This window comes from Delphinapterus leucas, chromosome 15 (assembly GCF_059928025.1).
Source record: "Delphinapterus leucas isolate spDelLeu-1000000601 "Yukka" chromosome 15, BTC_Dleu_Yukka2, whole genome shotgun sequence".
Classification (NCBI taxonomy): domain Eukaryota; kingdom Metazoa; phylum Chordata; class Mammalia; order Artiodactyla; family Monodontidae; genus Delphinapterus; species Delphinapterus leucas.
The window spans coordinates 32,126,741-32,415,098 of NC_143143.1; positions in this window are offsets into that span (position 1 = coordinate 32,126,741).

Here is a 288,358-nt window from a genome sequence, read left to right on the forward strand (position 1 = left end):
TGATGACAGCCCCTTCTTAGTTAGTGACCTCTCTTTTCCTTTCCTGGATTAAAGTGGTTCCTCTCATGCTGTCAGATACTACATCTCCTTCCCCAGATCCTGAGAGCTAACATGAGGATGACTCTGCCCACCAGCAGCCCTTCCGAGAAGCAGCCACCCCAAGTTTAAACACCCATGTACCCATGTAAGAGAAGGAAAGAGAACAGAAACACAAGCGTTGGCTGGAGGATGGGAAAGGGGAGCATTCAGAGAAGACTGATTCCTGCCTTGTGGATTCTATTGGTCAACAGAGCCAACTGCAGCCTCGTGGACCAAATCCAGTTCATAGATGAGGAGGATGCTGAGGATGCCGAGGATGCTGAGGACCAGGAGGAGGAGGAATTGTCCGCACTGTGTAAAAATAAGCTAATATTTTTAAACGGAGGCAGCTTATATAAAACGCAGATCTACAACAACTCTTGAAAGACTGGAAGGTCTAGAAACCTTGGTGCACATCCCCTTGGCCCAACTGTCCCTGAAGCCTGGGAAGAAGCTGCCCCCTCCCCAGATTAGGAGCTCTCGTGAGACCATTTCCATCATTCTCTACCTGCTTCTTGAAAAGCAGCCGAATGTCAGTTGCCGCTTGTCCACCATAACATAACAAAACAAAAAGCATAAAACTGAGTGTTCCTCTGAAAGCATTAAACATACTCCTTAGCTTTTGGATATTAACAGTGGTTATCTCCTAATATGAATTTATGCAGATTATCTAATTACCCATACCTCCCCATTTCCAGGCCAAGTTGCATGACAGAGAATTTCCTACAGTTTTCAAGGCCTTTCATAATATTCCTCAGCTTTTCCAGATTCATCCTCCAATACACACTGTCCTTCCTTCTACAAATCACTCTTCTCTGCAAACCACACTGGCAAGTTGCCTTTGCCAAACACCTTCATGCATCTAAGACTCCTTACAAATTTGCCTGCTATGCAGAACTACCCCTCCTTCCTTCCTTCCCTTCCTTCCTTCTTTCTTTCCTCCCTCCCTCCCTCCCTCCCTCCCTTCCTTCCAATTCAACATTACTGGCCTAAGTCAAATGCACAAAACCTTCCCCACCACCCCAGGCAGAACTAAATACACTGTCACCTGTGTCCTAAAGTCATGTTAGCATTGTATAATAATAAGTCTTGTAAGTGTGATGACTCCTTCTAGAAGGTAGACTGGCTCAAATAAGGAAGCATGCCATTCATTCTTATTCACCCAATGACTAAAATGCTGAGTAGACAAATGAAGTTTCCCCAAATGCTTCTCAAGAGAATGACTGACTGAATGAACGCTTTGGACAAATGCAAGTAAAGCTGCTTTCACATATTGCCTTTGCAAGGGGTCTCCAGACCACTGAGAGCTACAAATTTCCAAGGTCATCTCAAGTGATGCCCAGGGGCATCTGGGCACAGTAGAAAAAGCATGAGTTTCATAGTTGGAGAGTCTGGGTTGGGATCTTGGCTCTGTCATCCTTTTAAAAATCTGACTGGAAGGAAATACTTAGCCCTGAGCCCTGGTCTCCTTGGGGGTTAAATGGGACAACACCTGGCCCTTCGCACAGGTACGCTGCTGCCGTGAAATGACAAGGGTGCATATGGGTGTTCCTGGCACTTGGAAAGTTCAAAAGGTGCTGGTTTATTTGATGTTTTCTTCTTTGGCGTGTCTTTCACGTACCCATGTCAGTTGTTTTCTAATCATCCCAGTCCGCAGGTCAAGTCTGCCTCCTCAAGGCCCCATGTGTACCCCACACCGAGGTCTCTGCAGGAAACTTCAGTCTTTCTGTTCCCTCACACGACCCATGAACACCCCCTGCTTCAGCAAGCAGCCACACGTTTGATGCTCCAGGCAGCCTCCCCACCTTCTCTAGCACTCACGACCCCACTTGTCTAAGCCCCCAAAAGACCAGCAGTGTTTTGACCTAACATGGTAAAGACCCGGCTAGGAATCACTTCCAGGTATGCTTCTATTTTATTTCCTCCATCATTGTTTTCCTGTCTTTCTCACAGGACTGGGCATAGAGTAGATGTTCAGTAGGCACTTGAGAATTACCTTTGGTAGCCACAGGATGATAGGGAGGTTCAGAGAGGTTAAGTGACTTGTCTGAGGTTAAACAGCAAAAATAGGTGCTTTCTTATTTAGCAAGAGCCAGTTTTCCCTTCGACACACCCCTAACCTCTGCTAGACCATGACAAATGACCACTCTAGAGCAACGACTCGAACCAAAATTGATAAACTCCACTCACCACCAGGCATGCATTCAAACCCAATCCAACGCAGGTAAGAACACAGCACGGAAGGGCTTTACCTCAAAAAGAAATGGACCTCGAAGAAAAAGTTCGTAAGATGCTTATGGCCCTGAGGCCGAGGACTGACAGGTGAGTTCCTGGAAGAGGGGAGACTGAAAGTATCATGTGAGTTACCATGGAGGCAAGACCTTCCATAGGAAAAGCTTCCACAGACTGTGGGTAGATGTACCGGGCCACCAATCAGCTGTTCTCCAAGTTACAGTCACCTCGTTTGTAACCTCAGCAAAGGACCAATCCAGCTAGGAAAGTCACATCCTGGGAAGAGAAGACACATCCCCAGCCCACTGGGTTCAGTTAACACGTGTAAATGAGGTGATGCGCGGAAAGCTTTGACACGAGTGATAAGTTGCCAAGTAAGCATCAGTTCTCACTGTGGCATTACTATAGTCTCCTATTGCCCGACCCTTCCACCGGATTCTAGCTGTGTGTTCTGGTGCAAGTTACGTAACGTCTCTGTGCCTCAGATTTATTATCTGTAAAATAAGAATATGATTAGTGACCACACCTCACGGGGTGGTCTAGAGACTTAAATAAGAGTCATATACAGGTTGACTAAAGAGTCACAGACACATTTAGCTGAGGGACTGGCTCTGAGCAGACAGTGGGTGCAGCAGTTGTCATAGTAACAACACATTAGCTGCATCTGCTTCCAAGGATCAAACCAGCTCAAATCAGACCTCCCCCAAACCCTTCCTCCCTTCAACTGCTAATTGGTTAAATAAAATAGTTCTTACAGGTGCTACCTGTGATGTGCCTTTTGGTTGTAAGAACCTACCTTCTTCTTCCGGGATGTAAACCAAAAATTCAGACAGAGAGGCTAACGAGCTTGTGGGCGTAGCTTCTGTACACGGAAGACACCGTTTTGAAAACAAAATACGAGACTTTCAAACTCCGTTGAGGGTTTATGGGGATGCAGAAAGTAGTGCCTCTGAAACAGGAATAACCCAAAGAATCCAGGACACTGGGTCACTCCTACCCAACAGTATCGCGCCCGCCCCCCACCCCCCAAAAAAGTGGTTATGAACATGCACAAAGAAAATTCCAGTAGGTCTTGTGAGTGAAGAAGCTGCTGACTATCATTAGAAACTCGAGCCCCCAGTGGCGGAGGCAGCACAAGTGCTCCTCTTGGATCATTAAGCCCTTCCTGACCTGATTCTCCTCTGAAAGCCAGACTGACTGGCTGAATGAGCAAATCTAAGAATATCAACCCTGCACATCATCTCTGCTGAGATCAACATGCTTCAGGAACTGACCCCTGACCTGTCTGGGGATGAATGGCAACTGGGTTTGAGAATGTATTGACCTTGCTCCAGGCAAACAAATACTCCCTGGGGACTCTCGGGATGGGGGATGAATAATCAGCCACCCCCCCCAGATTGTGCTCATGCCCTCCCTGCATCTTCTGCCTCGTGTGCTGCAAGCAGGTCCCTGCAGGAGCCGGGTACAGAGCCCGCTCCAAATAGCACGAGTCTCCAGGACTCAGAACTGGGTCTTTCTGTCCCAACCCCATGCACGCCCTTTACTCTCTGGGAACGGACTGAACCACCTGAGCTCTATGCACATCCTTTTCCCTTGAGAGACTAAGAGTCTGGGCTGGCCTCTCCCAAAGCTAGCTCTGCACTAAAGATGCCTCATGAGATGCTTTATTGTAAAAAGAACCACGTGGCCAAAGAAGTGGGAGAAATTCAGCTTGTTGTCTCTCCCAGCTGGGGGTTCATGGTGCATAGCATAGTAAAGCACCTGAAAAGTCCTGCAAGGGGAAAAAAACAGAAACCTGTTTGACCTTGTTTGAGGCAGACATTCCCAAGATTATTTGATGACTGACTGGCCATCCATCCATCTATCTATCTATCCATCCATCTATCCATCCATTTTGCTGTCTATTTCAATATCTGGCTATTGAGAATAATAAATTATGTCAGTCCCTGTGCAAAGCTCTTCACTGCTTCTGCTAGTTGCCCTCCTCCTATTTCTTCACCTTCATCAGAATCTTTGTGACCATCACCATTATCATCATCACAGTTGCTATGTATTCAATGCTTACTTTGTGCCAGGCCCTGCACTAATTTCATCAGATGCATTATCTCAGGTGATCCTCTCTAAATTCCTATGAAGTAGATTCTGTTAAATGTATTACATTACAGTCAAGAAAATAGATCCACTCAGAGGAAAAGTAAATTGGCCAAGAAAATACAGCCAGTAAATGACAGAGCTGCACCCTGAATGGGCCAGAAGCCCCAGTGCCTAACAACTACGAGAAACCCTTTTTTGGCCTGTGACAATCATGAACACACTCTGAGAAATGCTGCCCTGGACTGAACTCAAGCTGAGTGGATCCCTTATCTCCTTTGCCCTCAATCCCTCACTCAATCTCAAGCACCCTAATTGCCATTAAAGGCAAAGCAAGACAAAACCACAGCCAAGAAAGACAGACGGACAGATCTGGAGAAGTGCTGGCCTCCACCCCCCACCCCACCCTACCCCACTGAGTCATCAGGAAGCAGAAAAATACCTCCCAAGGAAGAGGAGGTCCAAGGCAGTGGAAATGGCTGGCACATGGGAACACCAGCAAAGAGTGACCATGGAAGGAGAAAAAAAAAAAAGAGGAGGAGGTGATCCAGGAGAAAAAGCCCTAAAGAGATGACCCTGTGACCTTTCTTTGTGATACTTAAGCACCATCTCAACCTCCAGGGCTCCTTATCTCCTTGGGCTATCTTGTCCTTGGCTTTCTTGTCTGAATGCCTCTTCTGGGGATGAAGAGATGGTTCTTCACTCTCATTTCTGATGCATGGACCACTCTGAGAATTTTGCCGTCATCCCAGAAAACTGCACATAACTCACAAAATGTTGCAGATCATTGCAGGGACTTGATGGTCCCTCTGAATTCATCTGTGGACCCTTGAGGGCCCTCTGAACCGCCATCAGATTTTGAAGTATGTAGCCAATATATGCTATGCTTTTTCTGAAGGAAAGATATGGAGAGAGTCGGAATCCCTTTAGTCAGTCTCACAGTGACAGCTCGGGTGACCGTTCTCACATGGAATCATGTTGACCGGAAACTGTGGATGTATACCTGCCACTCAAAGAACTCTCACCACAGCTCAGCAGGGCTGAGGGTTTCAAGAAGGCAAGAAGGTCAAACAACTTGGGAAGATGCTGTGGCATCTACATTGTAAAACCAAGGCAGACACTAAGAAATCCAAATGCACATCCTTAGCCTTCTTGTCCAATAATGAACAATCATCCAACAGGGATTGCTTTCTCTCCGCTGAAGCTTTCAGGCCAGGAAACAGAGAATATCAAACCAACGAGCTGGTGTTAGGCATAGAAGGGCATCCACCAAACCCAGGGGGAGAATGGAGGTAGGAAATATATGCTTGTGTTTTCAGAGACGATGCAGTCTGGTCTTGTAGCCAAGACAGAGAGAGGAAGGACCCAGGACCAAGCTGTGCAGCTGAGCATCTAAAAGGCTGAGCCAAGGAGCTGACCACTGCAAATGGTTTCTCCGCGATGTCATGGCCAGGCAGCTGGTGGCAACAGAGAGCCTCTGACAGGTGGGCTTTTCAACTTCCCAGATTAGCAGCGCCCTTCTGGGACACTCTGGGGACATCAAAACAGGAACCACCCTGAGTGACCTCGTTTCGTTTCTGATTCTACATCTATTTTTAAATATTTTGGGAACAAACCATATATATCTTTTACTATTTGCCAGACACCTTCTAACCCCTTTAAGTGTTAACTCATTTAATCTTTTTTTTTTTTTTTTTAAGTATAGTTGATTTACAATGTTGTTAGTTTCAGGCGTACAGCTTCAGATTCTTTTCCATTATAGGTTATTACGAGACATTGAATACAGTTCCCTGTGCTATATAGTAGATCCAGGTTGTTTATTTTATATATAGTAGTGTGTATCTATTAATCCCACACTCCTAATTTATCACTCTCTCTCCCCTTTTCCCTTCAGTAACCATAAGTTTGTTTTCTATGTCTGTGAGTCTGTTTCTGTTTTGTAAATAAGTTGACCTGTATTATTTCTTTAGATTCCACATATGAGTAATATCATATAATATTTGTCTTTACCTGCCTGACTTACTTCACTTACTAAGTGACTACTCACTTATCACTGGTTGACCCCAAACATCACAGTTTTATGAATCAATAAAGTCCCATATTGCTTAAGCTAGTTTGAGTTGGGTTTCTGTCCCTTGCAACTAAGGGTAGATACACATCCACACATGCATAAAAAAAGTCATAGGAGATACCTTTTGCTTATTTGTATCAGCAAACATTTTATAGCACTTTCTAAGAGTCAAACACCATTCTAAGCACTTTAAAAACCTTAATTCATTTAATCTTTTAACAAGTGTCTGATATTGGTGCCTGTAATAGCCCCATTCTACAGATGAGGAAGTGTAACTCAGAGAGCTCACATCATTCATGGCTAGTTAGTTGAGTGAGAGGGCCATAGCCAAAGCCATGCCTGTCTGTTTCCAAAACCGATTTCCTTTCCTCTGCATGCTTTCCATTACCGACAAATGTTGATGTATTTGCTAAGTAAGGAATCCTGGAAATCTACTAAAGAGCCAACACCAGCACTCAGGTACCCACCTCATAACCCTTGCCTTCATGCTGAAACCTCTTGTAAGTGAGCCCTAGGAAAAACTGCATGAACAGTGAGCAAGAATTCCAAAATATCCTTCCAGAGAAATCCCACTGCAGAGCCATGACAACACAGATTGCACCACCTCCAAACTATATTCAGACCCAGACACAGAAACAGCGACCTGAAATCAACCTACTGCCGTCCACATCTCCTTTTTAAATAATGTTTGCCAGAGAGAGCTGTTTGCCCCTTCTGCAAATAAAACTTATTGGGCTGGGTGGGTTTTAGGTGCTTATTTTTATGCACACCCACCTATCACAGATCTGAACTCTGTTAACAAGTCGGCATTCCATAAAATATTTACTGTGTTCGTTTGCATCTCTCCAAACAATATTGAATAGAGCTCAGTGTGGAAATTCACAGATTCCAGGGTGGTTGTGTATGTTATGATTACAACCCAGACCTCACTTCCTTGGAGGCTCTGTGGCTGGCCTCAAAGATGAATATTCCTTTTAGGACCAAAATGGAACAAAGGGACAAAAGGGAACTGAAGGATTTAAAATCAGGCTAAAAAAAGAAAAAAGAAAAGGAACTCTGGCACTGGAGCGGCCTTCCTTAACTGCTTGAAACTTACCAACGATGCCCAACTTTTAGTGTGGCTTATCCCCATATGTTCCCACACTCCCGCTGGGACCTAACATTTGCAGGCGCTATTTATCATTCTGGTTAGCGGTGTGCTCATCTGCCTACCACATTAAGCAGCCCTCGTTGTTATTTTTATAATTACTGGGCGTCTTTTTCATGTTGCACTCCGCCAGAATCCCAGCTCACCACACACCTGTTATACTCAGAACACATGGAGAGATGGGGGCGCGTCTGGCAGAGAAGGAAAGGGGAAGATGGCCTTCCTGCTCACTATGCAAACCGAAATCAAGAATAAAGAAGCCACTGGGTACCTTTTTCTTAAGGCTGTACTCAGGGCCAGTTTGTTATTTAACAAACGCTCTATGCTCATGGAAGAGTTCATTTATTAGAATAAATGCTGTGCTGTGTTTTTTTTTTTTTTACAAACATGAATTCCCTTTGTCATTGTAGTGACTGACAATGAGTATCATCCTCCCCATTTTACAGATGAGAAAACTGAAACAAAGAAAGGTAACCTGCCAGTGGGCACACAAGATAGCAAGTGGCAGATTTGGACCCAATTTAAATCCAGGTGCCCTGAAACTACTCTACTACACTGCATTTTAATCAGCATCACCAACGTCAGCATCACCGCCAACGGACCTCCACCACCATCTCTCTTGTCACTACTACCACAACTGTCAGCAGCACCTCCACCACCACCAACACAACCACCATCATCACCAAGAGCGATTAGCACCCCCCACCCAGCACACCACCATCATCATCACCATCACTACCTCCACCACTGCTGTCACTACCAGCATCAGCACCACCGTCTCTACCACCACCGTCAGTACCAACACTATCACCATTGCCATCAGCCATCACTTCCTCCATCACCAGCACCTCCACCACAACTACCAAGAGTAAAAACATTTACTGAGCTTTCACTTGCCAGGGACGCTGTGCTGGGCGCTATACAAATAATCTCACGCCATACTCATGACAACCCTATGTTACTGGTCCTGCTACTACCTCTATTTCACAAATGTAGAAACTAAGCTTCAGAGAGGTTAAGAGACATGTCCACTTAGCTGGTCAGAGGTCCATAATCTCCATTATGTTTTTAAGATTCAAAGCCACTTTTGCCTGACACTGACGGGAACGCATTTAACTCCTGAGCTCCCTTGATTGGAGGTGGGGGATAGAGCATTGCCCCCCGGGACATTTCATCCAACTAGCTCTCCACTCCTCACTCACGATTTCAGAAGTCTGCTGCCAAGATACGAGAGGTCACCCTGCTGATCTGGGTGTCATTTTGTGTGGTAACTCTGCTACCAAACAGTGTGCGAGACCACCCGCTGAGATTCTGGGCTCTGGCCAATTAGAATCCAGGGAGCTTTGGCTGGAACTAGCTTGTAACTCTCTTCGGTGAAGGCCCATATATTCCAGGGTGGTACCTCCTGAGAAATTCCCATCCCCACCCAAGCCCTCATTTGCCCCTCTCCAGAATATTACGTGTGTTCTCCTTTGGCTGAACACCTGCAGTGGGGGGTGGAGGGGTGTCACAAAGAAGATCAGGTTTATTTTTCAAAACTTTCACTCCTGTCTGTCTCTGCTGTCAATTCCCAGTGACCGTCCTCTTGCGGCTGAATTATTGCAGTGGCCTCCTACCTGAGCCCCTGCTTTCAATCTTGTCCCCCTCTAATCTGTGCTCCATAGAAAAGCCAAACTGGTGTTTTCAAAGGTCAAATTCAGTCATATTTGCCCCCTGCTTAGAGACCCTCTGTGCTTTTTTTTTTTTTTCCTTTTTATTTCTCTTGGATTAAAATCCAACCTCTATATCAGTTCTTCTAAACCCCTATGGCTTCTGGCCCCTCTCTGCCTCTTTTGCCCTCTCTCACTGACCTCCTGGCTCCCTGGCCTTTTCTCAGCCCCCCTGAGATCACCCAGGCTTGGGACACACACTCTCTGCCTCAGTGTGAATGGTCTCTCCACCCCTACCCCTTTGTCCACCTCCTACTTGATCTCAGCCTCAATGCCCCTTTCCCAGAGAGAACACCCTTCACCTCTGAATCCAACCCCTACTATTTTCTGCGGACCCTTCTTCTTTTCTTTCGGACCATTTATCACCACTTGCAATACAGATATATATGGTGATCAATTACGTCTCCAACAAACTTGTGAGCTCCATGAAGGAAAAATGAAGTTGGTTTTCCTTGCCTATGTCTCTTTAGGGACTAACCCAATTTCTGAGGCAGAACAGAGGCTAAGTAAATATTTGTTGAATGAATGAGCGAGTGAATTAATTATTAACCAGTTACTTAAGTGAGAGAATGAGGTCTGATCCACTCATTATGGGTGTCACACGCTTTGCTGTAGATGACTCAATAAGTCTCATAAATAGATCATGAAGTATGAGGAACATTCTACAAATGGTTAAGAACATAGCTTTTCTCTTCTCTGAGAGTATCGGGTAAACTCAAAAGTCTGTCTCACGTGTCAGCTGATAGTTGTCTTATGTAATATAGTAATTGCTCGCTTGAATTAAAGACATCGTTATTTTGGAGAGTTGTTCTTTTTCTGATATAAAAAGTGAAGGATCCATCCCTTATATTAACACATCATCTTGGCATGCTATGTGATTAAGGAGGAAATGTGATTTTATTTTTTGGGCAATGTATATTTTTCACAAAGCCAAGAAGAGCCCTCAGAATAAAAGTATGTTTATTTGGGTGAATCACCAGCTTTGCACAAATCCCAAGTGCTAATTGCATAATGGGTCTTTACAAAATGCCATAATACGGGTTCGGCCTGTTTCTCTGTTTTCCGTTTGAAAAATAGATTGTTTAATAACCCATCAAAGCTATATGTAAACCTAGTAAACAATGGAGCAGATGTTGACTGCCGTCTTGTGCCTCGTAGACATAATTAAAGACAATGAGACACTCACAAATTCATATAATAAAGGACAAACACAAACACAAAAACCAGTACAATATGAATGTAAGCTGCATTTGCGGGACACCTGCTTTCTTAGTCCAAAATGCTGTATCATATTTCCTGTGATGAGAAATGTTTATAACATTCTTTATTTACTTATGTAAATATGTACATTCTGTTCTCCACTTTTCAAGAAGATGAGACTGGAAAAGGTAGTCTTTTCAGTGGAATATTTGTTTCAATTTCATTACTGTTGACTAAGACCCTGGACAGTTTCAAAAAACGTTTTTAATTTTCTCATAAGCATAAATGTGAATGAGAACCAGTTAGCCAAAACTTTCACATTTCTAAAAGAAATTAAAGCCCTTGTTTTGGTGGGGGTTGGTTGGGGCTTTATTCATTTGTCTTTGCATTCAATCCTTCATGCATCATTTAGGAACACTACTAAATTGACATGTTTATTTCCTAAAAGCCTTACATCTCTTTTTTTGAAAGTCAGGCGCTTTTCCCTAAAATCAAACTTTTATCTTATATAAAAAGAAGACTGGGCTTCCCTGGTGGCGCAGTGGTTGGGAGTCCGCCTGCCGATGCAGGGGACACGGGTTCGTGCCCCGGTCCGGGAAGATCCCACATGCCGCGGAGCGGGCTCGCTGAGCCTGTGCGTCCGGAGCCTGTGCTCTGCAATGGGAGAGGCCACAGCGGTGAGAGGCCCGCGTACCGCAAAAAAAAAAAAAAAAGAAGACGGTTGGATAGCATATTTAAAGAATCATCCTAATTTTCTAAATATTCTGTTTTCCCCTCAAACTCCTACTCAGATCTCTGTTAGTTGTCATCAGTCAGTTCTATAGGGGAAGAAATAAAACCACACACACACACACACAACACAAAAAAAACCACACACACAAAGTGAAATGAATGGTACAATTAAGAGGGCACAAGTGCAATACCCCCCTTTCCCCTCTCCCCGCCCCCCGCCCCGCCAAACCCAGGGCTTTTCTCTGCAGATATCTTGAAAAAGGAATTGAGGGTTGTAAATACACCATGTGATTATATACTTTTTTTCCTTTCAATTAGGAACAACAAAAAAAGAGGGAGGTTAAAATCCACTGTCTATGGCTCACTAGACAGGAGAAAGTTTCCTAGATCCAGAATTCTCAATTTGGAAAATAAATATCCTCCCTCATGTTCAAAACGGAGCCAAATTCTTTTTCTGTGAATAATTTAAAAAAATTTAAAGCCTCAAAAATCCCATTGTTTAAAGAACACACGAAGTCCTGTTGGCTTGTAGTGAACAGTGATTCTGCCTTGAGAACACCCGCCATCTCCCTCTTCTGTTGTTTTTGATGCTATGGAAGGAAGGGGGATTCTCATGTGGTCTGCATCTCTTTATGCTAATAAAACGGTGTCAGCCCCTTTTCATAGACAACACCATAAAGCATGAACACCAAATGGGAAACAAATAGGGCCGTGACGCCACTGTGAAACAAACCAATCAACCCTGAAACACCTAAGATAGATGGCACCCCCTCCTTCATTCATTCTCTACAGAAAAGCAATGGAAATGTCCCGAGGTGAATCTGATTAAGTCCACAACACACACACACACACACACACACACACACACACACACACACACAGGCTCAGGAAGGTTGTAAAACACTAAATTCTTTTGACTGATGAAGCAGCCTGCATTGCACTGAGGAAAGCAGCCTGGTAAGCCCAGACCCCACTCCCAGAAATTCCTTTATTAACAGGACCAGGCCCTGCATGTGAACAAAAGCAGTGGTGCGGGGTGTATAAATCATTAATACGGTGCTGGGCAATGACTGCATTTCCTGTGTTGGTTGGAGAGCTGCTCAGCACAACAGGGATTTGGGGATTGGAACTGGCAGTGGAGAAACGCACTCCATTCTTCTCTGAGAGCTTCCCATCAGCTCTCTCCCTCCCTGGCTCACCCTCCCTGAGTCTGACAGCCTCGCTGTGTGTTGTTATTTATGCAACAATAATCATAACAACCTAAAATCGCAGAAAGCTTCAAAGTTGAGAGATCTCCGGACTTTCTCCCTTTTTGACAAGTTTTGCCTTTAAAAGGAAAGAGAACCGAGGGCGCGGTTAAATGCAGAGAGATGGCCTAGCAAAGGCAGGGTGGCTCAGGCAGGGCCAGCAGCCTGCACAGCCAGGGAGAGGCCAAGGGGGCAGCACAGAACCGTGCTCAGAAGGCTGGCGCTGGAGGGCGATAGTCTGGTTTTAAATATGGACTCTTCCACCTAGGCCTCCCATCGTAAAAAAAAAAAAACAAAAACGATTCCTGATTCCTGTCAACCCTCCTGGAGGCCTTTTGTGGGGGACTAAATGAGGTAATCCAAGTAAAAGGGTTTAGTCGTGTGCCTGTCACCCCGTAGTCCATAAAAGCTATTGATTATTTCACTATTTTCATTATTTTATTATCATCATCATCCCCTGTGAAGCCTGCTGGATTCTCTGTTTATCTACATGATCTCAGAAACGGCATCTCTTCCTGCTTAGAGAGGAGTCTCACTTTTTGAATGGAACCAAAAGGAGACTAAAAAAAAAAAAGAAAAGAGTTCTCAAGAATCCTGAGTCCCACGTTCTAAACGGAGACCCCCAGTGGAAGATTGTGCCATTGCACCCTGAAGAATTTCTCCACTTAACTGTTCAGTGCAAACACTTGGGGGCGGGGGGTGGGGGGGAAGAAGGAAGGAAGCAAAAAAATGCATAGCTTTATACAGATTATTTGGATGAGAGAACCTGTCAGAGAGTTTAAGTAGAGACAATCGATAGACACAAAGCCAAGCCATGTGCAAGAGGTGCTTTTGCATTTCCAGAAATTCCAGGAGCGGCTCAGATGAGAGTGATGTGAAGCTCGGAGTCCAACGCTTCATTCTTCTGCTTCAGAATAAAGAGGACACAATGACACAAGCACCCGCTCACAGGGCAGATCCAGGGTCTAAAAATGCACATGTCAGCTGGACAATCCATCCTGAAACTGGGGCATCCACCCAGGCGTCAGCCAAGGACCCAGACACCACCAAGCCCCGGAAGGACTCCTCTGGACTCTCCCGGGTGACAATCTTCACTTTAGCCGGAACCCTCCCTAGGAAAGCTTATGGGAATGAACTTCAATGCCTGTGCTCAAGTCCCTTGCACCACAGAACAATGACATTCTGAATAGAAATAAATGAAGCCCCTGCAGTGTGATTCTGTCAGCTTTTGAAAGTAAATAACTTTGCTACTGACAAGAGCAAGACAATTTCTATTTTCCCTCCTCCTGTCACAGAGCATTAATTGAGCTGCGGCCACATTACAAGCCAACACCACCAGCAGGACTTAAAGGGGGCAGAAGGAGGAGGGGGAAGAGACCCAGGACAGGTAGGAGGGGCCGTGGGACCTGAGAGAGACACCGACCTCCACCCCTGCCACCATTTGAGGCCTCGTGTGTGTCCTTGGCAAGCCATGGGGGCATATATCACGTTGATTTGGGAGAAATGGAAAATAAAAAATCATGTTCAATAAACAGCTTCCATAAACAGGCACCTCTTTAACACAGATATTCATTCATTCTTTCATTCACTCTTTCACTTCTTTAATAAACATATATTGGCTGCTCACTCTGTCCCAGGTACTGTGCTAAAGATCATACTTAATCTTACAAAGAACAGTATGAAATAGTTATTCTTATCCCAATTTTTCAGAGGAAGCAATTAAAGCCCCCAAATCAAGTAAAGTAACTTGCTCAATCCAGTTGAATCAACTAATTGAGTAATGGAGTTGGGATAAGCCTTCAGCTTACCACTTCTGTCCTACATACAAGCTCCAGAGACACCAGTTTTTTTTTAAACTAGGCTTTGCAAAGACCTGACACCAACGGGTTCTAAAATGATGTCGGTTTCTCATCTGAATTTTGGAGGATCCTTGAGATGGACACTTGGATACTGCAACATGTCGACCTCACCATTCCTTCTCTTTTTTGGAGCCAATGTTACCCACTGTTGAGGAAGACTCATGATGCGGGGTAGGGTGGGGGGATATCTCTCAGCTCTCACCCTTGCATTAAGAGCAGAGCTTGCCCCATGCCTGGAGAAAGCAGAACCATCCAGGGAAGGGTGGTGATATTCGCTGTTGTTTTTGATAAGGGGAATCTAGTCCTCCAGGTGAATCCTGGGCAAACATCAAACGCCAAAAAGAAAAGGCTCACTGAGACTAAACCTTTTGTGCATTTACTCATCAGTACCAGGAAAGCTGAGGCTCTTAAATCCTACAGCTGCCTGTACTTTGTTCCATAGCTGCAAAAGGTGAAAAAAAACAAGTCATTACATCCCCAGGAACATACACTCATCTTCTGAATGCTTTGGTTTTGCTGTTTGTTTGTTTTGTTTTGCTTTGCTCTGGCTCCAAAATTCCTAATTTTGACTCTTTGTGTGTTTAAACACAACATAAAGAACAGGATGAAAAGAGGAGGAGGCTGCCCCTCACCTGGTGTCTGGTCGAGTGTCAGAGACCACAGCAATACCACCGCCCCCAGCCTCATCAACTCAAATGCCCCACACGCTGTAGACGTGAAATATATGGCAATTTCTCTCTACTGTGTACTCGGAATGCTGCCCTGGCAGAGGCGAGAAGAGGTGACACAAAGATGACTAGAATCTTGCTTTTTGCAGATTGGGTTGGGGAGAAATGAGCGATTCCAGGCCAGGCTTGGAAGGGGGTTCCTAGGAAACCCAATGGATCCAGGCAGAGTTAACCAAAGCGTGGTACTACATTGACGGTTCACAAGATGGCACATGGATGAACAATTGAATGGACCCTCTGTGAGGACAGGGGCCTTTGCTTTGTTTCTTGAAACAATGTAGAAGATCAGCTGGTACCTAATAGGAATTCAACAGACTGAATGAATGAACACATGAATGAATAAATATTTCAATGTACTAATATTTCAATGTATATTGGGAAAAATAATAGCACAGCTGTGATTTCGTGGGATGTATTGATCCATTTATTTATGCATTTATTTTTAGTTTGGACAATCTACTTTGAAGTTCAACATGTAAGTGAATTTTTAAAATCTTTAAGTGGATATCAACTGTATTGATGAGTGAATTGGCAAGGATTAGGAAGGGGATGCTTGAATGACTGACGTTTTAGAAACACTGGACCACATTCATTGTTTTTGATGAAATAAGCCCACTCACTGTGTAAGCACCTTGATGGGGTTTTGACAGAAGATACCAGCAGGACTCTTGGTGCTCAACAATTAATGTCCTTCTTACGGCTTCCATCAAAACCCTCTCTCCACCTCCAAGCCCCAAACCTGTTTCCAAATGTCCCATGGGACAACTCAAGAGTGGTTTTGTCTCCTTCGTTCACTGGACATTGATTTCTGTCCTTTCTCCTCTTTTCAACATGGCCCCAGAGGGTCACAGAAGCCACATTCTATCCATAGAGACCATCACACTGGCAGGTGACCCAATTCCACCGCTTACTGTCTCCCTAGGTCTTTTACACCCTTTCTGCAGACAAGGTGGGTGCACTTGCTCTTCTCCATTCCTGAAACACCTTTCTCAACTCTTCACACGCCCCAAGCTCTCTTATCCTCAGGTCAGGAAAATCATCACCTTCTTCATGGGACCCACACTGGCGCACCCATCAGATAAAGCCCAATAACCAACAACTGCCACTGATCGTCACCCATCACCCTGCTTGTTTCCTGCACAGCACTCTCCACAATCTGAAAATAGCTCTTGATTCACTTACTTTTGCATCATCTATTCTTTTACTAGAATGTCAGCTCCATGGTGGCAGGGACCTTTCCTACTTGTTTTGCTGAAATATCCTCAATGCCTGGAAACAGTGTTTTGCGTGGCCAAATGAAAAAAAATGAATGAATGATTGGATGTGTAACTGTATACACCTATAAAAAGCAGTGACAATCACTGTCTCCTCCTGCTTAAAAGGTTCAAACGTCCTCATTCATTCATCCATTATGCATTTTTAAAAAACTGAACAACTACTATGTCTTAGACTTTCTTCTAGGCAGTGTGGGTAGAGTAAAACAGAATGAAGGCGTCTCTGCCATCATGCTGCCTACAGTCTAACAGGTCAGAACAAGCACAGCAAAAGTGCTCTCTACACCCTCTGGTGCTTAATAAATATATATTTTAAAAAATAGGAAATTAACAACAGAGCAATCATAAGTGGGATCCCAGGCAATAATAGAAAGTCGTCATCTTTTGCTCTTTTTCAGCCGAAATCAATCAATCAGGGCCACGATATGAAGATCAGAAACAGCTGTGAAACTCCTTCCCCCCCAAACCCTTTCAGGAGCCAGAAAGTTCCAACCCCATAAGCCCATTCCTAACCCTATGCAGGTTCAGGAATGGAATTGGCGGGGGGTCCTTCGGAAAACCCCTTCTCCAAGAGTTTCTCCCAGCAGGGCCCGCCTGCAGGGTCTCTGCTTACTTCCCCAGCTGGCTTGCACTCAGCGTGGTTGAAGGGCCAGGGCCAGGGCCCTCCTGAGCTATTGTGCCTGAGAGCTGACCCCATCTGACACAGCCCCTCTGCACGGGGCCAGGCTAGGCAAGCCACATCAGGTAGGCAGCCACAGAGGAGCTCTCAGCCCAGCAAAGCTCTCTCGGGCAGCGCCCGGAAGGAGGAAACTTTATTGATGAATGGAACTTTCTTCGCTTTTCTTCATTGAATTAAACAGCACACTGGGACACCTCTCCTCGTCCATTAAAAAGGTCTCTACATATGGGGCAATTACTCCCACACTTTGTCAGCTCTGCCTCATTCACCGGACAACATCACCTGCGCATCATACAGCCAGCCCCCTTAGGCACAGACGAACCAACCTGATTTTGTTTAAAATGCTGCAATTTCTCTTCCAGAAGACTATTATTTGCCTGACAAACTACACTGTTTTTATCCAACCAATATGAATAAACAAGCATTATGTTTTCTCTTGGGGGCAGAGAGCCTGGTTAAATGAATCAGAAAACCCTAAAAAAGATTGTCTACCCTCAGTCCATCAGCTACTGGACAATTACTCAAGGGCCAGCTGTAAGGAAAACAGATGGCATGAGCACTAATAACATGGGCTTTCTCTACTCGGGCAAAGGCAAAAGCGGCCGGTTGTACGTTCTGACACAGAAACCGCCGCGAAATGGCAGACAGAGCTGCCGAATGGCGCAGGACTCGGGTCTACAGACTAACAGATGTTTATAGTTTTCATGAGTGAATGTTGGATGAAACAGACTTAAGGCAGAGGCAGCCCAAGTAACCCCACGGTGAATCAACCATCACAGATTCCTAAAATGGAAGAAACAGAGGGTGAACCCTAGCCCACCTGAGATATGGGCCTTACCTGGCTGATCAGAGCCCAGTAATTCATGTCTTTCCCCCTTAATTGGAAAAATCGGAGAAACCAGGAAGATTGGTTAATTAACCAATTGATGACATAAGATCTCTCTAGAAAGAGACAGAGGGTCCTAGGTTCTAACAGTCACCCAGGCCTGGGAATTTGCTCATTCCGGTTACTTAAATTCCTTAAACAATTCAGACATGAGGATAATCTATCCTAATTCTTTTCTGCATTATTGACACTATTGACTCCCCCCAATCCACAGCACGATCTAATAAATCAACACGGGATTAAGCCGAGAAGAAAGAAGGTGATAAAATGCCATTTGGTCCCCTATAAATCATCAGGTTCAGCAGCACTAAGTAACTAGAACGAGAATTGAACTTTTCTACACAGCCATAATTGTTACGGCCTCCCTAGCGTCTCCCAAATTTATAACCGCGGCAGGTGCATGGGGGGTGGTCCCCCATCCTACAGCGGCGGTGTGAGAGCCCATCTTCCTGGCGATTCTCAGCTGAGATCCACTTTCTAATTAAAGACAGAAAGGGTTGATATGCAGGTTTCAGTTCAATTGCTTTCGATCTGAAGATGTCCGTAGTGAGCAATGGCTTCATTTACCAGAAATTACCCTTTGTACAAACCACTTCACTATTTAAAACAAACCACATGGATCATCATTAAGTGGGAAAAATGATCAATCTTTGGATATTGACAGTGGCATGGCCCACTTTAGAGGCCCCCTTTCCCCCCTGCTTTTAATGTGGATTTTAAGCATTTGACTTGTTTTTAAATGTAGGCTGATAAAAAGGTTCTGAGTGAACAGAATTTGACAGATGAGAAGCTTTCTTAGAACGGGACTGGGAGACATGGATGGGGGTTTAGGAACAGGGAAAATGAAGTTAATAAGCTACTTATCCTCTTTCAGGGAGTTAGAACTCTGTGAAACAGCTTGGGGGAAATCTGGCAGGCAGTGTGAGTCAGAAAACAAACCTCATCTGTTGTGTCCGTAGCCTCACCATACCTTACCGTGTGATGCTCTTTGGTATATTCCCTGTGACTTAGGATGGACATGAAGCATCTCTAGATTTTTTTGTTATGAGTGTGTGTAGTTGTTTTCTATTTCTCTGTGAAAAATGAAACCTATACTCTTTTGACCCAGCTTGTAGTAAACCCCCAAATTTGGAATTTGTATTTAGGATTTTCCCTCCAAGCAAGACTGTCGAAATGGGTACCCACTTTGGAACTCTGGGCAGATTCCATGTTGGGGAATGTGTGAATTTGAAGTTCACCTGGGAGAAGAAGATTCACCACCCAAGAAGACACCAAACAAAGCCACTGCAGTATGTCAAGAACAGCGGCTGAAGCAGAAACTTTCCCTGGACAGCAAGATTAAAGCCAGCTGCTACAATGCCTGCCTGTCCTTTCCATCTTAACAATGGTCTACAACCATAGGATACATGCTCTATCCTAGAGGGATACAGATGTGGGTATATATGCATGTGATGACATCACTGGCCTCAAGATATAGATGCCAGATGGACTGTTCGACATGATCCCATCTTCCAGTTCCGAACTGTAGTAACATCTCTGATGTTAAAAGAGAGGAGAAAGAGGAAAATAAAGAAAGAAATTGTAGCTGTAGGAAAATACCGATCTAAAGTAGAGTCATTGGGAAATAGGAATCAACGAAATGGAATAAGTCAAATAATTGAAAAACCAAAGTTGCCTCTTCTTTGGCCTGAATAAATAAGTTCCTTGTGGCAAAAGGGTTATGTCGTTTTCACTTGGTCATTCAGGATAGACTTGATGCTGAGGTATCCCAATTGATTTTTGCTTTTATGAGTTGTCTTAGGAACAAATCTGGGAGGGTTTAGGAAGAGAGGTGAGATGTCAAGGCTGAGGCAAAGAAAGCAATCGAAACTTTGTTCCAGGAAAATATGTTTTAAGGAAGACTCAGTGGCCCCTAATCAGAGTTTGTGCATTTAGAAAACAGAATGATAAAGCCTCCAAAATAAGAGAATTGTGTTTTCATTATTTTCTTATGTAATTAGTGATCTGAATGACAAAGACTCCTGAAATATGCTTATTTCTAAATAATAATAAAAGAAAATGTTTCCAGTGAAGGTGTCCTTTATCAGAGATATTGCCTGATCCAGCCGTCTGATCAACTTTGAAAGTATAGATTAGCCCTCCTATCATCAAAATTAAATAGCGATACAGTAATAGCTACAGATTAATAGCAGAGAGAAAACATAGTGGCAATGTACTGATAGAAGACATATAGATTGTAGCAGTAAGTGGTTTGTGGAGATTGAAGTGAACTGTTTCACACCCTTCATCAGCCAATTGTCTGGACTGCTAAACAAAAGCAATGACACGAGACTTCTACACAAACTGTCATGCCAGCAGTGGCTAGGAGAGATTACCTGAAGGTACAACTCTCCCACCCTGACAGTGAGCTTTTAGCAAGGTGGGATGTATGGCTGGAAAACCTGATTCTCAACCAGACAGGCAAAAAGAAATGCCTGCCTGTACTATACTTCAGGCATTTAGTGAAACTCAGAAAAAAATGCATACGCGCGCGCGCGCACACACACCGCATTCTGACGCTGTTATGTCAGCATCACCTTATCAACACTTTCGATGAAAGCATTACAAGCCCTTTTAAGGGAGGGGGTGCATTCCACAGTACATTTCAAAACCCACCTCCATCTACCGCCATATGGAACCACAATGCTGATTCAGTTACTTCTAAATACTTGTGATGGCTGCCAACATTCCCTTTGAGCTTCCCCTTTCCAGAGCAGGAGTGCTCGCGCGCACACACACACACACACACACACACACACACACACACTGGAAGACACTGCCTGGCTGATGTTGAAACCCCCTGCATTCATCCCAGATACTTGTCCTTTCCATGGCAAGAATAACCTCTCAAAGTCACAGTCTTCTTTCCTAAGTTGTGCCCACCCCAAAGCAAACCAATTTAACAAGCTAGAAGGAAGAAACATGAATTTATTTAAAAAAAAGAATCATGCACAAAGAAACTGTGAGAACATTGAATACTTACGGCATTTTACTTGCTAGGTAATGCTTCTCCAATTGGTTAATAAATAACGTGAAAGAAGTGAATATGGTAGGCAAAAGATCAACTCATATTAATAATTTGATTAAATTCAACTGAGGCTTAGCATCTGTAAAAAAGCTTATTAGGATACTCTTCTGGTGGGTAACTGGTATAAACCACACATGCAAACACACACACACATACACACACAGGCACTCACAGCAAAGGCACAGAAATGGTAGAAGCAGATGAATCATATCATATGTTACCAATAGCCTCTTGGGAAATGTTTCCTGGCACAATTTACTTAATGACAAATAGGATAAAACAATATTTATAAGGATAAACCAGTTTGTTCCTAAGATATTAAAACGACAAGAAAAAATAAAAGGTTGTTCTCAAAAAGATGAGATAGAAAATACGCCTAAGAAATATTTTCTGGAGGCAAACGACTTGATAACAAATTACCCAAAATGTTCAAAGCAGAATCTGGACATTTTGTGAATACGTAGAGTCCTATAACACAGGTTGAAATTGAGGGTCTTTGGAGAAGAAGGCCCCTTGGAACACTTGTAAAGGAAGTTTAGTCAACTACAACCACACACACTTAACACAGGGTACTCTTGAAGGGAATCAATCGAAAACCAGATAAAAAGATACAGTCAAGTTAACTCTTCACCGAGCAGGACAGTGATCCTGGGAAGGGAGGATTCCCATCTGCATGTCAAAATCCTTCTAACTGTCAGTTCACATCCACAACCCCTGCCCAGTGAGACAGAGCTGGGCTTGTCACTCCACAGGGCAAGGTTGAGCTGTTTCCCAAGCCCTGGAACCAACTTAGGCTGTAGCCCTACTAGTAAAGAAAGAAAAAGAGACAGAAGGTCCGAGGGAAACACCCAGAGAAAGAGAGAAACACAATGCGAGATTCTGAAATATACACAGAATGGAAAATAAAACGCAGAATCCCTCAACAAGACCGTTAAGGGAGCGTAGAGGAGGAAAAAAAAAAAAAAACCTTTATACATGCCAACAAAGACACATCCTAAACCCCTCGCCTTCATCACAGCATTTCCAGTGAGTTTACAGGCAGATTCTGGGGCTGACACCCTCCAGAAACCCAAAGGCTCAGATCCCAAGCTGACGGAATATAGCACAACCCAGACAAACTTAAGAAAACAAAAATACTCAGCACATACACACACACATATATGTTTTTGCACTCCTTATTAAAGCAGCTGAATTAAAACGCCAGGCACCCAAATGCCTCCACAAAGATCCAAACTCTTAGCATCAAAGAGGTCTTAGACTGGGATCGTCACCGGACGCACTGACACGGGAAAGATCCGAGTAAGGAAAATGCAGTTTGCAATTTTAAACTCCCGGTACCCAGGCTCAGAATCAGGCGTTCAAAGTATCCAGAGAGCTGCAAAAACAGCTGGGCGCAGAGTGCCCGGGCTCCACGGAGGACTAGGGTCTCCGATCCACCCTTCCCGTCCAAACGCAGGATCCTCCTCCCCAAACCCATCCAAGGTACCAAAGCGCATCCCAGCGACGCGGGTACCCAGTCCGCCGAGACCCGGGAAGCAGCGCGCCTTACCTGCTGTAAGTACATAAAAGTCAAGGCACACGAGAGCTGGGGACACATGCCCACGTTGGGGAGCGCCACGCAGGTGGCCCCCGTCAGAGGATGCTGCATCGTGTCTCTCTGGCGCCCGCCGAGCACGAGTGGGGACGCTCGCATGCAATCACGCCGCTCTTTGCCTGGTCGCTACAATTTTTTTTTTTTTTAATTTTGCTGATTATCTAAGTCAAAACCCAACCCGGTGGCTGTCTTCCTTTCTCTCTCTCTCTCCCTCTCTCTCTCTCTCTCTCTCTTTCTCTCTCTCTCTTTCTCTCTCTCCCTCCCCCTCGCCGCACCCCGCGCGTCCGTCCCTCCTCCCTCGCTTTCCTTCCCTTTGGGTGTGCTAGATCCCGGCGTTCATCTGCCTCCAGCTAAGACACTTGAGAGGGCCGGGAAACTATTTTGTTCCCTTCGTGGCTGTATCTTTTTCTGGTTTGTTGGTTCTGCTTTCTGAGGCCCCTCAAAGTGGAGGGTGTCCCCTGCCCCCCGCCCCCGTGAAGATGACAAAACAAGCAAAGGCAACTTCTATGAAAGGTACAGGGGGGCCGATGCCCTCCTGTAGATGCTGAGCAGTGGGGGTGGAGGGGGCGGGGAGGATAAAGCTAAAGGCTAGAGAGAGGGAGGGGGAGAAAGGAGAGAGATTTAGACTCACACTGAGGCTCACTCCGCTGCTGCTACTGCTGCTGCCGCCTCATTTGTCAAATGGGTCCAGGGGCAGGGTTTTTTGTTTTTTTTTTTTTCCCTCCCCTTTGCTTTTTTTTTTTTCAAACGACTCACCAAAATTCAAATTGTGTCTGCTAAAAATCTCCGCGGGGCGGGTGAGGAAGCCAGAGAGCGCCTCACATCGCCAGCATCCAGGCGAGCTGGACAATTCACGCGATTGCCCAGCTGGGACCCAGAGTCTTAGATTCGGGGTGGCGGCGGTGTGTTTGCCCGACTCGGTTGGCAAATAAACACGGAAGTGGGATTCCCCCTCGTTGGAGTGCTGAGACGACGCTAGGGGCTGGGGGCAGGGGGAGTTGGGGCTGCCCGCGCCTGAGGCAGGGCGGAGAGGCGGCGACGCACCTCCAGGCGTTCGGAGCGCAGCTTTCGCTCAGCACCTCGCCCTGGCTGGGCAGGCGGCGGGGAGCGCACCACCCAGCCCCGAGCCTGAACGGGAGAAACCGCTCTGGCTGGGGCTGGCGTGGAAGTCAAGCCTATTGGACTAACACGCCAGCCCTGCGCGAGTTCAAGGGGGCTTCTCCCTGCCTAGAATCCACGCTCTTCTCACATGATAAACGCACAGGGTGGGGAAATCTGGGTCTGAAAAGAGATGACTCCGTGGGCTGCAGCGGGCAAATGACAAGGGTTTATTTATTTAATTTTTTTCCTGCCTGGCCAGCCCTCCTTGGCCACATCAGCATTCCACTCTTGCAAAGGGGTCTCCCCCCCTCCCCTTTATTTTATGAAGTAATAATTATTCATTAGTAGATTTCGTTAGCCTTTATGCAATAAAATAGGATGTGATCTGCAAATCAAAAGAAAATATTAAGACTCTAAGGAGTCCTTGGTCCCTACAGGGGGCGGGGGGGGGGGCGGGGGAGGGAAAGCACGTTCTTGGCAGCAGTAAAACCGTGATCAGGGATAGTAGCCATATTTTGTGATATAGATTTTGACCCGGTGATTGGATTTTCTTTTTCAGAGCAAGAGGCTTGTCTGAACAGCATCTTTTTTGATTGTTGGGTTCCCTGCAAGAAGCCTTGCAGGGCTGGGGGGTGGGGGCACCACTCTGAAGGACAGAGTGACAGGGGCACCCTTGGGGAGGAGCATTTGGGACAGAGCTGGGGACTGGCCACCGGGGGCATCCCCAGTGACAATTCTGTGAGGCTCGAGGGGACACTCAGCCAAATGACAGTTTCTAGGCCATCGGCTCACAAGGCACAACTCCCTTTGCAGGCTAATCAAAATGCTTTCTGAAGAAAAGGAAATTAATTATGCCACAGCTCCATTTTTTGTTGTTCTGTCTTGAGACACCATCGATAATATAAAAGTCTCCACTCTGCCAAACACTAGGTCCCAACCAGGCTGTTTCTTTCTACTCTTCACCTTGCAAAACCAGTTTCTCCAACACCCTGGGACTCACACATCCCAACAATTTAGAGGAGACACAGTAGGATGTTAAATCCTGAGCAGAAGTTGGCTGGAGGATTAGGGGAGAAGAGCCTGGTATTTTACACTGCTTTTTCTGAGGGTGGGGAAGTGGCAGTGGTTATTTGAAAAATCCCTGCTATCTGTTGTCTCACACCCATCAGACAAGGTCTGATTTACAAATAAACTCTTTCTCTTTTTTCTGTCTTCCTGTTTTTATTTCATTTTTTTTAAATTTTGCAATTCACAAAATCAAAGGGAAAACCACCCCACAAAACATATACGGAATAAAAGTCAACGATTCTGCCCTTCCAATCCTTCCTCTCTCCTTCCCATCCTCTCCTGTTGCCTCAAGCAATTTGCTGTACTGACAGGGGTTCACCCTGCTTTCTTTCATTTTTTTCCCCCCTCACTGGCATTGGAAAAGCCTGCAAATGCCCCAAGAAGAGAACAGAATTTTCCCTTCAGCTCATTTTCATAAGAAACACGATAAATAATACATGGCACTTTAATAAGACCTTATCTGAATGGTTTAATGAAAAACAAATACATTATGTAAGGAACCAATAACTGCTCTTGGCTGTACTGAGCCAGCACTGGGTTTCTGGTCTGTTTTCTCCCCAAAGTTGAAAACTCTCAGTGGTGATTGGATTTCCACAGACCCACTTTACAATAATGGCTCATGCTTCTCCTTAGACTTAGGTCTCCTCAGTCAGGCAAACTGGAAATCTGCAAAGGGAAATGGTGGAATCTGGACCGTGCAAATGCATCTCAAAATGATTCGAGGCCAGGCTGCATTCTCTGGACAACCAAGTCCAGAACATCCCTGCACAAGTGCATGCAAACCGATTCATGCAAACATGATTACACACACAAACAAGTACACAGACCATCAACATGGCATAAAGGATGGGGCAGGAAAGATTTTGCAGTGGCTATTATCAGCAGACTGTTAATCAGGAACACAGCGTCAGATTACCCCAAATCAAATGGTAATGCCCTAGCTGCAACTATGGCTCAATGAAAAAACCTCTGCTAGCCTTTTAAGCAGTGTCTGGGGATGTTGAATTTGAATGCTATCTCAACAGAGACTGGGAAAGAGCCACATCAATGCTACTAGCTCCCAAACGATTCTTCTACATCAATAAATGGGAGACGTGGGGGAAAGAAAATACCCTTCTCTCTTCCTACAAAGGGTCCCTGGGCACTCAGTATCACTTGAGCGTATATACTGCGTGCACATTCAAGGGCTACCCTCCTGCCTTTCAGCTACAAGAACCCTTCATTGAATGTTTACCCTGTAGGAAGCAGAGAGAGTGCCGGAAAACCAGCAATGAACAATGCCATCTTCAGCTGAAACTTCCTCGGGCAGAAGGCAACTGTTCCAGTTTTAATGTGACCCACACAACAGTGTTTGTAACTTTTTCCTTCACTCAAATTTGCCAACTCTTCAAAATAATCAAGGAAATTGTTTTTCTTCCTTTTCTCTCTTCCATAATCCCTTATTCTAACTTCCTAAGGCTGTCGAAAAGGCAGGCATTTAGCTAAAGGAAGATCTTCTATGGGAGCTGCTGTGCCTCAGAGCAAGAAAAACCCCAGTTAGACAGAAGGAAGGACTCCTTGATCTTAAATGCAATTATCCCTTCCAGGGTTAGCTCCATGACGATGTCCAGAAGTGGCTGAGAAGTATTTTATTCTCACTTCCAAATTTTGATATGGGCGATGACATATTCTGAATCTTCAGGAAAGTGAGAATGAAAGTCTCTGTAGGAAACTTTGTTAGTTATGATCTCTATCACAAGCACGTTGAGTCACCTACTTGTTCAAACATTTGAATGATACTTAGTGAGTGTTGGTTACACTCAGGCACTGGTCTGGTCCCTAAGGCTGTTTCAGTGGAAGAAGGCGAAGATTCCTGACACCATACCATTTACTTTCTGGTGGGGCTGTCATTAGACGAAGAACAAAGATAAGAAATAAGTCGATTGTACAGAATACAGAAGCTGATGAGTGCTGTGCAAAAATAGAACAGGATCAGGGAAGCCGGGACACCAAAGATAAAGAGGGGTGGGCAGGTCGCAGTAAACACTGTATAAATGTGCACTTGCTCTGCAAATGCAGTCTTCAGCTTAACATGCACACACTACTATATTTAAAATGGATAACCAACAAGGACCTACCATATAGCACAGGAAACTCTGCTCAAAATTATGTAACAAATGGGAAAATAATTTGAAAAATAATAGATACATGTATATGTACAATGGAATCACTTTGCTGAAAGTGATTTGTACGCCTGAAACTAACACAACATTGTTAATCAACTGTACTCCAATATAAGATAAAAGGTTAAAAAAAAATGAAAAGCCTCCTTGAATCCTCACCCCTTCCACTCCAATTGCCAAGCCCCAGATTTGCCTAATATATTAATTCTGGAGCTCTCATGGCTCAGTCTACCAAGAGTGGTGGTGGGCAAGTTTGTTCCTACCAATGACTAAAAATGGGCAAGATTCCCATCTGCTGTGTTGTCCATTTGAAGTGCAGGGTTTAATACAGTGTCTGACATATTGTAGGTACTCAGAAAATACTGCATTAGTGGATGGGTGGATGGATGGATGGGTAGATAGGTAGATGGAGAGATGAATGAACTAATACAACAGCAATTTGGAGCAAATGACCTCTAGCTATCTCTCTGCTCAAGGAATCCATGGATTCTGAGTTTTATTTATTTTTTTAGCTCTCTATATTAAGCTGGCTTCTTGGCCCCTGGAATGAGGTCTCAGTCCCTGATGGTCCCTCCGGGCTACCCTGGAGAAGCCCTATTTCTCAGACAGTTCTTTTGGCAAAGGTCCCCCCACTCCATGGCACACGGAGTTGGAAGGTGGAGGATTCAGCAGTGCTCAGATAATGAGCACAGCGTTCTTGTTTCAGAGTAAAGGGCTGTGTCTGAGGCAGAATGGATTCCAACCATTTAGAGACAATTGCTTTGCAAGTAATCACGGGATTGAGGCTGGAGATCAGAGTCCACTTCTGAGTCAAGGACCCTCAAACTCCACTAGCTTTCCAGGCTGGGTGTGTGGTGTCAGTGAACTCAAGTTTAAAAGAACAGAAACACCAGTACAAGGATGCTCAGTTCTTAACTAGCTCCTACCACCCAAGCTCTTTTCAAAATTATACTGGTTGTTTAGAAAAGTTAACTACGATCCTTTGTCCACAAGATGGACATCAATTAATAAATAAAATCAACTAATTAAAAATAAAATGCCTACCAGTACTACCTAGAATCTATGTCTCTGTGGAGAAATGGGTAGAGTCTCAAACACAGGTGGTGAGAGTTAAAATCGGTACAGTTCTGGAGACAACAGTTTGGCACTTACTCTCAACATTTTAAATATGCTTATCTTTCCACTGCATTATTCACATTCTAGATATCCATCCTGCAAGAAATACCTGAGATGGGCACAGAGATACATGTACTGGGATAATTTTTTTCCAGCATTGCTTGTAAAAGCAAATAAGCAGAAGCAACAGAAAAATAGTACAACACAGTATGACGGCATACCTACCATGCAACTGTTAGAAAGAACAAGGTACCTCTAGGTGTCTTTCCTTGGAAAGATCTGTATGAACGATCTTTAAGAAGTTGCAGGGCATAGATAATCAATTTTGTATGTGAAAACCAAACCAAGCTAACCAGAGAACAACAAAAACCTCACTATCTCTTTATGCACGTGTGTGTGCACACGCACATACAGACCTACACACAGGCATGTGTGATGTCTGAATACAAATACACATACATACACACATGTGAAATGCATAGAAAAGGATCTGAAAAGATACAAGTCAAGTGGTAAATTTGCTTACATCTAGAGTAATGAGGCAGAAAAGGGAAGTGGGGGGACTTTCAATTTTTACTCTATAAAGATGTGTGTTTGAACTGTCACAAGAATGGATTTGTGCATGACTTTTATAATAAAATTTAAAAATATTCTTTTGCTACAATTACTGCCACTACTGCTATTATCTTTGTTCTCACTATGAAGAACTCGGGTTACGTGTTCCTAAGGAGTACTTTTCTAAATGGTGGTAAATGTTCCTGGCTAGTCCATAAAAACCTGCTTAAACACGCTACCAAGTTGGAATATTCTAGATACTTACAGCCACAACAAAAACAGGAAGCACACATACCTTGGTAGCTGTACAGGATTCCAGAAACTAAGAACCTCATTTCTGTTTACAACTTCACTTCTTAGAGACAAGGTTTTCAGCTTCCCTGAGCAGAAATGAAAACAAAGCACCAGCCCCAGCACTGCCTCTGGTGCCAAGGCTGCTGAGAAACAGATCCACAGTCAGGAAACCTGAGAATGTTTCCGTAGAAAATAAGGGACAGAATTGGTTTGAAATCTCTGGAATGTCTGATTCTCAATCCCCCCACTTCCTAGGTGGGGTGGTTTGTCTTTGTACCAGGCCTAGCATATAGTTCAGGGAGATCTTTATGACTTAGAGAATGAGTTTCTTGTTTTCTGTTCCTGCTTAAACACCTCTTCCCTGCAGGCCCAATGAGGAAGGGGTTCAGGAGGCACAGAAGATACGTCTCGTCTCTCCCTTTATTCCCACCCCTCCCACTGTAGTCGCCTCACTGGCTGCTAGCTATGGTCCCACAGAGGGCAAGCCTGCAGCAATGGACAAGCTTTCCCCACTGTGTTGGTCTGCCGTGTGCCAGTCATCAGAGCTTCTTCATCTGCCTCTCCAACATCATGAATCTCCCAAAGCTGTCCTGGATTTCAGCCTGCAACCCAAACAAAGGCCAAAGAGTCCCAGGACTCTGAAAATGGCTTCCTGGTCTGCCCCCTCCCTGGCCAGGGGAAGGCTAGGGAGCTCTTTGCTGCAGAAACACCATGATTGATGCCCATGGTGGTGTTAGTATCCCAGCTCCCAGAAACACACAACCTGGGTTTATACCCAAGATTTGCCACTTGCAGGATCTGTCCATGAGGGTGTGTAAATTAACCACTCTGAGGCTCACTTCTTTTATCTGTAAAAGGGGGCTAATAATACCTCCCTCACAGAACTGTAATGATTCTTAGATTTTTTTTTTCTCCCTAACTCACGTAATAATTTTTATCACAGTAAAAGTTTAAAAACAATGGACGGGTTGCATGAAATTAACGACTTAAAATTTTTTTTGACCAAGTTAGTATATTCTCACACACACACACACACACACACATGAACTCACACACACATACAAACTCATACACGCCATCCGCTCTCATCATCATCTCATAAGGGAAAGGGCATTTTGTACCAAAAAGTAAGAAGGACATAACCTCAAAATAAAGGACAGCCCTTCAAATTGATTAAATTTAGGTCTATTAAAATTTTCACTAAATTGCCCTTAATTTTCTCATTTAGCTGCAGTCTGTTGAAAATGTCATTATGGAATCAGATGAATTCGTGGATCTGCATTTGGGAACCACTGAGATAATGAATGTAAAGTGCTTCTTAGCCCAGGCACTAGCACCCCAAGAATCAACAGTACACGTTAACTATTGTGGGGATGCTTGAACATGATCAACTGTGACACTCATTAGGTCGGAATAACTAACCTCTTCACCCCCACCAGCTCCTTGCAGCACAACCAACCAAACACACTTCTCATTTCTGAGTCCCCGGCACCATGGAGCAGCACGCCTTTCACGTAGGAGAGGCTTAATAAAGGTCAGATGGATTGAATTTGTTGGATACACTTTCCTCAATGACACTGTGGTTACAGTCTGCTCATTCAAGGCCACCTGAAATGATGGCTCTGATGGAGGACTTGGGAGCTCCTTCTGGCTCCTATGAGGGCACGCAGTATACTATAGAGTGGGTATACCGTCTTTTGGAGTCTCACTGCTTGGGTGTGAAGTTCTGGTTCTGCCTCATACTTCTATGGTTGTTATGAAATGTCTATGGAGTTATAATCCTTTAAAACCTCAGTTTCATTCAAAGAGGGAATGATGCTAATTTTGCCTTCCTAAATAAGTTGTTAAAAGATAAATGAACACAATACATGTAAGTCCTGAGATTGGTGCCTGCTATCTAGTGACCACTCAATACATATTAGCGACTATGATTATGAATTACTTTTGTGCTCAGTCCCCGACAAGCTGCTGAAAGAGAGATTCCACTTTTTTTTTTTGCTAAAAATTACACAAACAAGATAAACAAAATCAATACATTCATGGGACAACTAACTCCAAATGCAATTTTTTTTTTGAGAATTTTTTCATATGACATGGCATTAATACGAAAATCTGTAGACATCACCTTTCTAACCTGGTCATCTAAGTACACACATTTTATTTAACCTTGCTAATGAATCAAATGAACACAACCTTTCACATTAGTCCTTGTCAACTAAATTCTTCACCAGCTGGATCTCACAAAATGTCAGGTCTTTTACTGCTTTTTGGAGACTGACTAGGGTTAACACGTGTAAAGAGACTGCTTCTGGCCAGTGTGCTATATCTATGTATCGATATCTATCTATCTATTTATCTATCTCCTCACAAAACCCTGTAAGGTAGGTTTTATAGCCCCAATTTACAGAAGAAGAAACTGAAGCTGCAAGAACTATACCCCCTGTCCTGCTAATAAAGGATGGGGAGAGTGTTTTCAATAAGCTCTGTTGAATTAAAAAAGCAGGAAGTATTCTTTCCATCACCGTGCTATACCAGCAGCAGTAGAAACGCTGCTTACAAATCATCATTACCATCATCATTATCATCATCGTCACCTTATTCATCACTGTTTGCAATAGCTAAACCTAGCAAGCACTTCTCTGAAGCATTATTCTTTGTCTATCCAGCTGCAAGATTTCCTCTTCCAGGAATCTATCCCTAACACCAGCTACCTAATTTTATAATATGAGAATTTCCTAGCTTTCTAGTCCCTACTTAACTTACAGGAGGAGTAAGTCGCACACCACCCACAGGCTACCTGAATCTCTTCCAAGGAAACAGCCCTGCGTCCATCCTCATTTGCCAATACCTCCCTAGCGCTACCCCAGGCAAAAGTGACAAGTTGTAGAGACAGTGTTCTATTGGAGCAGCCAACTGACATTGGGTCAGGAGAGACCCAAGACACACCAGACAGAGGCCCCGACTGAGAAAGACCCAGAGCAAGCAAATACCTTAAGTGCTCACAGGAGCTTTCCTAAAACGATTGGTTCCAGGAGGTGATGCTGAGGGAGAGTGCAAAGTTTGACACTTGAGAGGGTGGGAGTCTGTTTCCAATGCACAGGACAGAATGTGAGAGCGTGGGACAAGGGACAGTAGGCGGTAGAGACAAAAACAGCTAAGTGGTGGTTTCTCCTAATGAACAAGTGGGTGGAGAGGTCTACTTTGGGAAGCCTCCACACGCCCACCCACTCTCTGTGTTGCGGCTTTCTGGATGGAACTTCGAGCAAATCTGAAGGCAAACGAAGCCTGCAGAAGATTCTATTTTTCCTCTGTAATAAACTTGGCTGCAGAGTTCTTTGACCCCACAAATGCTCAGAAATATTTATCTTTATGTAACAGGAGTCACCCTCAAGCCTCTCCGACTAGAAATGACTTTGCCTCTAACATCTCAAGTCCTGGAATAATCCCTTTTGACCTTAACTGGCCCAAGGTCCTATCCTGGTATGCGGGCAAGAGCTGCCACAGGGATCCTTGGTCCCTGGCAACACTGGCACACCTTCAAAGGCTGGTGATTTTTGGTGGTGACCTAGGAAGGATGTAAGGATTCAAAGCAAAACTCGGTTAGTCTGCAAAAATTAGAAGGTCACGTTGCATATGGACTGGATACAGGGTGGAAGACCTTCCTGGTTCTCAAGATCTCCCCTCGACAGATACACAGGCTCTGAAATTCCAAGTCTTAGTCCCCAAATTGCAATTCTGCCTTATGGGAAACTCACAGTCTTACAGCCTCATCTGACCTGTGAGCTCAGGTTTTTATATTCCCTGTCTCTGAGCTCCATCCCAAGAACCCACAGTGAAGCTCAGCCCCTTGTCATATTCCACAATACATCCACTCGCAAAAGACACGTCTGAGTTTAGTAGACATGAAAACTGTACATGCATAAGGAAAAGAGAGGATAGGAGAAATGATATTCATCTTAGAAACATGATTCGAGAAGGATCTGCATGTATCACATCCTTGCAAATGACATTTGCCTATTCTACCACCATCAACTACGATTACACTCTCTTGATTTCAGACTCTCTCAGCCATGTTTGTATTACCTCTTTCCGTTCCCACTGAGAGCCCAAGAGCAAAGTCTTATCCCCACTCCTTTGTCCCAAGTTTCCTTCTCCTTGAAATGTTGACATCAGTTGACCACGTGCCCCTGAGGGGATCACCGTCTCACCCAAGTTTGCATCAAGCCATTTTTCTAAACCAAAACAGTACTCTCCAGAGGATGATTTACGATGCCCACTGTTAAAAGAAGAGCATCACCTTTACCTGGTTTCAGATAGAATAATTTGACACTCTTTTAGGCACAGTGGCATGTAAGAGAAAAACTACATGTTTCCCTGGCTGGACCTTCTTAGATAGGTCTGTGGAAGAATTCTTACATGCTCCATAAACATAAGATCTCCCTTGGCATCATCATTTTGTGCTTTGTTAGGTCTCTTAACTCTTGTATCCCAATTGCCATCACCCTGAATGACCTATTTACTACGATACTCTTTGCACATGGGTAAAGGTTTTGCAGCAGTGGTTGGAAACCACTGCATGAGGAATGATCATGCACCTCAAACCGCTCCCTGCATGTCTCAGTATGAAGGTCCTATCCTTGCTGTTTCAACATCCCCCCAAACAAAATGTTTGCACATCCTGCTCTTCCTCTGTAGACTTGCTTTCTGTTAACAGAAGCATCTCCCTTCCATTTACATAACCTCGAAACCCTAACATCTGCCCTTCACACCTCCCTTTGCTTCTCTGACTAGTCAATCGAGTCCCACATTATATCATTCTTAGCTCTCCCATCTCCCAACTACGAAGTCTCTCGATTTTTCCATTGCCGCTGTCCCAGTGCATCCTATTATTCTCCTTAGCCTAGACTAAAACAAAAACAAACAAAATAACAAAAAAAGCGGTTTTCCTAATTGGTTCCTTTGGTCAGCCTCAGTTCTTCCCAATTCACACTCTACACTGATTCCACAGGGAAATTTTAAATATAAAAAACAGGCATGCCCACCTTCTGCTCAAAAGACATCACCGGCCCCTCCCACTGTTGAGGGTCTGGTAGCAAATGCTTTAACGTGGTCCTGAACCTCTTATCTTGCAACATAACTGGCACTTTCTTTAATGTACCTCCCCCTTCTCCAGATTCTGGTCACCTCGTATCTAGTCTTGTAATTGTGTATGCCCAGTGCATATTAATACCTCTCCAAATATATGTTCTCTGGCTGAAACTGCTTTAATGATATGAGTGTACAAATCCCAGAATACCCAATGTGTAATTAAATAAATAAGCCCAGAATGAGACACGCATCTTTGTTTGTTCCGCAATGTAGAGATGGAGATGAGGAGGAAAGCACCTATGTGCGTTTCACTTTATTCTTCACAGGGGCAGTGCTGGGTACGTACTGATAGCACTGTTACCCACAAGGATGCCGAAACCCAGGCGGGTTATGTAAGCATCCTTACATGGGATGCTTACATAAGGATCCTTAAATGGGACAGCCAGTGTTGAAGTGAGTTCCTTGTCGGTTTACTGCCTATCTCCTGCCTTCCCATCCTTTGCACATTGGCATGCACCTATTCCATGAGAACTTTATTTTCCCTCTTAATGCTTCATCCCCATCAACTTAGAACAGCACCTGACCTATTGTAGCAGAGGCTTGTTAACTATTGGTAGAATCAGTGAGAAAACTTGGAGATGACAAGTCCTCCTCCACTTCTATGCCTCTGAAATCCACTGGATGCTCACTAATTGATTGATTGATTGATTCATTCATTCATTCACTCATCAGGTATATCTTGAATGTATTCTCTGTGCCAAGCATGGTGCTGGAGATACAATGATCAACAAAACAGGAGATGGAATTTACATTCTAAATTAACATGATATTTGGGGGCCATCTGGTTTAAAAAAAAATTACCTTTTGCAACTCTGTGTCAGCATGTGAATCAGCATTTTCTCAATATTCTGCAACAAACTAAAATACTGAAGTGAATTGGATTATGAGGCTAATTGAAAACAATATTACTTATCCATACTCCCCTCTTCAAATATTGGTGCTCATCAAACAGCCTCATTTTCTCACTGATAGGCTTTATAATAAATGTTTCACATTTGAATTTATAAAATTCATCTCCACTCTGCCCCTTTCATCTCTTTTACAATTGGCATTTCATGTAGAATTTATTTGTAAAAGGGTTTCTACTGGTGTAAATGTATATATATATATATTTGAGAACCTCCGGTTTCCTGTGTGACACTCACACTCCAGTGTGAGGCTCTGATTATAGGCTTACCCTCGTACAGAAAAGGAAAAAAAAGAATTAAAAGGGCATGTCCTGAGGCCATAGAGTTTACTCTATCCTTATACTGCCTTCTTGACAGTGAAGTGGATCATAAGAACAGAGGAGGCAGATTACCTGGTCCTGAGTCTTGGATCTCTTTTGTCAACTGGGTGACTTTTGGCAAGTTATTTATACATTTTGGGTCATGGGGTTCTCACTTATAAATTGAGACAGAGTATCTTTTTTCACAATTTGGATAACATGGGATTATATGTGTAAATTGCTTAGTGCAACCCATAAATGCACTATGCGTATTAGTGTCATAGCTTCATGGTGACGATGATGGTGATGGTACTGGTTGTTGGTGGTGATGCTGCTGCTGCTGCTGCTGATGGCAGTGTTGGTGATGGTGGTGATGATGTTGCCTATGGTGATGGCAGTGGTAGCAGGGCTGGTGATGGTGGTGATGATAATGATGATGGCAGTGGTGATGGTGTTGGTGATGGTGATGATGATGGTGACCGCAGTGTTGGTGATGGTGATCTGGTTATTAACTGTGAACACAGGGTTAAGACAATGCAACTAGCCTCTGTTGGAAAGACAGCCCCATCCTCTCTGGTCAGAAAGAAAGAGGGCCATTCTTTTCCTCTTTTCCAGGAGAACTCTTTGCTAGTTCACTATCCTGCCCTTCTCTCTTAACTCTAGTGTTTCCAGCTAAGGAAGCAAACTGGCATCCCTGTCACCACCTTGACTTCTCCCGCAGTCCCTCCTCATAACTGGGCCATAGACATCTCTAAGGAGCCTCTCTTGTACAGCAAGCAGGAGCTGACACCACTGTTCTTCTGGGTAACTCTGGAGGATGTTAATATTTTATGACCTCTTTAGTGAAACACCAAACTCCAGGGTGCTGATACTTCCTCTAATACTGCTCAGATTCTCAGCAGGCTTCCACCCTCCCTTTCTCCACCCCCGCCTCTCACCAACCAAGCCATTCCAATATTTTTTTTTCCCCCGCATAGCCATTGTCCTGTCAAGAGCCACACAATTCCAAGAAACATCATAAAAAAATAGCAAAGCTAAGAAGTATTGAGCCTTTACTGTCTGCTGGGTGGTATGCCAAGTATTTTACACTTGTTATCACACTTCGTCTTCTCCAAAATCCAGTCAGGAAGGCGGTCTGAGCTGAGCCTTTCCATTTTAAAGGTGAGGAAACAGGGTGGGAGAAGATAAGTAGCCTTTAAATGCACACACTCAGGCCCTAACTCAGGTTGGTGTGATTTCCTTGGCTCTGATCTTCCACTTTATTGCATAATTCATTCCTAAAAATGGATTTTAAAGCGGAATGTCTGAAAGTTGAACAGTTGCTATAAGGTGGGTCTTTCCCCGTGAAGTAAATGGGATTACAAAATCCCAAACTGTGGTTCAGACAGATGCTGCCTCCTCCAGGTCCCCATGAGTATCATAAACCACCACAGGGTCTCCCTGTTGCCATGGAAACCCTGGATCAGGGTAGGAAAAGCTCAAGCTTTGACCCAGTGCCTGAAGGAGGTCTAGGTGCCTGTGCTTCTCCTTTCCTTCCACACAGCTTGACCAAAATGGATCTCAGCCAGCAAACATCCTTGGGATTCTATTTTGATTTTTGGTCAAACAACCAACCATACAAACAACTAATTTACTGCCCATTCCATTGGGGCTATATCCCCCGGACTTAGAAATATAACTAGGGAGCAATAGTTTGAAAAGCAGAAAAATGCATATGAAATGAGGGGGAAGGGGTGGAATAAGATATATGTCCATATTTATATGGTATGATCCCATGTATGTAAATGCAATCTATATCTACAGTTTACACTCTCCATTTCCAAGGGTATCGCCTTCTAGATCAAAATCTATATAGCTCAATAGATACATCTAAAATGTGTTGAGACTACTGGTGACTTTTATTACTTTTTTATTGCTAATCTGCATTAACCAGGTTCTCTCTCATAACCACGGGGTACTTTCGTAATAAGGAAAAGGGAGGTTTCCCCTTCTTCTCCTTCTGTTTCTTTTATTTAAGTGGCCCAAGTCACAGAGTGAAAACATCTCCTCCCCCATCACAGGCCAGGTCAGAATCTCACCAAGGTTTGAGGAAGGACGGGGATGTGATCTACCAGGAATGCACTTGGACATTCTCACTCTCCCAGCCCTTTGGAGATAGTTGAAAAGTGATTCTAGAAAGAGGCAAAGAGCACTGGTGCACAACTCCCGAGCATCGCCGCTCTCCATGTAAGCCTAATTATAGTCACCAAGGAAGTTTCTTTCTCATCTCTCCAGGTCTTCTGTGACAGCTCATCATTCTGGTGGCATTTTTGTCGGGAAAACCTCATTTCTATTTTTATTATGAGGACTGCTTGTCTTTACGAGCTCTTTGTACATAGATCAAGACGTTAGGAAGACCTGCGCTTTCCCCAGGCAAATGAGAATTACTAATTTTCTCTCTCTATTAAGGACTGTGCCATCTCCATCCACTGCAACAATGTTTATTTCACATACTAAGACCACAAGGATCCTGGGATAAGGTTAACCAGTTCAGCACCAACAGCCTCACACTCCAAAGGCTTCTATCATTTATTGCCTTTGTTCATTTTCAACAGAGAACGGAGCCATGTAGCTTCACCCTGACCTATGGAAGCAGGATCTTATTTAAGGTATGAAGCCCAAATTCCCACCCTGCTGTTTTCAGCACATTCATGAGACGTACTTTTCTTAAGAGAAGGAAGTAGAGCCAGAGCTCAGACCTTTGGAATCCTATAAAGCCACATGATGTTTGTGTGATGAAGGTGGAAGAATTTGAAAGTTACATCATGTCACGCTTAGCCAAAATCACATCTGATGGTGACAAAAATTTACTTAGTATTAGAGGTTTCTCCATGCTACGCATTCTAAAAAATGATTTACATATATTATTTTACTTCATCCCCACGACAAAAATTTTATTCATGCACTCATTCATTCCTTATTTAATTCATATATAAATATTTATAGACTGGTAAATTATGTTCTAAGCTTTGTGAGATGTCCCCAGTACACAGTGATTAGACACACAAACAAGCAAAGAGACAAACAAACAAAACTCAGTCTATTTACTCTGATGGAACTTTACTGGAGAGAGAGATTTTAAAAATCAATTCAAGCAGTTTCTTATACAACTAATGTCCCAGCAATTTCACCCTTGAGCATTTATCCTGGAGAAAGGAAACTTACGTTCACACAAAAACCTGTACATGAAGTTTTATTTATAATAGCTAAAAATAGGAATTCATCCAGATGTCCTTCAACAGATGACTGGTTAAACAAACAGTGGTCCCCATCACAGAATACTACTCAGCAATGAAAAGGAGCAAAGGGTTGATGTACACAACAGCTTGGATGAATTTTCAAAGAACTATGCTGGGAAAAAGAATTCAACCCCAAAAGGTTATGAAGTGTATGATTCCATTTTTGAAATGACTAAATTTAAAAAATGGAGAACAAATTAGTGTTTGTCAAGTGTTAGAAATTGGGGGAGGTGGGGAGGGCAGATGTGGTTATAAAAGGACAAGGGAAAGAATCCTGTACTGACAGAATTTTTCTGGTAGTTGATTGTGGTGATGAACCCGCAAATCCACACGTGTGATAAAATTGCATGGAATGAAGCACACCTCCCCCCACAAACACATACACCAATTAATGCAAGTAAAACTGGGGAAACCTGAAATAACATCAGCAGATCGTATCAGTGCCAACATCTTGGTTGTGATACTGTATTATAATTCTGTCAAATGTTACCATTAGGGAGAACTGGATAAAAAGTACATGGAATCTCTCAGCATTATTTCTTACAACTGTATGCGACTCCACAATGATCTCAATAAACTTTTCCATCAAAAAATAAATTACACAGTTAATGTGATAAAGGCCAGTTGCGGTCAATGCTATAAAGGAAAAGAACCGAGTTTAACATTTTTAGAAAGAAACTATACATGGTGGGGCCTGGATTTAGACTAAGGGTGAGGAAAGACTTTTTTGGAGAGGTGGCATTTCATTGGGCAACGGAGAGATGTGTAGTTGGTGAGGAGAAAGGTGGGTGGTGAAGAGTTCCAGGAAAGGAAACAGTGTGTGGCAGGGATGGAGAAAGGGTGTGCGTGCTCGGGAGCAGAAACAGGAACACCGTGGAGAGAGGGAGTCCGATGTCGGGAGGCTGCAACCCAGGATGAGGGGCCACAGGTGAGTAACTTTCCTAATCCCGTATGAGAACCTAGATTCTACCCTTTCTTCTGTTGCAGGAAAAAGAGGCTCAGACAATCTATGTGAGGTCACCCACCTAGGAAGTGTCAGACCTAGCATTCAACATCAACACTACACCAAGTTCACTGTCTCGCCCCCAAAACTCTTTAAACACACATGTGCTGTTCAACCCAGCAATACCTCTCCCTAGGGATTTACCCAAGAGAGTTAAAAATGTATATTCATAGAAATACGTAGACACAAAGGTTTATTGCAACCCTTTCATAGTCAGCAAAAACTGGAAAGAACCCAAAGATCCTTCAGCTGTTGAATAACAAACCTATTTGTAGCCACAATAGGGTGATACTCAGAAATAACAGAGAAGAACGAACTATCAGTAGACAAAACTGCATGGATGAATCTCAGATTCACTATATGCAGAGAAAGAAGTCGGACTCAAAGGCTACCTACGTAGGACTCCATCTACGTGGCTTTCTAGAAAATGCAAGACTAGAAGGACTGAAAAGTGACTGACGATTGCCAGGGCTGGGGCTGGGGACTGGCTACAGACAGACCGCAGGGAACTTTTTTGGGGTGATGGATATGTTTGATATCCTGATGGTGGTGGTGATTATATCACTGTATGTCTTTGTTGAAACTTGCAGAACTGTATGCTAAAAAGGGCAAGTTTTATAAAATAGATAACTGACAAGAACCTGCTGTATAGCACAGGGAATTCTATTCAATACTCTGTAATGGCCTATATGGGAGAAGAATCTAAAAAACAAGAAAAGAGTGGATATATGTACAACTGATTCACTATGCTGTACACCTGAAACTAACACAGTCAACTAGTCAAACTAATACGTCAACTATACTCCAATAAAAAATTTTAAAAAATAATAAAAAATAAAAATGCAAAAAAATGGGCAAGTTTTATTCTATATAAACTATACCTCGATAAACCTGACTTTGATCAAATGTGCAGGGTGAGCAGATATAGCTTAAATCCAGGGAAGAGCCCTTCTCACGTCTAGAAATTTCTGGGTAGCCCCAGGAGGGAGTGACGTGAATAAGAATCTTATTTTCAGGAGACGTAATGAAGGAAAATGGAATGAGGATACAGCTTCTGGTAGGGTGGGACAGGGAAGACCCACTCTTGCTATTCTTAGGATCCATAGATGGAGCAGAAAGACTCCGCTCTGCAAGGTGGAACACTTGACTCTAAGTAGTCACTTGTTTTGCCAGGCTGGAAAAGGGACCTCAATTCTCTGAAACATGAGTTTGCTCACTTCACAAGGATGGCAAGGATGGATGGAATGGAAGAACAGCTAAACAAAGCCAAAGTACGTGTTTTGTTTTTCTTCGTCTTTGAAGAAAACCAAAACTCTGTGTTCTGTGGCCAAAGAAGTCAAACTCAGGGCTGGGATTCAAGTCCTGCTCTGAATGCAATTCCAATGTGGAGGGAACCATATATCCTCAAACAGCTGACACAGGGCCAGCCCTAGGGCCAGAAATCACCCCAACGTCTGCTAATATGGCCCATTTGCTGCCATGGACCTGCTCTCACTAAGCCCCTGGGTTTCTCGAAGGTCTTACCCTGTGGGGACCATCAATTTTCTTTTCAGCTGCCGTGAGTCACTGGGAGGTGGCTTTGAGGCAGGGATAGAAGGTTTGGCCATTTCTGGAAGTTGCCTTTCCTCCTGTGGTTTCACCTTCAAGAAAGATGAACTCTGTGCCAACTCCGGGGGAGAGCTGGTTCAGGTCAGGCGATATTAGGATGAGCTGGCATCTTACACCCTGCCTGGCCTGTTAGCTAAGGCAACGCACCCGATCAAAGTCAGCCTGACTCTCTCAACCTGCCTCCATGCCAGACCCTCTACCCTCCACCCCTCTACCCTCTTCCCATAGTACTTTATTTTCATCTCTACCGTTGTCCTTATCATAACATATATTCATCATGCCTTCCTTCACCTGCTTCTTAAGTGCCCCATTTACCCCAAAGATGGCAAACACCCAGGGACAGGGCTGGGGTTTTGCATTACTATAACCTGAACCCTTGACTCAGGTCTGAGTGTGACAAGAACTCAGCAAATGTCTGCCGAACAAACGAATAATAGAAAGCTTGGTGCTCGCACAGAGAAATGAATTCAGGAACAAACCTCCAAAGAGACCACCTGGTGAAAAGCAGAAAATATCATTAACTGGAAACAAGACATTTTTGAGAAATCCACATTTCAGCTTTACCAAAGAGACATTGTAGCACTTTGCCCAAGTGACATGTTATATACAGAGAAAATGCAGCATTTATTTCTATTACGTGGAGGCTTACTCTGTAAGTTAGAGAGGTTAGATGCTCAGCACGGGGTCCCCCACGTCCAAAGATCTATGTTAAAAAAAATAAAAGAAAGAAAGAAAAGGAAAGGGAAAAAAAGGAAAAAAAAAACATTTTAAAGAAAGAGTCACCAGAAACTTATGTCGCTTTTATAATCCGAGAAAACAGGCCTTCTTATCATCCCGCATCAGTATTTACATTTTAAAATCCAGCTCCTAAGACAACTATAACCAAATGTTTTCTTTGTTGTTGTTGTTTTTTTTTTTTTTGCGGTACGCAGGCCTCTCACTGTTGTGGCCTCTCCCGTTGCGGAGCACAGGCTCCGGACGCGCAGGCTCACCGGCCATGGCTCACGGGCCCAGCCGCCCCACGGCATGTGGGATCCTCCCGGACCGGGGCACGAACCCGCGTCCCCTGCATCAGCAGACAGACTCTCAACCACTGCGCCACCAGGGAAGCCCCCAAATGTTTTTTAAAGAAAAGAAACAAAAAAAACAAGAAGAAAGCAATTGAACAATGAAACTTTAACTATTTTCATTCTCTAACCCCGATGAGAATAATTCCCTTTCGATGAGATAAATTTAGTCTGAGAGCAAGAGAGCCTTAACCCAGCTGCATAATTCATTGGCAGCTTTAATCTTCAGAATGAATATTAGTGTACTTTCAGGTTTTACTGCATTTTTTAAACAAATGATATTTTAAGTTCAAAGTGAATATATCGTGAGTTGGCAGTTTGTAATACATTTTTCCCTAAAAAGGAAATCAACATAAAATTCCTTTAGACCTTCTGATGTCAACTGCAGACTTGAGAACAAACTGAATACAGAAAATGTAGGATAGGAATGCAGACAAACAGAAGTCAACGCGATGCAGATATATTCAATAGACAGTCATGATCGACTTTTAATGAGCTGTAAAAGTATGGATGAACTTCCTTAAAAGGATATGCTAATTAATACAGGACACATCTACATGACGCAAAGGAATATATTTAGTCAATCACTGAAATGGTTTGCCTTCAAAATGTCCAACACCCCATGGTTTGTAAATGTCAAACATATATAGGAGTCTTTAGGCAGATATTATGATCTTGGGCAAATTTAAGGCTTAGCTGTCTAGAGACACAGGCAGGTTTAGTCTCTCTTTAAGTATTAATTTGGAGCCCTTGTCTATTTAGCTGGTGTATTTCCATATTTAGTCAAAAGGTGTGAGGAAGGCACACATTTGCAACTGGGTAATTTGTTGAACCAATATACCAAGTCTCACCATATCAACCATTTCCCACTTAAAACCATGTGCCTGGAATTTAAATACCTTAGGGTTTCAGAAACTTAGCAGAACCAAACACCTCTATGATACACTAAGCAATCTTTTTAGCTGCCTACTGATGAGTTGCATGACAGGTAAGCCTAACATTAATCTGTGTTGACCACCAATAAGGAACTGGCAAAGAATTTTTCTTCTTTGGCACTGAAATCTTCACCTCAGTCTTAATCTTTGTTCTTTTCTACCATCTTCTCCTCCCAGCATTTTATATCCTTTTCCCCCAAGTGGGCCATCTTCTTTTAAAATAGGAATGGTTCTAGAAGGAGAACAGCTGCAAAGGATTCTCAAATCTCTAAGAGGGGGTGATACCAATTTCATCTAATGAAACTAATACCAATTTCATTTGAACTAGTATTCCCATGTACTCTATAATGGACTCTGCGTCCTCGTATCAATTCAATATCTTGACTCTTCTTTGCCTGAAGAAGTATGAAGACTATGATTTTTGGACAGTGCCCGCTCCGGTAGACCCCTCTCAAGCTTTTTCGGTGTGTAAGGAACGCTGGTGTGAAGCTTAAGAACTAATGACCTCCCAGATTTAAACACTTGTATTTTCATGACCATCCAGGTTATGTTGGTTACAATGACCCCTAAACTAGCTGCATTGAATATCATGGCCTCCTCTTAACTATCTGGTGTTCAATTTGCCTTCGTCCATAGAACAGCATCCATCTGGTGGCTCAGAGGAGGTTTGACCATCCCACCCAGAGATGGGGGAGCTTTCAGGAAAGGCTTCTGAAAGGAGGGGGCATCAGAGAACAAACCACAAGGGATTTTCTCTGAGTAACTGTATATGCATTGCAGTTGAATAACATGATATTTTGCTTCTTAATAATCCATCCATAACCAACAGACACCATTCCTCCAGGATGAATAACTTGTGAAAAAAAATCATTAAATAAAAGTTGGTTAATTGCATTTAAGAAATCCAACTTTTTAATGTTTCTTCTGAGAGCAGAACTGTAGTACAGTCAAGTGATCAATTATCTTTTTTTTTCTTTTTCTTTTTTTTAAAGTTGCAGAATACAACATTTTCTTTCCTTAAAGGGCTGCAGACACATTCCCATTTCTTTCCATAAGAATAACTTGAAAAGGATACAAAGTTACACAATCGACAATTAACTGCACACAAGCTGCTTTTGATTATATTGCCTCACAAACTAGATACTTTGCTGGGAAGCATAAAACTGTTTATCACTAAACATTTGAGATTCCACTCAGGTAATTTACACATAATTAGTCAGAAGCCCACACTTCCGAGCGGTAGCATTACGTCCTCTCTTACAGACTATTCTTAAGAACATTTTTGGTAGCATAATGAGTATTTTATGAGGCTTTGTAATCAGTCTTAAGGTAGGTGGGAACAAAGGTGAATTACTCTTCAACATGATCAAATCATTACATCATTCAGTGCAGAATAATGATGAACTGAGGTTAGGAGAGGTAACCTGCCCGGGTATTTGGAGGTATTAGGAAATTCTGGTCTTTTCCAGAGGCATAAAATGAATTAAATGATCCCGTAGAAAGTAGAAAAAAAAAACACGAAAGAAATCAGCCAAGGAGAGAAGCCCCCTACTTAGATTTCCGTACCCTTTGCTCTCTATCAAGGAAGGAGATGAAAAAGCCAGGATATAGAGAAGGGAAGGAAAGCTAATGGTATTTTCTATCCGTGGAGTCTCTCTTCGCCCTCACAGATGCTAAGCTCTTTGGGGTCTAGTCTCGTATTTTCTAAACATCTGTCCTAAGACACAATCAAACCTTTGGTAGGAAAAACTGAGCCAACTGTCTCCAAACAGACTGACCATCACTTAAATATATAGAGTCGTCGGGGAGAAGAGGAACATAGCGGGGTGGGGAGAAGTGTCACCATTTCATGATACAAAGACCAAAGCCAGAAACAGCCTGGTTTCTCAATACCGTACTGCCCTGCAGCCACACTCCAGACTTGGCACTGTGCCTCCAAGGGGTATTTCAAAATTGCCACCTTGCATGGTCCCTTCGAGTCCACAAAGCTGAGTTGTCCGGTTTCCATTTATGGGCAAGGAATTATGTTTTGGTTTCTCTTTATATTGCCTTTTCAACCAGAGAGGGTCTGTATCATGCATTTATGCATGAAATTTAAGCAGCTTATAATCTCAGCTATATTCAGTGTATATACCATGACACAACTGTGGGTTTTTTTCCCCCAGATTTTTTACAAGGAGAGTCAGCAAAGCCAAGCCTTACAGCAATCCTTGGGAGATGCTGCTCGGATCCTTGGCTCCAGGACCAGTGAGACGCTATTCTCTGAGGGCTCACCAAGCTCTAAACTAGGCGACATGGAAAGGTACAGCTTCGAGATGGTCCCCTGGAGGCTGGAGATAGAAAAGTAGATTTGGATGCTGGTGGCATACACAATCAAGACAATGCCTATTAATTTTATAACTACCATCTTGGAAGACAGTGTGTCCAGGACTCCGATTGTGTTCCCCGTGTCAGCTAAGCTCAACATTTATACAGATTTCATCTCAACATTTTGTCCAAATTCAGCAGGCTTTCCGGATCATGTTCTCCCTCACTAAAGAAAGCCAAAAATTAAAAACGAAACCCAAAATAACAATTTTCATGTAATTATGGAAGCAAATGTATGTATGTCAAAAACTTAACGTATAAGAACATCTGTGCTATACTTGTTTATGTTAATGCCTGCAAATAATAGTTCCCAATAAAAATTTGAGGAATAAATGAATGGTAAAGAACCAGAAGCAATGTACATGTCTAAAATAGGGGAAGGGTTAAGTAAAGGATAAACTGTTTGATATTTGAATATCATACAGCCACTTGAAATCAAGTTTTCAAGGAACGATGAATGGCATACACGGGAAATAACCATGGTGCAATGCTATTTTGGAACAGGTTAATAACGGATTATATAATTTCAGTTGTGTGTCTGTTTTCTCCCCTCCCTCCTTCCTTCCCTCTCTCCCTCCCTTCTTTACTCCATCCTTTTTCCATCCATTCATCCATCCAACCATCCATCCCAGATATAAGCGTAAGTGCACTGGTTAATGGAAGTCCAGAGTTCTACCGGCTCAGCATTGCTTTCCCTACCCTCATCACTCCTTCTGGACCACTTACTCAGATTCTTGAGCTTCCTGAAATAGATTAGAAGCCTATGATCTCATCCAACCCTCCAAATCTGGACCATAAGGAAACTCGGTCCCAGAGAGAAGCTGTGATTCACTTCATGTTAGTGTCAGTAACAAGTTCAGAACAGAGAGGTCCCTAACTCTCAGGCATTCAACATATGTGTGCATCCTCTGAGCTTAGGAAGAAAATGAGTTTCTTAAGTGAACAGAGCAGTGTGTGTGTGTGTGTGTGTGCTGTACACTTTGCAGTTGGATTACTTCCTTATGTGTGTCCCTGAGTAAGGCAGTTAAGCTTTCCAAATTTCAGTTTCCTCAACTATAAAACGGGGACAAAAAAATCATACCTCCTTTATGAGGTCGCTGTAAAGATTAAAGGACTTAATATAACTAGGGTTTATAATAGTATTTACCTGGAACATAGTAATTCCTCACTCAGCCTTAGCTAATTTTATATTATTTATTAATGTTGTTATTTCTATCTGAAAGGCTACATAAATCTCTTGGATAGACAAAGGTGGTATAAGCAAAGATCTCAATTCGTTTCCTGGATTTCATAAAGCCAGTGGGAAAATTCCACACTGTGTTGTTTTCCAGTGCTCTGTGTCATTTCAAGTGTTTAAGTGCTCAGTTTTACTTAGTGGAAAGGGGTATCCTTCACCCAGTGTTCAGAAACATGGAGATTTAATAAAAAGTATGATGGACTTAAGTAATACTACAGAAAAACAGAAACAATTGATGACATATTGAGAGAATTACATAACATATTTGTGTATGGCAAATAATGAAATGATGCAGTAGCAAAGAAAGAGAGAGAATAATAAATGTGACACTGGGAAAATAAACAGTTTTATGAACAAGGCAATGAGATGGGCGTGGCAAAAGCCTTCTGAATTGTGCTCCCAGGGATGGAGGGTTTTGGTAAGACTACCAACATCCTATATTTAGAAAGAATGCTCACTTTTCATCAGAACAAAGCCTCATAAATTGCAAAAGCTATTTCTCTTACCCTTTCTCACTCATCCTCACAAAAATCCTGGAACGTAGGTGTCTCCTTTTCAGTTTCTCAGTTGAGAAAGCCAAGGTAGAAAGAGGTGAAGCAACTCGCTCTAGGTCACCCGGATTCAATGAGGGAGAGCTGGCACTTGTCCTTCCATCAAGGCCAAATCTCAGTGACTCTTTAGGCACCTGAGAATACCCCAAATGGACCCATTCTTGTTCCGAATGTATGAAAATGAAATGCTTAGAGATGAGACCCCACCAAGCCATCATCCAGAGCTTCAGTCCAACCTGAGGTCTGGTCGGGGTGTGTGGAACCGGCAACCCAAAGATGCAGCAAAGAGTAGCGTTTCCATAAGCACCACAGTCTGGGATCACTGGTGAGGATGAAGGGGGAGGCAAAGGAAGGAAGGAAGGAAGGGGGGGAGGGAGGGGGAGGGAGGGAAAGAAAGAAAGAGAGAGAGAGAGAAAGAGGAAGGGAGGGAGGGAAGGAGAGAGGAAAGAAGGGAGGAAGAAAGAAAGAGGAAGGAAGGAAGGAAGGGAAGGAGGGAGGGAAGGAGGGAGGGAGGAGGAAAACAAGAGCTAGACCTTCCGTGAGAGGAATATAAAGCAAGAGGATGTTCCTGAGAGGTTTCAGGAAGCGTGTGGGGAGCTTACAAACCCCAAACACAGGGGATGCATAGGCTGTGATCTCAAGCCCCCATCACCCTTTCTGCCCAGTAGTGTCTCTAATTTATAAGAAGAGTATGTAACTCCAAGGACGAGAAAGCAGCAAGAGTGTTACAAGAGAGGAGGAGGTTTCCTGGAAGGCTGGGCACCCCTGGGATATCCAGCAGGTTTATAGGCACAGGGGACAGGGTGAGAAGAGCTCCCAGGAGTAGCTCTGAGATTTTTCCTGAATGAAACTACTTAGTTATTCAGAATAAGACCCTAGAAGATGGTTAGTTGTGGGAAACTACTTGACTCTCTAGAAACACGACTGCTTTGCCCCCACCCCTGTGAAAACTATTTTTTAAATCAGGGTTTCCCAACATCTGGCATGGGAGCCCTGGGTGGTAGATCAGATGGTCTTAGTTGGTAGTCACAGATTTATTTTTAATATTAAGTTACTTGCATAGTGACGCTTCAGTTTATAACACTGGGTTTCTATTTACTGCAGTGACATAAACACATTCAGATAAAAGCAAATTAATTCGACATTTAGTAAATAATAAAACAGCAATAAAACAATAAGAAAATGGCCAACGTTATAGCAGTGGAACGGGGGTGACTGAAATGTCACCGGCCTGCGTTTAAGGGTAATTTTTAAATGGGGAAGAAAGGCACTCTATGTATGGGAGGGTGGGTGTTCATGTTGGCTCTTCCCACCAAACAGCACAGTTCCAGTGGTTCCAAGTCCAAACAGCACAGTTCCAGTGGTTCCAAGTCCAAATAGCACAGTTCCAGTGGTTCCAAGTCCAAGTCCAAATAGCACAGTTCCAGTGGTTCCAAGTCAAGCCTGTGTCTTTGAAGCTGAGAAGATGCTTGCAAATGTTCTCACAAACACAAAGGATGGAAATCAAACGTTACACACTGCGTGCAGATAAGAAAGGATCATGGGGCAGAATGTTCAAGTGCTCCCCATCCTCATTTAGGGGAAAAGCATGCTCAGAATATGGACTTGAATCTTATATTTAGCCTCCACGCATGATCCTTCAAAATGTGCACAATGTGATACTCTCTATTTCAGGTCTTCTTTAGAACTATGATGCAATGCAGCAAAATAAGGGAAGCTTAAATTACCTCGCTGTTTAAGCAGGGCTAATAAAGACACAGGCCCTGACTTGCAAACATCTGTGTCTTCCAAATGGCTCGGGGCATAGCCCCACCGTGACCCTCAAGCCTCTTCTACTTAACAGGATAGGAAGGGGGTTCCCAGATGTGGAAGGAATTTTAATTAAAAAAAAACGATGGTATTGAAAGGAAGGTTTTAGAGAGTTGGTCCAGAAAGGGAGAAAGTGAGGTGGTTGACAGGGAGAGAGGAGGAAGGCCAGCAAGCTAACGGTAGATGCAAACTCAAGCACCCGTTGGGATCAATCAGACGCGATAAATTATTGAGATGAACAGTAGTGAATGTTCCCAGAGCTTCTGTTTTTAAAGAGAAGGTGGAACCCAGATTTTTGTGTGATGACAACAAATTCAGTAGTCCAAGCACTATACATATGAAATAAAATAAAAGTGGGCTTTGGGCTGCTTGGAGACGAGCCAGCACTGAGCAACCACTGAATTGAAGATAGATGTGACTTTGGCCACATCTATCTTCCTTATCATTCCCAGATGTTTTCATTTCTATTACATTTCTGAAAATTCCTTCTGTAAGGGAAAGATTTATTTAGAATAGCCAGTAGAGTTTTTTTGCTGTTGTTTTTTGGGGTTTTTTTAATCCAAAGCCTGAGAGATGCTTCTGTTGGTCACTCACATATTCTTGTGAATTGCTTTAATCAGATTGCTTTCCTGACTCACATCCAGCTGAGAGGGTCCTTTCATCTTGCCTGCTCCTCCCTGGAGGCAGAATAGAGCTGGAGCTTACAGACTCAGGGGATATATTGGCTGGGCCAGATTCCAGTAATAGCTCCACTTTTTACCAGGTAGCATTAGTTCCTCAATTTGTAAAGTGAGGTTAAAAGTACCTACCTCCTAGGATGGCTGTTATGCATGAGGGCATCACACATGTTTGCTATTTGCATTACTAAACAGCCAAGTTAAAAAGGGGGAGTTTTAAACAAGGAGGTAAGAATATTTGCCTCTCAAGTTGATACAAGTATAAAATAATACAGGCAGACCTTGTTTTATTGTGCTTCGCAGAGAGTGTCTCTTTTACAAAGTGAAGGTTTGTGGCCACCCTGTGCTGAGCAAGTCTATAGGCACCATTTTTCCCAGCGGCATTTGCTCACTTCCTGTCTCCATGTCACATTTTGGTAATTCTCGTGATATATTTTTCATTGTTATTATATTTGTCATGGTGATCAGTGATTTTTGATATTACTATTTCAAGAAAGATTATGACTCGCTAGAGTTTCAGATGATGGTTAGCAACTTTTAGCAATGAAATATTTTTAATTAAGGTATGTATTGACACATTGTTTTTATATAATGCTACTGTGCATTTAATAGACTACAGTATAGCATAAATATAACTTTTATATACACTGGGAAACCAAAAAAATTGTGCAACTTGCTTTACTGTGATGTTTGCTTTATTGTGGTGGCCCGGAACTGAACTAATAATACCTATGAGGTGTGCCTGTATCAAATAACACGGGCAATGACGAGATGAGATGGCATCCTAACAGACTACCATTATGGGATGTACACGGCACAACTGGTTTAACCAGCAACTGCATGAAATCTCTTCAAGAGGTATAAAGCTGCTCATATCTTTGACCCCAAAATAACACTTTTTAGAATTTAGTCCAAGGAAGCACTCAAGAATGTAAACAAAGGCTTACATAAAAGAATGTTCTCTGTGGCATTATTAGTAATAATAGTAAGGGAGAGGGAGACCAAAGAACAAATTCTTAAATGTCAACGGTGGAGACAAATTCTGGTGCTGTAGAGTTATGGAATCATTAAATATAATTTTGAAAAATGATTAATGGCATAGTAAAATGTGCATGTTTTAATGCCAAGTTAAAAACGTAGGATAAGTTTTGAAAATACAGAGTCTAATATTGTAAAGGTACACGTACGTACACACACACACACTGAACAGACCAACAAGAGAAATATTAAAATGTTAAGAGTGTGATTCCAACTATATGACATTCCGGACAAGGCAAAACTATGGAGACAGAAAAAAGATCAATGGTTGCAAGGGGTTGGTGAGGAGGGAAGAATAGGTAGCGTACAGGGGATTTTTTAGGGAAGTGAAAATCCTCTGTATGATATTCTAATACTCTAATGGCATGTCATTATACATTTGTCCAACAAACCCAGAGAATCTACAAGACCAAGAGTGAATCATAATGCAAACTATGGACTTTCGGTGATGATGATGTATCAGTGCAGGTTCATCGATTCTAACAAATGTGCCACAGTGGTGTGGGATGTTGATATCAGGGAGGCTGTGCATGTTGAGGGCAGGAGATGTACACGAAATCTTTGTACCTTCCTCTCAATTTTGCTGTGAACCTAAAACTACTCTAATAAAATAAAGTCTGAATTAAAAAAAAAAGTTAAGAGTGATTACTCTGGGGCAACGGGCAGCTGATAAGTGATTTTTGCTTTTGCATGCGTTTCTAAATGTTTTTCAAATGAAAATATGTTGTTTTTCTAAGCAGAACATTATTAAAAATGAGTTTAAAGGGTGTGCGTGTGTGGAGTGGGAAGCACTGAGAAGTTGAAGAAAATGTGAAATAAAGAACCAAAATGCTGTATACTCTGTGAATTCTGGGTGAGAAAAAGGCTAGATCTGAGGTTGGGGTATTAATTCCCAAACAAAATATGGATAGGATTGAATTATAGTTATACGAGCTCAAGTAAAATAACTTAATGTAGTCACAAGGTAACTCCAAACCATCAGGAGTGTAATCTATTGTTTATCTGCTGCAAAGCACAAGGCAACTGGTAATTCAAACTCCTCGTCAGAACGTGTTACTTCACAGGATCTTCGGAAAGAGATGTAATGCACTCCTGAGAAGGGGCGATTTGGGTTTGAGGAAGACCCACAGGTCCTCCCAGACTGCAAGTCCCATGCCCTTTTTGCCCCAAGAGCCACGAGCAATCGGAGAGCTCGGGAGAAAGACAGCGGCCCCTACCGTCCATTCCCCACATAACATCCAAAATACTGTGAAAATGCAAATTACTCCAGTGTTTCTGACTCAACTCAAGTCCTCCCGTTGCATTTAGAATAAAATCCAAACTCTTTATTATGGGGCCACGATGCTCTACTTTGCCTACCCCTTTCCAGGCCCCCTGGTCTTCTCCCTGCTCTCCTTGCTCACCCTTTTTCTGTTCTGGTGGCCCTTTGGAACCTGTTCTCTCTTGGGCACAGCTTTTCCCAATGCTGGCTTCGTTTCTTCCAATCTCACGCCTCAGCCCAGGAACCTGTTCAAAGTGTCCTCTGAAGACGGTTTCCAGCATTATAATCCCTGTTCCAGTTAATCCCTGTACTCTAGTCATGTTTTGTTTTGTTCTCTCTTTCTACCACTTACCACTGTCTGAATTTATCTGAAGTTATTAACATTATTTTGTTTCTTTGCTGTCATATAGAGAGAAGGTAAGCTCCGTAAACACAGGGGCTTCATTTCTCTTGTGCATCACTGTTATGGACTGAATTGTATTGCCCGCCCCGCTCAGATTCACAGGTTGAACCGATAACCCCCGATGTGACTGCATTTGGAGATGGGGCCTTTGGTAGATAATTAGGTTTAGATGAGGTCACGAGGGTGAGGTCCTCCTCCCTACCTTGACTTCATCCATCTTTTTCTACCATGTGAGAAAGCTGCCAGCCTGCAACCAGGAGGACTCTCACCAGAACCCGGCCATGGTGGAACCCTGCCTTGGACTTCCGGGCTCCAGAACTGTGAGAAAATAAAGTCTGTTTTGTAAGTCACCCAGTCTGTGGGATTTTGTTATGGCAGCCTGAGCTGAATCAGACAGCTAGCATACCTTTAGTGCCTAGAACGGAGGCTGGTGTCTACTAGGCATTCGATAAATATTAATACAGAAAGGGTTTGGGGGTTTACAATGCTCTTGACAAAGCAGAAACAATGCGAGTGACCCACTTAAAAGTTCTGGGGGTCCCCCATTTGGAAAACACAAATGCATTCGGCCAAGAATTGCTTGCTGGGGTTGATTTGGGGGAGACAGAAAGTGTTGACTTCTTCTTGGCCTGTTGAAGCTTCCCATGTAAAGTTAAACTGGGAGGCGTAGGTTTCAAATGGACATATATTAACTTCTTAAAAAAGTTTTATTTTATATTGGACTGTAGTTGATTTACAATGTTGTGTTATATGTTTCAGGTGTACAGCACAGTGATTCAGTTATACATACACATGTATCTATTCTTTTTCAAATTCTTTTTCCATTTAGGTTATCACAGAATATTAAGCAGAGTTCCCTGTGCTTTACAGTAGGTCCTTGTTGGTAATCTATTTTAAATATAGTAGTGTGTATATGACTTTCTCACTAACTTTTTACGCTCCACGTGCTTTAGAATTTAGACCATGGTAGGCAAATTATGGCCCAGGAGCCATATCTGTCCCAATGTCTGTTTTTGTGCAGCCGATGAGCTAAGAATGTTTTTTTACATTTTTAAATAGTTGAGAAAAATCAAAAGAAAAAGAATCCTTCATGTCACATGAAAATCATATGAAATTTCAATTTCGGTGTCCATAAATCAAGTTTTATGGGAACACAACCATGTTTATTTGTTTATATATTCTCCATGGATGCTTTTGTGTTGCAGTAGCAGATCTGAATAATCGTGGCATGGAGTGCAAGGTTCGCAACCCCTGAAATATTTGCTCTCAGGTCTTTACAAAAAAACCCAGCTCAGACACTTAATAGCTGTGTGAGTTTGGGTAAGACACTAGACTTCTCTGAGGCTTAAGTCTCCTCTTGTAAGCTGAGGGTCATGGGTTTTGTCTCACATAGCTATTGTGATTTCATCGCAATGCCTTGAAGAAATATGAAATCTGCTTTTTACTTGCTGTGTCATTTGTTTGTACTTTAATGTTCAGTAGCTCTCCTTGGGTTTATCGATCTTGTATTTCCTCCGGCCCAGTCCACTCCCATCTTCCTTCACATTTACCTTGTGTTTTTGAATGAACACAGCCTAGTGGATCAGTGCTTGGGGTCTGCAGTTTGGCAGCCTGACCCTTTAGTTTCTAAGCTTCCTCTCTTTTGCTGAAAAGGGGATGACAACTTTGCTTAGGGTTGCTGTAAATATGAAAGGTAACAATCATCTAGGCACGTGCCTGGCTGGGTGGGTGTGAGCTTTGGATCGTAACAAGGACTCAGCCAGATCCATCCCCAAGTTCCCTTGGTGTTTATTTTGTCCTTTCAATTTCATCATTCCTTCTCCTATCGGCCCATCACTTCTTCTAGCTCAGCCATCCCCTGTAGTCTTGGAGCCTGGACCCAGATCATCCAAGGAACACTAGGTGCCACATCCCAGAGACTCTGATTTAAACTGGGCTGTTCCAGGGCCAGGCATCAATACTCATTACAGACTCTTTAAATTGTTCTTACACCAAGCCAGGATTGAGAATCAGTGGTTCTAGTCTCTCGATACACCATTCCTGGAAGTATCAAAACTCTGGGGGATTTCAAGGGCCCACACATGCCTAATGAGAGGACCAAACAAAGCGTCTTTGACTCCCATGTGTTTCTTGGGTACTGAGGATGGTTGCCAGGTGCCTTCGTGTTGCTGGAGGTACCAGGAAAAGTGACTCATGGCTCTTGCCTCAAGTGGCTCAGAATCTAACAGAGAACACAGATGCATGTTTGAAACATCCGCAACAGGATTCAATTTGTCATTTACTAAGTGTCTAAAAAAGGCACAAGGGTGGTGGCCGGTTAGCTCAGTTGGTTAGAGCGTGGTGCTAATAAAAAAAGGCACGAGGACAATGCAGACACTTGGTTGGGCTTCATGAGAGCCTGGCAGGGTGGTGGGGAGGGGAGAACAATCATTCTGCCTTCAAAGCTTGCGGACAACTTCAGACTCCTTCTTGTGGCCCATCACCTTCCTACCACCAGGGTACACTGGGGCCCCAGGGAATTCAACCTCTTGTCCAATGCCACCAAACTGCAGGTCCTTCCAAGCAGGTTCTGGTTTTCCAATAAGAACAGTTAAGTTCCAATAAGTTTCTCTCTCCTCTCCCCTCTCTGATACTCAGTACCCGTTCACCCTAGCGTTCAGACTAACTTAGAAAAAGAAATGGATTCCCAAGCCTACGACTGCCTTTGCAACAACTCTTCTGCCCCCTCGGTGCATGCCGGGCATGGCATCTTCCCTTCAGTGATGGCCAAGACACCTGTTGATTAGCCAGCCAGCTCAGTGTCCTCCCCTGTCCCCTAACAGGTGGCAGACGGTGCCTGGAGAGAGCTAGAAAGGTTATGATAATAGCCTGAGGCGGGAGGGGATAAAAGTTGGATACAGGATGAGGCGCAACGGTTGCCCCATATGCTAGGGCACCATGGGTGGATGTATAAGTGGTTGACTGCAGTAGGGATAACTCCGACATTCTTTTTCTTCCAATATATGTATCCACATCTGCCTAACATTCATCACACATTTTCTGTGCCATATTTCCCAAAAATGGTTCCCCAAAGGCAGAAAACACTGAAACCTTCAAAAGAAAAGTCAACTGTTTTCCTCACTGATATAAAGAAGGAACCAGTACGGAAAAGGATAAGGAGGAAAAGACAGAGCATAAGTATGACTCGACAACAGCCACTACTCCACCCCTGAAGGAATGACTTGCAGTGGTCCTCCATCCTGTCTGTGCATTAGAATCACCTGGAGGACTTCTCGCACTGTGGATGCCCAAGGGGCCTGACATTTTGACCAAATGACTCTGAAACTTTGGGAACGGGGTCTGGCATCAACACAGGGCTTTGAAACCTCTCCAAGAGGATTCTAGTGTCAGGTTCATATCACTGTACTTTGTCCTCCCAACCATCCTATGAAGTTGATATGACGATGAAGATGATGGTGGTGATGATGATGCTGCCCATTTTTATCAATAAGGAAAATGATGCTCAGACTAGCCTCCCATTAGATAACTAGTAAATATCAGAGTGGAACAGTAACCTCTGAGCTTGGGTTCCTAAGCATCATGCTATACTGCTGTCTACAGAGAAGTCTTTAAACTTAATATGGCTTTAGGAAGGAACCAAGTACTGCTGGGAGCTATCTCCTTCACAGCTCAAGCTTTCCTGTTGTCAGGGAGATAACGAGGGACCCATTCATTCACTTTCCCACAGCATCTGATTCTTAGCTATAAGGCACCAAACACAGACTAGGCTCTACACTAGGCTACGGAGGATAGAGTTTGCTGCCCTAAAGTCTGGGCCTCACCATGTTGGTGGTGTTGATGATGGTGCAACCACAAGCCGAGATCTCTTGAGGGCCCACCATGTATCAGTTCCACTTTATACATCAAATATTGCTTCCTTTAATACTCAGCACTATTTCACAATAGAAGGTGAAGGCTCAGAGATGCGAAGTGACTCGCCCAAATTTACACAGCCGAAACATGCTAGGGCTAGAGCGGGGATCCTGGCAGCCTGGCTCTGTTGGAAACGTCACCTAGAGCAGAAGTGCTGACGCGATGCCACTGTTCCTCTAAATTTCTCTATTTCCATTTTCTGTTATTCCTCAGGTTGAGTAGTACACGCCCTGCTGATCTTGGGGGGAAACTTCCTCCGTCTCCCAAATAGACTCAAATCCTTGGCAGTGAACTTTCCTGACCCTTGAAGGGACAGTGAGACACTTAACCAGAGCCTAGCACTTACCCTAATCATGGGGCCAACCCCAGTGAGTGCATCAGAATTCCCCCTGGGCCTTAATTAGATACGGGTTCCATAACTCTCATGCTGGGGTCGATAGAAAAGCAATTTTTCCATTTGGTCTCTCTGAGGACCCTGCTTTTTTGCCAGCCCAGGGAGGTAGCCCATGCATGTGGTATACCCTGAGGTCAATAAAAAGCTTTAGAATCCTTCAGGATTGAGTGGAAAATATTCTCATTATAACATTAGAAAAACTTAAAAAAAATAAATCAATGAAGTAATGGGATATAACACCGAATGAGCCCTTTAGGTAGACTCAATTGTTTTACCCACATAAAGCCTCTGGATGACGCATAATGGAGATGCAATGAGTTATTCACTGAAGATGCAGCCTGGGAGATCCAAGCAGATGAGTAGCAGTTAAAGGGGGAGGGAGCATCTCAATAGGAATGAAAACAGAAACCAAAGATAATCTTATCCCCAAAGTCAAAACTAGGGGTTTCATGGGTGATTTGGAGGATGGTTGATTTTGTTTCTTTCACTGTTGTTGTTGTCATGTTTTAGAGAAACTGTTCATGGAATTTTAATAAAATACATGTTGCATTATTTCACCTTTTAATTAAGATCAAGAGTGAAGCATGCCTGGATTACTGAGAAGTCTGAATTAGTAGCTAAAAGGCAATGCAGTTCTATTTCTCCTAAATGCAACAACTTTCATTAAGTTTACAGCATGTCGTTCCATGGTGATCCCGAAAGAGTTCTGATTTGATCTGGGGATAAGAATATTATTCATTCTCTCTCAAGTCACAATGTTTGAGGACCTATGTCCACGGTGTATGGTTACTTACAGAAAGAAAGCAGTGAATAGAGAGTTTCTGTTCTTGTGGGTCTTACATACTACGATGAAAGATAAGCCATGCATTGCAGAAAAGTATTGGGAACAAGTAGTTGAGAGTGTGAAACTCCTAAGCCAAAGAGGGAATGGATAATACCAGTATACATTGACAGGCATTCTTTCTCCTAAAATTGTTTGCCAAGTGCCCTGTATGTATTAGGGACTTAATACACTAGGTATACGAGATTCTTATTATACACACGTACAGTTATCCTTCCTGGGAAAATGTTGTATTTTAGAAGTTTCCCTCCTTCCCCATTAACTCACTAGCTCTTGATAAAGCATGTGGCACTGTTAATGTAAGCTGGCCCCATGGCTATGCAAGTGATTCATAAACATCAGAAAATGGTCACTTCACAAGTAAGTGATAAATTTTCAGAAGCTATAGGCTTGTTTATTAGGGGGAGAAAAACAAAGAGAGAAAGTAATGAAATTTCAACTGCTTTTTTTTTTAGTGTTAACAAATAAAAATTTATTAGATTTTTATTTCATAGTAAAGAACATAGGCTCATTCATCAATGCATCTAGTAATGCTTTTTATCTTAGTTTTCTCATACCATGAATTTATACTGACCACTTTCTGTTTCTCTCAGTAAATGATGTTCCCCATGTTCAAAGGAGTGCTGGCATCACCACTAAATGCAAATGGTTACAGGATTTTGTGCAAAAGGGAGGGGGGGCAGTCTGGCTCATTTAAAAAATAAATAAAAGAAAACACAACCCTAGGACTGTGTTATGTTTGATGTGTGCTATGAACAATTGAAACCCATTCTCTTCTGGTTCAAGATCATGGTATACACATTGCCAGCAAACACATGAAAGGATGCTCAACATCACTAATCATTAGAGAAATGCAAATCAAAACTACAGTGAGGTATCACCTCACACCGGTCAGAATGGCCATCATCAAAAAATCTACAAACAATAAATGCTGGAGAGGGTGTGGAGAAAAGGGAACCCTCTTGCACTGTTGGTGGGAATGTAAATTGATACAGCCACTATAGAGAACAGTATGGAGCGTCCTTAAAACACTAAAAATAGAAGTACCATATGACCCAGCAATCCCACTACTGGGCATATACCCTGAGAAAACCGTAATTCAAAAAGAGTCATGTACCACAGTATTTCACTGCAGCACTATTTACAATAGCCAGGACATGGGAGCAACCTAAGTGTCCATTGACAGATGAACGGATAAAGAATATGTGGCACATGTATACAATGGAATATTACTCAGCCATAAAAAGAAACAAAATTGAGTTATCTGTAGTGAGGTGGATGGACCTAGAGTCTGTCATACAGAGTGAAGTAAGTCAGAAAGAGAAAAACAAATACCGTATGCTAACACATATATATGGAATCTAAAAAAACAAATGGTTCTGAAGAACCTAGTGGCAGGACAGGAATAAAGACGCAGATGTAGAGAATGGACTTGAGGACATGGGGAGGGGGAAGAGTAAGCTGGGATGAAGTGAGAGAGTGGCATTGACATATATACACTACCAAATGTAAAATAGATAGCTAGTGGGAAGCATCTGCATAGCACAGGGAGATCAGCTCAGTGCTCTGTGACCACCTAGAGGGGTGGGATAGGGAGGGTGGGAGGGAGATGCAAGAGAGAGGGGATATGGGGATATATGTATGGATATATGTATACGTATAGTTGATTCACTTTGTTATACAGCAGAAACTAACAACATTGTAAAGCAATTATACTTCAATAAAGATGTTAAAAGAAAAGAAAAGAAAAGATCATTTAAATGTGTGTGCCTGGGAGATGGCAGTGTTTTGGTTGGGCTTAAGCCTGTTTGAAGTTGGTTTCCTTCTAGCAAAAGGTTTCCACCCTTCAGTTTAACTGTACGGCATCAGAGAGGAAGCTTCTTGCCCTACTCATAACTTCAGTGTGATGGTGGGAGAGAGGTCTCTTGGTGTCAACAGTTTCTCTCCAGCTGACAGATTGATAGCTCTGGTCAACAGGGTTAAATTGCTTCTGGGAACTTTTCATAAAGTAGGGTTGCTTCACTTTGGCTACTGGTTTTCTCAAAGCGGGAGGGAATCACTAGTTTGAAGAGGGGCAAGAGATGAGGGGATACACACGCTCGGAAAGGTAGGTACTATGTCACCAGGGAAACAGGACCTATATTTCTCCTACCTAAAGACTTCACCTGAGGTGAAACCAGAGTACCATCTGACGAATGTTAAATCAGAGTCCCTTACTTATAAATTCCAAGGCGGCAATGACATCTGTTGGAAGAACCCATTCTCAGTCAGTTCAAAATCAGCAGTGGTTGCAGCCACGAATAAAGTTGAGGTCAGTAATGGGGGGACACATGAGATTAAACGGCCCTAATAGAATAGCAACCATGACCTCTGCATTTCATTTGAAATTCAGCCAACATGTTAGTAAAATAATACAGTATGGGATGGATCCTATTTTGCTAACATGGTATGTAGATCTCTGATACAAATCTCTTACTTATGAGTAAATTACAAATGTGCCAGCTCTGATATATTTTTATGTACATGTACTACAATACTTCATAATCTACATGCAGTAATCCCTCACCTTGACCAAGAGAGAGAGAGACAGAGACAGAAAGGAGAGAGAGAGGGAGAGAGAAAGAGAGAGGAGATTGAAAAAGACAAATAATGGACATAAGTGAAATAGCATCTCACATCTTCCCAAGTTGAGTGTACTTGGACATGAATCTCAAATATCCAGTCAATAATTATAGCCATTAACATTCCTTCCTATTGTTTGTTGCTCATTTTAATGTTCAAAATATGGAGACTCTATAAATTGACTAGAATAATTAATAAGAAATATCCTGGATTGAAAATGCAATTAAGGTCTCTACAGCATGTATATGGATGCTTCTGTTGGTTGCCTATTTTAACCACAGATCCCTAAAGACTTCCACAAGAAAATAGTTAAGAAATTATGACTGGTACCTATGAAAGCTGTGAATTATAAACAAACATTTTCATGAACAGAATATGGCCAACTGAATTTTATTTTTCAGCGCAGTGATCTTCGCCTAAAGCTACCAGTTCTGCTGGTTACATTAAACATTTCAAATGTCAGGGTTTTGCCGATACAGAATTCCTTCATTAGGTGCAGCTGAGCTGCCTCGCCTCCCTCCGCTCCCTTGAAAGTGGGAGATACCGAGATGGAATCTCCTTGTAACCAAATCATTCCCAGCCCAAAGAGTAGCAGAATCCAGCCAGAATGCAGGGCCTTCACATTTAATTTCCTTAGCTAAATGCTTGCTATCTGTGGTGAGAGCCCTCGCACCCCTAAAATCTTTCATTCAAATCTGCAGCGTTCCACTGAAATTCTGACAGAGGCGACATCTATGCAGAACAGAGCAGAGGAGGGATTTCCAGACGGCAGAGAAATAAATGTGGTTCCCAAGTAATCAAAGGATAGGTACAGATGAGAGTTTGGAGTGAAATCTCACCTTGGAAGAGAAGTAGTTCTTAAGAGGGGCCTCTTGGCGGGTGTGGGGGACAGGGGTGGACCGTGGCTTGGTGGGGGGGGGGCGTGGGGATCGACAGGTTTCTAGGGAAACAAGCACAGAGAACTGATTAAGCAGATGAAAACAGGGGGGATGGCTTTCTGACAGAGTTAAACACATCCAGCTCTCAGTGACTCCTATTTCACAGTTTGCAATCAGTACATTTTCAATCCTGTGATTTAAGAAATAAAAGGGAGAGGTAGAGGGGCAACAAGTTTAACCAGGTTGCCATGTCATTTTACCCCCAGGGTGGTGGGAATCACACAGGAAATGTGTGGGTGCCGGGAATGGAGAAGGATGCTCTTACTTCCTCAGCTGGGGACTGCAGCATGACCCCCGGGAGGGGAAGATATTACCGATTAAGTCTTAATGAGATTTTCTGATAGATAAACAGTTGGACCGGGAAGGGTTTTCTGAAGGCAATTTCATTCAGTTCCACGACTATTTACAGGGGGACTATGGCACGTAAAGCCAGAGCCATGCAAAGCTCCAGACACCACGGGGAACAGAATCATGAACGGTGCCCTGTCTTCAAGGAGGAGACAGGACCAGAATGAGTAACAGGACCAGCCTAGCCATGGGAAATGTCATGAGAAAGGTATAGAGAACCTCCCCCAGGTGGTCAGGGAGAAGGGAAGAGACTTGGGTTTCAAGATGCTGTGGTTTTTCAGATCAATCAACTTGCTGAGGTTGGAATACAGAAGTGAAAGGGACCTAACCTACAAGGGAAAAAAAGAAACAAAACCTGTGGGTTGGAAATTTAGGGAGGTGGGTGACCATTGGCCCAAAATGCTAGGTTAAGCATGTGAGTCACAGAGAAACTCCTGTCACTGACATTTACATGGATGAGCACAGCCATGCATTCTCAATGGGGGACAACATGATTTTGCTCCTTAAGGGGGTGGAAATTGGTTCTTGGTGGGAGGGGGCAAAAAAATCTTATATGTTACAATGGTTTGAGACTCTCCAGAGAGCCACTCTTCATAATCAGATATACAGCACACTGGTGGAATTAAACTGAATGCGGGGAGGGAGGATGGCTAGTAAAACAATTGTCTAGAAAGGCTTGTTGGTGAAGGGACAGCAATAATGACAAAAGACTGAGAAATACTGGCCGAGTCTCTTCCCACGACAGCTGCCTCTGCCTCTCAAAGAGACTGAAAGTGAATCTGGGGCAAATCCTCAACCCTCTGCCACGCAAGGCGGCTTCTCCAGAGACCCGAGTCCTGACTGTGGAGATGCGGCTTAACCTCTCTCCTCTCCGCAGCTCTAAGGGTGAGACATTTGGGAGAAGGGGGTGACAGAGAGGGAAGGCAAGTGAGCACAGAGGAGAGTCAAGATCAGACAATTCCCGGCTTCTCTCCGCCACTGAAAATAGGTCACAGATTTACATTTTGTATATTTATTTTTAAAAGTGTATTTTAGAAGCTCACCACTCCCTCTGAAAAATGATTGATGTCTTTAATAGTTTATTTTAATTCCAAATTACAAAGGAGGTATGTATCCATGATGGAAATTTGGGAAATGCAGAAAAGACAAAAGAAGATAATAAACTAACACCAACCAACGCACGTAATCCTATTATCCCGAAGAAACACTTCATGATCTTATGATATTTCCCCTAGACCAGTGCCACCCAATAGGGTAACTGCGAACCACACGTGGCTACTGAACCCTTGAAATGTAGTTGATCTGAATCGACATGTGCTGTCAGTGTGAAATGTGCACTGGATTTTGAAAGCTTAGTATAAAAAAAATAAAATATTTCATTAATACTTTTCATACTGACCACATATTGAAATGAAACTATATTGGATATGCTGTTTTAAATGAAATAGAGTAAAATAATCTCAACTGTTTCCTTTTACTTAGTTTAATGCAACTACTAAAAAGTTTAATATTTACATATGTGGCTTGTACTATATTTCCATTGGACAGTGGTGGTCCAGACCTTACTTATGAATGCGCATATGTACACATGCATATACATACCTCAGCCAATAGATAATGAGGTGCAAATTCTTTTGCAATCTCTTTTCTACCCTATATAAGCTGGGCATCTATCTTGGCAATACATATTTCATTTATATTTAAAGTGAATGTTTAAATGCTAAATAATGTTGCATTACACGACTGTAACTAAATGTATTAAGCCAATCCCCTATCAGTGGATACTTAGATTGTTATCAATTATTGACTATCCTCACAACTTTGCAATCAACATCCTTTTAACCACATCTTTGCACACAAAGCTTCCACAGCAGCGTGGTAAAGCAGAAACAGCACTGAGTTTAAGGCCAGACAATTCCTGATTCAGATCAATCTCAGCCTTTAACTAGCTGTTTAACATTAGGCAAATTGTATCTCCAGCCTCAGGTTCACTGTCTAAAACGGGAGCAGTTTCACTATTTTTCAGCCCTGTTGAAAGAAATGGTATTGTTTGGGGCGCACTTGAGACACTCAGTGAATAATAGGTAACATTTTTAACACTGTAAATAAAACAAGAAAGACGCTATTGCTAGAATATTCCAGAACTGCAGACACTCACACCACAACAAATAAAATGACAGAAACTATAGAAAATGACTTCATATTAAAGGCCATCAGTGAGTATCTGAGTTGAAATTTGAAACGTCTAGAGAGATTGTACAATATCCACTAATCATGCTCTCACTGGGAAATTTTCACCGACTTAAGACCAAAATCACTCATCCCAGAGTTCCAACCCTCTTCCTCTAGGTCAGCCCTGAGTGGAACATATCATAAGGTACCATTCTAGGTAGACATAATCATGTTTCAGAGACATAATGCTTACAGTTTAGTCTGATGATAATAACAATTCCAAAATAGGCCTGTGAATGTCCAGCTTCGATGTGAATGGCTCTCACCTCTGATAGGAGGACAGAGTTGAGTTGCAACATCACTCCTTTTATAAGAGGCGGTACAGAGGATTATAACCTGGGAAGCATATGATGGTGTTCTGGCACAGTTAGATAAATGACAAAATGGCACGCGGAATGGGTATGTATTGATAATGAAGAAGGGAATAGAACATGCTGGCATCTTGGAGGGGTTGATCAGGCCACTGATACCTTCATGATGGAGACTGACTTGGGCCACCAAAGACATGGGTTGATAATCCAATAACCTCAGTTAACCTAAGGAAGCCCAGAGTTGGTCTTGCCACTGGATGAGTCATCCAAGAAACAGTCAAGTGGCTAAGAGTAGGTAAGACAAGAACTTCTTTACAGAGTGATTAACCCTATGAGTCTTGACAGCCAAGCAGCTTCTACTGGGATCCTTATTCCTCCATCACTTAACTGTGCGACTTTAGCCAAACTATTTAACCTCTTTTCTCATCGGTCTCTTCAGTGCCAAACAATGGGGTCAAGGGTTGATGTGAGGATGAAAATAATAATGAAAAAGCCAAGCTTGCTTAATGTGGTAGCACAATACCAACATAGAGTAAGCTCTCAAAAATATCAGGAATTCTGTAGATTCCACTACTTCTAAGTCTTATGCCATCTTTTTTCTTTCTTTCTTTCTTTCTTTTTTTTTTTTTTGGCTGTGCTGTGCAGCTTGCAGGATTCTCAGTTCCTCAATCAGGGATTGAACCTGAGCCATGCAGTGAAAGCCCGGAGTCCTAACCACTAGGCCACCAGGGAACTCCTGTGACATCTTTTAAAGACAACACTGATTTGCTGTCTCAAATTCTGATATACCCTTCTCCTGATACAATAAAGCTCCTAGGTAAAGACCTTACAGACTTAGGTACTGAACATACATAACATGAAATCCTACAACAAGCATTTCTCAAGAGCTCTCATGCACAGAGCTAGGGCTCAGTGTTAGAGACACAACAAGACAAGATCTCTGCACCACCACCCCCGAGGAGCTCACAGCCATAACTAGGTAGCATGATAAGTCATGAGAGGGTTGGCACAGGTTGGCATAGAGTAAAACGTGGCAACGGAGAAGGCACCCAATTGCTAAGAAGCTGGACAGAGAGGGGTGACGCTAAAGATTAGGCAAGATGGGCAAGGAGCAGTTGGCTGGGGATAAAAGAAAGAGGCAGGAGGTAAAAGCATTCAGACAGAAAAAAACATCCAGAAAAGGCATGGAGGTGAGAGTGCCTTTTGGGTTTTGGGGGAGGCGTGAGGTTAGTAGGGGAGGAATGGTGGGAGTCAAGGCTGGAGATGTGGGTGGAGGTTCGATTCTGAAGACTCTTTGGGAGCTCAGACTTGACCCTGAGGGCTACGAAGAGCCTTGCTTGGTTGTTAAACCAGAGGGCACCACGCAAAGCAGAACCAGAAATCAGAGCCTGGCATTTTCTGCTTTTTCAGCCTTGAGGCCACTGGCATTGACATGAGTTTCTGGGCAGCTTCTCATAACAGAACTGACTGAATGATTTGTCCATTTCTCCCCCAGGAATATACCTGTGAACGGAGAAGCAGCTGTGAACTACACCCTCTTTGGTCTTGGTCCTTGCTTCTCACAGAGAAACAAGACAAGTATGGATTACACTTTGTTTAACACAACTGTCAGAATGCAAACAGACTGACCTGGATATGTTTGCTGAGTCCAGCAACACTCTGTCTAAGAAGTTATTATAAGAGAGTAAACAAAGAAGAGGGGAAAGATGCAGAACGCTTATTTACCCAGAAGGGCTTATTATCAGAGGTTAAGATGCTGAACTTCTTTTAAAATGTGGGCATGCATGTTTAAAAAATTGACAAAATGTGTGTAGTCATATACACACACACACACACACACACACACACGCACACACACACACTGTGGAGGCTCTAAGATTATGGCTCTGACAAATATGGGAAGGAAGTTACAGTAGTGGAAAGGCTACTTGGTCTAAAGCAAGAAACCTGGGTTCAAATCCCTCATTTGACACTTCCTACTATATAACTTTAACAAAAAGTGACTTAATTTCATCTAAAATTGAAATAATACTAGCTAACCTAAAAATATCTTGGGTTTGCTATGTGACCAAAATTAGAGAAAGGATTTTAATGGAAAAGATCAGCTCTGAAACAAGTTTATTGATGAGTAGCGTGGGCAACTAAAGGGCTCACACACACCCAAAGCGTTTAACAGCTACCAAAGCCCAACAGTTCCTTGTGGTGCTGGAAAGCAGCCCTGTTTTGCCAGATCTGATTTCTAATAAGAAACCAGAAATCTAAATGTCTATGTACAAATTCCTGAGTTTTCAGTGTTGGCACCAAATTCAAACTTGAAGCAGCTGGAAGGCAACAAAGCACAAAAAGCCTCTGGGCTTTCAGACTGAGACCTCTGCTCTAGTCAAGTGCACAACCTTTTCTTGCAATTAGCATACATGGAATGGTGAATGAAATGTGTTTTCCAGTTAGCTTATGAGTTCCATTTTCCACTTACTTTCAAGTCAATAGAGGGAGGGACTGAAATTCCAAATTTCAAATGAATGAATGAATGAAGCAATTAAAAAAAAAAAAAACCCTTCCAAGGGAGGACCAGTGCTTTCCTTCTTTTTGGTTAAGTAAGGGAACTTCCCATATCTGGCCTCTGAGCTGGAAAATAAATTCCCTTCTCTTCCTGTTCTGAATTCCAAATTCAGTAGCTATGTCTCCAGTATCCTAGTAAACACCATCCTTCTCCACTTTACTTCTCACCACCAAATATTGTAGGCGTTTTGTATTTGACTTCAAGAGTCTTTTTTTTTTTTTTTTTTTGCGGTACGCGGGCCTCTCACTGTTGTGGCCTCTCCCGTTGCGGAGCACAGGCTCCGGACGCGCAGGCTCAGCGGCCATGGCTCACGGGCCCAGCCGCTCCGCGGCATGTGGGATCTTCCCGGACCGGGGCGCGAACCTGCGTCCCCTGCATCGGCAGGCGGACTCTCAACCACTGCGCCACCAGGGAAGCCCAAGAGTCTCTTTAAGAATCACTCAATGCCCCCAGTTCATTAAAGGAAGGGGAATAGCCTGGAGAACGCCAACCTCCTAAAGCCTGATTCATTGGCAGATTGACATAAAAGGTGACACCCAGTGTGATCCTTCTTGGTAAATGCTTTCATATACAAATGCCCTGGGCCCATAAAAATTCTGAGAAACACAGTATCATGTTCTTCCACAGTCAATTGGTAAAATGTATCCATCTAAATGTACTCAGAGTCTGCTGAATTATGACCCAGGTGCCTGGGGTATAGAATCTGAGTCTTCGCCTTCAGGCAGCTGACTTTCTTGGAGGGAGGGGGTAAAAATTAATTAAGCAGAAGAACATGTAAGTATAAGCACAGTGGTTGGGGAGGCAGCTGAGGGAATAAAACAGCCTACTTGAGAGGCTCAATTAGGAAGACTTGCACTGAGAAGACAAACATGAAGAAAAGTTGGCTCCAGAACTTTTAATCATCATGTCGACAATGACGGCCATCACTGTAACTGTAAATATAAGCATCCCATTCTCCCAGATGATTCTGTAGGATTGCATCCTAATAGCTAATCCACAAGCAACTGCTAAGTGAAGTCATGCTTTTTCTTACCGTTCAGAAACATCATGTTTGAATTTTAAAAACGAAAAATAGAGACACAACTTTCAAAAAATCAATAGAAGACATGAAGAGAATTTTCCCAGAACAAGAAACATGATTGGTCCAAGAACAAAAGGAGTGAAAACAAGAATAAACTTTAATAGTTATCAAATAAATGTAAAGCAAATAGTTTCTAGTCAATATATTTTGCCAAACTGGCAATTGGAAAGGATGTTTTAATGCTACTCTTCATTATTAAAGGAGATTTGGGGAAAGAGTCTCTCTGAAACACTACCATTGAGAGTGTAAATTGGTTTAACCTTTCTGAAAAGACAATTTAACAATGTGTACCAAAAGACTTAAACATTTGCATAACCTTTTATTCAAGTATTTCCACTCCTAGGGACTGATTCCAGGGGAAGTCCTGGATGTGATTAAGATATAGACACACAGTTGCCCATCACTATCCATTTGTTGTGGTGAAAAACCGGATATAACACAAAAGCTCAGCAACTGTGGACTGTGGGAGAAAAAAATTAAGATGTGGTACCCATCCAGTGGTTTACCCTTAGCCCTTATGTTATTCTAACCACCCTATTTTTTATAGAAAGAAGCTTTATGAAGAACAAACTTTCCCACAATGTATAGTTACACTGAAAACTCGCATACATATGTACAGTTGATATACAATGTGTTGAGCAGCGGGAGAGAGAAAGAGAGAGGAGAACCCAGAAGGAGAGAGGAAAATCCTTTCTCTTTGTGGATGTAGGTAAAATTGATGCAAAACTCTAATTGCTATGGCCTTTGGGAGTCTAAAGACCTTCCCAGGTTTCTGCAAATTCCCAAGTGGCTTTTGTTCCTATTGCCTTCTCTGCCCTCCAGGATCCTCCTATCATATTTATGATCTCTCTACTGCACCATTTGCAGGGTCCATCAAAAAAACAAAGAAAAGAAGCAAAGGAAAAGGAAATAAAGGGAAGGGAAAAAGAGAAATAGAAACTGATCCACCCCTGCAAAACATCTGAGAGCACAGCCAACTTTCCTGAAGGTTTGGAGTCACAGGAGAAGGTTGCACCCCATAACCCTGAGCTGCCTGTCCTCCTCAGCTTCAATTCCATCCTTTCCCTCTCCCTCCACCTCTCTTGCCCTCTCCCCATCTCCTGTCAGTCCAGTTCCTGGAACTCTACGTTTTCCTCCTTCTGTTATACAGAGCACTGTGCTCTCTGGCTCCCATTCCCAAACTCCCAAACTCCCAAAATCAAACCTATCCAGGTTCCACAGACAAAGGGCCTTTCTCTGAACAGGATGCAGGCATCGCTCCTCTTTTGGAGGCAGCTATACATAGCAACTCTGCCTTGTTCCATATAGGTAGATGAGACATACATATTATAAATAGATGATAACTGAGCTGTTACAAAGGCCATTGTCACAAATAGCAGTTTTCCTGGTACATTTAGATCCAGATATATAGAAAAATAAATGAACTATAATGTCAACACACATTATCTCTGGATGATGAATGCCAAGCGATTCTAATTTTCTCTTTGTGCATATCTGCAGTATCCAAATTTTCTATAATACATTGGTATTGCTTCTGTAAGAAGGAGGTGGGAGGGTAGAAAACAAGTTAGCTCTCCAGAAAGAAGAAATGCCTGGTTCTGGAGGGAAGGTTGGGTCATAGCTGAGATAACAGATAAAACCATTGATAATGGCTAAAATTAAGTAAAGCTGCTTCTAACTCAGCCAACAAAGCCAGCAAGTGTAAGCATGAAAGTCCCTGTTGATCCAGACCACCTTTTCCCCCCAAGGCTGAGAAGATGTGGAAAGATACAGCTAGAAGATGCTGATCGAATGTATTCTGCCCACATAGGACATCCTACTAAGAAGTGCCAGTAACTGTGAAGGGTCACCAATGCTGTCCTTTATGAGAAGGGAAGGGAGGCAACAGTGGGTAGGATAGGAGCACGGATTTGGGGAGCCATCCATGTGCCAGACACCGTGTTAGTACTTTGTACGTCATATTTCTAATTGTCACAAGGACCCTACACCAGAACTAGTACTATCTTCAAATGACAGATGAAGAAACCAAGGTTCAAAACCTAGAGTTCATCTCTCTCTGATTTGTTCGCCTTTTTTTTCAGGCAACTTTCCCAAATCAGGAGTTGTTCTTCCTTTGAGAACTACATTCTAAAATACATAGACAGACAGCCCCAAGTTTGCCCCCTGTAATGAAAACACACAATAACCTGAATTTAAAGAGGCTGTGTTTATCATATTCTATGACAACGGAACGGAGAGATTCATAATAATAAACAGTCACTAATGTGTTCCTAAAATCACAAAATTTCTGTGTCAGGATAAAATTCATTTAAGTATGACTCATGAGCTTATAGTTGTTTTAACATAAAACTAATTTTTAGGCTCATATAATACTGAAAGTGTCATGCATTTGATTTTATAGAAAAAATACTATTATTAATAATAATTTCAAGTAACAATTGTTGAGCATCTATTAATATATCTAATGCTTAAAACCCATTATATTGTTCAATTCTTAGTTAATGTTAGAGATATTAACTCCTGCCCCACCTTCAGAATGTGTACTTCCCCACCCTTGGCTGTGGGTGTGTCTGTGTGACTAGCTTTGGCTAAGGTATGTTAGCTGGTAGCCAGTGCGATGTGGCCAAAGGCTTGAAGGTGCTTGTATGATTGGGCTTGTTCTTTTATGCTTCTCTCATCGCCATGAGAACACCCCTGAGCTGGCCTGCTGCTCCCAGGAGGAGATGTGAGACACATGGAACAGCGCCCTTCCCAAGCTGAGCCCCCTAGATCAGCAGCTGTTAGCTCATCTGCAGACACAAGACTAAGTCCAGCCTAAACCAAAGTCCCCATGGGACTCCAGACACATGAGCTAAATAAATGCTTACTGCTGCCTGACAGATTTTGTGATTGTGAGGTAGCAGTAGCAAAGGATACAGGCAAGTTTCCTAATGAGGGAGGTATTGTTCTCATTCTTATTTTAAAATAGGAAAACCAAAGTTTAGGGAGGTTATGTAACTTGTACATCTAGTGGATGGCAGAACTGGAGTTCTGGTTTGACTGTAAAATAAAGCCTTCATGCTGAAGCCTACTTTGATTAATCAGACAGCCAGTCATTGAACCTAATATTAATAAGCACATGCTGTGTGCTAGGCACTGTCCATGGTGCTGAGAATACAGCAGTTAGCACAACAAAAACCCATGAACTTCAAGGGTTGTATTTCAGCAGGGAGGACAGAAAAGGGATCATTGAATTAAACTTGAGTAAAGAGAAAGAAGCAGGTGACCATACACGACGACAGTAAATAGCTGAGCAAGGGCAAAGGCTCTAGGATGGGAATACACTTGGTAAGTTTATGGAAAAGGAAGGAGACCACAGTGGAGAGTGTAGTTACATGGGGGAGAGTGGAGAGAGATGAGATCAAGGCTCAGAGGCTGTGGGCATTAAAAAGGACTCTTGATTCAATTCTGGTTACAATGGGAAGCCACCAGACCATTGTAGGTACAAGAGAAAAAATATTTTGGTTATCATTTCAGAACAATCTCCATGGCTGCTTTGCTGCAGACAGAGTTTCGGGAGCAAGGCTGGAGACAGGGAGATGGGGGAGGAGGCTGTTGGAGCTGTCCAGGTGGGAGATGGTTGTATTGGATAGGGCAGCGGCTACGGAGAAGCTGAGGATTGTTTCCAAATTGCGTCTCAAATTCAAAAGCAGTCCTAACTTCCCTAATTCTAAAATAGACTTGGCTTCAGCATGCCTGAGCAAAACATTTACCAGATTAGAGACCAAACTAAATTGTGAAAAAATCTCTCACAATATTTGCTTAGAGTAAAAAGTAAAAACACACATAGCAGTTGTGAATTAGTCATTCGCCTAAGGTGGGTGATAATTTATGCCGCATTTGTAGTTGAAAAAGAAATTTACATTTACACTGAAATCTATACATTTTTTTTCCCCCAGGGATGGGCTAATTGTGTCTGCTGAATTGTTTCAAGTCGCATGGGCTGGGAGAATGGAGTATCAATTTGCAAGGCTATAGGGATTAAATTAGATAAACCCAAAGGGAAAAATAATTGGTAAATTGGGAAGTGTTGCATGAGTGTATGAAGTATTGTCTAAGGCCCTATGAAAGATTAATGGACAGTCAACTTGAAGTTTAAAAAAAAAAAGACCAACTTAACTTTGATCCTGAGAATCCTTAAGCCAGTAAGCAAACAACTTTCAACAAACAAATAAAAATATAAGACTATACACACTTGTCTACCTGCTTCAGCCTTGGTGTAGCACCCCAAAAGACTAATGTGCTACCACTCAGAAAAATTATAAAGGCCATATTTTGAAATATTCTTTTCTTTCTTTCATTTTTTTTTTTTTTTTGAGTGTGAAAACATGTTTTTCAAATCAGAATGTTCTCTCCTGGTCTCCAACCAGTGACCCAAAGAGCACACTGACCACCCCCCACCACATGTATGTTTTGTTTGGCTCAGGTAAGGTATAAAGAATGACATCAGAAGTCAGATTTTTAAATGGAGAGATTTTATCTAAAACATATTTTTAGACTTTCTTGAAAAAAACCCAGAAAATCTGGCATATTCCTACGTCAAAATGTGCCCTGGAGCTGAACAGCAGCTGTCAGTGTCAGATGAACTTGAGTTCTCCTCTCTGCCACAGTCCCTATCACTCCCTCCTGTGACCCTAACCTGAAGGCTCAGTAGCCAATTAGCTTCCCATGTGATACTGCATTTTTCTTATTGTAGAAGAATATCTATCCTTATCCCTATCATGAAAACTAGACCAGGATGGTCATATGTTTTATGACCCAGGCTGCCTCCTTTAAGTACAATCACTTCCCAGCTCCTGGGTTCATACGTCTGATCTTTCCACGATATGTGAAATTAGAGGAAAGTGCATGAGAAGTGGAGGGAACTCATGGATAACAAGCCAGAGATTTACACGTTTCAGCAGGGACTTCGGTTGAATATTCACTATAACTGGAGCCCTAGGCCAACACCCTGTGTGCTGATTGAAGTGCCCATTCTTCCATAGCACCGCAACCGAAAGTGGCTGCTGGCTTGGATTCTCGTGGAAGCATGCCAAAAACACAGTCCCACTTAAGAAAATTGAATATGATTTTGCAAAGGGGATGGCCAAATTTGATCTCAATATGACAAGGAATAACAGAGATATGTGCTGAAGTGGCTAGCTCAGGGAAAAGGTCCAGCCTGGCCTGAGAAGGTGTATCTTCAGGATTTGAAGAAGCTCAAGCACTAGCAACTCTGCAAATCAAGACAATTGTAAATACTAAAGCATAGTTAATATAAAACAGTAGGGTTTTAAATTCTTGTGGGATATTTTGGCATTTTCCTAGAACACATTCTGAAAAGGAGATGAAAGATGCATTTCCATGGGTGTGTATTTATTTTCTTTTTCCTATGGAGACACCCATTGATGACAATACTGCTGTCTAAAATTAAGCCAGAGAATGACCTATGAAATAGAAAAAAAGTTTTAATATACAGGCATTGCTCAGAGATAGTGCAGGTTTGGTTCCAGCCCATCGAAATAAAGCAAGTCATATGAATTTTTTTGGTTTGCCAGTACATATAAAACTTATGTTTACACAATACTGTAGTCTATTAAGTGTGCAATAGCATTGTGTCTAAAAATACAATGTGCATATCTTAATTTAAAATGCTTTATTGCTAAAAATTGCTAACCATCACCTCAGTCCTTAGCGAATCATAATCTTTTTGCTGATGGAGGTCTTAAAACATTATGAGAATTACCAATATGTGGCACAGAGACATGAAGTTAAGCAAATGTTTTTGGAAAAATGGCTCCCACAGACTTGCTTGATGCAGGGTTGTCACAAACTTTCAATGTGTAAAAACCACCATACCTGTGAAGTGCAATAAAGCAAAGCATAATAAAGTGAGGTGTGCCTGTATAATAATGATTTTTAACCCTGTTGAGAACACAAAGACCACTTTGAGACATTGACTTACAAGCTATGAACATTCTGTACAAAAAAAAAGAAAAAGCATGTTAGACACACATACAGAGTTTTCTATGTGGCTTCAGAGGGTCTCCTGATTCTAACATTGAAATTAAGATCTTCGATCATGTGAAATCCAAGAATACAGCATCATCGTTAAAAATAAGGAGTACGGGGTCAACTGCCTGCCGTTGCCTCTGGCTCAGCCACACCCTGTGTGAACATTTTGAGCCTCATTTTTCCTCATCTACAAAACAATGGTAATGTCAACCCATAACTCATGGACTTGTTTGGAAGATAAGTGAGCTGAATTCATACCAAGTGCTGGCATAGTTGCTGGCACGTGGTAAGAGATCAATAAATGTTTGCTGAACATTCACTTTCTGATTTAATACTGGCTGTGTGACACTTTTAATGAAAACCTTCAAGTGTATTTTATATTGGCATTCCTAACATTTTAAGTTAATGACAAAGAGAATACATTATTATACTATCTATTTATATTAAGTAAGATTGCCAGAGCTTGACATTCTGAAAATCAAGTCACAAAAGCAAGAGGAGGAGCAAGAAAACAAAAGAAGAAATAGGATGAGGGTGGTAGAGATGTAGGGCAGACATGACCCAACAGGCAGGACAGGAAGTATCCCTTGCACCTGACCACAGCCTCCCAACTATCCCACTGGCACAACCCGTATCTGGCCAAGACAATCAGGTCTGAATCAACAGGTCGACCACTTGCCTGAGGTCTTTAGTCAGTTCTATCAGATGACTGGTCAGTCCAACCATATCAGCCATACACGTGGCCAAAGCCTCAATCACAAATCCAGTCCAACAGGCCGAGGGATCCATATCAAGAAGTGTTAACGTCTGAGTGAATTGACTGAGTGCGGGGCGTCGTGAAGCTGTTCTTCTGATAGCTTGTTTGGCTTATTCCCAACCAATGGCCAGGGGACCTTCAGATGCTCAAGCCATGATGCAATCCCGAGCATCCTATTTCTCCAGTGTGTGTGTGACTGAGGGTGCAGGCTGAGGTACATCCTATCCATGAATTCAGCAAGTGGTAAAATGAAAGGGCTAATTTTTCCTGGGCCAGGAAGCCCTTCAACCTACATGGACAGCCTCCTCTTCGTGGGCAGTGGGTTCTACAGCCTCCCGTGGCCAGCTCACCTTGGAAGAAATCTGATGGGATTTGGCCCTCCTTGTGGGAGTAGCATACATTCAGGGAAAGGGTATTAGGAAGCCCTCCAGCATTCGAATCATTCTTCTCATGCCCAGACACTGGGAATGCTTCTCCTTGTCTGCATTTTGACATACCTCTTATCTGCTTTCTGCCTTCTTCTGCACCGTTGTTTGCAATAAATTTTGCAAAATAACCATGATGTCACAGATGAGGAACTAAGGCTCAGAGAGGTCTAGTTACTTGCCCAAGGCCACACAGCCATCATGTGGCACAGCCCTTGTGTCTGCGGCAAAGACACCTGCATTTCCCATGATGATATACTATGCCTGTTATTAGGTATTTATTTTTTCATTTGTTTTATTCAGTCATTTACGTACAGTCATGTCCCTGAATGTTGGGTGAATGTTGCTGTCAGTCCATTGATAAGCTACTTGTGAAACCATAGTTTCTCTGTGTTAGAGTGTATATATAATATACATGTACATGAGTGTGTTTGTATGTGTGTAGCAGTGAACAAACAGTGGTTCTCATATGGGGTGGGGTGGCAATCCCTCCCCCTGACATTTGGCAGTGCCTGGAGGCTTTTTTTTTTTTTTTTTTTTTGCAGTACGCACGCCTCTCACTGTTGTGGCCTCTCCCGTTGTGGAGCAACAGGCTCCGGATGCGCAGACTCAGCGGCCATGGCTCACGGGCCCAGCCGCTCCACGGCACGTGGGATCTTCCCGGACCGGGGCACGAACCCGTATCCCCTGCATCGGCAGGCGGACTCTCAACCACTGCGCCACCAGGGAAGCCCTAGAGGCATTTTTTATTGTTATGACTGGGATGTGTGTGATAACGGCATCTAGTAGGTAGAGGCCAGGGATGCTGCTAAATTTTCTATAATGTGCAAGACAGACTCCCCCCTCAAAAAAGAATTCTCAATCCAAAGTATCAATAGCACTGAGGTTGAGGAATTCTAAATATATATACACACACACAGATATACCTATTTCTGTATATGTACACACACACATATATATATACATATCACATATATATACATATAACCCACCAATATAACTGTATATATTACATATACATATATATGTGTGTTTATGTACACATGTATTGTCTATCAACGTATCAATATCTATATCTATCTGTCCATATCAGGAGAAAGAGAGAGAAGAAGAATGTGGAGATCGACATATGTATGCATGTGTATGTGTGTGTGTGTGTATACTTGTGTTTGTGTGTATGCATATATATTGATACAATTGAATCTGCCCATTTGTATCGTATTTGTCTTCCAGATGTGGATTTATTCATAAGGCACTCTTACTGAAAACTTGATGGAGGTAAGGAACAGACACAGTTTTTCTTTGCTAAAACTTCCAGATGCAACAAAACATTTTAAAGAACCCGCTCACAATACCCCAACCCCAACCAAATCCAGAAAGGTCCATGCCATACAAGTTTTTGCTATGAAATTTTAATAACTTTTGAAACATCCTGCCCAGAAACATGTTAGTCAGCTTGAATGAACCAAAGGCTTTAATTAAACAACCACATTTAGATGCTGGAATGCATAATTTGCCCAGTGAACTTCAAATTCCCTAATATTATAGGGAATCACATGCTTTTCCCAAGACAGTTCCAGGGGCCAGGAGGTGACTTGATCCCTGCCTGGGCCACATCCATTACTCAAGCTGAGCGGAAATAAAATAAATACCAGCATCGAAACGGAGGCGCCAGGATTCAGCTAATGAGTATGAAAACTCTGTGGCGATTTATTTCAGAGATGGGGCAATTTGTTTCAGGATTCTGAATAATCAGTCCTCTAGTGGGTTTCTCATTTTCCAACTATAACAGTTACTTCTTTCTTGACTCTCCTAACCCAAAATGGCAAATCTGATATAAATACAAAAAACTACACTTCATAATAAAAAAAAATTGCTTCTCCAACCCCAACCTTATGGCTTAATTTTCATCATAGCTAGAACTGATGTTGCCATATGCTAAGGCAATTGCCAGGCAAGGTGGTAAAAAAAGTAAAATGTCATATTAAGAAAAATGTTTGTGCTTTTCAAAGAAATCTCCTTACTGGGAGAAAAATTTTAAGTAAACAATATCCATAATAGAAATCAATACAATAAGTAACATACATGTTTTCTGTCTTTAACATACATCTTTCACACACATTATATGTATCAAATGGAGATTTAAAAATAAAATGTTAGTGCTTTAGTTTCCTCATCTCCAAAATATGAATGATGATTTATAAGCATGACTAAGTATTTTATGGAGACCAATGAATTAATACGTTTAAAGTAACTGATCAGTGTCTGATATATAATGTTCCATAAATGTTTATTATTAAGTCTTCTAGTTTCAACAAGTAGGAAGTTTTTGGAATTCCATGACAATTAAAATATTAGTATTGAGAAATTTTCTCTTTAGCATATTGATCTATATAGACTCAGTTCAAGTATTGATAGTAGTTTCAAGTAGCCAGATGAATATAAACGACATCTATTTTCTTCCTGCAAGCTGCATGCCCCATTTGCCCCATTTTCATTCTTAAATGAGCTATTGCTGATTCAAAGGAACACACATAAAACCTCAGCACTTTCGAATAAGCTAGGTGTCTATATCAAGGGTCCAGGATAGTAAAATAATACTCAAATCTAAGACAAGTGTATTGTTTCAGTCTTAAAAGGGAGTAATAGTGCCTCAAAACATCCCAGTGTTTTCTGATTTCACCTTTTCTTTCATACACATGAAATGAGCTTGACAGGTCACTTAATGCACTTTTTTTTTTGAGGCTTTACCCAGCTGATTCTATCTTTTCCGGATAACATCCCAGCATCTAAAGTCCCTATGTAAAAGGAGAAGTAGCCCCATGGTGGTATAAAACAGTGTGCTGTAGGAATGACAAGAAAGAAAAAGGATAGTGGAAGGAAATGCACATGCATTTTGTAAGAGATTTTGAATTTGGAAGACTTGAAAGGCAGGGAGAAAACAGAAGTGGGGCTCCCTAATAACGTGATGCTTGGGCCAAGGTTTGAAGGATGAGGAGAATTCATCTAGGAAAGGGGCAGGTAAATGTTCTGGGCAGAGGAAACAGCCCGTGCAAAGGCCGTGTGGAGGCAAGGAGCAGGGTCTTTTTCAAGAACTTATAGAAGGGTAAGTTGGCGCCGGTGCAGAGAGCAGAGTTTCTTTTCCAAAGTCACACATGGAAAGAGGCAGAACTGGGATATTAAGCCAGTTAGTCCAACTCTAGTGTCTGAATTATTTGCTTTTTTACTTTGCTCATTGCATTCTGCTTTAGGCTAATGAGATATGTAGATAGAAAACAAATATGTAAATGAGTTACAATCTGTGCAGCATTTCGAGCAGGGCCTGGTCCATAGACTGAGCTATGTAAGGATCCATTTGTACTGTTATTACTAATTATCATTGTTATGTACAGAAAACTTGATTAAGGGCATGGCCGGAGTCTATTCTACTCTCTGGTGATCCATCCAAATGCTCCGTGGGCATGGAGGAAGGAAGGGCCGAGGGGCTCATGGTCCCAGCTGGACCAGAAGACGAGTGTGCAGTCTTCTGCATGACAAGGCGAGTACCCAGATGCCAGACAGGGGAAGTTATTTTCTGTGATGGCATCTGGCATGCTGGCCTATCTCATTGACATTTGTGTTGGCTGCTGTGTTGCTGTCCCTGGAAAGTTTGGGAAGCAGCTGGCTGCCCCCAAAGCCCACATCTCCTGAATCTGGCTGATGGGTAAGGCAATAACCTCTTCTACGTTAAGAACGGTTCGCCTCTTCCCAAGCCAGCCCTAGATCCACCTGGTATCCAAACCACAACAGAGGCGGCCACTCATGCATGTCAATGTCCTACCAACAGTTACAGGCATACGAGAGAAAGAAACCTAGACTTTTCACCACCACTCACACCCCATGTGTGCTTCTGATGACTCTGTCATTTGCTGAGTAACAGGCATGTGGACAAATCCAGATATGATGACCAGACTCTTCCTTAGCACTGACTGCATTTTCAATGATGGTTAAATAATTCCGGGCACTGAACACTGTTGTATGCCTGCTGCGGCCGAGGATTTTAAAATCAGAAAGTTGTTCTAACACTTCTAAAAATGACTACCAAAAGCCACATAGAATATCAGTATTTGGGAAGTTGGCTACAATACCTTACAAAGGGGAAGCTATTCCCAGTCTAGAGATATCAGCTCACATGTTCGTGATTACAAAAACAGATGGCCAAAAAGCCAAAAGTAGGATCTTAAGGGCAACGGGATGGATGCATCTGGGAGCTCCGGAGCAGAAAGATATTCTGCCAGATTTTACAACAGCTGAGAGAGAGCTGGTGGCTGTGTGCTGTGCAGTCTCTGAACCACTGCAAAGAGGATATGGGATCTAGATAAAACAAGAAGGGGAGAACTGCTATACTTTTTGCATATGTGACATTCTTCTCTCCTGAAACTGAGTTAAAGCAATATGGTGTTAAATAGGTCCTATTAACCCTGGCTCACCCCGAATATGGGGTATTTGGGGCTTCCCTTTACAGATCTAAAGTACAACACTTGAATATTTGCTTTGATTTTTGAGCTACTAAATACAAGAAAATGAATGCTTAATTTGTTTAGGTGTCCAATATAAAACACAAACAAGAAAAGGCTTGAATTTCTGAGATGCTAAAGAGTTGAGCACAGCCCAGATAGTCTATAGCCTGTATCTCTGTGATCTGAGGGTTTACTTAAGAAAGATGGAGGGGTGGGATAGGGAGAGTGGGAGGGAGGGAGACGCAAGAGGGAAGAGATATGGGAACATATGTATATGTATAACTGATTCACTTTGTTATAAAGCAGAAACTAACACAGCATTGTAAAGCAATTATACCCCAATAAAGATGTTAAAAAAAAAAAAGATGCCCACATTCTACCTAAATCCCTTCAGTCACTAATGAGCTACGGTGCAATTCAGAAAATACACCTTTCCCAATGAATATTGAAATTGGCTGTCATTAAGAGAAAGCATTCGCAGGAGGGCAACAAGACAGTGATCAGTATTCATATGGATCTACACTACCTCATTGATTAATAGCCTTCAACCATAAAAACTGGAATGGCGTAATAAAGCATTATTTTTAGTGCAGCCTGACACAGGATATTACTTAAATTTAAACTTTTTTTTTTTAATTGAGCAAGTTTTAATGAATAGATTGCCAGGAAGGAAAACAGAAGGGCTTCTCTCCATCCCTCAACAGGACTTCTTTTTGGCCACACTGCTCTGCACGTGGAATCTTAGTTCTTCGACCAGGGATTGAACCTGTGTCCCCTGCAACGGAAGCACAGAGTTGTCTTAACCACTGTACCACCAGGGAAGTTCCAACAGGATGTTCTTTTTTTTTTTTTTTTTTAAGTATTTATTTTGGCTGCACCAGGCCTTAGTTGCAGCGTATTTAGTTTCAGCATACAGGATCTTTAGTTGCAGCATGTGGACTCTTAGTTGTGGCATGCATGTGGGATCTAGTTCCCTGACCAGGGATTGAACCCGGGCCCCCTGCACTGGGAGCATGGAGTCTTACCCACGGGACCACCAGGGAAGTCCCAACAATAGGATATTCTTAATGCCACATGAGGTGGCATTGTCATATTCATTTCAAAAAGGTCTGTTCATCCCTAGATGTGGCTGACATCAACTCAAAAGAGCGAAAGGCAGTCCCTCTCCGCTTTCCACTATGCATGTTTCCATTCCTTGTATATAATGGACAAAGCTAGGAAGGCTCAAACAGTGTTGAAAATCACCAGCTTCTCCTTGTTAGTTTACTATGTCTACATTTCAGAAATAAAGGTCTCTCAACCAAAACGTTTTGCTACTGTATCTCTCTATCTGTTCTTTTCAGCTTAGTCAGCCAGATCTCTTCCCTTTGCCTCTTGGATACACACCCTGCTCTAAGCCAAGAGCCAGAAATTCCACTGGGGATGGTCAGGCTAGTTCCTCCACTTTGGCGATCTTGAACAAGTTGCTGACTTTCTGTACGACCCATCTTTTAAATGTGAAATGAAAATGCGCATCCCAGAACTCTTCCCTCCTTCTAAGGAATGCCAACACTTTAAAGCACTTTGAAAATATAGGGTGCCAAAAGAATGTTTATTATTAGTGTGCCTACTAGTGATACATAGATTTATATGCCTCTTAAAGAACCTTGGCTGTTTTACATTCTTCCTTCCAGTGAAGCATGTCTTGCGATGAAGAATTCCACCAAGACACTTTGACTCGCCTAGCAAAAACTCATTAGACAGTCCCTTTTTTGGACTGCAGCAGGAGAAATAAATTTCTTGGATCCAAGCTATAGCTATAAAAGCAAGTCTACAATAGGTCTCTAAAAATGGAATTGGGAGATGTTCGTGAATAATTCTCATGGGATATATGAAATTTCTCTCTATTAAATGCTAAAAAACATCCATGTACCAAAATGGGGTGTCTTGCTTTTTTGGAAATTGAAAATGACTTTGAATGTAGTCTATTACTGACTTCTGATTTCTCCATTCAGGACAAGGTGTTTGGAAGGATTTGGTGAGACAGCAAGTTTGCTTTTTCTTTTTTTCTTTATTATTATTATTATTAGACCATTTGCATCTAGAAAACTTCATTTTTAAGTGCTGACTGTGACCCAGAACACGATGTTTATATTCCAGGCTGAGAACAAAAGCTTGGGGCTGCCCCCCTTCTTTATGGGGGAGTGGCTTTCTTCTTGCTCTATCTTTCACTATCCAAGGATACTCTTTCTCACCTTGTAATTTTGTAGTTTAAATGGATGGAACCACAAGCAATTGGATTTCCTGTCCTAGCTCACTCTTATACCTCCATGTTATATGCAACACACACTTGCTAGAAGCTAAACCATCCAGGAGCTAGTTCTTTTTGGTTTCTTTCACATCTTTATTGGAGTATAATTGCTTTACAATGTTGTGTTAGTTTCTGCTGTATAACGAAGTGAATCAGCTGTATGTATATATATATCCCCATACCCCCTCCCTCTTGAGCCTCCCTCTCACCCTCCCTATCCCACCCCTCTAGGTGGTCACAAAGCACCGAGCTGATCTCCCTGTGCCATGCAGCTGCTTCCCACTAGCTATCTATTTTACATTTGGTAGTGTATATATGTCAGTGCCACTCTCTCACTTCATCCCAGCTTCCCCTCCTCTCCCCTCTGTCCTCAAGTCCATTCTCAAGGTCTGCGTCTTTATTCCTATCCTGCCACTAGGTTCATCAGAACAATTTTTTTTTAGATTCCATATATATGCGTTAGCATACGGTATTTGTTTTTCTCTTTCTGACTAACTTCACTCCGTATGACACACTCTATGTCCATCCACCTCACTACAAAATACTCAATTTCATTTCTTTTTATGGCTGAGTAATATTCCATTGTATATATGTGCCACATATTCTTTATCCGTTCATCTGTCGATGGACATTTAGGTTGCTTCCATCTCCTGGCTATTGTAAATAGTGCTGCAATGAACATTGTGGTACATGACTCTTTTTGAATTACGGTTTTCTCAGGGTATATGCCCAGTAGTGGGATTGCTGGGTCATATGGTGGTTCTATTTTTAGATCTTTAAGGAACCTCCATACTGTTCTCCATAGTGGTTGTATCAATTTACATTCCCACCAACAGTGCAAGAGGGTTCTCTCTTCTTCACACCCTCTCCAGCATTTATTATTTGTAGATTTTTTGATAATGGCCATTCTGACCGGTGTGAGGTGATACCTCATTGTGGTTTTGATTTGCATTTCTCTAATGATTAGTGATGTTGAGCATCCTTTCATGTGTTTGTTGGCAACCTGTATATCTTCTTTGGAGAAATGTCTATTTAGGTCTTCTGCCCATTTTTGGATTGGGTTGTTTGTTTTTTGATATTGAGCTGCTTGTTTATTTTGGAGATTAATCCTTTGTCAGTTGCTTCGTTTGCAAATATTTTCTCCCATTCTGAGGGTTGTCTTTTCGTCTTGTTTATGGTTTTCTTTGCTGTGCAAAAGCTTTTCAGTTTCATTAGGTCCCATTTGTTTATTTTTGTTTTTATCTCCATTTCTCTAGGAGGTGGGTCAAAAAGGATCTTGCTGTGGTTTATGTCATAGAATGTTCTGCCTATGTTTTCCTCTGAAAGTTTTATAGTGTCTGTCCTTACATTTAGGTCTTTAATCCATTTTGAGTTTATTTTTGTGTATGGTGTTAGGAGTGTTCTAATTTCATTCTTTTACATGCAGTTGTCCAGTTTTCCCAGCACCACTTATTGAAGAGGCTGTGTTTTCTCCATTGCATATTCTTGCCTCCTTTGTCAAAAATAAGGTGACCATATGTGTGTGGGTTTATCTCTGGGCTTTCTATCCTGTTCCACTGATCTATATTTCTGTTTTTGTGCCAGGACCATACTGTCTTGATTATTGTAGCTATGTAGTATAGTCTGAAGTCAGGGAGCCTGATTCATCCAGCTCTGTTTTTCTTTCTCAAGATTGCTTTGGCTATTTGGGGTCTTTTGTGTTTCCATACAAACTGTGAAAATGTTTTGTTCTAGTTCTGTGAAAAATGCCATTGATAGCTTGATAGGTATTGCACTGAATCTGTAGATTGCTTGGGATAGTATGTATAGTCATTTGCACAATGTTGATTCTTCCAATCCAAGAACATGGTATATCTCTCCATCTGTTTGTATCATCTTTGATTTCTTTCATCAGTGTCTTATAGTTTTCTGCATATAGGTCTTTTGTCTTCTTAGGTAGGTTTAGTCCTAGGTATTTTATTCTTTTTGCTGCAATGGTAAATGGGAGTGTTTCCTTAATTTCTCTTTCAGATTTTCCATCATTAGTGTATAGGAATGCAAGAGATTTCTGTGCATGAATTTTGTATCCTGCTACTTTACCAAATTCATTGATTAGCTCTAGTAGTTTTCTGGTGGCATCTCTAGTTCTCTATGTATAGTATCATGTCATCTGCAAACAGTGACAGTTTTACTTCTTCTTTTCTGATTTGGATTCCTTTTATTTCTTTTTCTTCTCTGATTGCCATGGCTAAAACTTCCAAAACTATGTTGAATAACAGTGGTGAGAGTGGGCAACTTTGTCTTGTTCCTGATCTTAGTGGAAATGGTTTCAGTTTTTCACCATTGAGAATGATGTTGGCTGTGGATCTGTCATATATGGCCTTTATTATGTTGAGGTAGATTCCCTCTATGCCCCCTTTCTGGAGAGTTTTTATCATAAATTCGTGTTAAATTTTGTCAAAAGCTTTTTCTGCATCTACTGAGATTATCATATGTTTTTTATCCTTCAGTTTGTTAATATGGTGTATCACATCGATTGATTTGCGTATATTGAAGAATCCTCCCAGAAGGGTTACCGTTTATTGGCCTTGGAACACTTGCCTTCAGCATGGGAAGACTTGCGGTTCCTTTGCAACTTTATTGCCATGACCCATGTATCTGATGAGGATGTAGGGCAACAGGACAGCCTTTTGTGAACAGAGCTGAATGCAATGGAAACAAAATAAGCATTCTCAGGGAATAATTTCCACACTATCCCTCTCTTTTCATGATAATATGACTCCTTGGGGTTGTCTCAGTTTTGCTGAAAATGAAATATATCAAAATAGAATTCAGGACATTCACGTCTGTTCTCTTAGGACCAGGAAAGCCAGTCAAGATGGAAATTTGTCCATTGGCTAAACAGTCAGAAGCGCTCCTGTTGAGCAGTGACTGGCTTTTTGGCTAAGCTCAGCAGAAATAAAGCTTGTGGTCAATTAGTGTTTCCCTTAACAGGATTGTGTTGGGCAAAATAAACTAGAGAAAGAAGTTGAAGGGAAAACTGTCATTTAACGAATTCTCAGATGTTGTCATGTTTCCCTGAGACATACATCATCAATAAAAGAAGGGTTCAAAGTTCACCAGGCTGTCCCCTTGTGCTAAAGTCTCATTCCTTGTTGAAAAGGCAGAGGATGGAGAAAGAGAGGGACACCCAGAAGGCAAAGTATATGTGTATCCCTTACATCATTCCATCAGTGTGTACTTGATGGCAAAGCAGACTTCATAGCAATTTTAGGACTGTAATAGTAATAATTTCCACACATGGATCTCATTTAACAAGCACTGATGGGAAGGCTTATTATATACCAAGCACTGTCTTGGCAGAGCTTCATTCATGAATAAGACAAAGAATAAAAAAAAGTAAGTCAATTTTTAAAAAAACTTACAAATGGTAATAAGAGTTTTGAAGCACGTGAACAGGGTGCCATGGCAAAGAATAAAGAAGTCGTAGAGTCAGTCGTAGAGTTTGGAAAGGGTGGTTAGAAAAGGTCTTTGAAGAGGTGACTTCTCATCTGGGATGGATCCAGCTAGGGACAAGTCAGTGCCAATGGGATCAGAATGAGAAAAAAAAAAAAAAAAAAAGAATGGGCTCTTTGGCTGTTATGAGAAGAATCAAGTGTAAGCAAAGAGAATAGAAGTATGGGATGTGGCCGTTCACAGTTGTCTGGGAAAGTGTGATGGCACCCTGACTGATGTGGAGATGAAAAATAATAATAATTAGTGAGAAATATTGGAATGCGGATTTGATAGGACTTGCTAGCAACATGTGGTAAGTTTTTTATATATGCCATCTCAGTCTTCAGAGTAACTCTACTGAATGGGAATTATTTGAGTGACAATGTGCATATATGTATATTGGAGTGTGGGTGGGGTTACATGTTCCTTATTTATTGAGCAGCTAGCAGCTGCCAGGAACCATTAGCTTGTTTGAACCCCGCCATCACCCTAAGCCATAGGTATCTCTGGCCCTTTTTGCAAAACAAACGTGTGGCTCAAGCAAGTTATGTATCTCCCTAAGACCGCATCCTAGGTCTCCTTGCTTTTTTTTTTTTTAAATTAACTATTTGACTATTAATTATTAACTTTTTAACTTTAATTAACGTGAACAATTCAGTGGCATTTGGTACATTCACAGTGTTGTGCAACCACCATCCTTGTCTAGTTCCAAAGTATTTCATCATCCCAAATGAAAACCCTGTACCCATTAAGCAACTACCCCTCATCCCCTTCCCCTTTGCCCCTGGCAGACACCAATCTGCTTTCTATTTCTATGGACTTATCTAGTCTGAATATTTCATATAAGTGGAATCATACAATGTGTAACCTTTTGTGTCTGGCCTCTTTCATTCAGCGTAATGTTTTTGAAGTTCATCCACAATGCAGCATGTCAGTACTTCATTCCATTTTTATGACTGATTAATATTCCATTGTGTGTATAGATCACAATTTGTTTGTCCATTCATCGCTTGATGGGCATCTGGATTGTTTCCACCTCTTGGCTCTTGTGAGTAATGCTGCTATGAACAACCATGGACAAGTATTTGTTTGAATTTCTGTTTTCAGTTCTTTGGCGGTACCTACCTAGCACTGGAATTGCTGAGTCCTAGGGTAATTCTATAATTGCAAATCAAACCTTTCGAAGAACCCCTTTTTGCCTTTTAAGTTTGGCTAGAATGCTGAGTGATCTGGGTAAACTGCTTGCTCTTAGAGGCCACAGAATAGTGGGCATAGATATTTCCTCCCATCATTATTCTTACAAATTCTCTAACACTGTAGTCACACCAAACCACAATAGTCCATTCCTGACTCATTCTGACTGCTTTAAGGACATACGCATGCCCAGGTCAAACCAGCACAAGTCCTCCTATCTGTCTTTGCCCAGATAACAAAAACCAAACATGTTCTAACTTCCTAGGTTGTTCTGCTGGCTGGATGGGAGTTTTGGGCTATAGTGGTCTCTTTGTTACCATGTGGACAAAACCCACGTGATCCAGATAACCATATTTACTCCACACTGTATTCTGGAAAAGTAGATCCTGAAAAACACTCTACATTTAATAGAAAGGCCCCTAGTGCTCAGAGTGTTTACTGAGGTTCCACAGTTGGTAAATGCTGATGCTGGGACTCAGAATCAAGTCTTTTGGACCCCACAGCTCCAAAGACCAGTGGCTGGTTGCCTGGTATATCAGAGGGTAGAATTACAACCAGTAACTTGGGGGAAAAACAAACACGTTTTCCTAAAAGAAGGACTGTCAGTTGTCTAGGAATAAAATGACCTGCCCTGTGCAGTAGTAATTCTGTTGGGTATCAAGAAACTGATCAAAAAGTGGGGAGTAAGTTTAATTCCAGAGAGCAGAAATCCAACAGTGTAAATTCATGCTGGCTGACTTACATGATCCTGAGGTCACTTTGAACTCTAAGTGGCTCTCTCCTCTATATTTAGTGCCTTGACTGATGTTCAGGAACAAGCTCCAGAATGAACACATCAGAAGCCACCAGGAGAACCCAACTCCATCACTTGGTTTTGGAAATAAAATCAACCCAGCTTTCCTTTCCCACATTGATTGGGGGCTGAATCTGCCACACAGTGCTTCATTATGGCCTAATGTGTCCACCTTTTTCCTTAATGTGCTGATCCAGTGCCCCCAATACGTGGGTTTGAAAGTCAGGCTGGTAAATCAGTCAACTGTTGAAGCCAACATGTTGAGCCAGAAATGAGGTGTGAATGCAGAAATACAGACCCTTCCCCAACACACATAAGAGTAATTATTGTATTCTTTCTTGCCTTCCCTCCTAGATCATGAGCCCCAGGAGAAAAGGCACTGTGTTTCTTTTTGCTTACTGTACCATTATTTCTCAAAGCTCATACAGTGACTGATACATGGGAGAGATGCCCGATTTAAAAAAAAAACAACAGTGGAATGAGTAAACAGATGAATGGAGGAGAAAAGGATGGCAAGAAGGGGGTATTTCTTTTAATTTCCCTTCCCTTCTTTTCTTTTCATCTCATGACACTAATATTTTCATATATCAATATCTGAATAATAGAGCCACCTACAAGAGACAAGAAAATATAACCAGGTCACTTCCATATGTCTTTCATAGGGCAAGTTCCAACACAGCGTTTTCTTTATGGTTAATGTACAGGAAGCTTAGTAGTTTCATTTTATTTTTAAGGAAATTTGGACCATCTCAGGGATTCATCAGTTTAGCGGGAAAAAGTATGCCTTTGTGAAATACTTTAGTACCCTGCAGAAGATTGCAATGAATTATTGGGACATTGCAAGGTTTAAGACTGATGCTTTCTGAAGCATGAAAGAAGTATTTGCTGCTTTTTTCTTTTTATGTTTAAATTACTCTGCTTCTTACTTGACTACTTCTTCTGACCTTTTAGAGGGCTTCCTTCTTTATATTTCTCCTTGAGCTCCTTAACCATTTTTTAAAATAGTTTACATACATCTCTTATGAGTTATTCTTTCTTAGCCTTCTGTTCCCCATCCTTCCAGCTCATATTCTCCTCACTTGACCCTCTTCCATATAAAGCCTCGCAATATTATTATACTCTTTGCCCTACTCCATCCATCTTCTTTGTCTCACAATGCAATAGATAATGTGAAGCTATGGATCTATAAAACGCTCACTTCTCATTTTCAAGTGAACATGAAGTTATGACCAAGGGGTTCTGGTTTTAATCTATTTTCCCCCAAAATGAATGTAATGGGAAACTTGGTCAAATCCACTTAACCTCTTGTACATTTCACCTTGGGATTAATGTTCTTCATGTTGTTCTTCATTGAGCTTTGACAGAATACAGTGAGCCAGTAAAGTGCAGAGGGAAAAAAGGACTCCGAGAATCCTTGCACACCAACGTCTGAATCAAATCTCCACTACCTTATAGCTGTGTGGACTTAACCTCTCTGGTTTCCACTTTCCCAATCTGTGAAATGCGGTTGCTATTACCTATCTCGATGAGTCACTGAGGAACTTCATTGATAGCACCTATTTAGAACTCCCACCCAGTGGCCACTCAAGAGAGTCCTAATGATGATTCAGGCTTTGAATCAGCAAACATTTATTGAACTCTTTTGATGAGGATGGTGGGAGAAGGAAATGAGAAGGAGCCCTTGATTCCCCTCCTAATACGTGAATTACAGTCACTGTGGTTTTTCCATTTTACCTTGGGGATGAATATAATTTCCAGCACTGACCAGTCGGAAGTTCATCCATCCATTTATAAAATATTTATTGGGAATCTTCTGTGTGTTCACAAATAACAGTGAGCAAAATCAGACACAGCACTTGCTCTATTCAAGCTCATCCATGCCATGTCCCTATAAGGCAGTGATTCTCAACTAGGCAAATTTGCCCCAGGGGACATAGGTCAATGTCAGGAGAAATGTTGGTTGTCACAACTGTATGCTATTGGTACCTGGAGTTGAGCCCAGGAATACTGCTAAACATCCTACAGGGCTCAGGAGAGCACAACAAAGAACTGTCTGACTGTGGAGGAACACTGCTATAAAGGAAGGGATCAAGATGTGAACTAATCCATCATTAAGGCAAGGAGCAAAAACAGCCAACACAGGCTTCATTGCTTTGGTCTCTCCCAAACACTAAGCTGCAGTTACAAGATTAGAGTTTCCTGCAACTGCCATAGGAAGGAAAGGATTCCTGGGCATATAGGCTAGGTGGTGCAGCTCAGCCTGGGGGCAGGAGGATGGACCAAATGGCCATGTTAGTGCCCTGTCTTTGCCCCCTGCTGCAATGACTAGGCTGGGAACACTGGATGTGCAGCTGGCATCCTTGGCTTTGAAGTTCAGTCAATGTTTTCGGACTCCTAAATCTGCCCCCAGGGAAACTGCTGCGTATAAAGAGCTGCAGAAGTAGCACTTCAGTAGAGATAGTTAGATAAATAATCCTGAATAAAATTGCATATTTTTTAAGTGCTTTATTAATACAGTTGGGTAGAGAGCATGCTAAATTCCTACATTGTGGAGATGAAGGTTACAAGAGAGGGATTATGCAGAGAGCTAAATGAGGGGGGGTAGGGAAGGAAAAGAACAAGGCAAAGGCAAATTCCTCCATTGTGTGTGTGTGTGTGTGTGTGTGTGTGTGTGTGTGTGTGTGTGTGATACACACAGTGAGACTAGATACAGATGCATGGATTTGGAGCACATGGTGTGTTTAGGAACAGTTCAGGGGAATGCACTGACACATTGCATAGGCTGCAATGTATATGACTGAAGCGACATGATGCTATTACACTAGGATTTGCAAACTCAAATACTTGCAGTGCTGAAAAATTCCCATAAATAACTGAAGCTGGTCAGGTGGAAACTTTGGGGGAAACCCAGAAAGCATGAGGGGGACAACCGTATCTCAACTCCAGTCATTTGTTATCTTGGTGGGATGGGGAGAAGCCAGAAATTCATATTTTTATGTAAAATGTTATTTGTTAACTACAACCATGCACACACCATGTGAGCAAAAAAAAAAAAAAAAAATTAAAGACTCTATCTACAAGCCATGAACTCCATTTGCCTGTCTGTGAGCCTCAAGTTTGTAATCTCTTACTTGGATTTTATTTTAATGACATAATTTGCTCACTTATTTATTTGCAGAGAGGAATGTACAAGAACAGGGGTTCTGAATATTCTAACCAGGTAGTCCTCCCGATTAGCTGTGACCTTAGACCCATCGCTGAATTTCTCTGTGTTACCTTTTCTGGTTTGGGAGTTTGAGTCTGGAAGATCTACTTTACGGAGTCATCGTGAATAGAAAATGGTTTAACTATGTAAGCACTTAGCACTGTTTCAATATCAGACAGAGCCACCAGATGTTGGCTCCTTTCTCCCTAAGGAGGCATAGCTGAAATAAGTTGTTATGGCAGGCAGGGGAAAAATCCAGAATTTTGTCCTCAGACTGTACATGCAGGCAGGTGGAGATCAATGCAGGTCCCTCTGTCCCCTCCACTTCTTTCTACCTTATTCCTTTAACTGAGGCCCTTTAGTGGACATTTGTCCCCTACATATACCAATAATTCCAACCTACTTCTGATAAGAATAACATCTTGCATTTATTTGAAGAAAAGTTCCTATTACAGCCCTAGTCTTATATAGTACACAACTTATATGTTCATATGCGTTCTTATACATCCTTGGTTCTAAACCTGTCTAATCCAGATATCTTATGCTCCTTATCAAAGTAATTGGTTCAAGGATGGGTATGGGATACATGAGAGTTATCCCTGGGATGCTGCCTTGCACTATTGGGAAAGAGGTACTCTTTTTATGGTGATCTTGTTAAACTGATAGGGTCTCAGTCCAGAATTTTGAGTGAACATCTTTCTACCATTTAGGGAGAATGTGTCATGGAATAAAGTCAACACCACGAAATTCAGAGCCTAGAGATACAGCAATGCACATTTGGTCACCTTGATCCAGCCATGACTGAAACCCACTAGGACATTAAATTCAGGAGTTTTTAAAAGTACAGTATCTTCCACTTTCGATTAAAGGCAGTTCTTTTTGGATTTCTGTCACCCATAAACCAGAGTTTGGAGGAAAAACACTACTCTCCCCCATTTGGTTATTGTTTAATGCAAGGCTCAATCACATCATCTCATGTGGCCCGTGGAGGGGAGACAATGTACAAACTTACATCTATATTCATACTTTCTATCCATTTACAGTATGGCAAATAGGCAAAATGAATGGCTTTGGGGAAGGACCCCAGTTGGCCATCTAGCACTTCCATCTACTATCTGGGGACTTTGAGCAAGTTACTTATGTAACTGTCTTACATGTATTAGAAGGACTATATTACCTTCTGTATAAAGTCACTGAAAGGACTAAACAAGGTAATAATAACCTATTTTTAGAACTTTGGATATCATACACTTGGCTTACTGCTTTTCATGCATCACCTCATTGAATTCCTATAACAATTTAAAGAGAAGCATGTCACAAAAATGTCTTAGCCTAGTGCCTGACATATAGCAGACGCTCAATAAAAAGGATTCTGTTGGAGAGAAGGACTGGGAGTGTGGGATTAGCAGATATAAACTATTACATATAGGATGGATAAACAAGGTCCTGCTATATAGCACAGGGAACTATATTTAATATCCTGGGATAAACCATAATGAAAAAGAATATATAAATAAAAAATGAATGTCTGTATGTGTATAACTGAGTCACCTTGCTGTACAGCAGAGATTGGCACAACATTGTAAAACAACTATACATCAATAAATAAAATAAAATAATGCATACAAAGTGAGAAAAAAAAAAAGGATTCTGGGGCTTCCCTGGTGGCGCAGTGGTTGAGAGTCCGCCAGCCGATGCAGGCGACACGGGTTCATGCCCCGGTCCAGGAAGATCCCACATGCCGCGGAGCGGCTGGGCCCGTGAGCCATGGCCGCTGAGCCTGTGCGTCCGGAGCCTGTGCTCCGCAATGGGAGAGGCCACAACAGTGAGAGGCCCGCGTACCACAAAAAAAAAAAAAAAAAAAAAAGGATTCTGTCATCATTATCATCCTCCTCTTCACTGAGACCGAGTGCAGTGCTCCTCTACCTCAAAGCGCACCGAATCACCTGGGGATCATGTTCAAGTTCAGATTCTGAACTTCATGTGTGCGAGGGAGCCTGAAATTCTGCATTGCTAACCAGTCCCTAAGTGATGCTGATGGTGCTGGTCTTCAGACTATACTCTGAATAAAAAGGACCTAGGGCACCCAGAGCCAGGATAGCCCAAAATGAGAATACCAATTGACTGGGTTTTGATTCTTCTATTTAATTTTAACCAAACCATAATTTCGTTTGGAGACATGACCTTCCCCTATCCCAACACACACTAGACTGAAAAATCTAAATATATGATGCTCAAAGTTCTCTCAGAAGCTCTGTGGGTGGGGCCCAGACAGCAGTAGTTTTACAGCTTCATAACTTGCAGGCAAGATTAAGAACCCCTTGACTAGAGGTTCCTGGGGAGGGACAGCACAGACCAATGGTGATGACCACTTCCACTAATTCACAAGGGCAGATTTCAAATACCTCTGGGACAGCCAATGACTTGACAGAGTAAGTAAACTGACATAAAATATGTTAAACTTTATTAATAACACTTAGCCAAACATACTCCATAATTTTTGCTTGAAACAAGACTAAAATAAGCCATTTTATAACTGAAATATTGGTATTGTGGACCTCTTCCCGTTCGGTGATTGCATTAAGCCAGTTCTTCAACTGAAACTTTTTAGACAAGGGAGGAGTCAGGGTAGAAAATATTATTTGAAAATCTAGTTGCTGCAAAACCTAGAAATATCAACTTAAGAAATCAACTGTTAGGAAGAAGAAGAGAAAAAGAAAGGGACTGAGAAAATATTTGAAGAGATTATTGTCGAAAACTTCCCTAATATGGGAAATGAAATAGTTAATCAAGTCCAGGACGTGCAGAGATTCCCATACAGGATAAATCCAAGGACAAACATGGCAAGACACATATTAATCAAACTATCAAAAATTAAATACAAAGAAAAAATATTAAAAGCAGCAAGGGAAAAACAACAAATAACATACAAGGGAATCCCCATAAGGTTAAAAGCTGATCTTTCAGCAGAAACTCTGCAAGCCAGAAGGGAGTGGAAGGACATATTTAAAGTGATGAAAGGGAAAACCTACAACCAAGATTACTCTACCTAGCAAGGATCTCATTCAGATTTGACGGAGAAATTAAAACTTTTGCAGACAAGCAAAAGCTAAGAGAATTCAGCATCACCAAAGCACCTTTACAACAAATGCTAAAGGAACTTCTCTAGGCAGGAAACACAAGAGAAGGAAAAGACCTGCAATAACAAACCCAAAACAATTAAGAAAACGGTAATAGGAACATACATATCGATAACTACCTTAAGTGTAAATGGATTAAATGCTCCAACCAAAAGACATAGACTGGCTGAATGGATACAAAAACAAGACCTGTATATATGTTGTCTACAAGAGACCCACTTCAGACCTAGGGACACATACAGACTGAAAGTGAGGGGATGGAAAAAGATATTCCATGCAAATGGAAATCAAAAGAAAGCTGGAGCAACAATTCTCATATCAGACAAAATAGACTTTAAAATAAAGACTATGACAAGAGACAAAGACGGACACTACATAATGATCAAGGGATCAATCCAAGAAGAAGATATAACAATTGTAAATATTTATGCACCCAACATAGGAGCACCTCAATACATAAGGCAAATGCTAACAGCCATAAAAGGGGAAATTGACAGTACCACAGTCATAGTAGGGGACTTTAACACCCCACTTTCACCAATGGACAGATCATCCAAAATGAAAATAAATAAGGAAACACAAGCTTTAAATGATACATTAAACAAGATGGACTTAATTGATACTTATAGGACATTCCATCCAAAAACAACAGAATACATTTTCTTCTCAAGTGCTCATGGAACATTCTCCAAGATAGATCATATCTTCAGTCACAAATAAAGCCTTGGTAAATTTAAGAAAACTGAAATCGTATCAAGTATCTTTTCTGACCACAACACTATGAGATTAGATATCAATTACAGGAAAAAATTTGTAAAAAATACAAACACATGGAGGCTAAACAATACACTAAATTAATAACCAAGAGATCACTGAAGAATTCAAAGAGGAAATTTAAAAATACCTAGAAACAAATGACAATGAAAACACGATGACCCAAAATGTACTGGATGCAGCAAAAGCAGTTCTAAGAGGGAAGTTTAGAGCAATACAATCCTACCTTAAGAGACAAGAAACATCTCAACTAAAGAACCTAACCTTACGCCTAAAGCAATTAGAGAAAGAAGAACAAAAAAGCCCCAAAGTAGGGCTTCCCTGGTGGCGCAGTGGTTGAGAGTCCACCTGTCGATGCAGGGGACACGGGTTCATGCCCCGGTCCGGGAAGATCCCACATGCCGCGGAGCGGCTGGGCCCGTGAGCCATGGCCGCTGAGCCTGTGCGTCCAGAGCCTGTGCTCCGCAACGGGAGAGACCACAACAGTGAGAGGCCCATGTACCGCCAAAAAAAAAAAAGCCCCAAAGTTAGCAGAAGGAAAGAAATCATAAAGATCAGATCAGAAATAAATGAAAAAGAAATGAAGGAAACAATAGCAAAGATAAATAAAAGTAAAAGCTGGTTCTTTGAGAAGATAAACAAAATTGATAAACCATTAGCCAGACTCATCAAGAAATAAAGGGAGAAGACTCAAATCAACAGAATTAGAAATGAAAAGGAGAAGTAACAACTGACACTGCAGAAACACAAAGGATCATGAGAGCTTACTACAAGAAACTATATGCCTATAAAATGGACAACCTGGAAGAAATGGACAAATTCTTAGAAAAGCACAACCTTCTGAGATTGAACCAGGAAGAAATAGAAAATATAAACAGACCAATCACAAGCACTGAAATTGAGACTGTGATGAAAAATCTTCCAACAAACAAAAGCCCAGGACCAGATGGCTTCACAGGTAAATTCTATCAAACATTTAGAGAAGAGCTAACACCTATCCTCTCAAACTCTTCCAAAATATAGCAGAGGGAGGAACACTCCCAAACTCATTCTACGAGGCCACCATCAACCTGATGCCAAACCAGACAAAGATGTCACAAAGAAAGAAAACTACAGGCCAATATCACTGATCAAAATAGATGCAAAAATCCTCAACAAAATACTAGCAAACAGAATCCAACTGCACATTAAAAGGATCATACATCATGATCAAGTGGGGTTTATCCCAGGAATGCAAGGATTCTTCAATATAGGCAAATCAACCAACATGATACACCATATTAACAAACTGAAGAATAAAAACCATATGATCATCTCAATAGATGCAGAAAGAGCTTTCAACAAAATTCAACACCAATTTATGATTAAAACCCTCCAGAAAATAGGCATAGAGGGAACCTACCTCAACATAATAAAGGCCATATATGACAAACCCACAGCCAACATCATCCTCAACAGTGAAAAACTGAAAACATTTCCACTAAGGTCAGGAACAAGACAAGGTTATCCACTCTCACCACTATTATTCAACATTGTTTTCGAAGTTTTAGCTACAGCAATCAGAGAAGAAAAAGAAATAAAAGGAATCCAAATCAGAAAAGAAGAAGTAAAGCTGTCACTGTTTGCAGATGACATGATACGATACATAGAGAATCCTAAACATGCAACCAGAAAACTATTAGAGCTAATCAATGAATTTGGTAAAGTAGCAGGATACAAAATTAATGCAGAGAAATCACTTGCATTCCTATACACTAATGATGAAAAATCTGAAACAGAAATAAAGGAAACACTCCCATTTACCATTGCAGCAAAAAGAATAAAATACCTAGGACTAAACCTACCAAAGGAGACAAAAGACCTGTATGCAGAAAACTATAAGACACTGATGAAAGAAATTAAAGATGATACAAACAGATGGAGAGATATACCATGTTCTTGGATTGGAAGAATCAACATTATGAAAATGACTATACTACCCAAAGCAATCTACAGATTCAATGCAATCCCTATCAAACTACCACTGGCATTTTTCACAGAACTAGAACAAAAACTTTCACAGTTTGTATGGAAACACAAAAGACCCCGAATAGCCAAAGCAATCTTGAGAAAGAAAAACAGAGCTGGATGAATCAGGCTCCCTGACTTCAGACTATACTACAAAGCTACAGTACTCAAGAACGTATGGTCCTGGCACAAAAACAGAAATTTGGATCAGTGGAACAGGATAGAAAGCCCAGAAATAAACCCATGCGCATATGGTCACCTTATCTTTGATAAATGAGGCAAGAATATACAATGGAGAAAAGACAGGCTCTTCAATAAGTGGTGCTGGGAAAACTGGAAAGCTACATGTAAAAGAATGAAATTAGAACACTCCCTAATACCATACACAAAAACAAACTCACAATGGATTAAAGACCTAAATGTAAGGACAGACACTATAAAACTCTTAGAGGAAAACATAGGCAGAACACTCTATGACATGAATCACAGCAAGTTCCTTTTTGACCCACCTCCTAGAGAAATGGAAATAAAAACAAAAATAAACAAATGGGACCTAATGAAACGGAAAAGCTTTTGCACAGCAAAGAAAACCATGAACAAGATGAAAAGACAACCCTCAGAATGCGAGAAAATATTTGCAAATGAAGCATCTGACAAAGGATTAATCTCCAAAACTTACAAGCAGCTCATGCAGCTCAGTATCAAAAAAAACAAACAACGAAATCCAAAAATGGGCAGAAGACCTAAACAGACAATTCTCCAAAGAAGATATACAGATTGCCAACAAACACATGAAAGGATGCTCAACATCATTAATCATTAGAGAAATGCAAATCAAAACTACAATGAAGTATCACCTCACACCCGTCAGAATGGCCATCATCAAGAAATCTAGAAACAATAAATGCTGGAGAGGGTGTGGAGAAAAGGGAACCCTTTTGCACTGTTGGTGGGAATGTAAATTGATACAGCCACTATGGAGAACAGTATGGAGGTTCCTTAAAACACTAAAAATAGAAATACCATATGACCCAGGAATCCCACTACTGGGCATATACTGTGAGAAAACCATAATTCAAAAAGATTCATGTACCACAAAGCTCATTGCACCTCTATTTACAATAGGCAGGACATGGAAGCAATCTAAATGTCCATCGACAGATGAAGGGACAAGGAAGATGTGGCACATATATACAATGGAATATTACTCAGCCATAAAAAGAAACGAAACTGAGTTATTTGTAGTGAGGTGGATGGACCTAGAGTCTGTCATACAGAGTGAAGTAAATCAGAAAGAGAAAAACAAATACCGTATGTTACCACATATATATGGAATCTAAAAAAAGAAAAAAAGTGGTTATGAAGAACCTAGGGGCAGGATGGGAATAAAGATGCAGACCTAGTAGAGAATGGACTTGAGGACACGGGAGGGGGAAGGGTAAGCTGGGACAAAGTGAGAGAGTGGCACGGACATATATACACTACCAAATGTAAAACTGATAGCTAGTGGGAAGCAGCCGCATAGCACAGGGAGATCAGCTCAGTGGTTTGTGACCACCTAGAGGGGTGGGATATGGAGGGTGCGAGGGAGGGAGATGCAAGAGGGAAGAGATATCGGGATATATGTATATGTGTAGCACGTTCACTTTGTTATAAAGCAGAAACTAACACACCATTGTAAAGTAATTATACTCCAATAAAGATGTTAAAAGGGAAAAAAAAAAAGAAAATGCGTAAAGATTTAAAAAAAAAGAAAGAACGAAATCAACTGTTGGGACTTCCCTGGCGGCACAGTGGTTAAGAATCCGCCTGCCAATGCAGGGGACACAGGTTCAAGACCTGGTCTGGGAAGATCCCACATGCCACAGAGCAACTAAGCCCGTGCACCACCGCTACTGAGCCTGCACTCTGGAGCCCGTGAGCCACAACTACTGAGCCCAAGCGCCACAACTACTGAGCCCATGTGCCACAACTACTGAAGCCCATGTGCCACAACTACTGAGCCTATGCTCTAGAGCCCCTGAGCCACAACTACTGAGCCCGTGAGCCGCAACTACTGAAGCTTACATGCCTTGAGCCCGTGCTCCGCAACAAGAGAAGCCACTGTAATGAGAAGCCTGCACACCACAACAAAGAGTAGCCCTGGCTCACCACAACTAGAGAAAGCCCGTGCACAGCAACAAAGACCCAATGCAGCCAAAAATAAATTAATTAATTAAATATAAAAAAGGAATCAACTGTTCATCCCAATGGTCATAAATTAAAAATACATATTAATAATATACTTTAATCATGTACTTATTATTCATATTATTTCAGAAGTTCATAAGTACTCTGAAAAGTAATTAACTGTTCCTATCCTGATATATGTCTACTTTCAATTTGGTACTTTTAAATTGTAAGATGTGCTGACCAACCAGCCATGAGAGATTCATGGATTTTAATAAAGAAATTGCTGTTTCTAGGGGGAAAATGCCCTTTTGGTTTAGGAAGTTTCCCCATTTCTATCAGACAAAATGAAAACAAAAAAAATGACCAGGGATAAGTTCTCTGCCTCTGTATACCCTGCTTCTTCCTTCTACACTGAAGGCTCTACTGAGGGCAGAAACTATATATTCTACACTTTTATATGTCCCATAACATCCAACACTCTTTGCACATAGTGGGGAATTGATTCAACACTTCTGTATCCCCCAGGCATGAGACAGTAAAATCAATAGCATAACCTGTAAGAACATGGCTTGGGAGTTAAGCTGACCTGTTGGGAGCTTGACATCCTGCAAAATTCTTGGCTGAGTGAACTCACCTGTAAAATAGGAGTTCTCTTAAGTACCTCCTACAGGTAAAACACTAACACATAGTCTATCATACTATATTAGTAACATTACCAATACTAATTTATCATGGTTGAATAAAAAAGACACTTTGGTTTGGTTTCTCATTTCACATCTGTCAGGGTACCCCACCATGAACACCCATCAGCCCTGAGGCCTTTTCTACTACTGACTGTCCAATTCTAGGCTCAGAGAAAAAATTCTTTCACCTGCTCTGAGAATAGGAGGCACACATGGTTTCACCTGGACCTGTGAAGACTCCCCTAGAGGTCTTACCTTCTCATTACTCTGATCTCAAACTTGAGTTCTTAGGCTGACCTGGCCATGAATGATAATCGTCTTGGTCCCAGCTGGTCTGCCCTGTGCTCCAACCTCTAACCCTTGGAGAAGCAAGTGATCTGCCTTCATGGAGTTTGGTAGCTAACCTCTCAGGCTGCTGCTGATATCGAAGCAGAAATCTGTCCTTCAATCAGGCTTTAGACCACAAGAGTCTTCCAGGAAGCTGAATGGATGGAGAATAAGGCACAGTGGCACTGGCATACACCAAAGAAGTCTACACTGGGTAAGTGGGACCCTAACAAAAATAAAGTCACCACAAATGAGAAGACTGGTTGGACAAAACTTAATGAGTGACGATCCTGGACAAATAACCCTTTTTAGTAAACCACTGAATAATGCCTATATATGGAACACTGCAATTCTTCCTGGCGAGTACCTTGGAGAGCTCCTTGCCGCACTTTCTGCTTCCCAGTTTAATAACAATTGCTACAAAGCACATACTGTGTGTCAGACATCAGGCTAAACCTGACACATTATCTCATTTAATCTGCACAACAACCCTATGAGGAAGAAAGGCTTACAAGTGCTCAAAACTTAGAAAAAGCACAGTTCCCAAGTGGAGCTTTGTACTCAAGCAATAGAGGGTAGAACGCCAGCGCCCAGATGAGTAAACACTATGGGTGCTGGCTCCTTGCCTCCCCTGGGTCCCATTATGGAGAGAGCTTTAGTGTGCATTAGGTTGTCATTTCCCTGCACTGCCAACTTTTCAAGGGGGACAACTAATTCTGACAGAGCTCTGGGCTGCTGCATGCCCTAATAGTTCAGTAAGAATGAAGGGGAAAATTCTCAGTGCTGAGGAATGTATTAATAATTGGGACTGACACAGAAACTACCTACACAACCAACATGAGACTTGGTACATTAGACCTGTTTGCCTGTCAAATGCTGCATTATCACTTTAATTGCTGGGACTCATTGCCCTCAAGTAAAATAATCAAGAAGAAAGGGGAATTTACAGTAGTGTGTGATCCAGCTCTCTGCTGTGGTCATTTCTGTGGCACCCTCTTACCTCCAGCTGGGCTTTTGAAATGAGGAATATTTTTTTAGCTGGAATATTCACTGCCACCTTTCATAATATCAGCTGGAAGAAGTGACACATAGTATTCAAACCGTGGCTTTGTGTCTTCATGAGGAAATGTTAAATGACTGATGGGTTGGCTAATAATGACAAAAAATAAAATGCTGCCTCTCTACTTTTCCATCAGAGAAGAGAAACAGGACTAGAAATCTTTTCTGCATTTTATTGTTTTCTACCCATTTTGTAGTCGGGCATGCTGAGACGTCAGTACTTGTGGGTTCTTAAATTAAATCAGGATCTTCTCTGAGAAGATCAATCAATTTTTCAATTCTCAGCATCTTTGTTTTCTCAGATCTCACTTCTAAAGGATGTGACCATTCCAGTGGAATAACAAATGTCAACAGACAGCGAGTAACCACTGAAATTTTCAAGTATGTATGTAGGATGGAGGATAATTTAGAAAGAAAAGAGTTAGAAGTTAGAATTCCCCTTTTATAATTTGGCCACCTTGCACTCTGAGACTTGCCAGGTGGCTGTATGGTCCTTATTCTGACAATCTCCAAACTGTTTCTTGAACCCCTATAATGTGTAAAGCGACTATTCTGAATCACACTCTCTAAAAGGCACAGGGAGCTGTCATGGAGACATCAAAATATGAGCCACAATATAAAAGGCAGCAATCCCATCAAAACTCAGTCAGTCACAACCATTCTGGCAACATCTTCAGGAACAGAGTGAAGACACACCTGATAAACCAAGCTCTCCATTGGTGGAGTTGGAAAATAATGGATTATGTACTTACCTGGACAGGTGTCCCTTTCTCATCAGTCCTTGAAATGTTAATTCATTTAGATTTCCTAAGCATACATCCAATAGAACAGTCCCAGAAGTGTACCAGGTCATGAGTGACAGACAGTAGAATGGGATGTGAATGTTCTTAGAGATCAAGGGATCATGGGGACACCAGAGTGCCCATTAAAAATGTTGATTCTGGGCTTCCCTGGTGGCGCAGTGGTTGAGAGTCCACCTGCCGATGCAGGGGACACGGGTGCGTGCCCCGGTCCAGGAAGATCCCACATGCAGCAGAGCGGCTGGGCCTGTGAGCCATGGCCAGCTGAGCCTGCGCTCCACAACGGGAGAGGCCACAACAGTGAGAGGCCCGCGTACCACAAAAAAAAAAAAAGTTGATTCTAGGGCTCCTCCTGATATACTAGATCAGAAGTGGTCCTGGAAACTCCACTCAAAACCAGCATTCAAGATGATTCTGAGGCAGGCCCCAGGACTACAATCTGAAAAATACTGCCACAAATCATTTGCAAAGCAGATAATTGAAGACTATAGGTAATCACCCTCAACTAGTAGGAAAATGAAGCAATGGTACCTGTGTAACTGGTAGTGGTGCAGCTTCCAAGAGACACATCTGACATTAGGGTCATGTCCAAAGTAGGCACACAAAACAGAAATCACACATGGTCAAATCTTAGAAAATTGCTTAGGAAGGTACCATGCTGGTGACAACACACCACCCTTCAAAAATTTGGGACTGACAGTTTCTTCACTATTATTCTAATGCCTTGGTCTTTTCTTGAGCAAGAACTGATTAAGCTGTTGACCTGTGCTTAGGGCTACGTTGCATGAATGATACACAATTTGAAAATGGAATCACAGTTGGCATGATGCAATGCAACAGTCAGAGAGATGGGCTGGAACCGAGGTCCACTGAGGGGCACCATATTGAATCTTCTCTCTCATTCATTCAGAAATAGCTCTCGAATAACACCAAGAAATTCCCTGCCTTTGTGTTGTTATAGTTATTGAGAAGTAGGAGGAGTTGTAGCATGTGTAAAATTATTGGGTTTTATTGGCCTGGCGCACAATTGAATTATCTTAGGTTAAACGTGGGAAAGAGGTGACTCTACTATAGGGACTTGAGTTTCAAAATGAAGCTTAATTGGACCAGTTACACCACATTAACAAAAACCAACTGAACTTAGACCTTTTAAAATAGCTACTGAAACTTACTGGGTTTCTATGTTTTGATCACATGGGTTTCACTCTGGTCAGACAGCCTCTTAGTACAAATGCACTCGCTCTTTCAGAAACAATAAAAAAAAAACCCTTCGGTGGAAGGTCATGTTTTAATCTTACGAACACAGAGAAAAATAAATTATCCATCTGGCTTTCTGAAAGGAATGGAATGGTTCCAACACCACTTTTATCAATCCTCTTGCTCCCATTTCCAGGATGTAGTCAGGGCAGGGATCTACAGCTAGGGCCCCGTCCTGCTTTGAGTCTGACAAAGACAATCCCATCAAGTGTGAAAAATCCACCACAGTATTCGTTCTGGAACAGCCAAGTCTCAGATTTTTCTGGGCTCCACGAAATGCCTAGTCTATCATATTTGTTTCTAAATGCACATTACATTCTTTAATATACCTAACAGTTACTTTGAGGGGAAAATGCATTTATAAATGAGCCTGGTTGCAGCATCCGACGGTCCCTTCCCCCCCACCCCTCAAACTTTTAACTGTGCTCATCAATTACTCTTAACGGTGCAGAGTTGGCAGTGTTTACCTACCATCCTTTCTGAGTTACTCGGCTCGATCTTGTGGCTCATTAAAAGCATCTCTATTTATTTGCTGTGTGTTACAGTCCTTAACTTTGGCACAAGACGCCAAAAGAAAGCCCATTTTCCTTTTCCCTGTGGTGTTAATTGGTGGAGCATGCTGCCTGCCTCTTCATTAATTATGTCAATGCGTATGAAACTTCCATTTTCACGGGGGTGAATTAAAAAGACTTCTCTGAACAGGGCTGACAAAAAGCCAGCCTGACTGCCTGTGACGAGGAGAGTAATGAAGGCTACTGATGGTCAAGGCTACGTTCTGTTGCAAAGGCTTGCTTTGTCAGGCCCCAGGGCCCTTCTCACCTCTCCTTTTGTGACCGTCAGCAGGAGACAGGCACTTGTTAAACTGGGGATATCGCTCTGCCAGGGACAGCCCCTCTGCCGGCCCAGACCCCAGAGATCAGATTGTGCTGGCCATACTAACTGCATGCAGCAGATGGAGGCGGGGGAGGTGGGGTGGTTCAAGCCCCCCAAATGGAGTAGCGGCTTCTGATGCTCGCAGAGAGGTTCCTGATTACCTCATTGCAGGGGAAGCGAGAAAATAAAAGGCAATCCCTGCTGAAAACTCCTTTTTTTTTAATCACTCCGAGAGAGATGACTTGCAGAAGTCTCGCAGTTAGGTAGAGGCAAAAGAGATACACACACACACACACACACACACACACACACACACACACTACATAACCCTAAGAACCTTAAGCCAAATCACATCTTCTGGTTAAACAAAATCATTCTCTCCCTCTCTCTCTCTCTTTTTTTTTTTTTTTGCCTACTTCTCTGCACAGTTACAGCGAAGGTTGGTAAAAGAGTGACACCTAGTTACTGTTCTACTGTTTTCTGGCTCAAACACGCATCCTCCTTGATGGAATTGCTGACGAGGACCAGAAACAGATTTCCATCTCTCGCTCACTCGCTCTCCCCCTGGCTTTCTCATGCTCTTTCACTGTATCTTCCGCTATCTCTCCATCTCTATCTGGGGGGCTCATATGAGAAGCAAACTGAAGAATGAGAGAAAGAACACATAGACGGAGGAAGTCCTAGTTAGAGTGTATTTCTTAGTTGCTTCTCCCAAACACGTCTGTGGGGGGTAGAGAACAGTGACTTGCAGAGGATTTAGCCAGAATCAGGAAAAGAAAGAAAATGTAAGGTTTAAGCTTGCTTCCCCAAAGGATCATAGGGTTAGAAAGAGTCAGCAAGTTGGAATGATTTAGCATGGTTTCTGAAGGGGGGAGATCCAGTCAGGCACATGTATACCCCTCACACACATACAAACATCCTTATACACACAAAGACACACACACATACAAAAACAAACACACAGGCACACACACATACATACATATGCATACACATATATACATGCAAACACACATATATACAAACACACACACAAATACACATATATATATACACACAAACACACATATACACATACACACATATAGACGAACACACATGCACACACACAGTCAGTGGAGATAGTGCCACAGTCTCTTCCGAGACGAGCTCTCCAAGATTGCAAAGCCTTGACCGTTAGGAAGTTCTTCCTGATGTCTCACTGCAGTCTTTCCTGCTGTGACTAAAGCTTTTTCTCAGAAGAAAGTGAACATCTATCATCCACCAAACACTCCCTCCCATGGTTAAGAAGCAGGTGTCCGTTTTCTGTTTTAAGCTAAGCCCTTGATTATACTCCTTGAAGTGGCTATCTCATGATCCATTTTATTCCTTCTGTGAGGGATAAAATCGAAGGTAGCAGATGTAGGGTTGGAAGTCAAGAGGCAAGTGGATAACAGATTCGAATACACCATAAACGCAGGTTCCGAATATTCAGTGTTCGGTTTCATTCACAAATCCTGCGATACTTTTTCTTACCTATGTGCACTGGGGCACATTTCTGATTCCCCTGAGACCTAGTTTCTTCATATGGAAAATAAGAGAATAATGACTGACTCACAGCTTTCTTTAAAAGAAGGAGCAAATTTTCACTACAAGGATGTAGTGAAAATTAAATATTTGTGAAAAAATAACAACTGTCAGTAATGGCTATCCTAAGCATTATGTCCCAACCAAAAGGGGGCTCATAGAAGAATAGCACAGGTTTATGGAGTGCTCGTTACATATTAGATGCTGGGCTAATCTCTTTACTCACGTCATTACATTTAATTATCACAATGACCCATGAGGTCAATGTCATTGTTATTCTATTGTACGGAAGAGAAAACTGAAGCTTAGAAAAGTCAAATGGCTGGTGTTATTGTTGCTGATAGTAAATGGAGGAATCTGGACTTATTGATGCTCTTAATGATATGCAGAGAGTGGCATGATTCACAACACCAAAAAGTGGAAACAACCCACACGTCCACCAACTGGTGAAGAGATAAATAAAATAATGTCTATCCATACAACAGGATGCTCTCTGGCAACACCTGCTACAACATGGATGAGCCTGGTAAAGATGATGCTCAGGGAAAGAACCCAGACACTAAAGGCCTCCTACGGTCTGATTCCATTGATGTGAAAAGTTCAGAACAAGCAAACCTACAGAGACAGAAAGCAGATGAGTAGTTGCCTAGAGCTGAGGGAGGGGGTCAGTGAATGCCAATCTGTTCAGGGATCTTTTGGGGTGGTGATGAAAATGTTCTTCCCTCCATCCCCAACTCTGAGGTATAACTGACAAATAAAAACTGTATATATTTAAGGTGTACAACATGATGATTTGATATATGTAAACACTGTGAAACGGAAATGATCTCAAATTAGATTGTGGCAATGGCTGCAAACCTCAGCAAATATGCTAAAGAACACTGGATTGTACACTCAAAATGGGTGAATTTTACGGTATGTGAATTATATCTCAATAAGGTTGTTTAAAGAACAAAAATCCTTTTTTGCTCTAAGACAGGCTATCCAGACCACCCCACTTATAATCTCATGTAGGTACAGAGGCATTAAACATGAAGAGCATTTATCTACTTAATTTTGCAGAGGTGGGAACCACCAAGGACAGGAAACAATGGAGAGAAATGAGGTTGCGGAGCCTCAGGGAGGATTGTGCAGTCCATCGTAGGTCCTGTGAGGGATTCTGGACTTTCTTTTCAGGTGTTAAACAAGTGTGTGTCTTTCTGTATGTGTGTGTTTGTGCGTACTTGTGTATGTGTGTTTGTGAGTGTGTGTATATATGGGTGTTTGTGTGTATGTTTATGTGTATTTTTAGCATGTGAGTGTTTGTGTATATGTGTATGTTGTGTGTGTGCATGTGTGTATTGTCAGCACTCGGGGAAGAGTTTGAAGTAATGCAGAGACATGATCAGATTTGTATTAGAAAGTATGACTCCGGCTGCACTGGCTGGAGAGGAGGTGTGAGCTAAGGGCTGACCAAGTAGAGCCACAGTGGTTTCCTGTCTGAGAGAGAGATGAGGTCTGGACCAGAGATGGAGTGGAGACGGCAAGAATGGACGGCCCTAAGAGGCATGTCAGGACGTGGTGGCTTACTGGATGTAGAGAGGAAGAGGAGTGTTGGGTGCCGGAGAGGGAGGGGTGCTGATCTTCAACAACTGGGTCACGCCATTCGCTAACATTGGGATCTATACTGGGAAACATATTTGCTGGGTAAGATCAATGTGTCATTGTGAAGATCATCCTCACCCCACACACATAAGAAATTAAACCTCAGAAGTCCTTTGGGGAAGAAAGATGAGAATAGGATGAGAGAGACACTCTTGATTACATGAAGGGTCTACATCTGCTTCATTAGAAATAGAACCCTTACTTGTTTGAGATACATGGTCAGGGACCAAGAAAATTGGAGGGTGGTGGAGGAAAGAAGTGAAAAAAGACATTCCTCATAGCCAAGTTCAGAAGCTTCCAGACAGGATCGGGTTCTAGGCAAGGGGAGACTGTCAAATTCTTTCCCACTTGCTCCTCAGGACAGTGGAGATTAATCCTGAGCTAGACAGTGCAAACTTGGAATGTTTTACTTTTTCAACCATGCACCACTTCGGAGTTCCCGCATGCCCTCTGGCTGGCAAAGCCCTCTAGCTGTCTTTAAGTCTGTTCCCCTATTTCTGAGCAGGACTTTTTCAACTCTCATCTATCACAGAAGTCTATTAGGAAGAATTGGCTTTGGCATTAAATAGTGTTGAGTTGGTTTATGGCTCTATCCTTTATTCAGGTTGACATCTTGGGTATGTTCCCTGGCTTTCTGGAACCTCAGCTCCCTCCTGTAGAAAATAGGATAATACCAGGGCTGAAAGGATGATTAAATGAGATAATCTATTCCAGTGCCTGGCACACAGTTGACTTTCAATTAAAGGTGATGGTGATGACCGTAATCCTCCGAGGCAACAATTTTCCACCTTTTTTGACTTGTTGGCATTAGGGGATCCCTTTGAGAATTAGGAAAAGCCATGCCCCACACCCTCAATAAATGCTCATGTGTGAAAACTTTGGACAGACCCTCTTGAAGTCTTACCCATGGACCACATTTTAAGAATCTTCGATCCCAGGCATTGGTTCTCAACTCTGGCTGCCCATTAAAATTACCTGGGGAACTTAAAAAAAGAACACTGATAATCAGGCCCTTCTTCCCTAAAATTATCTTTAATTGATCTGGGGTTGGACACAGACAACATTAGTTCTTAAGGCATCCCAGGGGACCCTAATGTACAATCTGAATGGAGAACCACTGACAAAGGGGGAAAGCACAGGTGTCTCCTTTCCTCTGCTTAAGATATTATGCTGAGTGTCCTGTATTTCCCTAGATTCTGGCAGTGTTTTGAGATCATTAGGAGGTCAGCCTCTGGGCTCCTAATGACCCACAAGCCATTCACACTCGGGCCCCACTAGCAGCATAATCTTGGCAAGCTACTCAGCTCTTTGCCTCTCATTTATTTCCTCCCGTCTATAAAATCAGGAGTGGGACGATCATACTTCTCTTCCAGGATTTTGGGAAGAATCAAATGACATGTTCCACGAATGGTTCACAAAATATGGGTGGCGCAGCAACAGCTCAATAATAGATCATGTGCAGCCATTATTGCTTTCATTAATATTAAGGCCATCAGCATCATCTTAGCATACTACCCCTTCACTTTCAATAACTAAACTCAAATACTGATGCAATTTTTTTCCTTTTATTTTTTTTTTACACAGCTGGTGAGAATGCCTCATGCCAGAGTTTGCAGCCTCCCAGGGGTGTGAGCCTCCTCTGTGGAAAAAGGTCTGTGTCCAGGGCCTATCCCCAGTGGTTCTAGTTCAGTGGGACTAGGATGTGGCCTGATAATCCATTTTTAGGGATCCTGCCAATGCTGAGAAAACCTACACTAGAGTGTACCCAGATTTTGAATTCCCTACACCCTAAAGCAGCTTCTACATAGATTCAGGTACACCCGAATACTTAAAATCATGTGTGGTTGGAGGTTACTCATCAAATAGGTGTTCCTCAGTCATCAGATGCTAGGGCCATTAATGCTACAACCAAAAGATCACTCTCCCTGATGGTAAGGAATTGTGCCGATGTCAGGGGAAGCAGAAGCAAAGGGACCAAAAACAGAGATGGCTGATGTGAGGACACAATTCAGCAGCTTCTCTCACTCCTGGTTCCTTTCCCTTGACCCTAAATGACAGGTGCCGTTGCTTCAAGCAGCGCTCCTGGACCAGCCACCCACACCAGGTAACCATATCACCTTTCTTTTGGGACACTCTCTTTTTGCCGCTGATCACCAGCTAATCGTCATTCCCTTGACTTGTCTGGAACCTCCCTGGCCCTGCTTTTCTAGAAACAGTGATTCAGCCAGGCAAGGCAGGTTATTCGGGGTGGCCTGATGGGGGTGAGAGGGGGTGAGCAGAAGGGAGGAGGGGTGAGAGGGGAAGGCAATTTACAGCACCTGTGGGTAGCTGGCTTCCCCCCATTGGCACATTTCTAATTTTATTTTGCTTGCATTTATATCAGGAAATGCTGCAACCACCTCGGGCTAGGGGCGGAGGTCGGGCTGGAGGAAGACGTGAAGGCTCATAGCAGCTTAGAGACAAGGGGCTTTGGAAACCCCTCTGTGGCTTCCCTGTTCAGGCTGCTGCCCACCTGTCCTGAAAGCCGAAGAGGAAGTATCCCCATTTTCCCCAGCGCAGGATTTACTGTAACATAGGTTCTTGTTCATTTCCCCCTGGAAACGAAAGGAGGTACCTTCACTTACCAGGTGTGGCTCTAGATTCCAACAATGGTCTCTTTCTCTCTCATTTCAGATGCATGGGATGCTTTTTAAGTGGAAGATGCTCACTGGAGCCTTTACTATTTCCTGTATTTATTAATGATGAAGCCCTAAAGCCCAGAATTTCTGTCCTTCTGAAAGCTACCAGCCCCATGGGTTCAAGCTTGGCTCTGGAGATCACACCGACCTAGTTTTTAATCCAGTGAGACCTTGGGCATGGTATTTGACCTCACTGAACCTCGTTTTATGTAATATGAAGATAATAATTGAAATTCAAATGTTGTAACTAATACATGCAAGCACCTTAGTGGTGTGCCTGACACCTACCCAGCATCCGAATAAAGAAGAGCAATGGTCATCATTACCATCATCATGATGGTCAATGTTATGTGTCACCCTGGTTAGGCACCTAGTTATTTGATCAAACACTCATTTCAGTGTTGCCTTGAAGGTATTTTGTTGATGGGATTAACACCTACCATCAACTGTCTTTAGATAAAGGAGATTGTCCTGGGAAATTTTAGTGGGCCTGATCTAATCTCTGAAAAGCCTTAAGAGCAGAACTGAAGCTCCCTTGAAGAATAAGAAAGTTCATCTGTGGACTGCAGCATCCGTTCCTGCCGGAGCTTTCAGAGTCCACTCTTCCTGGAGGTCTGCCCTATGGCTTTCAGACTTGCCTAGCCAGCACCCACAATCATGTAAGCAATTCCTTGCAATAAGTCTCTCTCTCTCTCTGCACATCTTTATATGCAGAGCAGCTGTGTTTTCATTGTGTGGGGTTAGCCCCTCACATTTTCCATGGAAACACATTTAGGGTGGGTGTTGTATTACTTTGCTAGGGCTGCTATAACAAAGTATCACAGACTGGGTGGCCTAAACAACAGAAATTAATTTTCTCACAATTGTGGAGGCTGGATGTCTGAGATCAGGATGCTAGCAGGGCTGGTTTCTGCTGAGGACTCATTCCTTGGCTTGCAGATGGCCACCTTCTCGCTATGTCCTCACATGATCCTCCCTCTGTGCCTATCTGTGTCCTAATCTCCTCTTCTCATAAGGACATATTGTATTAAGGCCCATCTGATGACCTCATTCTACCTTAATTATCTCTTTAAAGACCCTACATATCTTTAAATACAGTTGCATTCTGAGATGATGGGAGTTAGGACTTTAACATATAAATTTTGGAGGGGGGTAAAGTTCAGCCATAACAGATGGTGAGAGCATTGGTGACTGTCTCATACCTTAGCTCCAGTAAAATCCCTGCCTCCCAAATCCAAATTCCGGAACTAAAATAGCAATCCTCAGTTGACCTGTAGCCGCCCAACTCCCTCTTGGCTATCTGCTGCAGGACTGGTGATGCCTGAAATTCCACCTTGCTAGAGAGGATAATAGGCACCAAGTTCAGTAGGTGATGGCAAAATAAATTCCACTTATAAGAGACCCAAATAAGGTAACTAATGATCTTTCCTAAGACTAAGAGGGAGAAGAGGTGGCAGGTAAACTGCCTTGGAGTTTAACTCCCACTGTGACAGTTTATCTTCTCCATGGCTCTGTCTCCTGAAAAACGGTAAGATGTTCTCTGGTGACAGATGGTGCCAGTGACAGATGGTGGCTGACTGCCCTCCATCAGGGAAGGTTCTAGCACAAAGCCACCTGAACTGGGTCCAACAGACAAATTAGCCCTGGAAAGACTAGAAGCAACTGCCATACACAGAGCCCCAAGTCACTGCTCCATTGTTGGGTTCTGTTCAGAAACATAAGAACTGCCTTCATATCCATTCATCTTTAGGAGGCAGAAACAGTTCTCGGCACCGACCACTATTTTGTTATAAGACTTTATAGTGAGGGTTTTGCACCTCCTAGTAAAATCACAAATAACCCATCTGGCCCCAAACCTGAATGGCTCTATTTCCATGTCATTACTTTTTGTAGCAAAATCAGCAATTAAATCAACCATTTCATCATTCAAGCAATATTCACTGGATCATCTATTGTGCACCAGGACTGGTAGGGGCCAGTCTGGGGTGTGTTTGATTTGGTTTTCATAAAGTTTATGTTTTGGCTCTTTTATGCTGTGGAGTTCCTCTCTCTGCCATTCATGTGAATCTAACGGAAGGCGGAGTAAAGATTCTTGGAAGGGACGGTGGAGAAATAATGAAAAGCATTTCCCTCTGCTCAGAATCATCATGGTTGATCAACCTGAAGCCAGCAGAATGAAGGGGCAGAGCGTGACCAGAGGAACCACTGTAAGCCTGGTGGATGATGCAATATACACGGAAACAGACAGCTACGTATGAGAAAAAGGTAATGAAGATGCTATCAAAGAAAATGCAATGTAAACCCCTTGCTGATCAGGAAAGAAATGCCATGAAGATGGATGGGGTTATTTGAAGACACTGCAAAAGCACCTCCACAGCTGTATGGTATTTCCACAAAGCCCTTGAAGTTGCTGGGATGAAGAATGAGATTATGGTGAGTAACGAAGGGCTAAATTGGCTGCAAAAGGCCATGAAGTTCTGTGCACCATAAGTGGGACTAACATACAAAAAGGGAACGGACCATGGCACTAGGAAGAAATAAGCTAGTGTTTCAAGTCAAGATGATTTCTCCTGTCTTCCCAATTTTTTTCAGGTAAGGGTATCTATCGTTTGATCGTTTACAAACCCCAACCTAAAAAAAAACCCCCAAAATGGAACTGTCTGTGTTCTAAAATGTGTCTGTGCTATAAGGCCCCCTTTCAAACTCTTCCATTGCATATTTCTTCTTGACCAGGAGCTGGGAATTCAGCCACGGGAAATCTCATAGTAAATGTCGTGAACATGTGTTTGTCACTTTGTAAATCCTCACTCTCTGCTTGACAGGACTCCAAGAGCACCTTTTAAAGCTAATCTAGAGGGGTAAGACAGCATTCTTAGCACTTCAACTAGAGTACAATATGACTGGCAATAAAACCTGCCTTCACCCACGTGATTGGCAGAGGGTTATGGTAGGGTAGGCGACTCGCATCTGAGAACTTGCAAGACTCTTTCTTACAAAAAATACCTGTAAGCAAATATCCCAATTGCTAAAAATGCATGCAATGTATTTGTGAGGGGGCTTTTAGTTGCATTTGGCAATGCAAAGTCAGGCATGTTACATACATAGCACACAATCTCGAATCTCCTACCTACCACCCACCCTTAACTTAGCCAGATCCTTGCAGTGTAAACACCAAATACAAAGGCATTATTCCCTACTAAATCTATTTTACCTACTAAGTCTCTCTAGAATGATAATCCGTCTATATCAGAGGACTTACTCTGATAAAAAATATTACTATACAGAGGGGACTGTTTTTCTAAATTAGACTCTAAGTAAGCATTTGCCTAAATCTGCTAAACATGTTATTGAGTTTAGTTGATTCAACTAAAATGAAACATTCTGCTCTCATCTGGGTGACCAAGCCACACCTGTGTTCAAAGAACAACATCTGCCATGGACCCATCATGCTGTTGACCAAATCATATAAGAAAGCCAGACAATCTTCCTGTATCCCACCACAAATGCTGAGGAGTGGGCTCAAATGACTGCCTTGCTTTCGGGAGTGTAAGCAGAACACTATTTGCTCTTCAGTAATTGCTACACACAGTTCCCTTTGGGGTGAGGTGTCAATTCACCGCCCAGAGATAATCATTAAAGACCCTGTACTCCCCTTTGCCCTTTTAAAAGACTCAGGGGTCTCCTTTTCTTCCTTGTCTTTCTGCCCACCACCAAAGGCTGTAGGTTGAATGACAAGGTTTATGTCAACACTATTAATGATCAGAAAGGTACGAAGATCCAGTTTTCAAAACGTGTCACATACTGTAAACACGAATGGCAGAAACATAAACATGGTGGGCAGAGACATACTACTGAAAGTTTGGCATTTCTCTCCATAAGTTTCCACTCGATTGGAATTTTCCAAAATATTCACCTGGCCAACCCTCATCTTTTTTACTATTCCCCATCTCAGCCTCTGTCTTAATATCAGAGATGGGGTGGGTAGAGGAAGCATATATAAAGGAAATTAAATATTCCCACATATAGTTTCCATCTCTACATCATAGAGGAGTGGCGTAATTCCTCTCTCTTTTCTCTCTTTCTCTCTTTCACACACACACACATGTACCACATTAGAAGGAGAGTAAAGTGATAAAGAGAAAATTGCATTCTTCTTCTTCTTAAGAAAGAGAGAAGAGGAGTTTGTAGTTATGGTGGGCAGCCCTGGAGAGAGCAGGAGCCCGGGAAAATGGAGAGAATTAGGGCAAATATGACAAAAGTAGTAGCTTTCTACTGAGCCTCCAGTGATATGCTTTCAATAAACCTGATATCATGTTACACACCTACAGTAAAACCCATACCCAGTAGGGCATCAGAAGCCCTACCTGGTACATCCTCTGCCTGCCTCTTCCCTCCCTGTTCATATCTCCTTTTGTCTTCAATGTCACCCCCCTCCCCCCACTCCCGCCTCCACCATCCACATTGGCCTCCTTTGTCTCTCTTGAGCACATTGATAAACTTCCTTTGGCGTTAGGGCTTTGAGTTCCGTTCTTCCACTTAGAACTTTCTTCACCCTAACCATCACGTGGAGACACCTTTCCACCCTTCAATTTCAGCTGGCAACCCTTCCTAATTTCTTGAATATGTACCATTATCTCTCATCATGGTGAGGACAGTGTGTTCACTGATTTTATATACTTGAGGGGTATCTCTGCCAGCACAGCACTGCAGGAAGATAGAGACCTCTACATCTTGTTTACTAGGTCACCAGTACCAAAGGCATCTTTGTTGAACAACATGAATGGCTCACCCATTGTCCACTGAGAGAGAAGACAAGAGAAGGGAAGGGAAGACGAGTCTAGAGGTCAAGATGAAAGGGAAAAAAAAAAAACTCAGTGAACAATCCCTGATGTCTGAGAAGACCAAGAAACTTTAAAAAACAAGGATGCTAGTATTGAATTCTCACCTGTTTGCAGGGCTGTGATCCCCCCTGCCCCGACCATCTCCAACTCACATTAAAAGTTGCTACACACACGGACTTGGATGTTTGGGGAGGGTCTGAAAGGGGCAATAGACTAGAGGTGGGAGGAGATCACAGGGAACAGAAAATTGGAATGAGCAGTAACTGAGAAAGTAACAAATCCTACCAGGTGTAAGCTGGTACCCGAGAGGGGGAAAGGACTTCCCACCACCCATGGATAAGGACTGTAGCCAGTTTAAATATAGAAACCTGGAGAAGTTCGAGGCACCCAGGCTGCAGATCTAAATGTTAATCAAAGATTGCGACAGTCTTAAAATACAACGTGAGTGATGTTTGAGAACACAGCACAGCTTGTGCAGCCCTATGTAAAGCAGATGCAAATCATATGTAAATGTGGACGTGTCCTCCTTGACTAGCTCTGACTACAGGCCCCTTTGGAGGATTAGCTTTCTGGACATACTTAGATTTCTAGTTATCAGTGTATGGGGAGCCACTCTGTCACTCTGCAAAGCAGAAGACTGCCTTTGCTGGGTTTTGAGGGGCTTTTGAGAAAGAACTGCTAATAAGTTGATAGTTGCAGAGGGAAATGGGAAACTCATAGACACCATTTGTCAACAAGGTGGTGGCCTGGGACTCACATATAAAGGGACCTGCTTCTGAGCTGTGAGAAGGATAAACAAGATTGTGCTGGCTGAGAATTCATTGCAATCCCAGGGGCAACCCGTATTGATTTTTTTCCCATTTTTAAAATTGTGATAAAATACACATAACATAAAATTTACCATTTAACTATTTTTAAGTGTACAGTTCAGTGGGATTAAGTAGATTCATGCTGTTGTGCAACCATCACCACCATCCATCTCCAGAACTCTGTTCATTTGCAAAACTGAGACTCTGTCCCCATTAAATGCTAACTCCCCACTTCCGTCTTCCCCAACCACTGGTAACCATCATTCTACTTTCAGTCTTTATGATCTTGATGACTCCAGGTGCCTCATATAAGTGGAACATACAGTACTTGCCATTTTGTAACTGGCTTATTTTACTAAGCATAACGTCTTCAAGGTTCATTCATGTTGCACAATATGTCAGAATGTCCTTCCTTTTGAAGGCTGAATAATATTCCACTGTATGGATATACTACACTTTGCTTAGTCATTCATCTGTTGATGGACACTGGGTTGCTTTTACATTTTAGCTACTGTGAATAATGCCGCTATGTACAAATACCTCTTCAAGTCCCTTCTTTCAATTATTTTGAGCATATAACCAAAAGCTGAATCACTAAATTATACAGTAATTTTATTTTTAATTTCTTTGAGGAACCATTGTACTGTTTTCCATAGCAGCTGCACATTTTACATTCCCACCAACAGTGCACAAGAGTTCCAATTTCTCTACATCCTCTCCAGTACTTGTCACTTTCTGTTTTTTGATAGTAGCCATCCTAGTGGATGTGAGGTGGTATCTCACTGTAGTTTTGATTTGCCTGTCCCTAATGATTTGTGATGTTGAGCATCTTTTCATGTACTTATCAACCATTTCTATCTCTTCTTTGCAGAATGCCTATTTGAGACTTCGCTCCTTTTTGAATTAGGTTGTTTTGTTGTTGATGTTGAGTAACCCATGTTGATTTTTTCTTTCTTTTCTTTTTTTTTTGGCATACAGTTAAGTGACTCTAGTAGGAAGACTGTAAGAGATTCTTCCAAAGGTAAAGCAGATACTATATCTATGCTCAACCTCCTAACACAGACTTTCAGATTTTAATTAGCTGCCCAAATTTTTTGAAGTTTCATTAGCGCAATCTCCAACCTAAATCCCACAGTCAACTCTGGTCTGGAGGTCTATAGTCACCACGTAAATGATTTTCCTGACCCCACACGTGTCATGCCCATTCTCTACACAGCAGCTTCGGGGAGCTTTGGAAATAAATATCAGATCATCCTCCTGCCAACATCAAACTGAGGACTTGCTGCCTTGCTCAGAATAAAATCCCTAGTTCTTTTTTTTTTTTTCATCTTTATTGGAGTATAATTGCTTTACAATGGTGTGTTAGTTTCTGCTTCATAACAAAGTGAATCAGTTATACATATACATATGTTCCCATATCTCTTCCCTCTTGCGTCTCCCTCCCTCCCACCCTCCCTATCCCACCCCCACTCCAGGCGGTCACAAAGCACTGAGCTGATCTCCCTGTGCTATGCGGCTGCTTCCCACTAGCTATCTACCTTACGTTTGGTAGTGTATATATGTCCATGCCTCTCTCTCGCTTTGTCACAGCTTACCTTTCCCCCTCCCCATATCCTCAAGTCCATTTTCTAGTAGGTCTGTGTCTCTATTCCTGTCTTACCCCTAGGTTCTTCATGACATTTTTTTTTCTTAAATTCCATATATATGTGTTAGCATACGGTATTTGCTTTTCTCTTTCTGACTTACTTCACTCTGTATGACAGACTCTAGGTCCATCCACCTCATTACAAATAACTCAATTTCGTTTCTTTTTATGGCTGAGTAATACTCCATTGTATATATGTGCCACATCTTCTTTATCCATTCATCCGATGATGGACACTTAGGTTGTTTCCATCTCCGGGCTATTGTAAATAGAGCTGCAATGAACATTTTGGTACATGACTCTTCTTGAATTATGGTTTTCTCAGGGTATATGCCCAGTAGTGAGATTGCTGGGTCATATGGTAGTTCTATTTGTAGTTTTTTAAGGACCCTCCATACTGTTCTCCATAGTGGCTGTACCAATTCACATTCCCACCAGCAATGCAAGAGTGTTTCCTTTTCTCCGCACCCTCTCCAGCACAAAATCCCTATTTCTTAACATGGCCTACCAGAACACGCAGGACCTTTTCGTTCCTGACCTCACTTGGTGACATCTTTACAGCTCCTAACGCTATCTGACCCTTCTAACTTTCTTTCGTTTCTCAGTGAAGCCATTTGGTATCTGGCATCTGGCATTCCTTCAGCTTGGAATGTGTCACCCCCAGAGCTGCACATGCCTGACCCTCTCCCCTTCCCCATCCCTGAGGAACCTCACTCTTCACCCCAGTCCTCCTCTCTCACATCTCTCTGCTTTATTGTCTAAAATGAACCAGCTTTTGCTTTCTGAAATTATTTTATATTTGTGTTTTCTGTCTTGATCTCAGAAACTTGGGTTTGGTGGTTGTTTACCTAGTCCCTGAATAACTGTGGCTTCAACAAAATATAGGTTTATTTTCTCTCCCATAAAATAAGTTCAGGACAAGGCAGTCCATCAGATATCTTGCTGCTCCCTTCACTTTTCTGTTCCACCATCCTTAGGACATAGAATCCACCCTCAAAGTCACCTCAGCATCACCTAGTTTCATGCAGTAGGAGAGAGAAAGGGACAGAGGGCACATGGGTGCTGGCTTTGAAAGTGAGTCAGCCCCTATTAAAGGGTTTGCCCAGAAACCACAGCTAATAATTTTCATTGCCATCTTGTGGGTGATCCCACTCTGCTAGGGAAGCTGGAGAACGCAGTATAATTTTCCTTTAATCTGAGCATCTTGGCTATGACTAAGGGACCAAGGAGGTCGATTACTAAGGAGGAAGGGATAAACGGCTGTTGGTAGGCGGCTGGCAACTTCCATCATAATTCCTTCTTGACTGTTTTTTCCCCTCTACCAGAAAATATGAGCTCCATGCAAGTCCGTGTGGTGTAATGCAGTATCCCCAGCGTAGGCTGCAGTGTCTGATGGGCACATAATACACAGACATGCAATAAACATCTGCTGAACAAGGATGAAGCACAGTAGTGGCTTTTAATTTCCAACGTGATGTCTAAGAACATGCATGGATCCTTCCTGCCACGTTCAGATTCTCCCGTGACAGGAAGCCATCCTCTTCCCACTCCCCTCCCGGGGAAAAACCATCTCCCTTTCATCTGAGAGTCACAGGATCATTCTTGGTCTACAAGAAGAGTGGGGCTTCCTTTCTAAAAATCACTGCTGCCTAGAGTTTAGCATTTTGTTCTCCATGGAGCCCAGTTTGCAGGCCAGAACAATTCAAACCTCTCCTCAGGGAATCCATGGGTTCACATCCCTTACCATAGAATGTAGCTGTAATCTGACTTTTAGATTTTTCTCCAGAATTTGGCAGGAATCTGGCTCTCTGATCGTTGCTATACACATTCTGAGCACATTCAAGAATGGGTGAGTGCACGAGCGGCCCCACAATGTTTTTTGTCTAACTTTGTTCCAACCCTACCCAGACAATTGACCGATGCCATGTGTGGAGGTGGGTGCCATCCCTCCAGATAGGAGGATGCACTGGCATGAAAAGTGTCTGCTTATCCTAAAAGTTCCAAACCTTCAGGCGTCTGCTACATAGGGCACGCAGATATCCATTTCCAAAGACGTTTTAAAGCGCCTGATTCAGAGCCCATCTTGAAAACATTTCTCATCTATTACTTTTTAACCGATTACCATTCGATTTTTCAAATGATAAAACAGAAAAACCTTTAAACACTCAGGGGATCCTGAATTATTAAACATAAAAGGGCACTTTGGTATATTTATTATCACACTGGAGGAAATCTTGTCTGGTTTAAGCTCTTAGATCCTTAAAATGTCCCCTCTACACCGAAGTGGAGTTAAAAATGCATTGCCATAAAACTCTATCCATTTCTAATTTTCTCATCATCACTTTCTGACATTTTGAGCTGTCACCTTCCCAGGCTACAACTTCCTCTGGGGAGGAGGGTGGTCACGTGATGCTGGCGGTCATACTTCACTGGCCCCTTGGAACTGAAATTGAACCCTGGTCCTTGGAGCTGCCTCCTTTTCCACTCTCCAGATGGACTTTGTTTCTCCAAGGATCAATTTCTGGGGGTTTCTTGCAAGCACAGTTCATACTGTGCAAACTGAGTGCAATGCAGCAAACTTGTATCCTTGGAACCTGTGCTAGTGTTTTTTTTGTTTGTTTGTTTTTAATGGAGGTAAAATTCACACACACAACATGAAATTAACCATTTTAAACTACAATTCAGTGGCATTTTGTAGATTCAGATGTTGTACAACTGCCACCTCTATTTAGTTTCAAAACATTTTCATCATCCCACAGGAAAACCCCATACCTGTTAGGCAATAAATTCGTATTTTCCCTCCCCTAGAAACTGCCGTTCTGCTTTCTGTTTTTACAGTTTCCTATTCTGGACATTTTCTATAAATATAATCATAAGTATATGACTGTCTGTGTCTGACTTATTTCACCAAGCACGATGTTTTCAAGGTTCACCCATGTTAGAGCATGCGTCAGTATGTCAATACTTTTTATGGCTGAATAATATTCCTTTGTATGGATGGACCATATTTTGATTACCCATTCTTCCACTGAAGAGGGTCAGGGTTGTTTCCAACGTTTGTCTATTGTGAACAATATATGAACATTAATGTACAAATTTTTGTTTTGAATGCCTGTCTTAAATTCTTTTGGATGGACGCCTAGTAGTAGAATCCTGGATACAATGATAAATCAATGCTTAACATTTTGAGGACCCACCAGACTGTTTTCCACAGTGCCGTAGTACTCTTTGTTCATGGGTTTTTAGGCTTTCTCCTACTGATGCCTTTTTTAACTTAGTACTCAAGATCACTCCAGAAACAGAAAGAAGCTCTGGAATTCCCCAAAGCAGGTGTTATAGTCCACAGCAAGCTCACCTCTCCCTGCTTCAAATGCAACCATATGAAGTACAAGATACCGAGAACCATAGTTTTCCTTATTCTTTTTCTTCATCTCATAGGGGAACAGCTGTGTAGCAGGCTTAGAGGAACAACATTTGTATTTAGTTTCAACAGCCTGGAGAAACCAGAGAATCCTGGTTGAAAGGTATATTGGAGGTGGGATCGTGGGGGAAAGGAACAATGAAGGAGATGGGGGGAAATGTATGTGTTCAGGTGTTAGACGACACAGAGAATTAGCCTGGCTGCTCAGGCTGGCTAAGATGTACACTTCCAAAATGGAGTCTTTTGAACTCTCCTTAAAATTGACCCAACTTGCACATAAAGGTGATACCACTGGCTTTATATATTTCAGATAATCCAGCTTCCCCTCTTGCACACCACTCTACCTATATTTAGCAGTGCATATCTATCTTTGGCTCAGCATTCTACTTCCCTTTCCCTTTGCAAACGCTGTCCTCTTTGCCTGATACATCCTTCCACAAGTCGTCTGTCTGAAAAAAGCCTGCCCACCCTCAAAATCCTGTCCAGGAATCACCCCTCTCCCCCCCACCTTCCAAGACATGCTTCTCAGCACGATTCTTGCCCCCGTGGACACATATGTCATTCAATTTTGTTTATCATTAGGTGTGACTGTCTCCCCTTCCTAACTATGCGTTCTTTGAAGGCAGGGATCCTGGCTTCCTCTGAAAATAGGGATAAAAATATTCACTTCTCAGGGTTGTTGTCAGATTGAGCTCACATATTTAAAGCGTGCGCATCATAGGTACTTAATGAATGTTTGCGAAGCATTTAGACCTTTAGATACCTACACTATCAAGGATGGCAATGGTCTGAACAAAAGATGCTTCTTGATTGTGTACTGCGAAACCAGTCTGGTAAGTGAGGCTAGGGAGAGAGAAGAGGGGTGCAGGAAAAGTTGGGTAAAAGATTCTCTGAGAGATCTTCAGAGTGAATCGTGAGAATGAATATAACATGGCTGGCACCATGAGTAGTAATTTTACAACACATACACATACTAAATAGATTTAGTCATCGTAACTATTATTATTATTGCCACTCTATGGGACATACTGATTTATACTTCAAAATCGCTGGACCAAGCCTGTGCCTTTGCTTTCTTGGATGAATAAAAGAAGGAGGAGGAGAAAGCAGAGGGAAAGGAGGAGGATGAAGAGAGGGAGGAGGGAGCCCAAAACAAAACAAAAACAGTCATCAATGAAGCTTCAGAACTCCCTCTGGGAGGCTGAGAAAGATGATACCCACATGCTTCAGATTCTCAGAGCCTAGAAGAAAGTCCTTAGATCCTGCTGTAAACAGCAAAGTGACCAAGATTAAAAGAAAAAGCATGTTGCAAGTGCTAAGCTGCATTCAGAAATCCTTTGATAAGAGATACAAGCCAGGTACCTTTCTTTAAACTGCGAGCATTTTACATACCAATTAACTCTTTTAAACCTGTGCTGTTGAGTCATTGTCTTGTTCTGCCATACCAAGTACCGGATGTGGTACCAGATGTCAGATGCCTGCCCCTGCCCGTGCAATAATGCTCATCTCCTCGACCTGTAATTTGTACAGTGGACAAACAGTTTGCACCCCAGTTCATTGGCAGAATCGGTTAGCGTTGACAGCACAGCCAAAATTCTAGCAAGGAGCCATGTCCTACAATCCTGCAAGATGACACATAATGTAAGCAGATGAGCTCTGGTGAGACACATTCCTTCCCGTCATCAAAAATAAGGCTATGTTTGGGGAAAGCTGGACCACTCTCAGAGTACAGGCTCAGCTCCCAATATGGCATGTCCAAAGACAGACTTGATTCAAGATAAAGCACGGTGAGGTGAACAGACAGTAAGAGCTTTTTAATAAAGTTCAGCAAATGCTATGTATTTTAGATATTTTGTTTCTAGAATTAGCAGAACAATCAACAGCTAATTAAGGACCAATGCATTGAGCTAATCCCAATCAAATTTTAATGTTACAAAGATGGTTCATTTGTCCTGAGGTCTCTTCTTTCTGAATTCAATGAAATTACTTATTTCTGGTGAAGAGGTAGAAAACAAAATGGATTCAAAAATACTGTGGGCCTTGGTAATGAACATCTTTTTAGCAATTAGAGTTGACACCTTTAAATCTTCAGCCCCAAAGAACCAGATGTTCCCAAACCTAAGCCATTCTTCTGCCACTGTCACTAAATGGCCACCATGTGTCATAATGATCAACTATCAGCTGCTTAAAATACCTTTACACTGATGTACTTTGCTTTCACTGAAATATGTTATTTCTAAAAGGCAACTTTATATCAATACTATAAATGGAAAAGAAAACATCACTTATTCCAAATAGAGAGTAACCATAAAATAAGTACAGTGCAATCATAAGTTATTAACATTTTGCTACCATTACCTGCAGACACCGAGCCTCAGGCCTCCAGTTAATTATTAAAAATCGTGATCTTCAAGTATTAGAAAGATGTTTAAGGACAGCCTAGCACCAAACAAAGACTGTCTCAGTGACATAAACAGGGACATGGAAGGAGAATTGAAAAGTGAATAACACCTTCACCAAATGATTGATTTAATTTTATTTAATAGTATCTTCACGTGCCACCTAAGTCTATAATAATCGGATGGGATTCACAGTTTGTGAAAGACATATTTTAGCCAATGCCTTTTTTTAAAGAAAAGATAGAGACTATTGTCTTTTCAACTGCTATTAGAATATTTTATCTTTCTAGTTACCTCTCCAAGAAAATTTGTCTCTCACTCTCTCCTTCTTATGACAACATTTCTTCCAATTTTAAGCTATTTAAACATGTTGTACTACTATAATCTCCACTAAATACTTGCTATGCTAGAGTATAATGCTAATACTATGGGCTGCCTGCCCATGGCGGCTGTTTCAGCGCATGGACCCCATATCTAATTCTCTGCTCTGTTACACACCAGCTGTGCCACTGGACAAGCTTACATCCCTCTGTCCAGGCTCCTCATCTATAAAGCAGGGTACCATGTACTACTACCTCGTTGCATTAGGGAGGTAATACATGTAAACTGCTTATAACCTTCAAGGACCATATAAGCATATAAGCATTCGCTGTTCTATTGACTCCTCGTCTGTATTTGTTTCCTGTTGCTGCTGTAACAAATCACCGCAAAGCTAATGGCCTAAAACAACACACATTTATTATCTTACACTCTGTAGTTCAGAAATCTGATGCAGGTCTCACTGAGATATAATTAAGTTTGTCGGCGGGGCCGTGTTCCTTTCTGGAGCCTCTAGGGTTGAATGTGTAATCTTGCCTTTCCCAGATTCTAGAGGCTGCCTGCACTTCTTGGCACATGCCTCCCTTCCATTTTAAAGACAGTGATGGCCTGTCAAGTTTTTCTCAGAAAGCATCACTCTGACACTCTCTCTTCTCCTGCCTACCTCTTCCACTTACAAAGACCTTTGCAATCGTGTTGGGTCCATCCAGATAATACAGGATAATCTTCCCATCTTAAGGCCATCTGATCAGCAAGATTAATTCTATTTGCATTCCTCTGCCATTTAATCTAACATATTCACAGGTTCCAGGGACCAGGACGTGGACGTATTGAGGTTGGGGGGTGATTTCGCCTACCACACTATCAAGCTGTGAGACAGCTATCCATACAAAGTAAAGTGGCTGAGGCCCCCTTTCCCCCAGCTTTCATGCTGTTCTCAGAGAGAATACGAGAATGTCCACATGGGAAGTTTTAAGCCGGTTACTGTTGACCTTGATCTCTATATTATATGTCCCACACTTTGCTTTGATTGCTTGTAAACATATTTTTATTTAGAAGTCATTTCAGATTTGCAGTAAAACTTCAGAAATACTACAGAGAATGCCTGTGTATCACTCCCCCAGCTCGCCCTAATGTTAACATCTTACTATAATCATAGTACAATGATCTGAAACAGGAAGTTAACATTGGTACAATACTGTTAACTAAATTGCAGACCATATTGGGATTTCGTTAGTTTTTTGTTTTTTTTTTTCCCTCCATATATTTCCCTTTTCTGGGCCAGGATCCCATCCAGGTCTCACCTTGCATTTTGTGTTATTTGTCTTTAGTGTCCTCACAGAAGACATTCTAGAATGTCAACATTTGGTTGAGCCGAACAGTACCACCAAGTACCTTACCACCTGTCTTCTCTTATACTCCCCACTTTGGGAGTCTTCCTGGCCTCTGTAAGCATTTGAGTCCGCAGCCCTTGTCTAAGTAAGCTCTACTAGGATTCTGAGAAGCGCCCAGTCCACCAACTTTCTCACCCCCCAGCTCTCTCAGATGAACCCTCTCCCCAAATATTGTGTTTCCCTTAACTTTAGATTCAAAGTAAACTCTCTCACAAAACACCAATGAGCTACCATAAGGCTAGAACAATAAAATGCCATTCAAGCACAGGAGAGTCTGAGATGCTTGATCTCAGAACTAGAACTGCTGGTCAATATTCCCTTTTCTCCCCCTCTTCCATTTTTCTTTCCTTCTTCCCTCTGGTTTTGAAAACAGCTCGTGGAATTGTACAGAAAGGGCATCAATAGATTAAAAACTTGTTTCCCTCTAATAAAATGTTAAACGGTGTTGAAAATTAATCACCAGGGCCGTTGTGCTGCCCTCCTCAGAGGGAGACGGCTCAGGAAATTTAATAAATTATTATCACAATGATGTTCCTATTATAGAATTTGCATTTCATTCCCAAGGCCTGTATTCAGCCTCAAAGTTGCCTGATGATGGTTAATAAAACCAAACAGGACTCTTTCGCCTCAATGGTTAGAGGGCTTCTCTTAGAGTGGTCTGTCAAAGGGTATTCTTTGGATTTCAAACTTAATTATTTCAGCTTCTGCTCTCACCCCCTCCTTTGTAATTTTTGTTTCTTTAAGACAACTAAAGACAGTGTTTAATTGTGAGAGTGCCCTCTTGCCGGAAACATGCACTGTAATGATATGCCTAGCTTAAAAGCAAATCTAATCTACTTGCTTATTAAATTTAAATGTGTTTTAGGCTGATATGGTTTGAACATGATATGTAAAATAACAGCCTCCATGGTTATAAATGTCAACTCTAAAAATTATATGCAATATAACATACACAATAAATGCTGCTTCATCTTTACATTCCACTGTGATCAATTCATTAAACGATGTATTACAAGCCATGAGGACGACTGTAAAATGCAAGACGCCATTTGTCACAGCGTATTCTAAAGCACCCAGGAAATGCTGTAGTTCTTTTTTTTTTTTTTTTTTTGTCAGCAACGGATTATAGTTCTTATTAGAAAGAGGGAAAAAAGCAGCTTTCTGATGTACCATGACCAGAATTAGTTCTCCAATCAAATATTAAAGACTGAGGAAATCCATTCGTATGACAAAGTTCCATATTAAGAAAACAGGAGGGAGTGAGAGGGATTTCCTTAGGAAGAGAGCACCATTCAGTAGGATGGTAAAGAATTAAGATGGATTTCCCTCTGGGCTGTGAATCACAGTTTCATAATGTCCTAATCATATCACATTCAGACACTAGGAGTCCCCAAACTGGATTGATCCTCAGGATATTATGTGGGTGGGAGGAGGTGGGCATGCAATATGCAATCCTGGACCCCTTCCTCAAGGTTCCAATTGAGAAGACTGGGGAGAAGCCTGAAAATCCCCATGTACTTTTTTTCCAAAGAGCTCTGTCCATGATTCTCTGAACAGTGAACATCCTCTGAAGCATAGCCAGGCTTTGTTCAGCATGCGTGTGTATGTAGACAAGTCTGTTTGAACTCTTAAAGCAAATGAGTGATAGGGCGAATATGCGGAATTCTATATGCCCCAAGAAACACCTTACATTACACAGTTAGCACCACAGCAGCCAGAAGAACCACACTCGCTTTCTGATGCTGTTGCGATGCTGCAAGTGGTGTTGACTCTGGGCCACTCTGAATGCCCAACCAACTCCATTTTCCCTTCTAACTTAGGTCACTTCCTATCTCCCCTTAGTTCATCATTTAGAGATCAGAATTTCATTCATAAAAAAAAAGTTCCTGGATGGGAAGTCAAAAGTCTCTGTTGGGAATGCACTGAAGAGTGAGAAACATTTAAAACAATTTTTTAATTTGTGCTGAACATACCAGTTTATCAATGGTTTTCTGTTCCTTAGTGGTCTACCAAGAAGTCTTGGGATTTCATCATTACTCAACAGAGAACTCTGCATTTGCATCACTAATTGATGTCCCGCCCAATGGTCTTCAATGTCAATTAGACTAATGGTCCTTCTTGCTTCTATATTTGGGTTGTGCCCATTCCAGGCACACAGGTCATCAGGATGCAGACTGGCTAGAATGGATTCCTCCAGAAAGCTGGAGGAAAGAAAGAAAACTTTATTCACTGGATGTCTTGGAAGAGTTACGCAGGAGATTGCCTGCAGGTGTCTGAGAATTGTGTAGACTGCTGATCTATATCTTCTCAGTACTTTACAACCTCCAGCACCTTTCTCCCAGTGAGAGGCTAGTTTATAAATTAAGAGATAATGAGATACAGATAATCATGCCTCACAAAGTGCCTTATGTCCTCTGTTTAGCGTGTGTGTGCGCGCGTGTGTGCGTGTGTGTGCATGTGTGTGTGTGTGTATGTGTGTGGTGGGGGGAGGTGGTTAGGAATGGGACGATACATTCCCCAAATTGGGGGAACTAACTGAATTAGTGTGAGTCTTTATAGCAGGGTCCCTATGGAGATGCCATCCTTCTAGGCTTCATCAACTAGAAGTCACTCAACTTTCCCATCAAATGCCTTGAAGACTCAAAGTGCCTCTGGCCAGAGCTTCCTGATCCTACCCTTCACTGGATGGTTTATGCTGCTTCCCAGGCTGAAGTTATGACCTTCACAGTGTCAGAGAACTTCCTCCAATCCCTAACTGCCTGCTACTGGTCTCTACTCTGTTTCCTCAACCATTTCCTGGAAGGCTCCCCAAACTCTAACATTTGCATTTTTTTCATCCAGTCAGATATTTTAATTCCCTCTCTGGTCCCCCACCATTCCCCCACCCCACCCCACCTCTTCCCAAGTCCAGAGACACCCTGTTGTCAAACAACAGCTTAACTCTTAATTGGGGTGAGAGGAGGGGGTTGACAAAGGAGAAGATAGTTCAGATGAGGCAAAATTCCAAGCGATGCATTTGGTCTCCCCAAGCCAGACGTATCTTGTGTGGGTGAGGCTGCATGTGGGACGGACCAGTCAGCCCCTCCACTCCCAGCTTGTAGCTGGAACATGCAGTGAAGAGAGGTGGCAGAGACCCCTCCCAGGATGCAGAATTTGCCTTCAAAAATCCAGAGTCCTCAGTCTCAAGGACTCGTGCCCCACGCCTGACACCACTGGAGTGTAGGACCACCTGACATTTGCATTTTTAATAGCCAACTCAATGTCATTCCTTTGTTCCCTTGTAGAATGCACCATCCCTCATGGTCATACTCTCTGTGATCATGAGACAAATCTGCATCAGAGTCCCAAATACATAAGGACATGTGCAACTCAGGAGGGCAACAGTGAAAATGATAAATGAGCCGGTGCTCACTGGACAGGTCTTCTGCAAGATGTGCTCTTATTTGCTTGGAGTATAAAAGAGCTGGAAGCGGGAGGGAGAAAATCACACACACACACACACACAGGCACACACGGCAAAACATTCTACTTCAGTTAGGATCCATCCGTATTAGACCTCTGTAACATGCAGTTAAAAGCTTCCTCCAAATGGCATTTTGAAATTAATTGCAATGCAAATTTCAACTTTAGGGTTTTTAATGAAACCCTACTCAGACAATATCAGAGCATTTTAATGCAAGACCTACAAGGCCAAAGGAAATACAGGAAGATGTGCACTGGACTCTTTATTTTACCTAAAACACTTCTGTCACCTTCTCCAGCTTTGCAGCTGTGGTCCATCTCAAGAAACCTATGTTGAGTACATGGCCATGAGGATGTTTATTCCAGCACATTTATGCTTCTACTTTCCTTTCCGGTCAGACAATACATCTTTTGCTGAGTTGGCTGATTCATCAAAATTCTTTAACTCAATCACCACAATATTCCACATTTCAGGCAGAAAATGTAAAAACGAAAGAAAAATAAAATGAAATAAGATAACCTATAACCCCACTATCTAGAGAAAACTATGGTTAACACACCAAAAACATTTTTTTCCAGGATTTTTGTTCTGTGTGTGAGTTAATTCTTAAAGTGCTGTGATTCTGCCCATACAGTTGTGGAATCTGCTTCGTTAACTTGACAACACATTGTGAGCGTTTTCTAATATGACCACCATAAATTAGTCAATTCTCTATGTCAGAAATTTAGGTTGTCTCCAATTTTTCACCATTAAGAAAAATGCTGATAAATTTTATTTTTTTCTGGAGCCATATCTGTTTCCATAATTTTAAAAGGGCTTTTCCATAGTGCCAAATTATATGTATACTCCTTTTAAAGCCTTAACATGATTTTTAAGTGATTGATAATCTCTCAGAAGGACCAAGGGGAGATAGATGCACTATAAAGAAAAAAATACTTTAAATACTTATATCCTATCTTAGGCCACCTGCCTCTCCCTCTCTACACACACACAATGTCAGGAGTTCAAAGTGACTAGATGGCTGTGTTTTACAAATAAGTTATAAAGGATATTTTGGGGGGCTACTTAGCAAATTTGAATATAGACTGGGTATCATGGTAGGATGGATTAAAGATAATGCTGTTAGTTGCAATAATGTCATCAGGGTTTTATATATTTTCATATATTTATATATATGAAATTTCTTTTATATTTATTTCTTTTGTATTTAGAGGCAAGTTTCAGGATGTGTGGAAACATCCTTTCAAGTTGTTATGCATAGCTGGTCAATTCTTAAATCCCAATGTTAGTATATAATGCCCACTGTATTACTCTTTCTCCTTTTCTACATGTCTGACATTTTTCATAATAAAACTAATTTTTAAAAGAAACCAAAACATTCTGCTCAGTGGGGATTGAAACACAAAGTGGGGTCCAGGTGGTTCAAGTGTTAAAACACTACAAGTAGGGGGCTTCCCTGGTGGCGCAGTGGTTGGGAGTCCGCCTGCCGATGCAGGGGACTCGGGTTCATGCCCCGGTCCGGGAGGATCCCACATGCCACGAAGCGGCTGGGCCCGTGAGCCATGGCCGCTGAGCCTGCGCGTCCGGAGCCTGTGCTCCGCAACAGGAGAGGCCACAGCAGTGAGAGGCCTGCGTACCTCAAAACAAAACAAAACAAAAAAAACACTACAAGTAGACTGGCAACAACAGAATCTCTGTTTTTGATATACCATGATGCTCCTCGGGAGTGTGCCTGCTGACAGCCAGTGACATGAATAGCCTAAAGGATATTCTGTGAAATAGCAGCATTTTTGATTCCCACGGGTATCAGAGATCCCTGACCCTGACTCTCTAGCCCCCTTGATCTACACTAACACAAACTAACAAACCATAGGGGCTAACAGCTGATAAATACTTGAGAAGAGGAGGAGAAGGGGGTCATGAAGCGAGTTTCCACTGGGCATTTGCATCTTTGCTTGAGAATGGATTGGGTCTGCTGGTACCTAGGGATGAACTGCCATGAAACATGAATCACTGTTCTTCACCAAGTACCTGTGAGCCTTGTTGATGCTCAGATCTTTACGTGCCAATGTAGAGCCTTTGCAATCTAAAAAGGAATCTGATAGCTTGACATTTGTACTCATCATTTAACACTTTCAGTCAGAGCAGGGAAAAGAAAAGAAAACAAAACAAGTGTATTTGAAGATAAACTGCATAACTAGGACTATCTCTGAGGACTAAATTGATTTATGATTCTGACACTCACATATCAGCCCAGATGTTTCTCAAGGTATAATAAAAATGGCAGGGTTTCTTGCAAACTGGTGTCTCCCATCTGGCCAAGAATGTGTGTGCCCACAAAGATGATCCATATTATTATGGGAATTATTAGGATGCAGTATCATCAGAAGGCAGTAGACCTAGATAGTTCTAATCTAGTCTCATTCCTTGCAGACAAAAGCACGGAATCCAATGGACTTCCATGCAATCCTTCTCTGTCAAATGCATTAAGGAAATTACCTGTCAGAAACATCATGGCTGAGATGCTGTGATTAAACACAAACGTGGAAATGCTCAAGGGTACAGTGGAATCATTAGGAGAAAAAAATTACACACAAACACCTCCTTCAATTTACTTTCCTTAGAATTAATTCTGTGGTCATAAATAGCTGAAATCTGCAGAGAGATAGGTAACATGAAAGTTGTCAAGCACCCATTCCGGCGAAAGCTATGCCATGTATTTCCACACGCTACCTCATAATACCCCATTGCTAGGTGGATGAAATGAGATCAACTCAATGGACATTCCTCCACTTACTTACTGCACAATTCCACATGCATTACTTAATCTAAGGTTTATTTTCCTTATCTGCAGTGTGGTGCATTAATATGCATAATAGGTGGTCATTGTAATGTTTCAAAGAAATAATGTCTATAAAGTTTCAAGCATACATTTAGGGCAACATAAGCACTCTTCTACTTAGTACTAAGTAACAATTATGAGGAAGCATTATTACTGTTGTTAATTAGTATCCCCTTAAACACACAGGCTTGGAAGTCAAGGATCTTGTTTAAGGTTTTGAGTTGATAAGCAGATATACAGAAATTTAGAATCAAGGTTGCTCTGTCTGTAAAAGCTCAAGCTCTGCCTACAGCTCCTCATTGCTCAAATTCTTAAAATAAATAAATAAATAAAGTTTCACAAGCATTCACAAAGAGTTCATGCATGGGGGTTCATGTCTCTTTAAGTATACCCATGGGATCAAGACCTATATATTCTGAACCCCCTGGGATTCTGAGTTATCATACTGTTGCTAACCCAGCAAGGATTGTTTTAAAGCCATTCTAGAGGTGCCAAACTTAAATAACTTGGTTAATTTTTGACCATGAGACTGGGGCTGTGGGTAAGTAGAGGGAGGTTAAAACCTACACAGATGAACCGATGCCCTGTGTCACACGGGGAGTTTGTGGATATATTGTAATCACCATCATCTCTCCCCAGGACTTCTGCTAAAACCTCATAGTTTACCCCCTCTGCTTCCCACTCTTCCCCTCTCTGGTCCACAAAATTCCTGTAAATTGTAAAGTGGATGTTGTCCCCTCTCTCAGGCCACTCCAAAGGCCTTCCATTGTTCTGAGACTAAAAGTCCAGCTCCTTACCATGAGTAAAGATTTCCTTGATCTACTTCTCCTCCACTCTCCCTTCTTCTCTCCCCCTTGTTCCTAGAGCTCATTCCAGCCACATGCTGCCCTTTTCCAGCTCTTCAAACTCACCACACCCTTCCCTGGCAATGACCATGCACATGTCTTCACATCCTCAGGTTCCCCTCATAGATCTTGGCTTCATTTTCCCCACAAGGCTGCCTGCCACCCCTGGTCACCTGCACCACCCCTAGGCATTCCAGTTCTTACCATCCATTTCATTTTCTTAATGACACCATCACAACTGAAATTGTATCCTCTCTCTATTGGTTTACTTATTCTCTATCTCTTTTAAACCACTCCCCAAATTAGAAGGGCAGTTTCATGTGGGCAGAGACCTGATATCCTTCACAGCTGAAACCTTACCCGAAAACAGTAAGTACTAAGTACCTCCTAGCTGAACAAAAATGAAAGAAGATAAAAAGTGCTTCATAAACTGCAGCAATTTCATCCTAACAGTAATGCTAAGCCCTAGCTTGCTTTCCATGTGTCACCTATTCCACAATTCCTGCCTGGAGATTACCATGGGGCCCTGTATGTTGAGTACATCTTCCTGTTTCAGGACCCTATGAGATCATTAACACATGCTTCTGGAAACTTGGGGAAAAAATACGCATATATGTGCATGGGCACACACACACACTTTATTCAGAAGTGTTGAAAAAATAAAGGATGGGGAGAAGCACAAAGCATCTGTTGTATCTAAACTTTGGATTGGCCTCTGAAGGTTTATTTAACAGCAATAAATAAGTAAAAGATTTGGTTCAGGATACTTCCATAGTGTCCAGTGGGTACTGATGGTACAACAAACTTCAAACAAAAAATTATCCCTGTTTCTTCTGCCAAATTTAAGAAGAGCAATCACTTAACCTCACCATCCTCTGTAAACTTACAAGCACACAAACTTGTAGTCATTTGGGGATATATCTTCCTAGTCCATGATGACTTCCCAAAACAAGTCCATCTCCCCTTAGGTACAGGTACTCAAAGAAGTGTGCCTCAATTAGTAGGACTGTGGTTGAATTCCAACCCCAACTGGGCCAGTTTAATTCTCTCTCCTAGAGAATTTGGAATTAATGACACCATTCTCTTATTTATAATTTTTGATATTCAAAAAAAATTGATGTGTGCCTAGTATGTGTAAAGCATTGTTTTAAATAAGTCTTTGCTCATAGGAACTTAGGTCCTCAGGGGGGATGCATATGGTGAAAGAGTGAACAAAGAACCTAAGGTAATTTATGATCATGATATGCGATTGGTATGGCCAGAGAAGACCTTTGGAAAAGGTAACCTGTGCTAAAATTCAATTAATATAAAGAAACTAGCAGTGCAAGGATCTGGGGAGAACACACAAGAAGGAGTATGTCCAATATGCAAAGTGGGGAAGAAGGGCAAATATGATGGGCCGGTCATGACTCACAGAGAAAAGGATGGGTTGCTGTCCAGGGTGCTGACGCCTTTCCTGGTCCATCGTGTGTCCTCCTCTCCCTCTTGGTATCCTCTTGGCATCTATGGAATATTTTCAAACTAAATGCTCCCTTTTCACTTAAGTGAGTCTGAAATGAGTTTCTGTTCTTTTCACCAAGAAGAATTAGGACTCCCTCTTATTCCCAGATTTCTAGACCCATAGCTAACCACAGAATATCTGGAAAAGGGCAAAAAGCTTGAAGAACAAGAAAAGAGATGAGGTATTCACCTGCTGCTAAGCCTTTGGGGAGCCAAGAAAATGAGAGATCTTACCAAGTTTCTTTGTGAGGCCATTTCATGAAGAAATCAAGCTTCAGGGAGGGAGGAAGATACTTTTTACTTGTTTGTGTGTGTGTGTGTGTGTGTGGCCTCAGAATTCAAGCTAAGGTTCCTAAAGAAAAACATCACTGCTCACAAAACGGGAAAATGGCAACTCTTCAACAGCTTCACATAGCCCATAATCTGAGGAACGTTTCAAACTCTCTGACCCTCGAAGCTAATTATCTAGGTCAAAGACACCTAATAAATTTCATCTTATGAGACAGCTACAAACCATTGTTGGTGACTGAAAAGACTGCCATGAACACACTTCTGAATCCTTAATTCATCAGTTAAAAAGGTTGTGATCACCTAGTGATGTGTGCCATGGATGGTGGACTGGTGGAATTGGTGAGGTCCTCTTCATCTACTACCTCTGGTCCAAAGGAATTAAACCTTTTCCTCTTCATACCATGATGGCTAAGACATTTTTTTCCTAGCAACTATTTCAAAACCACTTCACGTGCAATTATTCAGAAAGCTCTTGTCTGCAGGGAGAAGTACTCTTCTAATACTGGCATAACCAAAAACTAAGGACACTCAAAAATTCTCAGGCAGCCATAACTATTATCACTTACTAACCAATGAGCAGAAGGTAGGAAGAGGTAGAAGAAAAAGGAGTTTGAAGAGGGAAGAGATGGATGGAATGGAATTTCTTTTACTGAATCTGGTCCTTCACTCATTCAGTGCTTATTCATTTAATTCTCATGACCATGCTAATAGGTAAACTGGCATTTCCCCATTAAGCAGTTGGGGGATGGTGGCTCAGAGAGGTTCAATGACTCATCCAAGGCCATCCAGCTGGCAAATGGCAGGCCAAAATAGAAACCCTATCTCCAAACCCCTGGTGTTTCCTTTACATCAGGGGGGGTCAGTAAACTATGACCTGAGGGCAAAATCTGTCTTGATGCCTACTGTTGAAAATACAGATTTATTGTAACAGAGCCACACTCATTTGTGCATTGCTGTGACCTCTTTTGCTGCAAAATTGAGTAGCTGTGACAGAGATGGTACAATCCACAAGCCTAAGTATTTACTATATTGCCATTTATAGGAGAAAGTTTGTCAACCAATGCTTTATGGCATTGTGATGAACTTTTTAAGTATAAAATCCTAAACCTGACACCTACTTCTTTTTAACCATGATGCTTAAAATAAACTTTCCCTGTGGTAATATTTTGCCTAAATATTTTCACCTTGAAGCAAGTATTCTGGCTTTTTTTTAATCATAATAACTCACAGTAGAAATGGAGTGGAGGAGTGGAGGGAAAGATAATTTTCCCCAAGCAAATCTGTTGCAATCCTTTCTAACACCACAGGGAACCATTTCACCTTTTACAGGTAAGGGAAGAAAACAGTGTCACTATACTTATAGTGCCATGTCATCTATCAGCCTGTAAAGTACCATCCAGTAAAATCAAAGGACTCTACCAGGTAAATCAATAGTGGTGTATAAACAAGTTTATGGCTGGGCTTTCCAAAAACATGCCTTTAGAATATAGGGACTTGCCCTGCCCTGCATTTCTGATGAGAAGGCTATCCCATCATGAGGAGACAGGCTTCCAAAAACTCTGCTCCTTTCTGGCTGTGTGCTATCAGTCATTTACTTATTAACCTCTCTGAGTCTCAGTTTCCTATCTTAAAAAGAAATGAGAATAAGAATAGTATTTTCCCTCCTTACAGAATTACATTAGAATTTAAAGGGTGAATATATGTAAAGTATACATTAAAAGACTGTGTGGCATACAGTGAGTTCTACATAAACAACTGCTATTGTCATCTGGAGATTATTATTATTATCACATTATAATAACAGTCCTGCAAAGCAGAAGATGGACAGCACAATTTTTACTGTGAGTATTGAGGATGCTGTGGACAAAACACAGAACCTTTCCTCTAAAAGAAGCAAGCCCTGTGTAAAATTTCTGGGAAAACTGTGAATTTTTCAAAGATTCTATATACAAATGAAGGATGATACACCTCCAGTGAATTTTTGTCTTTGTTGTTATTGGAATCACCCTTGGGTAGTCAGCCTGGTCTTTAAGAAAACAAAAGTGAAACACATGTGCACATGAAATTTAAAACATCTGACCAAATGGGAACGCCAGCACCTAACAGATAGGTCCAACAGCAAATATAATTAATTGGTTTGCAGCTTGGCAAATTCTCCTACAGATTTTGGTGACTCATAAATCAGTTCAAGAGGGAGGCAGACAAATTGTGGAGACTGAGCAAATCATTGAGAGAGACAGAGGCACAGGAAATCACTCTCCAAGGAGAAAAGTTTTAGAACCATGTTCTCTTAAGTAGGGGGAGGTACACTGAGTCTGAGCATAGAATCACTTTATATTTTCAATAGAAATGAATTCTGAAAGCAAAGGTAATTTAAGTGTCTTCCTTTAAAAAGAAAATCCTGGTTAAGCATCTTTCCATATCAAAAACTGTAGTTTTATCCCACTCTCCCACCCACAAATGCATCTAGAAAATGAACACCTCAGAATGTATCAAATAAACTGGGAACTGACCCCAAAAATGTAGCTGAACCTTGTACATTAATTATGTATCAGATTAAAGAAATGGCCATAAAAATAAAAGCAGAACTACCCTCCATGTGGCAGCTTTATTAGTTAGTTTATTACTCACCATATGGGCTGCCATAGAAAATTATAATGGGCCAGTATTGTTAACCATAAACAAAGCGAGACTGGATTATTATTTATGGTCTTGTTAACCAAATTAGTAAAATCAGCCAAACTGGATCAGTATAGGAAGTGAAGATGAGTACTCACTAAGCATAACTTATAAACAGGTGAAACCCAGTGTCAAGAGACATTCAGTCAGTGTGAATGTGCTTGACTTTTACAGGACAGAGATACATTCTAAGATCAGGCCTAGGATTAACAACACTGATAATGGCTTTCAACAACAAATACAAGAATATGTGTCAGTAAAAAGTGTCTGAACCTAAGTCTAGTGAGTGTTTTCTTTCAGATTCCCCCCAGTGGAAAATTGATGTGAACAACATATCCTCATAAATTCCACACAGTTTCCTCACTGGTGGACACATCTGATTGCTTAGAAATGATTACCAATTAATTCCTCAATCAAATCAACCAATCAAACAAGAACTTTGCATGTTTACCCAGATTCAGTTCCTCTCCTCTGCTAGGCAGATGGGAAAGATTATATTTGACATCTTCTTGAAGCTGGTTAGGACCCTGTGACTAGCTATGGCCAAACTGTTAGTGACCCAGCCATTTAATTGCTGTTATAAGACCTTGGTCTTTCTCAGCCACACTAACCTAGGAGGCTGTGTGTTCCAGAAAGTGAAGCTACAGGCTGATGGTGCCTCCATCAGATTGAATTGCCATGTCACCCATGGAGGACACCTGCCCTGGAAAATCGCCCATACCCAGGGTGGACTCATGAACAGGAGACACACTTCTGTTTTACCATCACTGGGATTCTGTGGGTTATATGCATAGCCTGGCATATACTGACTATCTGTGGTAGCACTGGTACATGTGCACATGGCTGGCCTGAGTCATTAGGTCAGAAGGGAAGAGACAAAACATATGTGTGTTGCATACGCTGCCAACTGATCTGAGGAGCGCACGTGCAGAAGAAAAAGTGCACTAGAAAAGGGGCTGGCAAACCACAACTCACAGGTCCAATCCTCTCTGGTTGTGGAAATAAAGTTTTATTGGAACACAGCCATGCTCATTCATTTATGTATCATCCAAGGCTGCTGGAGTGCTACACCAGAAGAGCTGAATACTTGTTAAGACCTGCAAAATCTGAAATATTTATGATCTGGCTCTTTACAGAAAAGGTTGGCTGACCCTCACACTAGAATTCTGTGGAAGCGCCCTGCTTCCTGCTACAGCCTTGTTAATAATGCAACTTGCTTGCAGAGCAGCACCATAGCAAGCAAACTGTCCAACAACAAGTAGGCACTGAAAACCCTACTGAAAATAAGACACAGGGTAGAAGACCTTCCACAGCATCTCTGACCTACTTCTTACTCCTCTTTTCGTCAGCTCTTGAGGCCCCCAGGGCTTCTTTTTTGTTTGTAAAATGGATACTTTTCAATTTAGTCTTGGCCACAGATAACCAGGCTGAAAGAGGAACACAACTGTAATTCCTCTTTTGTTGGAAGCAGTGATGCCCTTATTGTTCTCCACGTGGGAAACCAACTCCTGGGCAAGAATATATACCAGTCAGCAAAATGCCAAGTGGTCTTCAGTTAGTTTCATGATACTGTTTATGAGGTCTCCCCAAACCAGATTTTTTTGTAGGGCACATCTGGATTTATTTGCAACCTGGGGTGGTTTTTGAATGTCAGTGACACTCCACAGGGCAGTGAGTGTTTGTTTTGCTATTGAAATTATTCTGAAAATAAATTACTAGAGAGAAACTTTGAACTTCTAATCTGATATTAGAGACAATCAAATGACAAACTTAAAAATAAAAAAAACCTCCTACCCCTACCCTTGGCTCTTCTCTATTCTCTTATACGTATTTTTTGTTTTTTATTGCACTTATCACTACAAATAGTTTGTGTATGTACGTATGTACAAATGCACTTATTCACAAGTTTACTGTCTGTTCTGTCCGGGCCCCGATGAGAGCCAGAATATCACCTTATTCTGTACACTGTTTGAATCTCAGGATCTAAAACAAGGGTTGAAAAACTTGTCCTCTAAAGGGCCAAAGAGTCAACAGTTCAGGCTTTGAGGGCCAATCAATCTCTGTTACACCTACTCAACTCTGCTGCTGTAGCACAAAGAAGCCATACATTGTATGCAAGTGAATGGGCGTGGCTGTGTTCTCACAAACCTTTATTAACAAAAACAGGTGGAGGGCTGGATTTGTCCTGAGAGTTATAGTTTGCCCCAGGATCTAGAACATTGTTTGACACATCGCTGGCACCTCATAAATATCTATTGTATGACTGATACATAGAATGAATTTATCACAGCACCATTAAATGAAGGGATGGAATATATGAACAAATGAATGAATGAATGAATATCTCAACTGAATATGGTTAGATAGTAGTCACTAAGCACACACTCTCTGTCAGGCTTTCTTCCAAGTTCCAACGATATAAAATCAAATATAACACAAAAAACTTTTTAACAGCTGAAGAAACTCTGAATGATGCTAAGCACTTTACATGCATTATCTCATTTAATCCTATCAATGATTTTAAGAACCAAGTATTGTTATTAATCCCATTTTACAGTTGAGTTAACCCAAGCTTAACATGGTTAAGTAGCTCATCCAAAATCACACACACACAGCATGTACTGCCAGGATTCCAACTGAAGAAATCTGATTTAAAGGACATGCTCTTAACCAGCCCAGTGGTGTTTAGTGGGGACTTCAGCTGGCTGAAATCCATTTCGGTCACGTGTCAAAATACCCAAATGCTGACATCGGCTGGCTGCTGTGCACTCACCCCACAGGTATTTAATCTTCTGTTTTCAGAGCTTTCAAGGTTTGAAAATCTGAGCAACAGAGGAACCCGTATCTGGGGCTCGTATATGCTCAGGGGGGGCAATGTATGAACCTCGAGTCCTTTCAACTCCTCTAAGTGACCTTTTCCTAGAAAGCACAGGTTACTGCAACCTGAGAAACACGTGCAGAGCCTTGCTTTACTCTGAGAGGGAGAGAGTCTTTTTTTTTTTTTTTTTGCAGTACGCGGGCCTCTCACTGCTGTGGCCTCTTCCATTGCGGAGCACAGGCTCCGGACGCGCAGGCTCAGCGGCCATGGCTCACGGGCCCAGCCGCTTCGCGGCATGTGGGATCCTCCCGGACCGGGGCACGAACCCATGTCCCCTGCATTGACAGGCGGACTCTCAACCACTGCGCCACCAGGGAAGCCCAGAGGGTCATTTTATCAAAAGATAAAAGAAATAACACCAACTACTGTGTGGCTGGAAGAGCTAACCTCAGAAAGCTTGCACTGAGAGGGTCATATATTACTTTCAAGCTCCACAGCAGAGGCACAGAGCTCCAAGGCTGGGACGATGAACCCAGATCCTATCTTTTCCAAAGTAGAGTTCTCAGACAAAGTGTGCCTTACCCACGCATCGGATCATTTGCATATGAGGTCAGTGCCCCCACTGATGCTAAGTTGCCACAACTAGCCTCTAAGCTATGAATACAACAGGGCAAGGAAAGGTTCCGTTCCCTGCCCTACATTTCTGCATAAAAGAGGGGGATTTCTTTCCCCCCATTTCACCCCCTCCATCCATCCCTTTGCTTTGTTATTCACAAAAGAAAGGGAATTATGGATAGAGATTAAGACTCTTTCATTGAGTTCCATTTCACAGGTGAATAAGGTTATTTCATTAAAAGGTCAGGCACATGAGAAGATACTCAACATCATTAAACATTAGGGAAAGGCAAGTTTAAGCCGCAATGAGATACTACTACTTATCCACTAGACTGGCTATAATCCAAAAGAGAGATCATACGAGCAGTGGCACAGCTAGGACCCTTGTCTGTTGCTGGCAGGGATATAAAATGGTGCAGCCACTTTGGAAAACAGTTTGGCAGCATAAGTTCAACCATACAACCCAGCAAGTCCACTCCTAAATATTCATTCAAGAGAAATATGAAAGCATATGTTCACACAAAAACATGGAAACAAATGTTCGAAGCAGCATTATGTAAAATATCCAAAATCTGGAAACAATCCAAGTATCCATCAGTTGGCAAATATATAAAATGTAGGATATCCATACGATAAAACAATTAAAAAAAAGAAACTACTGATATATCAATACTGATGGAGCTCAAGAACATACTGCTAAGTTAAAGAAGCTAGATGCGTAAGATCATACATTGTACGATTTTATTTATATGAATTGTCCAGAAAAGGCAAATCTATAAAGATAGAAAGCAGATAACTGTTGCCTCACATGGAGGGTACAAGTGGAATTGATTACAATCAGGCACAGGGTACTTCATCGGGTGATGGAACTATTCTAAATCAGGACTGCGGCAAACTTGCATACACATAAATTCACTTAGAATTGAATTGTACATTTATAATGGATGGATTTTATGACATGAAATTATACCTCAATAAGCTGTAAACAAATAAAACTTTCATGCACAAGATCATTCTCTTTCAGTTTCTCAAGCCCTGCTGTTGGGTTAAGTTTTGTGCCAAGATTCACTCCATGCGTGAGTTTTGGTGGAAGCTTCAAATCACAGGCACAGAGGTGGGCTTCTATGACTCAAACCTGGAGAATATAATACTCACACAGGACACAGGCATGGCCAAACAATGTTTTTCTTTAGGATTTTTCTAAATGGAGTCAGGCAAGGAGAACTCTATTTCCTCTGTTGTTTTGAGGTGCTTATCAATTAGAATGTTTTTGGTTGCAAATAACACAAATCCAGATTGAAACCAGCTTAAACCATAAAGGAATTAAGTATTTTACACAATAAATATTGTGTTATTTTATCACAATAATTCAAGAGCCAAAATTAAACATACTCGCTTTCACTCTAATTAAGCTTTTTAAGGTCAAATGCCCAACTATCAACCAGTTGGGTCACTGGCTAATGAGAGCCTGAAGCCTGGCATCTAGAATGAAATGTTGACAAGGGATTATTATGACTGCCTTAGACCAATTAAGTCCTTGTCCCACTCCAACTCCAAATGGGAGTGGGGTCAGATTCTCCAGTGTCACATGAACTTCATGGAGAAAGATGGATGTGTGAGTATCCATGTGAAGACATGAGCAACATCAGTGTTCTGCTAGGAAGGGGAAGAAAGTTATGGAATCTCTTGTAGATGAACAACCAACTGGATTCACACTAAAGCTATGAGAATAAAATCCCAAATCTGCCCATGTTTTGACACCTGCCTGGTAGAGAAGGCCCATCTTTCCTGGAAAGGAATGAAGCCAATATGGTGATCCATGAGAGGTGGAAAGCCATAGACCAGCTGTCATGCCATTACTTAATTCCAGTTGTCTCTCATTTTTACCTCAGTCCAAATGGAGTTTTTTATCACTAATAATAGAATCAAGATTAATTCAGTTATAAAGAGATCTAAACTGACTTTGCATGGGGAAGGGACAGTAAGTTCCATGAGTGTCATACAAACTTCATTCACCGTCCAACACAACACAGGTGCTCAATAAATATTTGTTGAATGAATAAACCTCCACCAACCAGCTCACGATGTTTGACTGAACTCTTTCTTCGGAAGAGACCGAGTGATTTGTCTTTTATTTCACTTCTCAGTGTGATCCAGGGTGGGTAAATCTTTGTTCTCACCCTCAACTGTCAGAGAAGCAAATGGGCACATAAGTTATTTAACTTGTATCATATAACAGTTATGACACTGGGCTAGAGAATAATACTCTGTATTCAATTTTAGGATGCTTTGTGCTGTAAGTGGAACTGAACTGTGGATGAGTCTATGGAATTATTTTCTCTACAGATGATTAAAATAAAAAACGTCCTAAATTTGTTCCACCCTCTCGGAGCCATTCTCAGTCTTAACTACCACCTCCTAATATTTTTACTGCTCTCTCCCTACTGTTTCTGAAAATGGCATTCAAAGTGTAAAAATAGTTTGCAGTACTGTAATTGAAATGACAAATGCTGAAATACACGGAAGGAAGCTAGAAGTAAAGAGACAAAATGGCTTCCGAGAGGAAAAAAATGATGCCTGTCAAATTGAACTCAATTGTGCACATAACATTTGAAACGACCATCCTCCTTTCTGAAACTTTCTGCACAGATATGCACACATATCTGGTTGCTTCTGAATTCTGTTTTATAGCATTAAAGTGAATGGGGTTTGGAGGGACATCTGTTTTTGGCAGTGGTGCTGTGCTGTAACTAAAAATCCCTTACGAAGCTGGATTCTAAACGCAGGTTTGCTTTGACTAAATTTCCATAGCCTCTGGTGAAACCTGAAATAAAAGAGGATTAAAAGTAATGATTGTTTTTCTTTCATTTTTATATTAATAACAAAATAATTCTGTAACTTTAACGAATTAAATGAAATAATATTTCTATGTATCGATAATCATTATTAATAAAATGTGTCTAATATTAAGCACTGTTCTTTATTCTGAGCTCATATTCTTTCTTCTTGTTGGGTATTAAAATGTCATTTCTATCATGAGATTCCAGGAAAAGTAGATTCTTCTTTGTTTTTGTTTGTTTTGTTTGCAGTTCTTTTATATGGAAACCTCATGGGGTGGGTCCCCAAATTTGGTTTTGAAATATATTGCTTTAGGATATTTGAGTCTTCTGCTTCAAAACTTCACCAGCTGGTCAGTTTTATATTGAGGGAGACAATTATCTCCCCATGTTCCCCAGTTTAACTCCACGTTGGGAAGCCAAGGTTCACTTTGAAAAGCCAAAAATGAAGATTTTGATCCTGCCACTTTTGCCCCCATGAAGGTGAACGCCTAGTTGTGTGTTAAGATCCTTTTCAGTCTTCTGTTTCCAGCCTCATGCCGACACTGTTGGTGTAACTTGGGATGATGTGTGTTCCCTCAGAGAGAGATTTTTTTTGTTGTTATTTGCAATGTGAAGGAAACAACGGGAATGCTGATTACGTTTAATGGAATTTGGCACAATTTCTCAGGAGGTGGTGCTAATTTGCAGAAGGTAGCACTTCTGATTTGCTGATAAAAGGCTGAGGATCAAAGGGTGGTTTCGGGAGAGAGAAGTATGTATTTTTTATCTACCACTGCCATGGAGGGAATAACAATGTCTTCCACATTCTAAACACTCCAGTGGGAAGATTTAGTTTTATTATATACTTTATTAAGAAAATGTGTGGGGCACTGGGGAATAAAAAACACGAGTGTGTGTATGAGGGGAGCAGATTTTCTAAATGGGATTTGAAAGCACTATTGTGGTAAATTTATTGTGGGGAATGTGGATTTTCGGGAAATTAGGGAAAATATGAAGTTACTGGCTCATACCAATGAACTTCAATGCTGGGATGCAGAATTACAGAAATGAAAGCTAATTCATAATTTATCTGATTTGGATGCTTTGTTTTACAGATGAGAGCATCAAGACACACAAAGATTTTTTTCTTTTTTTTTTTTCAAATTGCCCAAGCTCATGTGAACCCTGAGAAAACTGGAACCGGAAAGCAGCCTCTTTGTGACCAGTGTATTCTGCTTACTGTTCCACACAGCCTCGAAGATAAGATCTGGAACCTGAGTCCAAGTGTCCGTTCTGGAAATTGGTCCCCCTGGGGATATATCTTCCCTCAAGTGGCACTCATAAATAGAGATGCGTCTCAGTAATCACCCCCACTTTAAGCTATAGGTTAAGCAAAATTTTACAGATAAAAAGAGTGGCAAAGCCAATGTCCAAGGTACTCAGAAACTTCAGTGAAGCATTGAGACAGACTGATAACGAGTTATTCCAGTTCTGATGCTTATATGCTCCGAAAACACTTGCAGATTGCTTACCATATAAATAAACCCATTTGCAATGGTCCGTCTGGTATGGCAGAGTAAATGGAAATGGCCTTTTCCATATTATTGATAAAGACACCAGAGCTCAGAACACAAAGAGAGCAAATTATGTTTTGAACATTGAGGTGGCCTCCTGGTCACCGTTTTACCTGTTATGCTGAACTCTGTAGCATGTTAAAGATCTATTCTGAAAGAAATGTCTTTCTATAATCCTACACTCCAGTTGGGGAGATTAGACAAGCTCATATAAATCAATCAGAGAATATATCATATAGGGTCATTGTGACATTAATGATGACAGTAATTTATTAAGAACATGCTATGTGTCAAGGGCTACGCTAAGTATTTTCTCATTGAATCCTCAGTAAACTGGGAGCTACAGCAATATTATTGTTCTCATTACACAGTGGAGGACATTGAGATTTCAAAGACTTTAAGCTGCTTGCCCAAGATCATGCTTCCTGTAGGGATAGACCGGGGATTTAATCCTGGATGTTTTGTACTGCTCTTCATCAGCCGCTGGCTGGCAATGGCAGTGGGATTCCTGAGGGGCCCTGAGAGTTCAAGAATATAGGGAGAATATTCCAGAAGAAAGTTAGAGTTGAGCTGAGCCTCCAAAATTAAATAAGATTTAGACAAAGAGAAATAATGAGACATTCTAGGTGGAAGGCAGAGATTGAGCAAAGGCTGTGGAGCAAGATGGAAGAGTGTGTTTGTTGCCATCACCAGCAAGAGAAAACTGGGGGAAACTGGACAAGAAGGTAGAGTCAGAAAGACAGACCCATTGGTTCAAAGGAGCAGATGTGAGACAGCTAACATATAGCTACTGAACAGAGACACCACGGGTAGCAGTGGGGGCTCTGAGATCAGACTGAGTGTCTGAGTTGAAGGTCCATTACCTTAGCAACCTTTATACTTTCTCTAAGATTTCATTTCCTCATAAGTCACTCATTCAACCAACATCCATGGAGGCCTGACTATGTGCAAGGCACTGTTTTAAATGCTTAGGATACAACAGAGAACAAAACAAACCTTAATCACACTGCCTTGGGTTAGAGGTTAACCAAAGGGTACCTCTCAGATATGGGAATGAAATAGGTAATCCAGGAAAATTTCTCAGCCTGTCATACAGGAAGTGCCCAATAAGTAGTGGCGGGAAGGATGAAGAGGAATCACTATTGTTATTGTTACTACTGTGATAGTGATTATTAATTTTGTCATCATGTCATCTATACTTCTTATGCAAGAGGTTTCAGGATTTTTTTTTTTTTTTTTTGCGGTACGCGGGCCTCTCACTGTTGTGGCCTCTCCCGTTGCGGAGCACAGGCTCCCGACGCGCAGGCTCAGCGGCCATGGCTCACGGGCCCAGCCGCTCCGCAGCATGTGGGATCCTCCCGGACCAGGGCATGAACCCGTGTCCCCTGCATCAGCAGGCGGACTCTCAACCACTGCACCACCAGGGAAGCCCAGGTTTCAGGATTTTGAAGTTATCTCTGTGTAACGCATAAGATAATATTAATTATCCAGTGCACATGTGCCAAAATACTAATTATATCAATTATGTATATTTTCAGTTTGAAAATATCACCATGTAAGAGGAGAAGGCAGATGAATTGACGCTATGAATCATCACATGCAACAAAACAGACTTAACATCGATGTGGCAGTAAAACTTGCACCAAATTTGGGTTCTGTCACAGACTCTGAGCTTTTGTTTCTTCATTTATAAATGGGGCTAATAATTCACTTGTCATGTAAGAATGTTATGAAGATACAGTTGGCCATGCATACCAGCAGCTCTCAGCTGGGGGATTTCTGTCCTCCAGGGGACATTTGGCCATGTCTGGAGACATTTTTGGTTGTCACCTGGAGGACGGTGTTGCTGCTAGATCTAGTGGGTAGAGTAGACTTGTAGGATGCCGCTAAACATCCTACAAATGCATAGAGCAACTCCCCTTGCCAACAAAGACTTATCTGATCCAAAATATCAACAGCACCAAGGTTGTGGAAACCCTGATACATGGAAAGCCCTTAGCACAATGCCTAGCATCTCAAAGGAACTCAAAAATGATGATGATAATAATTATTATTGTTACTGAAATCATCATTTTCATCATCACCATCATGCTGCACCCTGTCCATGTATACAGAAGGAAACTATGGCTGTGGACGCTGGCAGAATTTGAAACAATGATTGGTGATGTCTTCTTATTAGGAGAGAACTTCACATTTTCCCTACCCTGAAACACTGGCTGATTTGCTTCCTTTTTCCTCCATATCCAAACACCTATTGTCAGTGTAACAAACACTGTATATAAATTCAGTTATGATTCTGTGCCATGGTTTATTTCTTTTAATTAGAGTATTAGAATTATTCCCCATGGAGTTCACCCAAGAAAGGACATTGGAAAACCTTTAAACAATATATAATGTTAAAAGATGGAGTTAAGACTAAAATACAGCCACACTCTTCCCATTTGAAAGTATATTTGTTCATGTCAGGAGAATGAAGGCTGCATGAATTATTCATTAGAATAACAGTTTATTGGCAAAATTGTTGTCTTTGGATGGTATGCATTATGGAGTGAATAAATAATGTGGGACGGATATTTTTAGAGACTGAAGAATAAATCTAGGGAGAAAATTCGTTACAGGAAGGAAAGGAAGTTATGGCTAGAAGTGGTTGAGTCTTCTCAGTGAAATACGCAAAGGAAATAAAAATTGCCTCAACCAAGATGTAAAGCAGAAAAACAAGTAAGGCCACTCTAACTGCTTTGCTCTTGCGTGTGTGTGGCTGTTTCCATTAACTTATAACTGAAGGCTTTCTGTACGAGTATGAATGAAATTAGTTAGGTTTCCTACGGCTATCTTCCTGAGCTGGCCGATGAGATTCACAAATTCACATTGCCTGAGAGCTGGAGGACAATCTGACCATTGTTATGTATGTATGTGTGTTTTATTCTTTCTTTTTTTTTTTTTTTTTTTTTTTTTGCGATACGCGGGCCTCTCACTGTTGTGGCCTCTACCGTTGTGGAGCACAGGCTCCGGACGCACAGGCTCAGTGGCCACGGCTCACGGGCCCAGCCGCTCCACAGCATGTGGGATCTTCCCGGACCGGGGCACGAACCCGCGTCCCCTGCATCGGCAGGCGGACTCTCAACCACTGTGCCACCAGGGAAGCCCTGTGTGTTTTTTTTTAATGAGACATAATCGACATATAACGTTATGTAAGTTTAAAGTGAACGTGCTGATTTTGATACATTTATATATTGCAATATGATAACCACCAATAGAGTTAACTAACAACTCTATCAAGTCACAAAGTTATCATTTCTTTCTTGTGCTGAGAACATTTAAGAGCCAGTCTCTTAGCAACTTTGGAGTATACAATACAGTATTGTTGACTATAATCGCGACCTTGTATTAGATCACCAGAACTAATTCATCTTCTAATGCAAGTTTGTACCTTTTCACCAACATCTTTCCAATTCCTCCATCCCTTATCCCCTGATAACCACCATTCTACTCTGTTTCTATGAGTTCAGCTTTTTTAGATTTTCCACATGTAAGTGATATCACACAGTAGTTTATTTTCTCTGAATTATCTCACTTAGCATAATGCCCTCAAGATCCATCCCTGTTGTCACAAATGGCAGGATTTCCTTTTTTCTCATGGCTGAATTACATTCCATTGTGTGTCTTCCTTATCCATTCATCCTCTGACAAACACTTAGATGGTTTCCATATCTTGCTTACTATAAATAATGCTGCAATAAACATGGGAGTGCAGGTATCTTTTCAATATCCTGTTTCCATTTCCTTTGGACACATACCCAGAAGTGTGATTGCTGGATCAAATGGTAGTTCCTTTTTTAAATTTTTTGAGGAACGTCCATCCTGTTTCCATAGTGGCTGAATCAATGTACATTCCCACCAACAAAGGGAACAGGGTTCCCTTTTCTCCACAACCTCACTAGCACTTGTTATCTCTTGTCTTCTCGAAGATGGCCAATTTAACAGGTGTGAGGTGATAGCTCATTATGGTTTTGATTTGCATTTCCCCAATGATTAGTGATGTTGAGCACATTTTCATGTACTTGATGGCCATTTGAATGTCTTCCTTGGAAAAAAATGTTTATTCAGTACCTTAGTTTTTTGGTTACTGAGTTGTATGAGTTCTTTATATATCTTGGATATTAACCCCTTATTGGATATATGGTTTTCAAACATTTCCTCCCATTCTACAGGTTGCCTTTTCATTTTGTTAATGAGATCATCAAGGTTAGTTGTTCACTTGTTCAACTTCGCCTGCTCAGTTTTACTCTCTAGAACACAGCAGACAAAACTTTTCTTCCTTCACTCTCCGGCCAGCTGCACATCAGACCTTGGTTCATTTACTGCTCAGAGTGAAGAAACTCACTTAGGCTCTCCAAACCTTCCAGATTAAACCTCAGCTTGCTGGGGGAACCACACCCCCATTAGCATTATTAATACAAAGCTGCTACTCATATAAAAGCTGTCATTGGTAAGTGAACTTTAATGCTGATTGATTCAACAGAAAGAAGACCATTTTGCTTCATTGAATCCCTTAAATGTAGCTAATGCTGTAAACTATTCCAGAGCATTTTATGTTTTTCCTCTGGGGAGGAAAAACCTGCTTCATAAAAAATTGAAATCTAAGTAAAAAAAAAAAAAAAAAATCCCCACCTTGTGTGGTTCTATGCTGTTAAGAACAGTCTCTTATGATCTCCCAACATCACTAGACAGGCAGACAAATTAAATACTTCCCTAGAAGTGGGGCTGGCATGCTTTTTCTGTAAAGGGCCAGAGAGTAAATATTTTACGCTTTGCGGGCCATATGGTCTCTGTGCAACCTCGACACTGATGCTGTAGCTTGAAAGCCACCATAGACAACATGTAAATGAATGAGCAATGCTGTGTTTCTGTAAATATTAAAGCAGTCTAGCTCTGGCCCTCAGGCCTTAGTTTGCAGACCCCTCAGTTTCCTAGGGCTGCTGAAACAAATGACTACAAATGTGGTGGCTTAAAACAACACAAGTTTTTTCTCTAACAGTTCTGGAGGGTAGAAGACTAATGTCAAGGTGTCAGGGGGGTCATGCCCCTTCTGACAGCTCTAGGGGAGGAATCTCTCTTGCTCCTTTCAGCTTCTGGTGGCTCCTGGCATTCCTTGGCTGGTGGCAGCATCACCCCAATCTCTGTTTCCGTCTTCACATGACCTTTCCTCTGTGCCTCTGTGTGACCAAATCTCCCTCTATTTCTCTTATAAAGACACCAGTCATTGGATTGAGAGTCCACTCTGACTCCAGAAAAACGTCACCTCAAGATTCTTAACTAATTACATCTGCAAAGACGCTATTTCCAAATAAGGTCACATTCTGAGATTTGAGGTGGATGTGAATTTGGTGGGGGGGAGGCCCTCTTCAACTCACTCCACCTGGTCTAGAAGAAGTGCTTCCCTTTATGTTTCAGAACTTGACACAGAGATGGCCAGAGGGAAAAAACAACTGCAGTGAAAGTGGGGCACTGTTATACTAGTCACACGCTAAGCCCAAAACGCCCTCTCTGTTAAGAATGGAGATTGGCAAGCGCTGGAGAGGAGGTAGAGATGCAAGTGCATCCATCTGGGATTTCTCCCTGCTGTCATCAGGACAGAAAGAACATTCAAAAGAGAGCAGCGCTACCAGATGCCATGTCAGTGCATTGCCCAAACTTAGGTCCTGCTCCACCAGTGAGGCGTCCCACATCCTGGGGAATGTTACCAAGCCCTTCTGAGGGATGCTCTGTTGGCTATCCACCCTGAGTCCACATTACAGCTGCCCCTCTGAGTTCCTCATGGTTCTACCATGCGCCACTGCTGTTGTGGCTGGTGTCTGCCCGGAATTCCTACTTGGAGCCATCCTAGCTCATTAGCCGAGAGAAGACTGGGGCACAGAGCCAGGTACCCCCCCGCCCCGCCATCTGACTGTTCAAGTGTATCAGGAGGGTGTGGTGGTACATTGTTACAACCATGCAAAGAACTTATAACTGGTCATCAAGCTGTTCTTAACTGACCTCTGGCCATCCCAACCCTGGGGCTTCCCCCAGGCCACCTGCTCCACAGTCTCCAACCTCTGATCTTCCTGAACACCCAGAGGCTCCCTCTTCTCCATCCCCTTTCCTCTCTGAATCACAGTCTGTTCATAGGCCTCTCTCTAGTTTTCTTGTTTTCCTTCTAACCCACAGCTGAAGAACTTCACCTTTAACTCCTCAAGTTGTTTGCTGATTTAGGTTCTTCTCTTAAATATACATTACTCACATTTTATTAAGAGAAATATACATTTCTCTTAAATATACATTCCTCCCTTGGAGGAAATCTGGTAAGTGTGTGTGTGAGAGAGAGACAGAGAGATAGAGACAGAGAGGGGGAATCTCCAGCTACATCACCGTTCAGGAACAAAACATCAAAAGGAATAACAATCTCTTGATTCCTGGCCTAGAAAAAGGCAAATCAAATTTGATATTCTCACCCTACTCAGAATCACAGATCTGGAAGTGGCAGCAAATAAGTCAAAATTAAGAGCTCCAGAGTGGGGACCAGGGCCTCTGGTGGCTCTGTCCACCGGCTGACTCAGCCTCACAGCAGTGCATGGCTTGTAAGCAGAGTGACTCCGACCCTCCACAGCTAGGTGCCTTGGAGCAGTACACAAACCACACAACTGCACACAACGACCCTGGCAGGGACCCAGCCCATCTTTTAATCCCCTGAATGCTCAGTGTCTGACACAGATAACATCGAACACTAGTAGGTACTCAACAAATGCTTGTGAAAAGAGTGAACAGTGATAGGATTGTATTCTTGGCAGCCAAAGACAAAGGTGAGGGTTTGAAACGGCAGCTCCGCCTCTGTGGTCTGGAGGCCTTTTGAAAGGCTCAAAACAATCACAAGTCTTCTTCAGGGCCTCAGCTTCAGGAAGGGGTTAATGTGATGTGTCTTGGTCCTTGCCAGACCTGGCCTCCTATTCTAGTTTATGATTTAGGGTTAATTCAAGAAGGAGACTATTTATTTTATAGTTCACTTAAAATTTCCTGCCCCTCCTAGAGTTACTTGAAAATGTCTGCAAAGAGGTATGGCAGCAATGCTTTTAAAAGCTAATATAATAATAATAATGATGAAAAGGTCACCTACTGAATGGGAGAAGACTTTTGCAAATGATATATCTGGAAAGAGGATCCAGCAATTCCACTCCTGGGAATTTATTCGAAAAACAAATAAAAACACCAATTTGAAAATATACATGCACCCCAATGTTCACTACAACATTATTTACAATATTCAAAATATGGAGGCAACCTAAGTGCCCATCAATAGATGAATGGATGAAGAAGATATGATATATATATATATATATATATTGTAAAATGCAATATTACTCAGCCATAAAGAAGAATGAAATTCTGCCATTTGCAACAACATGGATGGACTTGGAGGGTATTATGCTAAGTGAAGTAAGTTAGACAGAGAAAGACAAATACTGTACTATTTCACTTATATGCGGAATCTAACAAACATAACCAAACAGAAATAATCATAGATATAGAGAACAAAAAGGTGGTTGCAGAAGTGAGGGGGTAGGGGGAAGGAGAGGAACAGGTGAGGGAGATTAGCAGGTACAAACTTCCAGTTGCAAAATAAATGAGTCAGGTATGAAACGTACAGTGTGGGGAAATATAGTTAATAATTATATAGTATCTTTGCATGGTGACAGATGGTAACTAGACTTAATTGTGGTGATCATTTTGAAATTTACAGAAATATTGAATCGCTATGTTGTACCACACAAACTAACATAATATTATATAGGTCAATGATACTTCAAAAATGAACAAACAAAACTCAGAAAAAAAAAGATAAGATGTGTGATTGCCAGAGGTGGGGGAGGGGGGAGAGGGAATTGGATGAAGGCAATCAAAAGGTACAAGCTTCCAGTTATAAGAAAGATAAGTACTAGGGATGTAACATACAACATGATAAATATAATGAACACTGTTGTGTGTTATATACGAAAGTTGTTACGAGGGTAAATCCTAAGGGTTCCCATCACAAGGAAACATTCCTATTCCTTTAATTTTGTATCTATATGAGATGATGGATGTTCACTAAACTTATTGTGGGAATCATTTCATGATGTAAGTAAGTCAAATCATTATGCAGCATACCTTAAATTTATACAGTGCTGTCTGTCAATCATATCTCAATATAACTGGAAGGAACAAATGCAAAAAAAATTGAGAGTAAACTAGTAGTCCATCAGAAGGGGAATTGTGGATTAAATTATGTGACAACTGTAACAAAAGATTCTATACAGGCATCAAGTAGCTGGGGAAATGAGTTAAAACATGGTGTGCATACTCACATGATTTTGAAATGTGGTTTTGTGTGTGTGTGTGTGTGTGTGTGTGTCTGTATGCAGAGGAGAAATTATAAACAATAAAGCCGTTATCTCTAGAGTATAGGATTTGGAAGGGGAATTTCCTATATTTCATGCGCTCTTATTCTTTTCTGTTTTGGATTTTTGCAACAGACATGGATTATTTCTGTCGTGGAAAAAAAATAAAAATAAACTTGAAAAAACTATCCTCAAACTATTTTGCTGTTTACAAACTGAGATCCTGAGGAAGTTTACTGAAACTCTGAGTCGGGGGAAGTGGGAGGAAGACTGACATTCTAGGGAGTAATAAAGGGAACAGAAGAACCAGGCAATGAAAGGAACAGATCAGATGGTGAATGAGGTCAGTCACCTACTTGCAAAAGCAAAACATCACCAGACCAGGCTCTTCATACATAGTCATAAAATTCCCTCATCCGTGTGCTGTTTTCTAAAGCAAAATCTCTGAACATGTCTCTTTGCTCTGAACTGATAAGGTTACTAATTACCAGGGGACAAGGGCTCTCCACAGTGACATTTATACAATTCCCTGCCCCTCCATCCAAATCAAACAAGGTAATAGTCAAAGGAAATTGGCCAGGAGATTCCCTGTGCTTCAACTCAGACAAGTCAAAACCTTTTCCAATCTTGGTTGGCTGATATTAAAATAAGAAAAATAAAAGTTAAGAGTCTTGAGCCGCAGATGCTTTCACTAGTTTGGGAGTTATTTATACGGGCACCACATCACTTGGCAGATAAATAAGATGGGCATAATTCCTTCCCTGCAATCTTAGGCACAATATAGAAAAGTCTGCATTTACATACAATAGAACAGAACAGTAAAGATGCTAGGTGATCTGTCCGAGATTGTAATGCCAGATCTTGACCAAAATGGGAGCTAAGACCAGTTGTCTTAACTTCAACCTGCCTTTTCAGGGGATGGACCAGAGAATATCTTACATTATTCATCCAGTTTTTGAGTCTATGATTCCTTAACAAGAAAAAAAGAGGGAGAGGAAGAAAGAGAAAGATAAGAAGGAGGAAGAAAAGAAGAGAGCTCTTTTAAATTGACCTTTGCTTTTTCTTTACCTGGGAATCAAGAAATCTGGATTCTTATATCAGTGTTATCATCGGCACAATGGGGTCTAAACAAACGTGCTCATTTATATTTATAGAATTATGATACTAGTAAAATGAATATTCAAATGAATGACTATACAGATTCATTTTAACCATCATACAATCATATATATGGAGAGAGAGACAGAGAGAGAGAGAGAGAATAGACAGATAGATGATATATAGATACTATTTCAATTTATTTTAAAAACTAGATATCATTCCATGGCTGGCTGAGGCAAGATGGTGGAGTAGAAGGACATGTGCACACTCCCTCTTGCTAGAGCACCAGAATCACAACTAACTGCTGAACAACCATCAACAAGAAGACACTGGAACTCACCAAAAAAGATACCCCACATCCAAAGACAAAGGAGAAGCCACAGTGAGATGGTAGGAGGGGTGCAATCACAATAAAATTAACTCCCATAACCGCTGGGTGGGTGAATCACAAACAGGAGAACAATTGTACCACAGAGTCCACCCACTGGAGTGATGGTTCAGAGCCCCACATCAGGCTTCCCAAGTTGGGGATCCGGCAATGGGAAGAGGAATTCCAAGAGAATCAGACTTTGAAGACTAGAGAGATTAGACTACAGGACTTTACAGGACAGGGGGAAACAGAGATTCCACTCCTGGAGGGCACACACGAAGTAGTGTGCATATCAGGACCTGGGGTAAGGAGCAGTGACCCCATAGGAGACTGAACCAGACCTACCTGCTAGTGTTGGAGGGTCTCCTGCAGAGGCGGGGGATACGGGGGTGGCTGTGGCTCACAGCGGGGACAAGGACACTGGCAGAAGAGATTCTGGGAAGTACTCCTTGGTGTGAGCCCTCCTGAAGTCTGCCATTAGCCCCACCAAAGAGCCTCTAGGTTCCAGTACTGGGTCGCCTCAGGCCAAACAACCAACAGGGAGGGAACCCAGCCCCACCCATCAGCAGACAGGCAGATTAAAGTTTTACTGAGCTCTGCCCACCAGAGCAACACCCAGCTCTACCCACCATCAGTCCCTCCCATCAGGAAGCTTGCACAAGCCTCTTAGATAGCCTCATCCACCAGAGGGCAGACAGCAGAAGCAAGAAGAACTACAATCCTGCAGCCTGTGGAACGAAAACCACATTCACAGAAAGACAGACAAAATGAAAAGGCAGAGGACTATGTACCAGATGAAGGAACAAGATAAAACCCCAGAAAAACAACTAAATGAAGTGGAGATAGGCAACTTTCCAGAAAAAGAATTCAGAATAATGATAGTGAATATTATCCAGGACCTCAGAAAAGGAATAGAGGCAAAGATCGAGAATATGCAAGAAATGTTTAATAAAGACCTAGAAGAATTAAAGAACAAACACTAGAAGAATTAAAAAACAAACAAACAGAGATGAACAATACAATAACTGAAATGAAAAATACACTAGAAGGAATCAATAGCAGAATAACTGAGGCAGAAGAACAGATAAGTGACCTGGAAGACAGAAGGGTGGAATTCACTGCCACAGAACAGAATAAAGAAAAAAGAATGAAAAGAAATGAAGACAGCCAAAGAGACCTCTGGGACAATATTAAACGCAACAACATTCACATTATAGGGGTCCCAGAAGGAGAAGAAAGAGAGAAAGGACCCAAGAAAATAGTTGAAGAGATTATAGTTGAAAACTTCCCTAACATGAGAAAGGAAAGAGCCACCCAAGTCCAGGAAGAGCAGAGAGTCCTATACAGAATAAACCCAAGGAGAAACACACTGAGGCACATAGTAATCAAATTGACAAGAATTAAAGACAAAGAAAAATTATTGAAAGGAACAAGGGAAAAACGACAAATAATGCACAAGGGAACTCCTATAAAGTTAACAGCTGATTTCTCAGCAGAAACTCTACAAGCCAGAAGGGAGTTGCACGATATTGTTAAAGTGATGAAAGGGAAGAACCTACAACCAAGATTACTCTAGCTGGCAAGGATCTCATTCAGATTCGATGGAGAACTCAAAAGCTTTACATACAAGCAAAAGCCAAGAGAATTTAGCACCGCCAAACCAGCTCTACAGCAAATGCTAAAGGAAACTCTCTAAGTGGGAAACACAAGAGAAGAAAAGGACCTACATAAACAAACTAAAAACAATTAAGAAAATGGTACTAGGAACATACATATCGATAACTACTTTAAATGTGAATGGATTAAATGCTCCAACCAAAAGACACAGACTCACTGAATGGACACAAAAACAAGACCCATATATATGCTGTCTACAAGACACCCACTTCAGACCTAGGGACACATAGAGACTGAAAGTGAGGGGATGGAAAAAGATATTCCATGCAAATGGAAATCTAAAGAAAGCTGGAGTAGCAATACTCACATCAGATAAAATAGACTTTAAAGAATGTTACAAGAGACAAGGAAGGACACTACATAATGATCAAGGGACCATTTCAAGAAGAAGATATAACAATTATAAATATATATGCACCCAACATAGGAGCACCTCAATACATAAGGCAACTGTTAACAGCTGTGAAAGAGGAAATTGACAGGAACACAGTAATAGTGGGGGACTTTAACACCTCACTTACACCAATGAACAAATCATCCAGACAGAAAATTAATAAGGATTATTAACAAGCTTTAAATGACACAATAGACCAGATAGGTTTAATTGATATTTATAGGACATTCCATCTGAAAAAGGCAGATTACACTTTCTTCTCAAGTGCACACAAAACATTCTCTAGGATAGATCACACCTTGGGTCACAAATCAAGCCTCAGTAAATTTAAGAAAATTGATATCATATCAAGCATCTTTTCCAACCACAACACTATGAGATTAGATAACAATTACAGGGAAAAACACTTAAAAAACTCAAACACAGGGAGGCTAAACAATACATTACTAAATAACCAAGAGAAAAATGAAGAAGTCAAAGAGGAAATCAAAAATACCTAGAGACAAATGACAATGAAAACACGAAGATCCAAGCCCTATGGGATGCAGCAAAAGCAGTTCTAAGAGGGAAGTTTACAGCTATACAAGCCTACCTCAAGAAACAAGAAAAATCTCAAATAACAATCTAACCTTACACCTAAAGGAACTAGAGAAAGAAGAACAAACAAAACCCAAAGTTAGCAGAAGGAAAGAAATCATAAAAATCAGAGCAGAAATAATGAAATAGAAACAAAGGAAACAACAGCAATGATCAATAAAACTAAAAACTGGTTCTTTGAGAAGATAAACAAAATTGATAAACCTCTGGCCAGACTCATCAAGAAAAAGAGGGAGAGGACTCAAGTCAAACTTATAAATGAAAAAGGAGAAGTTACAGTGGACACTGCAGAAATACAAAGCATCATAAGAGACTACTACAAGCAACTCTATGCCAATAAAATGGACAACCTGGAAAAAATGGACAAATTCTTAGAAAGGTATAACCTTCCAAGACTGAACCAGGAAGAAATAGAAAATATGAACAGACCAATCACAAGGAATGAAATTGAAACTGTGATTAAAAATCTTCCAACAAACAAAAGACCAGGACCAGATGACTTCACAGGTGAATTCTATCAAACATTTAGAGATGAGCTAACACCTATCCTTCTCAAACTCTTCCAAAAAATTGCAGAGGAAGGAACACTCCCAAACTCATTCTATGAGGCCATCATCACGCTGATACCAAAACCAGACAAAGGTTCTACAAAAAACAGAAAATTACAGACCAATATCGCTGATGAATATAGATGCAAAATTCCTCAACAAAATACTAGCAAACAGGGCTTCCCTGGTGGCACAGTGGTTGAGAGTCTGCCTGCCAATGCAGGGGACATGGGTTCGTGCCCCGGTCCAGGAAGATCTCACATGCCGCGGAGCGGCTGGGCCCGTGAGCCATGGCCACTGAGCCTGCGCGTCCGGAGCCTGTGCTCCGCAATGGGAGAGGCCTCAACACTGAGAGGCCCGCATACCGCAAGTAAAAAAAAAATACTAGCAAACAGAATCCAACAACAAATTAAAAGGATCATACACAGTGATCAAGTCAGATTTATCCCAGGGATGCAAGGATCCTTCAATATATGCAAATCAATCAATGTGATACACCACATTAACAAACTGAAGAATAAAAACCATATGATCATCTCAACAGATGCTGAAAAAGCTTTTGACAAAATTCAACACCCATTTATGATAAAGACTCTCCAGAAAGTGGGCACAGAGGGAATCTACCTTAACATAATAAAGGCCATATATGACAAACCCACAGCAAACATCATTCTCAATGGTGAAAAACTGAAAGGATTTCCTCTAAGATCAGGAATAAGACAAGGATGTCCACTCTTGCCACTATTATTCAACAAATGATGAAAGAAATCAAAGATTACACAAACTGATGAAAGAAATCAAAGATTACACAAACAAATGGACAGATATACCATGTTCTTGGATTGGAAGAATCAATATTGTGAAACTGACTATACTACCCAAAGCAATCTACAGATTCAATGCAATCCCAATCAAATTACCAGTGGCAATTTTTACAGAACTAGAACAAAAAATCTTAAAATTTGTATGGAGGCACAAAAGACCCCAAATAGCCAAAGCAATCTTGAGGGAAAAAAACGGAGTTGGAGGAATCAGGTTCCCTGACTTCAGACTATAACTACAAAGCTATGGTAAATAAGACCATATGGTACTGGCACAAAAACAGAAATACAGATCAATGGAACAGGATAGAAAGCCCAGAGATAAACCCATGCACCTATGGTCAACTAATCTATGACAAAGGAGGCAAGCATATACAATGGAGAAAAGACAGGCTCTTCAATAAGTGGTGCTGGGAAAACTGGACAGCTACATGTAAAAGAATGAAATTAGAACACCCCCTAACACCATACACAAAAATAAACTCAAAACGGATTAAAGACCTAAATGCAAGAGCAGACACTATAAAACTCTTAGAGGAAAACATAGGAAGAACACTCTTTGACATAAATCACAGCAAGACCTTTTTTGACCCACCTCCTAGAGTAATGGAAATAAAAACAAACAAATGGGACCTAATGAAACTTCAAAGCTTTTGCACAGCAAAGGAAGGTATAAACAAGATGAAAAGACAACTCTCAGAATGGGAGAAAATATTTGCAAATGAATCAACAGACAAAGGATTAATCTCCAAAATATATAAACAGCTCACGTATCTCAATATTAAAAAAACAAACAACCCAATCAAAAAATGGGCAGAAGACCTAAATAGACATTTCTCCAAAGAAGACATACAGATGGCCAAGAAGCACATGAAAAGCTTCTCAACATCACTAATCATTAGAGAAATGCAAATCAAAACCACAATGAGGAATTACCTCTCACCGGTCAGAATGGCCATCATCAAAAAATCTACAAACAATAAATGCTGGAGAGGGTGTGGAGAAAAGGGAACGCTTTTGCACTGTTGGTGGGAATGTAAATTGATACAGCCACTATGGAGAACAGTATGGAGGTTCCTTAAAAAACTACAAATAGAACTACCATATGACCCAGCAATCCCACTACTGGGCATATACCCTGAGAAAACCATAATTCAAAAAGAGTCATGTACCAAAATGTTCATTGCAGCTCTATTTACAATAGCCAGGACATGGAAGCAACCGAAGTGTCCATCAACAGATGAATGGATAAAGAAGATGTGGCACATATATACAGTGGAATATTACTCAGCCATAAAAAGGAAGGAAACTGAGTTATTTGTAGTGAGGTGGATGGACCTAGAGTCTGTCATACAGAGTGAAGTAAGTCAGAAAGAGAAAAACAGATACTGTATGCTAACACATGTACATGGAATCTAAAAAAAAAAAAAAAAAAAGGTCATGAAGAACCTAAGCACAAGTCAGGAAAAGAGATGTAGATCTACTAGAGAATGGATTTGAGGATACAGGGAGGGGGAAGGGTAAGCTGGGACAAAGTGAGAGAGTGGCATGGACATATATACACTACCAAATGTAAAATCGATAGCTAATGGGAAGCAGCCACATAGCACAGGGAGATCTGCTCGGTGCTTTGTGATCACTTAGTGGGGTGGGATAGGGAGGGTGGGAGAGAGGGAGATGCAAGAGGGAAGAGGTATGGGGATATATGTATATGTATAACTGATTCACTTTGTTATAAAGCAGAAACTAACACACCATTGTAAAGCAATTATACTCCAATAAAGATGTTAAAAAAAAGAAAAAAGAATTACCATATGACCCAGCAATCCCACTACTGGGCATATACCCTGAGAAAACCATAATTCAAAAAGGCACATGCACACCAATGTTCACTGCAGCACGATTTACAATTGCCAGGTCATGGAAGCAGCCTAAATGCCCATCGACAGACGAATGGATAAAGAAGAGGCGGTACATATATACAATGGAATATTGCTCAGCCAAAAAAAGGAACGAAATTGGGTCATTTGTAGAGATGTGGATGGACCTAGAGACTGTCATACAGAGTGAAGTAAGTCAGAAAGAGAAAAACAAATATCATATATCAACACATATATGTGGAATCTAGAAAAATGGCACAATGAACCAGTCTGCAAGTCAGAAATAGAGACACAGATGTAGGGGACAAATGTATGGACACCAAGGGGAGAAAGGTGGGGGTGGTGGTGGTGGGGGGTGGTGGTGGTGGTGGTGGGATGAATTGGGAGATTGGGATTTACATATATACACTAATATGTATAAAACAGATAACTAATAAGAACCTGCTGTATAAAAAATAAAAATAAATAAAATGAGATTCCAAAAAAAATAAGAAATCACAATGAGACAGCACCTCACACCTCTCAGAATGGCTATCATCAAAAAGACCACAAATAACAAATGTTGGCGAGGATGTGGAGCAAAGGGAACCCCTGTACACTGTTGGTGGGAATGTAAATTGGTGCAGCTACTGTGGGAAATAGTATGGAGGTTCTTCAAAAACTAAAAATAGAACTACCATAGGATCCAGCAATTCCACTCCAGGGTATATATCTGAAGAAAACAAAAACACTAATTTGAAAAGATACATGTACCCCAATGTTCATAGCAGCATTATTAACAATAGCCAAGACAAGGAAGCAACCAACATGTCCATCAACAGATGAATGATAAAGAAGATATATATAGATAGATACAGACACAATGGTATATTACTGAGCCATAAAAAAAAAATGAAATTTTGCCATTTGCAACAACATGGATGGACCTGGAAGGTGTTATGTTTAGTGAAATGCGTCACAGAAAGACAAATACTGGATGTTTTCACTTATATGTGGAATCTAAAAAAGAAAACAAATGAATTTAACAAAAAAGAAACAGATTCACAGCTATAGAAAACAAACTAGTGGTTACCAGTGGGGAGAGGGAAGGGGAAGGGGAAGGGACAAGACAGAGGTATGGGATTAAGAGTTACAAATTACTATGTATAAAATAAGGGGACTTGCCTGGTGGCACAGTGGTTAAGAATCCTCCTGCCAATGCAGGGGACAGGGTTCGAGCCCTGGTCCGGGAAGATCCCACATGCCGCGGAGCAACTAAGCCTATGCACCACAACTACTGAGCCTGAGCTCTAGAACCTGTGAGCCACAACTACTGAGCCCACCTGCCACAACTACTGAAGCCCGCGCGCCTAGAGCCCATGCTCCACAACAAGAGAAGCCACCACAATGAGAAGCCCATGCACTGCAACAAAGAGTAGCCCCCGCTTGCCGCAACTAGAGGAAGCCCGTGTGGTGCAATGAAGACCCAACGCAGCCAAAAATAAATAAATAAATTTTTAAAAGTAATAAATAAAATAAAATAAGCTACAAGGATATATTGTACAGCATAGGGAATATAGCCAATATTTTATAACAACTATAGGTGGAGTATAATCTATAAAATTTTTAAATCACTATGTTGTACACCTGAGATACAGCTGTAAATCAACTATATCTCAATTTTTAAAAACCCTAAAAAAAAATCCTGAAATGGTTAAATAAGTAAGCATAGTAGCCTTAAAAAAAAAAAGAAAAAGAAATCTGGATTATTGAAAAGGTCTTTCTTCTTTACAGATAGCAAATATCTATAAAATAAAAATCTATTCTGCTTTAAAAAAATTTTTTTAAAAACAACTAGACATCATTCCACCATTATTGACACATTTCAGCTACAGGGAAAAGTGCTGGCTTCCCTGGCACGTCTGCTGGAGCTTGGAGGGGTTTCTCTGGCAAGACACCAACTCGCTTGTAAGAAGCTGGCTGCATCTATGAGAGAAGGAAACAGACTCTTGTTACAGTAAATGTCAGCACCAGTGGGACAATCTTACCAGCTGGCTGTGTGCTGGGAACAAATATGTTTTTAGTGGTTCTTGACCTGGAAAACTCAACTTGGGGGGCCCCCCCGACCTTTGAGCCTGTTTAGAGGGAGAGTGAGCACCGATGCTCTCATTCTGGATCCTCCAAATGCAGATCACTGGACATGTTCCATCTTCCCACTCAAGGACTGACTAGAAACTTCTCAGCATCCAGCACTCATGCTGGCATCACTTCTACAAATGCTGGCTGCTATTCTTGCAAATATCTAGAAAGATGATTCTCATGAGTAATGAGAGTAATTCAAATGAAGAAAAGAGACCCTCATGGAAAAATTCACTTATTTCTTCATTATCATTTTTTTTTTTTTTTTTTTTGCGATACGCGGGCCTCTCACTGTTGTGGCCTCTCCCGTTGCAGAGCACAGGCTCCGGACGCACAGGCTCAGCGGCCATGGCTCACGGGCCCAGCCGCTCCGCGGCATGTGGGATCTTCCCGGACCGGGTCACGAACCTGCGTCCCCTGCATTGACAGGCGGACTCTCAACCACTGCGCCACCAGGGAAGCTCTGCATTATCATATTTGATGCCTGTATAGAATCTTTCATTAGGGTTGTTGTGCAATTTAGTCCAAAATTCCCTTTCTGATGGACTACTAGGTTATTCTCAAATTGTTTTTGCTTTGCTTCCAGTTTTGTTGAGCTATAACTGACATACAGCACTGTATAAATTTAAGGCGAACTTTACCTTCAGTATCTCAGCATAGAAATCTCTAGAATTAGATTGCCCATATTCAAATACTGGTTTCGATATTTACTAGGTATCTAGTTACTTAGCCAGCAACTTTACTACCACATCTTCAGTTTCTGTATCTGTACAAAGGGGATAATAATATTCCCTAATTCCTAGAGTGACCTAAGGATTAAAAGAAGTAAAGATTGGAAGAGTTTATCTAGTGCTTCACACTCAGCAGTAAATGTACCTATGAACAGTACTAGGGGGAATGATATCGTCAGCAAATATATAATAAATTTAGTTATCCATTCTAAAGCAACATATACACACGATCATTTCAGAAAGCACATCCATTTAAAATAGTTATGTTTAAGTCCAATGTAGTGCGAGAATGTGGTACTTTATTTATAGCTTGTGATGAGCTATGGATGAATGGGAGAGAAAAGGCTTAGGGTAGATATAAAGTTCCTAATCGTTACTCTTAAACAAACTCCCCAAGCCTCCAGAGGCTTCTTTCTGCAGAAGAAGGAAGGTGAACAATTATGTTCCAAGCTACATGAATAGCAGAGTCAGGAAACCATAGCTATGTACTTCACTCCCTCTGTTCATGCCAAATTCCACTCGGCATTCCTATTTATTGCACTAAATCTTCTTGAAAGGTGGGGGAATTAGGTGAGCACATGAAGTGCTGAGGGAATACAAAATAAGGGAGGAATCAGCTATTGAGATAGAAATGAGTGCTATGCTGAAGCTAAGCAAATATACACCACACATATTATATTTTCCTATCCCATGACCATGGAAGACATCATTAATTGATCACTGCACTCTTTCCCCATGAACCTATGACCTCATAATCCTCTACATAGTCCTGGTGCAGACAGACACTACCAATTATCCAGAGACAGAAAGTGACATGAAACCATTTTATAATCCCAGACACTGGTCTTGATAGAAACAATAAATAAAGGTCTGAAACACGATGAAGGTAGGCATTTAAATAGCTGGAAACAACTTGGGCCAAAATCATAGCAAAAAGGAGCATAACATCTACAGGGAAAAGTAAAGAGCTGGCTTCTTTTTTCCTAAGCATTGAAGTTTTGGGGCTGACAAAATGTGAAATTGGCTACAGAGAAGTAAAAGGCTGAAGGATTCAGAGTTCAGTTGGGGAATTAAAAAGAGATTCCAAAGTTGAAACCTGCAGTATTCACCAATCTAAAATTTTTTCAAAAAAAGACTGGCTCAGCTATCTATGCTAAGAAACTACCTGAAAATGTAGCACAGGAATTACTGAAAGCCCTTTAATAAAATTAAGATGAGGATTATACCTCAAAAAGGCTTGGCTGAACTGTGTGAATCATAAAAAAGAAAGCAGTAGGATAATTATTTGTATTGTGACTTTTCAGCTAATAGAAGAAGGAAACTTTGTAGAATCAATAAGAAAAAATAACAAATTAATGGCAATTATAAAAATATAGCAATATATAGCAAAATATGTATATCTTACCATAAACATATTTCCATGCTGTGTGTTAGGTATTTAACATGCATTATTCTATGCAACCTTACAGAAGAAGGAGGGAAAAGGTGGAGGGAAGGATGAGGAAGAAACAGATGGAAAAGAGAGAGAAAGAAAAGAAACAAAGGTTTGCTTGCTTGTTTGTTTTTAGAGCCACTTTACATACTAGGCAATTGAAGCTCAGAACAGTGATGCAACTAGTCTGGCATGTGTCCCCATCCACCACTAAAATATATAGTAGGGTTTGTTTTTTTTTTAAACTTCTTTGCCATACTTTATCTAAAAAAAGTGACCAGGGCTTCCCTGGTGGCGCAGTGGTTGAGAATCTGCCTGCCAATGCAGGGGACACGGGTTCGAGCTCTGGTCTGGGAAGATCCCACATGCCGCGGAGCAACTGGGCCCGTGAGCCACAACTACTGAGCCTGCGCGTCTGGAGCCTGTGCTCCGCAACAAGAGAGGCCGCGATAGTGAGAGGCCCGCGCACCGCGATGAAGAGTGGCCCCCACTTGCCGCAACTATAGAAAGCCCTTGCACAGAAACAAAGACCCAACACAGCCATAAATTAATTAATTAATTAATTAATTTAAAAAATGTATTAAAAAGAAGTGGCCAGGCACACTGCTATTGTTAACAATCCAAGGTAAGGAAGCAAGATCAACCACTATGAACACCCCCCTCTCTTCAGTATATGTAGGTATTACTATCACATAATACATGACAGAAACTATAATCACTTGACTCTCTTTAGCTTGACAATGTGCCTGCAAACAATCCCCCCACTAACATGGATTCACAAATATGTCAAAAAAAGGTTGACCAGCTAGTCATAATTAAGCAATCCTAATCTGCAATTACTGAGAACATACTATGTGTACATGTCTTCTTCTAGGGCTTTCTATTTATTGATGGATGCAAACATACATCCATCCTTTCATTCATTCATTCAATAAACACATCTTTATGGCCAAATATGTTACAGTCATAACTACTTGGGAAAGACCAGTAAATAAAGCACCCACGAATGCCAGCCCTTATGAAACTTCCACTTTAGTGGAAGAAGAGTCATGATAAACAAGATACATTTTAAAAGTACATAATATGTTAAGTGGTGATCACTATAAAGGAGAGAAGGAAGGGAGTAGAGAATGTTGGGGTAGAATATACAATTTTAGATATGGTGGTTTATTCAAGGAAAGAAGCAAAAGCCATTATGGCTCTAGAGGAGAGAGACACTCTAGTGGAAGATGAAGCTGTGTAAACTGGCAACAGGTAGGGCATGCAAATTCTTATAGACTAGGTTATGGGTTTGGGTCTTACTCTAGGAAAAAACAGGAAGCCATGGAACGGTATAAGCAGGAGAGAAGCATGATCATGTCTACATATGAAAAGATCTACTGGAAGAATTGACTGTGGGGGATGCATGCTGGAAGCAGGAAGACCAGTTAGGATGCTATTTCAGGAGAAGTCAGAGCAGATGGCAGCTTGAACCAAGGTAGACATTTTGGAAGGATTTGGTAAATTGTTAAGGGGAGAAAATCAACAGGACTTGGTAATAGGTCAAATGTGAGGAGTGGTAAACTATTTTTTCCTTGAAAAAAAAAAACAACACAGAAACAAAAGAAATATTCTAGGGGCCCAGTCTGGGATGTGGCCCATCTCTAAATCAATCATTTTAAGGATTCTTGATTAGGTGTTGAGCCCATTCTTGAATGTCAGAGTAGGGATGAGGGTGAAAAAGTGAAATCAACTCTAGTTTTAGGATGAATTAAAAGGTTCATTTTAAAAAAAAACAAGTTTCCACAAAAGGAAAGAGAGAATACATTACAGCAATCCAAATATGAGATAAAAGGACACATTAAACTTAAAAAAAAAAAAGAGAATCTAACCAAAGGAAATGATTTGCTGCGTGAACAAAATTGACAAAAAGTCAAAGATTACGTGAGGTTTGGAAACCCAGAAGCATCAGAATTCCTTTGACAGGAATGGAAAATTCAAAGAGGATAATATTTTAGTTGTGGGGAGAAATTAATTCTATTATTGTTATAAATGCCTTAAATATTTAGAACAGACACATGGCCACAATTGTACAGACAGTGCTGAGATATGTCAAGCAAAACACAAAACAATTAATTAGTATGACAACTTCTCCCAAGGAAGCAATTCAAACATTTAGTGAAAAACAAGGATATAATAAAACGCAATCATCTGGCGCCTATATTAGCAATAATTAGTATATATAATCAAAGCCAAGCCAAAGACTATTTTTCCATTCCAAGTGTACCAACTAAAAACATTCTGTTGGTGCAGATGGGAGGTATGCATTGGAGTCCAGCTATTTGATGCGAGAGAGGAAAGGCAGGCATTTCAAGAGGCTGATCAGGCTACCCAACAGACTAGGCAACCTCATCTGTACTTGGCAGATTGGAGCAAAACCACCTCCTGCAAATTGTGTGCTCTCCAGCACCAGGAAAACAAAGCTGGAGAATATAGCAGAGAGAATGGAGTGCAGAGAGCCTTGAACAAGTGGCGGAGACACGATCAAATCCTGCCCTCCATCCCTGGAGCTCCATATCTAGCTCATGAAATAGGAGTTCAAACCATCACCAGCTTCATTAGTGAAAATCCTCACGAGGCTTCTGAATTCTTTCTTGGACATGAGATAGATATGAATCCTCTCTCCTTCCTGATTCTCTTTCAAATATTAGCACAGACATGTAAGCCAGGTAAATTAGTGTCCATCTCCATCTCTGTGACAGACATTACTAGGTGATAACGGCACTCTTTCCCGATCAGCCTCAGGGTCTCTACCAAAGAAGCAACTTGGGTAGTAAAATCGTATCATAAAATACTACTCAACAAGAAAAGGGAATAGACCGTTGATACATGCAATGACTTGGGTAAATTTCTTGGGCATTATGCTGAGTGAAAGAAGCCAATCCCCAAACATTACATACCATACATTCCATTTATATAATATTCTTGAAATGGCAACATATAAAAAATGATGAACATGTTAGTGGTTGCCAGAGGTTAGGGATGGGGGCAGGGTGGGAGAAATTGGGGCAATTTGCAGTGTGAGGGATCCTGTGGTGATCAAACTGTGCTATATTGGTGTGGACACATAAACCGATACAGGTGTATAGAACTAAATACACACAAACACACACACACACATAGAAGAACAAATAAAACAGGGGATCTGAATAATATCAGTAGAATCCATCAGTAGATGACATCAGTGTCTGGGTAAGAGCCATAGATCTTATTGTATCAGTAAGATCAATCACTGATTGTGATGTGCTACTATAGTTTTTTAAGATTCCCTTAGAGGAATCTGATTTAAGGGTACCCAGGATCTCTCTGTATTATTTTGTAAGCTTTCTGTGAATCTACAAATCTATACTTATCTCAAAATATAAAGTTTTTTTTTAAAAAACAGCCCTTTGGAAGTCTACCAACAATCAAAGTAATCACATTAAGTTGAAATCTATTTGTCCTCCCTCAAGTAGAGAATCAGGTTTTTATCCATATTTGCTTTTAAAACCAAAGAAAAGAAATATAGTAAGTCTAATTTCCTGCCTAGATTCTGATTTTTAAAAAATATTTCTACTCTGTTAACATAGGCTGCAGTGACCACAAAATGAGGTGACGTGGAAGTGCTTTGGGGTGTAGATATTTTGTCATCTCCACCATATCCAGTTGGTATCAGCTGACGAGTACTGGTAGAAATTTGGATTTCCTAGACCCAGTTCTGGCATTGACATGTGCCTGGAACTCGGAGCTAAGCTACCCAAACCCCTGCAGTTTGTCTTGACTCTGATTCTGAATGGTTCTGTCAGCCCCCAACTAATCCCAGAGTACCCACATTCCAAAGCAGAATCGCATCTAACTGCAGGCAAAACATTTCCTTTGATTCCATGGCAACCCTATATCCTAACTGCATTTTGCATGGGCTGCAACCTTCCATTTACTCTACATTCATTTCCAAATTGAAATGGTATCTTGTACTACACATGTTTTCCGTGATAGTTTGTCCTGTGAATTCATTTAATAATGAAGCATATGGTCTGTCTTCCCATTTCAAGAACCTCGGCAGCGTTCACTATAGCCAACTGCCAGGCATTACATACACACAAGGAGGAGCTTTTCAGCCTGCAATTCTGAAGCTGAAAAGATGCTCAGGTGAGTCTGCTTCCATTAACCTGCACCAATGAGAATATTACTGCATTCTCCCACACTCAGTAGCATGGAATTTGCTGAATATTTAGTAGCATAATCAAGTATAATAGGGGCAGAATGGGAGAACTCCTTGCAAACTTCCCCCAGCCTTTCACTGTCTGACAGCAGAGGATGTCTGTTTATTATAAGGAAAATGTTGTTTAAAAGGCACCTTTTTTTTGGTGAAGAAAACAGGTTATCACATACACTGTAGGAATGTAAATGAATGAAACCTTTTTGGAGAGCAAATTTTAGCAATATCTATGAAAAGTAAATTGATCCAGCCCTTGCAGAACTAAGAAATTATCCTATAAATATACATGCACAAACACCAAGAGACAGATGTATAAATAAATGCAGTGCTTGAAATAGGAAAAACAAAAAACCCTGAAGCCAAACTATTTACATAGACATTAATAAGGAATCCATTAAATAAACATTGCTTAATTCATAAAATGGAATACTATGAAGCTATTAAAAAGAATAAGTTAGTTCTATACAATCCAGTATGGAATTATTATATATGCCACACTCATTTATAAATATTAGAGCACTAGCTGGATGGCTAATTATTTTTTTCTTTCTTTCTTTCTTTTTTTGATGGTTAGCTAATAAATCTTTCATGGACCAATTCTGGGAATATTGCTACTTCTCTTATTCTGTGGTTCTTGATTCCCTTCTCAAGATCTGCTACTCTAAGAACATCTGAAGATGACTATGGAGTGGGGTAAATAGGGAGTGATTATTCAAAGGATATAAAGTTTCAGTCATGCTAGATGAATAAGTTCTAGGGATCTAATGTACAATATAGTACCTAGAGCTATAATATGGTATCGGGCACTTCCAAATGTAAGAAGGTAGATCTCCTGTCAAGTGTTCTTACACACACACACACACACACACACACACACAAAATGAAGAGACACCAGGGTTCTCTGAGAGGTGCTGAATATGTCTATTACAGTGATGATATCACAGGCTTATGCATATGTCCAAACTTATCAAACTGTACACATTAAATATATGTCATTCTCTGTATATCAATTATACCTTAACACAACATTTTTTTTAAGGTCACTCTTTCAGAATCTATAGGAAAAAAAAATCCCCAAACTTTGTTTCAGCTTTGATTTTTTACAAAGACATATTTCATGATGCTACTCAGCCTCTTCAAAAATGTGCATGCTGAGAACAATTGCTAATCTTTCTAAAACAAGAGTCTGGGAAGTTTGCGTTAATATCATAAAGGAACACACACACACACACACACACACACACACAAATATTCCAGCTCTACAGTAATCCATATTATGTTGGATCTACCTTATTCAAGCCAATATGTCAATTTTGAGACTAAACTTATTCAAAGCTGAGTTGAAGTTCCTTCTCTACCACTTGCTATATAAATTTGACAAATTTATCAAACCCTCTTTCTAGTTTCCCTATCTATAACGTGGGTTTGATAACCAGACATACCTTATAGGGCTGCTGAAAATATTAAATGAAATAATACTCATAAAGCATTTGCTAAAATGCCTATCCAATAATAATATTCAATTCTTATGTATACATGGTATATGTAAACACACACATACAGTTGAAGGCAGAGGGTCCAGCCATTTCCCAAACTAAGTTTTATGACTCTCTTACCATTTTCTTATAATTGTCTATTTACCTTCAACTTTTTCTAAATGCCTTCTTTAAGAAGAACTTCTAACAGTTAAAGAAGCCATACAAAAGTGGCTGCCTTCTGAGACAGTCCCAACACTGAGGGTATTCAAGCAAACGAGCTCTTGTGGGATGAATCGTAAGAAAGATACGAGGGTCTCTCTGTGACAGGGCTCTTTCAGGCTCCTTTCCACATTCACATGGAATGCTGGCCATACACTTCAGTTGTAGTTTTTCTAATCTCCCAGGTGTAGACACCTGACTGATTCTCGGCCCTCTACGTATAGTATCTTTCACCTGTCAGCATCCCTGACAGCACAAGAGCGTGTAACTATTTCTATATTCATAGCATGTCTTCCTCTGACTGGAAATCCTTGAGGGCAGTGACTTGATCCTATTTATTTCTTCATCTCACAACACCAGGCACACAGTAGGTGCTCAGTGAACGACTTTGGGATGATAAAATCAATCCTGCAAAGCAACCTTGAGTGTTTTTCCATCTACAAAGTTTCCCTTATAAATTCTAGACCTTTCAATATTCTGACAGGAGATTTAAACAAATCTGCTGTTAAAATATTAATAACAGAGGCAGCAGCAATGATGGCAATGATGTATAAATTGAAAAGTAAATCCACAGAGATGTCAATAGAACGTTTTTGTGTCTTTGTTTCCATTCCCCTTATTTGAGAAGGGATGTTTTTATCAGCTTTAATGCCTAACTAGAATAATTTACATCTATCTCCTATCCCCTGGTATCAAGAGTCAAAGCATGTGATGACTGCCTTCTTTGGAGAACCTTCCTAATGATATTTCTCCTCTCAAAATGACTAGTTGATAACAAGCACAGCAATAAAGTAGATGCCTCTTCTATCCAATAAATGCCCTGCTTCCTTAAGTCAAAATTTTCTTCAAGGTGGGACGGGGAGGAAAGGTAAAATAAAAGATTGCATTTATAGTTTGGCCATAGAGACTAAATCAGATCATGTTTATTGATTTATTTCCATCAATAGACATGGAAAAGATCAGGAGATTTTGACCCATGCCTCTAGGTATGCATTTGAGAGAGGTTTTTACCCAGCCCCCTAAGGTGAGTTATTGCAGAATAAAAAAATGTGTCCACCAAGTGACACAGATATATTCATAACAGGAGGGAAGGAGGAAATTCAGCTCCTCTTATTTTTCCTGCAGATTATAACATTAAAAGATAGATTTTGCACAAATTATTAAACTATGTCATGGTTCTATGTTATTAACAAAATGATAGCCTCCCCCCGCCAAAAAAAAATATCAGAATCATAGATGAACATACCCTGGATCATAAGATTAAATAGGATTCATGCAGTGACAATGGCCATTCCTTGGTTTACTTTTTGCCCAGGTTATATGTGTTCTCAGAAACCATCTCTGTCTGTTGGACTCTCAGGTCTCCTGGAGTCTTCCAAAAATTTAAGTTTCTTAGTGCTGGCTCTGTACCACTCATCATATAGTGCCTCTTCTGGACAGGGAAAATGGTCCACCATGTTTGGGAATGAAATCTCATGTCTATACCCCACAAAGAAGTAACTCATCTAAACTACTTTTGCAGGAGCTGAGCTAACCAGGACACACCTGTCTTTCTCATGCTGTATTTCCAAAGGGAAACTAATATCTTCTCACTGACATGTACACACACCAGACTCAGGTTTTTTTCAACATCATTGACACAATAGAGAGACCATTGGCAGTGAGGCAAATAGAACCAGAGACCTTAGGGCATATCTTCACCAAGACTGCATGACCAGCTGTTGGGTAGCACAAGACCTAATGGACACCATTTTTAAAGAAGCTAGGGTTCAAGCTGAAATCAAAGCTTTAATGGGGTTTTGAACTGTGATGGGTATAAAGAGGTAATGGCAACATTCTCTGGCTAACAGGTCAGCCAAGGGATGGGATGAGATAGTGGACACACATAGTAGTAGTGTATCCACAGTTTGCTCCTGGTCCATCATCTCTCCCCCAGTTTTGTTTTGTTTTTGTTTTTTTTTTTGGTAGCAACATTTCTCTTTCCACTGATAGAATGCTTTCCACATGGTGTTTTTTAGTAAAGTTATGTTAACCCCACCTGTGCAACTGCTATTGATACATGGTCTTGCTGGACTCAGATTCTTTCTCCTTCGACCTCCAGGGGTCAGTTCATGGATGAGAATGTGATCCAAAGAGAGTTGATATCTCTCTTATTTTATAGATGGAAGCTAGAAGAGAGAGGATCATGTTTTGCTTCAAAACATGACCTGTTAAGAATATAGCCTGAAGGCTACAAGTGGCTTCATGAAGAAAATCTGCTCAAGAATGAAACCAACACTCAGAAGGAAGCCAAAAGATAGAGACTAGACAGAACACTGGTGACATTATTTGAACCCCTGGACCCAGCACTGCCTTAAGACAACATATTTTTTCAATTCCTAATTTTATGAGCCAATAACTCTCATTGTTACAAAGCAAGATTAAATTTGTTGGAATTTGGTTTCTGTCACTTGTAATAAAAACTGTACTGATGAATCCAAGTGAAGACAGGAAAAGTGTGACCTACCTCCCACTCTGTGGCTGAGTTTTAAAAATCCTCTTTCCCAAAGAGGTCTAATTTTGGTCAAGGTGGCTTCTGGATCGACAAAAATCTTTCTTTCCTTTGGACAACTTCATACATGATGAGGCTGGAATGTTGGTTGAGCTTAACAAAATAGTTCCTGAAAATGGAACACACTTTACAGCCTCTTTCATTTGAGGGAGAGAACTCCTGTGCTACCATAAAAATAATTTTGGAAAGAAGTGCATCTGCTTTCGGAAAGTGTCTGCCAAGATGTGGCCTGATGTAATTTAAAATGGCTAAGACAATCAGCTCGAAAATTAAGGTTTCTAATGGGAACACCTACTCAGCCCTAATAATAGGGGAACTACCATCATAATTATAATGTGGTGCAAGCAGGCACATCATTAACTAACTTTTCTCAGCTACTGCAATTAACGAGCCTCAATAGACTGAGTAAATTATTAATAACCCACACATGCTCCAGTGCACACTGCTGGCTATTTTTTTTTTCAAGTAAGAAGCAAAAAGTTAACAGCTGATATCCAAACAATCTTTGATTTATCTCTTTCACAACATTACTGTACTTCTTAATAATTCTTTCTGGAGGAGATAATGGTTGTAGAGAATTAAGTAGTGAATAGAGAAGTGAGCAATGTCATCTAACAGAGAGACCATCTTTTATGAGTTGATCAAACAGTCTCATTCCTTACTTTCTTCATGGTGCAATCATTTACGGAACTGTTATTATCATTGAGTGCTAGTAATGGTTCAAGTTGTTAATGGCTGTTACTTTATACAGTAGGGTGGGAATCAGCAGTTCTCAAATATAGCCTAGGGACCAATTTAGGTTTATGATGTTCACAAATAATCTCCTCAGATCATGGGGCATTAACACAGGGTGGCTGAGTCCACTGTGTAAGTGATAAAGAAGACCAAAAAAAAAAAAAAAATCCAGAAAGAGCAAAGGGGCATAGTCAAGGTTGCACAAATAGGTAGGGAAGTCTCTTCCACCCCTTGCATTTAAGTGGTTGCCAGCCACTGGGTAAATAAAGCATATTCCTTACCTTTAAGGGGTACATGTTCTAACAGAAGGAGGCTACTGAATAGGAAACATCAATAGACCATGAAAGCCCTATGGTTGGAATAAATAAGGGGAAGAGGGAGGGAAGGACAATCAACCCAGCCCGGGGCAGGAGGTCACAGACAGATTCCCATAAGATTTCAAATCTCTGGATTCTTTAATGAGGAAGGGAGAGGAAAGGGAAGGGTGGAAAGGAGAAGAGAATGGAAGACAAGAGAAGAGAAAGAATAAAATAAAATTAAATTAAATTAAAATAAGTGGCAAGGCAAAACAGAGGTAGAAAAGGGTCTGAGCAGAGGAAACACTATACATAAAGGTCTAGGTGTAAGAAAGGCATGGCACATTCTTGGAACAACAGGTCACCTGATGTAGCTGGAGGACAGATGAGATGGTGGGTAGGGGCCGGGTGAGAAGGGCTGTGTTAAGGCACAGATGCTCACTGCTGAGAGCGGTGAAGAGCCTCTGAGGAGTCTTCAGTAGGAAGTGACTGTATTGATGAAAGGACCACTAGAGCAGCAGTTGGCAGAATGGAGTGGAGATGGGTATGGTGTGGAGAATACGGAATCCAGAGAGCTTGCACCAATCTATGGGATGACAGTGGTCTTAACCCCAGACTCAGCGGTGCAGATGTAGCACGGAATAAATGTGTGCATTTTTGTGATTGTTGGGAGGTGAAACCCAGAGACTGGACCTCTTCACTCTGAGACTCCAGCCAAGTCCTTAACAGGCAAACAGCCATATTGCAACTGCTGCTGCTACCAGATTGAAACAACACCAGAAAGTCCAGTAAGTGTGATTCTGAGTGAAAAACACAAAGGTGGAGATTCCGGGAAACTGGGCTGCCAAAGATGATTTCCCATACTTGGGTTTCTCACTTCCATCTCGCTAAACCTGTGTGTTCAAAGACCATCTCCTACTGTGAGGTAGGGAGTCTTTTAGAAAGAAAGAACAAGAACAAGTGTAGGGTAGGTAGACCAGAAGGCCTCTTACCTTGAAGAAATCTATAAAACAGGGAAGTAGCAGAACGCTATGACTCCACGGATTTCTATCTTGATGCCTCCTTCCACGAAAAGGCATCAGACTGAATTGATTTTAGGTACATGCAGAGTCATCTGGCCAAGTGCTGTGAGCAGGAGGAGGAAAGAAAAAGCGACCCATGGGTCACACGACTACAAACATACTCAGAGCCTGTCTACAGGCAAGTACGTGGGGCTGCTGAATTCAGGATCAGTCTCAAGCAGCCTCTGCCTCCCAGGCCTCTTCAGGTTTCTGCTCAAACGATTGCCTCATTTTGAGATCATTCAAGCATGTTAAAACCACAGACAGCAGAGCAGCACATCTATTCAATGACCATTTAAACTATACAACTGGAATTTATCACAAGTACAAGGAAAAGGGTGAATCGTTAGAAAATCAAACTTGGAAAATCTCCACTCGCGATCAAACAGCTATGTTTTCCGCTCAGGGAACTGGGCACTGCAGCCTTGAAACATTAAATAGATACAGCCTCCTCGTGGTGTAGAAAAGGGATCTGAGGTAGAGATGCATACAGCAAAATAGTTGTTAAAATAGAAAGGAAAAGATGTAAAAGATGTAAAGGAAGAAATTGAGACAAGGCAAAAGGAAAAGAGGGGGACAGTATAGGTGAATGCAAAAAATTCATTCTGTAATAGCCTGTATGGTTGCTGAAATCCGACTTCTTGGAGATCTTTTGTAATGAACATTAAAGGGGAAACTCCTCTATAGACAACATCTGTGATGCCTTTAAATCTCATCTATTTGTACAGAAATTTTCTTTTCATTGTACCTATTGGTCTGACAGAGACCAGGCACTCTACAAGGTCTAAAGATCTGGATCCTATGAGTTAGGACTGAGAAGCAGCACTTTTTTGGTTCCTCTAAGCAAATTGTGCCTCATTTCCTAGAGACTGGCTGTGATCGGGTCAGTCCATCCAATCTTTGGCCATCTTCTAAAGAACGACCTTTTCACTTGGGCTCTGATCCATGGTGGCCATTTTTACTTTGTATACCTCCTTTGAAAGCCACTCAGAAAAGAACCCCCATTGTTTCAGCTCCTTGTCCCATCTTTAGCTTTATTCCAGTAATGGCTTCCATGGAAGTCCCTTAATACGGGGGTCCCCCACCCCCAGTCCACGGCCTGTTAGGAACCAGGCCACACGGCAGGAGGTGAGCGGCAGGCCAGCGAGCGAAGCTTCATCTGCCGCTCCCCACCGCTCCCCCACCGCTCCCCCACCGCTCCCCACGGCTCCCCACTGCTCCCCATCGCTTGCATCACTGCCTGAACTACCCCACCACCCATCCATGGAAAAACTGTCTTCCACGAATCCGGCCCCTGGTGCCAAAAAGATTGGGGACCACTGCCTTAATAAGCCGCCCACCCTATGGTCCTTCATGTTTGCTGTCAAACTCAACATGCTGTTTGATTAGATTTCTCCTGAAGAACAAACTACATAATCACCCATAGCAACAGTGTCAATGGCAAGGTAGAGGCAAAGAGATGAAGCAAGAGAAAATCATACGGTGGGGGGAGGGGGAATTTGGCTTCGACAGCATCCACTTTGTGGTGTTTGGCTGCTGAATTCATAGAATAATGTGTTGTATACGTTATGCCTCACACCCACCACAGTGGAAATCTCTGGGCAGGCTTTCAGATAACACGAAGATGCATGATGAAGTAGAATGCAAACATACACTAGAACCACCTGTGGGTGTCAGTTTCAGAGTTTCTGGAGTGATGGGGAATAAGCTTTATGTCATAGGCGTATTGCTCTTGCCTGGTTTTAACAAGGAGCTCAAGAAGAGCTGAACGAAATGCAAAAGTTAACCCAGATGGCCTATGCAGTGTAGCCCTCTCTAGAAACAGAAAGCTGAGGACCACTTCTGTTCATCGTCACTACCAAGCCAGCCTTTCTGGAGGGTAGGGAAAGGGCTGGCGGGTAGGTGAAATGTTCAGCTGGTTCAGCTAGGTATGCGGATGCTGCAATCCTCAATCTAGATATGCTTAAACATTCAAATCTCATTTTAAAACTCATCTTTACCCCCTATAGAACAGAATGAAGAATAGGGGAGTTAGCAGTTTTCATCACAGGACTCTTAGCCCCCAGCCAGGTAATCAAACAGCCGAGCAGATGGGGTGAGCTCTTCCATAGGAGAGCTGAAGGAAGGAGTGGCTGCCAAACAGTGATGGAGGCAAGCACGTGGCCACCACTGCTGTTCCCCATGGGGCTGGTAGACCCGAGGAACTGCAGCCCTCCGAGAAGCAGATTGTCCATGAATGAAGAGGACTGACCATGTGCAGAAGTCATGGAGAGGCATTGTGGGAGGGAGGGAGTGAAAGAGATTGATTCAGAGCTGGCCATGTCTTCCTAACATGGGGCCATGCTGCTGGGATACATCAAGCTCAAAAGATACATTTTTGTTCTTTTGTTTCAAGATGTGCAGTCGGCACCTAGATGAGGCCAAACTCAGCTGTTAAGCATCCACAAGATGAACCTGGCTCCTAAATATTCTTTGTAACATAACCCAGGAAAATTGAAACATGGCAGTTGCCTGCAGGTCATAATATGAGAACCTGAACACCCTTTAAGTGCAGAACAAAACAAACAAACAAACAACAACAACCAAGCAGGTACATGGCAGAAGGAGGGGTTGGGGAGGTGTGTCCTTGACTATAGGAGAGCCATTCTGAGACCCGGGGAGACTTACACTGGGAAAGGGATCACTGTCAAAGGAGCCAACCAGCCCCATCTGACTCAAGGTTTGCTGAGAAGAAAAACGTAAAGGAAAACACGCCCTCTAACCCATCCAGAATTTGTATATCTCCTTGCCCTCCACTGGAGGAGGTAGGAAGGGGATGACTTTAGTGTGGGCAAAGGCACCTCAGATCACAGACACCGCACTGCTGGAGACCCCCAGGGAGACACAAACCCAAAGTTGCCAAATAGCAACCTTCAGAAATCACCGTCTCAGGCCATAAATACTCCTTTATTCCATAGCTTGATTTGCTACTGATTTAAGGCTCTTTTTCACAATGATGCAGGAAAACATTTTATTTTCTCAGATATAAGTAGGAGGAAGTCTGTCTGGGGAAAGCAGGGGCAAGGCTGCTGGGCAGAGCAATGGCTAAGGGGAGCTGAAAGGAAGGGCTTTCCACTGCATCCCTAAATGCCCACATGTAAAATTTCTAAATAAGTCTAGATTCCTCGATATCAGGAGCTTTTCACCTGGTAACTGTGGATCCAGGATGGGTATTGGCAATTGTGGACCCCAAGTAATGGTGCAAAACACTGTGTTTATGCATATATCTATTTCTCTGGAGAGAAGTTGCTTCACTTTCATTAGCCACTGAGGATTCTGAGACTCTCCAAATGAGGATATCTTCAAGATATCCTAAACCATCATCTTAGCAAACTGCAAAGATAGTCATATACTACCACTCAGAGGGGCAAATCCTGTACAGACGTGTTCTCCCAAAAGAGAAAACTTACAGAAATATCAACCCTGAACTCAGATTTTAAAGCCATTCAAGGGCACACAGGAACCAAAATAGGAATGTTCTGAAGACAATGCCATGCTTGCTTGTTTATTTATTTATTATTTGCCACACCGAGTGGCATATGCAGGATGTTAGTTCTCTGACCAGGGATCCCACCCGTGCCCCCTGCAGTGGAAGCTCGAAGTCTTAACCCCTGGACTGCCAGGGAATTCCCTACCATGCTTTAAAGAAAGTCATGATCATTCTACAGTCTATGAAGAAACATTATTGTGTAAGATCCTGGAGGCGAGGGGCTTTCACTAAAAAGATCACAGGTTGCACTGCCCCCACCCCACGGGCTTATCACAGTGCCTGATACACAACAGATACTCAATAAAGCCTGTTGAATAATAGACATGAATAAGTGAATGAATGAATGTAAGATCCAATGAAGCCCTTCTAAGAAGTTTTCATGGTAAAGAGGATATTTGCCGGAGCTGACTTCCCAGGCTCTGGGGTCCTTGCTTGCCTCCAAGGACACAGAAAAGATAAAAGGGGTGAGTGAGAAGAAGCTCTGGGGGAAAGCTACCCCATAAATACCAGGTATTGTTATTTTTATTTTTATTGGTGCTTCTACTGCCTTCAGGGGAGGAGGTAGCATATGTGAATGTGGCTAATTTTCTGCTTGACTCCAAACACGTTCTAAATTACTGAGCCACATTTTATTTTAAATTGACTAATAAAGAAATCTCACACCCCACACCACTTCCCATTTTCTTGGGTCATTTAATGTTCCCACCCTTCTCCAGGGACTCAGGGCTTTTTCCCTGAGAGCTGGGTAGAGTGGGGGCTGAATGGAGAGTGTGATGCATTATCACCTCTGTCTCTTTCTCTCTGCCTGTCTGTCTCCTTCTGTCTGTCTGTTTCTCTTTGTCTCTCTCTCTCTCAATTGCCCTGATCAAAGCACAAATATCACCCTGAATCAGACGCCTCGCCTTTATGCTCACTTACAAAAAACCCCACATCCACCTTTTTGCTTTCCCCTACACAAAAGTAAATGGAAAATATTTTGCAAATGTCAAATGCTCTACAAAAGGAAAAATATGAAGGACGCTGGACAAATAATGACAAATGTTACCTCTCCTAAAGCACTCTCTGCCCCCCAGTCCAATTCTGGAGTTTTAGCTCAAGGGTCAGAAACCAGCTCTGTCACAGGCAGAAATGGATTCTCACAGAAAAGTACTCTCCAAATGTGTCAGCAGATGATGTTAAAGAAGAAGGAAGAAAACTACTCAGGACTGAGCACTTTCTTTCACGCATTCATTCATTCAACACTTTTTGAAGCAACCCAACGTTCCCCAAATAGCATAGTTGTTGGGAATACAATGTACAAAACAACAGAGGTGGTCCCTGCCCCAATGAGAAAATCATATTGAAGTAGAGAACAAAAGCCACGAAAGAGCCAGCCACATGGAAAAACAGCATTGGAAAAAGCGCGTACACATACTCAGGGGTAAAACAGAAACAAACAAAACCCCCCAACATAAAACAAAGAAAAACAAAAACAAAAAACTTGCAATGTTCCAGGAACTGTCAGGAAGCAAGAGTAGGGAACAGGAGCTCGTGGAAAAGTGACAAGAAATGAGGTCACAGAGGAACCTAGGAGCTGGATCTTGCCACGTGGGCATGGTAACGAGTCTGGATTTTTTACTAAGTGAAATGGAAATCCACTGAAGCATTTTAAGGGAGGGCAGAGGACAGGATGGGATTTATTTCTTTAAAAGGTGACTCTGGCTACAGTGAAGAACTGAAAGGAGGGAACAGAAGTGGAAGCAAAGTGTCCAGTTAGGAGCCTAGTGCAGTCACCCAGGGGAGCATTGTTGGGGGCTCTGACTAGGCCGATGGCAGTGGGGACGGAAGGGAAACCTTTTAGGACTCACTGGTGAATTGGGTGTTGAGAGAAAGGGGAAGAAGGGGTTCAAGAAGATTACAGTAGTCCATCTCTTTGAAACATCTGGAAACGCTAATGTCAGATCAGTTTAAATGCATCCAAAGTACAAATGGCATTGATATTTGTTAACATGTGGTCCTTCATCAGGTCAGGGAGAGTCACAAATCTCTCCTTGCTCCCCCGCCCAAATGATTATTGACTCCCTCTTACAAAATTATATTTCCACGCTTTAAGCTTTCATTGAAGCCTGCATAATTTTCCCTAGTGTCATCTCTCACAACCTTCATTAAAGAACTCTCTGATAAGTTACCCTCACTATCTCCCTAGCTGGATTCCGAGGTCCATCGGAGCAGAAGCCATCTCTGTCTTTGTCAGCATTATATTCCCAGAACCAAGCACTGTGTCTGACATCCTGTGGGCACATTGAAAGGAATACTGGATGTGACGAGATGCCCTGAAATTAACTCTCTGAGTCTTCAGAAGATGAAGGACAGGAAATAATTCAAGCCCAGTCCTGACACCCACCCATTGTTTCCTTGTCTCCTTACAAGGATCTTCCCACTCCTTCCCCAGCCGACTGCAAGTCTATATACACCATTCCCATAAAGCCAGAGCCATGGTGAATGCATGACTCACAGTTAGGAAACCACCGTGGATAATCACTGGGGGTCCCCAGGGTGAGCTGAAGGTGGCTTCCCACAGGGCTCTTCAAAGCAGAGCAGGCCTCATTCTTCCCTCCAGCTAGAGTTCATCCTCTTTCTCCCTCCCACTTCCACCTCAGGCTCTGAGACACTTAGAAACCATACTTGAACTCCTTTTGGAAATGCCAATTACTTATGAAAACATTTCACAAAAGAACTCCCTCGAACCATGCTACTGGCAATGCTTCAAGACATTTGGCTCTTTGAAACCCATTATGATCACACAAAGGAAACACGTTGGACAGTTCAAGGCTACCTTTCCCATAAATACCTGTTGATCCAATTCCCATCATCCACTCCTAATTTTAATCATTACTGCATGGGATATTACTCTGAGAAATTCTGCTCTAAGGGTTTTAGACGGGCATTGTTGATTCAGGTATTTACCAAAAAATGTCTAGAAAGATGCCACAAAATTCATCCATTCGTTAAAAAATAGAAAGATGCCCCCGATTTACTGATTATACATTAAAAACGTATTTATTAAATTCATACCATGTGCCAGGTCCTGGGTATCCATCAATGGATTAAACAGACAGGGCCCCTCTCCTCACAAAAGTGTCTGCTTGGGAAAACAGACAATAGAGCAATGGATATATAATTGCAAATTATAGTAAGCGGCATAAAGAAAAATGATTCAGGTGCTATAATATAGAATGGGGTGGGGGAAGGTAAGCACTTAGATGAGACGGTCAGGAGAGATGAATAAGAGAAGGTGGAGAGGAGACGGCATTTAAGCTAAGTTGTAAAACTGAGAAGGGACCCACCATTCATTGAATGAGAGGGATAGAGGTAGAAATGCAGATGGGGATGAGATGGAGAGGGAGAAGGCGATGGAGATGGAGATGGGGAAGCGGATGGAGAGGGAGATGGAAATGGCTAATATTTCCAACCCCCTGAAGACCTGGCAGTGACCTTCTTCCAGGTACTCTGTGTCCCTCTGCCGTCTCCCCTTGAAAATGTAATCAGCAACCACACTCACCTCAGCCCTTCTTTTCAAGATGCTGTCTTTACCTTCCCCTTCCTCCATAGCCTAAACTTTTACAGGCTGACCCCATCCTTAGTGTCCTTGCTCCCTCATCACCTCCTCACTCCTTAAAACCTGGACATGTGTCTCTCTCCACACTCAACTGAAGCAGCCTCCTCAAAGGTCAACAGTGAATTTGTTTTCAAATCCAATCAATTTATTTCTCAGCCTTCAACATCTTCACAGCCTTTGATTTTCACCATCCCAACATTCTTGCAACTGTCTCCCTTCCTTTGCCTCTTTGTCTAAGCCTTCTCCTGAAACTGTCCCTGGTTTACTCATGTTTCTCTTCCTTTCCTCACCATCACCAATAAAAATAGTAGTGGTAGAAGTACCTTACCCTTTATTCGGCACATATAATATGCCAGGCACTGTGCTGAGTATTTCAAAAAGCTGGTTGCGAACTATTTGGAGCTATTTATTTCGGATTTCTTTCCCTGTGTTTTCTCCTCTTGCTTTCATCACTCAGACAGGTAGGAAAGACTCTCTTTGGTCTTTGGTCTCAAGATGAGGAAGAGAGTGGAGAAGAGGGAGTCATGGAGGGATGGTGACAGCCAGGTCAGAAAGGCAATGCTGCCTGTAAGAATTTGCTTTCCAAAAGCCTTCTGAGGTGCTTATGCTCAGTGTTCTGTATGGAGAATTCGGGGCATCTCTGATGGAAACAGAAAGATTGGAAGAGAAAGAAAAGAGGGATGGAGGAAAGGAGAGAGAAAAAGAGAGAGATTTCACACAGATTACAACAGAGATTCCCAGACACTTGCAAGAGGATCAAAGTCTATAAGTTTCATAAGCAGCAGAGACCTCCAAAGGGAAATGGGTATGGGGTCCCAGCTTCCACCAAATATTCGAATCTCAAGCTTATGCACTGGAGAAATGCAAACTGTGTATCTAGAAGATAATCAAGGTGATGGTCAGGCAATGTCCTACCTCTGCCCCTCACCTGTCTAGGCACCAGGTGAGAGTCTGGATCCTTTGCTTAATGAAGATTATACTGATATTTCCCGCCCATGAAGTGGAAACAAGAATGAGGATAAAATGAACTTTATTTTAAAATAGCACAGAAATCTGCTCCTTCTTGCACCATTGAGTTTGTGAGCACGGATTCACACATGCATTCTCTCCCTTAATCCTTACAACCTTCTGTACTTGCCTCCAGGTTGCCGAAAAGAGAATGTTACTTCAGAAAGTTTACCTGGCTTGCCCATGTCACCAAGTGGCAAAGCCAAGATGAACAGAAGACTATCTAACACCAACATTCATGGCCTTATTTACTAAGTCTTATCGCCAAAGACACCGTGTGCATCCTCTCACTTTTTTTCTCTTTATATCTTCGGTCCCAGCAATCTTACTCTCTCTCGTGACTTCAGGTATCCATTTCCCCACGCTTCTTGCCAAGTCTGATCCTTACATCCTACTCTTTCCATTAGCATTATCTGATGACCCTATTTGAATCAACAGTGTTTCCCCCATTGCCAGACCATGCTTCAAACCTCTGAGTCATCCTTCTCTCCAAACATCACTTCTTGACTAAGATATTTGGCTTTGGAGACAAACTACCTAGTGAAAATTCCAGCTCTCCTGCTGTGACCTTGGGCAAATTACTTAACCTCTCTCTGCCTCCATTTTCTCATCTTTAAAATCATGAAGAGAGAACCTATTGCACTGAGATGTTTTGAGTATTAAATTAGGTAATACATAGAAAGTTAAACATTTAGAATAGGACCTGGCAAATAATACATGCTCAATAAAAATTAGCCAGAGTTGTCTATGCAAAATAGCTTTTGAGCCCCTGCACATTAATTTGAAAATTAAATAGATCCTCACTCTTTCCACTCTAAGTCCTTGCAGGGAATTGTTTTATCATGTGACTAGCCTTGGTTTCATACTGTCATCCCTTTGGGTTAAGTTGCTATTGTGATATATCAGAGTTTTAACCATGCATCCTGTCCCTGAACTTCCTCCAAGCTCTTTGTGGTGGTCCTAATAGGTTTCCCAAAGTCATAAACCCCCTGATAACTTCCCAGTGTGCACCAGAGGAGTCAGCATAGCTGAGTAAAGATGAGAACTTTGCAGCTGGACTCAGTTGTACCTGGAACCCTGCTCAATCATGTTTTAGTATTTAATCTTGGACATATTATTTAATGTGTCTGGCTTCTCATTGGTAAAACAGGGATAATAATAGTAGGTAGTAAAAATAGTAAATTAATTCTCAGTTGGCACACAGAAGACTGAATTATAAGCCTTTTTCAGGGAACTAGGGCTGTGGTGACCAGTTCTGGCCAGTGGACTCTAAGGAAAAGCAAAAAGGACCACAGCAGGGCTCTCCTGCTGTCCAGGCCCACAGTAAACTTTGCACAAGAGAGAAATAAATCTTTGCAGCATCAACCCCTATAGTCCATGGACTGCTGTTACTGTTTCAGAATTTAGCATATCCTGACTAGTACTAACCACTCACCCACTTGATGACTAGCCTCTTGTTCAGTGCTGTCCAAGAGAACTTCCTATAATGACGGAAATGCTCTACATCTGCATGGTTCAATATGGCGGCCACCAGTCACATGGGGCCATTGAAACCTGGCTAGTGTGACTGAGAAGTTGAATTTTAAATTTGATTTCATTTTAATTAATTGAGACGTAAACAGTCCCCGTGGCTGGTGGCGACCACATCGGCCAGCTCAGCAGAACCAGACTTTATTCTGTTCTTTGGAAATGCCAAGCTCTCCAGAGTCCCAAGGTTTTTCCACTTGCCACAGGAAACCATTTTCAACCAGCCTCTACCTTTGAAATTCTCACCTTGAAGGCATTTAATCTTTCACTCAATTCAGTCAGAAATATTGCTCCAGCAACACCATGTTACTTCTTCAGGCTTCAAACGAACAGCATTACAGTTTATAGAAAGTGCACATAAGCAAAAATGCATGCAACTGTCACAGATGCTATTTCCAGATCAAAAGGCAATTCTAATGGCCTAGTGCAGATGAACATGTGTGCCAGATACAAAACAGAACAAACAGAGCTTTCTTGGAGTTATTCTAGATCCAAACTACCTGAAAAGGCAAATCCACAGTCCAAAAGACCAAACTGAGTGGAATGAGGCCTTCAGAATAATTACATGTTGCTAATTGAAAAATGTTAATCATGTCATATTAGGAGGAAGACAGGGTTAAATTGGTAAAATTTCAATTCACTTAGGCTTTATCTCTTGTTGGAATGAACCAGACGATTAATCCTCAATATTCTTCAGGGATGCAGCAAACAGTAGCAATTAAATTAACAACTACAAAGTTTATGCTCAGAGATTCAAAAATGAAAGAGGGAAACGCTTTCATTTTTCACAAGCTGTTACCTTAATTATCTTCTTATTGCTTTGTCTCTTTTCCCTCATTACAGAAACACACCCTTAGTATTCACAGATCCCTTTAATTTGCTGTAGCTCAGTAATGGCGTAAGAGATGTCATCAGAGATACAAACCCATAAATCTTACTCTGTGCGTGCTCCTTGAAAATAAATTGTTCTGCTGTGCCTAGTCTCAGTGTGCATTCCAGAAGGTGCTGACAATTTTCCACTTCCCTACAAATAACTGGAGTGTCTGTAAACCTATGTACATGGCGAGTTACAGTACACTTTATTGATTTTTATTTATTTATTTATTTTTATTTTTTTGCGGTACACGGGCCTCTCACTGTTGTGGCCTCTCCTGTTACGGAGCACAGGCTCCGGACGCGCAGGCTCAGCGGCCATGGTTCACGGGCCTAGCCGCTCCACGGGATCTTCCCGGACCGGGACACGAACCCGTGTCCCCTGCATCGGCAGGCGGACTCTCAACCACTGCGCCACCAGGGAAGTCCCGTACAGTACACTTTAATCCAACAGCAACAACCAAAAAATTCCTTAGGACAACAGGCTGCAACTTAATTGGTCAGGTTAATGAAATATCATACAGAATAGAAAAATGTGATAATTCAGGAAATAAACAAAAACTCAAATTGAAACTTCTTTCTCTAACATACACACAGTACAGATGGGCATACAGGAAGTCTATATTACAAATGCAAACCTTTAAAATCTTTATGTTGTGCTTTTCTTTTCCCCTCTGAATGATATCTCTGTATTGTCAGCAGAGGAATCCAACTTTGTGAAGATCAGTTCATTCATCTCCCTTGGAATGCAGCTAATCAAAATTGAAAAAAAGATAAATCCAGCAGCAACCACCATAAAGCAAGAGAATGCTGCCTCATGGTGATTTTACAGGTCCCCTGACATATGTGCATTAAAACTGTAACGATCACAAATGCTATCTGCATGTCACGTATTCCTTTAACTCAAAGGCCCCGTTTGCAAATTTAGCACAGCCTAGGAGCCCTGTACACCAGTAACCACAACACAAGAAGGAAAGTGGTTTTAACAGTCAGGATTTCTAAGTAGGTTCTGCCCGTGTGAGTGAAGGCTAACAGGAATTCTTTCCTTCAAAGAAAATCATTTTCTGGCCAGAATGGGAGAGAATTAAATGGAAAAATTAAATGGAACTGTGAATTAAATGGAAAAAAAAACCTGTGAATTAAATGGAAAAAAAAAAAAAACCCAAAAAACCTACCACAAAACCCTGGGCTGAAACAGCAACGCAATCAAATGATTGTAAGTCCAAACTGGGAAATGCATGAGAACATATCAATAATTGAGTGCATCACATTCTCAGTGCCTGAAGAAGTAATCACCACCACTGTAAATCCTCTCTCAGACTGATGTTAAAGTCTTTGAGGGTTATATATACTAGGGCAGTATCATCATTTAGTCTACTTTCTGAATTTCCAAAGTTTCACAGCAAAATGTCATATCCCCAGAGAACGTCCTCACAACAAGTTATTAGCCCGGCTCTATTGATCATCACCCAAATGGCAAAAATCTCAATAAATTTCATCTGGACCTTTACTGAAAGCTCAAAAATGCATTACACCCTCTCTGCTGACCACTGTTTTTATGATCGCTATTGTATTTGCAGGGCAGTCAATTTTATACGGCATAACAAACTGCCAAGTGGTAACGCGATTCCCTCCATTACAGAGGCCCATGTATTAAATTTAGTGAAGCACAATATCAGACTTCAAATATTGCAAGGCTTAGAATTGAATGCCGCAGAGCCTAATGTGATCAACCTGACAAATACACTGACATATTAAGTAGCAGCTCATGTATTCATATTTGGAACTGATGTTGTTTTTTCTGTTTAGCTGTATATTTTTTGGATTAGCTATGATATTTCAAAATGAGCATTATGTTTGGGCGTACAAGAGAACTGACAGCAAAGAAGATGAATGGGTCCCTATTTTTCTTTCACGGCAGATCAATTATTACTTTTCTTAATGATGTGCTATTATAGGTAGAATGAAAGTGTAAGCACAACTCAGAAAAATGTCATTTTTAAAAGAAACTATTCTTTCTCTTTTGCCTTCCACCAATGCAAATAAACTTTAAAATTATATTTGTATGCCATGAGTAATATGGAAGGTTTCTTAGGCATTAATCAGATGTATCCCTTCTAGCTTTAAATTAAGGCAAGGATTGCTTTCTCCTTTCTCCCTCTCTTGTCATTGACTGTTTATTGCAACAAGAGCTGCCGAAAGTATTGGGTTTTGTTTAAAAATCTCACTTTTATTCTAAAGCAACTCAACTGTCTTAACCACTTCTCTTTTGAAAAACATGAGTTGCAGTATTCTTCACCCGATTTTGTCCTCCCACAGTGAAATTTACAGATGCGCAGAAACCAGAGTCTAAAAGCTGAATATCCCAACAGCCAAAACTTGTCAAGTTTACTCTCCATGGCTTAGATATAAAACAGTATTTTGCCAAAATGTACATTTTTCCCATCGATTAAGTAGAATTTTAAAAATTCTATGTTCTTTCTTCTCCTCTACCCTCTAAAACCTTCAGAATATGATACTAAACCCTCTTCTAGGTCATGAATTCTGGTATTAAAAGTTGTTTATTTCCTACATGCAAATCATAATATCAAAAACTAGTTTTACAATAATGAGGTCACTCCTGAGAGCCAAGAAAATACCAGGGCACATGAGAACTAACTTTATTTTTTTCTTTTGAGTCTAGTCTGCAAATTCATCAGAATCACCAGAAAAAAAAAAAAAAGTCTCTTGTTAAAAATAGAGATGCTAGGACTCACTCCAAGATTCTGATCTGCAGTGTCTTAGGTGGGGCTCAGGAATCTGGATGTCTTGCAGGCACCCTGAGATTCTGATAAGACAACTGCTCTAAAGTGGTGGTTCTCAGCCTTCGATGTTTATTTCATTAACAGACAATTTATGAATGGAGTGAATCCAGATGTCCCACCAAAGGATTTTCATTCAGTTGCTCTGGTGAGGGGCCAGGCATCAGTGTTTCTTTTTATTGTGATAAAAATCACATTAAATATTTTTGTCTACTTCCCATTTTATTAAAGATGTGATATAATTCTGACAGCTGAATATAGTCCACTTTTTCTGTCAAAAAATACTTGAAATAGTGACACTATACCAAGTTTTCTGTAAATTATATATGGCCAATTTTTTATCTACAATATAAAACATCCATTCCAAAAAGTTTACAGATAATCTTAAATATAAAAGTTTAAAGATTACACAAATTTTAGGATTTTTTTTTCTGAGAAATTTTACTCTGTAAATATTTTTTTGTGAAAGCATTCTTCTTTTCCCTTTCATTATCAATGGGGATTATAATTTATGGTAAATGGTTTATTGAGTACAAACATAGATTCAACAGGACATATGACATTGTCCTAGGATAATTATGTTGCAATGTGGTGTTTTAAATAAAGCCAATTAATCTCTTATTTAAAAAATCACATAAAATATACCATCTTAATCATCTTTTAGTGTACAATACAGTAACGTTAACTATCTGTACACTGTTGTGAAGCAGCTCTCTTGCCCTTTTCTCTTACAAGTCTGAAACTCTATTAAACACTAATTCCCCATGCCCACCTCCCCCAGACCCCGGCAACAACCACCCTTCTTTCTGTCTCTATGAGTCTGATGAATCTAAGCACCTCATATAAGTAGAATCATGCAGTACTTGTCTCCTTTCTGTGACTGGCTTATTCTACTTAGCACAATGTCCTCAAGATTTGGCCATATTGTAGATTACAGGGTTTCCTTCTTTTTAAAGGTGGGATTATATTCCACTGAATGTGTATACCACATCTGCTTTATTCATACGTCTATTCACGGTCATTTACGTGGCTTCTACCTCTTGGCTATTGTGAATAATGCTGCTATGAACGTGGGTGTGCTGGGCATGAGACTTTTTAAAGACCCTCAAGTGACTCTAATGGGTAGGTGGGGTTAAGAACTACTTTTCTAAGATATTGTGAAGGCTCTCACCCCTAGAAGGAAGACGTGCACTCTGAAAGTTATGGCATTCGGAAGCTTAGAAATAAGGAAAACTTATATATATATTTTGCATCAATACTTTGGATGCATTTTTTTTTTCCAAAAATCACATATAAAGGTATAAGGTATAAATCACATATAATAGGCCATCATGGTTTCCATCCAGCCCAAGTTACTTTATGTGCCCCAATATTCACAGGACCATTAACAGACTTTAAAGCTTCATCCGAGACTTTGAGCCACTGATCTGTACAAGAGCCTCTGGTCAGATGTAGGAGAGACTGCTTTGCTTACTGTCAGCCAGAAAGAGAAGACCGATCTATTCCGAAGGAGGCTCTGCCCAGCTCTCTGTTGCTGGGATGGTACAGAGGAAAGATTGCAGTGTTCAGAGTCAAGTGAGCCTGGGTTCAAATCTCAGCTCCAAACACTTGCCAGACATGCAACTTGCAGTGAGTTTCTTTTACTCTCTCCTTGTCAGTTTCCTTAACTATAAAATGGAGATTATAAACCTATCTGAGCAGAAGTGATAAACATAAAGTAGCCAGCAGTACTCGGCACATAAGTAGGCCCTGTCTAACCAGAAGTTATTATTCTTATGATTAAAAAAAGACAATTTAATGTCATAGGTTCCTAATCTTTAAAATACCTATCTTTTAAAAAAATATTTATTTATTTATTTATTTATTTATTTGGCTGCATCTGCATGTGGCATGTGGGATCTAGTTCCCCTGACCAGAGATCAAACCTGGGCTCCCTGCATTGGGAGTGCAGAGTCCTAGCCACTGGACCACCAGGGAAGTCCCTAAAATACCCATCTGATTAGAGATAAAAGAATTGATCACTTCCATTATAGGCAATGTGTCTTCTCCATATGGGACCAATCATAAAACTGAAGTCAGACATTGCTGTACCACTGTCCCCTAATGATCTCTTCTTGGTGACATGACAGAATTGCCTGACAGGTTATTAGTAAGGTGAGGAGACTGGCATTGCTCTTGGTCTCCACTCTAGCTTTCTCCTACTCCTTTAAAATGTATTGACAAAATGGGAGCACAGTATTCAAGGGGGAGAATTTTGCCAAGAATGGGCTTCTAGAACATTGATTATTATTTTTTTAGTCAGTCATATTTATCAAGGAGAAGAGCACTGGGAATGTCATTGGCTCTACAATCTACACTTCTATCCTAGATCCTACATGTTCTTATCAATGTACATTGCTTGTGCATTGATTAATAATCTGTTCATTTAATCATTCAAAATATACTTACTATGCACACTCTCTGGGTCAGGCTCTATGTTAGGCATTTGGGTTAGGCACTGGGCTACAGCGATGAATAAGACATTGATGCTGGCTTTGAGGAGCTTCTAAGTGTATAAAAGGATGATTATCATAGAAAGTATTGTGCAATAATATAAATATGCTCAGAGAATTACAGAAGCCCTGTGGAAAGGCACCTAATCCATTCAACTGGCTTCAAAATGATGAATCTTCAGAAAATGAAGAAGATTAGAGCAAAAAATGAAGACGATTAGAGCAGATTAGATTCCAAACAGAAGGAACCGTATGGGCTAAGACACAGAGGACAGGTATAGATGGAAGTAGAAGAATGTATATCCAATTTGGTATTGCTGGCAAATAAAATTTGAGCCATGAAGTAGAAAACAATACAGGATTCAACTCATCATCTAGACATTCATTCATTGTTAATTTATTCATGTATTATCTATCCATCTATGCAACCATCTTTCCATCTATCTATATATCCACTATCTGTCTATGAATCCATACATCCATTATCCATCCATCCATCTAACTGTCCTCCTCTTTTTTTAAAGTGTGATAAATGTCTCCTTTAAGCTTGGAGTTGTGCTAGTCCCTGAGAATAAAAAATAATGCAAACAGCTCCATTTGGACATTCTAAGACACTTGAAGTTTGATATTTCTGCCCCATACCAATAAGACATCTCTTCCTAATTCTCATATCATCCTTATCATTATCCAGCTATCCACCGGATGCATGAACTTAAAGCCAGTTGAAACTCCTCAATCGTCTCCCCCAGTACATAGAGCACATACAGCATCTCTCCAAGTGTGATCTAAGAGTCTTAAGACATGGCTTTTCCCTTGAACTTTACCATTTCCTGTTATCCCAGCCCTCTCAGTGGGGGGGGGGCATTATAGTTGTGTCCTGATCTCTATTCACTTCATCTTCTGAAAATGATTTTCCATTATGCCACTATCCCTAGACTACTTCCAGTACCTGTGGTTCGGGTGGGGCTGGTTTCTCCCTCCCACCTCAGGGATGCAGACATGACCCAAGCATAACCAGTAAGAATACTTCATTACCCTAGCCAAAATGATTAGTTCAGTTATGGGGATGCAATCCAAGCTGAGTCAATCAAAAGAATATACGAATAAAGAAAATTGTAATGGTTAGGAATTTGGACACTGGAGTCAGACCAATTTGGTTTGATTCCTGCCAGACGTGCAACTTTGAACATGTTTCATAGTCACTATGATAGACTGATTACAAAAAATGGTCCCGATTCTTCACGCTATTATCTATTACTGCCATTTTTCTATGTGACTCTCAGTACCCTCTATTTCCCCATCCTGTGAATCTGGACTGGACTTGTGACTGCTCTGGCAAAAAGAATGTGGCAGAACTGACAGTGTTTCAGTTCCAAGCATAAGTCTCAAAAAGCCGTGAGCAATCAGGCAAGAAAAATAAATAAAAGGCATCCAAATAAGAAAGAAGGGATAAAAAAAAAAAAAAAAGAAAGAAGGGATAAAATTGTTTCTGTTTGCAGATGACATGATCTTGTTCATAAAATACTCTTTTTTTTTTTTTTTTTTTTGCGGTACGTGGGCCTCTCACTGCCGTGGCCTCTCCTACTGTGGAGCTCAGCAGACACGCAGGCTCAGCGGCCATGGCTCACGGGCCCAGCCGCACAGGCCCAGCCGCTCCGCGGCATGTGGGATCCTCCCAGACCGGGGCACGAACCCACGTCCCCTGCATCGGCAGGTGGACTCTCAACCACTACGCCACCAGGGAAGCCCCATAAAACACTCTTAAGATGCCACCAAAAACTGTTAGAACTAATAAACAAATTCAGTCAAGTTGCAGGATACAAAATCAACATACAAAAATCAGTTGCAAATCTATATACTGAAAATAAATGAGCTGAAAAATAAATAAGGAAAATAATTCTATTTACAATGGCATTGAAAAGAATAAATTTATTCTTTATTGTTGTTTAAATTTATTATTATTATTAAATTTATTATTTAATATAATAAATTTATTATAAATTTATTATTTAATATAATTAAATTTATTATTATTGTTAAATTTATTCTTTATTGTTTATTATTCTTTATTGTTATTGAAAATAAACAAATTTAACTGAGGAGAAGGAGCTGTACACTGAAAATTATAAGACAGCAATGAAAGAAATTGAAGAAACAAATAAATGGAAAGGTATGTGTTCATGGATTGGAAGAATTAATATTGTCAGAAAGTCTGTACTACCCAAAGCCACCTATAGATTCAATGCCATTTCTATCACAATTTTAATGGAGTTTTTCACATAATTAGAAAAAAAATCCTAAAATTGATATGGAAACACAAAGGACCCTTAATAGCCAGAAAATCTTGAAAAAAGAAAAGCAAAGCTGGAGGCATCACACTTTCTGATCAAACCACATGACAAAGCTATAGTAATCAAACAGTATGGTACTGGCATAAAAACAGACACATAGACCAATGGAACAGAAATGAAAGCCTAGAAATAAACCCTCGTATATAGAGTCAACAAATATTTGACAACGGAGGGACTTCCCTGGTGGCACAGTGGTTAAGAATCTGCCTGCCAATGCAGGGGACATGGGTTCAAGCTCTGGTCTGGGAAGATCCCACATGCTGAGAAGCAACTAAGCCCGTGTGCCACAACTACTGAGCCTGCACTCTAGAGCCCATGTGCCACAACTTCTGAAGCCCGTGCACCTAGAGCCCGTGCTCTGCAACAAAAGCCACCGCAATGAGAAGCCTGCGCACCACAACGAAGAGTAGCCCCCACTCGCCACAACTAGAGAAAGCCCGCCCACAGCAATGAAGACCCAATGCAGCCAAAAATAAATAAATTAATTAATTAAAAAAAACTATTTGACAAGGGAGCCAAGAACACTCAATGGAAAAAGGATTCTCTTTTCAAAAACTGGTGTTGGGAAAACTGGATAGCTGCATGCAAAAGAATTAAATTGGATCCCTATATTACACAACTCACAAAAATTAACTTGAAATGGATTAATGCCTTAAATAAGAGCTGTAACTGTAAAACTCCTGGAAGAAAACATATAAAGAAAGCTCCTTGACACTTGCCTTGGCAACAATTTTTTTGGATATGACACCACAAGCACAAGCAATGAAAGCAAAATAAACAAGTGGGACTACATCAAGCATCTGCAAAGCTAAAGAAAACAATCAACAAAATGAAGGAGCAACCTAAGGAATGGGAGAAAATATCTGCAAACCATGTATCAGTTATGGGATTAACATCTAAGTATGTAAGAAAGTCACATACAGAGAAAGACAAATATATGATATCACATATGTGGAATCTAAAAAGAATGATACAAATGAACTCATTTACAAAACAGAAATGGACTCACAGACATAGAAAACAAACTTATGGTTACCAAAGTTTGGGGAGGGATCAATTAGGAATTTGGGATTAACAGATACACACTATATAAAATCGATAAAAAAACAAGCACCTACTGTTTAGCACAGGCAATTATATTCAATATCTTATGATAACCTATAATGGAAACAAATCTGAAGAAGAATAGAAATATATATGTATAACTAAATCACTTTGTTATACACCTGAAACACTGTATATCAACTATATTTCAATTAAAAAAAATATTTTTAAGTCATGAACTCAATAGCAAGAAGACTAATGATCCAATTTAAAAAATGGGCAGAGGACTCGAAAAGACATTTTTCTGAAGAAGACATACAAATGGCCAATAGGTATATGAAAACTCAACATCACTAATCATCAAGGAAATGCAAATTACAACCATAATGAGAAATCACCTCACACCTGTCAGAATGACTATTATCAAAAAGACAAGAAATAACAAGTCGTTGACGAGGGTGTGGAGGAAGAGAACCCTGGTGCACCATTGGTGAGAATGTGAATTGGCACAGCCACTACATAAAATAATATGAAGGTTGCTCAAAAAATTAAAAATAGAACTACCATATGATCCAGCAATCCCACTTCTGGGTACTTATCTGAAGGAAATACCATCACTATGTCAAAGAGATATATGTACCCTGGCATTCATTGCAGCAAGATTTACAATAGCCAAGATGTGGAAATACACACACACACACACACACACACACACACACACACAGAGGAATATTATTCATCCATAAAAAAGAAGGAAACCCTGTGATTTGTGACAATATGGATGGACCTTGAGGGCATTATGCTAAGTGAAATGAGTCAGAAAGAGGAAGAGAAACATTATATGATCTCACTTTTATGTAGAATCAAAAAAAAAAGCTGAATTCATAGAAACAGAGAGTAGAATGGTGGTTACTGGAGGCTGAGAGTGTGGGAAATGGGGAGATGTTGGTCAAAGGGTATAAACTTTAGGTTATTAGATGAAAAAGTTTAGGGGCTCTAATACACAGCATGGTGAATATTAGTTAACAATACTGTATTATATACTCGAAAGTTGCTGAGACTAGATCTTAAATGTTTACACACAAAAAATAGCAGTTATGCAAGGCAGTGGATGTGTTAACTAGCCTTATTGTGGTGATCGTGTTGCAATAAATACCTGGATCAAATCATCACGTTGTACACCTTAAACTTGAATGATGTTATATCTCAATCAAGCTGGTGGAAAAAAGCCTGAGCATTTCTGCCCTTTTTCCTTCTACAACTGTGCTAGGTTACTGTGGCTTCTACACTTTCTCACTATGAACACCAAGCTAACCTGCTGAAGGTGTGTGAGAGATGTCAGGTGAAGAACTGAGCCATCTCGTCCAAGGGCACACTAGAGGACCCAGGTACCACATGACCTGACAACTGCAGACTCACAAGCAAGCACAGCTGAGACAAGAACCACCACTAAGTTTGGGTCTACTTTGTTACACAGCAATAACTAACTAATACAACCATCCTGTGACTAAATTTCATCATCTTAAAAGGGGGATCATCGTAGTGTCTATTTTATAGGATTGTTGTGAAGATTAAAGATGATACTAAAGTTAAAATATAGGTAAAGTATTTAGAAAAGTGACTGGCATTTGGTACAAGCTATTACTCTTTCAAAGAAAATCCTCATTTTTTGGTGAGAATGTTTAGAATGAAGCATTGATTTTCTACTAGGGTTGGTGGGAAAAAAGCCCATTACTGCTATATCTCTTGAACTCCCAGAAATGATGCCAAAAGAATTCAGTTGAGCAAAAACCAGAAAAGATTCCAGGTGATGTATTTGTACACCTGGATCCAGTCTCTTCCTGGTCTTTGCAATTAGGTAAACCAATACATTCTCTCTTCTACTTAAGCCTGTTTGAGTTGTGATTCTTCCACTTGCATTCAGTGTCCAGATTAATATGCTGCTTAGTAAATTCCTTATGTCCTTGCAAACTACCTTTCTTTTAAGTCAGGTCATCCTTTCAAGATGTGTTGAGGCTTCAGCTAGCCTGCATGGGGCTATGAAGAAAAATGTAGAAGACAGGGACCATTCCTGAAGAATATACAGCCCAAAGTCCACTGGAAAAAAACTCACTCATTCCTCAGCTGTGCATTTACCTGAAACCATCACCACACTAGGAATTGTCATTAACTCATTCTTGATACACCTTGCCTTATTTAAACCCTGGTTCACAACTGATTTGCCCAGCTCCAACACACACACACACACACACACACACACACACACACACACACACACAGAGTATACACTAGATCCCAGAAGACTGGTAAGTAAATCCCTGTCATCAAAAACAGCTCTGTTTATTTCTTAACAATAAAATACTTATTTTTCCATACCTTGGTATTACCTTGGCATCTATAAATTGGGGATGATAGTAGTATTCAACCTCATTCAGTGATAGTAAGTATCAACTAAGTTATTATTTATAAAATGTGCATAACCAGATCTGATACACAGGAAACACTATTAGCCACTCTTACAAGCATTATTGTTTTTATTGTTACGTGTAACACTATCTCCTCTCTTGCAGTCAGACAAACACAGTGTGATATCTACTATGGAAAATATTACATACTGCTAACAACACCATGAATAAAAGAAAATGTGAAAAATGCTGAATGATTTTGTGCTTTTGGTAGACATCTGTACCCAGTTCACAGAGACTTTTTTTCTCTGAAATTGCAATCCAGACATTGGCCATTATATATGACTACATGAACCATTCCCCTTGCCCACAGCTGTTTAGATCAAAGGAGTCCAGTAAGGAACAATTAGATCCTCTCTATCAAGTATTTGGAATCAAAATCCAAGACGAACCCTTTACAGTTGTTTGAGGCTGGAACTGTAATAAATAAAAAAGTTTTTAAAAGAACAACTTAACACTGAGTTTTGGAGCAAACAATCCATTACTTCTATACGTCAGTTTCCTCTGTAAAGTGGAGTTAATGATATCCATCTTCTTGGTTATTGTGAGGATTAAATGAGAGAGTGCATATAAAGTACTTGGAACCCTCCCTGACTTAGCACATAGCAAGTCCTCAAAAAATATGTGCCATCTTTATTTTCCAAGGGAGCAAATCATTTTGCACTGGAAAACTGCTTATAATCCAATGGGCTGTAAATTTTTAACAGAAAAACTGGACATTTACACATGACTTCATGAGAATAAAACAGTTGGCACTAGTTATCTAACATGTACTGAGTAACTATTTGCTTGGCACACAGCTAATGATCTAAACACACCACCTCTATTAATGCTCACGCCCCTGTGAGGAAGACGGTCTTTCTATGCTCATTGTATGGGTGAGGATGCTGAGGTTTGAAAGACAGCAATGAACCCAAAGTCCTACAACTGGTAAGTGACAGATCTGGGATTTGAACTCAGCTACCTGACCCTCAAGCTTTTTTGCACTTAACCACTGAGCAGTTCTGTCTCCCTCTTCCCATGAGCAGAAAACCTCTGTGTTGTCACTTCTGGTTTTCTTTAAATATCTCAGCTTCAATAGAGAGCTCTCTTGGTCCAAAACCAAATGTTGTTCTTAATAAGCCAGGCCCCTCCTTTCCACATGTAAACGTCTACCTCTGAGGAAAGGAGCAGCCATACACTTTCCAGCCCTATGAATCGAGCTGATGGCATTCTTTCTTCCAGGGTTCAAATTTTAATTAGCTCATATGTCTGTCCCTGGCGGGTGAAATATTTATTTCTCAGGAATACACTTTAGTAATTTATGAATCAGAGTCATACAGTAGAAATGGGATACGGACTGTTTCTACACTGGCTGTCAATTTTTTTTTTTTTTTTTGGAAAGTGCGATTTCCGCTTTGGCGACCTTTGTACCAAAGCTGGCTGCCTCTTCTCTCTGTTTTTGGGTAGCGGGGGTTGGATTATTGTAATGTGAACGTTTTGGGATGGGGTGTGAAGGGAGCTAGGAAGTCAGGGGTATAATAGGCTACCCTGTTGGAGAAACATTATTAGAAGTCTTTTAAAAACCCACAAATTATTATTATTATAAGAAAGAAAGAAGCTGTACAGAAGTATACAGGACCTACTTCAAATTACAGATACTGCATCAACATATATTGTATCTACAAGTCTATTAAAATTATCCTGATACTGGGTAAAAGTATAAAACGCTAAGGCCATATTGAAGGGTCATACAGTTGTATGTACAACATTACCAAATATACACATTCTTTGACCTAGTAATTCCATTTTTAGAATTAGGTAGAGCGATAGATATACAACACATGCACAAAGATATATGTAGAGTATATTCACTGATATCTAGTATTGATTAAAACATATATACATAATATATACATAATACATATATATATATATATATATATATATATATATATATAAAAATATATATAGCTTCCATTCTTGCCCCTCTCCTTTCCATTCTCGCCCCTCTCCTTTCCATTCTCCACTGTAGGCTGTGTGATCTTAAAACAGAAACTGGGGACTTCCCTGGTGGCGCAGTGGTTGAGAGTCTGCCTGCCAATGCAGGGGACACGGGTTCGATCCCTGGGAAGATCCCACATGCTGCGGAGCAACTAAGCCTGTGCACCACAACTACTGAGGCTGCACGTCTGGAGCCTGTGCTCCGCAACAAGAGAGGCCATGACAGTAAGAGGCCCACACACCGCGATGAAGAGTGGCCCCACTTCCCGCAACTAGAGAAAGCCCTCGCACAGAAACGAAGAACCAACACAGCCACAAGTAAATAAATAAATTTAAAACAAACAAAAAAAGAAACTGGATCAAGTGACCAACTGCACACCCCCATCCCCACCCCCAACCACTGCCACCACTGTGTAAAACCCACCAGTGGCCTCCTTATACTGAATATTCTAAATATAAACCAGTACACCTTATTAACCATAAGAAAGCTATTGTTACAAAGTATTATCATGTAAATATAAATATGTATGTCTAAGTAGCCACTGTATTTCCCCTAGGCTAGTTCCTAACATATGGCTTTTAAAAAAATAAGTCTTTATTCTTCCATTTATTTAATCTATATATATATATATATACACACATATACATATATATATATATATATATATATATATTTTTTTTTTTTTTGCAATACGCGGGCCTCTCACTGTTTTGGCCTCTCCCGTTGCGGAGCACAGGCTCTGGACGCGCAGGCTCAGCAGCCATGGCTCACGGGCCCAGCCTCTCGGTGGCATGTGGGATCTTCCCAGACCGGGGCACAACCCGTGTCCCCTGCATCAGCAGGCAGACTCTCAACCACTGCGCCACCAGGGAAGCCCCACATATATTTTTAAGTGTGCAATTTTTGTCAGGAACTATGCCAGGGGCTGGAGATACAATGATAAAAATATATATAAAGACTCTTTTCTCATGCAAATCAAAACTACAATGAGGTATCACCTCACACCGGTCAGAATGGCCATCGTCAACAAATCTACAAACAATAAATGCTGGAGAGGGTGTGAGAAAAGGGAACCCTCTCATACTGTTGGTGGATATGTAAATTGGTGCAGGCACTATGGAGGACAGTATAGAAATTCCTTAAAAAACTAAACACAGAGCTATCATATGATCTAGTAATCCTACTCCTGGGCATATATCCGGAGAAAACCATAATTCGAAAAGATACATGCATACATAACATATATATACATAATATATTATGAACTTGATATTCTGAGTGTACAGTTCTATACATTTAAACACAACGTATAGATTTTTGTAATTGCTGCCACAATTAGGAAACAGAATAGTTCCATCACCCAAAAACTCCCTTGTGCTAATCCATTGCAGTCACCCTAACACCTGACAGCCACTGATCTGCTCCCCATCCCTGCAGTTTTGTGTTTTGTTGAGAATGTCACTTGAATGGATTCATAGAGCATGTAATTTTTTGAGACCAACTCTTTCACCCAACACGATGCCTTTGAATTGAGCCAAGTTGTTGCATGTATCAATAATCTGTCACTTTTTATTGCTGTGCAATCACCATGTCTTTGGAATTGAGCCAAGTTGTTGCGTGTATCAATAATCTGTCACTTTTTATTGCTGGGCAATATTCCATTATATGTATGTACCACAGTTTGTTTACCCATGGTTGTTTCCAGTTTGGAGCTATTATGAATAGAGCCTCTATAAACAGTCATTATAGGTTTTTTTGTATGAATGAAAGTTTTCTCTTCTCTGGAGGGGGATTACTACACGTTTAACTTTGTAATAAATGGTCAAAATGTTTTCCAAAGTGACTATACCATTTCACATCCCCACCAGCAATACACGAGACATCCAGTTTTTCTGAATCTGTTTTTACTCTTATGCATTCTACTAGGTGTTTTAGTGGCATCCCATCCCAATTTGAATTTGTGTTTTCCAAAGAGCTATTGATATTAAATACATTTTTGTGTACTTGTTTGGCTTATGAACACCTTCTTTGGTGAAATGTCTATTCAAGTCTTTCTTTCACTATTTTAAAAATTTGGTTGTTTGTTTGTTTTTGAAATGTCTATTCTTTGGTGAAATGTCTATTCAAGTCTTTCTTTCACTATTTTAAAAATTTGGTTGTTTGTTTGCTTTTGAGTTTTGAGAATTCATTATATATTCTCAATGGTTTTGTGAGAAAGGTGATTTGCAAATATTTTCTCCTTCATCTTTTCCTTCTTTCAACAGAATCATTTGCAGATAATTTTTTAAAGATATTAAGTCTAATTGATTTTTTTTCAATTGTGCTTTTGTGTCATGTCTAAAAAGTTTTTTTTTAACTCCCCAGGACATGTCTTTTCTCCTGCATTTTCTTCTAAAATGTTATACTTCTACATTTTACATTTAGATCTATAATCTATATTGAATTAATTTTTGTATAAGGTATGAGATCTAGGGTGAGATTCATACATTTTGCATATGGCTTTCCAATTGTTCCAATATCATTTGTTGAAAATAATTTCTCTCTTGATTCAGTACTTTTTTCAAGATTTAATTATATATACTATTGTGGGCATATTTCTGGACTCTATTCCATTCCATTGATCAAAATGTCTATCTTTTGCCAACACTATACTATCTTGATTACTCTAAGATTATATTAAATAAAATATATTCATAAAATATATAAGATATGTTCACCTAACTTTATACTTTATTCCTCTTTATTTTGGATATTCTAGTTGCTTTGTATTTCCACATGAGCTTTAGAATCCTTACGTTTATACCTACAAAAGCTCTGCTTGGATTTTGATTGTGTTAAATCTTTAGGTCAGTTTGTGGAGAATTAACATTTTTACTATGTTGAGTCTTCTAATCCATGAATACAGTATGCATCTCTGTTTATTCAGATCTTCCTATTTAATTTCAGCTTATAGTTTTCAGCATAAAGTTCTCTTACATGTTTGTTGACTTATACCTAAGCATTTCGTTTGTTTGAAGCTAAAGTAAGTAGTTTGTTTTTACGTTTTAAATTCCAAATTTTCTTTGCGAGCACATGGATGTACAACAAATATGTGGGTTTTGACCTTGTAGCCTGGGACCCACTTTATATTTCTGAGAGACTTTTAGAGCTTTCTTGAGATTTTCTAAGTAGAAATTTTCACTTTGTCTGTGAATAAGTGCACCGTGATTTCCTCCTTTCTAATCAGTATACTCTTCTTTTCTTCTCCTCACTTTATTGCACTAAGATTTCCAGGACAGCATTGCATAGGAGTGCTGAGAGTGGGCCTCATTTCCATGTGTGTTCTCTAAGAAGATATTCAGTCTTTCACCATTAAGTATGATGTTAGTATAAATGTTTTACAGATGACCTTTATCAGGTTGAGGCAGTTCCCTTCTACTCCCAGTTAGTTCAGATTTTTGTCAGTAGTGTATATTAACTTTTTTTCAAATATTTTTTAGCATTAGTTTTTAGGCTCATGTGTTTTCTTATTATGTTTATAGGGTGAGTTATATTGATATTTCAAATATTAAACCAGCCTTGAATTCCCAGGGTAAACTCCACTTGGTTGTGCTATATTATTCTTTTTCTACATTGCTAGACTTGATTTTTTAATATTCTGTTGAGGATTTTTTTGTCTATCTTCATGAGGGAAAATGAGCTTGGATGAATCCCCTCCTTTTCCATATCTGGATGAAACTGTGTATAATCGATTATCTTTTTTCAGTATTAAATGTTTGGTAGAATAACCAGTGATATCATCTGAGTGTACAAAGTTTTGTTTTAGCAGGATATTTTAAATAAATTAAATTTCTTTAAAAGCTTTTGAACTATTTAAGCTATCTAGTTCATCCAGGTGAGTTTTGGTAATGATTTTAGGGAATTAGTCTGTTTCACCTGAGTTGTTAAATGTGCATAGATTATAATATTTCCTTCTTATCTTATTAATGTGTGTGATGTTTATAATTTTTGTCATCTCATATTTTTTGTCAGTCTTACTAGAGCTTTATCCATTTTCTTTAATACTTTGAAAGAACCAGTTTTGGTTTGATTGGTTTTCTCTATTTTCAATTTCAGTGATTTCTGTTCTTATATTTAGTACTTCCTTCTTTCTATTTGCTTTTTTTTTCTTTCATTTGCTTTGCTCATCATTTTCTAGTATACTTTTTACTACTGTATCCTCAGAGCCAGATAATAATAATATTTGAGCTACCTTCCTGGTGTGGCTTATTCTTATAGATGATGAGTTTTATTCCATCTACAAGATGCCCCCCAACTTAAGAAGGTAATCTTGACCTCTCCCTCATTAGCATTCGGCCAACAGAACTGACCAGTCTAGTACATCTAATACCCAAAGCACAGAAATGGTCTATCCCACTATCCTCAAATCATATGCTAACTGAACAATAACGGTTAATAGATTTGAGAAAGTTATCTTAGTGCCAGGCAGCAGGCTAAACTCCTTCATTCATTATGTACATGATTCTACTGGATTCTTGAGTTGTACAGATTTTAGGGTGCTTCCCACCATGACCCCCACCCTCCTGGTATTCATACCTTTGTATAATCTCCCCCCCTTGAGTATGGGCAGGATCTGGGACTTGCTTTTATCCAATTAAATGTGGAGAAGGTGATAGGTCTTGTGATTACATGTATGCGATTACATAAGATTGTAACATCTCTCTTGCTAGCGTCTCTCTCCTCTCCTACCTCCTTTTCTCCATCTCTGGCTTTGAAGAAGCAAACTGCCATGAATCTTAGCACCACAAAGAAATTAATTTTGCCAACAACCTAAGGGAGCTTGGAAGCAGATCCTGCTCCTGGAAGCCTCAGATGAGAGCATAGTCCTGGCCGATATCCTGATTGCAGTCTGTGAGATCCTAAGCAGAGGACCCAACTAAGCTACGTCCAAATTCCTGACTCACAGAAACTGGGAGATAATAAGGATGTGTTGTTGAAGACTCTACGTTTGTGGTAACTTGCTATGCAGCAAATTTTCTAAAATTTTCTAAAATGAATATAAGACTTACAAAAGTTCTATGAGGTAAGTATTATTATCATCTCTATTTTTTCAGATGAGATAGTGGAGATTCTTAGAGGCTAAGCAATGTTCCCAAAGTCGTACACTAAGCAAATGATTGAGCTAAAGTTCCAACTCACATATTTCTGATTCCAGAAACTGTGCTCTTAATAACTATGTCATGCCACCTCCCTCCACGTCCCCATGGCTTATAGAAACAGAGGATATTAGGGTTGTTAACACATTGCCATTGGTTCAAAATTATTCCCTAAACTCTCTAATTAAAAAAAAAATGAGCTAGGAGTTTCATTGAGATGATAGCTTTTTCCACTGGTTTAAAATACATCAGTGTACTTGCTACAAACCCAAGATACTTACTGTGGCTTAAAAGTCCCATCATGATCTGAACCTTGGCTGCTTTTCCAACCTGTCACCTCTCTGCCTTCTCTTTCCAGTCCTCACTTTGCTATCTTTTCTTCAATATACCGAACTCCTTGCAGTTGTACAGATGCATCATGATTGCAGTCGACTTTGGGTATTTTTACTTAATGTTTGGCAAAACGTCCTCTCCTTTGTCTTCTCTTGTCTAACTCTTTCTTGGCCTCAGCTCTCAGCCTAGACAATCCCTCCTCCAAGAAGCCTCTTCTGCCTATTCCTCTCAAGACTATGTGTTCCCATACAACCCTAAACTTTCTCTGGCTAGCGCACATCACATTATTTAAATCATCCACTGACTACTCCCAGCAGACTGTAAAAACCTTGAGGACACGGTCTGTATCCTGCGTGCATCATACATCCATGCTTAGCACGGTGCCTGGTACACAGGATGTGATCATAGCCATCAGCCAAATGGACGCTGGGCCTCTCCAGAGACCTCTCTGTCTCCATTGACCTTACAAGTGAGTAGAATACTGCTTAAGGAATCATCTAATGGCAGCTAGACTGGCGTTGCACCAACTCACATAAATTGCATTTTCTTATCCCCATAGCCCTTGACTGGTATCACGGGTTTTCATTTTCCTTTCTAAAAGGTTCAGTTTTAAGCTCTAATAAACTCATTGAATGGAAATGTACAGTAGGCGAGAGCAGCAACCCATCCACAGCTTGACTATTTATTGACTATTTATTTGCTTACGAAGTGAGGCTTCATTCCCGTAAATTGGCTTAGGAGGAGAGGTTGGGACAAGCAGAGATATTGGTGCATGTGATGCAGTATTGCTAGCCCACTGGGAACCATAGCCATGAAATATAATACCTTGGCCTCAAAAGTACTTTGGATGACTCCTCATGACCTGATCAGGGATTTTCCTTTACCCCTAGGCTTTCAGAGGCAGACAGAGGAGTGGGAACAGTGAAAATTGATTGTTTGCCTGTCTGGAGCTTTCTCTCAGTCTGGATGTTCAGGAAGGTGGTGAAAATGACTTTAGACCTAATATGTGGTTGGTGAGTGTAACAAAACTGTGGACCTAACTAAGGTGTATCACATGGAGACAGGAATTTCAGAAGTCACGGCTGCCTGTGCCTCAGTTTCCCCATCTGTAAAAACGGGTACCTAATAGTACCCACGGACTGAGGATCGTTGTAAGGATTAAATGAAAAGAGGCACATGAAGCATGTAGCACAGTACCTGGCACTCAGTGTTTGCTCGATAAATGTGAGCTCTTATTATCATCACCCTTAACACAACGCTGTTACAATATTAAGTCCTCAATACACGTGATTGGCCATTATTACCATCATTGTTGCTTTTATGATTTTCTCAGTGCTTCCCAGGGCAGGCATTTAATAAATGGGGTAGGAATCTCCTAAGATGGTTCCCAAAGATCCCTGTCCCTGTGTGACTCACTCCCCTTGGGGGTGGACTAGATTAGTGGACTGATTTCTCACAAACAGAGTAGAGCAGGAGTGATGAGACATCACTTCCAAGACGAAGTAATAAAATGACTGTGTTTTCCATCTTGGGTGAACTCTCTCACTCTCCCTGGAATTGCTTATTCTGGGGGAACGAGGAAACTTGACATACGGCAGCCTTCTAATGAGATCCATGTCAGTGAGTTGGGCAGCAGACATTCTGAGGCCGACCGAGAGCCCCATGAGAGAGCTCAGAGGTGGATCTTACTCTGGTAGTGCTTTGACAACGATTTTTGCACCACCCAACCCACCAAAACTACTGAACAAACACTACTCCAAATTATGCTTCAGCTAAAGCATTCCTGACCCAAAGAAAGTATGAGATAATAGATGTGTTGTTTCCAATCACTAAGTTTAGGTACCATGTGTTATGTAGCAGTGTAATACTAAGAAATAGCATTAGCTTTTATTTCCCATTAGAATGGAAGCTCCATGGCTAAGACTTTTGAACATCCTATTCACCACTTTGTCAAATATCTATCAGCATTCCTGGCACATAGCAAACGCTCAAAATATATTTTTCTATGAAGGATCAGGGGCCAATCTAAAGATTCATTAATGTGGGAATGCCCAGTCCTTACCTGGAGCTTTTCATCAGCAATGTAAAAGAAACATACCAGGGGCTTCCCTGGTGGCGCAGTGGTTCAGAGTCCGCCTGCCGATGCAGGGGACAAGGTTCGTGCCCCGGCCTGGGAAGATCCCACATGCCGCGGAGCGGCTGGGCCCGTGAGCCATGGCCACTGAGCCTGCGGGTCCGGAGCCTGTGCTCCTGCTCCGCAACGGGAGAGGCCACAACGGTGAGAGGCCCGCGTACCGCAAAAAAAAAAAAAAAGAAACATACCATTTCTTCATGAAAGGGATGACACCAAATGCAAAAAAGAAATATCTTTTGGACCTGTATTTGAGGAACATTATGTAACACATGATTTTTAGGCAAATGCTTTCATATAGTCCTTAAACCTTATCCTGTTTGCAACCTCAAATCCCTTCTCCACTCCTAACAGCATTAGCTTCAAGGCCAAGTGACCCTTCCCTACCCAGACAATTTTCCAACCAACAAATACTGGGTATTCATCAGTCAGCTTTGGCTGTCTGCAAACCACAATAGTTACCACACCTAAAGCTAAAGACAGGAGTAAAGAAAGAGTCTGGCACATAAACAGAAAGGAAGCAGTTGCCGGACAGATATCAGGGTGTTCCGTGTAGCTAAACCCGAAATTGGGGTAGAGAGTAGAGGCGAAAAAGCTACAGGGGCTCTCATTTCCAGCCAGGCAGGGGAAGAAAGGAAGAGATGCATCTCAGCCTTGAAGAGACTGTGCCCAGGAGAAGAAGGCGTTTCAGAACCATTTAAATGCCAGAAGGGAAAGATCTTGAACTAGAGGAGATGAATACATGGTATTCAGTTCTCATTAGGCCCATGGTGTCGGTTTCATTTGGAGCCATGTTCCAGTGCTAATTTTCACAGTGCTTGAGTGCTTCTTAAAATGAAGAGCACTCACTCATGATTTGATGCAGGCTTCCACTTCTAGGAATACATTCTATTAAAAAATTCACCCACGCACACAGAGGTGCCCGTCCTGAGATGGTTGTGTAGCACTGCTGATAACTGTGAAAACTGGTGGTGAAGAGGGACTTAATATCCATCAACAAGGGAGTGAATATTCAAATAAATGAGGACACATTCGTAACATAAGGGATTATTGTAGCGTTAAAAAAGAATGAAACTGATGCACACATTTTGACATACAAAGATTTCCAGAATGTATTGAGTGGAAGGATGCTGAATCAGAAGAGGCCATAGTATGTTCCTCTAGGCTAAAATAATATGTATCTATATATTCATAATGTGGATGTGCATTCAGTTGAACTATATAATACATTGCTATTTTTATAAGTCTAAGTGGTCAAATATCAGCAGTGATATGTGGTCTGACCTACTATATATCTAGAAAAAAGGAGAAAGATATCTAATATATATCTAGATAGGGTATTGCTGGGACCTTGTCAACAGGAGGGGAATGGGGTGAGGGGTGAAGAAAGAAGAGGGACTTTTGCCATTTGCTTTGTGAGCATCTTTACTGTTTAGATATTTTACCAGTCTCTTCCACTTAAACATGTGATAAAAGAAGCCACCAAAGTCCAGAAAAGGTAGGGGACTACTCATATCTGAAAAGAATGGAAGCTGCATCTTCAATCTTCACTCAAATCAACTCATAGGATATCGCTCCTCAGAGAGCTCACTCTTGAGTTGACTGTGGTCTGGCATGTGACAGAAAACGTGGAGACATTTAATTATCCATCCCATCAGGCTCCTGAAGCCTTCTCTGAATCGAGTTAGGTGAGTTTGAGTCACCCTTTTATTATGGAATGACAATCAACAGCATCGTTGACCCCTTAGAGAATGGAAGCACTTGCAGGAATGGTCCCTAATTGGATGCTTTCCCCAAAAAATCAGTTAAATCAGCTAAGTCGTGTCTTATTGCTAACATCACCATTATTGATTGCTCTCATTACTATTATTCCTGTTCCAAAAATAATATGATGGAGACCTAGAAAAGATGAATGATCTTTGACACACAAGTAACAACTGCAGAAATGGAGCTCAAACCTGGGTCTTCTGAATTAAGGTCCCATGAGCTTATTACTTTGACACACACACACACACACACACACACGGACTTTACATACTGAGGCTAGATTTAAGAGAACCTTAAATTATTAGACCAAAGCATTAAAAAAAAATCCCATAACAGTGTGTGTGCAGCTATTAAAGGTTCTGAACGTAAGAGTGACAATGTTGGCAAGAGAAAAGGGACCCCTCGTACACTGATGATGGGAATGTAAATTGGTGTTGCCACTATGGAGAACAGTATGGAGATTTCTCAAAAAAACTAAAAGCACCATATGACCCAGCAATTCCACTCCTAGGTATTTATCCAAAAAAACCCCAAAACGCTAATTTGAAAAGATACATGCACCCCAATGTTCATAGTAGCATTATTTATAATAGCCAAGACACGGAAGCAACCTAAGTGTTCATCAACAGATGAATGGATAAAGGAGATATGATATCTATATCTATATCTGTATCTATATCTACAGATAGATAGACAGACACAATGGAATACTACTCAGCCATAAAGAATGAAATTTTGCCATTTGCAACAACATGGATGGACTTGGAAAGTATTATGCTAAGTGAAATACGTCAGACAGAGAAAGATAAGTACTATACGTGGAATCACATACGTGGAATCTTAAAAAAAAATAAAACATACGTGGAATCTTAAAAAAAAATAAAACAAACCAGTGAATATAACAAAAAAGAAACAGACTCACAGATGTCGAGAACTAACTAGTGGTTACCAGTGGGGAAAGGGGGGAAGGGACACGATACGGGTAGGGAATTAAGAGACACAAACCACTATGTGAAAATAAATAAGCTGCAAGGACAGGGAATATAGCCAATATTTTCTAATAACTACAAATGGAACATCAGCTTTAAAAGCTGTGAATCACTATACATCAACTACACATTAGTTGTACATCAACTATACCTCAGTAAAAAAAAGTGACTTGATGGGCAAAGTCCTTCAAGAGGATTAGTTTGTTGATTGTGTACAAAATAAACGGCATATAATGACACAGATAAAGTTTAGGGGATTCTGATTTCTTCTCATCAGGAACTTTAATAATTGAAGACTTGGTATAATGCCTAAAACCATACTTTATTTTTGTCTTTAACAAAATCTCTGTCTCTATTTGTTGGTTTGTTTGCCTCTCTCTCTCCTTTGCTCCCTCCCTCACCCTCTTCTCTTGTCTCATGCGAAGTACAATTTGTATAGGTCAAGTTATATCTGTCCTTCAAGGATTAAGTCTGCAAGAATTCAGGGTGAGAAGTGACCTTATCAACTATGAACGAGACCACTTGCAGTACCTACTAAGTCAAAAATCTCCTGACCAATGTATACGTGTGGATGTTAGCCCTGGGGTAATAAAGTTGATTTCCCTTCTCCGAGGGGAAAAAAATCAAATAAATTTGCCAGCATCTTGAAAATATAAAAGGTACAAAATAACCACCAGAATAGTTTTATAAAGACCAGGTCCTTTCAGATTAATCTAATCTTCTTCAGTAGAAAAAAGTTTTATACCAGGCACAGGTATGAACCATTTTTATCCAAGCAAATACTTAGTAATTTACTCCTAAAACCCCCAGGATACCTAGATATTTCTTCATCTGGTTTAAAACACAGGGGATACGATGGTAAAGCTGATATATTCAGTAACTCTTCTATCCCTCACTCCCCCCTCCCCTAAACAGCAGAACTGTATTACACACAGCACACAGTTAAAAATGTAATATAATCAAAGGAAGCATTATTCTTACAAAGCCTATTAAAAGAGCTAAGTAAATTCATACAGTATGATAAAAATGATTTATTTACTATGAGAAAAAAATGGAAGGGAAAATAGTGCAGCTCAACTCCATCTGCAAAATCAGGTTCCCATAGAATATTAATCTTCATTGATTAGCCTGGAAGAAAAGTAAAGCTTTACACTTTTACTTTTACAGTGTAAGTTAATTCAAATACTTCAATTTGACAAAGCCCCATCTGATCACATTGAACTCCTTAATACCAAGCACTGCAGAATATTCTATTTGTTTCTTGAAATCATCAATTTATGTCCAACAACATCTGTAGGAAAATGAGATTTGCCAAATGTCTCAAGATAGGGAACCATAGATTCTGGGCTTTTTGAGAAGAGCAGTTTTCTTAACATTTCTTTTTCACCATGTCGTCTAGAAGAATAAGAAAGGAATGAAGACTTCCCCCACCCCCAGAAGTATTATTTAATGCCCCATTCCAGGGGTACATGGATTCCTTGGTGTCCATCCATAAACAAAGGTTAAGAATCCTACTTTTATACGGCAAGTGGCCCTGGTGAAATTCACACATTGTTTACCACCCATTACTGTTTTGGAGGCTTGAATAAATACAGACATTTCAGTCTTTGGTCACTGATTTTCTCCTGTGACACTATCATTTTGTCGCATTATTTTTACAATAACAACAACCAAAAAATGAGTCATGTGTCAGGACTATTAATGCCAGTTTTTATTTTGTCAGGCCTCTGCCTCATTTAACTATGCAGAGCGCATATGGTTTAGGGTCCTTTGTGTCCCCAGGTAATACTCCAAATGTCACCAAAGCAACTAGGCTAATCCTTGTGCCAGAGATCTCTGCTCACTGTAACCGTTGAGCACATGAAGGTCTTGGATTTTACAGCAAAAATAACCAGCCTGTTCAGTCTCTCTTGAAGCCTGAGCCCTGTGTTGAATCGTTCAAGCTTAACTCCATCCGTACTTGCTGTGATGGGCAGGCAATTTCGTCTCTCTGCCCCTCAATGTCCTCAGCTGTAAAGTGGAGATGATGTCATTAATTATTAATATTAGCAAACTTCTATATATCCAGGTGAATGAGAATGTCTCTGCTCTTGTGACAGGATCAGGACCGTCTGTTTTATTCAGCAAGCTTCCTCAATAACCTGGAGCACGGTTTATCATTATAGATTTGTCTGTGAGATGATTTGACATGTGGCTCTCTCCCTTGCATGAAATAAAGGTTCAATGAAGGCAGTGACTTGGTCTCAATGTCCCACCATCACATGACCAGCATGTAGCAAAGAAAGTGTCAGTCCCAAGGAAAATGTCAATTCATATTCATTAAATGAATGAATGAATGAAATGGCCCAACGGGCTCACTTTTCTGTGTGGAACTGGCTCCTCTTCTTTTCTTCACCTAGAGACCCTTCACTCCTTGAACCTAATGGTGTTATTAAGCAGAGGAGGAAATTCAGTCCCTATATGGCTGTCCTTATTCTTAGTGTCCCTTTTCCTAAGTCTGGGCTTGGGAGCCCTGGGTTCTGAGAAGTTGTACCACCACCTTATCCAAACTCCAACCACAGAGATTCTCCTCTTCTAAGCTGAGTCATCTATCCCACACCTAGTTCACAGATGCCTGCCCTCACTGGTCCAAAGGAGCATCACCTTCCAGGTGGGGTGTATCCACCTGGGGACATCACCTTCCTTCAGGGATCCATATTGCTTTAGGGTTCTGAGAGGCAGTTAATGAATCATTCATCTCATTAGCAGTAGGGAAATCCAAAAAGAGGGTTTGCTTGCAGGGACACCCCGCCTTCTATTTGTTTGTTTCAGGGTATGGTAAAGGGAAAGAGAATAGCAACCTGAGAAGACTGCGGCATAAAAGAATTATAAGACACGCCAAGCTAAATATTAGAAAATATATGTGCATCCTTTACTTACTTCTTTCTTTTTTTTTTTTAACATCTTTATTGGAGTATAATTGCTTTACAATGGTGTTTTAGTTTCTGCTTCATACAGCCACCTTGGAGAACAGTATGGAGTTTCCTTAAAAATATTTTATCTATTTATCTACTTTAAAATCTAGTTCAACAAAACTGTAAATCCAATGCATGAACGTTATAAATATTTAAAATAATTCAAAGAGGTAATCCTTTGCCCATCCTAGCTTCCCTGATCCCTAGCAGTAGTTTTTCAAGAGTTAACAGTGTCTGCTATCTCTTTATACTGCACATATATGGCCCCTTTTCCATCCTATTAACAAATGGAAGCCTACCACACATGCTGTTGCGCTTCTTGCTTTTTTCCCCCTTTAACCACACATCTAAGAGTTTATCCAATGTCAGTGCAGATGAATCAACCTCATTCTTTTCATAAATGCACAGTATTCAGTCATAAGTGTGTAGCATGATTTGTTTAACTGGTCCCTACCTTGATGGGCATTTAGAAGCAGCAAACAAGGTTACATGAGCCTCATTATACATGCACCTTTGTGCACATGGGTAAGTATATATCTAAGGTAAATTTCTACTAGTGAAAGTAGAGGATCAAACAAGATGGACATTTTTAATTGCAATGGCTGTTGCCAAACTCTGGTATTAATTTAAACTTCTGTGTGCAGAGTCAGCTTTCATATTTTACAATCAATTAATAATATATTTAACAATTCCCAGTGAACCATGCTCAAACACACAAACACATGTGGGCAAATATAGGGTGTAAAGTAATTATCTCATCCACTGCCATATACCCAGTACCTAGAAAAATATCTTGGAAATAGTAGGTGCATAATAAGTGTTTACTAGATAAATGGATGGATGGATACGTTTTATACTGTCCTTTGAATAGTTTGATGTCTAAAAGGTTACATTGCTCAGCAAGTTGTGAGTGCTTTAAAATTCACTGGGAAGCAAGCAAAAGAACAAATTGTATATAAGTAAGATTAAATGAAGAGTTTCTTTATAGTTACTGGAAGGACAGTGGGCATATCTTTGTAAGCACACACACACACACTCCCTGCACGTGAGTTCTCAATTAATCTGTTTTTCCCACACTTCTGATTCCAAAGTTGATGTTCATGATGACCCCAAGGCTGTTCTGAATCATCAGAGATTAAATTATGTCGAGCACAGTTTTAGCGAAGTGTATTTTATTTCCTTCTAATTAGCTGAAAATTGGTCATCCCCACATCTTATTTCTGGGATCAGAATGATTAAGCAGCATCTTCCTTTGCTTCATCTCTTCATCGCTCTGCCCCTACTTGCTCAACCTTTTGTCATTTTCACCCTCTTTATCTTTTCTGGGTCAACTGTATATTCCAAAATGATAATGAAGGGAAGATAAACTCTATATTTCAAGTCAGAAAATCTCTCCACTCTTCAGAGTCAAGCAAACACATGTTCTGGACCTCAACTATAGAAAAAGAGATTATTGTTAAATGACTTTTAAGATCCTTTTCCGACACAAAAGACATATGGAAAAAAAAAAAAAAGATCAGAAGACTTGAATTCTGTGTAGGCTCAATGGCTATAAAAAGTAACCCCACCTACTCTAGGATTCCATTTATATAAAATTCTAGAGTAGGCAAACTAATGTATAGGCACAGAAGGCAGATCAGCCGTTGCCTTGGGGAAGGCAGGAGGGCAGGAGCTGGAGGGGGAGAGGACAAAGGGGCAGGAAGAAACTTCTGGGGGATGGAGATGTCCCGTATCTTGGTTGTAGCGATGCTTTGCTGGTGTGTATATAGGTCAAAACTTATCAAAGTGCGCACTCTGAATATGGGCAGTTCATTACACATTGTTCCTCAATAAATCTGTTTAAAAATAAAATAAACCTCTTGAGCAAGGAGGATAATGTACAAGAAGCAAGAAGTTCTAAGTCGAGGTCTAGCTCTCACCCTGGAGCGGTCCCCTTCTTAACCCATTCTGAGCTAGTAACATCTCCAGAATGTGCTATGCTTTTGTACCTACTCTCTACCTTCCCTTGGAAGGTCTTTCAGTCCCTGAAGGAAGGCCCCAGTCTTGCTTGCTGACCTCATCATGTGCCTCTCTCCCTCTTGCTTACTACCTTAAAGCCATTCTGACTTTGAACCTAAATCACCTATTTCAGCCTTGGAGATTCTGTACCTTCTGCTCCCCCAATGCCTAGAATGTCCTTCCATTGGCTCTTTGCATGGCTGGTCCCTCTCACTTTGGGAATCAGCTTTAATATCTCTTCCTCCAAGAATCCTTTCTTGACTAGCCCATCTGCAAATCCCACATATATCCTGCATAGCACTTACCAAGCTGCCATCATGCGTTCATTTACTTGGTTTACCTGTTTACTGTCTGTCTCTTACACTGGGATGCAAGCTTCAGGTCATCAAGGATCTTGTCCCACTTCTCACTGTTGCATGCTTACTGCCAAGAAGAGTGCCTGGTACATTAGAAATACTGGTTCAATTGATTCCTTAATATTCTATTTTGTTTGCTTATGTATCTGTTGAACACTGTTCATCAGACACCTTTTGGGTCATTTGTTCAGATCACTCCCTACTGAATTCACCCTAATAAATCTGGTGTTTCCAGGGAGCAGGGATCATGTGTTATGAATTCATATCTGAAGGGCCTAGTATGGGGCCCACACATAGTAGATTTTCAATAAATATTTGTTGAATTAAATGAAATCATTACACCAGAAACCAAACAATTGTTATTATGCCAGGGCCTTGAGATAGACTTATTTTCAAAAGAAAAAGTCTTGAAGTGCGTAGAAAACCCAAATGTTTAAGAATAAAGGCAATGAGTAGTCTTGAAACAATGACCTAATGAACTGTAAGGGATTTCAAAGACTTAAGACTTAAATCATCACTAAAAATCACCAGGGGTGTTTGCTCTTTTGTTGGTTTTATCACCAGAAATGTAAAATGAACAATGTAAAGTTATAAAATACTTTTCAATCTGATTCTAGCATTTGCCAATTCTCAGCTAACTTTACCACGTAATTAGCCAACACTGCCCATTCTTTGACCAGAATGTGTGACAGAGTTATCTCTAGAGATAGAAACTCACACACATTCTCTCTCTCTCTCTCTCTCTCTCCCTCTCTCTCACACACACACACACACACACACACACACACACACACACACACACAGCCATCATGCACCTGGAAGTTAAGAACACAATGGAACACACAGGTGTACTAGATTCAAAGACATGAACTATGCCTTCATAGTTCATGGTGCTATTACATATCCACAGCAAAGGCGTTTCAAGGAGTAAGGAAGAATTCAACAGAGAGACACTAAATAGTGCTAAGTATTCTAGAACATTTTCTCAGTCCCATGAATACCAGAGATTTGTGTCATAAGCAATCTTATTAGACAGAGTCATTTTAGAGAGCTGTCACTAGCAAAGACTAAGCATGGAACAATTGCTTTTCTTGTCTAGCATCCATTGCCCACCTTTACCTGTCTTGAGTGGAACAATACCTCCTCCATTCTCAGATCAAATGTTGCAGAGAAGATGAAAGCTCTTGCCTTCATGGGTGGTCATGAGACTCAGAGCTGGTCAGTCACCACATACTACTGCCGACCACTGTGATTGGCCAATGGGTCAGCATATATCCTTAGCTGAACCAATAAGAGGCAGTCCTGGGGCTTTTGCTTAAAGACTTTGGGGGCAGAGATGTTCTCTTTCAGCTAAAGGTGCTTAGCTAGAAGAACATAAGCTTGAAGTTGCTGGTGGCTACCAGGAAGAAAGGCTTGTCTGTGACTGAAGGCTACATCAAAGAAAGCAGAGCTGAGAGAAGGAAAGACAGAGATTTCTGAGAATATTATCTGAATTTCTGGGTGCAGCTGTGTCTGAGATCTACCTCTTGGACTTTTCCATTTTGTATGCCAGTATATTCTCCATTTATGTGTGATTTTTGTCTAAGCCTATTTGAAGTGGTTATTTTTGCCACTCACAACTGAAAGAAGGCAGAGAAATACTCAATAAAAGAGCAAATGGTTGAAGATTCCCTTGGTATTAGATTCCCTTGGTTTACTGCCCTTGTCTCCATTGACTATGAACTGAAACCAACATGAAAAAGACTTGTCTTCTGGTGTCATAGTTTAAATATCCACACTAAGGAGTCAGTGATCTAATAGAAAGAAGTCCTGAATTGACTACAAAAGACCAACATTCTTATCCCATTTTACCATTTATTTTAAAGCCAGGCAAACTGGGCCTTGAGCAACGTTTTTACTTTTCTACACCTCACTTTCCCTAGCTATGATTTAAGTATAGTTTCCCTCCATCTCAGATTTAGGGCAGTCTGTTCTAATCAGAGGGGCATAATCCCCTGATGGGGATGAGGTGAGATGCCAGATTCATTTAGAAGCTTTTTCAAACTACACTGGTTCTCTGCCATGAGAAGGCACAAAAACTATTGGTAATACAATATATCTTCAATTCTGTTGTTGGAAGGTGTGGGAGGGGAGGTACGGGCAGAGTTTAGAGGTTAATGATGTTGAGTCTCCAGTACAGTGCCTGACATTCAACATGTGAATGCTGTTTTTATTATTTAACTTGGCCTTAATTTATATATAAATTTAGGAAGTGCACATATATAATCCTAAAATTGCTATTCTGGTATCATATGGAATTGCTTTGTTTAACAAAGAATTTTAGATCTTGTATGTGAAAAATATAAAAGAAAGGTTAAATTCTGTTTTTGCTCTTGTTACTACAAAATAGGGGGCAAAGTTGTCTTAACCAGCAGATGGTTGACAGATTCTAAGTGGCCATGCGTGTTTGAAAGAGAGGCTCAGGTTAGCAAACAGAAACAGCTGTTTGAGTGTTCCCACACTCGTGAAGAGCTTTTGCAAATGGTACCATTAGGCTCTGGTAGTTTCTCATGGCTTAGAGTTAAATGCATTTTAGGTCACAGGACTGGAGACTTCTGAAAGTGTTCACCTTGGAGGTGCTGATATATACAGATTATACCAATTCTGATACCACTAGGCTTGCTGGTTAGTATGTCCTATACGAGGCATAGTCATTCATTTATTTATATTGCTTTAAATTATTTTTATTAGGTAAATATCACATGTACATAACAGATACAATTAGAAACAGCAGAGAGGCAAGAAAGAGGAAAATAGCAAACAGCTGTACCAACCACTGTTGCCATCTTGGTGTATATACACACTTTTAGAAATGAACTACTGCAAGGTTAATCTGGAGATTAACTTTCTGGGTTCAAATCCTGGCTCTCTGCCACTTATTAGCTCATAAATTTAAGGAACTTTATAACCTCTCTGGTCCTCAATGTCATAACATGCATAGTGGGGATAATAATAATATCTTCCTTCATATCATTATTATTTTTAAGGTATTTCAAGTGGGACCTTATTGAATATACCTTTTTCTCATCTACCATTGCTAAACTTAGCAAAGAGTCTCTTTCACATCAATTATTATACTGCATTTCTAAATTCAATAGGACTGAAGATGGGCCACTTCCTTGTTAGAATGCAAGTGCCATGTGAAAAAAGGGCCCAGTCAGCTTCATTTGCTGTTTTATCCTCAGCATCAGGCCTAATGCCTGGCCCTTCATAAGCAATTCCATAAATGCTTATTCATTGTTAAACTGGCTCGAGACTGGGCACATCATGAACTCAAGACAGTTCAAGTTCTGGAAATCAAAATTGGTACAAATGCAGCAGAATGAGGTCATTGGTTTTCCATGCCCTCTTTAAAAAATCACAACTTGGAAGGCGACGGATGACTCTTCAAATGGTGTAACATACAATAACATCTTATGCAGAAGACTTGGAAAGCACCCACACTTTTCAGAAACAGTTTTCCATTATTTTTTTAGATGCAGAGAGAATTAGGGAGAGAGTTAGACATGGAAATAGAGAGAAAAAAGAAGAAGGAAAGAGAGAGAGGAAGGAAGGAAGGGAGGGAGGGAGGGAGGAAGGAAGGAAGAGAGAGAGAGAGAGAGAAGGAAAGAAAAAAAAAGATGTGTATGTATGTGTGTGTGTGTCCATACACAGAAACAGAGTTAGGCTCAAGCTTGCAATTGTATCATCCATTCTCCATGTGAAGGTTCAATCAACTCCAACACTGAGAATATACTTGCAGCACTCAATCGAAGTACATGCATTTTTGGTTTGAAAAGTTCTTTTGAAATTACACTGTGTTTTCTAATCTCAAAAAAATTGCTGGTTGGATGATTTTCATTTCTTTGTAAAATGACAAGTGATACTTCATTTTTTAGCAAAAGGTTAATGTTATGTCTCCAAACTTTATAAATTGTACTTTCTCCATAAAATAAACTATTGCATGCTGTTGTGCAAGATTAGTGAGCAATGTTCATACTGTTGAAAATAGATGAATTTTGCATTTCAAGGTGACAAGTGCAATGTCAGACCCAATCAATCGATCACTGCATAATTATTATTGCAAATGATCCATATCCATGCTGCGAACCTTAAGGGGAATTTAATGAAGCAGTAAGCACATCAATAATAAGATCTACTTTGGTCTCTATTAAATCTCATGATTCATAAATATCCTGGCATGTTTTATTCTCCCTTTAAATCCTGTGAAGACACCTAAAAAAGTGAATACTTGAAGGCTATTATTTAACACTTCACTAAAGACAATTCTAAGGCTTTCAGTAAGATTTAGGCTCAGTATCGGATCCTTCTTTACATACAGGCTAATGGAATCCAGTAGTCTATGGATATATACAGGATAGCGTTCCTCTGCAAAGTTAGAATCAAGGTAGACATGTTTCATCTCCCTTTTCAAATTTGAATTTCCACAGACAAAACCCCTGCAAATAGCAGCTGAACGGGGATCCAATGACCAAGAAGAATATTTCTTTCTGAAGAGAGAAAAGAGTGGATCCTGGCCGGACTTTGCTTGCCTACACTGTTTTCTTATGTATGAGTTAGATAAAGGCATCCTCCTCTGGGCAGGACCAGCCCAATTTGGGTGTAAGGACTGGCAGCTTATGTAACCTCTGTGCAAATAAAATGAATCTGGGTGGATGCAGCACCAGGCTATGACACACAGCTTGGTGAGGGGAGTCAAGACTGGGTTTCATCCTTGTCTCAATGCCTTGGTGCAGTTCACCAATTGTACAATCCCCAGACATGAGATGCAGACAAACCAGAGCCACATGGTACTGGTTTAGAAGTCAGACATTCCAACTTCTTGATTTCTGGGCATCAGCCAAGTTCTGATATCAAGACAGGCTGAGAGCAGGGACAGGCTTGGGAACAACACTTACACCTGTCTTGGGTGGCAAGCAAACACGTCTAAAAAACATGTCATATGTTGAATACCAACTTTACATATCTTAAAGTTTTGCTCTCACAAAATGCATCTTCTAATAAACTTTCATCTTAGCCTTAACTGTCATATGATCTTTTCAAACAGTGTCGCTTTTCAATATGTGATCTGCTCCCCTTCTACAAATGCTTCTGACCGTGTAAATTGGTACATCATTTTTGTCTCTCAGAGGCTCTTTCTTCCATCTAAAACTCTCTGGTGTCGCTCATATATGCACTGCTATAGCCTATGATTGCTACTACCAATACTCTGGAATGTAACTCAGAGATTTCTTTCCATCACATATGAGAGTATTAATTTTTTCCTGAATTCCCTCTTACCTTCAATCAATAGTGCATTCTCCAAGCACAATGGTACATCACAAAGGTCTCCAGGCTAACGGAGGGTTGGCACAGCACTGCCTTAGTTTCCATAGCTGCCATGCTGGTGCAGAAAGAATAAATTCCTAGCCAGGGGAATGAGTCCTACACAGGTCAAGGGATACTTGTATATACAGCTTTCACTGTCTTAATCCTGGGCACACAGCTGCAGGAAGGCACCATCTACTCTCTAAATAATACTGTAGCCTGAGATGATTGGCTTTTATTCTCTTCCAAACAAAAACTTGAGAAGATATTCAGTGTATTTAAATAACTCAGTATCAGATATCCTTGTCCATAATATTTTTTCCCGTGCCAATATTTATTTCCTTGGGATATAATCCTTTCTCAGATCATAAAGTACACATTTCTCTCTTTTAAAAACAATCTTTATACTTGCAAACTAACCTCTAAAAATGTTTAGCAGTTTAGATTCCCACCAAAATTGCATGAGAATGAGTACTCTCAAACTCTGGCAAGCACTCAGTATATTACCCTTTTCAATCTCTCAATTTAACAAAACACTTGCTTTAGTTTGCATTTATTTGACATTGGGGAGGATGAACATAATGTCCTATATTTATGTCCATTTTTTTTCTGTCTGAAAAATCTGTTCACTCTCCTTTGCCCACTTTGTACAGTTTTAACGTTGTTACTATTCAGTTCATTAATATTTATCACGAGTTATGTTAAAATAAAATTTTAAAAACTATGTCCAATAATAAGAAAATGGGTAAGTAAATTATGGTACATCTGAATGCTAAAAAAAAAAGATGCAATCTTTAAAAACTCATATTTTCAAGTAAATGTAGTAACATCAGAAAATGCTCCTAAAGTAATTTGCATGAAAATACAAAGGAAAAGGATATTCAAGTAAATTTAGATATATAGATTTTAAAACACAGAAAATTTTATCAAAATATTAAGAGTGGGAATCATAGGTTAGGGGATTGGTCATTTTATTCATACTTTGAATTCTGCATAATGTCAAAATATTTTTATTTTCATAAAGAAAGTAATCATTATTCTTTTTTAAAAGAACACTTTTCCAGGGCATTTTCTTCTACCCATTTTTCAGAACACAGATACTAAGACCCAATATTGATTCATTCCTTTAGAGCCCAAATTTTAAAACTGCTTGTATCTGCTATTATCTTTTCTCTCCATCCTTCTCTGAAGCTTTTTTCCCGCTCTCCTTGAGAGTTAATTAGTAATAGGCAAAAAACGAACATAAGTTCTCACTTTTCAGGGCAAAACACTGAGCTAGGTCCTGTCATTTCATCCTTAGGGTCTACAGGTTTTATGCCCATTTTAAAGAGGGGTTAATAAAATGGTTGAGATCCCACAGTAAGAACATGGTACAAAATGAGTTTGAACCCATGCCTGGGTGGCTCCAAACTCCTCGCTTTTCAAGCCGTTTCCCACTGCAGCTAGATGGAGGGGTTGGACCTGCAGTGTGCACACCCACCCTCATCCTTCACCTACATTCATGCAGAAGATGCTCTTTGTTATAATAATAACGATAACTATGGTTAGAGCTCACTCTTACCAAACACCTACTACCTGCCACGTATGATTCTAGGTACCTCTTTTGCAGTACATTGTTTGATCTTCATTACAACCTTTTGAGAAAGGTACAAATCAAGGGTGACGTGCCAAATATTGAACAAGCAATATCATTTGGTCACCAACCAACCAGAAGGAAGCAACAAATATATATGGAATACAAAAAAAAAAAATGGTTCTGAAGAACATAGGGGCAGGACAGGAATAAAGATGCAGACATACAGAATGGACTTGAGGACATGGGGAGTGGGAAGGATAAGCTGGGATGAAGTGAGAGAGTGGCATGGACATATATACACTATCAAATGTAAAACAGATAGCTAGTGGGAAGCAGCTGCATAGCACAGGGAGATCAGCTCGGTGCTTTGTGACCACCTAGAGGGGTGGGATAGGGAGGGTGGGACGGAGACACAAGAGGGAGGAGATACGGGGATATATGTATATGTATAGCTGATTTACTTTGTTATACAGCAGAAACTAACACACCATTGTAAAGCAATTATACTCCAATAAAGATGTTAAAAAAAAAAAAAGGGTGAGGCAAGGCTGAAAAGGGAAAAAAAAAAGGCTGCCAGCTGTAAGCAACATGTATGGCACTCAGCAATCCAGCTCAATACCTGCCGAATAGCAACCTTGCGCAGCAGTATTAGCCCCATTTTAAAGATGGAGAAATGGAGGGTTACATGTGGATAATCCTGGAAGGGTTTGATTTTGAATACGTTTCTGCCTCACTGCAAAGTCCATGATCATAACCATTGTAACGTCCTATGTCCTCAGAAGAAACATGTTATTACCTGTATATGATAAATGATTGTACATGGTTTAATGTGAGTGTATGCGTCTGTTTATAAAATCCCTTTGCTTTCACAAAGTGTGCTGCCTTTGGCTTTGGCTTAATTTTTCAAATGAAAGAATGGCGTTAAGAGTTTTGGCCCCTTTCACTGGTTTAAAACATTGAGGGCTTCGGGGAAAATGTGAAGTTATCATGCATATGAAAAAAAAGTCCTTTCCCTTCTGTCTGACTCTCAATCCTCCATTAACTAATTGTGCTCCTGTTCTCATTTGTAGCTCTTGCCTCTTTGATTAGCCTTTTAATTTAGCACATTAACAACATTCTCTTTACTTGAATACTCCATCACTGAGCTCATTTAAGTCGAATGACCTTGAAGATGCTTGAAATTCCTGACAACAGGCTATTATTAAACTACTTTGTATTTCTGATTGTCAACCCAAAGTGCCAGGTTATTGGACAGAGCAAGCCATTGTGCAAAGCGCTGTGATTTATTCAAGGATCTCCCAGCCCATTCCTCCCCAGCTCTGCAGGAGACCTCGGAGTTTCAATATATTCTACAGTTCTCTTTTTTTGGTTTGTCCTTTATTCTCCCCCTGCCCAACCCCCATCAGAATTTTTGGGTAAATAAGCACAAGAAGCTGGCTGATTCAGCACACAGGAAGAAGTCATTGGTGAGGTCTGAGAACCCGGTTTCTTTGAAAATCAGGGCTGGATGCAGAGAAGCAGTGGGTTTAGCACGTATGTGTACTTTCTTTTTATAAGTGGTAACAAAATCACATTGGGTGGAATTTGGTTATTTGTAGCAGATGGAGAGGTGCATAAAATCCTGGGAGAAAAATGACTAGTCAATTCTCTAACACTTCTCAATTAAAATAGAAGAAAAAAGCAGCTCAACTCCCTTTGTCTTCCCCCACTCTCTGTGGGGTCCGCCTCCCCCTGCTTTAATTCTAGGATGCTGCATGAGAGGTGCGGATGGGACCGCTGATGTTGGGCTAAGTGTAATGCGGCTCTAACCCAACATGATCTGGTACCTGCCCACCTCAAAACTCTCTCTCTGGCCACGCTGCCCTGCCCTCTGAGCTTTGGCCAGCCTGGCCTTCTGGAACTTCCTTGCACAAAATGTCCTGCTTACCCCCACCTCTGCCTAGCAGCTTCCTCCCTGATAGCAGCCTCCTAACCCCCGGGTCCCAGCTGAGAAGACCCCTTCTTGGAAAAGTCTTGCTTGATGTCACCATTCCTAATACCCCTCCTGTTTTTCTACTACTCCAGCACTCTTTTTGTTTTTGTCTTAGACGCTGCTGCAAGCTGTAATTATGTTTATTTATTTGTATCTTAGGCATCTGTTGTTTTTACCTAACCAGTATTTGTTTCTCCTTCTGGTAACAGCTCTCTAATGTTTCCTGGGAAACCACCTCTCCCCAACTCTCAGTTCATGGGTTTTTGTTTTGTTTTGTTTTGTTTTTTTGAGCTGAGCCTATTCTCAGATTCCAAACAGCATTTTACCCAAGTGTGGACATTAAGTCTCAGGAATTGGTTCAGGATGGGTAGGTGTGACCCAATCCAAGTGCAAGAGAATTGGCCTCAGAACCTTTCTCAGAACCTAGTACTTTTTGGATGAATGGGGTTCCATCCGTTGGGGCTGCTATATTCATAGCGCTCACAGTGGACATCAGCTTGGAGCCACCAGTGATACCCTTAGAGAACTGTTGACCGAAACCACCCGCCATGGCCAGGCCTGCTTGCCTCAGTTGTCTTACAACAGGAGGTCCTGATAAGGAACATGGCGCCACGAAACCTGACCAGGAAAATTAGGGAGGGGCCAAAAGAGGGAGGAGACCACCAACCTCCCAGAAGCCCTCACTTTGGAATCCATCTTGGCTGAGATGCTCGTACTACCAGGAAGGACCCTGAGTCACCAAATATGGGCCAAGCAAGATGGCTGGCCAGAGACGACCTGGAAACTAACCCCACTACCATAAACTCTGAGACTGCGAGCCACATGGCAGAGCAGTTCTCCCGGGTTCCCTTACCCCGCTGCTCTCCGCCTGGTCGCCCCTTCCCAATAAAGTCTTTTGCTTTGTCAGCATATGTGTCTCCTCGGACAATTCACTTCCGAGTGTTAGACAAGAGCCCACTCTTGGGCCCTGGAAGGGGTCCCCCTTCCTGCAACAATACCTCGGCCACCTTGTGGGAGGAGCGCAAGGGAAAGTGGATCTGAGAAGCTGAGTCAGATTCCCAAGGACGTGCCTTGACCACCTGCATCTCCCTGGCCTTGAAAGCCTGTCTTTGGGTTTCTAAGATATGTGAGTCCATATATAGTCCTCTTTGAAACTCCACTTAGTTCTGCAACCATGAGCCTCAGCTAAAACTCTTTATCTGCTGGTTTTATTCCTATGTTACCACTTGTGCTTTGTTGTGTTGTATATGTCTCCTCAACTATATATAAGTTCCACAAGGATTGGGACCACATCACGCTCTCTGTTTCCCCAACACTCAGCACACACAATATCCGACATATTGGAAACTCTCAGTGACTATTTTTGAACAAATACACAGATTAAAAAACAAATTTCTAATTGTCTAGTGATGCACTGAGATCTTGTAAACATGATCGCCGTCAATAAACATTCCCTGAGCTCCCACCAAGTGTGTATCACGACATCCAAGTATAGAGAAGGACACTTTCTAACCTGAAAAAACCACAGGCTGATTCAGAGAACTAAAGAAGAAACAGCCAAATATGAGTGTGCAATTCCACATCACCGACAAAAATTTAGCCAAATTTTCACTCTGTCATGGGTTCTATTAAGACAGAACCCTCTAGTTAGAACAAATTATGAACTTTGTCAATAAACAGATTAACAAGTAACAGAATTGCAGGTCAGTCTTTAATAGTAGACAGATTTTTCTTCAGTGCACATTCATCTTTGATGTACTGGAAAAAGCAAAGTCTGTTTCTCGGTTAAGAGATGGGGGCAAAACTTTTGGGTAATCAAAGAGAGCAGACATTCCAGATGTTAGCCATAGTACATTATTTAGCCTTCGTTTGCTCGTGCTCCCCCCCCACCCCTTTTACAATCTGCACTTGTTTAAGGCATCCCCCATCTCAGCCATACCACCTAATCTACTGGCCAGACACTGGAGTGGGATAAATAATATATCAAGAATAAAAAACTGCAAAAGGAATACAAAAATCCTCATGTCAAGGTTCCTGGGGGTGTCAATCCAATACATAAAATGTGAAAGACTGACTCTAAGTGATAAAACCATGGGGAATATGAGATTCAGAATGCAAAGACATGGTGCATCCTATCCAGTCCACAACACCCTTGAAAGAGCATTAAATTTCCCCCCGTCATTTCCAAACCTTCTTCCTCCTACACCTACCTCTCGTTCCCAATTGTTTTCTTGAATTTCCAACTAAGACGTCTTTGGATAATAAATGGAAAGCACAATGTACAATTCTCTCTCTGCTTGTCCTAAAAGGTTCATGTTCCTTAGTTGTCAAAACAATGCTCTGTTGCTTCCCGAAATCATCTTGTTGGTATTGAATATCAATTTTTTCAATTTGTTCTTCTCTGAATGGGGACACAAGGTTTGTACAGAAACAAATTTGGTTATGTCGTTCAAACCTGCATCATTTGATCAAGTATTTGTCTGAAGGTTTGTGAAATGTTCTAAAGGTGTATGAAACACCACTCAAAATGTAAAATGGACTTACTTCACTCTGTAGAAGTAAGTCAGAAAGAGAAAGACAAATACCGTATGCTAACACATATATATGAAATTTAAGAAAAAAAAATGTCATGAAGAACCTAGGGGTAAGACAGGAATAAAGACACAGACCTACTAGAGAATGGACTTGAGGATATGGGGAAGGGGAAGGGTAAGCTATGACAAAGCGAGAGAGTGGCATGGACATATATACACTACCAAACGTAAAATAGATAGCTAGTGGGAAGCAGCCGCATAGCACAGGGAGATCAGCTCCGTGCTTTGTGACCACCTAGAGGGGTGGGATAGGGAGGGTGGGAGGGAGGGAGATGCAAGAGGGAAGAGATATGGGAACATATGTATATGTATAGCTGATTCACTTTGTTATAAAGCAGAAACTAACACACCATCGTAAAGCAATTATACTCCAATAAAGATGTAAAAAAAAAAAAAGTAAAATGGAGAATAAGACTGATTCACATTAAGTCAGTTTTTTTTTTCTGATCCTCTGGAGCTAAAGAACCAGAGTGGGCCAAAGACTATGTTTAAAACTTAAAGCCTCCATAAGCCTTTTATATTAATACTCATCAGGCTTTGCTTTAAAATATACATATATACACACATCAGGAAGGAATACAAACCTAATGCCTAGAATTTCCTACTGAGAGAAAACATTGGCTCATTTTAAATTTTGTTTCCTTTGATGCAATGCTATGTATCTGCTGCCCTATATAGTCGAACCATTATTTTTACAGGAATCTTTAGACACAAGAATTCAATGAGTTTAGTGTCATTATTAGATTGTAAAGGAAAATGGATGGGGCTTTATGATACAAATCACTTTACAGACAAAGAGGAATGTGCATGTAAACAGACTTTCAGAAAAACACACAAAAAAATACCCATCAATTTACATCAATGGCTTCTGGGTGCTCAAGCGGAAAATAACGTATTACTCCTTCTGCCAGAGAGAATCTGCAGTAAGTAGAGGCCATGAATGGTTAAGTCAGAGGGGGAGAAGATGGAAGTCGTAAATGAGCTCTCATTCATTAATGTTCAGGCCATCCACTTTCCCTCTCATCACCCAGAAGGTTGGGATGTTCCTGAGGGCCAGTCACTCCTCTTCCGCCTGAAGAGAATGTAAACACTGGGTCCCTCTGACTTAAAGATGCTGGGAAACTAGCCCTTTGCAAATGTTTAATAAGTATCTTTAAGTAGCATTCCAGATGTTCCTTTGTTGGGATGCAGACCAGGAAGTGGGCTGGGTTTGGAGGAATGGTCATCAGAGTGTTTGGGAGAGTGGAGTCTGTCTGGAGCTCTGAGCTGCCCCTGGTGATATACAGACAATAGCAAGGATTCTAGTATAAGTTATAGGCAAGGAAGCTAAGAGATCAGTAAAGATGAACACCTTTATCACAGTATCAGAGTTGGCTGGGTCCATTTGTCTCGGCCCCTAACTAAGATATACAGTGACCATGTCAGTGCTCAGTGAACTTGCCAGGTCAGAAGTGAATTTGTTGGGGGGAGAGGACTCATCTTTGTATTCCTGAGGCATTTCTGCTACAAAGCAGTCCAGTCATAGAAAAGGTAGAAATTCTCAGTTTCAGGATAAAGCACTGAAATCTGTCTCTCCACAACAGCAAGAACAACAACGAAAAAGGTTTCCTTTGGTTGTCCAAAATCTCTAGGACAAATTCCCACAAAAAAGAACCATTCAATTAATGGGTCAACTAACTTGGAAAAAAAAAAAGACCATACTTGGGACTCTGTTGTACCAAAGCAGAACTAGAAATCGCAATGAAAATGAAGAACCTCTGGGGTTAGATTTGGCCCAAAGGAGCAAATATCTGAAGCAGAAACAAAAGAATTAACAAATCTGTGAATTGCAGTCAACAGGTGATTGATGCTACCAACCAACCCTCCATTTTCAGCTCTTCCTAATTTTCAGAACACCTTTTACTTAATGGTATGTTTCCCAAGGCTCAGTATAATGACTGGCAGAGAGTTTGTGCTCCATAAAGTCTTAATAGATAATCAACAAACTGAACAAGTGTTTGCTTAATGAATATATTCACACCATGCCCGATACTAGCGAAGCTTTTTATAAGCAGCAACAACAAACAGTTAAAGAAACTGGTTAAATTATGGAACATCCATACACTGGAGTACCACGTACGCAAGCATTAATGATGCTGCTGTGGAAAATACTTAATGGCACAAAATGTTAAGTGACAAAAGCAGGTTACAAAACAGTAAGTTTTCATACTATGCTCTCATCTTTTCCAACAGAATATTCCCTCTCAGAGACTTTCTTGTTTCCTTCTTCACATTTCAGTGTATCTAAACTTGAGATGTGTTTTACAGTCGATACAGTACTCTAACACCATAGCATTTGGCCTCTACACATAAACACACACATACACTCAAAGCAGAAACGAACAAGCAAACAACAACAAACACTCTTAACAAGTCAATGGCATGGCTTTTAGTTGTCTCCAAATTGAGAAAATAAGTGCAGGTGTGCATATGTGTGTGTGGGAAAAATACCTGTACGAAATTGAGTAGGGTTAATATTTAGGTACATACCTTAGGTAGTAGAAGAGTTTGTGCTAGTTATTTTCTTCTCAGACTAATTTCACTACAAAGGGAGAATGTATTGTTTGTTTGAAATAAAGTATGAAGGCAAACGTAAACTAAAAGGAAGAGATGCTTCTGCCCTAAAGGGGTTGAAATAAAATTGGCACGATGACCCTGGAACATAAAACAACTATAGTTTATACCTATAATTTATGCATAATCTCTATATAGAATCTATAAGTCAAGCAATCTGTCATCAGTTTATAAGCAAAGGCTAGAATGTGGAGCATAGAACAGAAAACGCTTTAGGCATTCAGGAAAGAAAATGGGAAAATCAGAGGAGGGTCCCCAAATACCCAAGATGAGCTGAAAATGCAACAGAGAGACTACGGGTATGTTCAGCTACTTCATCAGTTTGCTAAGAGCAGGCTGAGAATAGAATATTCTGGTTGGTGGAGTTTCTGCCAAGGGTAACGCACGATGGGAAATACAGAACTACCAGGATCCTGGAGAAAGAATGATGAGTTTTGGTTTATTCTTTTTTTTTTTTTTTAAGTGATTTGAACTGCACTGGCAAGAACTGTGATGCTGCCTACTGGGGTGACTGTCTCTCTCCACTGTTTTTACAAAATCACTCAGAAATTCTCTACTTGTTCTTCTCCACCCATTTTAAGCCGTGACATGTATGTATAAACCTCTGTTTATAAAAGAATAGGGGGAAAACTATATAACATGATAAGAAAGTTAAAATCAAGATTGCAGTATTTTTTCCTAGAAGTTAAAAGAACAGAGGAAGATATGGTATGTAAATGAGAACGTTTGTGTAGAAATAATAAAATGGAAACGGTTCTCTATTTTAAGAGAGAAAAGAAGTAGAGAGAAATAAAAAGGTCCCAGAGTCAAAAATGAACGCTCATCCCAGTGGAATTTAAACTGGGGACCATTTGGTCCAGGACATGAGGGATGAGGGTAAATAGTGTCTTACCTCTGAATTAGATGAGCAACCGTCAATTGCCAGTGTGTTTTGCCCAGCCCTGGGAAGACACAGCTCAACTGTATCCCAGGAAAGACTAATGCTAGTGGAATTAAATAACAATAGTTGTGCTGCCCAAGAGGGCTTTATCTTATTCTAGGGCATGTATAGCCTGGTACCCCACACAAATCAGGGCCTCAGTAAAAGTGATTCCCCTGCTTTTTCTGGGAGTCCCCAGGGAAAGCTGTTTCTATCTTCTATTGCAACTGAGTTTGGTGAAGCAAAACTGCCCAGAAGTTAACAAAGGGTGCCAGAGAACTCGTCTTTCTTTTCCCTGTACACTGACCTGTCCTCATCCAGGGGAAATGAAGCACCAGGAAAACTACCAACCTTATTTTTTTATAGGAAAAACTTCCAAAAGAAATTGAAGGAAAGAACATACAAATGTTAGATGGGGCTAAAAGATTTCAAGTGTTTGTGTCTACAGTTATATTATCAGACTGGCTTCCAGAAGCTATACTGTGTTTTTAACTAGGACTATTCCAAAGCATTTCATTGCCTTTCTCATCTGGAGAAGACAGTCCCAATCCACTGCAATAACTGAGTGGGGACAGAGGGAAAGAGAGAAGGCTCTACCCCAACCGCTCCCGCAACTCCACCCAGCAAAAAGTTTCCAGTCTTAATAAAAATATTCTCACCGAAATCATGTGCTATTAACACAGGTGCATATAAAGAGCCTACTTGACAAATTTCAGAAACAAGGACGGGAATAAACTGAATACAAATTTTGTTTTACTGTATCTCCAAGTCTCTTCATTTTCATTTTTACTTCCATGAGAGAACAGCAAACACTATTTTCATACATGGATATAGCTGAGACTCATTTTCCTAAAGCAATACAAGCCCTTAAAAGAGATATCAGCCACATTTAGAGTATCTTTATTTACAGACAAGGCAACAGCAGAACCTCCGTGTTAAAAAAAAAAAGAAGAAGAGGAAGAAAAGAATGGAAAAATCCTCCAATCCATAGTGTTAAAGCTAGCTCACCAATTCATATCTCCTTAAACAGCATGGATCCAGCTGTTAACAACTTAAAGTCTCTGCCATTTTTTGAATGTAAACCCCTGAAACTCGGAATTAAAGATGTAAATAGAATACCTGAACACAGGGCAAAGAGGTAGTAACCATTTTTGATTTGATATACGCAGTGAATAAAAACAGGTAGCACAGGAAAGCATCGGTTGGAAAGAAGAAAATAGAAATTGAGGCATGCAGCTTTTACAAGCCAAGGACTAATTACCAGGAATCAGGTTAGCAAGCTTTGAGGGTCTGGGACACACAATGTTTCCCCACCTGCTCTGAGTTGCAAAGATGCACATGTGTAAGAGGCAGCAAACTTCATAAATAAAATCAATGGCACCACTTAGCAACTTTTTCTTCTTTTCAGAGAAAAACTGTAACCCGTAAATTGTTACTCACCACAGCCTAAAAAAATAGAAATTTGTTTACAGTTAGCCAGAACCCACTCACAAAATACAAACCAAAATAGACTCCTTTCCCACAAACACTGGCAGGTATTTCCTTAATAACTGATGTCATAATCCCACGTGAAAAATGTTCTTAGTGCTTAAAAATCATCATGTGTAAACATTCAAAATTTGAAATGTTTCCACCTCCACCGTCAAAAATAGATGGCATGAGAATTCAGTGTTTTTAGGTAAAACTATCTCTGTTAAGTTTATGCTATTTAGTGATTTGATATTTCCAAACACCTCTTTCATAACAGGCAAGTTGAAAGAGGAAACCTGCCCTAAAATGAAAACAAAATAATAATAGAGACAGTCTGTCCCCAACTGGCAGGATTCATTGTATTGAACTGTGCAGAAATAAACCAGGTGTAAATGGAGCTAAAGTCACTATAAAGAAAATGTACAAAAGAAAAGAGGGGAAAAATAAAAGTCTAGATTGCAAAGCTTAATGAGGGGCAGGCTGAGACACCAGTGGAGGTCAAAGAACAGGGGTGATTAACAAAGAAGCTTTCTTCCTTACAGCAAAGACAAGTTCATGGATCTGAGTTGAACTAGAAGAACGATAGGAGGGAGGAAAATAAAGAGAGGTTTTTCTAAGTATGCTGAACAACAAAAAACAACGATGATGATGCTGACGAAAAGAGAGGGACTGTTTTACCTCAGAAATGTCTCCCTCCCTTGAAAACGCAGGGAGCATCCTATCTTTAACCTGAAATCACAGAGCCAGTCTTTGGTTGATAAATGCACACAACTCCTTCAGTGGCCAAACTCAACTAGGATGTATCTGTGTCCCCCAAAATATGATTGAGAAATTTTTCTAAGCCTTTCATGCTAGATGACTTTTTTTAAATTGCCTTGACAGTTAAATAGTGGAATTCATAACTATAGGTTACCACTTCTGTGCTTTTATTTTCATGCCATCTCCTGAAAAAGAAAACAAAATAATAACTATATAATATTTATCAGTAAGCCAGAACAAGTACGGGGAAATCCACCTTTTGCCAGACAGATCTTGTAAAATACACACATACAAACACATACCTGGTGAAGGCAAATAAGACACCCTGCTCACATCTCCAACCCTCAGCCCTCAAATGACAAACAAGTAGTCACTTGTGAGAGAAAACCAAACCAAACCAAACAAACAAAAAGCCACCACGACTCCGAACAGTTCATTCTTAGTAATTAAATGAAATCCTGCACAGCTACAAGTGATGCAGAATTTGCTTCATGCCTGAACCGGCTTTTCTAGACCTTTTCTTTATTAAAAAAAAAATTTTTTTTCCGAGTTCACCATCTACAGTGTTTCAAGAAAAGAGAAAGCCATGCATTCCCCCTACACATCTTTTTTTTGGTTTCCTTTTTGCAACGGAAAATAAAATTGCAGCTTAATGCTAATGAACCAGGTCTTCCTAAACTCCCACTGGAAACACAAGCACATGTACTGTAGCAGGGCAAGATTATTCTGCCACAAGCATAATCACCTTACACAAAATGCGATTACTCTGAGTTGCAATCTTTATCCCTGAAGTCAATTTATTAATCAGAGAGAAAGAGAGAGAGAGTGGGGCGTGGGGCGAGGGGAGAGAGAGAGAGGGAGAGGGAGAGGGAGAGGGAGAGGGAGGGGGAGAGGGAGAGAGAGAGAGAGAGAGAGAGAGAGAGAGAGAGAGAGAGAGAGAGAGAGAGAGAGAGAGAGAGCGAGCGTGGGAGAGAGGCTACCTACCCACAAATACATCATCATCTTGAAAGAGAAATCAAGGGCTCTCTGTCAGCAAACAGAAGTCTCCTTACTTCACCAAGAGTATCTGGAAGAAAAACTGAAACCAGTGGGTAGAAAATCTTGCCTTTTCCTGTCAAGTCCTTAAGGTTTGGTGTGCTTGTTTATGAGTTTATGAGGATAGCATTCCTTCAGTGGCACTGTGTGTGATGTGACTTGCTTCAGGCTGCCTCTCTCTCTCTCTCTCTTTCCTTCCTAACTCTTGCCTTTCCTCTCTTTCCTGTCAAGGCTGCTTTTGGTAACAAATTCTTGGTGTGGCTCCTTAATGAGCAAAAATCCGGACACTTTAGGCAGCCAGCAAGAGTGGCGACCACAACCCTGATGATGCTTGTAGTATTAATAATAATAGCGATGGCGTAATCATAAACAAAAGGCGCTACACCATTTCCTGACGGCTGGTGGGAGGTTCACGGAAGTCCCCACTGGTGAAATTTACAGGAAGACGGCCGATCCTCTTGAGGCAAAAGCACATCTGCACGGAGCCGCTGACTCTGGGAGGCCAGCATCTGAGAATTTTTTTTTTTTTTTTAACTCAAAGTAAAGCTCCAGCCGCAGAGAAAAGAACATGTGCAGTAACCCAGCTTCCCCTTTATCTCTTTAAATGTACTTCAGATAAAAGCAGCATCCAGTCCGGTCAAGGCCTCCCCAGACTCATTGCTCTTATAGCACACGGCTCAGCACACTTGTCTACAGCCATCTACCGACCCTGCCTTGTCACTGCGGGCTCGGAGGCTGCCTGCTGTCCACGCTGCAGCTGCCCAGGGGCAGCCGCTTCCCTGCGCAGGGCTCTCAGCCAGGGTGTGTACCAGGAAAGATGGGCTGTGGACGCTTCTGTGCCAATTCAGCAAATCAAAAGCAAAACCAAGCCCCACCAACTCGACCCAGCAAATGGAAAGCCTCAGAAAGACTTGCTAGCACAAATGTTTGGCCTTGCTAACCTAAGGATGGAGATGATACACATGCCCTCATTAGGAGACCAGATGTGCGTGTGTGCGTGCGTGCGTGTGTGTGTGTGTGTTTCCTTCCCCCTCATCCTTTGCAATTGCAGACCTGGGAAATCCTGTGGTATGCATAAAACTTGATCATTTCAACAGGCTCTCCTTACAAAATCCACAGGCTTGGATGCACAGCTAAGATTCCCTGAAATTATCCAAATTTTTTTCTTTCCCTGAATCAATTCTGCCTTATTAATTGTTCTTTTTAATCCATTTTAAATTGTATACTTTATCTTGAAAATTATCTCCATCACTGAAATACATCACAAACGAGAGTATGGGGAATGCAATTTGCCCGGCATATTAATTGATGCAGTGCTCAATTACTGATATATGGATATAGGAGGAATTAATATTAAAATACATCTTGTACATTAGGGGAGAGGGAGGAAAAAAATGATCTCTTGCTCGGGCCTGAGTTTTGACCATTAGTTATATATTTCCACATCACACAGAGAAACTGGCTAAGCCCCCAAGTTGATTTACATTTCTCCTTAAAATCGCACAAGGCAAAATGTCACCTAATTATTAAAATGCATTAGCTAAATGATGGAGTCATCTGCAGCACTGGGCAGGTGGCAAGGCACCTGTTAAAACAGCCCACAGATAGCCCATCAAGATGCATAATGGCCAAGCAGTTTGGAGAGAACTAACGCCAAGACATGCCATTAAACAAACAGCGATGAAGAGATGCTCAGAGCTGGCTACATCCAAGTGGCAAGAAGAGAACCACATAGCCAACAGCTGGTAAAGTCTCAGTCGTGCATGTACACTGACCTACAGCATTTGAAAGGCCCTTGAGGCACACGATAGGATGGAGAGGTGGGTGGCCAACTGTACTGGTTTGACAGGGTCCGGGGGGGGTGTTCCTGAGATGCAGGACTTTCAGGGCTAAAAGCAGGATAGCCCCAAACAAACTAAAAAGGTTAGTCATCCTCCTTAGGAGAAGTCCTGGACACACTATGTCATTACGGTGAAGAAAAATGGGAAATCCATCGTCTTCATTATTTTGGGTGATAAATATCACCTCTACACATGATCTCCACTAATTCTAGACTTGCACCGAGGACAAAATGTGCCCTTCCTGATAGGAAATCTTGGGGTGGGGGGAAGATAACTAAGCCTTATTCTTTACATATTTATGTGTGTGCTCATTCATTGATTCTACAGGTAGTCTACTGAACACCTGTTCTGTATCAGTCTCTGGGTAGATACTTGTAATTCAGTGGCGGAAAATGGGTGATGCAGCTGTTTCAAATCAGTAGGCAGCAAAGACCCTGAAGATGCATTTCTTTGGGCCAGTCCATTTTCTAAAATGTAACTTATTTGCCAATATTTAAAAACCAGGAGATTTCAAGGAAAAGGAAACCCAGAAGTACCACTTTTCTTTTTAGAACTATTGGATGATCCAGCAACGTAAGATCGACATTTGTACAGTGGTGACAATGGAATAATGCTGAGTAGCAGCTGCCCTCATCAGGTGCAAATGCTCTCCATTTCTCCACAGTCTCCACCACTCCCAATCGTCCCTGAGATCAGATGTTACATGGCAAGTGGATTCACTGTTTCATGGGCCTGGCCCTTGTGGACATTTATGTTTGTAAATACCTCTGATCTGATTTGGGATGTGAGAACAAACACACACACTCAACACTGCACTTCAGATACAGAGTTCATCTAGAATGTTTACAATTTAATATTTATTTTGTCTTCAGTATCTCCTAATCTGAATTAAGATATTGGTCCATTAGTAGAAAAAATGGATGGATAGATAGATAGGTATGTAGGTAGGTAGATAGAGAAGAGAGACTATATCATGATGTGTGTATATTTTACATTCACCAAATGCTCATTTTCCACAATGAAAGTTACAAGGCACCTATTGTGCATAAGGGAGAAATCTCATTTCAACTTAGGGCAGATGAGCTCTGGAGATCAACTGGGCTCTGGTCTTTGAACTTCAACTTGTAGAAAGGTATCACCCCCTCCAAAATCCCCTCCCCTTCTCACATGGCCAATGAAGTCAGTTCATCACGGCATGGGGCTGTTTCATACAAATGGTTCCACTGCAATCAACTAAAGGAAAGAATAAGTCTCTTTAAGTTAGAGGTTACTAGATCAATGCGAACTTCCTCTTCAGTATGTGCAGAGCAAGATCAAATTTTCAAATATTAATGTTTTTTCTCTCCATATTTTTTCCTTTCTTCCCTCTACTTTTACCCCCAACTTTCTCCCCCCATGTCCATTTCTTAGCACAAAGCAATACAAAGATATGGTCTGAAATTAATGTTTTGGGTTTTTTTTTTCCTTTAGCTAAAGCCTAAGTCAAGAAATACATACATATATGTATGCATATATATATGTGTATGTATATATGTATATATAATGAACCACCACTATATATAGTGGTAGTTCATTTGACTAGTAGAGTGCTGAGTTTTATTTCATTGTATCTGAGTATCTTTAAACTTGAATTATGTTTTCCTGTTCTCCACGGTCCCCACATGTCTTAATTGTATTCTACCGGGTCTGCCTCTTTCATTCACTTGCCTAAGTTTTGTTGGTATTTGAGTTCATGACCTTTGGATCAGAAACCCACGGGAGCGATTAGAACAGGTGACCTGAAAGGAGATTGGGAGAGTGGGAGTACCCTGGAGAGGTAACAGGAGAGAAGGAGCTCCAAAGACTGCAAGTGGGCCATACATCTCTGAGTCTCAAGAAGAAGACGGTTTGCACAGTGACCCTAGGAAAGCTGGATTCTAAGTGCCAGGGTTTCCAGCTTCACTACAGAGCCATCATTCTTAAGGATGATAGAGAAGCAACTGAGCCACCAAGCCAAGAGAAACCATGGGCACCACACAGCAGATATTGCCTTGGTAACCACTATCAACTGATGGTCCATGACCCATCCCCAGTGCCTTCTTGCTGTTGCAATTTGCACCTCCCAGACCTCTGCACATGCCTAGGAAAAGGGAGGGCTCTACGATGGCTGAAAATGAATGTTTTGCCTGATGAGTAGGATAGGAGACTGGATTCAAAATTAAGTCGACTCAAAATAAAGAATGAAATAATGTTTTGCTCATCTGAGTTAATGAACTGATTTCTCATACAAACTTTAAGAAAGCTAGCAAAGAAACACATCTGATCCATGGAGGGGTGGATGCACAGTCTAGACTTGGTAGTCTATAAGAGATCAAGGGATGGGTACCTAGTATTTGTCTCTTGTGCTTTCAACTTCTGTTACCATAAAGGACTCTCCTGATTGTTTCTCTCCCTCCTCTCAGCCTGCACCCTCTCATCCACCCACCTGCTTGAACACATGGCCCCTCTGCAAGGAATGAGATTCACCCAAGATAGTAAAACATTTTATCACTGTGACACAAACGGGAGACAGCTGTTTCCCATAAATCAAGTTTGGGAGGTGTTATGATTTCTCTACTCTGGAGTCCAGAGGTTAAACAGACAGAATGGAACATTCAGTGGGCTGCCCCTTTGGGGGGTGTCAGCAAATTATTTCTATGTTTGAAATTCTGCTCATAACCAAATTGATTATTCAATCAATTCCTCAAACCTTGCTGCTTGAAATGAGCATACTGACATTTTCTATTTACTGCCATCCCCAAAACTTTCATTTTAAATCATTTTAATAACAAAGTAAACATGCTCAAATATTCAATTCAAGACCAATTTTCCCCCCATTTGCAACCTGGCTGGTAGTCCAGGAGCTGCTTTCACAGTGGATATAGTTAATGCTCCTTTTTCTCATGCTCAAAGAGGAATTATTTTTAAATAATCAATCCATTTATCAATTATCAGCTGGACACCATAATTAATCAATTGCAAAGCAATGGTCTAAAAGCAATATTGATTAAGCTACTGGTGACCTATCTGTTTAAGTGGTTTCTAATCTGCTACAGAAATCGAATATTGCTATGAAATATTAGATAATATAGGACAAGCAGCATCGGACTTCCAACTTTATGAAAGAAAGTCTTCATTAAAAAGCCGAGCTACTAAACACTAAACTGAATATGGAAGATGACTTGAGAAACCCAATTTAATTAGTGCTGGGACCTTTATTTTATATGATTTTACTGTGCCCTTGCTTGACACTATTATCTGCAAGAATGGAAGTCCTGAGTAGGTTGATCCATTTTGAGCCAGAAGTCTTCAATTCTGTAATAGCTACAATATCCTACCATAAAGCCAGTGTTCCACTAAGACAGTCCACAGAGCATAAGGACGTCAGTGAGTGACCTCCAGAGGGGGTCTTCAGCATCCCATGGAGACAGTAACCACAATCGCTATTAACCACGTAGCATGGGAAGAATCTAATGATTTCTTCTTCCCCTTAAAACCACATAGTTGCTCATGTCCAATTTTGATCTCTCTGGCCACATGGGAAAACGTAGACTTTCCCCCTACAGTGGAAGCTGCAGCAATCCCTACCGCATTATCTCGAACTCAAGGAATATTCAAGGAATATTTAGGCCACCAAAAAGACTGACCTGGACATGGAGATGATTAGAGATATCTGAGTGAATCAATAAGGGCCGTTCGATTACTGCATTGTTCAGGCAGGTATTGCTCAACTAGTCCATCTTAATGAGGCAAAGGTCACTGACATGATTATTTTAATTACTATGAAATATTTAAAACTCATAATTATAATAAAATCAGCACTTAATTACCCAACTCCTAACTTGAGATATAGAACATGGGTGTAGTGAAGTGCTCAATATGTACTGAATCAATGAACAAATTAATTGATAAGCACATAAATATCGCCTCCCATGTAAAAAAACTGCTGCTACTTCTATTCCCATAATTAGTGAGGAATCAGAGCTCTTATTTTTCCAGGCTTGGCGATGAATTCTCTAAAGCCAGACTCGTCCTCCCTTTGGTTTTCCCATGAGGACCAGCCAAAGCTATAGTGGCCAAAGGTTTAGGACACAAACTGCGGTAATAGAATGGAAAGGATACCAGCGTTCTGTATGTTAATAAGGCCAGTGAGGCAAGAGCCGAGGCTGGAGAGCAAGGCAGGGACCAGTTTAACATGTATCACATCTTCTTTATCCATTCATCTACCGACGGACATTTAGGTTGCTTGCATGTCTTGGCTATTGTAAATAGTGCTGCAGATGAATGGATAAAGAAGATGTGGTACATATATACCATGGAATACTACTTAGCCATAAAAAAGAACAAAAAATGCCATTTGCAGTAGCATGGATAGACCTAGAGATTGTCATACTAAGTGAAGTAAGTCAGACAGGGAAAAACAAATATCACATGGTATCACTTATATGTGGAATCTAAAAAAAAAAAGATACAAATGAACTTATTTACAAAACAGAAACAGACTCACAGACTAACAAAACAAATTTATGGCTACCAAAGGGGAAAGGTGGTGGGGAGGGATAAATCAGGAGTTTGGGATTAATATGTACACACTGCTATACATAAAATAATCAACAAGGACCTACTGTGTAGCACAGGGAACTCTACTCAATGCTCTGTAATAACCTAAATGGGAAAAGAATTTGAAAAAGAATAGATATATGTATACATGTAACTGAATCACTTTGCTGTACACCTGAAACTAACAACATTGTAAATCAACTATACTCCAATATAAAATAAAAATTTTAAAAAAGAACCAGTTTAAGGCAGAGCCTCAGTCATTACAGGGTGGGGTTTGGGTTTTGCTCCAGGAGCAATGAGAAGCCACCCACCGAGGGAATCGACTAGGGATGGCTAATGTCCCCCTGGCCGCTGACAATGGCAAAGACCAGTCAGGAGTTTGTTGCAATCCTCCGGGCAATAAACAATGCTGGTCTGGACCAGGTGGTGATAGAGAGGGTTGAACTACACAGTGTAAGTAGTGATGCAAAGCACACCCTAACACTGATGGTTTCCACAGCAGCCAATTCCAAAATGCTGACATGCAGCTGGACAAGATCAAGTTGTGAGTGCACCCTAAGAGAACGTGGACCAAGATAAGAGGACATCAAGACAGCACATCACTGAGGGATCTCTGAATAGGCTAGAGAGCTTAAGTAAGCAGAGAAACAGTGATCTGCAAACTTTATAACAAACATGAAGGAGAAAAATACACATTTCCTGGGGACTAGGGCTCTGTTAAACTTGTTCAGCACAAATAGTCATTTCTTTGGCATCGAAATCATAGTGAAGGCAGTTCTGCCAGGATAAAGACAGGTTACTCATTATGAGGACTTAGGTAGCAGAAGAAGCTACAGGAAGGTGGGCGAAGCACTGGAGGGAAATTATTTATACCAGTGTTTGACAATCCTCTGAGATACTGCAGTCAGGATCTCTGCAATTTTCTGTCCACTCTGCATGAAATTATCAAAGATCCATGCAACCCTTCTAGTGGGCCCCCAAATTAAAGGGAAATGGAACCTTTTGTTTACTTCACCTTTATTTTTTGATTGAGGTATAACATGCATACAGTAAAGAGCACTGATTTTTTAAAATCTGTGATAAAATATATATAACAAAATTTACAATTTTAACCCCTTCTAAGTGCACAGTCAAGCTGCGTTAAGTGCATTCACACTGTTGTGCAAACATTAACAATATCCATGCGTAGAACATTTTCATCTTACAAAACTGAAACTCTGTACCCTTAAGCAATAACTCCCCACACCTCCCTCCAGCACTTGCCAACTGCCATTCCATAAAGTGCACTAATCTTAAGTGTACAATTTCATACACACAACATACACACACACACGCACACACACACACACACACCCCTACGAAACCACCTAGATCAAGAGTTTGAACACATCAAGCACGCCAGAAATCTCCCTCCTGCCAAACTCGGCAATGTTTATTTTCCTCTCTCATCCTCCTGGTTGTCTCTCCATCATAATGCAAAAGCCTTTATGAGGTACTTATTCACAATGGCATTTTATTTTTCTTTATACAGAGGGAGAGAAACAGATGTGACACCACCTCTATACTCTCCAAGAATTTACAACCTGACTTTGACAAGGAAGGACTCCACCTTGCTGAATCTCTCCTTCTGTGCCTGGGGCTTATGCTACAACATGGAATGCAGGGTTCGAAGTATAAAATCAGCTCTGCCTGTGCAGAACATCTCATATGAAGCAGATGCATGTTGCTTTCATTGTGTTCCCTGCCCCCAGTGTCCATCCCCAAGCTTCTTCTAGGAGTACACGCTGGTCTTCCTTAGGATACCTTCCCTGAACAACCCACAGTGTGCATGGCCCAGTTGGGGCTGAGCCAGATGCAGCAGCGGGCAAGGGACACTGGACTTGGCCAATGAACACAGGCAGCCCCTGGCCGTAGGTGTTGGTGTAGAGATGGGAAGGGGAGTCAGCCAGTCTGGTTTGGTCCTCCATCTGACCTATGTAACCTCGAGTATGTTAGAGAACCTGCTAGCCATCAGTAATAAAATGGGGAAGATAATCCCCATATCACTGAACATAAGGCTTAATGAGATAACAAAAGTCAAATCATGAGCATGCCACATAGCACAGTGTAAGTGCTCAATAAACTGCATGCATTAGGATTCATGCTAACATAAAAATAATCATTATATTAATTTTTATATTCAAGTGAACTCAATGGATACCCCTCTAGCCTGTGAGCTCCTTGAAGACATCACTTGAACGTGAACACTGTCTTTTTATTTCTATATTTCTAGTATTTGACACATTGTGGGATGCTTAGGAAACATATGTTGGGCAGATAAACAAATGATGTAATCTCTATTTTTAAAATGTGATCCTGTTCTCATCTCTTCCCCCTATTTCTCTTCATTTTCTCTATAGATACATTTGTTTGCTATAAACAACGTAAATAATGTGATGATTTAGAATTCTGATCACTCCCTGTTCCCTGCATGCTGCTGCCCAAGGAGTGGTCTGAAGCTCTCTGGAACTTAGACAGCTGGGTCCCCAGGCAGATATTCCTGCTCCCTAAGGACTAATGATAGCCAAGCATCTCAGGTGGCAGAAACTTATGCTGCAAGGCTCCTGCTGCTGTGACTGTGGCACTGTGTGGCAGAAACGTACAAGAACACAGAACTCGGGTTGTTTGGCCTGAGGCAACCCAGCACCACAGGCTCCTTGGTGGGGCGGATGGCGGACTCCAGGAGGGCTCATGCCAAGGAGTACTTCCCAGAACTTCTGCTGCCAGTGTCCTTGTCCCCATGGTGAGACACAGCTGCCCCCTGCCTCTGCAGGAGACCTTCCAACACTAGCAGCCATTGATGATCATTGCCAAGATCCATTAATTCATTAAAGGTTACAGAAAGGACTACCACATAAAGAATACGTTGAGACTTCCCTGGTGGCGCAGTGATTAAGAATCCACCTCCCAATGCAGGGGACACAGGTTAGTGCCCTGGTCTGGGAAGACCCCACATGCCGCGGAGCAACTAAGCCCATGCGCCACAACTACTGAATCCCGCACGCCTAGAGCCTGTGCTCCGCAACAAGAGGAGCCACCTCAATAAGAAGCCTACGCACCGCAACGAAGAGTAGCCCCAGCTCACCGCAACTAGAGGAAGCCCGTGTGCAGCAACAAAGACCCAACACAGCCAAAAATAAATAAATAAATTTATTAAAAAAAAAAAAGAACAGAGAACTCTGATGTGATGGGTTGAATTGTGCCCCTCCCCACAAAAGATACCTTACTATCCCAATGCCCAGTATCTCAGAATGGGACCTTATTTAGAAACAGGATCTTTACAGAGATAATCAAGTTAGAAAGAAGTTAGTAGAATGGACCCTAATCCAATATGACTGGTGTTACTTTTCAAAAGAGACAATTTGGACACAGAAACAGACATGCACAGCGGGAAAATGCCATGAAGACATAGCAAGAAGATGGTCATCGAACTGGAGTGATGCATCTCCAAGCCAAGGGATGCCAAAGATTGGGCACACATTATACCAGCAGCTAGGAGAGGCAAAGACAGATTCTCCCCTAGAAACTTCAGAGGAAGATGGCCCTGCTGACGCCTTGATTTGACTTCTAGCTCCAGAACTGTGAGACAACAAATACGTTGATGGAGGCCACCCAGTTTTGGTACGTTGTTAAGGCTGCCCTAGGAAATGAACATACTGACTCTCTATGGAGTCTGAAGCTCTTTTTAACAAGAATGTCCATGTGGTTGGTTATAAACAGAGGAAAAAGCCATGTCACAAAGCCAAACCATACCTGGGTTAGGTCACTTCACAAGGTGATTCCTAAACCAGTTTCAGTGATACCGTAAAACCCTGTGTAGTGGACCCGGGGTGCTTTGACAATTCAGTGCTCCTCCCCCATTTTTCTGCATGAAAACTATGACTGATGAAATCCAAATAGCATGACGATGTGAAAGCAGGAAGAGCAGAGTCACCAACATTCTGCATGAGTCCAGGGGAAAGGTATTAAGTGGTACAGATAGGTACAGGCAGAAAAATCTCAAAAGATGCTTGCCTTTCTTAGCAGTGACAGTGGTAATACTATTGCAACTATGGGAGCCAGAGTAACTCAGCCCTTGTGGTCACCTTCTCACTACTGGGATTCATGAGTTGAGCAAATACTTTGCCTCCTCAGTAAAAGCACAATTTCAAGTTTCATAAAAGGGATGCAAAGTGGGTAATGGACTGGGAGAAATTGTAGCTAGAAGCACCTTTCAAAAATACATTTTGTTTATATTAAAACCTCATTGAAGTATCAGTTTAAAAGAAAGCTGCTAACAGGGCAAATTTAATATGACTAACACTCCCACAACCTCAGAACATTCCATTTCCACCCACCCAAGAGATGTAATTTAAAAAACATTTTAATGTCACTAATATGGTAAGATGCTACTAATATGGTACAAATTATAGCAAGAAGACACAAACACAGTACTGAGTATTTGCCTAGGAACTCAGTGGCGAATATGATCCTTGCACTAATATGATGACAGGATGAAAATACTTGGAATCCTCTTCACTGTCTCCCCATTACTCCGTGTTGATGATGTTACAAACGGCGCAGTTATGCACAGATTAGTTAATCTTTGAGACTTTTCATCCTTGATGCTAATAAATGTGCTGACTTTGCCACCTCTAGGAAGCTAAAATTCTCATTTTTTCTTTCTCAAGAAAACTCATCATGTAAAACTCATTGCAATTTGCAAAGCAACGTTGACATCGGTCAGTTAAACATGGGGTCAGTTAAACATCAGCTATTGACCTGATGGTACCCTGCCCTCCAATGCCATGATCTCCCCTCATGGATTGTTTGAAGGAGGACTAGCCTGACTGCAGTGCCATGCGTGCTGCTGGGAAGCTGCTTGCTCACAGTTGTCATTCCCCCAGAGCTAAAACTTGAAGAGATTTCTGGGCAGAAAATTGTAGGTGCACCAGAAGTCTGTACAAGGAAAATCTCTAGGATCTAATCCACGAAAATGGCCCTGCTCCAAGAAATCAGACTGATGTCTCTCCCACCCCACCTACCCACACCTGCTAACAGCTCATCCTTCCAAGCTGTTCTAGAAATGCAATGTTAGCAAATTGTTAGAAAGTAAGTGTTTAACTAACCAGAAGCCTGTTCTGTGGTATCAAGAGAAGTGACATTACTTAAGCTGTACAAGGACCTACGTCATTATCCCTTGGGCTCATGAGAGGTAAATAAGTGGGCTTATCAACCATGACATTGGAATGGGAATTTACAGTGGTGAATCCAGAATATGTATCAACTGTTACAAGTGAGTATTTTGGTTGGCAATGGGAAAGTGGCATTTAGAATTGTTTATACTCCCTCTGCATTGTTCATTCTACTGCAAACATTTAAAGAAATTCAGGTATTTGCAGGGAGTCACACAGTTGATGCATTTGAGTGAAACTGGGAGGGTATATGACATCGGTTTATTGGCATATCTTATTTATTTTTAACAGACCATGTGATTTTTCTTGGTCTATGTTTTATTTTTCCATTTTTAACAAACATTTGGGTAAAGGCAATTTTTCCTTTCTACTTAACTCTCTGCAAATAATGAAAACAGCACATGCGTGACAATAAATAGCAAATGACAAACTATAGTATTCATGTTACCTAAATAAAGCAATGGTTCTCATCTTCAAAAACTTGTTTCCATGTAAGCCCAAAAGTTCATGGATTTTTATTTATTTAAAAATTTGTCTATTAAAGAGAAGCTAGAAATCTGGATATTTATGTGAAACCTCCAGATTTTTAAAATACTGGCAAGTATTTTTTTTTCAATCATTATGTGTACCAGAAAAGTGTCCCAAAGCAACACAACAGCCAAAAGTTTTCCACTTCATGACCCTCTTCTAGAGTTCTTTGGCAACCTTTGGTGCTCTACTTTTTGAAATGTTCACTAAAACTAATAACTGTGAGCATTTGAAGACCTTGGTCATCACCAAGCAATGAAGCACTTTTACTGCTGGTGTCCAAGAGAGGGGCTATGTTGCAAGGGTTCCCACTATTTTAGCCAGTACCAACTACTCCCTGTATATGAAGATCACTGCAGTCTTCACTTACACACCATAACAAGACTATCTATCTGTAGTGAGATCAGCCCCCCAGCTTCAGTCCCATTAGTCATACACTTCCAATAATGTTGGCACTAGATCTTGACCACCATAGAGTTTGCCATATGCTCCCTCCTCATTTTGATGAATCTCTTGGCCTTTTCTCTCTTCTAAAATTCTCTCTTTGACTTCCCTTTTATGCTGCTATCAATGAGTCCATCTTCTACCTCTCCCCAGTTTTCATTCCCAGAAGTCTGCACAATGTTTCACTGGGGGATGGCTTTATGGGTCTTAGTCATCTATACTCAGACTGCACAATAGACAAATAGAAATCTTCTTTCCAAAAGCAGGTGCGCTCTGTGTATCTTTGCTTTTGGGCAGTTTCTTTATGATGTCCTGGATATGTTATTTCTTTGTATTTAGATGGCTTATATTACTTTCCTATACTCTCAGGATTTATAGGTTGATGTTTTCACCATAGTTGGAAAGATTTTGGTCATTAATTCTTCAAATATTTTTCTGTCCCATTTTCTCTCTCTCCTCTATTTGGAACTCCAATTATATGTATTTAAATGTTTGATATTTCCCACAGCTCACTGAGGATTTGTTCAATTCTTTTTTAATATTTTTTCTTCTCTCTGTTCCTCGACACTATTATTCTATTCTACCTTAAAGTTTACTGATTTCTTTATTCAGCATTTTCTGATCTGCTCTTTACAGTTCAGATATTATACAGCTCAGTTCTAGAATTCAATTTAGTTCATTTTTATAGTTTTCACTCCACTCCTGAGATTCCCATCAGTGAACTCACTGTGTCCATCTTTTTCTTTAAATCCTTCAATATGTATAGTAGTTATTTTTAGAATAACTTGTCTACTAATCTAAACATTTGATTCACCTTGCAGTCACTTTCTATTGACTATTTTTTCTCCTAATCATGGGTCAGAAATAAATATTTTATGCACTGTGGGCTTTCTGGTCTCTGATAAAACTACTCGACTCTAACACTGCAGCACGAAAGTAGCCAAAGGCAACATGTAAACAAACAGAAATGGCTGTATCCCCATGAAACTTTATTTATAAAAGCTGGTGGCTGTATAGGAATGCAAGAGGTTTCTGTGCATTAATTTTGTATCCTGCTACTTTACCAAATTCATTGATTAGCTCTAGTAGTTTTCTGGTAGCATCTTTAGGATGCTCTATGTATAGTATTATGTCATCTGCAAACAGTGACAGTTTTCTTCTTCTTTTCCGATTTGGATTCCTTTTATTTCTTCTTCTTTTCTAATTGCTTTGGCTAATACACTAATGATGGAAAATCTGGAAGAGAAATTAAGGAAACACTCCCACTTACCATTGCAACAAAAAGGATGAAATACCTAGGACTAAATCTACCTAAGGAGACAAAAGACCTATATGCAGAAAACTGTAAGACACTGATGAAAGAAATCAAGGATGATACAAACAGATGGAGAGATATACCGTGTTCTTGGATTGGAAGAATCAACGTTGTGCAAATGACTATACTACCCAAAGCAATCTACAGATAACAATGCAATCCCTATCAAACTACCAATGGCATTTTTCACAGTACTAGAACAAAAAAATTTTACAGTTTGTATGGAAACACAAAAGACCCCGAATAGCCAAAGCAATCTTAAGAAAGAAAAAAGGAGCTGGAGGAATCAGGCTCCCAGACTTCAGACTATACTACAAAGCTACAGTAATCAAGACAGTATGGTACTGGCACAAAAACAGAAAGATAGATCAATGGAACAGGATAGAAAGCCCAGAGATAAACCCATGCACATCTGGTCACCTTATCTTTGACAAAGGAGGCAAGAATATACAATGGAGAAAACACAGCCTCTTCATTAAGTGGTGCTGGGAAAACTGGACAGCTACATGTAAAAGAATGAAATTAGAACACTCCCTAACACCATACACAAAAATAAACTCAAAATGGGTTAAAGACCTAAATGGAAGGCCTGACACTATCAAACTCTTAGAGGAAAACATAGGCAGAACACTCTATGACATAAATCACAGCAAGATCCTTTTTGACCCACCTCCTACGGAAATGGAAATAAAAACAAAAATAAACAAATGAGACCTAAGGAAACTTAAAAGCTTTTGCACAGCAAAGAAAACTGTAGACAAGACGAAAAGACAACGCTCGCAATGGGAGAAAATACTTGTAAATGAAGAAACTGACAAAGGATTAATCTCCAAAATATACATACAGCTCTTGCAGCTCAGTATCAAGAAAACAAATAACCCAATCCAAAAGTGGGCAGAAGAACTAAACAGACATTTCTCCAAAGAAGACATACAGATTGCCAACAAACACATGAAAAGAAGCTCAACATCATTAATCATTAGAGAAATGCAAATCAAAACTACAATGAGGTATCACCTCACATGGGTCAGAATGGCCATCATCAAATAATCTACAAACAATAAATGCTGGAGAGGGTGTGGAGGAAAGGGAACCCTCTTGCACTGTTGGTGGGAATGTAAATTGATACAGCCACTATGGAGAACAGTATGGAGGTTCCTTAAAAAACTAAAAATAGAACTACCATATGACCCAGCAATCCCACTATTGGGCATATACCCTAAGAAAACCATAATTCAAACAGAGACATGTACCACAATGTTCATTGCAGCACAATTTACAATAGCTAGGACATAGAAACAACCTAAGTGTCCACTGACAGATGAATGGATAATGAAGATGTGGCACATATATACAATGGAATATTACTCAGCCATAAAAAGAAATGAAATTGAGTTATTTGTAGTGAGGTGGATGGACCGAGAATCTGTCATACAGAGTGAAGTAAGTCAGAAAGAGAAAAACCAATACCATACGCTAACACATACATACGGAATCTAAAAGAAAAAAAAAAAAGTTCTGAAGAACCTAGGGGCAGGACAGGAATAAGGACGCAGACATAGAGAACGGACATGGGGAGGGAGAAGGGTAAGCTGGGACGAAGTGAGAGAGTGGCATGGACATATATACACTACCAAATGTAAAACAGATAGCTAGTGGGAAGCAGCCGCATAGCACAGGGAGATCAGCTCAGTGCTTTGTGACCACCTGGAGGGGTGGGATTGGGAGGGTGGGAGGGAGACGTAAGAGGGAGGGGATATGGGGATATAAGTATATGTATAGCTGATTCACTTTATTATACAGCAGAAACTAATATAACAATGAAAAGCAATTATACTCCAATAAAGATGTTAAAAAAAAAAAAAAAAGCTGGTGGCTGTCCCACAGGCTGTAGTTTGCCAATCCCTGACTTAGATGATTGTTCAATTTTTTTTCTTCTACACGTAACTAGTGTAGTTTTTGTTTGATGGTGGACATTTTAACTGACACATTTTAGGGGGTCTGAATTATGTTTTCTTTCCTTTAAATTACAGTTCATATTTTTTTTCTGGAAGCACTTAAATAATTGGTATATGCTCTTGACCCCTTCAAGTTCATTTTTATGATTTGTTAGGGCAAGTCTACTTTGGATTTGTATATAGTCCTAAGGCACGGTTCTTACTACAGGGCTGGGATTGGCTAACATTTTCAAAAAAGACGAGATAACGAAAATTTTAGGCTTTGCAGATGACATGCAATCTCAATCACCTATTCTTACTTTTTAACCCTTTAAAAACATTTAGCAAATATTCTTAGACCATGGGCTATGCAAAAACAATCCACATGCCAGATTTGGCCGGTGAGGCATAGTTAGCTGACCCCTGCTCTAAGACATGCTCCTTACCCCTAAAGGATGATCTTTCTGGAGTCTCAGCTGAATGCCCATAGCACCCAGTATCTCCATCCGGGCCTCATTACTGTAGTTACTCCTCTCTGCTAGGTCTCTTGGAGCCTGGCCCTACACGTACATGGCTTAGCCTTCAGCCAAGGAAGTGGGGCGTGAGACTTCTGTCTCCTACACAGCTCTGCCCTCTCCAGTGTCCTGCTCCAAGAATTTCAGCCACCTTGTTATTCCCAACTCTTGTTCTCTGTCTCTTTAGCTCAGGGAACTTTCTGCCCTCTACTTGGGCTCCACTTCCCTGAAGCTATGGCTGAGATATTTCCCCCAGGCCAAGGGCTGGGTCAAGCACGAGCTTCATCTCACATGTATTTATTCTCTTAAGGGTCAGAGCTCTATGCTACCTAGAGCCCAATGTCTGAAAACTTGTATTTCATATATTTTGCCCAGTTCTAAAGTTATTACAGAAGAAATCATTGTTTCATGGCCAAAATCAGAGGATCCCCTGGTACACTATGATATCTAGTTCTAGGGCAGCTCTCTGGGTTATATGTTATCATTTGGGTGAAATTAGGTACTGGTCCTCATACTCCTTTCACTACATTAATAATAAAAAGTAATATTCAACTAGTACTTTCAAACATTTATTTAGTTCCTATTATGTTATAGGCATTACAGAACAGAGCAGTAAGCAAGATGAACTCCAGGGGATTACACATAAAGGTAGCAGGACTGTAGGAAAGAGAGACCACAAATAAGTAAACAGATAAATACATGAGACAATTACAGATTATAGGTAAGTGTAAAGGAGGTGATAAGCATGGTGACCAAAAAAACAGTAAGAGTAGCATTAATTAAGCTTTTGAAGGGTCATCCTGTCCCAAAAGAGTAAATGGAATGTTGAGCGATCGTAATTAGTTGTCCAAACCAGGACTTTAGTGGGAAGGATGGAAGTACTTTTCATAATCACACCAGAACAACAGTTGTAACTGGGACTGTTCCAGGAAACCCAAAATATATATTCACCCTGAAAGGGAACAAGAACTGGAAAGCAGGTCAACTTCTTTGAAAGCTCTGGGGGTAATCTGGATGAGAAATCATGGTGGCCTCAAACTATGTTTGTGAAAATGGATTTGGAGAGGAATTGACAGATTTGAGAGACAGTATGCATCTCAAATCTAAAGGAGGTGGTAGAGGTGAGGAAGATGTAGGAGTCAAGAATGACACCTTGGTTTTTTGGCCCCAGCAAATGAATCCAGATCTCTTACAAGGAGACAGAAGAAGCAAAACAACCAGATCGATGGATATTTGTGGAAAAGAGAGATGATGAGTGTGGATTTGGGTATATTGAGTTTAAGATGTTTAGGTAAATTTAAGTTGAAATAAACAGTAGTCTTTTGGTTATTAAAACCCAGAACTCAGGCAAGATTTCAAAGCTGGGGGAGGGGGGATATCCTTTAAAAGATCTGTCCCAGTCTCGGCATCTAGGATGAGGAATAACGTCCTCCTCTGAGCTCTCATAGCACCTCATTTCATACCTACCAAATACCATTTGCTTCTGTCTTGCTTTATCATTACTTATGTCCACATTTCATACCTTCTAGAAGACTGCATAGCCTTTAAAGGCAAGATACCTACTTATTTTGCCTTAAAGGTAAGACAGCTACTTTCCTGGTGGTGTATATAGCAGATGCTCAATAGAAGCTTTTAGAATAATGTCATTGCTCTATGATGCTAAAGAACCAACAGTTCTTAGGATGGCAGCTTTAGGGTAGCAGCAGAGAAGCCGAGCTTGGGTAGAACCTATGGTGTGTTAAACCACATGGGACTTACATTTGTAGAACCTATTGTGTGTTAAACCACATGGGACTTACATTTTCATGCTCAGGGTGAGGATGTGCCCATGAAGGGCTAGCCTGCTTATGAGGAGTTCATTTCTCTTAATGGCAAATGTAGCCAGAGGAAAATGTGACAACATGTACTAAAGACTTTCCAAATTCAGACCTGAGTCCTGCTCGCTGGTTCATGAACCCTCCCAACCACAGTCTTTTCAACTCTGCTTTTTGTTGACCTTAATCAATTTGGTGTCTGTATAGTTAGGTTCCAATTTCCCAATCTGCACCACCTGAGTAGCTGAGGGGAGAAAACGGCTAAGTCTCAAAATTTTAGTTTGAGGCAACTTTGGGGAAATATTCTGAGCGTGATGCTCTTGGCTATTTAGAAAATTATGCTTCCTAGGGCTGTATTCCCAAATCACTTTATGCAAAGGGAGATGGCTCTACTTTAGAATATTTAGGAGCAAATAAGCAAAACCAGGTTAATCAAAACCACTTAAACTTTAACTCAGTTATCTTGAAAACCATCCTAGGTTTAATTCAGACATCTAAAACATGCCTTTGGCTTAAATGTGTCAAACCATAAATGCAATAAAGATCAAGGGTGTACAACCACCGAGAATAACACTGTAAAAATTGCCAAAAATATTTAATCTCTAAGTTATTCTCAGCAGTATACTCTGTGAGTGTTCATACCTATGTATGCATGCGCTGCATCTTAGGCAGAGAAGCTTTCAGAAATCACAACTCCAAGCTTTCCTATCCAGGAAGCTTTCTATATTCTTAACCTCAACCCGTAAATTAGAAATCACAATGGAGCAAACTGTAGCAGCAAATGCTTTGGTCTCCTCACGTGCCAGAAGGACATTGTCCTGTCAAAATCAAGGGCCCCAATTACCCTGTCAGCTCAACGCAAGTTGCCCAACTGTTGGGAAATGTAATATGAATGAAAGATCAAGCTGCGGTTGCTTTAGAATCTACTCAGTAATCCAAGACTTCCTTCAAGAATAGCAGTGATGTGTCTATCTGAGGTGTTGTACACTCAGGTAACACAGAAGGAGCCTAGGAGCCTAGGAAATAACCTTTGCCCTCCAGGAGAGTGCTTTTTTTCATATCTAATTTTAAATCACATATCAATAGGGCACAAAGATCAGAGGTACCCAAACACATCAGAATCAACTATACCATTTTGGGTTTGTTTAGTAGTAATGTCTTGGACCCTCACAGGACATGTGTATGAATCTGCCAGGGTTCCCAGAACACAATGCCACAGCCTAGGTGACTTAAACACTGGAGATTCATTTTTTCACAGTTCTGGGGGCCAAGAGACTGAGATCAACGTGTCAGCCAGGTGGGTTTCTTCTGAGGCCTATTCTCTTGACTAGAAGATGGCCATCTTCTCCCTGTGTCTTCATATAGTCTTCCCTCTGTGTGTGTCTGTGTTCTACTCTCTTCTTCTCATAAGGACACAGGTCATATTGGATTAGGGCTCATCCATATGACCTCATTTTAACTCAGTTACCTCTTTAAAGGCCCTGTCTCCAAATACTGTCACCTTCTGAGGAACTAGGGGTTGGGACTTCAACATATGAATTTGAGTGGACACGATTCAGCCCATAATGACATGATAATTTAGTATCTCTAGGGTGAGGCTATGACATCAAAATGTTTTACCAACTAAGTTTGAGAAAAATGGCACTTTAAAAAAAATTTATTGGAGTATAGTTGATTTATAAAGTTGTCTTAGTTTCTGCTGTATAGCAAAGTGAATCAGTTATACATATACATATATCCACTCTTCTTTTTTTTTGCATTATTTTACCATATAGGTCATTACAGAGTATTGAGTAGAGTTCCCTGTGCTATAGGTCCTTATTAGTTAGCTATTTTATATATAGTAGTGTGTATATGTCAGTCCCAATCTCCCAACTTATCCCTCCCCCCAATAGCACTTTTAATTAATATTCTAGGTGGCCTTTGGAGTGTACTCTGAGAAGCATTAACTAAGTGGCATGTGATGACCTCAGATCACCCTTCCTTTATCTGCAGGGATCTGGTTAACTCCTTGTGACTGAAAGAGAGAATATCTTACTTGTGCAGAGAAAGAAAGGGCTCTGACATGCCTCCCAGGCTCATGGTGACTCAACAGAATGAACAAATATAGATAAAACATCTAGCCCTGTGTATGACATAAACCAGTAGTTTCCTGCCCTTGGCCTGCCAATTCCAAAAGGTAGTGCCGATCCACAGATGCATCAGGGAAGCATTTTGAAAAACGATACAAGAGTTGGCTTTTAACAAACCTTTAACCAAACTCTTGGCTCTGCAGTTCTCCCAAGTTTAGCATATTTCCCCCATGTATGACTAAAGATTCTTTGATCACAGGCAGAAGGAATGAGATCTGACCAACTTTAGCAGAAAAAGAGATCAGCATAAGGATATGAGATAGCTCCAGGGAGGGCTGGATAAACAGGCTTAAATATAAAAAGAGGAACCAGTGTGGATCTAGAAGGCTAGCCCTAGGAATTGTCTCCTCACTCAGTCTTCCCAGGATATCAGCACTGAAATGAATCAACTCCAGCTTGTTATCATATTTTTCCCCTATTGTTTATCACTGCATTCAGCATCTGGCATGGTTTAAATGAGCGTGTTCCCCTAAAATTCATATACTGAAATCTTAATGCCCAATGTGATCGTATTGGGAGGTGGGGCCTTTGGAAGGTGATTAGGTCATGAGGGTGGGGCCCCCATGAATGGAATTAGTGCCCTCATAAAAGAGACCCCAGAGAGATCCCTTGCTCCTTCCACTATGTGAGGATATAATGAGAAGTCTACCCCTCACCAAATATGCTGGCACCCTGCCCTCGAACTTCCAGCCTCCACAATTTATGAGAAATAAATTTCTGTTGTTGATAAGCCACCCTATCTATGGTATTTTGTTATAACAGCCTGAATGGACTAAGACCACATCAAAGTCTCAGGAGAGAGAATCCCATTGACTTGCCTTGGCCGTATCTACATCCCTTGGCTTGTTTATTGCCTCTCCAAGAATGAACACACGAGGGAAGATAACTAACCCCAAAAGGACAACAGAATGCTGCTCCCTGAGGGTACGGATGTTTGCTGCCTACCAACAATAAACAAGCATGTGTCCACTACACCTGCTATGTACCTGCAAACATGCACAGTCTGAATAGGGGCTCTCTTGGGCCATGAAGGAGTGTAGGAGATCTTGTTGTCTGAATGCAACTTGCCTCTTTCTGCCCCCAAGTTGAGGAAACTACACAATGCCTTATTTATCTGCTTCGTGCCCCATTCCCCTTCCCTAGCAAGGCTTTTTTTTTTTTTTTTTTTTTTTCCTTCTGGAATGGTATTTAGATCCCAGAAGAACACAGCAGGAGGATAAGTCCTCACTGAGGCATCAGTCATAGAAATGAGGAGTGCCGATGACAAATTGAAATGTCAGCATTATTAGCAGTTTTGCTTGGAAGCTGTTTGATACTAATTTAATGATAAAACAAGAAATAGGACAGATTTGCCCTGGAAAGGGGGATGCTGACTTGGGAAAATGGGCTAAAAATAAAGCAAGGGAAAGGGAGAATAAATATTAGGCCAAGTGTCCTAAATGCAATAACTTTGGAGTCTTCCCCAGAGGAAGCATTGAAATGCCTGGGGAGACGCAAAGGAGGACAGATGGATTAGCATGCACGTGAGTTCCAGTATCCGGCATCTAAGATGTAGGGAGGGCTACCTGTACATCTCTTTATGTAACCGTGCTGCACAATGAAGTTGGGGGAATTAATATCTGTTAACTAGTCGGCTGGTTTCATGATCCATTCCCTTCAAGCTCATCCATTAATGGCCTTGTGAATGTTGGGCAACCCATGAGATCTGTAAGGAAGAGTGTGCAATGCAAGGTCTTGTGAAGACAACATTCTTTTAAACATTTTTTAATGTATTTATGAGTTTCTTATTTTAGTAGGGAAGCTGCCCTTAGAGATTTTTCTGGTGGTCTGAGTTTCTGTTGATTCTGTAAGTAGAAAGCTAACTACTTTGGGATAAACTCCCTTTGGCTGGGGAAAATCACTAAGATGGGACCATTAGTTTTGTAAGATTAAAGCAGGCATCAATCTCTTTTTATTTTTTCTTTTTTTTTGTCTTGTGTGTGCGCGCCCGAATGTACATGGTACCTGCAAAGAACTAGGCAGGGGTGTTGATGGCGAGTCCTCTAAGTACCATTCACAGTGGATTTCTGTTACTTCCTGAGTATTCAGCAAAGCTTTGCGAATGACCAAAGCCTGACTTTAGCAGAGTTTTTGTGATATTAACACAGAGGACAATGTTCATGCCTCCAGAGAACTGGTTCTGAAGACAGAACAATCTAGACAAGTTACTAGATATTTCTTAAGAAAATAGAATGTTCTGGAGCAGCTGAACAACAGTCTGCAGAGACTAAGCCCCCTGATATATACGCGGACAATGTCACCTTCAATGTGGAGTTCCAGAACTTACTTGCTGGGGGATTCTGAGAAAAAGGATAAATTTGTTCTTCCGTTCTATACTGATGGGTTGACACATAAAAATAAGCATAATTTTATTTTGTGTTTCAGGGCCTTATATCAGCTCTCTATACTGTAGAAGCCATCTCACTTGGGAATAGGACAAGGTAGTTCATTGGAAGCCTCTGAAAGGAAGGAATCACTTTTAAAGTGATACGGAGGTTTCTTAAATCTTTCTCTTTAATGTAAAATATATTAATGGGCATTAATTTGTTGATCTTTGATGTGAGTCTAAGGCCTTTTCTTTGAGTGTTGATTGAAATTCCTCATCATCTTTCCCACACAAACTTCATCCACTTTTCACAGTCTCCAGTAGAAGTCAGCCAACTGTGGCCCAGGGGCCCAACGTGGCCCACCACTTGTTCTTATAAATAAAGTTTTATTAGAACACAGCCTTGCACATTCATTTTGTCTATGGCTGTTTAAGTGCAACAAAGGCAACGTTGAACAGTTGAAGTAGAAACTACATGGCTGTGAAGCCTAAAATAGTCATTATCTGGCCCTTTACAGAAAAAGTTTGCCAACCTCTGATCTATACTATCAGTTTTGGTTTTGTTTAATGTAGAGGAAGAATTCCAAGATGCATCTGAAAGATTCTGAGTGCAGAATCTCTCCGGATTTCTGAGGGTTCTTTTTCTGCTAACATGTTACCGTCCTCTCACTCACAGCTAATCCAAAAAAATTTTGAGCCTTGTTTTCACAGAATGTTTCCAAAGCATTAACTTAGTTTTCAGAGAAACAGCTCTTTTTCTTATTGTACTCATTTTTCACCAGTTTACATAATATTCCACTAAATAATGTAATTACAATAACAAGTGCAGCTGGCAGAAGCAGGTCTGGGAATAAATACAACTGACTCTTGGCAAGCAGACACACTGACGAGTGAAGAGAAAGGTAAGTTTGCACAAAGCAGTCACTTCACAGGATGCACAGGCATCTGTCAATATGTTTTATAAAGGGACTGGATGGTGTGTGTTAATCTGGCAGGTTTGATAAGTGGAGGCCGATTAGGTAAGTTTTTTCCATCCATGTCCCTTTACAAAGCATCTCTCATTTCAGGAATTTACCAGTTTCCCATGTACCAGTTTGTCATGGTTATTTGACAAATGCTTATCTTCTCCACGAGCCTGTAAGGTTTAGGAGAATGGGAACAGGGCAGGTTTTGGTATACCATTCTGTCTCCACTCCTTGGCACAGCGATTGGCATATGGTCTGTGATCAAAAAACACTTCTCAAATAAATAACCAAATGGAAGCAGGCACTCTTACAATGTGCCAGCCTAAAACTGTAATACAAAGACCATGAATCTTGTGAGGTCATATCAAGGCATAGGGGGCTAACATTTCCTTCCCTGTTGTCCTAAGATCCACTGAGGAAGGGCTGGGCTTTAGCAGGGTGGGGGGAAGAGAGGCAGGGGAAAGGTAGCTCTGATTCTGATAGCTCACTTGCCCAGGTGGTTGGGAAGTTCCATTTTCAGATACCCAGATGAAGGCAATGGGTTTAAGCCAAGAGGATCATTAGCAATTTGCCTTCTGCAATCCATACCACTCTTGTATCTAGCAGAAATGAGAAACTTGCTTCTAACTGGCAAATTAAATATTGATAATACAGATCTGCTCTACAACGTCTTTCACAAGGCTGGCACCATAATTTCAGTGTTTCTAAAACTTCAGTCATTTGCATTCCAGTGTCATGTTTTTGTCATAACTGCAGGCAATCTGTAACATTATGTAGTTAATATTTATCTTTAAAGCAACTCATTTTTAACCTAAATAGATGTACTTGCCGAGGAAACTTCGTGTTGCCACTGCAAACGGAAGACCAGTATCAGTAGTCAAAAGTTAATGGAAAAAAATTAATACCTAACATTATTAAGAATCTTTTCTATACCAGACACCATTCTAAGACACTAATGCACCTCATTTGCATTCATTATTTTAATCGTTGTTTGCTTGCACACACACATACACACACACAACTTATTAAATGCGTGCAGTTAATATCTCCATTAAAAAGGGAGGAATTGGAGGCACAGAAGATTTAAGTAACGTGCACAAGTACTAAATTGCAGAGTCTAGATTTTTATCTCAGTAGGCCTAGCTCCAGGCCCCTACTTCTTAACTACTATATTTTGCAAACAGTGTTTTCAAAGTCTAGATAGATGCTTTGGCTGCTGCAGGCTTTAAGCCTGAGGCACGCTCCATTTCTGTTAAAAAGAGAGCTTAGAAATTGGTAGAGACTTGTTAAAGGTACTTTCATTTAAACTGAGAGTTTCTCATTGACATAAAAAGGATTGGGAGAGAATTGAAAAGGGAATAACTTTCTAAGTGATTCACCCTTTCCTATTGACTTGATGTTCACCACCTGCAGACTGTATCACACCGGCTAGGTGTCTTGCATTTTGGGAAACGCTGAGCTACAAGTGGGATATAGCACACCCATATTCCAGGATCCTTTGCTCAGCTCTGGTCTCCAAGTTTGGATAGTATAGTGGACATCCTTGGGGATATTTTCTTGCTGGCAATGGCTCTCTTTCTCTGATTATCCAGTCCTCCCCCAATAGTTGGCCCTGGGTGACTAGGTTTATTTATACTGCTTCCCTTAACATAGCTGATTGGACCAGAGTGAGCAACTGACCCAGGGTTGGGCCCATCAGACTCCTTTTCCAGGGAATCTGTAATCAGGATTCATTAAGTTAGTCCCTCTTCCTGTGGGAATGAATGCAGCATAAATCTTAGGGGCTGGAAAGTGCCATGTGCATAAAGAAGGCAAAGAGAGCCTTTAAAAAGCAAAACAGAACAGGGTGGACACACAGGGATAAACAAAGAGAAAAGGTAGGAAAAAGCTGCCTGAGTTCCAACAGCTTTCAGATTCTAAGCTCTGGTCCTTGAGAGACCTGGTTGTGTGACTTTTCTGCTTAGGCTGGCCCAAATCCGTCTCTATCATTTGCTAACCAAGTGAGAGGCAGTTTTCTTCCGAAGACACCACCACGCCACCAGCTAAGGAAACTGCGCTCTGAATTATTTTTTAGTGTGTGGGTAGACCCTGGTTGTCTGTATTTTCTGGCCTGCCATTCCTAGCGGGAAGAGGGATGAGAAGCACTGGGGAGAGCGCCACATCAACGACCGAGAACACTGCTGATAATGAGGCATACGCTTTTCTGGGAACTACTCTATGGAAGTCATTTAATCCAATCAACAATCCTCTGAGAAAGTGTCCCCATTTTGCACATAGGGGAACCCAAGCCTTGAGAGACCCAAACCTAAGCCCATAACCAGAGCTGCTAGGCCACCCCTAGCCACTCCTCACACTATGCTGCCTCTTATGGTGCCCACCTGCCATGTTACTGATACGGATTTCGGTCCACAGACAGATTCTGACACACCTGGGGGCCAAGCCTTTGCCTGCTTGGTAGTGCTCTGACAAAGTTTGTGAAACAGCCCCCAAATCCAACATCTGATAGCCACAGCACACAAGATCCCTTTGTAACAAAATATTTTATATGAATGCAAATAAAAGTGATCATTTGATCTCTTGCCCCATGACCATACAATCTTTCCAGTTGGGAGATGGATGAGGGAGACAGACAGGTACTCAGGTCATGTGATTTCTCTCTTAGTTGTTTATTTGTCCATTTGTTGGTTTCAGGTGCCGGACAGGTAAATGTTGATGGGGGGTTATGCTAACTGCACAGCTGGCACTGTTGGCAGCAACCCTGGGACAAGCTGGTAAATGCAGCCCATAGTGTCAGGAGCACTTCTAATGTACAGATTTCATGGTGAGCTCTTGTGGACCACCTCCCCAAGGGAATCTAGCAACATTTTGAAATATAAGCTAGGAGAAGGCTTAGCCTATTCTAGACTGACAAAATTTAGGATGGAGGAATGAACAGGTTTTCCATTCTGTCGTTTGCTCATTGGCAACATGAGTAATTCCAATAGTCTTCTGAGAAGGGTGAGTCATCATTAGGAGTGACTGGCTGGTGCCCTTCTCTTGGGACGAGTGGGGGCCAGAAAGCTCATGGACGGTGGTATCTCTGGGGCTGAGCCATGTCCTAGAGTGAAGTCTTCTGTCTGCCGCTGACACCTGATGCTAAGGGAAAATTAGCAAAAATGGCATCCAGGATGGTTCCAAAGAACATATGGCAAAATACAAAGAGCATGCCAAGCTGGATAGAAAAGTCGGTTAGGATGGGGAGAGGTGATCCCTGAGAAACGAAGTGGGCAGAGAAAGCATCTATTTCAGATTCCACCAGCCAGAGTTGAGGTACTTGCTGAGGCTGTATATGTAGTTCCTGCAGTCTTATATGCAGATGAAAGGGAGCAATTAAAGGAGTTGACAGGAAACCAACACCATGAGTGACACAAAGGACCCATGTGGATTCCTTTCATGGCCGACTCTATTGGGAAACTCCACCAAAGACATTCTCCTTTTCCTCCTGTTTAAGCAAATCCTATTTTCTTGCAGTGACCATGTACCTGTCCCTGGGGATGGATCATGATTGCTGTGGCCAATAACTAAGATCCCAGGTCACTCTGGTAGTGATTGGTGTAGAGATTGGTCAATGAGATGAAAGAGAATGTCTGCAGAGAAGGCTTCTGGGAATGATTTTCCTCCAATCAAACGCAAAAGCTCTGAGAAAAATGCTCCTCTTCCCTTTCCCTCCTGATTAGAATGTTGTCTTGAGAACAAGTGATGCTTCTTCTTCCTCTTGGAAGAAGGAAAGAAAGGCCAAGACAGGCACAAAGATTCCAAACCACTGCCTGATACCCCAAACCCACTGAATCAACCCTGAAACTAGGAGGTGATCAAATATTTTTAGCTTTTAAACAATGCTTAGCTTTCCTATAACTTGTAGACAGTAACATTCTAACTGAAAAAAAAAAACTGATATAATTTTCAAAGTGTTTCTCAGGGTGTGTTCTGCATCCCCAAACGTTCTGTGATCAAATGAGTTTGCAAAAATTGTGTATTACTGCCATCTCTCTGTTTTTCACTTTTGTGTATTAAAGGCTCTGAGAAGTACTGCAATTAAATAAGTTTGACTTTCTTTAACATTGCATTTCCTAAAATGAACTAGGCAGAGAATATTTTTAAGACTTTGTAATATCTTTTAGAAAAAGTACCTCACAGAGTCCATTTTGGAAAAATTAATTTAGAATTTGTGAGAAAAAGAAGGAGAGCAGAGGAGAGGGTTTTGGATGCGCCAAGCCCTACACGTGTCCACACGCATAAAACATGGATGAGCAGCTCTTTCTGCATTATCTGCTGTTTCCAGGAGGCCAAGAAAAAGGGGTACATTGTATAGCCATCCACTTGTCTCCCTGAAATCTGACAACATAACAGAATGTGAGGGAATATAAACTTGGCAACATGGTCGTGGTCCAATCATCCTGGAGAGCAAATCTGGAAATGCAGTCTGCTGTATTTAAAACATGTTTTAAGAAGTGTGGCTGGCAGGCGGACACTCTTCAACGATGTTGGTAAGTAAACAGCTATCTATTTTTCTCCCACTGTCTCTTTTTCTAAGAAAAAAAAAATAGTGCATTTCATTGAAATAGCCAGGTATTTCAGATGAGAACCGGGTTTCTTTGGGAACCCCCAAAAACTATGTCTCCCTAAAAAAAAAAAAAAAGCCATCACCTTCATCAAGGAAGTTTTCTTTTCAGGTAGTAGGAGGGCAGAGAATAAACACAAGACAGGAATAAAAGGAGGGGAGGGACCGGGTAGGGAGGAAAAGAAAGAGAAAGAAAACAGAAAAGGAGAAGATGGTGAAAATATCCATAGGTGAGACACAGCTGTCAAAGATGAGCCAGAGTCTAATAATGTTAGGTGTCTCCCAGGAGGGAACTGGATGCCTAAGATTCAAATAGGAAGAGGAATCTTCACTGCATTCCCTTGGGCATCATTTAAATTTCGAACCACATAAATGTGTATTCCATCGATTGAAATGTATCTATCGATTCAAAACATAAATTACTTTAAAATGTAAAAACAGGCTACAACAGCAACAACAAAGCTACAGTCCATGATATTAGGGATGGTCTTATACAGACTATTGAAGCCCCACGTTAAACTATATGACCCATCGTATCAAATCACGTTAAACTATATGACCCATCGTATCAAATCACAGCTTGAATTTACTTAACAGAGTGGGGGGGGTCCATTCTCGTTCCTAAACCACACCCCTGTTGACAATGTCCCCATCAGTGTGAAATAATAAACCCCTCAGACTGCACACAAGCACTTCATTACCTCCCGTGTCCTTAATTTGCCAGGCAAGTCTCATTTGCCGAAGAGATTTCAATTTTATCTTAATTCTGAGGAATGTATCAGGGCCTTCTGGAGACAAGCAGCACACATTCCTCTTTACCTAGCTCTGACCTAGTTCTGGCCACATCGTCCCCATCCAAACAGGAAGAGAAATCTGAAGTTGCAATACATTATTTACTAGGATGAACCAGTAATTCAGACCGAGGGAAAAGCAATAAGAGACCTCAGGAAACCTTAAAACATCTTGAAGGCTATTTCATGAAGGAGTCACAACTAATGCAGGCACAGGTACTTAGGAGTAAAGTGGGGAGAGATAAGAGAGGGCCGTGCTGGGATACCACATACAGTACATATGCATAAAAGAAGAAGGAAGCCTCAACCCACTAGTTCTCGGTTCCGCACAACTAGATTTTGTTGTTTGTTTTACATAAGGATTTAACACACCTGATGTCAAAAGCCATTGGAAAATGGAAATAATCTGCAAATCACTGTCATCTCGAGACTGGCATGAAGTAAAGGCTCTGAAAAGTTTGCATAAATGATATTAGAAACGTTTAATAAACTATGCGGATGTATTAAATCTCTTTGAGCACAAGGGTCCCTCAACCCCAAACCTGACTGTTACGATTTTAAAAGTAGCAGAATCCTTTAGTTTTTTATAACAACATGGAGACACGACTATAAGGCACCCTGTCTGGTAAAAATTGCCAATTTCCATCAGTGACATTAAAGGCAGGCCAGTTATGACTTCACATTTATCCATCCAAAACATGATGCTTTTTAAAAAAAATACAAATGGCGGCGGCGGCAGGGAGGCAATCCAGATATTTCTTAAAATACCATATCCATGACAAGAAGGATCTCAACCAACCGTGACACCTTCACAGCAGAATGAAGCCACCAAGCTGCAGTTATAAGCAAACGGTTCTCTCCTCATCTAGGCAACACTGTTTACATCTAATGTACTTCAGCACTGAGAGAGTTTTGTTTTTAGGAAGGTAAATAACACGTGAGGTTTAAAATTCTGTCTCCTTCCCCTAGATACACAAACGCCACTAAAACTAAGAGGTCTGTGAAGGACTCAAATTTTCCTAGAAAATGCCCTTGACTTACTAGTGGATCACCCAACCCAGTTAACAGCAAGAGAGCATTTGAGCCACTCAGCAAAGAGACTGGTACTCACATTAAAAAAGCAGCAAGGCATCCTTCTCACCTTTGTTATTACTTAGACCTCGTGTCATACATAAAAAGAGTACAATGATGTCAAACAAATTCCAGAAGAGAAGTATTTATTGCTGAATCTAAATCAAAAAATCCATATCTACTATAATGGCACTTCAAAAGAAAATATACTGTATTTACCAGCTCAATCAATACTAAATTAGCTGGGATAAATATTTTCAACTCAACCAGTCTTAAGATGAAGCCCGCTATTTAGAACCCTGCGTCTGGGGAGAGACAGGGAAATTTTTGCTTATCACACAGAAATGAGAACCAGGAAGTATTTTACAAGCAGACACACCTACCCTTAGCTGCTCTCTTTCACAATTCATCTGTTGTCTTGAAACCTACAAAGAAAAGAAAAAGAGGCGGGGGAAGTTAGAAGGTTCTGCATGAAAACAGCATGAAAGAAAATGGAAAATTACTTCTAATCACTTGGCTCAAAGCAGACCCAGAATTAATTAATTATGTATTTAATGTTTTCTTTAGGTCCAAATAGCCTCCGCTTCTCTTGGAGTTTCAACTGTGTGATCTAGAAACACAACTAAGATGAGCCAGAGTCTGGAAGGTGGGTGAGGAGAGGGATGCAGTAGAGGGTGTGGGAGGTAAAAGCTGCCCAGGGGGAAGGCTTCCCTCTTGCCCTGTCTAACAGGTGCAGGCATTCTTCCCAGAAGGCCCACTCAAAATAGTTAAGAATAAGCACTGGACATTACACAGCATCTTCGCCGATGCTAGCGTCCAACAGTATCACCTACACGCCTTGGCAAATGCGTTGCATTGTATGGTCCAGTTCTAATCAGATAGCAGTATGTCTCCATAGGACTGTGTTGGGGAGAACTCTCAGGTCAGTGCTTATATCAGAGAAAGAAACTCTGATCAAGTTGTGATATCTCCCACAAGCTCAAAAAGAAAAATAGATTAGTGATACTTATGCCATGCATTGATTATCCTTGCCCTATCAAAATGTGCTTCTTAAAAATCAAGGATGAGTCTTTAGAATGACCATATAATTTACTGTCCGAACAGGAAAAAAAAATACGTGAGTTAAAGGAGTGGGTGGGATAGTAGGAATGATTACACCGGGCACAGAAGATGCAAAGTGGGAGTGACAAGGCAAACTGGGACCTGTGGTCACTCTACCTCCACGAGGACTAGCTGACTCCTCCTTCAACTCAAACAGCTAAGCCAAAATGAAATTTAGGTCTGCATTCACAACTTATTCTGTGTATTTCTAGCATTTTTTCCACCAATGAGGTAACCCCTGACTCCTAGCACCTGACAATATATTGCGAGTTTTTGAAACTTACACTAAAGGAGAAGGCTGAGGAACTGACTTTTGATGTATATTTTATGTATTTTATACTGAAGGTTTCTTTTTTACTTTCTCTAAAACAAAAATAGGTATCATTATTTACGATACAACGGAGCCCCAAATCTATAAATCAGTGCTTTGCTGTGCCCTTTAATCCAGAAATATCACCTCTAAGAATAGCTCTTAAGAAAAGAAACGAGTTAAACACAAATGTTTATTTATGTGTCAATTAACTGCAGCATTATTTATTTAAAAACTATAAATATTACAATGTATAATAATAGAAAAATTAGAAGTAAATTATAGTACATTGATTGGATGGCAAAATGTGCAGCATTCAGAACCACTGTCTTGAAAAACAGAAATGGGAAATGCTTAAAAGGCACTATTTAGTCTCTAATAAAAGTAACTACAAAAGTGCACAAATGTTATGATTCTGATTTTGTGTTAAAAATACAGTGAAATTGGGGCTTCCCTGGTGGCGCAGTGGTTGAGAATCTGCCTGCTAATGCAGGAGACATGGGTTCGCGCCCTGGTCTGGGAGGATCCCACATGCCATGGAGCAACTAGGCCCGTGAGCCACAACTACTGAGCCTGCGCGTCTGGAGCCTGTGCTCCGCAACAAGAGAGGCCGCGATAGTGAGAGGCCCACGCATCACGATGAAGAGTGGCCCCCGCTTGCCACAACTAGAGAAAGCCCTCGCACAGAAACGAAGACCCAGCACAGCCCAAAATAAATAAATAAATTTTAAAAAATATATACAGTGAAATTGATCATTAAAGAAAAGGAAGAAAGATAAAAGAAAAGAAAGAGGAAAGGACTGGGAGGAGATATTCCAAAATATTAAAAAGGAAATGGGTACAATTCTATATATATACAAAACACACACACACACACACACACACACACACTTGGAAGTGAGTTATACACTTCAAATAGGTGGCTTTATGGTATGTGAAGTGTATATGGTACGTAGAGTTTATATCTCCATAAACTGTTAAAAAAATAAAGTGGGGATGGGCTTCCGGGAAGATGGCGGAAGAAGCGGAGATCACCTTCCTCCCCACAGATACACCAGAAATACATCTACACGTGGAACAACTCCTACAGAACACCTACTGAACGCTGGCAGAAGACCTCAGACCTCCCAAAAGGCAAGAAACCCCCCACGTACCTGGTTAGGGCAAAAGAAAAAAGAATAAACAGAGACAAACGGATACGGACGGGACCTGCACCAGTGGGAGGCAGCTGTGAAGGAGGAAAAGTTTCCACACACTAGGAAGCCCCTTCGCGGGCGGAGACTGCGGGTGGCGGAGGTGGGGAGCTTCGGAGCCACAGAGGAGAGCGCGGCAACAGGGGTGTGGAGGGCAAAGCGGAGAGATTCCCGCACAGAGGATCAGGGCCGACCGGCACTCACCAGGCCGAGAGGCTTGCCTGCTCACACGCCAGGGCGGGCGGGGCTGGGAGCTGAGGCTCGGGCTTCTGTCGGAGCGCAGGGAGAGGGCTGGGGTTGGCGGCATGAACACAGCCCGCAGGGGGTTGGTGAGCCACGGCTGGCCGGGAAGGAGTCCGGGAAAAGGTCTAGAGCTGCTGAAGAGGCAAGAGACTTTTTCTTCCCTCTTTGTTTCCTGGTGCGCGAGGAGAGGGGATTAAGAGCGCTGCTTAAAAGGAGCTCCAGAGACGGGCGTGAGCCGCGGCTAAAAGCGCGGGCCCCAGAGACGGGCATGAAATGCTAAGGCTGCTGCTGCCGCCACCAAGAAGCCTGTGTGCGAGCACAGTTCACTATCCACACCCCCCTTCCGAGGAGCCTGTGCAGCCCGCCACTGCCGGGGTCCCGGGATCCAGGGACAAGTACCCCGGGAGAACGCACGGCGCGCCTCAGGCTGCTGCAACGTAACGCGGCGCGCCTCAGGCTGGTGCAACGTCACGCCGGCCTTTGCCGCCGCAGGCCCGCCCCACACTGCGTGCCCCTCCCTCCCCGCAGCCTGAGTGAACCAGAGCCCCCGAATCAGCGGCTCCTTTAACCCCGTCCTGTCTGAGCGAAGAACAGACGCCCTCCGGCGACCTACACGCGCAGGCGGGGCCAAATCCAAAGCTGAGCCCCTGGTAGCTGTGAGAGCAAAGAGAAAGGGAAATCTCTCCCAGCAGCCTCGGAAGAAGCCGATTAAAGCTCCACAATCAACTGGATGTACCCTGCATCTGTGGAATACCTGAATATACAACGAATCATCCCAAATTGAGGAGGTGGACTTTGAGAGCAAGATTTATGATTTTTTCCCCTTTTCCTCTTTTTGTGAGTGTGTATGTGTATGCTTCTGTGTGAGATTTTGTCTGTATAGATTTGCTTCCACCATTTGTCCTAGGGGTCTATCCGTCCGTTTTTTTTTGTTTGTTTTTAAAATTTTTTTTCTTTTCTTTTAATAATTAGTTTTTATTTTAATAACTTTATTATATTTTATATTACTTTATTTTATTGTATTTTATCTTCTTTCTTTTTTCCTTCCTTCCCTCCTTCCTTCCTTCCTCCCTCCCTCCCTCCTTTCTTTCTTTCTACTTCTACTAATTCTTTCTTTCTACTTTTTCTCCCTTTTATTCTGAGCCGTGTGGATGAAAGGCTCTTGGTGCTGCAGCCAGGAGTCAGTGCTGTGCCTCTGAGGTGGGAGAGCCAACTTCAGGACACTGGTCCACAAGAGACCTCCCAGCTCCACATAATATCAAATGGCGAAAATCTTCCAGAGATCTCCATCTCAACACCAGCACCCAGCTTCACTCAACGACCAGCAAGCTACAGTGCTGGACATCCTATGCCAAACAACTAGCAAGACAGGAACACAACCCCACCCATTAGCAGAGAGGCTGCCTAAAATCATAATAAGTCCACAGACACCCCAAAACACACCACCAGACGTGGACCTGCCCACTAGAAAGACAAGATCCAGCCTCATCCACCAGAACACAGGCACTAGTCCTCTCCACCAGGAAGCCTACACGACCCACTGAACCAACCTTAGCCACAGGGGACAGACACCAAAAACAATGGGAACTATGAACCTGCAGCCTGCAAAAAGGAGACCCCAAACACAGTAAGATAAGCAAAATGAGAAGACAGAAAAACACACAGCAGATGAAGGAGCAAGATTAAAACCCACCAGACCTAACAAATGAAGAGGAAATCGGCAGTCTACCTGAAAAAGAATTCAGAATAATGATAGTAATGATGCAAAATCTTGGAAATAGAATGGACAAAATGCAAGAAACATTTAACCAGGACCTAGAAGAACTAAAGAGCAAACAAACAATGATGAACAGCACAATAAATGAAATTAAAAATTGTCTAGAAGGGATCAATAGCAGAATAACTGAGGCAGAAGAACGGATAAGTGACCTGGAAGATAAAATAGTGGAAATAACTACTGCAGAGCAGAATAAAGAAAAAATAATGAAAAGAACTGAGGACAGTCTCAGAGACCTCTGGGACAACATTAAATGCACCAACATTCGAATTATAGGGGTTCCAGAAGAAGAGAAAAAGAAAGGGACTGAGAAAATATTTTAAGAGGTTATAGTTGAAAACTTCCCTAATATGGGAAAGGAAATAGTTAATCAAGTCCAGGAAGCACAGAGAGTCCCATACAGGATAAATCCAAGGAGAAATACTCCAAGACACATATTAATCAAACTGTCAAAAATTAAATACAAAGAAAACATATTAAAAGCAGCAAGGGAAAAACAACAAATAACACACAAGGGAATCACCATAACGTTAACAGCTGATCTTTCAGCAGAAACTCTGCAAGCCAGAAGGGACTGGCAGGACATATTTAAAGTGATGAAGGAGAAAAACCTGCAACCAAGATTACCCAGCAAGGATCTCATTCAGATTTGATGGAGAAATTAAAACCTTTACAGACAAGCAAAAGCTGAGAGAGTTCAGCACCACCAAACCAGCTTTACAACAACTGCTAAAGGAACTTCTCTAGGCAAGAAACACAAGAGAAGGAAAAGACCTACAATAACGAACCCAAAACAATTAAGAAAACGGTAATAGGAACATACATATCAATAATTACCTTAAATGTAAATGGACTAAATGCCCCCACCAAAAGACACAGATTTGCTGAATGGATACAAAAACAAGACCCATATATTTGCTGTCTACAAGAGACCCACTTCAGACCTAGAGACACATACAGACTGAAACTAAGGGGATGGAAAAAGATATTTCATGCAAATGGAAACCAAAAGAAAGCTGGAGTAGCAATTCTCGTATCAGACAAAATAGACTTTAAAATAAAGACTATTACAAGAGACAAAGAAGGACACTACATAATGATCAAGGGATCGATCCAAGAAGAAGATATAACAATTGTAAATATTTATGCACCCAACATAGGAGCACCTCAATACATAAGGCAAATACTAACAGCCATAAAAGGGAAATCGACAGTAACACAGTCATAGTAGGGGACTTTAACACCCCATTTTCACCAATGGACAGATCATCCAAAATGAAAATAAATAAGGAAACACAAGCTTTAAATGATACATTAAACAAGATGGACTTAATTGATATTTATAGGACATGCCATCCAAAAACAACAGAATACACATTTTTCTCAAGTGCTCATGGAACATTCTCCAGGATAGATCATATCTTGGGTCACAAATCAAGCCTTGGTAAATTTAAGAAAATTGAAATTGTATCAAGTATCTTTTCCGACCACAATGCTATGAGACTAGATATCAATTACAGGAAAAGATCTGTAAAAAATACAAACACATGGAGGCTAAACAATACACTACTTAATAACGAAGTGATCACTGAAGAAATCAAAGAGGAAAAAATACCTAGAAACAAATGACAATGGAGACACGACAACCCAAAATCTATGGGATGCAGCAAAAGCAGTTCTAAGAGGGAAGTTTATAGCAATACAACCCTACCTTAAGAAACAGGAAACATCTCGAATAAATAACCTAACCTTGCACCTAAAGCAATTTGAGAAAGAAGAACAAAAAACCCCAAAGTTAGCAGAAGGAAAGAAATCATAAAAATCAGATCAGAAATAAATGAAAAAGAAATGAAGGAAACGATAGCAAAGATCAGTAAAACTAAAAGCTGGTTCTTTGAGAAGATAAACAAAATTGATAAACCATTAGCCAGACTCATCAAGAAAAAAAGGGAGAAGACTCAAATCAATAGAATTAGAAATGAAAAAGGAGAAGTAACAATTGACACTGCAGAAATACAAAAGATCATGAGAGATTACTACAAGCAACTCTATGCCAATAAAATGGACAACCTGGAAGAAATGGACAAACTCTTAGAAATGCACAACCTGCCAAGACTGAATCAGGAAGAAATAGAAAATATGAACAGACCAATCACAAGCACTGAAATTGAAACTGTGATTAAAAATCTTCCAACAAACAAAAGCCCAGGACCAGATGGCTTCACAGGCGAATTCTATCAAACATTTAGAGAAGAGCTAACACTATCCTTCTCAAACTCTTCCAAAATATAGCAAAGGGAGGAACACTCCCAAACTCATTCTACGAGGCCACCATCACGCTGATACCAAAACCAGACAAGGATGTCACAAAGAAAGAAAACTACAGGCCAATATCACTGATGAACATAGATGCAAAAATCCTCAACAAAATACTAGCAAACAGAATCCAACAGCACATTAAAAGGATCGTACACCATGATCAAGTGGGGTTTATTCCAGGAATGCAAGGATTCTGCAATATACGCAAATCAATCAACGTGATACACCATATTAACAAATTGAAGGAGAAAAACCATATGATCATCTCAATAGATGCAGAGAAAGCTTTTGACAAAATTCAACACCCATTTATAATGAAAACCCTGCAGAAAGTAGGCGTAGAAGGAACTTTCCTGAACATAATAAAGGCCATGTATGACAAACCCACAGCCAACATCGTCCTCAATGGTGAAAAACTGAAAGCACTTCCACTAAGATCAGGAACAAGACAAGGTTGCCCACTCTCACCACTCTTATTCAACATAGTTTTGGAAGTTTTAGCCACAGCAATCAGAGAAGAAAAGGAAATAAAAGGAATCCAAATCGGAAAAGAAGAAGTAAAGCTGTCACTGTTTGCAGATGACATGATACTATACATAGAGAATCCTAAAGATGCTACCAGAAAGCTACTAGAGCTAATCAATGAATTTGGTAAAGTAGCAGTATACAAAATTAATGCACAGAAATCTCTGGCAGTCCTATACACTAATGATGAAAAATCTGAAAGTGAAATCAAGAAAACACTCCCATTTACCATTGCAACAAAAAGAATAAAATATCTAGGAATAAACCTACCTAAGGAGACAAAAGGCCTGTATGCAGAAAATTATAAGACACTGATGAAAGAAACTAAAGATGATACAAATAGTTGGAGAGATATACCATGTTCTTGGATTGGAAGAATCAACATTGTGAAAATGACTCTACTACCCAAAGCAATCTACAGATTCAATGCAATCCCTATCAAAATACCACTGGCATTTTTCACAGAACTAGAACAAAAAATTTCACAATTCGTGTGGAAACACAAAAGACCCCGAATAGCCAAAGCAATCTTGAGAACGAAAAATGGATCTGGAGGAATCAGGCTCCCTGACTTCAGACTATACTACAAAGCTACAGTAATCAAGACAGTATGATACTGGCACAAAAACAGAAAGATAGATCAATGGAACAGGATAGAAAGCCCAGAGATAAACCCACGCACATATTGTCACCTTTATCTTTGATAAAGGAGGCAGGAATGTACAGTGTAGAAAGGAGGGCCTCTTCAATAAGTGGTGCTGGGAAAACTGGACAGGTACATATAAAAGTATGAGATCAGATCACTCCCTAACACCATACACAAAAATAAGCTCAAAATGGATTAAAGACCTAAATGTAAGGCCAGAAACTATCAAACTCTTAGAGGAAAACATAGGCAGAGCACTCTATGACATAAATCACAGCAAGATCCTTTTGACCCACGTCCTAGAGAAATGGAAATAAAAACAAAATAAACAAATGGGACCTAATGAAACTTCAAAGCTTTTGCACAGCAAAGAAAACCATAAACAAGACAACCCTCAGAATGGGAGAAAATATTTGCAAATGAAGCAACTGACAAAGGATGAATCTCCAAAATTTATAAGCAGCTCATGCAGCTCAATAACAAAAAAACAAACAACCCAATCCAAAAATGGGCAGAAGACCTAAACAGACATTTCTCCAAAGAAGATATACAGACTGCCATCAAACACATGGAAGAATGCTCAACATCACTAATCATTAGAGAAATGCAAATCAAAACTACAATGAGATATCATCTCACACCAGTCAGAATGGCCATCATCATAAAATATAGAAACAATAAATGCTGGAGAGGGTGTGGAGAAAAGGGAACCCTCTTGCACTGTTGGTGGGAATGTAAATTGATACAGCCACTGTGGAAAACAGTATGGAGGTTCCTTAAAATACTACAAATAGAACTACCATATGACCCAGCAATCCCACTACTGGGCATATACCCTGAGAAAACCGTAATTCAAAAAGAGTCATGTATCAAAATGTTCATTGAAGCTCTATTTACAATAGCCCGGAGATGGAAACAACCTAAGTGTCCATCATCGGATGATTGGATAAAGAAGATGTGGCACATATATACAATGGAATATTACCCAGCCATAAAAAGAAACGAAATTGAGCTATTTTTAATGAGGTGGATAGACCTAGAGTCTGTCATACAGAGTGAAGTCAGAGAGAGAGAGACAAATACCGTATGCTAACACATATATATGGAATTTAAGAAAAAAAAATGTCATGAAGAACCTAGGGGTAAGACAGGAATAAAGACACAGACCTACTAGAGAATGGACTTGAGGATATGGGGAGGGGGAAGGGTAAGCTGTGACAAAGCGAGAGAGTGGCATGGCCATATATACACTACCAAACGTAAGGTAGATAGCTAGTGGGAAGCAGCCGCATAGCACAGGGAGATCAGCTCGGAGCTTTGTGACCGCCTGGAGGGGTGGGATAGGGAGGGTGGGAGGGAGGGAGACGCAAGAGGGAAGAGATATGGGAACATATGTATATGTATAACTGATTCACTTTGTTATAAAGCAGAAACCAACACACCATTGTAAAGCAATTATACCCCAATAAAGATGTAAAAATAAATAAAAAATAAAGTGGGGCAAATCCATAGAGACAGAAAGCAGTTTAGTGGTTGCGAGGGGATTTGGGGAAGGGCCAAAGGGGAGTGAGTGAGTGCTTTGTGGGTTTGGCGTTTTCAGATTTGGGGTGACAAGAAAGTTCTGGAACTAGACAGTGACAGTTGCACAATATTGTGCATGTATTTAATGCCCTTACTCTGTACACTCAAGTGGCTAAAATGGGAACTTTATAGTCAAGTAAACCAGGTGGGTGACGAGGTCCTGATTCCAGGTAAGATGGAGTAAGCATACTTCACTCTGTCTCCCCCGCACAGTGCAACTATAAAATCTAGATAAGAAGGAAATCTTGCCATTTGCAACACAGTGGATGGACCTTGTGAGTAGTATGCCATATGAAATAATTCAGGCAGAAAAAGACAAATACTGTATGATTTCACTTGTATGATTTCACTTATATATGGAATCTAAAAAACAAAACAAAAAAGGAAACAAAACAAAGCTCATAGATACAGAGAACATATTGGTGGTTATCAGAGGGGAACTGGATTGGGGTGGGTGGAAAAAATGGGTGAAGTGGGGTAAATTGTAATGTGACAGATGGTAACTAGATACATTATGTTGATTATTTTGTAGTGTATACAATAATCAAATAACTATGTTTTACACCTGAAACTAATATAATGTTGTTCACCAATTTTACCTCAATAAAAAATAAAATGTTGAAAAAAAAATCTAGATAGAATGCATGACACAACTATGTAGGGTCTCTGAAAATTAAATAGTAGCAGGTGGAGCAGAGAAGCAGACCAGAATACTGGATAAGCGGTGAGTTCCTCCCCCTTCTCTCGTCAGTATCCCCTGGCATGGATTCACAGCAGCCTAGAGCCCAGAACTGGGCACCCACACACAGACACAGAGAGACGCCCAACAGCCTGAGGGTGGGAAACCTTCTCTATGATCTGAGAAGCTGTGGTCCCAGGAGATGGGGCAACCCTCTGTTAAATTTTTTATTTCCTCTTGCTGCTTGGCCCCAAATTGTAGGCTCAGTAGCAGAAACACATGAATAGGGTTAAAAAGCACCAGCTTTCTGGCTGGTGGACCCAAAAGGGAGCCCTAGGAAACCAAATCCAAAACAAAACAAAAACTTTGAGATTTCGAGAGAGGAAAGAGTTTGGGAAAATGACTTCATGCACTACTTTCATGAACTCTGGACACACCCCTGAACTTAGATGTGTGTGCATGTGACCCTAAATAGATACCATAGACTTTGAGAACTGAACTGAATAGACTACTGCTCAGGTTCCAGACTGGCCACTGGGATGCACACACATGAGATCCAAAGCAAAGGCTCTGAAAGCAGAACTGATATTGGAAACAAAACCATAGAAGGAAGGTAGAAACTTTCAGCCTAAATCCAACTGGGCTGATTGCCTGGTAAAGCAAAAGTATCAACCATTTCCATAGGATTTAAGCAAGACCCAGAGGGACTTCCCTGGTGGTCCAGTGGTTAAGACTCCATGCTCCCAATGCAGGGGGCCAGGGTTCGATCCCTGGTAGGGGAACTAGATCCCCATGCCACACCTAAAAGATCCCACGTGCCGCAATTAAGACCGGTACAGCCAAATAAATAAATAAATATTTAAAAAAAAAACAAAACAAGACCCAGAATCTCATAACATAATATTCAACATACCCAGGGTGCAACCAAAATTACTCGGCATAGAAACAGGAAAATCTAAACTTACATGGGGAAAGACAGTCACAGACACCAACACTGAGATGACAAGGACGCTGGAATTATCAAATACAGATTTTAAGTAGCTATTATAAAAATGCTCCAACAAGTAAGGGAAGAAACAGTTAAAACTAATTAAAAAAATAGACAGTACTGGCAAAGAGATAGAAGACATAAAGAGGAACCAAATGTAAAATTTAGAACTGTAAAAATCAATAACCCAAATTAAAAAAAAATAAAATTGCTGAAAAAGTTTAAATGTAGAATAGAGATAGCAGGAGGGCACTCAATGAATTTGAGTACATATCAGTAAAAAGTATCCAAAATAAACAAAGAGGGAAAAAAAAGAAAAAAAAGAAACTCAAGGACTTATAACAACAGCAGAAAGTATAACATTCATGTCACTGGAATTCTAGAATAAAGATAAATTCTAGAATAAAGAAATCTAGAATAAAGTTCACTGCAGATAATTATTGGAGGAAATCATGGCTGAAAACTCCCCACATTTGGCAAAAGATATAAACCCACAAATTCAACAAGTTCAGCAAACCCTAAGGAGGTAAACCCAAAGAAACTCACATCCAGATATAATCTGGGGGGGGGGCTTTGGAAACAGAGACAAATGATGCAATATTGTAAGAGAGTAAAAAAACGATTTAAATAACTGTGGATTTCTCACTTAAATAAACAAAAACCAGGGAGTCAGGAAGGAGGTGGCACACAATTTTTTTAAAAATTGGCGTAGAGTTGCTTTACAATGTTGTGTTAGTTGCTTCTGTACAGCAAAGTAAATCAGCTATATGCTGGATAGCAGAAGGAACTCTACACACGATTTTTAAGTGCTAAATTCAACCCAGAATTCTAATTCCAATGAAAATATCCTTTAGAAATGAAGAGGAAATATTAAGGAAACTAAGAAAATTCTTTGCCAACAGAACTACTCTGAAATAATTGCTATAAGAATTGCCAGGCAAAGGGAATATAATGCCAGAAAGAAACTTGGAACATCAAGGATAAAGGAAGAGCAAAGGAAATGGTAAATATATGGGTAAATATGAATATAATAGACTAGTGTACCCCTTTGAGTTCTTTCAAATATGTTTAATGGTTGAAAACAAATTACAAAATTGTCTAACTCGGTTTTAAATGTATGTATATGCAACACGCAAGATAAACACAGCGTAAAGAGAGGAGGGTAAGGGACATATATGGCAATAAGGTTTCCACACCCCAATTGTAATGGTAAAAATTGATTCTAGGTAGACTGAGAGAAGCATATGTAATATAATCCATAGAGTAACCACTTAAAAAATTAATACTACAAAAACGGATATACCCCAAGACAGATGATGTTAGAATAATTGGATGTCTCTATGCAAAACAAAAACAAACAAGCAAAACACCTTGATCTAAACCTCACACTTTACACAAAAATTAACTCAAAACGGACCACATATCTACATGTAAAACATAAAACTGAATGGGAGATGCAATTAAAGAGGGATGGCAATACTTTTTCCTGCACAGCATCCATATTCTAGTAACATTGTCCATATTCTACTAACAATATCCAGCTTCTCCTTTGGGGCCATGTTCCTGCCCAATGCCATAAATTCTTTGTGAATTGGATGTCAACTCCACCATACTCTACTGCTGCATAATAGAACCTACACCTGCCATTACCTCTTTGTTTAGAAATCAACTCTGTAACACCCACATCTTCTGGGTAAGGTGGCAGGTGCCCTCCTCTTCTTTCCCTAGAGGTCATCAAGTGCAAATAGCCAGTTATGCAAGATGGGCTGAGTCCTATCACGGGACTGTGGTCGTCACACCACAATCCAAGCAGGATGTAATGATGCTCTGAAGGCTAAGTTATTGCTAGACCTAATGAGGTTCTTGAAAAGATTCCCCATCACCATTATGGGAGAGGTTCAGAAGAGGCACCTGTAACTCCTCGTCATCTGTTATGAAGAAAGACTCTTCCTATGTACTCTTTAAAAGCCAGCCTTGAAAAATATCTTAAATGTACACTTTACTAAATGCCATTTCATTTGGAAACTAGCATGTGATATTTTTTTTTTTCTCCCATGGCACTAATGCACAAAACCAATATATTTTATAGCCTAAATGAAAAAAAAAAAGGGACAGTGGGAAGTCTGATGCTGCTCCTTTAAGATGCTTCCAGAGAATCAAATACCACTCTCGATAGGGCTGCCAAGTAAGCACTTATGAAAGGTTAGACACTGAAGCAATAATCTCCAGCATGAGGCCCTTTGCTCTCCTGGTTGAACGAGATGTTTAATAGCAGGGATTCATCTTCCCCCATCTCCTATCTTCATCTAGTCAACAGGGCCACAGAATCTTTCTCAGACTCAGCCTTTTTCATCTTCTCCTGACTTTGAGCTCTCTCTTATCAGTTCTTTCTGCTTTATCCTGACCTTATTACAAGTATTTCCCCTCCCACACATCAGACTGGATCTTCAAGGGAAAGAACTGTGTCTTATTCAGCTTTCTTTTTCTAGAGATTAGGATAATGTTTGGAATCCATTTATTTGTTTTCCCATCCACCATTTGTCCCTCCATATATTCAACAAATATATACATACACACACACACACACACACATATATATATATATATATATATCACCATCTGGATATCAGACATTGTTCTAGGCACTGGGGATACAATAGCAAAGAATACTTCCAAAACTCGTTGTGTAAGCAGGAAAAATGATGAGTTAATTGACTATTACAATATAGAGAACATTTGCTACAGTGAAAGTAAAAGATGTGCTAAGGGCACATAGAAGGGACAACAACCTTGTCTTAGAGAGTTGAAAAAAGATGTTAGTAGTTTTTGTTTGCTTTTTTAGAAAATGTATCCAGAAAAAGAATGAAAAAAAATATTTCAAGGAGAGAGGGAAATGTGTGAAAATCCCAGTGGGATTATACAAGTGCAAGTAATTCAATGTGGTGGAAGAGACAAGAGCAAGAGGAAACTGGCAAGAGATTAACTTGAATTGGGAAAAGTAGGAGTCAGAGAAATAAGAAGACACACAATAAATGAATGGATAAATAGATATGTATGTTGTCTTGTTTGTAATAATAGAACGTTGGAAATTCCAGTTCTCAGGACAGCTGTGAATTATTCAGAAGAGCACCAAAGAAGTCTAACAGCATAGAGCACAGTAAATCAAATCAACTGGTACCTCTGTACCTTTCTCAGATTTGCCATTTTCATAATCGTTATAAATTCTTCCGAAATAAGATGGCATTGTCCTATAAAAGCATGCTTCAAAGTACCCAGGGTGAGTGCCACCGTTTGCCTTTTCCTTGATGCATTTCAGGATTATTGCATACATCTGACATGTGTACTTTGAGTTCCTACTATCTGACTAATGCTGTGCTAATGGAAGGGGATGCAGATGTAAACGATACCCAGCGCCTTTCCTAAAACAATCTCAAAGACAAGGGAAGAGAGAGGAATAAGATGAAGATTATAATGCAGGGTCATAAGTGTGATAATAAGGGAAAACATAGGATACCCCAGGCACCCAAAGGAGAGGGGCACGGACCCAGCCTGTTGGGTGGGGAAAAAAGTGGAGGGAGGTGTCAGTCAGGTGTTTTAGGAGATGGAGCCCTTGGTCTAACCCTTACTGGATGAGTAAGAGTTGGGTGGGCTGACCTACTCAAGGATTTGAGAAGATGAAATTGCAAACAGCACAGTTAAAGGTAGAACAAAGTAAGGGAGATGATACTGGGGGCGGGAGGGGGGAGTAGGGAAAGCACATTAATATCATAACACCTTTATATGTTGCTCGATTTTAATTATACTGGCAGGAAAATAATGATTTTAATCATTTTAAAGCAAAACACATTTTACATTAATAGTAGTTAAAATTTATCTGGTGTTTACAACATGCCAGAAAATATGTTAAATGCTTTTCAGGAAGACCTCAGTTAATGCTCACCAGTTGGTGAGTAGGCAGGATCCTTAGCTCCATTTTACAGATGGGGATACTGAGGTACAGAGAGATGAAGTGATTTCCTGAAGTCATAAAGCTAGGAAGTATCAGAGAGGGAATTACTATCTAGAGGGCTCGAGTCAAGTCCCCCTCTGAATCACTGCAGCACACAGCTCCCAGTGCCAAGGAAACCAACCTAAACCACATATACCCACCCTCTGATCTGCATCTCATTTGTCTTTAGCAGGTGCTTTTTTTGCTGACTGTTTACATGCTTGTGGTTTTGCAACAAAACACGAAATGACTGTGATGTCTGGCTAAATAAATGCATAGATCTACACACTCGGATTCTTGTGGTTAGATTGGGTTTAGAGTAGAACACTTTCCACCAAATTAAATTTCTCCAGTAACAACCCACTGGTCCTTTTGCAGATGGAGTTTTCTCCACAGTGAAGATTGGAGGCTCAGGCATCAGACTGCCTGAGACCAATCATGGTGCATCGTCTACATGACATTAGCCGCACTGTAAAATCTCTCTGTTCTCAATTTCCCCATCTGTATAATAGGGATAACATGGTGCCTACTTAGTATCTAATTTTGTTGTGAGCTCAAAATAAGATAACCTATATAAAGTACTAAGCAAAGCACCTGGTATATTTAATTCAACAAATACTAGAAATTGCTATTAATATTCATGTGAGGGGGGGGATGGGGGCGTTTGTTTCAGACAGAGCGCTAGACCAAACAATTTGGGTTTAAATCCTGGCTTTACTCCCCATAGGCCATGTGAATTTGGCTGAAGTAATGACACTTTTTGAGTTTCTGATTCCTTTAAAAAAAAAAAATGAGGACAATAGTTGGCTTGAAATTTTGAAAGGTCTGATATTATCCTTTTGCAATGGGTGGGTAAATAGGTCCTCCTAAGCCCCATGGATGAGTGGTAAATTGCTACCACCTGTGGAGGGCAGTCGGCAGCTATCATGACACAGAATGTGCATTTCCTTCCATTCAATGGGGAAGGAAGGGCAGTGCTTTTCATAGCACAGAACTGGAACTTCAGAATATCAGTATCCATCAGTGCTGGTTAAATAAATTGTGGTTCCTCTATAACAGGGGTGGGAAAACTTGTTCTATAAAGAGCCAAATAGTAAATATTTTTGGCTTTGGGGGCCATAGTGTCTCTGTCTCTACTACCCCTATTCAACCCTGCCATTGTGGCAGGAAAGCAGCCATAAATGATGTGTAAACAAATGGCTGCAGCTGTGTTTCAATAAAACTTTATTTACAGAAATAGCTGGTGGGCCAGATTTGACTTGTGGCCATAATTTTCCAACCCTTGATCTACACTATGGAATACTATGGGTTCATTAGAAATTTACTGAAACAGATACACACTACTATATATAAAATAGATAAACAGCAAGGACCTACTGTATAGCACAGGGAACTATATGCTAATCACTTAATATCTTCTAATAACCTATAATGGAAAATAATTTGAAAAAACATATATATTAGATATATATGATAACTGAATCACTCGGCTATACATCTGAAATTAACACAACATTGTAAATCAACTATATTTTTTTCAATTTAAAAAAAAGAAATTTACTCCTATGGAAGGGTGCTCATGAGAGAATGAACAAAACAAAGCAAGGTGAACTGCTTTTTAAAATACAATCCAATGTTTGTTTAAAACCTGTACATATGCACATGCGTGCAAATATCCATTCATACCTGGAAAAAGTATGGAATGATAAACACCAAACTGCAAACAAAAGCATGCAAATTATGTCCTGGGAATGAGAATAATAATGGGGACCAGGTAGTAGTGAAGCTTTTTCTCACTTTTAACCTTAGTTCAACTTCTTGCAATAAGCGTGCACTGCTTTTCTAAATCAAATGAACAGTAGTCATAATAATACCTTTTAAAAAGCTGAGAGTTAAAAGAGTTTTTGAATGATTAAATGAGAAATTGCATGTACAGCATCAAATCCAGGTCTGACCTGGCACAGGGTGGGTACTCAGTTAATGGTCGCTATAAATAATTCCCCAGAGCACCAAAAGAGTTACGAATTGGGAAAAGTTCAACTCCAAATTTTCCGGGACATTATGTATTTTAATGTAGACTCTCTTCAGTAGAAAAGTATAAAACAAGGAGAAAGGTTGATCTGCCCACACTACTTCTGGGTTCTGATATAAAATGTTTATTAGAGATCTGAGTTTATGAAGACCTGAAATCCCTGAATATAATCCAAGTCATCATATGGTTGTAATAAAGCCCACTACTTTTTTCCAGTTGCATCCTACAGTGAAGTGTGTCCTCTGATTCAAAGAAAACAGGATCGTTTATGTCAGATAAGCAAATATAGATCCCATTACTTGTTCTGGCTGTTGTTTCTTTTTGGTCTAAGGGAGAAAATATAGTGCGTGAAAGTAGTAAGTGCTTAGACTTCAGAAGAGGAAGTGAGGAATAATCAACTGCAAAAATGAAAACAAAAAGCCACAACAGTGAGTCAGGTCAGCCATGATTAATTAAGTCAATTCTGACTTGTGCTGTATTATTGAAGAAAAGCATTTGAGAGAACTTGGGGGATCCACTCCTCCCCAAACATTTTTATTTTAACCTTGGGGAAAACCAGAATCTGCTACTAAAATCTCATCTGATTTTGTAAAGGTGCCAGATTTGGAGGGGAGCCAAAGGGGGGGTCGGGAGAACGGGGAAAGAGCTTGGCAAGGCTAAATACTAGTTGGAAAAGAAAAATCGTTGGTTTGGTGTTATATGTAAACATGAACAGATAAACGCAAAGACTGAAAGCTCTAACATATTTAACTGATGGCCAGCAGTGCTTAGGGGTAATTTATTGAGCATGTCATGAACATCTCAAACTACTTAGTATTTTTAGCACTTAAATGACTTATGTATGGTATATGTCAGACACTACACAACTGTAAGTGAGCACTGCGTCTCCTGCTGTTCCCTGTAAAACCATAGCGTTTGATGATGTTGGTACTTATCACAAGAGACCCACTGTTCCAGATGTAAGTCACTAGGGAGAGTCAAGTGTTGGTTATCTGATTAAAGGGATGTCAGAGGCCAGGATGCCCGCAGAACTGGAGCGAGCCTCAAATAACAGGTTTTAAAGAGCAGTTTTCTTTGGAGGATATGCTTTTTGCACTTGCTGTGCCATGAACCCACTTGTTAAATACCCCATTAGCAACAGAACAAGTCCCCCAGATCTGGGACAAAGCTGTGCAGGCAGACGGATTCCACAGACAAACACCAAGCAAGAGGTGGCAGCACAAGCGGCACCTGGCATGGATCCCCTTCAGCTTCTCGCATCCATCTGCTTCCTGCAAGGATGCAGTCTCTTGGAGTTGTTAATTTCAGGCCTGATGCTGGTCTTGAAGTGAAAGGGCAGCCCCTGGCCACGAAGAGCCCGGCTGGCCCGACACATGCATGCACGTTTACAGGTGAAACCAGCTAAATGTCTTTGCATCTGATAACTTGCAAGGTGGGGGAGACATATTGCCTATTATTTATTCTAATAATAAACCATTACCCCAGGCATATTTTTATTCTCCAGATTTAATAAGGTATTTTGTGAACCGAGGCAGAAGAGGGAGGGAGAAAACAATTGCGGTTATTACGAAGATGATTTCTATTTGTTTCAGCTGCACAAGCAATCACCATTCCTTCCTTCATAATCAAGGGTTATAATTGCTCCCCCAACTCCACCCCAATCCCTTGCTCAGTCCAAGAAAATTTGAGCACTCACTGAAATGTCCTGAGGAACTAAAAGGGCTTGGCATGCTTCCCTGAACCAGTCTCCTGGGACCATCATTACCTTATAGCCAGAGAACTCTGATTATATAGCATGGGGCTCTCAACTCAGATTTTCCCATCATGCGCCTCTCCACATCCAGAGGTGAGAAAGGGTGGGGAGGGCCAGGTGGGTTATTTACATACCATTTGCATACCTCCGCTTAGATGGAATATATGTTCTCAAGACATTTTTAAATTAAGATGTTTTAACTGGACTTTGTTTTCCCCTTCAGGTTAGATGTTGCAAAACTCTGGTGATAATTTTTTCAGAAGTTGATATTTTTAACATTTGCAACCCAATTAAATAGATTCAGCAGAGATACACAGGCCACAGCCTTATCTGGGCAGTTATCCTGATCAGGTTAATTGAAAGACATTTGAGAGGCATCTTATGTTAAGAGGAAAAACTCTAAAAGCCAGACTCCTATGGTTCATATCTCAAGTTGCCTGCTACTTATTAGCTTAGGAACCTTGAACAAATTCCTCAGCTGGGCCTCACCCCAAAGGGTCATCACAGGATTTGAATGAGCTAATATTTGCGAAGCAATCAGAACACCCAACAGAAAGCACTGCTTAAGTGTCTTTTTAATGCAAGAAAGTGCATTTAATCCAAAGTCTGTTTGCTGTTGTTATTTGTTCTTTTTATAAATTGACAATGGACCGGGCCTGCCCAGCTCTGTGCTTAGATGCAGGGTGGATGATACCACGGTGGTAGAAAAATAAAGGTGGTGAAAAGCTGCTGATATTTCTGGAAGTTCTGTGCTGCGACCTTAAAAGTTCACTCTACAGACCGTAGAGTATGTCAACAGAAATAAATCATGTGACAACCACTGTACTATCAGAAAGAACCGTACTATAGTGAGGTGAACTAAGTCCCATTGAACCAATTTTCCAGACAAGGAAATAGGGACATAAGTGACTTTCCAGTGGAAGGCAGCCCAGGCTGGCTCTCTAAGCCACACTGCCTTCTGCATTTAAAGAAATCTTTACATAGCTGTAAGAGGTCTTTTCCATTCCTGATCTGTGACTTTACAAAATGTCATCATTTAAGAAATGGGAACAATCCTGTAGCTGGAGAAGCTTGAGGAGTATTCATTTTCTAATTTTCCAGTTCAGTTGTCTGAAAGGGTTGCCTGGGTGGTGGTTGTTATTGTTGCTGTGTGTGTGTGTGTGCTCACACCCTTCCTGGAAACCTTAACAGAAGGAGAGCTAGAAGACAAATGCTTCATGAAAAATGAGCTCTTGAAACCCTAAACTTAAAGAATCTTTACTGAAAGAACTAGCTTCACAAAAGTTCTGAAACAATGAGGAGGCATTCATGTAAATTGCAGGCAATTGAAGAGGAAAATCTAGGTCATCTGGCTGTTTGCTTTGTCATCATCGGTATTAATTAGACACTGGAAGTAATGACTGAACTTGGAGAGCTCTTCAGATTTAAAATAATAATAATAATAAACCAACAGAGCACAGCTTTACCTTCGGAAAGAAAATATTTTCACAAGTAGAGTTCTGAAAGAACCTGAGTGAAAAAAAAACCTTGCAATTAAATTCTGCAAATGTGCCCTGAGGTAATCCCAGGGGAGGTCTTATTTGTACTTAATATTCAAATAAATATTCTTTTTGTGTGCAGCGCATTTGATAGGGTGCATTTAATTTAATTTGAGTGTATAACGTAATCAGCATTGTGAGGGACAATAACAGGGAACAGCAGAACCCTTTAACTAGGGTAAAGGGGCCACAGCTCCACAGTGGAGGGGGCGATCGCGCACGAGGAAGGACAAGCAAAGAGCAGAATCCCAAGTACGGTTTTCCCCCGGAGCGTCCTGATGTTCAAGGTGGTGTCCGAGGGACCAGCAGCATTGGCATTAATTGCAAGCTGATTAGAAATGCATCCCAGACTCTGCCCACCAGACCAACTGAATCAGAATCTGGGTTTTCCAAGACCCTAGGTGATTCCTGTGCACATTAAATCTAAAGGAGTACTGAGGTCAAGGGTCCTCACTGCAGGACAGAGGCATCTCTGTTCCTTTGGCCCCTAACAAGGAGGGCCCTCTAGCAGCTGTGCTCCCATATCTTCACAGATGCTGGGTACCAAAAGGCTGCCAGGGGACGTCTCTCCAGATGTTTCCTGGAAGGTAAAGCCACAGGGCTCTCCAGGCAGCCTATCTGCTCCTCCCTCTTTCTGGCCAACTTTCTGAAGGGCCCTCAAGGTGGTCACAGTCCTTCGTCCAGCTGGAGCCCAGCAAGGAGGCGGAGGAGGAAAGGAGGGGCTCAGTGTCTCTCATCTTCACCCCCAGACTCCTGGAGGGTTTATTATTCCTGACTTCAGCCCAGCTCCTCCAGCATCACGCGGGATCTCGCTTTCTGCCTGCTTCGTCCCATATTCACTGTCTTGTGTGTTAGGCAGTCTCGTTATTATGATCCCTTTTAATAGACGACAGAACGGAGGTTTAGAGAGGCTACACTACATATCCTGAGTTAGGAAAAAGCAGAGCCAGAAGTCCGACCCAGACCCACCTGAAGCCAGAGCTTCCTCGTCCACTGTGCGCCCCCCACCGAACTCCGTGACCATCCCACAATGGAGAGAAGTTAATGAATTCATAAAATGTCTAATACAGCACCTTCCAGTTGTTCAATACTGACCCAAGCCCCACCCCAGCCTCCCTTCCTCATCTGCTTCCTTTTCTTCTGTTACGTGCAATCCTTCCGTTGGGACCAGTTCTGCGTCTTTACAGTTGCCATTAGGGTATCTCCCACTATGACCCTCTGCGTCCTCATGCTAAGGTTGACTTAAAGAAAATTCACATTTCACACTGTTTTCAGGTTCTCAGGGAAGAGTTGGTGTGAGGGTGTAACCCCTAAGTTCAACATGGTTGTCGTGCTATTGGAACCTGCTGACTCCACTGCCCACATGCTTCCCATCAACACAGACTCACTTCCTGACTCACGTGGCCCCTGAGGATAGGAGAGGGTAAGTGCTCTTTCCCATCTTCTGAAGACAAGGGCAGTGAACAATCTGGGCACAGCAGGTGCGCATGCTCTTTTTGCAGAACCGAATTCTGACGATTCCTTGTTATTCATGTTGACTCGCATTATCTTTCCAATCAGAGCGGTTCCCCCACTAGCCAAGAACAGCCTCCTTCTCCAAAGGTGCTCTTAGCCACAGCACTTAGAGACATTGGAAGTTGGACAAGGATTAGGAAAGAGGCTACACCTTGTGCCCAGAGACATCAAAAGCATTTTCAGTTCAACTGGACCCAAGTTGGGGTCCCTCACGGAGGGTAAAAGGAAAATTCACCACCAACAACAAAAAAGCCGGTGAAATTCAAGGATAGAGCTACTTAACAATGAACAATTTGTTCTTTGGAATTATTGGAGAATATCATCTCTAATTCCATCAAGGAATAATGAGAGGACTTGGGAAGGGGGAGAAATAATGCTCCTTTAGCAGATCTAATATATATGTTTTAAAAAGCTTTAGACGGTAGGTGTTCCCAAACAGGAGTTGGCCAATTTGCAATTTGCTCCTGACTCTGGTTTGTAATCTTTTCTTTTAAAGACAAATTAGGATTGATTAAAAAAATAGTAAAACCATCCGATTCTAATGGGGACCAAGAGGAAGAGACATCGTGGCCATCCAGAGCTTGCTGGCAGCCACAAGAGGACCAAAGCACATGCAAAGGAGAGTCGGTTTCCTTCCCTAGACTTGAGCGAAGCTAGGAAGCCATGCTAACCTCAATAATGAGCACCTTAAATAATGAGGAAGCCCGTCCAGTCAACTTGGCTGAAACCTTGCTTAGCAGCCACTGGCAGCGCTACTGGAAGAGAGGAAAGCCTCTGTAATTACACTAATGAGGAAGAGATGAATTGCAGGTCACCACGGATGAGGTGGTGGGGTTCCACGGGTGTCAGGTAGGCAAGCAGGGACCACCACGGCCAGACGGGACACAAGCTGTCTGCGTTCTCTGGGCAGAGTGTAATACGTGGGATGATGTTTGGGAGCCCAAAGAAGAATGTTATAAACAATCATGATAATCAGCATTTATTAAGTGACATGTACTGAATTGGGGGCTTTGTACGCATTATCTCATCACAGTGAATCGTCTCATATGCCTGCTGAGGCTGATATTATTTTTATCCCAGTTTGTGGCTCAGAGAGGTTAAGCAACCTGCCCAAGTTGACACCGCAAGTAAATGGCAGAGCCAGAATTTGAGGCCAGGCAGCAAGGCTTAGGGTCCACTTTCTTAATCACTAGGTCTTCCTGCCTCTCTGCCTTTAAAGTTGTAGCCACGTCCTTGAAACACAGCTGCCAGTCACTTTCTCTCCACTCACTTTGTCAACTATGGCACCACCCTGACTACAGCTCTGGAAGAGGCAGCATCATAGATCATAGACCATGTCATCCTTCTGTTCCCACCAGACAAGCTGGACCAAATAGGTTCTCTTTCTGGGGCACCACTCTGCTCCACTCCCATCATCCTATCCCTTGAGTATTTTTTTTTCAAGGATAGATACACATATTTCCTTGACTCTTCCTCAAATGACAAGGATTGGAGTCCTTTTCCTATCCTGATCATTTCCTCTAAGATAAAGGGAAACTCCCCCTCTGTAAAGTCAGAGGTGAGCGTAAGTCCTGGACCTGCCACTTGATCCTTGGACCTTGACTATGCCCATAACTTTCTACAGGGGGTTGAATAGCATCCCCCCAAACTCATGCTCACCCAGGACCTGAGAATGTGACCTTATTTGGAAACAGGGTCTTTGCAGATGTAATTAAGTTAAGAATAGAGAGGAAATCATAGTAGATTAGGGTGGGCCCTAGATCCAATGAGAGCATCCACATAAGAGACAGAAAAAGGACGCACAGGGAGAAGGCCATGTGACAACAGAGGCAGAGATTGGAGCGATGCCGCCACAAGCCAAGGGATTCCAGGAGCCACCAGAAGCTGGAAGAGGCCAGGAAGGTCCTCCCCTAGAGATCTCAAAGGGAACATGGCCCTGCTGACACCTGGATTTCAAACTTCCAGCCTCCAGGACTGTGAGAGAATAAATTCCTGTTGTGTGACGCCACCTAGTTTGTGATAATTTGTTATGGCAGCCCCAGGAAACTGATATGTTGGCTATGCCTCATGTTCTCATCTGTGAAATGGGTGTGAAAGTCACGACCTCAATGGACAGAAGCACCCCACATCATACCATCCCCGAAACCGAACAGCAGCCTTCTCTGTCTTCATCCAGATGTTTAGAAAAATGCCACCAGGACAGACCTGGGCTCAAAGCTCACTGGAGTCACTCAGTTCCAAACCACCAAGGCGTTATGGACTGATCTACTGATTGTGCCTCTCAGCTACCAATCTATCAATAACTTGTGACTTCTCCACCTCCTTTTCTGAATCTCCACCTCATCATCCTCCACCTTGCCCAAAAGGGGTCACATACGTGTCCCACAAAGGTCTCCTTGTTGACCCTCCTGGTTAACTTCATATATAATGTGTCTACCACATGCTCTAAACCTACCATTTCAGGGAGAAATGGTGTGTGCTGGGTCTGGGTTATCCTAAATAAATTGATACACAAATCTCGTTATCATGCTTTCCTCTGCAATAAACTCACAAAACATGCTTCTCATGACCTTCCGACACCTGAGTGCAGGATTTATGAGATGCTACCAGCCTCTGGTTTATAGGGTCCACCAGCCTCCTTCCATCCATTCTGAAAACTGCAATGATATCTGATATTTCTTCACTTCCAATCTCATGCCCTTCTGCTTTTTGCCACACATTCTCAATGATAGCTGTTGATCTTGTGTCCAAGTTATTCTATTGCCTTTGGATATGAGTCTCGATAAAAATACTTAGGTTTGTTGAGAGCTAACACTCTCCTAAGATAGTTTCAACAATACCAACTCCTTCACCCCACCAAAGTTGACTCCGTCCTGAATGAAGAGGATTTTTCATGACAAACAGGATACGAACCAATGAAGAGTTTTGTTTTTCCTATGTGATGCATTAAGATTCTTCTATCAGCCTCTGTTAGCCTGGTGATCTCTTTCTGCCTCTGTTTGATCAGCTTTTAGACTTTAGATTTTTCTATTTTACCCTGACGTTATTAGCAACCCTTAGTTAAGTTCATTTGGAGGTTGGACTACCAAACAGCTGGCTTGCTGATGTCATTTAAACATATGGATGAGGAAACTGAGGCTTAGATTATAGACTTTCCCACAAACACATAGCTGCAATCATAGAGCTGGGATCATACTCAGATCCGATTGGGGATAGAATCTTCTCTCATTAGCCTCTGCCGTGTGGTTTTCTTTGTTAATTGCAAACTTTGGGATAGTCTAAGTGTTCCATATTCCCATCACCAAGCCCCACACTCCTCTTAGATTTTCTAGGTTGATCAAGTCCTGTGATACTTCACAGTTGGTTCACATTTTCCAAGAAACACAAAAGCATGCAAACATCCTTTGGGAGTCTTTCACAAATAGAAGTCACAAGGATGTTTGGTTGCATTTTCTAAAAGATGGGAGCCCCTTACTGTGATTAAATGAAGAGCTTAAGATGACCAAGCATCAGTGAGAAAAATTCCACCGCATCCAACTCCAGCCTTACACTGAGGCAGAGCAATTTTATAGCAGTCCATTCCCACCCAGAGACAGCACAGACAGCACTGACTTCTCATTTGCCAATTTGATTAGAAAAGGGCTAACACGCAGAGCCAGCCCTGTCTATTAGATGGAGAGCTGGACTAATGAATCTTGGAAATGGAAAAGTCTGTCTATCCTTCTTCAAATCTGTAAGCCAATTATCATATTGGATCTTGACTTCCAATATTTTTGCAGGCTTCTAGGCAGTGAAACTGTGCCAAGCAACAGGCAAATGAGAAGTCAGGGCTGCGGACACCATTTCTGTGCTGGAGATTAAATAAAGCTTGTCCTTTCTTTCTTCCTTCCTTCCTTCCTCTCTCTTCCTTCCTTCCTTTCCCTCCCTCCCTCCCTCTTTCTTTCTTTCTTCATCTCCTCTCCCTCTTTCCCTCTTTTTTTCCTTCCTTCCCTTTTTTCTTTTTCTGCATCTTTAACACCCCAAAATGCAGCCTATAGGTTACAGAGGTGAAGGGAAAGAGATCTATCCGTTTTCCTGGTAAAATCAAATAACTTCACTATTTCTTTTTTCATCTGGAAACCTGTTTTGCCATGTCTTTTGA